At 40.7% G+C, this 285,510-nt stretch overlaps 8 protein-coding genes and 3 pseudogenes across 10 annotated transcripts; 7 read left to right on the forward strand and 4 right to left on the reverse strand.

The window, feature by feature from the left end:
• The first annotated feature begins 3,287 nt into the window (after positions 1–3,287).
• On the forward strand, positions 3,288–4,336 carry LOC140689328 (olfactory receptor 2T11). The gene has a single exon (XM_072949784.1). The coding sequence runs from the start codon at positions 3,332–3,334 to the stop codon at positions 4,283–4,285; it is 954 nt and encodes a 317-aa protein (XP_072805885.1). The 5' UTR covers positions 3,288–3,331; the 3' UTR covers positions 4,286–4,336.
• A 14,170-nt stretch (positions 4,337–18,506) lies between these two features.
• Positions 18,507–19,452, reverse strand: LOC116277438 (olfactory receptor 2G6-like; annotated as a pseudogene).
• A 29,091-nt stretch (positions 19,453–48,543) lies between these two features.
• LOC140689329 (olfactory receptor 2T29-like) lies at positions 48,544–49,506 on the reverse strand. The gene has a single exon (XM_072949797.1). It carries the CDS (start codon positions 49,504–49,506, stop codon positions 48,544–48,546), a length of 963 nt encoding a protein of 320 aa, XP_072805898.1.
• A 9,273-nt stretch (positions 49,507–58,779) lies between these two features.
• On the forward strand, positions 58,780–67,344 carry LOC102528869 (olfactory receptor 2T3-like). Its single transcript, XM_015252175.3, is given in 6 exon segments — positions 58,780–58,834; positions 58,837–59,314; positions 59,316–59,726; positions 61,651–61,871; positions 66,549–66,616; positions 67,012–67,344. Coding segments are annotated over 6 exon segments (1,566 nt in total).
• Positions 67,345–79,650: 12,306 nt separating this feature from the next.
• LOC107032916 (olfactory receptor 2T29-like) lies at positions 79,651–80,622 on the forward strand. The gene has a single exon (XM_015234392.2). It carries the CDS (start codon positions 79,651–79,653, stop codon positions 80,620–80,622), a length of 972 nt encoding a protein of 323 aa, XP_015089878.2.
• A 16,385-nt stretch (positions 80,623–97,007) lies between these two features.
• Positions 97,008–97,937, forward strand: LOC107035290 (olfactory receptor 2T27-like). Its single transcript, XM_015252501.3, has one exon. The coding sequence runs from the start codon at positions 97,008–97,010 to the stop codon at positions 97,935–97,937; it is 930 nt and encodes a 309-aa protein (XP_015107987.3).
• Positions 97,938–109,639: 11,702 nt separating this feature from the next.
• Positions 109,640–211,556, reverse strand: LOC140690902 (adenylate cyclase type 2-like). Its single transcript, XM_072953053.1, has 7 exons — positions 211,389–211,556; positions 158,713–158,905; positions 156,680–156,798; positions 143,101–143,216; positions 142,000–142,146; positions 138,112–138,258; positions 109,640–111,245 (listed from the first exon to the last, which is right to left on the reverse strand). The coding sequence occupies exons 4-7, from the start codon at positions 143,119–143,121 to the stop codon at positions 111,183–111,185; spliced, it is 378 nt and encodes a 125-aa protein (XP_072809154.1). The 5' UTR covers positions 143,122–143,216; positions 156,680–156,798; positions 158,713–158,905; positions 211,389–211,556; the 3' UTR covers positions 109,640–111,182.
• On the forward strand, positions 122,728–127,190 carry LOC140690898 (Golgi-associated RAB2 interactor protein 6-like). Its single transcript, XM_072953044.1, has 6 exons — positions 122,728–122,861; positions 123,493–123,669; positions 124,418–124,620; positions 125,164–125,425; positions 125,785–126,375; positions 126,919–127,190. The coding sequence occupies exons 2-5, from the start codon at positions 123,508–123,510 to the stop codon at positions 126,328–126,330; spliced, it is 1,173 nt and encodes a 390-aa protein (XP_072809145.1). The 5' UTR covers positions 122,728–122,861; positions 123,493–123,507; the 3' UTR covers positions 126,331–126,375; positions 126,919–127,190.
• LOC116279871 (germinal center-associated signaling and motility-like protein) lies at positions 179,496–204,258 on the forward strand. Of its 3 annotated transcripts, XM_072949835.1 has the most exons (6): positions 187,950–188,279; positions 188,623–188,761; positions 192,122–192,371; positions 195,507–195,556; positions 202,738–202,766; positions 203,671–204,258. In XM_072949835.1, the coding sequence occupies exons 4-6, from the start codon at positions 195,514–195,516 to the stop codon at positions 203,860–203,862; spliced, it is 264 nt and encodes an 87-aa protein (XP_072805936.1). In that variant the 5' UTR covers positions 187,950–188,279; positions 188,623–188,761; positions 192,122–192,371; positions 195,507–195,513; the 3' UTR covers positions 203,863–204,258. The 3 variants fall into 3 exon arrangements, with proteins under 3 accessions (XP_072805927.1, XP_072805936.1, XP_072805947.1); XM_072949846.1 differs by lacking the exon at positions 188,623–188,761; XM_072949826.1 differs by lacking the exons at positions 187,950–188,279; positions 188,623–188,761; positions 192,122–192,371 and adding an exon at positions 179,496–179,582.
• A 3,289-nt stretch (positions 211,557–214,845) lies between the features above and the next one.
• LOC140690439 (olfactory receptor 2G6-like) lies at positions 214,846–215,777 on the forward strand (annotated as a pseudogene).
• A 20,541-nt stretch (positions 215,778–236,318) lies between these two features.
• Positions 236,319–263,927, reverse strand: LOC140690960 (putative olfactory receptor 2W6; annotated as a pseudogene).
• Between the last annotated feature and the right edge of the window lie 21,583 nt (positions 263,928–285,510).

Below are 285,510 nucleotides of genomic sequence, written 5' to 3' on the forward strand. Positions count from 1 at the left end.
CAAAGTCTTAGTCTTTGAGTCAGGACCCAGCTCTGCCACTTGCCCTCTCTGCCTCAGTTTACCCAACCACAAGATGGTGATCATTATAGTAATTCCCCCACAGAAGTGCTGTGAAGAGTGGCTACATCAAAACACTAGAGTGTGTGGAAAGACACCTGGCAAAGAATAAGCATTGCTAGCTGTTTTATTATTAGCAGCATGCCTCAATTATACTTACGTTTAAAATCTGATAAAATTATTTAGAGTATATTAGGTTTTTGTGGCTACTGTTCAAATAACCACAAATTCAGTGCCTTAAAAATGACACAAATTTATTATCTTACAGTTCTGGAGGCTGCAGACCCAAAATTGTGCATGCTGGACTAAAATTCAGTCATCAAGAAGGCTATGCTTCTTTCTGGAAGTTTTAGGGTGGATTTCATCTCTTAGCCATTTTCGGATGCTGGAGACCACTCGGTTCCTTGCCTCACATCCCCCTTCATTTTCAAAACCAGCATTTGTATCACTTGCACCTCTGTTCATAATGTCACATCTCATCCTCTGATCCCTGCCTCCCTCTTTCCTGCACCCCTGTATAAAGGTCCCAACATCGGACTCAACAAGACATTCCAGAAAAATCTCCTCATCTCACCATCCCTAACATACAATTGCAAAGTCAATTTTGCCAAGTAAAGAAATATATTTATAGTCTGGGGATTAGAACACTGGGATCTTTGATTTGGAGTAGAAAATTTATTCTTCTTAACACTATTGATTTGAATTAATACTAAATTGAATTTATTATAGATTTGTGAATTTCATTAAAATACCAAATGAATAGTAGCATCTTAATACACAGTTTTTCTGATAATAGATGGAAAGTTGCTGCTAAGAAAAATCATGCATAATGATGTTCTGTGCTTTTATCTGTGCAACAGAAGGTGAATTCAAACATTATTGAGATCACAATACAATCTCTGGATGGAAAAGAACATCTCAAGCTACTGTTCTCTTTTGCACAATAGTTGGTGCATAATCAATGAATAGCTGTCACAACAAACCAGACTCGGAAGAGAGATAAAATGAGATAAAGTGGTGAGTTCTCTTTTTGGAATGAATGTGGATTTCAAGTCACCGAGAGTGATCGTCTCAAATGAGTATACATAAAACCTCAATGACTAAGAGATGAAATTTGTGTTGCTGTTGGAGATTAGATGTTTTTGTCGTATTTCTGTTTCTTAGAACTATGTTTCTTATTAAGAAAAATCCTGGTGGATTCTATTCTGGGGTGATGTTACATTGAATTGAAGGTAAACAAGGCATAGCATTTAAATTTTACTTCAACTTTGCACATTTTATAGAACATACTTGGGTGTATTTTTTAGGAATTCTACTAGAAATGTATCATTTTAAAAAGCAAAAAAACCCTATGTATTCTATGGACTTATGTTTCATAGTCATTCATTAAATATTCAACAAATAATTACCATATGTTAGACATCATTTTATATTTTGGAAACACACAATAAACAACATAGGCAAATATCTTTGCTCATGTTGGTCTTACTTTCTAGTGAGCAGTAGAGAAACCCAAAATAAAATGAATATGTATAATAGATAATGAATCTGAAAAATACAAATACTCAAGTCCTATAAGAATAGATCCTTCTAAGAGGGTGGACTTTGAGGAAAGACTTGAAAGGCACACGGGGATGACCACATACAGATTTGAGGGGGAGACTCAAGCCTGAGTTACAGCAGAAGCAAAGGACGTGGGCTGGGGAGCTCCCAGAGAGTGGGGACGAAGGCTCAACCAGGAGGCCATGGGAGCTGCAGCACCAGGGCTAATGCACTGGAAGGGGGAGGAAATGACTTCACAGAGTGAAAATTCCACAACAGGATAGGACTTGAAGTGGGATATGAAGTGTCATAGCAGAGTTTTGAGCATAAAGTGACCTGGTCTGCTGTAGGCTTCTCAGGATCTCCTTGCTCTGCTGAGATCAGACTGAAAACATCCAAGAAAGAATAAGTAGAGAGTGGGAAAGCTACTGGAAAAAACTAGGAAAATGAGACTGGAAACTTAAACGTTTTATTCGTGATGGCTGAACATATTTTTCTAACCTTTTGTGATAATGTGATGTGTAGTAAGAAATACATATTGGGTCTTTGTCCCTGTTCCTGCCACAAACATCCTAAAATCCTCAGAATTTCCTAAATGAAAAGAGCCTCGTATGTGTGTTTTGTTACTCATAACACGTCCCTCCCAGCCACACCTGAGTTTATGTTAATGCGGTTACTTATGGAAAACCCTAAGGATGGAGGCTAGTTGCCAGGAAACTAACTTTATGATGAGAGGTTTGGAATTTTTAGATTCCCACCTCCGAAGTCTCCAAGGAGAAGAGAAGAGTTAGAGGTTTAATTAATCATCAATGAGTAATGGCCTCTTTGTACAAATCTTGCCTTATATACTCTTGCAGCTGATTGTTCCTGAGTTATATCCTAGCCAATTTAATAGGTGAAATGATTTCCTGAACTCTATGAAACACTCTAGAAAATCAGTTGAATTCATGGAGGGAGTCATGGGAAACTCCAGTGCACAGCCAGTAGTTTAGAAGCAGGGATGATGATCTGTACCTGCATCTGACATCTGAGGTGGAGTCAGTCTTACGGAACTGAACCCCTAACCTATGGGACATTTCCAGAAAGGTAGAGTGAGAATTGAATTAAATTGTAAGACACCATTCTAGTGCCTAGAAGTTGGAGATTACCAAGGTAAGGGGAGAACCCCCACATATTCGGAAGTGTCAGAAATGAAAGTATTGAAAATAGAGAAGACACACAGGAAGCATTTGTTTTTTTCCTTTACATCTTTCACTTAATAAGTTGTTTATTCTGCTCACCTTTAGCCATCCAAATAATCAATGAATCAATCATCCTTTTCTCCAACCAGTATTTACTTAGCCCTACTATGTGCTGGATGAGATTCTAAAGGCCAAAAATGCAGAACAAACTGGGCAGATCGAGCTGAAACTCTAAGCAAGATACAGCAAACACCAAAATTCTTATGCAATTAGCACAGTTTATGTATTGCAGCATAAACACAATATAAAAAGTGTTGTTCTCCAAAGAGAAAAAAAAGAACAGGTTTATAGTTTATGATTTATGTTATGTCTCTTGGTCCATTTGTTTTTGTCTCTAGCATTATGACATTGAAAATTTTATTGGAACCAGTGGCCGCTGAGGTGTCATCTCCAATGTGAGTTTCTCCCATACAGGAAGTGTTTTCTCTCTCCTTTTTTCCCCCTGGTATTTGTGGCTTCCTGCTCCCCTGGAGCTGTCATAGGCAACGTCAATGAAGAACAGAACTTCATCCTCTGACTTTATCCTCCTGGGGCTTCTGATAAACCCGAGAACTACAGGGATTGTCTTTGTGGTCATCTTCGCTATTTTTGTGGTGGCTGTAACTGCAAATATGGTCATGATATTCTTGATCCAGGTGGACTCCCGCCTCCACACGCCCATGTACTTTCTGCTAAGCCAGCTGTCCATCATGGACACCCTTTTCATTTGTACCACTGTCCCAAAGCTCCTGGTGGACATGGTTTCTAAAGAGAAGACCATTTCCTTTGCAGCCTGTGGCATCCAGATCTTCCTCTACTTGACCATGATTGGCTCAGAGTTCTTCCTGTTGGGCCTCATGGCCTATGACCGCTATGTGGCTGTCTGCAACCCTCTTAGGTACCCAGCCCTGATGAACCGCAAAGTGTGTCTTCTTCTGGCTGCTGGAGCCTGGTTCGGTGGGTCCTTGGATGGCTTTCTGCTCACCCCAATCACCATGAATGTCCCCTACTGCGGCTCCCGCAGTATCGACCATTTCTTCTGCGAGATCCCTGCAGTTCTCAGACTGGCCTGTGCTGACACATCCTTGTACGAAACCTTGATGTACATCTGCTGTGTACTCATGCTGCTCATCCCCATCTCGATTATCTCCACCTCATACTCCCTCATCTTGTTGACCGTCCACCACATGCGCTCGTCTGAGGGCAGGAAGAAGGCCTTTGCCACGTGCTCTTCCCACTTGACTGTAGTCAGCATTTTCTATGGGGCTGCCTTCTACACATATGTGCTGCCCCAGGCATTTCACACCCCTGAGCAGGACAAGGTGGTATCAGCCTTCTATACCATCGTCACGCCCATGCTCAATCCTCTCATCTACAGCCTCAGAAACAAAGATGTCATGGGGGCATTTAAAAAGATACTTGCACAATGCTTATCTGCTCGGAAAGTATCCACAAGTGATGGTTAGAGAGTCAGTACACTGGGAACAGGTTTTCCTAATAACATCCTCTGTGTGCCCTGTTTCACAATAGACTATGGAGAGTATCTGGTCAGGTGTCAAAGATTGTTTATAGTTGACAATTAAGAGGATTTACCTTGGCTGGTTTCTTCCGCATAGATGAAGGGAACCAAACGTGCTTTCATTAGCTGTGCTAGACTTTTTGGCTAACTATCAAAAGCAATGTATTTTTAAGTAAGTAAAAGAATTCCTCTGATCTTAGTTCTTATCTCTTGGAAAAAAAGAGAAAAAAAAACCAAAGCAGGTATTAGAGTTTAAGCAACTATCATAAGTTCCCCTTTACACTCACTTCATGGTCAAACAAAACAAAAAACCTTCCAAAGCTACAAAATTTTGGTGCCCAAAATTCTGCGATTATTTTTGTATGGATAAGAAAAAAAAATACCAATTCACAGGTGACTAAGAAGATAAATCACAAATTTAATACTGCCTTTAATTATTGGATTTTCCCCAGTGGATTATAAACTTTATGATCACCTTTATAGCATTTGTGTGAAAATACTGGCTTTCAAATACTGGGCCACAACAAATAGTGGATGGTTGAGCTAAACTGAGTGTGAATTTATGAGTGTCTGAGCTTTACACACCTACTCAAAGTGAATAGACTCTAATATTTAACATCAAAAAATTCTATCATGCTTCTTTTCATGTTATTTTAACAGCAGAGTTCTAGAGATGGGGAGAAAACTTACACTGCCCAACGCTGTGTTTCAACAAAATGACTTGAATGCATTCTTAGTTTTGTTCAGAGATGGGAAGTTCTTGAAGAATTCTCTGTAGAGGTATAACTTGGTAAGTTATGCATTTTTAGAAGGATCTCTGTGTCTATGGTTTGGAGACTAGAGCAGGGAGCTAGGCTGGATGCAGGACAACAAATTAGGGGGCTTCAAATGAGAGACAAAGATGGATTGAGCAGGGAAATGACACAGCAGGATTAAGCTCGTGGAGGGAATGGCTGTTAGGAAAGAATACGGAATGAATGATAACTCAATGGTTTGGGCTCAAGTGAAAAGAAAATGGAATTTGTATTTACTGAGATTTGAAAATTTGTAGAGTAGCAGGTTTCAACAGGAGAAATCAAGAATCCAGTTGTTTTTGAGATACTTTTGAAAAGTCTATTAGATATGTGGATCCAATTGGAGTTTGCATTGGAGTTGTGAAATTTGTAGTCTTCAGAATTAAATATATATATATATACATATATATATATCTGTATGTATATGTGTGTGTGTATATATATATTTAAAGACATGAAATTAGTTGAAATCACTTAGGTAAGAGTAAAAGTTTGATACTGAGACTTAAAACACCTGTGTTCAGTTGGGAAGCAAGTAAAACAAGAGACAGGGATTTAGTGGAATGAAAATGATAAAGATGAAGAAACTATTCAAAGCTGGAAAGTATAATCAACTGCAACAAATGCAGTTTCTTGTTGAATTATAAGAAGTAAAAGTTGACCATTGGATTTGGCAACATTGAGGTCACAGGTGAACTTAATAATATTAAATTCCATGTACCTTTGCTCAGAGAAGATTCAGGGTAAACTGATGAACAAGATGAGCAGAATATAAATACAGTTAGTCTTTTTTAATAGATGACATCAGAAAAATGGAGCAGTAGCTAGAAGGATATGTGTGACCAATGTGTTTTGTTGTTGTTGAGGTATTACAGCTACGTTAAGGAAGTAATTCTATACAAAGAGTAAATTGATGATGGATGGAAAATAAAGGAAGCTTCCTCCAGAGGGATAGCCTTTGAGAATGACAGAGAGCATAGAAAGCAATTTAGAATTGGAGAGGTTAATCTTTTGTGTGAGCGTAGACAGTTCATTAACTGTAGCAGGAAGTAAGACATGGCATATGTGATACTAGTAAATTCTCTTCTAATAACTTCTATTTTCTCAGAGTATTTAAAATAAAGAAGAGGTTCTGAGTTTATGTTTGTGTATGGTGTGAGGGAATATTCTAACTTAATTGATTTACATGCAGCTGTCCAATTTTCCCAACACCATTTGCTGAAGAGACTATCTTTACTCCATTGTATATTCTTGCTTCCTTTGTCAAAGATTAATTGACCAAAAGTTTGTGGGTTTACTTCTGGGCTCTCTATTCAGTTCCATTGATCCATATGTCTGTCTTTGTGCCAATACCATGCTGTTTTTATTACTGTAGCTCTGTAGTATAGTCTGAAGTCTGGGAGGGTTATTCCTCCAGCTTTATTTATTTTTTTTCAGTAATGCTTTGGCAATTCTGGATCTTTTGCGATTCAATGTAAATAAATTTTAGGATTATTTGTTCCAGTTCTGTGAAAATAATGTCCTGGGTAATTTGATATGGATCACATTAAATCTGTGGATTGCTTTGGGTAGTATGGCCACTTTAACAATATTCAGTCTTCCAATCCAAGAACATGGGGTATCATTCCATTTCTTTAAGTCATCTTTTTAATTTCCTTAGTCAATGTTTTGTAGTTGTCTGCATGTAAGTCTTTCACTTCCTTGGTCAGATCTATTCCTAAGTATTTTGGGGTTTTGGGTGCTATTTTAAAAGGGATTGTTTCTTTACTTTCCTTTTCTGATATTTTATTGTTATTGTAAAGAAATGCCACTGATTTCTGTATGTTAATCTTGTATCCTGCTAACTTGCCAAATTCTTTTATTACACTAGTAGGTTTTGTGTGGAGCCTTTAGGGTTTTCTACATATAATATCATGTCATCTGCATATAATAACAATTTTACCTCTTCTCTTCCAATCTGGATCATTTTTATTTCTTTTTCTTGTCTGATTGCTATGGGTAGAGCTTCCCATACTATACTGAGTAGAAATGGTGAGAGTGGGCATCCTTGTCTTGTTGCAGGTTTTGGCAGGAAGGATGGCTTAAAGACTTAAACATAAGACAAGACACTATAAAACTCTTTGAAGAAAACATAGGTGAAACATTATCTGACATAAATCTTAGCAATGTTCTTCTAGGGCAATCTACCCAAGCAATAGAAATAAAAGCAAAAATAAACAAATGGGACCCAATTAAACATACAAGCTTTTTCACAGCAAAGGAAAACATAAGCAAAACAGACAACCTCTGAAATGGAAGAAAATATTTGCAAAAGATGAGACAGACAAGGGCTTACTTTCCAGAATATATAAACAGCTCATACAACTTTATAACAACAACAACAAAAACCCAATCCAAAAATGGGCAGAAGAACCAAACAAGGAATTCTCCATTGAAGACATACAAATGGCCAATAAGCACAAGAAAAAATGCTCAATAACACTAATTATCAGAGAAATGCAAATCAAAACTACAGTGAGATATCACCTCACACCAGTCAGAATGGCCATCATTCAAAAGTCCACAAAGGAGAAATGCTGGAGAGGCTGTGGAGAAAAGGGAACCCTCCTACACTGCTGGTGGGAATATAGTTTGTTGAAGCCATTACAGAAAACTGGAGAGTCCTCAAAATACTAAAAATAGACTTACTATTTAATCCAGCAATCCCACTTGTGGGCATATATCCAGTGGGAACCTTAATTCAAAAAGACACCTGCACCCCATGTTCACTGCAGCACTATTTACAGTAGCCAAGACATGGAAACAACCAAAAGGCCCATCAGTAGATGACTGGATTAAGAAGTTGTGGTAAATTTATACAATGGAATACTACTCGGCCATAAAAAGAATAAAATAATGCCATTTGCAGCAACATGGATGGACCTGGACAATGTCATTCTGAGTGAAGTGGGCTGGAAAGAGAAAGAAAAATGCATGATATCACTCATATGTGGAATCTTAAAAAAAAAAAAAAGACAAACAAACTTATTTACAAAACAGAAACAGACTCACAGACATAGAAAATAAACTTATGGTTACCGGGGGGTATGAGGGTAAGAAGGGACAAATCAGGAGTTTGAGATTTGCAGATACTAACTAATATATATATAATAAATAAACAACTAGTTGATACTGTTTAGCACAGGGAAATAGATTCAATACCTTGTAGCAACTTATGGTGAAAAAGAATATGAAAACAAATATATGTATGTTCACGTATGTTTGAAGCATTTTGCTGTGCACCAGAAATTGACACAACATTGTAAACTGGTTATACTTCAATAAATAAGTGTGTGTGTATATATATGTATGGCAAAAAAAAAAAAAGAGAAGGATCCTGTTTGTGAAGAACAGGGAGGATTGTGAAAATTTTGAGAACAGGAGAAAGGCATTTTGGAAAGCAGGCCAGTAAATGAACAATTAAGATTGTGGAATGTTCTTAAGACCCCCACATGATATTGATTTATCAAATTAGCATGAGAATGTTTGTCAGATATTCCAATAACTGTACTCCACATGAAGTCTAGCAAATGGTAAGCATGCCATATGTTACCTCCAGTTAATTATGGCAACAACAATGACAAGAATATCAGAAAAAAAAACTGCCATCACTATTTCTACAGACTCAGCATTTCTTACGGAAGTAAAACTTGTACTCAGTTATGTGTTTTCAATGCCTAGATTTTGGAACGTGTATTGGTTATTCATAGTTTGTTTCAGTGAATTGTTCTCTTTGTGCAATTAAAGGCTGTGTCAACCAACCTTCTTACCCTTGCAAGCTTACTGTGTATCACAGTGAGATTTGGGATTATAACAGAGCATCCTGCACCTTCAACATTGTAATTATTTAAATTTAGGATTAATAACCCCCCCAGAGATCCAAGCTTTATCCTGATCTTTGTGTTGGCTTTTTTGATGACAATTTGGATTCTCAGTGTGAAATAGTGTCTCTACCATAAGCACTAAATGTTTTTCAGGACATTTGGTACTGTCCAAAACATTGACACAATTGGGCTACGCCAAGAAGTCTTTTATAGTTAGTCATGTCCAAAATGCCCATTGGGATATTTGGTCCATGAAAAAAAGGCCCTTGAAATCGAGTTCTGTCCAAAACTCCACGGAGACATTTCATCCTTGATTTGCTGAATAATACATTTAAATTCGTTAAAATTGTATTTACATTATTTTTATTGTAATTCATGATAAATTTTGGATTTCACGTTTATTCTTTTTCTTACTCCTCATGAAATCCAACAAGGTTACCCTTAAGTTGATGAGTAATTTCTCTCAAGTATATATCAACCTGATTAATCTGCTTTATATTTGATACCACTGTTAACAGTTCCTGGTCATTCAAGTTTGATTTTGTCATTATCATCATGAAGTCATTTGGTGTATTTGAGTGCACTTACCAAGAACCTAGGTTATAATTTGTTTGTTGCCTTGCTGTTGGTCTTTTAACACTTCAATAAATCTCCAAAGTGAAGGATAATGCACTGCCATCAGCTTTCAAAATTTGCTGTGCCAGTCTTCTATTGTGTTTTTCATGCTGCGGCCATTCAGTACTGATGTATCAAAAGTTCAGGTTTCTGGTAGAAATCTTGGCGCTTCTGGTCTTCTTCTGCCTCTGTCATGCCTTCTTGACCACCTCATATTTTTTTTTTCCTATTTACCACTCCAGAATGCATATTTAAGACATCATTCAACATTCTTTACCATTTTTAAATGGATGTACATTATTTCATTGCATGACAAAAATATCTCACTAAGCTGTTACTAAGATTTCTCTCTAATAATATGAACATTTAAAATTACAAAAATAATTTGCCAATGATTAATATGTTTTACTTAAGCAAAATACTTGACAAGCAAGTATGGCTAACTGCAAGTTGTATGCTCCTAATGTCAGGAAAGGCAGTAGTCTAGGATGGGTACTATGCCCTAGCTGATAACCAGTCTTGGAGAAAAAGATCTACAGAACCAGTTGCCACAATTGGCATCCATCCATTGCAGGGGTGGCAATGGCATAAGAGCGCTGTGAGATACATGTGCAGGGTGCACGGTTCATTTCCTCTAGCATGCACTCAGATGAACAGACAGGTGTACAGAGCGCACACCAAAGCACACCACTTAGAAAGCTAGGTTAAAAATCAGGATTATAATTACTTTTGCTTGATGATTGAATGACACACGAGTAGAGTTTTCGAATGTTGATGATGTTTTCCTTCTTTATTCAAGTGATGAATTAACGAGTATATATATTTTGTGTTATTTTATGTGCATAACCAACGTGTTTTGGAATTCTTACTATGTATTTTATGTTTTAGTTAAAATTTTATAAAACGGGAAGAAGTATTTATATGAATGTATGTTTGATAGCTTAGTGAACTGTCCTACCTAACTGAAGAGTGCAAGACTGTACGTGTGTATGTGTGTATCACGGAAAATCAGTAAATGTCAGGCGGGGCTTCTTTGGAGTGTTGGCCTGATGGCGGGAGTTCACACAGCTGTCTTTGATTCAGAAGAGAAAACTTGCTCTAAAACTGTTAGGGAAAAAAAAAGAAGGAATAAAATACTTTTTTTTTGCTTTTAATTTTTCTTCTTTTTTTTTAGTGGTGGTATGGGGATTGAATCCAGGACCTCAGACATGCTAAGCATGTGCTCTACCATCGAGCTATACCCACCTTCCAGGAATCAAATATTTATATGAAGTATTATCTCGACCACATCAGAAAAAGCAAGAGCTAGGAAGAGACCATATGAGTCTAAGTCCTCTGGGAAGTCACAGAAATCTAAGAGAAGGCACTCACTCTTAAAAACAGTGGGGAACCAGTGATTTTAAGCCATCTTTCCCAAATATCACAAGTTAGTGTGACATCTGTGTTCTAACATGAATAGAAAAAGATTCTTGAATCCTGGGAGGCACTTTCTAATAGTCAGTCTGTAGGTAATGGGCATTTTTAGGATTTTATAAAAGCATTCAGAAAGTTCATGTATTAGTTACATTAGTGTATTAGTCAGGGTTCTCCAGAGAAACAGCCAATAGGGGACTAGATAGATATATACATCGACATATTGACACAGACACAATAGATATAGGTATTATACACATATATAGAGAGATTTTCTATATAGAGAGATATTTATATATACAGACAGACATTTTCTTTATCCATCTGTCCAGGGATAGAGGGAGAGGGAACGAGAATAAGAAATTGGCTCATATGACAATGGAGGCTGAAAATCCCATAATCTCTCATCTGAAAAGTAAAGACCTAAGAAAGCTGGTGGTAAAAACCCAAGTCCAAGGGTAGGTAAACACCAATGTCCTGGATCCAATAGTCAGGCAGAGAGTGAATTCTCTGTTCCACAATCCTTCAGTTCTACTCAGGTCCTGAATAGATTGGATGGATCCCACCCTCATCAGGGAAGGTAATATGATTTTCTCATCCACCAGTTCAAATGCCAGTCTCATCTAGAAACACCCAAATTCAGAAATAATGTTTAATCTGGACATCCCGTGGCACAGTCAAGTTGACAAAAATCTTTAGCCATCACAGTTGATTTTTATGTTTGCATTAATATCACATAGAACTTTGTTCATAAGCCATGAGGTTTACAGAAAATTCTAAAGCAGAGTGTTTACCCATGAAAGTCCACTGTAACCTCAGTTCTGTGCCCCTAATATTTTTATTCCTGCAGTTATAAATATATGTAAAAGAAACACATTTCAATACACTTAACCTCAATCAGATATCCAAACTGTAATGATACACTTAGGAAATGACTTGATTTAAGACTGTATGAGTCCATATACACTGAGCTTACAAACGTGTACAAATACCTCAAAAGACAAAAAAGCAAGAATCATGACCTTAGAGGGTGAAAGTGTAAATGATAACTTCAGGTTTCTTCTTTTACTGAAAAGCATGAATTAAATTTACAATTAAAAATTATGTACAGAAGGTTCATAATTGAATATAATATAATTAATTGTAATGAAAGACTTTCTATATATTCTACAAAAATTTTTGTACAATTTTATTAAATATCAGGCTCTGTACTAGGGGCTAGAATATGGTATAGTGGAAGGGAAAAAAAAAAGCCTTTCCTTCACATGGCTTATAACGTAGGATCATTACACATTAACAATCTTTTTTTTCCCTTAAGAAAAAAAATTAATACAGGGAATTGGTTATAAAGATGTTGATGTATTGAAAGAATAAGCCAAGGAAACAAATATAATCACAGAATTTTCTCCCCTTGGTCTCCTTTTGGTAGTTCCTTCTGGGAGAAATTAATATGAAACAAATTGATAATGGATTCAGAGTAACGACAGTTGACCCTTGAATAATACTGGTTTGAATTGCATGGGTCCACTTATACAGAAGTTGTTTTGTTTTGTTTTTTCAATAGTAAATACTACAGTACTCCAGTATTTGCAGTTGTTGAATCCATGGATGCAGAACCATGGATACAGAAGGCTGATTGTAAAATATATTTGGAATTTTGACTCTGTAGAGGATCAGAGTCCCTAGTTCCTGCACTGTTTGTGGGGCAACTGTAGTTCACTGACTCCTAGTCAGTTTGGAGCTGAGAGTCCACAGACAAATAACTGGCACAAGTTTGACTACAAATGATCAGGATGTGGGTTCCTTCCACTCTCCCGAGCTCTACACACACACATACTTCTCCCATCATCTCAAAAAGATTATAGCTCCATTAATTTTGTTAAAATAACATTCAATTTTTATATTATTAAGATAGAATAAATATTGACGTTAAAGTCATTGGTGGCACTGTGGTTACCTTTCCTTTAAGATGCTATTTTATTGCTTTTGAAAGAAAAAAAAATCTGGTCTGAAACTAGAATTAATCAGGTCTCAGACTTGTTTGTTTGCTTGATCTGCTTTTCTGCCATACGTACAAGTTTTCCCCTGATAAATATTTTCTTGTTATCATGAGTACTTCAAAGTTCTCTCAGTTGCTGCTTCCTAGACCACCCTTCCTGTAGCCTCTATGCTCCGGCTGCCCTCCCAGCCTGCCTGCCTGAGGGTTACCTTCACAGAGATCCTCCTGGGAGGATCCTTCACCATTAACCCTCTTCCCTGGATCCCTTGATGTCTATACTATAAGCCTCCCTACTTTTTTAATTTACTCTTTCATTTTAGTGGAGCATATCCTTCAGTAGATTCCCAAACAAGGTACATAGGAGAAAATTTTGTTGAGAACTTGCATGTCTGAAAATGGCATTATTTTACCTTCCCACTTAGAAGTTTGGCTAAGTGTAGTCTTCTAGGCTGAAAATCATATTCCCTCGTGATTATAAGGGTATCCCTCCCTCCTTTGTCTTTTAACATTGAGTATTACTACTAAAAATTCCAATGCTATCTCAATTGTAAGTATTTTGTGTATAATTGTAAGTATTTTGTGTATAATCCATATCTGGGCTATTGTGAATAATTAATAAACATGGAGTACATATCTCTTCTCCTGTTTTTATTTTCTTTGAATATACACCCCAGAGTGGAACTGATAGATCATATGGCATTATCTTATCAATTTTTTGAGGAACCTCCAGACTGTTTTCCAGAGACTAGACCAATTTAAATTCCCACCAACCGTGCACAAGTGTTCCCAGAATGCTACATCTTTGCCAACACTTCTCTTTTCTTGTCTTCTTGATGACAGCCACTCTGATGGGTGTGAGGTGATAGCTTATTTGCATTTCCATTATAACCAGTGATGTTGAGGATCTGATCATGTACCTGGGGCCATTTGTATGTATTCCTTGAAAAAAATGTCTATTTAGTTTTTCTGCCCATTTTTTATTGGATTGTTTGTCTCACTTAGTTGTTTTTATATGTGTGGTGAGAGCACCTGACATCTAGTCTGGTAGCAAATAGCCAGTATTCAATAGAGAATTATTACCTATAGTGATCTTTCTGTACATTGGGTATCTAGTCTTATTCATCCTACATAACTAAAATTTTGTACATTTTGACCAGCACTTTTCCAGTTTTTCCACTTCTGTGCCCCTGGTAACCACTGTTACACCCTCTACTTTCATGTACTAGACATTTTTAGACTTCATGTATATGTGAAATCATGTAGATACTTTCTTCTGTGTCTGGCTTATTTTACCGAGCGTAATGTACTTCAAGGTTTACCATGTTGTTGCAAATGGCATGTTCTCTTTCTTTTTTAGGCTAAATGAGGTGTATCATATGTAAATACGTATATATACATTGACAATTTTTTTTATTAATCCATCTGTCTCTCTGGACACCTCAGTTGTTCCCTTTCCACATCTTTGAGAGACTATGTACATTTATTTTGCTGGATAATATGATGGTAAAATTTTGGGGTTTTTTGAGGAAACTTCATACTGTCTTCCATAATGGCTGTACCAAGTTACATTTCTACCTACAATGTGCAAGTGTCCCTTTTACCTCACATCTTTGTCACCAATTGTTATCTCTCTTCTTTTTTTTTTTAACACCCATCCTAACAAGTGTGAGGTGATCTCTCATTGTGGTTTTAATTTGCATTTCCCTGTTGATTAGTGATATTGAACTGCTGGGCAGTTAGACAGAAATAAGCATCAAGCAAAGGGGAGAGGAAGGGGGAAGGAGCAACCCAGAAAATAACAGTACACCTGCATTCAGGATAAGGTGCTCAGTTTGAGTCCCTTCCTGTAAGTTTCTCTGTGTGCATGTGCAAAAGAGATGGGCGTGCCTGAGCACCAGGAACGTGAGCTGTCAATCAGCCTGAACACAAGGAACGTGAGCTGTCAATCAGTCAACCTGAGCACTCAAAGACTGTGAGCTGTCAATCAATCAGTCACAAAAATGCCCCCTAAGCCAGGCTGTAAGACGGGAGAAACAAAAGAGCAGCATCCTTTTCCCCCTCTTGGGTCGGCCCACCTCCAATTCTTAAGGGTGTACTAAATTTTACTATCTTTTTACTTTACTAAAGAAACCTTCTGTTTATAGCACGCTTTCTGTCTTTCATTAAAAATTCTTTTTTTTTTCAGGTGACTAAGAATCAAGGTAACTTTTATTCCCCTCTTCCCGTGAGAATTTCTCTAGTGCCATGACACAGATATGTGCCCTCCCCAAGGCCAGTGGAGCGCCAGCCCCTGGGGCCGGCTTCTGCAGCTGGAGTGAGGATACAGGGCATGATAAGTGAGCAGCAGCTGGGCTGGGCAGGGACCAGGTGCAGACCGTGGCACACGTGGCTGCTCCAAGTGGTGCAGGACAGCCCAGCAGACAACCAAGCCAGGACCCTGGACAGGAGTATGGAGGCCACAATGCCGCCTCCCCTGCACCCAGCTAAGTGCACGGGTCGGCCCATGTGGCACACCTGTCTGCCTCACCAGAGGGTCTGCGGTATGCCAGGAGAGTGAGCTAGCTCCACCCCGCCAGCCCTGCCTGCCTCCAAGCGGAGCTAAGCAAGGTTATGCCAGAGCAGCAATAAAGCCATCACCTCTGTAAACATGCTAGACGACTTGCCTTCATTGTGCACTCTCCATAACCACGCTCTTTCTCCTGCGTCCCATGAATTCTTCATCATCTAACTTATCCAACTCTATGCAAATTTCTGTTATTTCTCAACTCATCATGCTACATCTGTTCAATCTACTCTATGATTCCTAGTTTATTACATCTAACTCTGTTTTATTTATTTATTACTTAATTTTTAAAATCTTATTTATTTTTATTATATAATTTGCTTTTATTTATTTTTATTTATTATAATTTTATTTTTAATTATTATATGGTTCGCTTTTTCTGATCACTCTTGCTATAATCATTAAATTTATTTTTAAAGACACATTTGTCTTTGTTTATTCTATTCATATTTTTATATTTTATTATCATCTGTCTTCTAGTTTCCTTGCAATTATTCTCTTGTTTCTTAAAATTATTCCTCTGCCACTTTTTAAATGCCAAAACTATCAATGAAGATTTGCTATGGAACTTTTCAAATATGTTTGGGTCCTCTATCTAAGACAACACTTCAAGAAACAACAATCGCCCTGGCCGTGCCCAATCTCAAGGCTATGTGCGTCTTATAAACTCGTGTCTGTTTTTTTACTGGGAATACTGGCTTCTGCTTTCTGACCTCTAATTTGGGTTCTCTAGAAAAACACCCTCCTTCAACCTCTAACTCTTTTTCTTCCCACTGGCCACCACAAGGTCCTAAGGCTCTGAAAACAAAGGGGTGCCTCCCTCTTGGTCTCTTATTAACCTTCTCATCAAACTGGGAAACATTCAATATTAAGTTAATACCTGGTGTTAAGGTTAGCTTAACTTTGTTAATCTGATTAATATAGGCATGTCTTTAGAGTCATCAATATTAAGTATAATACTTTCACTGTACCCAGGTTTAATTAAAGTCAAATAAGATCTTGTTATATCTGTTGCATATTTGTCAAAAAATAATCATTTGGTGTGACAAAATTCTTATAAGTAAGTTAAACACCAATAAGATAAGAACTTTTGGGTAGACTCTTCAGAATTACCTATTGTTTAGAAATATCTACTTAAACATGATCTTTCCAAATATTTGGTAACTTAAATTTTAGAATTATGTTAAATTGAGTTAAATGATGGGATTTCATGAAATAACCAGGTTATTCCCAAATAAAGTAAGATATTAAAACATTACTTACTAAACATTTGCTTTCCTTTACAGAAAAGCTAAAGGCATTTGGGTATTTAGCTGTGTTTTGTTTTTGTGTTTGTGTTTCAACTGTGATATCTTGTGTCTTAGAGGCCTTATTTAATTAAATTGATTTAGAGTCTGACATACATGTGTTCTTTCCTGTGTTGTATTTTTCGGGGTATACAGAAATGATGTTTTTAGAAACGTGAGGTTCCCTGTAGAACTTCTCTCTTTGGATGTTATAAATGAAAGTGTGCATTCCTGAACGTGTTCAAATAGCTTCCCCACTCTTCCTTCCATTACTGAGTAGGGGACCCACATAAGAAAAATCTAGAAGACAAATTCAACCAGGCTTTTATGCCTCTTCTTTCTGTTAAATTAAATACTCATCACTTTATTTGTTATGAAGATGTTTAATAGGTGTAAATTGGACTGATGCTTTTGGAGCAGCTCCCCTGATTCATTCAGAAAATTCTTCTGATGCTTTTTATCCTTAAATGTGCAGCCATTTCGTCTTCAATCTAGTCTTTGGCAGTAGAGACAGGTCCACACTTTAACATTTATACACTGACAGCAACATTCTGTTATAAACTGTATTTACATGAGCTTCAGTTTTCTGTTATCTTAAGTCTAAGTCACGTATGAATTTTACTTTTTCTTTTCATGTTCTTTTTTCCCTTGTGGGTATTATAATGAAAGATGAAAATAAAATTAAGATTGTAGATTAAATCCATTTTTTTTCACTTCCACAATTTTCTCTTAAAATACTTGAGACTGACAAATTGATGAATTTCACTCTCTTTGGGAGAGAGAGCCAGAGAGACAGAGACAAAGAGAATGACACACACTCTCTCTCACTTTTACTCAACCTCTAACCCCTTTAAACAAAAGAGGAATGAATCGAATTATATGTGGATTAATCTGTTTAATAAAATTTTGCACCTTTGATTACTTTAATAAAATAATGAAGCAAACATTTGCATCACAATTCTATTTTATATTTCTGGTTTTCCTAACATAAATGAGTCAATATAGCAAGGCTAGTTTCTTCTCTGGTTTAAGCTGATATTGTGGAAAAGTGGTAATATATTTTCTCTAAATATAGATATTTATATATGTGTATATATGTGTATGTGTATATATATGTATGTGTGTGTGTGTGTGTATATATATCTATATACAGATATATATATATCTGTATATAGATATATATACACATATATATAATGGTGTGAAATGTATAAATAAAATAGGGTATGTTTTATGTTCTCAACATTTATTATGAAACAGTTTTACCCAGAAGGTGAGATGAATCATGTTTCATGTTTCAAGAAACCTGGAGAGTACAGGTAACATTTTATTTGAGATTTTAGGGCGAAGTCGAGGTTTACCAGATAGACCAGTATTCCAGGGTGAAATAATTAGTGCATGAAAGTTGATGGCACGGTCGAGGAGGACCAAAGAGTTTACTGTAGATGGAGCATAGAATCTTGGACTCCATGAGAACGATGTTTGGAAAGAATGAAACTTACTGTGGCTTGAGTGTGTCAGCCTCTTGTAGAGTTCTCCATCTTTTACGACTGCTTATGGCACTGAACAGGAAAACAGTACTCAGAACAAGTCATCCACAAGCTAAAAACAACAGGCTAAATTTATACTTACAGCTCATGCCCTTTCTGAACCCAAAGCATTTCCCATTACTAGTGTCCTCACAGCGCCTTTCACATCTTTGTTTCTCAGAGTGTAGATAATGGGGTTTAAGAGTGGTGTGACTATGGTGTAGGAAAGAGAGACAAACTTCCCCCGGATTCTGGAGCTACTTTTCGCTGGCTGAAGGTACATGAAAATGATGGTCCCGTAGAAAATGATGACCACAGCCAGGTGGGAGGAGCAAGTCCCAAAGGCCTTCTGGCGCCCCGCTGCTGATTTCATCCTCAACACAGCTTGCGTGATACAGCCGTAGGAGACTAAGATGAGTGACACAGGGACAATTAGAAAGATTACACTGGCCACAAAGAGTTCTACCTCATTGAATGTGGTGTCCACACAGGCCAGTCTGATGAGCACTGGCACCTCGCAAAAAATGTGGTCCAGTTTGCGATGACCACAGAGGGGCAGCTGCAGAGTCAGGGAGCACTGAATCAGGGAGGTGATGAGGCCACCGAGCCATGCTGTGCTGGCCAGGGACAAACAGAGCTGAGGATGCATAATGGTTGTGTAGCACAGAGGCTGGCAGACGGCAGCATAGCGATCATAAGCCATGACCGCCAAGAGAACACTCGGAGGAGCCCAACCCCGTGGCCACATAGAGCTGGGCCACGCATGTGCCATAGCTCATGTTCTTGTCCTTCCTACTCATGGTAACCAGCAACTGCGGGGCAACACTTGTGGTAAAGCAGATGTCTACACAAGAGAGGTTGCAGAGGAAAAAGTACATGGGAGTGTGGAGTTTGGGGTCCAGGCAAGACACCAAAATGATGGCGGTGTTCCCCAGAAGGCTCAGGATGTAGACAAACAAAATGATAACAAAAAGGATTCTCTCTAGCTGGGGCCGGTCAGAAAATCCCAGGAGAAGAAATCCCTTTTCAGAACTGTTGCTGCTTTCCTCCATTATCCTGCAGACTTCAATTTAGAACAGAATTTATATTCTGGAGGCAGAAATTGATGAGGTGAACATTGGTAAACTGTAATGGCTTCAGATATGATTTTCTTTCATTTATAACATTCAGCCAGGCTGTAAAATATGATAGCACTTTCCTCACTGTATATCCTTCGACAGAAAATGCTACTCCCTTTGTTTCCTTGAAGCATATTTCATTTTTTTCTAATGGGAGAAACTCTAATGCAAACACCATCACGATGCCCTCTTTTTCCCTCTCATAATCTAACATCCGCTCTTCAATCTTCCTCTAGAAGAGACAGCTTGATAAATTAGTGATATTCATCTGTGAGACTCTATACTCTATCAATTCTGGTTGGGTCTTCCTAGAAGAATCTGCTATTGTGCATTTTTAAATTAGACAACAGCAGACAGTTACGGGGGAGACACTAGGAAAAATTAACACAGATGTTGCAAAGAACGTAAGTTAGATGTAGGTAGTGATAGTATATCCCAGGCATCATGAGGAGTTTGAAGTGATGTGACGAGTGATGGAGAAAGGAGCTCTTGAAGACATAGTCTTGAGGAGAGAGGACGGAGAGGAGATGAGAATCAGATTAGCATCAACCAGATGCCCACTCATGGGTTTGGACAGTGACAGTAGAGTTTGGGCTGCTGACATTTTTAATGAAATACCCAGACAGCAATCTCACACGCACACACATCATTCCATGGTTCCTCCTTCACTTCCCATCTTCTTCTCTTCACATATCTCCTTTCCACTTACTTTTAACATTCCTCAATTACTGTAGCTTTAACTTACAAGTGTTTGCAGATGAGTCAGAGAACTAGTTTACCTTAGCTCTCTCCTTGGTATGTACTTCCACCTGAAACAAAAGCTTTATATATTTTCCTTTTCAAGTCCAAATGTTGCAAAATAATTTTGAAATTTTTGAAAGCTTTATATATCCTTTTCAAGTCCAAATGTTGTAAATTAATTTCAAATTAAATTTTGAAATTAATGCTACTTATAGTCACCAAATTATGTACTATTTTGTTTGAAAATGTACTTGGAACACATTATATTTTAGTATATAATCTTTGAAAAATAAAAATATATAAATTTAAAAGATAACATTTACTTGAAATATCTTCATTCAAGTATGATCACTGTTAACTGCTTTTTATACTCACCTTAGTGATACTAAAAAACCTACTTTCATACCCACGCTCCTCGCTCATCATCTGTACCTTAACAACAATATACCCATACTTCTTATATAATGGGTATAAATATTAAATCGTTGGTCATCAAATTATACTACAATAATTTATTAAAATAAATCTGGAGGGCAGGGTATAACTAAGGTGAGGAGTGCGTGACTAGCATGCATGAGGGCCTGGGTTCAATCCCTAGTACTTCTATTAAATAAAGAAATAAATAAACCAAATTACCTCTTCGCCCCCCAAAAAATATAAATTAAATCTATTTTTAAAAATTTTTGATACATTATACTGTATATACTTACTATATGACCAAATCCTGAGTTTTTTGGATTATCTTATAGCCAAAGGCTTAAAAAACACACCAAAAAAACTTATTTTCAAAGACTGCATCCACTTTCATCATGTAGCAAATGTTATTGCTTTATTATTTGTCATTATAGTTGGTTAAAGTTTATTACTATAATATTTTGGAAAAAAATCCATACATTTACTTATACTTTGATTTGTTTAAAGAGCCCCAGAAATAGAATTAGTTGCCAAAATATAGGAAAGTCAATATAGTTTTTAAATCTTGCAGACGTAGTACAATAAATACTCCTTTCCAGGTGTTTGAAAGCTACTCATGTCAATTCATCACGGCTAAATGAAATTTTATTAGTTTTTGCCCCTTATGTAATTTGTGAAAATCATTGTTTTAACATTTATTTTAAGTTGATGTTATTTGTTTATATTTATTCAATTTTGCTCTTCTTATATTTGTCCATTTTAAAATTGATATATTTGATTATTAAAATTATCTATTTATACAGCAAAGCAACTGACCTCCTCCTTTCATTTTATGCAAATATTTTATTTCAAAGTATTACCAGATATTTTGGTCAATATTTAAAAACTACTTTAAGTACTATCGTCCAATGTCAAACTGAAATAAGATGCAGAATGTACAAAATGAAACATATGTATAAATTATACCATATTTATAATTGTATCTGTATTTAAAATCACATCAGAATTCAAGTTGCAATAAAAGAGAAAAATAAGGAAACAGAAGACTTACGAATACTTTGCCATACCTGGTCCATGCACATCAGGGGGTAAACATTTGATACATGTCCTCATTGATAGCAAAAATGCAGATTCTCATGCAAAGGCTCAAGGCATGGAGCGCAAAGTGAAATCTACCCTCGCTTCAGCACTTCCAACAGAAGAGATAAAAACAAATGTTTTGATTGTATACATCTCCATTAATTAAAGATGAAGATGATGAAATGTTAAAACATTTAAGTCATCTCATTCAAATTACAATTGATTCTTTGTAGCTCGTAGTGCTATTGAAAATTATATATACATGTGTTATTTTAAACATATATAAAACAGGATCTATTATATGTTTATATCATTTATATATAATTTATAAAATCACATTTTTATATAAATGTAAACATGTCATATATATGTACATACATATAAATGTACATATAATACTGTTTTATCAAAACAATACATACATTTCTCTGAGTTTAGAATCTGTGGTAGTTAAGACTTTCTTTCCTTAATGTAAGAAAGAAACTTGTACAAAATCCCTCTATAATCAAGATAACATGAAAAACAGAGTTTTTATTTGAACTAGAATACTGTAGAAGAAAGAAGGAAGAAAATTTTAGCACTACAAGCACTTTGTTTATGGTATTAGTTATTAATTCTGCCAATAAAAGAATAGTAGAAAAGAATTAGAATTTGCAAGCCAAATGATGGATGTGCATGCTAGCTAATCATGAACTGAGAAAAAATTTCCTGAAATATATATGCACATCTATATGTAAGGGGCTTCTGTCTGTCTGTGTGTCAGCATCCCCTCACCACCTTTTCAACAACTTCCCTCTTCCAAATCTGTTTCTACTACCTGGACCACTAACTGAAAATCCTTTGCACCCTTACCCTAATTATCTCCTTCTACACACAGGCAAATAATGCAAAAATTTTCAAACATAAATAAGGAAGTTCTGGGTGTTATTAGATAGTCTTCTAATCTTTTTTTTTTATTGAATTATAGTCAGTTTACAATGTTGTGTCAATTTCCAGTGTAGAGCACAATTTTCCAGTTATACGGGAACATACATACATTCATTGTTGCATACAGAGCTACAGTAATCAAAACAGCATGGTATTGGTACAAAAACACATATGGACCAATGGAACAGCATAGAGAGCCCAGAAATGAACCCACAAGCTTTTGGTCAACTAATCTTCAACAAAGGAGGCAAGAATATACAATGGAATAAAGACAGTGTCTTCAGCAAATGGTCTTGGGAAAACTAGACAGCAGCATGCAAATCAGTGAAGCTAGAACACTCCCTTACACCATACACAAAAATCAACTCAAAATGGATCAAAGACTTAAACATAAGACAAGATACAATAAACCTCCCAGAAGAAAACATAGGCCAAACATTATCTGACATACATCTCAAAAATGTTCTCATAGGGCAGTCTACCCAAGCAATAGAAATAATAGCAAGAATAAACAAATGGGACTTAATGAAATTTACAAGCTTCTGCACAGCAAAGGAAACCATACGTAAAACAAGACAACCTATGGAATGGGAGAAAATTTTTGCAAAAGATGAAACTGATAAAGGCTTGATCTCCAGAATATATAAGCAGCTCATAGGAGCTTAATAAGAAAAAAAAAAACAACCCAATCCAAAAATGGACAGAAGACCTAAACAAGCAATTCTCTAAGGAAGAAATATGAATGATCAATAGGCACATGAAAAAAAATGCTCAATATCACTAATTATCAGAGAAATGCAAATCAAAACTACAATGAGGTATCATCTCACATCAGCCAGAATGGCCATCATTCAAAAGTCCACCAATGACAAATGCTGGAGAGGCTGTGGAGAACAGGGAACCCTCTCACACTTTTGGTGGGAATGCAGTTTAGTGCAGCCATTGTGGAAAACAGTCTGGAGATTCCTCAAAAGACTAGGAATAGACTTACCATATGACCCAGGAATCCCACTCCTGAGCATATATCCAGAAGGATCCCTACTTCAAAAAGACACCTGCACCCCAATGTTCATAGCAGCACTATTTACAATAGATAGTCTTCTAATCTTAGTATTTTTACTTTTATTCCAAAAATATATACCAAACATCCAGGACAATGAATAGCAAAATAAAGCACACGTGGTAGCTTCATCATAGTTAAAAGACAGACAAACAAACAAACAAAACCTCACCAAATTACATGTAATGGAGAAGAAAGGTATTCATCAAAATACCTTTCTGAGATTCATCAGAATTGTTGCAGAAAACCCAGAATGGGGCCAGGAGGCCTTGAAGAAAACAAGAAGGGCACTCAGGGTCACTAATGGTGGTAACAGCCCCAAAATATCAAAAAGAGCTTCCCTCTGGGGAGAAGTGCTTACCATTAGTGTAAAGAGCTGTGCATGAGTCTTACAGACAAGGAGGCAGGGAGCAATCAGAGAAAAGATGAAGAGAAAGGTTTGAAAGAGCCTTGGGAGAAGGGGATAGAGCTAAGAAAATAACATCGTCATCCATCATGGTCGATGGTGAGGAAGTGACAAAAAGTGGGACATAGAGAAAAAAAGTGTAGGTACACAGTTAACAGAGCAATAGAGCCAGAGAAAGAAGGAATGATTCCCCAGTGGCTGCAAGCCTGTGGAATTCAATGTGGTAGTAACAGGAAAAGCAAATTCAATCATTAAATAATAACTCATAAAAATGCAGTGTCCTGACCAAAAAGCAAACAACAATAATTAACAAACTTCTTCGCAGAATAAGTAAATTAACCTGAAAACGGTTGCCAAAAAGCAGGTCTAAATCATGATATAATGTTCAAACTTAATTTATAACTTAAAAAATATCTTAATAAAGCACTTTCATCAACGAGAGGATATCATGAAGCAGATAAACAAGAATTCAGAGATTTGGTGACCAGTTGAAGGAAGAGGCAATGTCAGACAACAGAAATATGAGAAATGGTTACCAGTGGGGGAAGGGGGTGGGAAGAGATAAGCTGGGAGTTAGAGATTCGCAGATACTGACTGGTATATATAACATAGGTAAACAAGTTTATACTGTATAGCACGGGGAACTGTATTCAATACCTTGTAGTAACTTACAGTGAAAAAGAATATGAAAGTGAATGTATGTCTGTTTAGCAGGATTCCCCACCTCTTCATGTGTATTACAAGCTAGCTTGGCTAGAACACCGTTTTGATGACTGCAAAAGTCTTTGGGTATCTGCCAGGATGGATCTGTAAAGAATGGAAGAGATGACCACTTTCTCAAATTCCATATAGCAACATAAGGATTCAAGGATCGTGAGGACAATGGGAGACATGACACCTCCACTAAAAACAAATAAATACTGCAGTGCCCAACCCAACAGAAAGGGGGATCTAGGAAGTGACTGACAAGTAATTCAGAATAATTATTTTAAGTGTTGCGTGAACTGCAAGAAAACCCAGACGACTACATAAAATTAGAAAACAAACGTAATATGTGAACAAAATGAAATCTTCAACAATGGAAAATAAACTATAGAAAGAACAAAAACATTTGATAACTGAAGAATACAGTGATTGACTAAAAATTTCAATAGCAAACTTCAACAGAAGACTTGATAAAGAGTGAACCAGTGAGGCTGAAAACAAGTCATTTGAAACTATCCATTCAGAGGAGTAAAAAGAAAAAAAGTGTGAAAAAAAATCCTATGGGAGTTCTGGGACACCATCAAGATACACAATATGAAGGTAGACAATTACAGGAGCTTCAGAAATAGAAGAGAGAATAGACTGGAAGTTCGAAATTTGTGGATACTGACAGGTATATATAGAATAAATAAACAAGATTATACTGTACAGCACAAGGAATTGTATACAAGATCTTGTGGTAGCTCATGGTGAAAAAGAATATGAAAATGAATATATGTATATTCATGTATGACTGAAAAGTTGTGCTCTATACTGGAAATCGATACAACATTGTAAACTGACTATAACTCAATAAAATAAAAATTTTTTTAAAAATAAATAAAAGAGAGAAAGTCTATTTAAAGAAAGAATGACTGAAAACTCCCAATTCTGAGTGGGGTTATGGACATCCAGCTACACAAAGCTCAAACATCCCCAAACAGACTCAACCCAGAGAAGACCTGACGAAGAACTGAGACACAATAAAACTAAAATGTGAGAAAACAAAGCAAAGGTACATTTAAAAAAAAATTATGAATCTGTAGAAAGTAATACATTCTAGAGCAAAAGGAGTGACAAAGTCAAACAACAACAACAAAAAAAAAAAAACAAAGAGAAATCACAAAATCTTGATTCCAAAGGAAAGAAAATGGGAACACAACATACCAACATTTACAGGATGCAGCAAAAGCAGTTTTTAGAGGAAAGTTATTAAGGAAGAGAACAATGGGTTTAACAAGGGTGTTAAAAACTCAAAATATTTATTACTGCTGGAATGATAACTGAAGGAGGGTGTGATTTTAGTGGTACATTTACAATAAAAGTATCAAGATAGGAAATATCTGTAAGTTCTACTTGAAGAGTTATGATAGCAACACATTACTCAATATTGGCCAGAAATTTAAATTTCTAGGTAAATTCATTTCTCAAGGAACTGAAGCTTATGTGTTAAATTTTCTTAAAGTTTCAAATAAACATTCTGAAGCATACATAGTATGCATTTCTGTATATTATTTTAAAATGTGATGTAAAATAATTCCTCCATTTTATATTAAGAAATTATGACCATGGATAACGTTAAAATGCCCTCAGCCATTTTTTCTTTTTCTTTCTTGTTACCTCTTGTCATTACAGAGTAGTAGCTTTTAGTAGAAATATCCCGGATTCCAATCACCCAGCATCTCTCTGCCAGTACTTGTTTGTCTCTGTCTTTCTCTCTCTCAAACACACATACAGACACACCAATGTTTCTTAATACTAAGAAAAGTAAAATTAAGACTCAAATTATAAATTTATTTTTGCAAGCCTTAACACTTACAAAATTATTTTTTAAAATAGCTTGCATGAAGTTCTATGTAATGTCTTTCGAATACATGGATGTATGTCTCTATGTCAGTCTTACTTTATGCCTGTGTCTTTGTTCAGGTAAGTGGAAGTGTTACTTCACATCACGGCTGCATATTCTTTTGTCTGTCTTAAATATGAGTTTTTCGTTTAAGAAGAATTCAGTTTTCATTTAAAAAGAATTCCTAAAAAAAATAGCCATTCTGATTTATACATATTTTATATTTTGTGTGATGTCAAGCTCATGTTATTTGCACATGGCAAATTTTAATAATCACACTTGAAATTACAATATTTTCTTTCTACTTCCCAATTTTTTAAGCCCTCCATCTCTTCCCACCATCCAAGGACTGCTTCATCCTTACGCTTAATATGCTTTATCAAGAGCTCAGTGCACAGCCCTGCAGAGGGGTTATCATGTACTAAGGGTGGATGGAAGAATTCTAGGATGCCATAAGTCTTTGTTCTTGCATCTTAAAATTATGTGGACATTGCTACATAGAAGAATCTGTGGTTTACTTTCTTTCAGCAGCTATTTTGTAATACCTGATATTGTGGATGATCCCAGCCTCTTCTTGGATGGTCTCGTTTCAGTTTAGTATTTTTGTGTGATTCCAGTTATAAATGCTGGCCAATCCAGGTAGAAAAAAAGATACTAATTTCCTGGGAAGATGATGTAAAAGTGCCAACTAAGGAAGAAAAGTAGCGGATGCGAGAGTTTGGATTCTTGCTCTGCTCTTCCTGACTCGTTGCCTGTTTGGGATTCAGGAGAGTAAAGCCACAGAACGACAGTAAGTTCTACATTTTGAATCTAAAACAAGGAGTAAGTCGGAAAGGAAATGGAGGAGAACAGTTTCTCCCCTTTGGCATAAAGTACCTAGATTTAGGATATGGCTAGTTTATAATGGTATTACCGCAGGGACTATAATCTCAATTCACCAATTAAACTTGGAAAGATTCAAGGGGGAATTTATGGTTCTGAGATCACTTCTGGGAAAAAAGTCTTACCGTTCAATTGACCTAATACCCACAATGCAATTCCCATGGACAGAATACATAAAATTAATGTATCTGGGATTACTTTTTAATGTTTAATAAAAATAATCACTGCATCTATTAATCATTCCAACAAAACTTTTTAAATGGGAAATTAAAATTGATATTTTGTTGAACAAATGAAGATAACAAAATATAAGAAAATTGACATTTGGAAGCAAGTCAGAAGAGTTCAGATGAAGAAAATATATTCCAAAAAATTAAAAATCATACTTAGTCAAGATTTTAAATGGTATTTCATCTTCGATAATATTTGATTATTTTCTCTAAGTAGATGAAATATATTTAGAAGATTTTTTTAAAGTGCAGAATTAATATATCTTTATAGACTAACTAACTATATGCCTAGAATAGGTATGCTTTCTGTGAACATTCTAAATAAGAAAAAATAATCAAATATATGAAGTCTTTCTTTTACAAAAATAAAAAGGCAAAAATACAGAACAGGGAAAGGATAGCCTCTGTAATAAATGGTGTTGGGAAAACTGGACAGCTACATGCAGAAGAATCAAACTAGACTACTCTTTCACACCATGCACAAAAATAACTCAAAGTGGGCTAAATACTTAAATCTAAGACCTGAAGCTATATAATTTCTGGAGGAAAACATAGGCAGTATGCTCTTTGATATTGGTCTTCGTATTACTTTTTTAGATGTCTCCTCAAGCAATGGAAACAAGAGCAAAAATAAACAAATGAGGCTATAGTAAACTAAAAGGCTTTTGCACAGTGAGGGAAACTGTAAGCAAAATAAAAGGCTACCTGATGAGTGATTGAAGACATTCTCAAAAGATAGATCTGATCTGGGGTACTATGCAAAATATACAAGGAACTCATACTATGCAGCAACAAACAGACAAACGAAAACAACTAATTGATTAATTAATGGGCAGGGCACCTGACCTGATATTTTTCTAAAGAAGATGAGCAGATGGCCAACAGGCAAATGAAAAGATTCTCAATATCAGTAATTTCAGGAAATGCAAATCAAAACCAAATGAAATATAATCTAACACCTGTCAGAATTGCTATTATCAAAAAGACAACAAATAACAAGTGTTGGGGAGGATGTGGGGAAAAAAAGAGTAAACTCATGTACTGTTGGTGGGAATATAAATTGATGCAGCCAGTAAGGAGTTTTCTCAAAAAACTAAAAATAGAACTACCATGTGATCCAGCAATTCCATCCTGAGTATTTGTCTGAAGAAACAAAAGCTCTAATTTAAGAAGATTTATGTCCTCTACATTTATTGCAGGAATATTTAGACAAGATATGGAAGCAACCTAAATGTCCACTAATAGATACATGGATAAAGAAGGTGTGATAGGTAGATAGATAGATAATAGATATATAGATAGATAATAGATAGATAGATAGAGTGAAGATGTGATAGATAGATAGATAATACATATATAGGAATATTACTCTGCCATAAAAAGGAATGAAATCTTGCCATTTGTGACAATATGGATGGACCTAGAATGTATTATGCCAAGTAAAATAAGTCAGAGAAAAACAAATACTTTATTATTTCACTTATATGTGGAATCTAAAAATACAAATTAACAAACTTAATAAAATAGAAATGAGTGATAGATACAGAGAACAAACAGGTTGTTGCCAGAGCGGAGGGGAAAAATAGGTGAGAGAGATTAAGAGGTATCAATTTCTTGTTGCAAAATAAATAAAATGTGCAATGTGGGGAATATAGTCAATAGCAATGTTACATCTTTGTATGATGACAATTTGCAACTAGAGTTCTGGGGATCATTTTTGAAATTTATAGAAATACCAAATCACTATGTTTTGTAATAGGAACTAACATAGTACTGTAGGCCAATTATACTTTAAAACAAACTAACTAATAAGCTCATAAGAAAGGAAATCAGAATTGTAGTCACCAGAGGTGGAGGTGTGGGAAGTGGGAATTGGATGAAGACAGTCAAAAGGTACAAACTTCCAGTTATAATATAAATAGATACTAGGGATGGAATGTACATGATAGATGTAAGTAACACTGCTGTAAACAACATATGCAAATCGTTAAGAGTGTAATACTTAAAAGTTACCATCAAAAGGAGTTTTTTTCTAATACTTTAATTTTGTATCTATATGAGATGACAGATGTTCACTAAATTTATCATGATGTATGTAAGTCAGCTTATGCTGTTCATCTTCAACTTATGTTGGAGTGTGGTATGTCAATTGTATCTCAATAAAACTGAAAGAAAAAAGACAACAACAAATAAAAGAAAACAAAAGTCTTCCAATGCCAACATATATTTCATTCAATAAACTCTTAAGTTTCCTCCAAAAAAATAAAAAATGATAGCTCACAACACAGAGCGCACCAGCGTCTACACTTAGTATAAATTCTTCTGTCTCGGTTATAAAGGCTTAAAAAGATAGGGAGACAATTAGCAAACAGAACATCACACTAATGTGCGGTATAGATATGACAAAAATGTTCACATGAGGAAGGACTTGAGTGATAACTAATGTGTAAAATGACCAGTAATAGTAAATGATAAATATTAAATATTTTCCAGTGGTAGTTTCCAAATACCAATGTAATTAGCTAAGTTTTTTTGACTGTCAAGTACAGAGGGAGTGAGCGGTCAACAACATAAGAGAACCTAACTTCATGGACTTGCCCATGTAATGAATTAATTCACATTAGTTGAATAAGCACATAGCTTACTAATATAATTTTGATTCATTTCAAAAGGATGCATAAAGCTATAGTAATAAATAACAGGTACACCTAGCACAGTATCTGGTGTGAAGAAATGTTCATGATGGAATAGGTATTTAAGATTGCTATGGAAGATTGCAATTGTACGATTACTTTATAGCCACTGTACCAGTCAATTTGGATTATGTTAAGTTTCAGTAACAGAATACCTTAGTATATATAAGAATAGCCTAGAAAAAAGAATTCACATTATGCCTTGGCTCAGTGGTGATTCTGCTCTGTACCTACTTCATTCCAGAATTCCAGATGAAAGAGGCAGCCGCTCTTTGAGACTTTGCCAAATGTACAGTAATGGGAAAATACACCTGGTTGGGAGTCACATAATAGCTGTTAATGTTTCTACTTGGAAATAAATACACATTACTCCTTTTCACATATATTGACTAATAAGTCAAAACTTAGCTTGAAAATAATGGAGGTAGACTGGATAATTCTCCCAGAGTTTTGGAACATAATCAAAGTTAATGCCATATATCACACGCCTAAGTAAAATATTACAAAGTTTTGGGAAACCATAATAAGTTTCTCTATTGGAATGCAAGAAATATTAGAAATAAAATTGTTAGCAGCAAAGTGACAAAATGCATCTTGCTATCTGTGTGTGAGAGAGAGAGAAATAGAGACACTGGTTTCTTTGATACTTAAACCTTTCTATGGTATTGGTATCATATAATTATATAATAAGCCACCAGTATACTTCATAATTAATACAAGTATTATAAGTTTTATGTTAATTGAAATTAAAATTATTTACTAACTTCTTCATGGTGATGTGTTACCTTTTCCATACATTAAATTACAGAAAGTTGTATCATTCCTCCAACTTTATTCTCTGCCCGGTATCTTTGGGAACATTCTCCCAATTAACCTATCCACCTGTCTTTATGTCTTTGTCTTCTGGGCATCAAAGGAAAGATTAATTGTTGGAGTGAGAATTCCGTTTAGAGGAAGAGGCATTTCCCATGATGTTGGGTGTAAGTCTCTGGTGACTGCAGGTATATGAACGTCTCCTGTCCTGCAGAAAGACCAGTAGAGAGATACAACTACCACGTGGGAAAATAAGGTTCCAAAGGCCCTAAGATAAAGGCATTAAACAGAGCCAGTTTTTTACCACAACATAAATAATGCCATTGTGGAAATATTGTTTCATGTAAGAGACACAGTAGGGTACGTAACTGCCATGATAGCTTCATGGACAATTGCATCATTACAGGAGGGATAAATTAAAGCAGGCCCTAAACAAAGAAGCTAAACTCATTCCATATTTAAAAGAATGGCATCCAGTTAAAACCGATTTTGCCCAGGGATAAATTATTAATGTATCCAGTTGGTAAATATCTCATGTTCAAGACAATATACTTTATTGTCACAAACAGGCTCAGTGACAACGTATCAATATAACGAAACAAATCTTCATTGGTTTCCAACAAATCAAATATACATAGCAAGCACTGCCATAGAGAATGTGTGAACAAATTACTCAAGTATGTTTACTTATGAAAATTAATTGAGCTGTCGCTATCTATGCATTTTTTCTGTGTATTTATGATTTGTGCAATTTACTACAAATAATGGTTTTATTAAATTGTCCTTTCACACTTTTATTTTCTGTTTTAGCTTAAATGTTAATGTCTAAATATAATCATGATTCCTTCTTTCAATCTGCATGGAAACGTCATAAAATAAACAAGAATATTTTCCCCATCCTCTTTTGATTGATATTTGACCTTCTTACTGATGAATAACATTGTATGTATTTCAATCCGCATACATGTAAGCTTTTCTTTGCCATAAATTCATGGACGGGCTTGATGGAAAATGTGTACATATGTTATTGAACTAATTTATATTCTTCTCAACAATGCATGACATTACCAGTTTCTGTTTTCACTAGCTAATACACAGTTCCCACAAATGACCTGTAAAGCACTGTTACTTAATATCATTTTTATTTGAATTTTTAATTTACCTGATCAGAAAGACTTTTCCTTGCTCAATAAAACCACAAATATTCAACCAGCTGTGTAACCACTATTTTCTTTTCTACTTTTAAAAAATTGCCTATCCTTTTTAGATCTAAGATTTAAGGAAACACTTTCCTTTTCCAGCTTAAATTCCATGGTCCATATTTACAATGATAGCTTGCACACATCTCTCTAGCCACACTAGAGTCTTGCAGCGCCATATCTATCTAAATATAGCTTCCTTGGTTCTGACCACATCCTGCTGAATGTGACTGGAAAGATATGCTAAACATCGTCACTTCAAATTTGTCATCTCTAGCGGACTTTTAAACCTCCAAGGATGGCAGTTCATTTGCAATTCATTCATTGTCCCTCTTTTTTGATGTCGATTTCATATCATTTTAGTTTTTCTTAATCCTGAATGTTTCCTGTTTCTACAACACTTTCATCTGATGACTTGTTTACTAGCTCAATGCAGGTATTAAAAGATGCAGAAGAAAAGTTTTATGTCTGTGTTATTGTTACCCATTCATCTGCAAATTTCCACATTTCCTCAATATTCTCATCTGTCAATGAGGAGACCTTGTGCACACTGCAAAGTAACACCAACCTTTCGCCATATAAAGCAGATTCCCACCTCTATCACCTAACGAGGATATTTTTAAAACTGCCCTCCCTTCTTTCTTGTATCATAATTTTCTCTCTTCTTTACTGGACCATTTCCCTCAGAATACAAAGTATGTACTTTGTATTTCAACTTAAAAGTATTATTTGATTCCATTTTACTGTATCTCTATAATCAGATTTATCACTTACATATCCAGAAAAAAAGTATTAAAATATTGTGGTACTCACTATTTCCTTTTTTTTTTTTTTTTTTTTTGCTTCCATTCGGTATTAAACCCAATTCACTTAGTAATTTTTCCAACCACATATGCCAAAACCATTCCTGTTAAGGCTACCAAGGTCATCTACCATTTTATAAACTGACATCAATTCTCAGTCTATTTCATGCTACCAATGACATTGACAAACATAACTCCCCAAACTTTGATGTAGTGTATCATTTGGCTTAAATAATCATTAATTTATTGTGTTTTTCTTTACCCTTATATGTAGCTCCTTTTTTCCCTTGAAAATCGTTCTCCTTCGCCTCAATTTTTTAACTCTGCATTTTCCTGAGTTCAATATTTTCTCTCCTGAATACTGAGACTAATTTTGATAGTCTGGTATATTTTATATGGTTTCTCTAAATCTTTTGCCTCTCTGTAGAATTGACTTCCAAATTCAACTTCCTATCTTAGGTATTCCTTCTAAATGCAACTCTGTGTTTAGAAAGAAATCCATTTGGGTGTCTAATAAAATCTCAGTATTCCAAGATTGGAATCCTTATCTCTCATCTACCTACCAAGTGTTCCAAAAGATGGGAATTTCTTCTTTTCGGACTAAACGGTTACTCCCTTACCTCTATTGCCAACAATGAAGCCAGTGCAATCTACTCAAACCTAGACAAGAAACTTTTCCTCTGCTCATAACTCTCCAGAGACCCCCTAGTACTCACAGGGATGTACAAAACCCTGATAAATTGAGTCTAACCTGCTTATTTCTTTATAGATCTGAACTTCCAGTGTTCTTGCTCTTTATCAGTCCACAACTTTTATACTGATTGCCTTGCCGGTCTTAAACAGACTGGGGATGTCTCACCCTCAGGCCTTTGTCTGACTGATCTCTTTGCCCAAGTGCCTCCTCCAGAGGTGTCTGTAGAGCCAGCTACTTCCCTTCCTTCAGTTCTCTGCTCAATACGGCAGAACAGGGGTTTCCAACATTTATTCCCCCCACAGAAATGATAATTCTGACAATCTCCCATGAATGAGAATATCACTGTGGAAATTCTGGAGTCCAGCCGAGGGGTACTGGCACCCTGTTGAAGCAAAGAATGTAAGAAGAGCTGCATAAGAGAATCAAAGAATATTTTCATTACCTGTGTCATCCCTTCCCTAAGGCAGCACAGCTCAGTGCCGAGAGAGAGCCTCTAACCCCATGACTTCTCTCACGGGGAGAAATAAGAGGTTCATTAGTGCCTAGCTTCCACAGTCATTCAGGATACTGCCCAATAGTCCCATTTCTTTCTCACTTACCCAAAACACTGAGAGGATCTGCATCATTGAATAGTCTGAGGCAGCTAGGAGCAGGGAAGGAGTCAGGGGTTCATAGCAACTGGGTGCACAACTGAACAAATGACAATGATTTCTACTGAACACCTTGTGGTTTCCACCAATAGGGTCACTCATGAACTTCATAGGCTGAATCATCTGTGGGCCCCTCAGCCAGTGCACATGTGCCCTCAGCAAGCCATGTGCCCAGCAGACCTTGTGGCCATTGCCCCACATGCCCATGAAGATAGTGGGCTAAAACCTCTGCAGGTCATGCACAAGAATGTTTAGACAGCTGGCTTGGCTCAGCTAGATTGGGAGACGTGAATAATCTTGAATGCTTCATGATCAGTGCCTGAAAGAAAAAAGAAACAGGGAGTTGTTAGCACTCATCCTGGTTCTGAGGGTTTTGAAAAAGGCATACAATCTTCTAACTTACTCTGAAGAGGGAATGAAGCTGGTGTGTCCATGAAAGAGATCTTAGAGACTTCCAGAACCCATAGCCTGGTTGACTGGTGAAGATCTTTGTCTCTGGAAGCCAGTCAGTAAAGACAGCAGATTACTTCTTCAAATGCAAAGACATCAATGCAAGACATCCAAAAAAATCAGTAAAGCATGACACCAGCAAGGAAGAAAAATAATTTTCCATTAACTTACATCAAAGAAATAGAAAACTATGAATTTCCTGAAAAATAATTTAACTAATTGTTTTAAAGAATCTGAGCAAGAACACAGATAGACAGTTCAATGAAATCAGGGCAACAATATATGAACAAAATGAGAGTTCAATAAATATATAAAATCATAAAAAAACAAATAGAAATTTTGCAGTTAAAAACACAAAGGATGAAATGAAAAATCCAATCGAAATCAACAACAGCATCCTTTATCAAACAGAAAAAAAATTCTGTGAGCTTGAACACAAGCCATTTGAAATTATAGTCAGAGAAAAAAATGGAAAAGATTGAAAAAATCCTGCAAGATTTTGAGATACCATTCTGTAAATCAAAATATACACTATGATAATCCTAGGAGGGGAAAAAAAAGGGAAGAAGATTTTTTTTTAAAAATGACTAAAACTTTTTTTTTAATTTTGGAAGAAACATGGATATCCAAGTTCAAGATATTCACAAAGAGGATTATAAAGATATTTACAAATAGGATCAGTCCAAAGAAAATTGTACTGACACATTATAACCAAAATTAGTCAGTCAAATACAAAGAGGAAAATTTTAAATCATTGAGAAAAAAGTGACAAGGGAACCCTCATAAAGCTATCAGCATATTTCTCATCAAAATCCTTAAAGGCTGACCCTTAAGAGAGTGGAATAATATATTCCAAGTTCTGAAAGAAAAGAAAAAGCTAAGCAAAAATACCAAATTGAGCAAAGCTGTCCTTCAGAAATAAAGAATAATTAAATACCATCCCAAACAAACAAAAGTTAAAGGAGTTTATCACCACTAGAACTGCTTTGCAAAAATGTTGAAAAGGAGCTCTTCAAGTTGAAAAGACACTAGTAGCACAACACCTCTGAAATTATAAAATTTAATAGTAAAGGTAAGTAAATAGTCAAATTTTTGATTGCTGTAATATTTTAATGGTGGTGCATAAATTGCTTTTTACTCTAGTATGATAGTTATAAGATAAATGTATTTAAAATAATTATAGCCACAAGAATTTGTAAAGGGATACACTATAAAATATGGACACTGCAATATCAATAACAAAAATTTTGAAAGGGTAAAGAGCAGAGTTTTTCTAAGTGATAGATATTGTTTTCAACTTCAAACAGACTATAATAAATATGTTTTATGTAAGCTTCACTGTTCCCACAAGGTCAAATACTTCAGTAAATACACAAACATAAATAGAAAGGATTTAAAGCATATGCTACAAAAAAATCATCAAATCACAAAGGAAGACAGCCAGACATGAAGCAAGGGACAAGAAAATAGTCATAAAAATGAACAAAATGGCAAAAGTAAATCTTTGCCTATCAACAATTACTTTAAGTATTAATGGATTAAATTATCCAATCAGAAGGCACAGAATGGCTGAATGGATTAAAAAGAAAAAAATACAACAATTATTTACAACAGAAACATTTGTTTAAAGAATACACATGGATTGAACTGCTCAAGGCAATCTACAGATTTAATGCAATCCCTATCAAATTACCCAGGACATTTTTTACAGAACTGGAACAAATGATCCTAAGATTTATATGGAATCACAAAAGACCCAGAACTGTCAAAGCAATATTGAAGGAAAAGAATGAAGCTGGAGGAATAACCCTCCCAGACTTCAGACAGTATTACAGAGCTACAGTAATCAAAGCAGCATGCTATTGGCATAAAAACAGACATATGGGTCAAAGGAAGAGAATAGAGAACCCAGAAATAAATCCACAAACTTATGGTCAATTAATCTTTCACAAAGTAAGCAAGAACATACAGTGGAGTACAGTTTCTTCAGCAAATGGTGTTGGGAAAACTGGACAGCTGCATGTAAATCAATGAAGTTAAAATACTCCCTCATACTATATACAAAAATAAACTCAAAATGGCTAAAAGACTTAAGACAAGATATTATAAATCTCTTAAAAGAAAACACAGGCAAAACATTCTCTGGCATAAATCTCAGCAATGTTCTCCTAGGGCAGTCTATCCAGCCAAAAGAAATAAAAGCAAAAATAATCATGGGACCTAATTAAACTTACAAACTTTTGCACAGCAAAGGAAACCATAAACAAAACAAAAAGACAACCTACAGAACCAGGAGAAAATATTTGCAAATGAGGCGATACACAAGGGCTTAATTTCCAGAATATATAAACAGCTCATACAAGTTAATAATAAAAACGAACAATCCAATTCAAAAAATGAACAGAAGACCTAAACAAGCAATTCTCTAATGAAGATATACAAATGGCCAATAGGCACATGAAAACATGCTCAATATCATTAATTATCAGAGAAATGCAAATCAAAACTGCAATGAGGTATCACCTCACACCAGTCAGAATGGCCATCATTCAAAAGTCCACAAACAATAAATGTTGGAGGAGCTGTGGACAAAAGGCAACCCTCCTACACAGTTGGTGGGAATATAGTTTGGTGCAGTCATTGGGGAAAACAGTATGGAGATTCCTCAAAAGACTAAAAATAGACTTACCATGTGATCCAGCAAGACCAGTCTTGGGCATATATCCAGCTTATTTTTGGAGGTCTTGTTATTTTTGCTTTAATTTCTTTTGTCTTGAGAGACTAATTTAAGAAAATTTTGCTACAATGTATACCAAAGCATGTTTCTCTTTTGTTGTATCTTACAGTTTGGTCTTTAAACTCTGTTGAGTTTAATTTTGTATATGATCTGAAGGGGTGTTCTGATTTCATTTTTTCACAGGTAGTTGTGCAGGTTTCCCAACACTGCTTGTTGAAGAGATTGTCTTTTTTTTCTGTGCTATATCCTTGAATCCTTTGTTGTAGATGAATTGCCCATAAAAGTGTGGGTTGATTTCTGGGATCTCTGTTCTGTTCCGTTGATCTGTGTGCCTGATTTTCTGCCAGTACCATGCTGTTTTGATTACTGTAGCATTTAGGTATAGTCTGAAGTCTTGAAGGATTACACCTCCAGCTTTCTTCTTTTTCTTCAGAATTGCTTTGGCAATTCAAGGTCTTCTGTGGTTCCATATAAATCTTAGGATTATTACTTTCAGTTCTATGAAAAAAGCCAAAGGTAATTCTATAGATTAATCTACAGATTAAGTCTGTAGATTTTGGGGGGTGGTAAGGCCATTTTAGCAATATTGATTATTCCTATCTCAGAGCACTAGATTTTTCCATTTCTTCAATTAGCCTCAATTTCCTTTATCAGTGTTCTATAGTTTTCAGTGTATAGGTCTTTAAATGCTTCATTAAGTTTATTGATAGTTGTTTTTTTTTTTTGATGTTGCTTTAAATGGAATTTTTACATTCTTTTTTCCTGATATTTTGTTATTAGTGTAAAGAAATGTAACAGATTTCTGTGTATTAATCTTGTATCCTGCTGTCTTGCTGAAGTCATTTATTACTTCTTATGGTTTTAGGGAGGAGAATTTAGGGTTCTTGATATAGAGTATCATGTAATCTGCAAATAGTGTAAGTTTTACATCTTCTCTTTTAATTTGGGCCCATTTTATGTATTTCCCCTGTCTGATTCCTGGCCAAGATTTTCAATACCATGTTGAATAGAAGTGATGAGAGTGGACATCCTTATCTTGTTTCTGAATCTAGTAAGAAGGCTTTCAGATTTTCAATGTTGAGGATTTTGTTACCCATGAGTTGGTTGTCAGTGACTTTTAATATGTTGAGGTATGCTATTTCTATACCTACTTTGATGAAAGTTTTTATCATACATGGATGTTGAATTTTGCCAAATTTTTTTTGCCTCTACTGAGATGATTGTGTAATTTTTTTTCTTTCCTTTTGTTAATGTGGTGTATCACATTGTTTGATGTCATATGTTGAACCATCCTTGTGTCTCTGTATTATTCCAGCTTTATCAGGGTGTATAACAGTTTTTACGTATTGTTGAATTTGGTTTGCTAATATTAGTTGAGAATTTTTGCATCTATATTTATCAAAGATATTAGCCTGTAATTTTCATTTTGTGTAGGGTCTTTGTCTGGTTTTGGTGTCAAAGTGATGTTGGCTTCATGGAATAAATTTGGGGTTGTTCCTTCCTTTTCAATATTTTGGAATAGTCTGAGAAGGATAGATATGAATTCTTTCTATATGTTTGGTAAAATTTCCCAGTGAAGTTACCTGGTCCTGGTCTTCTGCTGGAAGGAGGTTGTTTTTTTAATTACAGATTCTATTTCTCTCCTAGTGATCAGTCTATTCAAACGGTCTATTTCTTCTTGACTAAGTCTTAGCAGTCTGCATGTTTCTGGAAATTTTTCCACCTCTTCTAGGTTGCCCAATTTGTTGCAATTGCAATTGCAAATACCTGTTCATAATATTTTCTTATGACTGTTTGTATTTCTGTGGTATCTGTATCAGTTGTCATTTACCCCCTTTCCTTTCTTATTTAGTTTATTTGGGTACTCTCTTTTTTCTTCAGGTGAATCTGGCTAGAATTTTGTTGATTTTGTTTATCTTTTCAAAAAAAAAAAAAAAAACTCTTACCGAGGGCCTGTTTGCCCAAGTTTCTGTGTTTATCCGCTGTGCATTCTTATGGAGCCTCCCCGTGTACACATTGACAATGTCTGCTATGGTTTGACCCATTACCACCATGTGACTGCTGACAGTGGGCTAGGTGGCTCCCCCAAGATCATACCCCAGGCCCTGAAGATTGTCTTTGCACTTCAATATCAGGTCCTGTCCCTGGGCCTGTAGGCTTGAGATTTTGTGCTTAGCCACTGTACATTCTTGTGGCGTTGCCTGGTGCATGTGCTGACAATGTCTGCCCTGTTCAACTTGCTGCTCTGACACCTGCAAGAACAATAGTTTCCACCGTGCTGCCCAGATCACACCTCAGGTGCCTCAGCCTGTCTCTGAATAGCTAGACTAAGTCTTTGCCCTGAAAGCGAGGGAATGGAAAGCGATATTTCATGCAAGTGGAAATGACAAGACAGTGAGAGTAGCACTACACATATTAGACAAAACAGACTTTGTCTAATAAAGACAGACCAAGAAGGGCACTATACAATGATTAAGAGATCAGTCCAAGAGGCTGTTACACTTGTAAGTATATATGCACCCAATAAAGGCGCACCTATATTCACAAACTTAACCCTAACACAAGTAAAGGGGGAAATTGACAATACTACAAAACTAGTAGGAGAATATAATTAATTTAACTGACATCAACAGACAAACAATATAGACAGAAAATCAGTAAAGCAACAGAGGTCCTAAATAACACCACAGATCAGTTGGATTGCATTGATATCTACAGGACACTACAGGACATCCAAAAAGAAGCACGCACACGCGCGCGCGCGCACACACACACACACACACACATACAGAATACACATTATTTTCAAGCACACATGGGACATTCTCTAGGGTGGATCACACAGTAGGTCACAAAACAAGCTTCAACAAATTTAAGAGGATAAAAAGCATTTTAAGCATCATCTAACCACTGCAGTATGAAACTAGAAATTAACCACAGAAAGAAAAAGTGAAAAAAAACAAACATATGAAGACTAAACAACATTCTACTAAAAAAACCAGTAAGTCAATAATGAAATCAAAGAGGAAATCAGAACATATCTGATTTAAAGAAATAAAAATCAAAGCACATCCTTACAAAAATCCATGGGATGCAACAAAATTAGTTATAAGAGAGAAGTTCATAATGATAAAGGCATTCCACAAGAAACAAAAAGTTCCAATTCTGTGAAATATGCCCTGAGTAATTTGATATGGGCATATATCCAGAAGGAACCCTACTTCAAAATGACACCTGCACCCCAATGTTCATAGCAGCACTATTTACAATAGCCAAGACATGGAAACAGCCTAAATGTCCATCAACAGATGACTGGATGAAGAAGATGTGGTATATTTATACAATGGAATACTATTCGGCCATAAAAAAGACAACATAATGCCTTTTGCAGCAACATGAATGTTCCTGGAGAATGTCATTCTAAGTGAAGTAAGCCAGAAAGAGAAAGAAAAGTACCATATGATGTCACTCATATGTGGAATCTAAAAAGAAAAACAAAGCAAAACATAAGTACAAAACAGAAACAGACTTGTAGACATAGAACACAAACTTGTGGTTGCCAAAGGTGTGGGGGGTGGGAAGGGACAGACTGGGAGTTCAAAATGTAGAATAGATAAACAAGGTTATACTGTATAGCACAGGGAAATATACACAAGATCTTATGGTAGCTCACAGTGAAAAAAATGTGACAATGAATATATATATGTTCATGTATAACTGAAAAATTGTGCTGTACACTGGAATTTGACACAACATTGTAGAATGACTTTAACTCAATAAAAAAAATGTTTTAAAAAAATTTCAGATAAACATCCCAGCTTCCCACTTAAAAGAATTAGAAAAAGAACAATCAAAACCCAAAGTCAGAAGAAGGAAGGAAATAATGAAAATCAGAGAGGAAATAAAATATATATTAAAAACAATAGAAAAGATCGATAAAGCCATGAGCTTTTTTTTTTTTTTGATAAGATCAACAAAGTTGACAAATCTCTAAACAGGCTCACTGAGAAGAAAAGAGAGAGGCCCCAAATAAAATCTATGAGAAATGTATGGCTAAAAGAAATATATGCATATTCTTTATCTATGAATTTAGGAGAAATCATTATCTATTACGGTATTTATCAGGATTTTTCATGTGGGTGCATCCCTGTGTAGACTGCGTGTTCAATATCTTTGGTACAAGGATTGTTTTTGATACGAACACCAATCACAAATTTCCTCAGGTTATACTGGTCATTATCACCTTGAGAGGAAGTATGGTTTTTGTTGGGTGTTCTAAAGCTTTGTAGGATGTGAAGTGAGACTTCTTCCCTGCACTGTGGCTGCTGCTGGCCTATCAGGGGCGTCATCTACTCCTCAGTTGTTCAAGTAGGTTGGAGCTTGATTAGGGCCTATTCCCCATGAGCGCCTACCCTGTCCCAAAAGGAGGGGATTGCTGAAGCAAGGGAAGCCTGGGCACTCACATAGGACCGATTCACTGCCTTTGTAGGCATCTGTGGCTCTGTTTAGATGCAGCCCAAAGTTCTGTCCCTTTCCCTGTTTTGTTCATCCTAAATCTAGTGCACATCTGTGTTGTGGAGTGTGTAGAGGTGTGGCATTTGTTTAGCTAGGGCTGTGGGTCAGTGTTGTGGTTGCACGAATTGAGGGGGCATTCTGGGTCACCTCTGTGGCAGTCTTCTCCCAAGACCCATCTGCCCCAGATCCAGTGATAAGTTTCATGGTGGTGTGGGGGTGTCAGAGCTTTGGCTCAGCTGGGAGACAAACTATGGCACGTTCTCGTGATCCCACCTAAGTGTGCACTGACAATGGCCACCTCCGCGGCACCTGGATCACATGCCAGGCCTCCCCAGTTTGTGCATAGCTAGACTGAGCCTTTTCCCAGGAGTCAGCTGGCCAGACCTTGCACCAAGCGTGGTGAAGAGTGAGCAGGACTAGAGCATTTGACCCATTTGAATTGCAAGAGCATGAGAGGCAGCAGCCGCCAGTACGAAGCTCTCTTCACCTTGATTCTTGGTAAGCCAACATTCATGCACTCTCCAGTAGAATCTACATCTCTCTAGCTCTTCTATCTGTCCCATTGGTTCTCCCAGCAGCCAAGATGGCTTGTCTCCTCCAGGCGGTATCCCAGGACTAGGATACCCAGTCTGTGACTCAGTCTGGGTGCAACGGTCCATCCATGCAGACTTTCTCTTTCTTTCACATTTCTCTTGCTGGCTGGGGGGAGTCCCCATCCTACACTTATTTTTTTCCATCTCAATCAGTTACATGGAAATCTTTCTTGTAGCTTTTGGTATAAACGATTTCTTCTACCAGTTTCCAGTTAATTTCCATAAGAATTTCCCCAAGTGTAGATGTAATTTTTATGTTTTTTGGTTTTGTTTTTGTTTTGTTTTTGGTGCGTGTGGGGAATGATCTATGTCTCCTACCCCACCATCTTGGTCCCTCCTCCTCTCATCAATGTTTTGCAGTTCCTAGTGTACAGATCTCTCACCTCTTTGGTTAAATTTATTTCTAAGTATTTTATAGGTTTGATGGTATTGTTTAAGATATCTATTTCATAATTCCTTTTTCTAATAGTTTGTTTTGAGTGTACAAAAACAACTGATTTTTGTATGTTGATACAGTATTCAACGAATTTCGTGGATTTGTTTACCACGGCTAACAGCTTTTGGTGGGTTATTAAGGTTTTCCATACACAAGATCATATAATCTGCAAATACTTAATTTTAATTTATTCTTTCAAATTTAGCTGTCATTTATTTCTTTTCCTTGCCTAATTGCTCTGGCTAGGATTTCTAGCACTTTGTTAAATAGGAACGGCTAATGTGGACCTCCTTGTCTCTTTTTTTTCTAATATTAAGATTTAGCCCTTCAATTGTTTAATATAATGTTAACTATGGATTTGTCATATATGGCCTTTACTATGTCAAGGTAGATTCCTTACACACCTAATATGTCAAGAGTTTTTATCATGAACTCATGATGAGTATTGTCTAATTTTTTTTTTCCCTCCGTCTATTGAATTTATCACAAACAGCTATTTGCCATTCTGCTAGTGGGATGTATTATATTTGTTGATTTGCTTTTGTTGACACATCCTTGTAATGCAGAGAGAAATCCCACTTGATCCTGCTGTATAACATTGTGATGTGTTGTTGAGTTTTGTTTGCTGGTATTTTGTACAGGATTTTTTGCACCTTTGTTCATCATGCGTATTGGCCAGCGGTTTTTCTTATAGTGATCTTTTTCGACATTGGTATCAAAGTAATGCTGACCTCGTAATGTGAATTTCAAAGTGTTCCCTCTTCTTCAGTTTCTTAGAATAGTTTGAGTAGAACTGACATTAATGATTCTCTAAATATTTGTAGAATTTACCAGTGAAGCCGTTAGTTACTGGGTTTTCTTTGCTGGAAGGGTTTGATTACTACTGAGACCTCATTAATTGTGATTAGTCTGTTCAGATTTTCTATTTCTTCATTGTTCAATCTTGGCAGGATATATATTTTTCAAAATTTATTCATCTTTTTTAAGTTATACAATTTCACAACCTATACTTGTTTATATTAGTTTTTAATGATCCTTTTTACCTCTGCTCTATCCGTTCAAAAATTCCTTTTCCATTTATAATTTTATTTAAATTTTCTCTGTTTTCTTAGTTTTGCCAAACATTTACCAATTTTATCTTCAAAGAATTACCTTGGTTTTGTTGATCTTTTCTTTTGTCTAGTCTCACATTTTTTTTCTGCTGATTTTTACCTTCCTTCTGCTAACTTTATGATGTTTGTTTTATTCCTCATTACTGGAGGTGGAGAGTTCGTATAAATTCCATGGCTGTCTAGGACAAGAGGTACACATAGGGAAACCAGAAGAGAGATGGAGAAGCCAGGAAAGAAAGAGACTAGGGAAGTTGTTTAGGGAATTAATAACTTTGAAAAGTTCTCACACACACCAGGGGATATAGAAGAACAACAGAAATCCACAATATAAGTTCACATCAAGATGCATGACCCAGAAAGAAATGGAGAAGACCATCTGCTTTGCATCTGGCTAAACTCTAGCATTTCTTCCAGCAGGAAACAAAGACTGAAGCCGAGTTGTAAAGGCATGTTTCAATGGTGCCACATCACATTGCTAAACTGGAAAAAAATCACCAGACTATTTTTAGGGTATGTTATTTGTTGTTCTTGTTGCTACTATTATTTGGGGGAGGCTCCAGATGTTGAAGGGAATATCTGTTGAATCTGTATGTGACCATTAACTAAAGAATTTGAGACTTCAGTGACCGCACTTAACAAAACACGTAGTCTTTATTTTAACGATAGTTCAGAAAAAACACTAAACAAAAAATAATCATAAACCCCCAAAAGTAACAACAACAACACATTCTGAGAAGAGAAAAGAATCTGATTTCAAAACCTGCCATATTGTAATATTCAAAATACCCAGTTGTCAACCAAAAAACACGTCTGAAAAATGCAAAGGAACAGAAACTACAGCCTATTTGTTAGAGAAGGCAGATATCTAGACATGAGCAGAGAAAGGGAGGCACGGGTCATGTGGCAGGAAACCATACATCTTGTGAACAACAGGGGTCCTCGGGCAGACAAGGAAAATCAGGAGCTTCTAGACTCACAAAGCCATGGATCTTGAGATGACAGGGGTCCTGTAGGCAGACAAAGAAAAGTGGAAAAGATGGGACTCTCCGGCATCCAAATGTAACTTTTTGCTCATTGTGCCTTTATTATAATAAAATTAGCCTTCCAGATAAGAAGAACCCATCATGCACTGACGCCATGACACTTCTGTTCCAGGCTAAATAAGGATAAAAATCCCTCCTTCCCCTGGGAAGGTGAAACTGGGATAAAAATTAGAGGAAATGACCCCAACTTCTTCCTCCCCAAAGAATATTTCATCTGTTCATTTTTATACCCTATATAACCATCTTACCAAAGAAACTCTGAGCAGCTACACACCTGAGTCTGCCTGCTTGCCCCTTGTAAGTGTTCTATTGCTCAATAAAAACTCACTTTGCAAGATGGCAGGTAGAAGGATGTGATGCTCACCCGCTCCCAGCAAAATCTACACCTGCATATGGAACAAATCGCACAGAATACGTACTACAGTTTGGTAGAATATCTCTTACAGTCGTAAGTATAAGAAAATCCTCACAAAATTGGGCAGGAAAGAAAAGAAGAAAAAGGCAAAGGCTATCAGTGCAGGAGACATCCCTTGGGGAGCGGGTGGTGGGTAAAGGAGGAAAAGCTCCCTCACTCTGGGAAGCCCCTTCTCCTCTCCATGGGGAGGTGAATGGGGACAGAGAGCGAGCTTCAGAGGCTTGGAGGGGAAAGCGGCAGTCGCTCCGCAGACAGAACTAAGGGAAACCAGCATAGAGTGTCCTTGCCATCCCTAGACCAAGACAGAAGCCAGTGGAAGTGGGCTGGGCCAGGCTGCTGGGGCAGGGGCTTCCACAGACAAGCCCAGGGAGAGGACTGGGGCTGGCTGGGCAGAGGCAGCCTCAGGGGACTGGATTTGGGTGCGGGCTGAGGCTAGGAGAGTGTGCAAAACATCCTGGATCCCCCCACGGAAAGCACCACTGCTGGTTCATGGTGGGGAGAGGGGTTGAATGCAGCCCTGCCGTAGCAGCCACCTCCACTAGCCCAGAGGGCACTTCCCAGCACCATTGTTGGTGCGTTTTCTCAGGAGCAGAGGGGTGGGATTCAGACACAGCCATGTTCTCAGCTTGCTCTGGTAGGGAAACAATTGCTGTTGCACAGTTCCCTGTTGGAGATGGGGCTGAAACTTGAATCTGTAGCCAGGGATCCCGCGACTTTGGGTGGGACTGAGATTTGATTTGAGCCCCAGGCAGTGGTGGAAGACTTGCGCCACTGGTACCTTTGAGGACCCATGCCTTTAAGACAACCAAGCAAAGTTCTGGTGCACAGCAGGAGTGGGTCTGGCATTAACAGTGAGCCTGCGTACCATACATGGACCGAGGGCTGGGTTCTGGACTGACATGGTGGCTCACGGTGGATCCAAGAGTGTGACTGCACATGCACTGCTGTGGGTCCTAGTGCCTGACACTGGCAGATCTGCAGTGGTGGCTCTGTGGGTGCAGAATCTGAGGGTCACCAAGGTGGATTGCTAACATTCCTGCAGCTGAGGTGGGGACAAGGGCAGTGCCAACAGATGGCACTTTCTGGTGGGTATCTCCTGTGGAGGAGTACTCAGTGGCTCCCCATCCAGCAGAAGCACTCCAGCCCTGCCCACCACACACCACAACTCAGAAATGGGTCTGAAAGCCTCTATTCCAAAAACTGGGGGGCAGACATGGCCCCTGTCAGGGGCGTGCCAACCACAGAGCAAAGAGGAGGCCCCGCTCAACAACCAGGGCAGGCTCTGGTCACCATACACCGACCACACTGCCAATCAAGGTGATAATGGCCAGCACACGTGGGGAAGACATGGCAACTAAAACAGCCCTTTCGACAAAAATGTTAGGCTCACATGGTCTACACAGGGATCGGCCGACTTAACAAAAAAACCTTGAAGATCACAATAGAAGGCTGTTACTTCTAATTTCAGAGACTCAGAGAAATAAGCAAAATGCGGAAGCAGAGGGACCACTCCCAAATAAGAGAACAAGAGAAATCCCCTGAAACATCCAACAATGAAATAGACCTCGACAGTCTACTAGATCCTGACTTCAAAACGGTGATGATAAAAATACTGAAAGAAATAAGAGAAACTATCAATAGAAATGCAGAATACTATTAAAAAAGGAAACAGAAATGATATTTGATAGATGAAGGACTGAATGTTAATGTTCTCCTTCGGCTCGATTGTATATCAAGTCCCATACTTCAAATCTCAGCCCAATATCGTCTCATGCAGGGAATATTCCCTAAGCCCTCCTTCCACTTGAAGTTAATGTATTTTTCAAGGTACTTTATGTGGCCTTGGATTTCCAATCTACCGCAAGGTACTAAGCATTTCGGAGAGGGAACCCTCCCTAGATGCTTGCAGAGTTGGATCACAAGGAACCACGTCACCCTCGATAAAGGCAGGCGCAGGACTGCTCTGTCACAGCAATGATCAGCCATGTTAATACGAGCATGATTTCTAAGATATGTCACTTTCACTGCCACCAAGCAGACAGCAGGAACTTAAAAAAAAAAAAGGAGAAAAGTCTGTTACTTTACTCTTTATTTTTACATAATTTCAAATACACAAACCAGTACTATGAATAAAACAGTGCAATTAACACATATAAACTTTTCCTCAGTTCTCTTGATAACATTGCACCTCTTTTGCTTCATCACCTTTTTGTCTCCTCTCTCAGTTCAGCTGCACATCTTATGATATTTTCCTCCTTATTTTAATTATGTGTGTCCTAAGAACATGAATATTCCTCCATATAATCACAGTGCAGTTTTCAACTTCAGAAAAAGTGTAATGTAGATTCACCACAATAGCAAAAATCATTTCTGTATAGAGGGAGTATAAGAATGGGGAGTTTCCAGCACAGGGAAATAATTCCTCTAAAATGGATGAATATGAGATGACACATAGTGGTATTAGAGTCTGAGGAATAACACTGGCATAAGACCATAAATTTCTGATGTGTGGAGTGAAGAAAAACCAATACTATGAAAAGTCTTACTTTACAGTTTTCAGAAAGACAGACACCTCATTCAACAACTTCTTTAGAGCCCCCGTGACATCCTTATTCCTAAGACTATAGATTAAAGGGTTTAGCACAGGAGTGAGTATGGTATAAAAGGCAGATACGACCATGTCCTTCTCAGGGCTGTGGTAGGAGCTGGGGAGCATGTAGTTGTAGGCAGCAGCCCCGCAGAAGAGGATGACCACAGCCATGTGGGAAGAGCACGTGGCAAAGGCCTTCTTCCGGGCCTCTGCTGAGTTCATCCTGTGGATGGTGAGGAGGATGAAAGAATAGGAGCTTGAAATGACTGTCACAGGGATGAGGAGCATGAGGACACAGCACAGGTATATGAGTGTCTCTTCAAGGGATGTGTCTGAGCAGGAAAGCTTCATGACAGCAGGGACCTCACAGAAGAAATGATGGATCTCCCTGGATCTGCAGAAAGGAAAGGTCATGGTGATGGGTGTGAGCATTAAGCCGTCCACCGATCCCAGGATCCAGCAGCCAGACACCAGGAGAAGCCATACCTTGTGGTTCATGAACATAGAATAATGGAGCGGATGGCAGATGGCCACATAGCGGTCATAGGCCATGGCAGCCAGAAGGAAATATTCTGAACCTCCTATTGTCAAATAGAGAAACATCTGCATCCCACATTCAGGGGCTGAGATCTTACTCACACCCATTATCTGGTCCATGAGCATCTTGGGTGCAGTGACAGAAATGTACATCATATCAATGAGAGACAACTGGCTGATGAAAAAGTACATGGGGGTGTGGAGGTGGGTATCAGAGTATATCAGGAGGATCAGGATGCTGTTTCCAGACAAAGCCATCAGGAAGATCACAAAAACGACCACACAAAGGAGAGCTGTGTGCTTGGACTGACTGAAGAGCCCCACGAGGATGAAATCCAGCTGTCCAGTGTGGTTGGCCGCCCAGGTGGAGCTGGCCATGGGGTTTCACCTAGAGCACCAAGGACAGAGTTGTGATTAATGGATCACTCACGGGATACGACCACCTGAACTGAATGTCTGGTTAGCGTGTGCGTGTGTCTGTGTGTGTGCACGTGTGTGTGCGTGTGGGGGGGGGTGTGTATGCATGCACAGTAAGCCAGTTGTACCAACAGAAGATGTGCCGTGAGAGTGTAACTTTGGGGATTGTAAAATACTTGTAATTCAACAAATTTACTGAAAGACAAGGAATTCACACCTATGGGTCAAAAGAATTGGTTACTGATAATAAGTTTGCCAAAGTTCAAGGTCATGAGTTTTCCTGATAATCAACAGTGTCATTTGTCAACATGTGAAGAAATTTTCGGAATCACTGCCCTATGCAAACACAAAAAGTAAATTATTGAAATAAATAAATCAACCCCCTGTTTCTACAGTTTTTTTGTTGTTGTTGTTGTTATAAAAATCAGAATTGAATAAACCTCTCTGGTTTCAGGACCCAAGTGGATTCTAAAAATAAAAAAATCTTAGGGCTGCATTCCATATAAAATGAATTAGCAAGTAACGGAAACATAATTTGAGGAAATCCATTACAGGACCTTGAGCTCCCTTTGCCTGCAGGTTGAGGCCGTGCTCTGAGGCTCTGTGGTTGTGTGGGGCCAGTCATGCATCCACAGAAGCAGGCTGGGTCTTCACCGGTGACCAAGCCCTCAGATACCTTAAGGACCCCGAGTGAGGAGGCCAGACTCTGAGGATGCACTGTGGCTCTGGGTCCGGATTGTTCTCTACCCACCATTGCTTTGTCCACGCTACATAAAAAAGGGGATAATAATGTGATCTCAGACATGGTTAGGAGTAAGTTTAAATTATGAGAATGCTTGTATCATTACCAGTTACAAGTGAATAAGCACATATATTGTTAACAGGTTAATATGCACAGTAATTATTATGCAGAATCTATGTGAGAGATGGCTGTTACCATGACTGCTTTACGATACGAGATGCATTACTTCAGTTTGCCAGTTTTATCTGGCAGATAAAAATTTTTTATTTTATTTTATTTTATTGAGTTATAGTCAGTTTACAGTGTTGTGTCAACTTCCAGGGTAGAGCACAATTTTTCAGTCATACATGAACATACGTATATTCATTGTCACATTCTTTGTCACCGTGAGCTACCACAAGATCTTGTATACATTTCCCTGTGCTGTACAGTATAATCTTACTTATCTATTGTACATGTGCCTGTCGGTATCTGAAAATTTTGAACTCCCAGTCTGTCCCTCCCCATCCCCTTTCCCACTGGCAACCACAAGTTTGTATTCTATGTCTATGAGTCTGTTTCTGTTGTGTATTTATGTTCTTTTTTTTTTTAGATTCCACATATGAGTGATGGCAGATAAAAACTTGAATTTGATTATTTTTGTAGCCCAAGACTACAATACATATAATCTTAAAATTTATGTAAATACATACAACCTACATAAATATGCAGTTATATAAATATGAATATATAAATACAAATATATGAATATAAATAAATAAATAACATATGTTTATTATTTAACTGTGGTTAAGCGGAATTTTATGGAGAACCTTATCCCTGTTCCATCTACTACATGCTTCTCTAACTTCATCTTCTTAAAACTCATACTATTATTTCTAAATTTCAGGGTGAAGAACCAGCATGGGATGATCACTGCCATTTACAAGACAAGGTTTTCGTTGTTCTGTGAACATCATCTGCTTTATTATCTGTAGCAATCAATTATTTATGGAAACAGAGATGCAGAGAGGAAAACCAAAAAGTGCTGAAAAGTCTACGACTCTAATTCAACGTTCTTCCTCTATTTTGCAGCTCACAGCCTATGTGTTGGATGCTGAAGACAAATGAAAGTAAAGTAATACTTGGTTACCCCTAAGGACAACACACTCAGTCTGTTCAAGGACACATGTTATATAAACATGATTTAAGTAGAATTTTAAAAGGTACAAAATAAATTAGAACAAAAGAAGCACAATGCATCTTAACAGAACCAGGAATAGCTTTTCCTACAATTTCTTTTATGGAGATTAGACCTTTGCAACTCTTTAATGTATGACATGTAAAGTGTTAAACTTTACAAGCCCTTACAAACAAGAAGAAAATATTGGCCCCTCTTAGAAGAGTTTACAATCTTTCTGATGCAGGGCTATTGCAGGAAGAATTTCCGAGTTTCAAATATATTTCACACTCTTACAATAATTCCAAAGATGAGTTAAATATTCAACTTATTAACAGTCCCATATTCTGGAGTGCTGAAGCAGTAGGCAACACTAAAAATTATTCTGATGCCTTAATATGAATATCTAACAAATCCTGGACACGTTGCATTCAAATATATTATTTCTGTCAAGTTCCGCCTACACTGGTAGATGAAAATGGAGCTCTGTGCAAAATTTAAAAACAGTCTGATCACCTGAAGACACACCGGTGGTTGAGTCTATTTGTGGTCAAATTGAAGTAAGAACTAACGCCGTGACCAGCACATGTGAAGACCTCAGAGCTGTTGGCTGAATGAATGAAGGGAGAGCCGGAGGGCAAGTAGGAGGCACTGGGTAAAGCTCTGTTGCACTTTGGTAAATGGGATTCTCCGTGATCAAGTCACACTGAGCAGCCCACCTGGGAAGCCGAACAGTCGAGGGAATTCTGTCCGTACCACACAGGACAGTCGGCTTCCCTGTTCACTCTTACTTTCCTCTATCCAACTGACTGAGCTCAACATGAACAAAAGAGTGCCTGAGCTCAAAAGTAACAAAGTAGTGTGTACAATAGAGAAAGTACTAATAATTCTGGGAGAATAAGATCAAGTCTTTATTTGAAGCTGACAGCATCCCAGCAAGTGCTCTATTTCTTTACCATGTTTTTCTCCCCAGCGGACTGTGAGGCACTTACTCATTTTATTCTCTCCTTTTATAGGTTCAATAATTCCTATTCCTGGGGCATCTGCCTACGTCACACAGTGTCCCCTGCAGGGGCACTCACGTCTCAGCTCAGCTGTGGCGACACACAGTGCCTGCTTGCCAGGACCCAGCCTTCCCTCCAGAGCCTACAGTTTGGGTATTAGCCAGCCACTGTCACGTTCTTCTGCAAAACATACATGATATTGAGACATTTGTGTCAGCGTTATCACTACCAGAAATAGTCCACATTCAGTGTCAAATTAGTGCCTTTTCTTCTGTACAATGTCCGTCTCAAACTCATCATACAATAATAAAGGAGGAATGTATATTCCTCAGTCTGTATAGAACTAGAAATCCAACCCCATGTCATAATACGCTGCAGTAAATAAATGTTATATACAATATTCGAGGGAAAAAAACACATTTGCTTCTTTCCACAGAAACAGATGATAGAGAAAACATGAGGAAATATGGTCTAGAATTAATCACATGTGACAGAAGTGGAACACGTCAAAGCCCATAGTTACCCTTTGGTCCTGTCGCCCTGTCTTCCTATCTGATTGGCCCCAACATCAGATGATGCCAAAAGCCTCATCAAGTTGGGACAATGGAAAGTGGCCACAGTCTACTGTATAAGGAGAAACAGGAGCGTGACGTCATCCCTGCGCCCGTTAGCAAATGGGTAACAATTTTCTGCTGATAAATTCCCTCTGGGACCCTCAACTAGACTGCAATTAAGAGTGCTAGAAAATCATATGTATTTTGTGGCACTTTTCTTCTCAGGTATTTAAAATCTCCTTTTATAATTGAATCTTGAAATCTTAACAGTAATCTCTAGTCTTAATCTTTAAAGCAATTTCTTATCTATGAGAATAAATGTTAGTTTATGTATGTTAGTTATATATGTAGCCTTATCCTTTCATATTATAACTTATCTTTTACATGTATGTGTCTGTGTGTATGTATATATCTCCTCATTTAATCTTCAAGAATATTTTGTGAGGTACTGATGCGTTTTTTTAACATTTCACAGATACAGACTCTGGCTCCTAGTCCAACTGATATGTCAAAGCCAGCTCGCTATTCAGTGCTGTGGTTGACACTAAAGCTGACGTGATCTCCTTACATCTTCATCTGGATCACTCTTCATTAAGTTACTGATCTTACTCTTTCTTCTGAAATTCAGTTGCAGTCTGTGCTGCTTTAATGTTGCACTGCATTTGAATGTCAACAGATCCTCAAAGGAAAAGATAAAAAACAGAAACCATTACAAAGAAGCCTCAAAAATGAACCATAAGCTATTCTCAGACTAAAATCCTGCCTTAATACTTATATTCTGCTTTGAGACTACAAATATTGATAAAGTGTATACCATACACCAGGCAGCTGGAATTGACAAGTGAACAAGACAGAAGAAGCCCCACCTTCATGGAACTTGCAGCCAAACCCTTCTGTGCCTTTTTCTATACGTGTGTTCTCAAAATGTTGAACATTTTCCCATGCTGTTTTTTGTCCATGGCATCCTTGTACAGACAATGTCTTCTGTTTGTAAGGCTCACATTTGGGGCTGGAGCCCCCCCGTGTCCTCCACCGTTTCAGGCTGCAGATGATTTGTCCTAACCCCTTTGTCACCTGAGGACCAACGCAGGAACTGCAGGATCCAGGACCCCAAAGGCAGTTTCATCGGCATTGGTGGGATGCAGGCCTCTGGGTCACAGCAGGGAAGGGTCCCCATTAATAGCCCCAGAATGTAGCAGCTCCAGCAGCTCAGCAGTGAGGGACCCACGGGCCCCAGTGTTTGGTGAGGACTCTTGGTACTTGGGTGACAGCACCCCCTTTCCTTCACAATGTGTGATCAGCAGCAAGAACTTCCATGTCCCCAAGCGTGAGGAAGTCAGAGAAACATAAAAAGTGATGTTACACATGGACCCAAGTGGCGGGTCTGCAGGACAGTGGCTTCAGAAGGACCAGGGTTGATCAAGGTGTGTTTAAGGAAATGGTCTTTTAAAATACACACACGAAACTCACAAGAGTGAACATGAATTTAGAAAAAGAAAGGCAGTCATAACAACAAACGGTCCCCATTTTTAACATCTCTTTGAACAGCTTACCAGACATGCTCACATCATCTTGTGTCTTGACTTGAAGCCTCTCTTCCTCTTCCCACTCCAACACCCCATGACTTCCAGCAGCTGTCAGCACTTAGAGGCACACAGGGTGTGAGGCTCCAGAGCTTTGGCTCTCTTAGCTCCCGGTGAATCCTACTCTGAGGTGTCATTAGAAGATGGAGAGAGAGGAAAGACATGACAGGCTTGGGGCTATCAGCATCACCATTGGAGGTCTGATGGAGAATGAATCCGGGAAGCAAGGATGCAGAGCAGGGTTTGGTGAGTGTTGGTGAGACATGTAGTGAGTGACCGGGCGAAGGCGTGATGACAGAGGTGTTAACAGTAGAGTTCTGTGGATGCACTCAGGGTACTGGGGCAGGGCATGTTGGAGAGGAAACTTCGAACTGAAGTCTGGGACTCAAGTCTCCCAATAGACAGGGAAATAGAGACAATGCAGGAACCCTGGGTACCTGAATCAGGCTTTCAGCAGGGAGAAGAGTCCTGAAGTCATGGGCTAGGTGATGATCAATGCATGTGGGAAGGAATGGGATTGCACAAGAAGGCAGGATAGAATTCTTACACCAGGAGCCAAAGCAGATAAGGTTAAGTTTCCATCCTATCTCCTCTGTTCCAATTATCTATCACTAAGTTTTAAAAACTGTCTTGTTTAATTGATGTTAATTATGATACTTGTAAACATCTGATGGAACAGTTAGCCTTCTTCTTTTATTCTTTTTTTAAAATATATTTTTATTGAAGTAAAGTCAGTTTGTAATGCTGTGTCAGTTTCTGATGTACAGCACAATATTTCAGTCACATAGGAAGATCTGGCAGCCGTCACATGGAAGTTTGGAAAAATACTAAGTCCCACTTGACTTTGAGAAACTGGCATGGGTGGGGAAATTGGAATCATGGCATTGTCTGAGAAACTACTTGCATTGGATACCCAAAATGGGACTAAATCTTAAGACTCACAGAAATGTCGGTGAGACTTCCACATCAGGAAAAGCTCCGCTTTCTGCAGAAGCCACATCTCAGACCACAAGAAATTATGTTCCCCATTTCACTTCCATTTTCCTCATTTGAATGAGACTCCTGTCCTTGTAAAACTCTAACCTAGAATAATGAAAGGATAGTGCTTCTGGGAAACGTAGTATAGAACCCTTAGATAGGAGTGGTGGAAGCGATCACAAGGGAAAAATACAGGATCCTGACACTGCCCTTGAAATTGACCGGCTCACAACCTGTGTTTGAACTGATTATGAGCCAATATATTATTTTCAGCCTATGAAAACTGAGAAGTCCGCTTAGATAATCCCAACCTACTTTCTCTTAAGTATTTGGGGTTTTTTTTATTATTGAGTTATATTATTTTTATTATAGTCAGTTTACAATGTTGTGTCAACTTCTGGTGTACAGCACAGTTTTTCAATCAGACATGAATATACATATAGTCGCCCTCATGCTCTTCTTCACGTTGAGATATTACAAGATCTTGACTATATTCCCCTGCGCCACACAATATAAACTTGTTCATCTATTCTGTATCTACCTGTCAGTATCTACAAATCTCGAACTGCCAAGTATTTGTAATCTCAGAGATGTTTTAACTCATCTGGTGTTAAAATTCCACATGATACTGCCTTTCTGAAATTCAGATTTGTTTTTACAAAGAGAGGAGGGAGAATGTTATAAATAAAAAACAGAAAAATATTATAAATTGAAAAATACAAGTCTGAACTTTAAAAATGTACAGTATCTTTATGAAAAAGGTAGATACATTTGGTTTTTGGCAGCTGCAGCTCTTAAATGACAGACACGTTCAATTCCCACGTGTACCATGAGTGAAAACTTACAATATAAGGGGCAAAACAAATGAAAAAACAAAAAAACAAACCGGTAGATTCTGAAAGAGTCTTTTAAAAAGGAGAACTCCAGGGTTGCACTGATGCCAAATGGGGGTAATATGAATAAATAAGAAACATGAAAGTTCCTCCTGACTTTCCTAAGTCCTATTAGTTTCTATGTTTGTTCAATACTATGAAGGATTCAAGAAGAGACATTTAAATCAACTCCCTAGAGAACACAATGATGTAACTTGCCCACCCTGCCTCCAGGATTTAAACCTAACTTCCCTGGCCTTGGAATGGTAAGAGCAGATTCATTCAGCTGGTGTGGCTCAGATTTACTCTCTGGAAGAGCAGAAAAGGTGGAACCAATGGTATGTACTCTAATTGCCGTGTTTGTCTATTTGCCAGAATGTGGCTTGTTAACATGTCTCTTCAGAAATTTATAAAATCCCCCAAAAAATAAGGAGCAAAGTGTCTGATTCTGACTTTAGATTTCCTGAAATCCTAGATTTTTTTTTTGACCTAGTTACACTGCACCATACTTTGCTTCACATTTCCTTTTGTCTCAGTGACTACGTGATTTTTTTTTCCTCTGCAAATTTCTCTCACCTTCTGTGCAGCAACTCTGCGACCGACCAGACCTCAGTCAGACATGGAGCTTCTGACTTTGCCATAATATAGAACTTAACTCTCTTCTTAACAGAATCATTTTAGGACAATTGTGTCAAGCATAATTCAAGCAGTTCAAATGGGAACTTAAACATTGAAATATGCAGGCAAAGCAGTTGTTGAGCAAAAACTGCTAATTTATAGAAGGGAGAATTTTACTTCTTTTGTGAGGAAACTGAGATGCAGTACCGGGGGGATCACTATGCTGGATTATAGGAACGTAGCTTTATGTTTGGTTTAACGCAACTGGTCCGTGTACTCATTTATTATTATTCATTCATTCACTCACTCACTCACTCACTCAGTCATTTATTCATTCACTGTGCATGGACTACCTAATGTTCTAGACAACTTGGGGGTAAAATGCAACAGCAAAAGGAAAAATAATTATTTAAAATGTTTTTCAACTGAATAATTGCTATGTAGGACATCTGTAGCTTTTGGGGGTTTTTTCCTTATAAACTCTGTGTGAAACATAATACAATAAATGCTTTAGACTTCACTTTGAGGAGGAAGAGATAGCTCAGTGGTACGAGTGCCTGCCTAGCAGGCACAAGGTCCAGGGTTCAATCCCCAGTACCTCCACTTAAGAAATAAGTAGACAAATAGACCTAGTTACCTCTTCCCCTAAAAAAAGAAAAAAAAATAGATTTCACTTTGAAGTTGTGAGGGGGATCAGCCATCAGACGACTGCCCTACTGTCCTACACAGACTCTCCTCCGTCTTCCTCCCCTGCACCAGATCTGCACACCTCCTAACATCCTGCTCTGTATCAGGTACGCACCCCAAGGGCCCTCCTCTGTGCTAGATCGGCACCTCTCCTGTCCTGCAGCAGGTCTGCACCCTGAGTGCCTTCCTGTCCTGTGCCAGATCTGCACCCCTTCTGCACTCCCGTCCTGTGCTGTATTTGCACCCAAGTGCTCTCCTCCCCTGTAAAGGTCTGCACCACGCCTGCCCTCCTGCCCCGCACCAGCTTGGCACCCTGAATGCCCTGTCTTCCACCAGGCCTTCGCCTGAGCTGATCTACCCAGCCTCTCCACTCTGATGCCCCTCATGGTCCTGTTTAATGGGGCGTCATCATTCAAGGAAAAGTTGAATACACTGAATCGTTTAGCAAGGGAAGGGGAGTTCACAGATTAACGGAGATATACGATGGCAGAAAATATTTAAGCTTTCAAGTTTTCAGCAAACTTCAGTGATTTTCAACTCATTAACGATGTTAATATTAACATAAGTTTCAGCTTTCAATACGATCACTGAGTCCTGGATGAGCAGCTATGTCCAAAAGTGGAGTAGGGACTTAGTAATGAATGACTTCATTCAACACTCACATTGTGTTACGGACTTAACGAGTGGTTCCTACTGCAGCTTTCTAACCATGCCAAGAGATGAGCTCTTTTATTTTATCAGTTTGGGGAGAAATTACGATTTACAGAGTATATAATACCTTTTGTATGTATACAGCTCATGAGTGGTCACCTCTGCAGGCTGATTTCATAATCTACTTTAGACTTGGAGCCAGACTGCATCCTGGCCTCTCAGAGATTTGAACTTTTGATTCTACACTGATACAACCTCATATTTGAAAAATTAGCTTAAAGCAGTTTTCCTACTGGAAAAGGGTTAAGGAATTCGTGTGCATATGAAAATTCTGAAAAACGATGATTCTCATTTTCTCCCTCGAGTGAGAACTGCTAACCAAGACCATGTGCTCAGGGAAGCAAAATTCGCAGAACCAAACATCAGATGCTGATTTCATCTTGGTGGCCTCTTTGGTGAAACCAAGCACGCCGTCCTCCTCTACACCGTGACCTTCATCTTCTTCGTGATGGCCCTCGCTGGGAACACCCTCCTCATCGTCGTGATCCACCAGGAGCCCCGCCTGCACACCCCCATGTACTTCTTCATCAGCCAGCTCTCCCTCATGGACCTCACGTACATATCTGCGACTGTGCCCAAGATGCTCCTGGGCCAGGTCACAGGAGATCGTACAATTTCTCCCTTAGGCTGTGGGATCCAGGTGTTTTTCTATCTGACTCTCGCTGGAGCTGAGTTTTTTCTCCTTTCTGCTCTGGCGTGCGACCGATATGCTGCTATTTGCAGACCTCTCCATTACCCCTTGCTGATGAATCAGAGGGTCTGTGAATGCCTGGTACCTGCTTGCTGGTTCCTAGGAGTGGTTGACGGTTTGCTGCTCACCCCCATCACCATGAGCTTCCCCTTCTGCCAGTCCAGAAAAATGCTTCTGTGAGGCTCCCACCTTGCTGAAGCTCTCCTGCGCCGACGTCTCCCTCTACAAGCTGCTCGTGTACCTGTGCTGTGTCCTCGTGCTCCTCATCCCCATCACCGTCCTCTCAAGCTCCTATGCCCTCCTCCTGCATCTCATCCGCAGAGTCGCCTCAGCAGAGGGCCGCAGGAAGGCCTTTGCCACCTGCTCCTCTCACGTAACTGTAGTGTCGCTCTTCTTTGGTGCTGCCATCTACACCTACGTGCTTCCTGGTTCCTACCACACGGCTGAGCAGGACATGATGGGGTCAGCCTTTTACACCATCATCACCCCTGTGCTGAACCCCCTCATTTATAGCCTCCATAATAAAGATGTCACAGATGCTCTGCGGAGTATGACGCGATCAGGGCTGAGCCTAAGAAGGCTGTAAATGGGAGAGCCTGGGGATGCCTCTGTCCCTTTTATGTTATTCCTCCCCTCCCTGTTTCTCCTCGACTTTGTCCCCAGGTTCCAGGGCCTCCAACAATGAATCCGGTTATTATCTTTCCTCTTTCTTAAGCATGTGGCATATCTCCTCCATACTGCGTACACATCATAACTTAATCTCCTTAGGTTTAATGTCCTCATACCCGTATGCATCTGTGAGCCAATCGCTGACGTAAAGAAAACAGCACATAGGCCCTTTTAAGTGGTCTCCCGTCCAAAGTGTTTTGGTCATTCTGGTATGAGACTTCAGCATGAACACCTTAACCCTGAATGTGGCCTACTCAGAGGAATTCGGATCCCAGCTTAATCCTGGAGGGAAAATTGGGGTTTCCCTTACTTTGCAAAACCCCTTAACTCATAGTTCACATGTGGCAACCAGAGGTCCAATGAGTGCTATTAGATCTCAGTACAATGAACACTTTTTTTTTTCAAATATTGAATGTGAGATCTATGGTTTAAATACCAATAGTTTCAATATTATTTGACCATCAAAACTACTTAGACCAAATGCCAATCCGCATGAAAGATCCAGAGAAGTTCACCTAACTTCACAGCTCATAAAACATGTAAAAAAATTTTTAAAGAAATTTCTTATTTAGTTTTTTTGTGCTATAATTTATCGTAGGATAAATTATACCATATTTAGACTAAGTATAACAGCCTTGGAGGAGGATGGGAATTTAGAGAATCCTAATCTTCTTAGCTGCTTCCTTCTGAAACAGGGAGAATGAACAGAAAGAGTTTGGAATATTCACCAGTTATTACCTCCTTTACTGTATATCATTCTACAAATAGAATGTCCATAAATCTACACGTAGCATCAAGACACTGTTGCTTTCATGATAAAAATAATTCACGTGTCTAGTGTTTCTGGGATGTGAGAAACTAGAGGAAAAAATACATTTACTCTGATTAATATGCAAGGAGGAGTTTGGGGTTCTAAATTGTTAAGTAACTACCAACTGGCACAGAACCTTGATCTTACCATCAAGAGATACACACCAGGTGTTCCTATCCTGCTGGATTTCAATAAACTGCCCTATTGGATTTACCTTCTTCACATGGCATGCCAACTGAATACTTTTGATTCTCATTTATGATTATTCCTTTAGTGCATGAAAATAATTTGTCTGAAATTGGAAATAATTCCATGAAGTTAGGGGCAAAATGCAGTGAAAAATAAGAGATTTTTTCTAGAGGTAGGTAAAATTTTTGCTTTAGAAATTGCTGTGATTAAGAAAAACAAGACTATACAAAAAGCATATTAAACAGAGGTAGTTACCCTTTTTATTAGCTTATTGGTATCATTTGATAAGTCTTTTTTAAAATTTTTTATTGATTTATAATCATTTTACAATGTTGTGTCAAATTCCAGTGTAGAGCACATTTTTTCAGTCATCCATGAACATATATATATTCATTGTCACATTTTTTTACTCCGTGAGCTACCATAAGATCTTGTGTATATTTCCCCGTGCTATACAGTATAATCTTGTTTATCTGTTCTACAATTTTGAAATCCAGTCTATCCCTTCCCACCCTCCGCCCCCTTGGCAACCACAAGTTTGTATTCTATGTCTATGAGTCTGTTTCTGTTTTGTATTTTTTTTTTTAAGATTCCACATATGAGTGATCTCATATGGTATTTTTCTTTCTCTCTCTGGCTTACTTCACTTAGAATGACATTCTCCAGGAACATCCATGTTGCTGCAAATGGCGTTATGTTGTCAGTTTTTATGGCTGAGTAGTATTCCATTGTATAAATATACCACCTCTTCTTTATCCAGTCATCCGTTGATGAACTTTCTATAAGTTTTGTTTTTAATGAGTGTCTGTTTTACCTGATTGTCATTCAGGAGCATAGAGTGCAAAGAAAAACTAAAATCTTGAGTTTGAATTTACCCATAAATCAGGGGTCTGTTGTGATTAGATGGAATAAACTGAAAAGGATTGGTCTTGAGTTTAGTTCAGGATATGCCTCTGTAGTTCTCAAGAACTGTGTGACATTTATGGGCTTGCTCAAGCTCTCGCAGTTGCCTTACATCACTTTTGAGAAGGGGAAACCAAACTGCTTCCCTTTCTCAGGTGTGACTCCTTGAAGGTGGCTTTGCCCAAGACTCTGCCTCTGTGTGTCTGCTCTGCTCCATCAGGGACATGAGGACACCAGTGTAGACTTTGTCACATGGGAGGAGCTCAGCAATTGTCTGTTGAATTAAAGAACAGTATTCCTGGTCTTTTTCATCTTCCAATTGGACGGTTCCACTTAAGTATTCAATTAAACTATAAAACCATATTTTAAAAAGCTTATTTTATCTTTTTGTCATGAATTGATTATTTATCCAGTATCCTTCAATTTAATATAAATACCATTCTGCTTATCAAACTCTTTGAAAAAAGAAAATCTCCATAGACAGTTGGATCATTCAATCTTTTATTCATCTTAACGGATTATTTTCTATGCCACAGATGTTGTGCAGTTCACAGGGGACACAGCAGTGGCCGGGACACAAGCCCTTACTTCAAGGGTTTTATTTGCTAGTGGAGGAGAGAGCTGTACAGACTTGAGATCCCAGTCATAAGAGCTAGGAGATGGCTCCACCCAGAAAGCCCCACAGCATCTAGAAGGGAACCCCAGACTTGAGCAGTGATCCTAAAGTAAAGATTATATATGTAAAGAGACAAAAGAATGTTTCAAAGAGAGGACCAGCACCTGAACAGACATAAGGATAAAAGAAGCAGGGGAGATACCCCGAAGCTGTAAATACCGAATTGAGTAGGTATGTACACTAGAATGAACAGGGAGGCATTGAGAATACATATTTTATATATTAAAATAAACTAAATATATTAAAAGAAATTAAATGTGTTTTATATATTAAATATAATATATATATTTAAAATATCTTGTCATTCAATTTCCAACTTCTATAAATCTAGAGTAAATAGCATACAATGAATTATATTCATATATAATTAAATGTATACTAAATATACTCATGAATAAATATGAATTTTACAATGTTTACTGTAGGATTAGAGTAATTGGAGACTGGAATAGGGCAAGAATAAAGGCAAACATACCTAATAAAAGTGGTTGCACATCTCATGGGAGAGGTATGGGGATGCCCTACTTTCATAAACAACAATTTGAAAAATTTCTGAATGGTCATCCTAAAAATTGTTCTCCTTTTTAAGATTTCCAACTGCCACCTTGAGATGTACTATATTTTATTGAAAGACTAGCGCAAAATATTTTACCTTTAGTCCTCTATATTCTTTAAATCTATTGCATTTGTTCAAAAATAAAATAACATTGAAAAATGTGTATTATTTTAAAAGGAATAGTTTATGAAATGTTTGTAAAGGGACCATCAAGTGCCCATTCCCCACACATAGAAGAAACATTCCCTAGTGCCTGGAAGCCCTAAATCTGTTTATTCAACACCAGCTTCTGCCTGCAAGGTAGCCACTGTCCTGAATGTTACAAAAATTGGGGGCTAGTAATTAGGTGTATATATATATATATAATTTTTTTTTTAATGGAGGTCCTGAGAATTGAACCCAGGACCTCATGCATGCTAAGCACACCCTCTACCACTGAGCCATTACCCTCCTCCTAAAATTTATTTTCTTATTTTTATTCATAGATTTTTGCCTGTTTATGTATACTCAACAGTGCCAATTAATTTCATTCATATATGAATGGGTCATAATTTTTCTGATTTGTTTTAGAATTGATTATTATTATATTTTAAAATTCACCCATGTTGCTGCATCATGGATTTACCAATTTTTCTTTTTTTAACATTTTTTATTGATTTATAATAATTTTACAATGTTGTGTCAAATTCCAGAGCACAATTATTCAGTTATACATGAGCATAGATATATTCATTGTCACTTTTTTTCTCTGTGAGCTACCATAAGATCTTGTATATACTTCCCTGTGCTGTACAGTTATATCTTATTTATCTATCTATTCTATATTTTGAAATCCCAGTCTGTCCCTTCCCACCCCCCACCCCCTTGGCAACCACAAGTTTGTACTGTATGTCTATAAGTCTGTTTCTGTTTTGTATTGATGTTTTGTTTGTTTGTTTGCTTGTTTGTTTTGTAGATTCCACATATGAGTGATCTCATATGGCATTTTTCTTTCTCTCTCTGGCTTACTTCACTTAGAATGACATTCTCCAGGAGCATCCATGTTGCTGCAAATGGCGTTATGTTGCCGTTTTTATGGCTGAGTAGTATTCCATTGTATAAATATACCACCTTTTCTTTATCCAGTCATCCGTTGATGGACATTTAGGCTGTTTCCATGTCTTGGCTATCGTAAATAGTGCTGCTATGAACATTGGGGTGCAGGTGTCATCCTGAAGTAGGGTTCCTTCTGGATTTATGCCCAGAAGCGGGATTCCTGGGTCATACGATAAGTCTATTCCTAGTCTTTTGAGGAATCCCCATACTGTTTTCCACAGTGGCTGCACCAAACTGCATTCCCACCAGCAGTGTAGGAGGGTTCCCCTTTCTCCACAGCCTCTCCAGCATTTGTCACATTTTTCTCTTGTATAGGACTTAATTCTCTGATTATACTATAATTTATTTATGTGCTCTGTTGTTGATGAATACTTATGTTGCCTTCAGTTTTTAGCATTTACAAATAATGCTGCTATGCACATTTTTGTACATGTGTCCTGGTGGTATGAATTTTTTATATCCTATAATCAATAAACACATCACAGAATCAATTACTATCGTATAATTTTCTGGCATCTCTGGTATGTTTTTGTTTTCATTGCTGACAATAGTAACTTGTGTCTTATCTTTTATTCCTTGTCCATTATCAGCAGAAGTTTATCAATATTACTCACCTTTTCAAAGGAGAGTCATCTAGCTTTGTTAATCCTCCTAATTGTATATTTTGTTTCTTTTACTCTCGTTGGTTTTCATTTGTCATTATTTTATATTTTTTAAAGAATGTTTCAGTCATTGATCTTAAATTTAAAATTTTTTAATGTATGTATTTAAGCTTCTAAACTTCCTCTTACCTGGTGTCTTAGAGTTTTCCATAGGTTTGATATGTCAATTTTTATTTTGCCCACTGTTATTCTAATGTTATTTAGAATAAAATCTTACAGTAGACAACCACATGAGACAGTTTCTTGTGTCTTTTCATTGAATTTTGAATTCAAACACTGTGGTCAGAGAGTTAATCCTCTGAACTATTTTATACCTTATTTTATGGCTGTTGTGTGTTCAGTTTTTATGAATGTTCATATGGTCCATTATTATTAAATGTACTGTTTTTCATGCGTCCATTATGGATTGTGCTGTTCAAATTGTAATTTTCATCTATTTCTTCTGTCAGTTATAGAGAAGGGAATGTGTTATAATTGTCTACTATTTTTGCCTATTTAGTTTTATCTTTTTTTGTCTGATATGTTCTAGGGGCATTATATTGAGCCAAATAAAATTTAAATGTCATGGTATACTAGCTTTTAATATTTTTGTACATTTTGTTATGTTTAAGTGGTATTTCTCTGTATTTATTGATGACTTTTTTCCTATTTTTTCTGATGAACCAGCTTTATTTAGGTTATATTTTGTATGAAATATCTTATCTTTATTTTTTATTTCTAAGTCCCTCTATACCATGTAAAGAGTGGGTAGGACTTTAAGATACCTAAACTCCTTTTCTGTCTTCCAACTTATATGGTGTTCCTGTCAGCTGTTTTATTTCTTTGTATCTCTTTAGTGGGTAGAGAGTCTGAATAGATATTTTTCCAAGGAAGATCCACACATGGCCATAGGCATCTGAAAATATGTTCAACATAACTAATTATCATGGAAATACAAACCAAAACCACAATGAGACATCACCTCACACCGGTCAGGATGGCTATCATCAAAAAAGCAAAAAATAACAAGTGGTGACAAAGATGTGGAGAAAAGGGAACCTTCGTGCAGTGCTGTTTGGAATGTACTTTGGTGCAGCCATTATGGAAAAAAAGTATGGAGATTCCTCAAAAAATTAAAAGCGAAACTACCATATGATTCAGGAATTCCACTCCTGGGTATTTATCCAAAGAAAATAAAAACTTTAATTAGAAAAGATAGATGCAAGATCACCAAGACGGCAGGGTAGAAAGACCCTGAGCTCAATTCCTCTCATGGGGACATCAAAACCATAACTATTTTCGGAACAAACTTCAATGAGAAAGACTGGAACGTACTAAAAAGAGTTCTACAACTGCAGACACAAAGAGGGAACTATGACTAGATGGGGAGGAGAGCTAGACACCGGTGAGTCAAGTCCAACACCCTTGGGGTGGGCAACCAACAAACAGGAGAATAATCACACTGCAGAGGTTCTCCCACAGGAGTGAGAATTCTGAGCCCCACGGTTGGGCTCACTGGCCTGGGAGCCTTCCATCTGGAAGACGAGCCCACAAAGCATTTAGCTTTAGAGCCAGTGGGGTTTAATGTTGGGGGCCCCACAAAACCAGGGGAAATAGAGACTTCTCTCTTACAGGATGGACGCAAAATCACACACATTCCCAGACTCGTGGCAAAGCAGTAATTTGATGGGAGCATGGGCTAGATCTACCTGCTGGTTTTGGAGAGTCTCCTAGAGAGGCAGGAGACAACTGGATCTCACCCTAGGGACCTAGGAACTGGCAGCAGCGTTTCTTGCGTGCTCCTTCTACCATGTGGACACTGGTGATGAGTTACTATTGTGGACTCTTTCCTCTGACTCATTAGTGCCAAGATCTGGCTCCAACCAAGAGCCTATAGACACCAGTGCTGGTGTGCCTCAGGCCAAGGAACTTGTGAGTGGTGACACTGTCCCACCCATCAGCAGATAGATTGCTTAAAGGCGTCCTGAGTCCGCAATTAATTCTACGCATGGCCCTGCCCACCAGAGAGCCCAGGACCCAGCTCCATCCACCAGTGAGCAGGCATCAATCCAGAATCCTCTAGGCCCTGGTCTTGCCCTCCAGGAAGTCTCCTTTAGCCTCTGGACAAGTCTCACCCACCAGAGGACAGAAACTAGATGCAGGACAACTACAATCCCACAGTCTACAGACCCAGCCTGACTACAGCAGGTTAGACCCTGACCCAAGACCAGCAGGATGCCAGCCTTGCCCACGAGCAGGCCAACACAAGCTTCTGGACATCCCAAACCCGTACCAACTGTGTTAGGAAACACATACCCACCCCCCAGCAACCTCACACCAGCTCTGAGATCTCTGGAACCTGCAACCAGACTTCGGGTCCTGGTGCTGCCTGCCAGCAGTCCAGCACTAACCCCAGCACCTGGCTTCACCCGTCAGTGAGTGGGCAACAGCCCCAGAGTCTTCTGGATCCAGACTCCGCCCACCAGTGTGCTAGGCCTAGTCCTAGGACTGCCCTTAGGATCTACAGTCCTGTTAACCAGCAGCCAGCAACCCCTGCACAGATCATCTTGGAGACAAATCAAACTGGGAGCCAAGCAAGACTATTAGACCACCCTGAGAGTCAGCCCGCCACAACACAAGAGTCCACACAGCCCTCATAGGGGACAGATCTGAAGTGGGCAGCTTGGGTTCTGAGAGGGGAGTGTGTGGCTAGGATGCATGGAAAGTCTTCTACGGAAGGCCACTTCTCCACAGTTGGAAAATGTAACTAACCTGCAAGATACGTAAAAAAGCAAACAGCAGCAAAAGTAAAATGTGGTCACAGAGGAACATGTTCCAGACAAAGGAACAACATAACACCTTAGAAGAAGAACAAAGTGAAATAGAGCTGGGTAATTTACCAGAGAAAGAGTTCAGGGTAGTGATTGTAAAGATGATCAAAGAACTTGGGAGAAGAATGGATGCAAAGAACAAGAAGCTAAAAGTTTTTAAACAAAGAGTTAGAAAACAGAAAAAACATCCAAACAGAGATTTAAAAAAATACTATAATTGAAATAAAAAAAATACAGTATAAGGAGTCAACAGTAGACAAAATTATACAGAGGAAAGGATCAGAGCTGGAAGACAGAGTATTGGAAATCGCTGATGCTAAACAGGAAAAAAATGATAATAAATGAGAACAGTTTAAGAAGGCTCTAAGACAGAGACGAGAGAGAGGAAACGGTGCTGAGAAAGTACTTGAAGACATAATAGCTGAAAACTTCCCTACCTTGGGGGAAAAAAATAATCATCCAAATACAGAAAGTGCAGAGACTCCCACACAGCATTAAGCCAAAGTGCAGCCCAAGAAGACGCTGTATTTAAAATGGCAAAAAATCAATAAAGAGTGGAAATTGAAAGCAGCAAGGGAAAAGCAACCAATAACCTATGAGGAACTCCCATAAACACATCAGCTATCTTTTCAGCAGAAACTCTGCAGGCCACACAGGACTGGCACGATATACTTAAAATGATGAAAAGGAAAGAGTTCCAGTCAGGATTAATGTAACCAGCAAAGCTCTCATTCAGAGTTGATGGAGAGATCAAAGGATTTACCTTTCCTTAAACAAACCCTGGTGATCGCTGGTCCTTCTGAAGTCCCTGTCGGTCCTGGAGGACCGGCCCCTTGAGTCTACGTACAACCTGGTTTTCTGTGTTTTTGCAACTTTCTCTGGGAACAGAGATATTCTTGCGGATGATCAAACATGTCAAATGTGTTTCTGTCTCACAGTCTTTACCCCTTCTGTTCCTTCTACTTAAAATATTGTTGCCCAGATATTTAATGTCTGAAATTCTTGTTTCCTTCCTGGGTCTGCTAAAATTTCACATTCTGAATGAAGAGACTTAACCAGCCAGTATAAAACAGATTTCCTCGTGATTCTCATTCTCTCATCCTACCTTAATTTTATTCACTCTAATTTTAACACCTGACATAACATTACGTATTCAGTAGTGTATTGTCTCTATTTTCCACTAGAATAAGAGCATTATGAGGGCAGAATCATTGTTTCTAATATCAGGAACCTGGAATAGAGCAAGCACATAAGTGGTAGTATATAAATACTTTGGAATAAGTAAGCAAATTAATCATTTAGCACTTGAACTTAGTCTCTACCTGAAAACAACCATTTTAGAAATCCATTCCATACCATACCCCCAGTAAGTTATTGCTGTATTAGAAGTTAAATGTACAAAAATACTCTCAAGCTCATACTTAAAAATATGCAATGATGAATATCTTTTTAGTTTCCTGAAGTGTGTGAGAACTTTCTAAACACAAAACTGCTAATGGAAATCGTTAAACTCATATGTTAAATGAAATACTTTTAAAAAATTCTTAGGAGGCAAAATATCAAAATCACGACTGAAGTAAAAATATTATATTATTCACAACAAGTTACTATTTTTAATATATTCACATATATTTTCAAAGAAAAGCTTTCAGTATAAAAAGGTACAGAGGATATAGACAGTTCCAATAAGGAGTGGTTACATGAATAAATACATGAAAAATCATATAAACATGTAAGTAATCAACAAAGCCAGGTTAAACAATGATGAACCTCTCAAACCGACTGAGATGGAAAAGCACATATACCTTAATGCTAGTTCAAGTGAAGTTTGATAGCATAGCATAAAAGAGAAGAACATACCTAACTCCATATTGGATCTATCCCTTTAGCTGTAACCATTGTGTGGTTGCCTGTGCTTAGTCACGCTTTGCAAAAAATTATGAAATATCTCAATGCTCTGCCTCCCATGCTTGACCTTTACAGTTATGACCTTTTTCCATTCAAAAAAAGATCAAAAGTTGCAGAGCAAAAAATAATAACTGTCCTGTTGAGCACTTATAGGAACATTGTGACCAGCCCTCCTTGAGCAGGTGCAAAAACAAAGGATTCCTGCACCAAGAAGTTTGCAATAACCAGTCACATCCCCTCCCCTCTTAGTATAAAAGGAAGACTGAATTCTAACTTGGGGAAGCCAGTTCTCTGGGACACCAGTGCACCACCTTCTTAGTCTGCTGGCTTTCTGAATAAAGCCACAGTTCCTTGCTCCTACACCTCATTTCTCAGTTTATTGGCCAGTTGTGTGGCAAGCATTGGGAGCACAGACTTCATAACAAATGTTGGTGAGACCACTAGGTGTCCAGTTGCTCCTGGCCAGCAGGCCCTACTTGGGGAATTTTGGAGTAAGTCCCGAGCAGCTGCTGGGGCCACTTTTCCTAAGGGTCTTCCCGTCAAAATTCGCTGAAGTTGTTACCAAGTCCAAACTCGTACTGCTTGCCATACAACAGGCTGATAAATTGGGAGACAAGGTGTTGGAGCAAGTAATAATGACGTTATCCGGAAAGCCAGCAGACCAAGAAGATGGCAGACTAATGTCCTAGAAAACCATCTGACTCAAGTCAGAATTCAGGCTCCTTTTCTACTAAAAAGGGGAGGAGGTGTGATTGCTTGTTGCAAACTTCTTTGGTGTCGGAATTCTCTGTTCTACCAGTTGTCCATGTAGATCAGGTCATGGTTTCTCTCTAAACCTCCAACAAGACAAATGTTATTTCCTATGCTGCAACATTTTAACTTTGCATGAATGGGAAAGTGTTATACTCTTAAAGGTCAGAGCCTTGAGAATGGGCTCTCCTGTGTATTTCAGGCTCTAGGCAACTTTCTTTTACAAAAGGCGCTGAGCCAGCATGACTAAGGACAGGAAACAGCGCAGTGTTAGCCAAAGGACAGATCTAAGAAGTCAGATTTGTTCTTTTCTATTACAAAGTGGCACCGGCTGCCCCAGGGCTTGACAGATCGGGGAAGGAATGGATATCTGGCATTGACAGGCAGTACAGGAGGTTACATCTCTCCAGTGTGTAGAGCCAGAAATTCTCATTTTCCTTCATTTGGGTTTTTCTTTCTCCACAATAAGCCAGTTGGTTTTGTATCTGAGTAGGGTACCCTGTTGGAAAGAGGAAATAATTGCTGGACTTTTACCTGATTTGAACAATTTCATTTGTTTCATTTGTGTTCACCATTTGGGTTTTGTTTTGTTTCGTTTTATTTCTGTCTTTAAAAGATGGAAGTGGTTTCATTTAACCCTAAAGAAAGTCCTCTAGGGCGCATTTTGGAGAAGTAGTCTCGTTATGTTTCATTGTAACAATATTTGTCCACAGTACCTGTTAGGATCTCCACAGGGGAATTCTGCAGGATTATTTTGGGAGCCTGGGTACCATGTTCTATATCTAAAATAGAAATTACCTGGTGTCACTCTCTCTCTTTGTTAATTAACAACAAAAGACATTGTTGGTGTGGATCCAACAGCTCTCCAAGGTGTCACATTGCATGGGGGTTGAGTTGACAGCTCTTGTGCTGAAGGGTTTATGTAAGGTTTTCTGTTTGTCATTTGGGTTTTCTGTTTTACTTTGTTTTGGTACTAGTTCTCCATTTACAGTCAAGTCAGTTTTGTGATATTTAAAATTTTTACTGATTTCAAATGGAGGAAAGAAACACACACACACACACACACACACACACACACACCACAGTCTGTTCTTGTTCAAAAGTGGGACATTTCCAGGAAGAAGAGATTCCACTTGGTTCCAAAAATCATCAAAAGCTCCAGCCCAGAATGTAGTCCAGTTGGTTGATGCCAAGGAAAAGAGTCATTTTTTTGATTGCTAGAGAGGATCAATTGCTATTTACAATTTTACAATAAAATGGTGAGCAATAGTGACCTTTCAATGGTTCTGTACAACTAGGACTATTTTTTGAAAAATCATTGAAGAATAATGAAATCCCCCAGGTGCATGTGTTTGTGTTATTACATCAAGGAAAGTAAAAAGAGGAAGAGAATGAGAGTTTCTTCCAATATATCTAATTCCTTCTACTGCCTCTCATTCCTAAACCACCAGCCCTAATTCTCGACACTGTGTCTCAGAAAGTGGTGAAACTAATGTCCCCTCCTTATAAGAATCATTTGAAAATCCTGTGTTAGTTCCAGGAAAAAGGGACTTGGTCTAGTGATGCCATCTAAGACCTGGCAGGGCACTCAGTTTGGACCAGGAGCCACTTCTGGGGCAGGGTAATTTTTTCTTATGCTGTTATCCCATAAGGGGCCTAAATGCAAACGTCCAGCTGGCTGAGTTTCTACGAATGACCCACCACCTTTCATGGACAACAAAAGAATTTGAATGAAATTCAAGAAATTCAGTAAAAAAGCAAATGAAGTCCCCTCTGAATTTTTGGAAAGAATTTATCAGGCTTACAGCAGATCCCAAGATCCCTGAAAATGCTAGGATGGTGACTATGACCTTTATTGGGCAAAGTAACCCAGATATCAGAAGAAAATTGCAAAAACTAGATGGTGCATTTGGAATCAGAAGGAATCAGTTGGAAGATACTGCTTTTAAGGTATTCAACATCACAGAACAGAAGCAGAAAAAGGAAGAGGCAAGGTGAAATGCTACTTCTTTGACCACCCTCTTTGGATTCCCAAAAGACAAGAGGCCCTAAGAAAAATAAGCCATCATTAGGTAAGGAACGATGTGTTTATTGTAAAGAAGAAGGACATTGGGATGCCCCAAATTAAATAAAAGGAGGGCTGAGGAATAGAAAAGCAGTGATACCTTTCAGATGGTAAAAAGGGGAGAATGTTTAGATGATGAACGAAGAGCCTGGTCTCCTTGGATTTACAACACCCAATTCAAATATCCCAACAGGAGCCCTGGGGAAAGGTGACAGTGGGTAACAAGCTGATTGATCTTTTTGGTAGACACAGGGACAAATTATTCCATGCTAAGCACCAAAATAGCACATAGAACAGCCCAGTTCACCCCAGAAGTACAGAAACAATCATTTTTACAATGATTGGAGGGTCAATTAGAAACCTTGACATGACAACATAGTTTATTGAACATGCCTACAGGCCCTATCTCCCTTCCAAACTGAGATCTTCTCTGTAAACTAAATGATAACTTGATCTCAGAGCGCTCCGTGTCCTGGGTTTAAACAGGAACAGGCTTTAAACCTACAGGTGGCTCTCATGGAAAACTTGGACAAACAGACAGAACCTCTTCATCCGGAGGGCTATAAAAAGATGAAACCAGAAGTGTGGGCTGACAGTAACCCAGGAAAGGCCAAAAGCATGTGGCAAATACAAGTCCTCTTGAACAAGGATGCTGGGAATCTTCAGACATTTGTTAGTGTTTGTGGACATTTTTTCAGGATGAGTAGAAGCATATCCCCCAAGACAGGAAAAAAAATGTGAAGTAGCTGAAGCCAGCTTTAATGAAATTATTTCTCAGTTTGGATTGCCTAACACCCCTCAGAATTACAATGGACTTACTTTTGTCTCCAGTGTAACCCAACCCAACAGGTACCATGTTGACTGGAAACTGCATTCATTCTGGAGACCATAATCAACAGGGAAAATTGTTAAAATGTGTCCGGAGGATAATTTAACATGGAAGAAGGCTGTGCCAATTGCCCTGCTACAGATTAGAGTGGGTCCCAGAAGTAAGTTTAAATCAAGCCTTTTTGAAATAGCACATAGTAGGCCATTCCAGGTGTCTTCCCAGGCAGGAGAATGTCTTAAAGGACTTAGCAGGTACCAAGAATATTAAGACTTCAGGCACTGTTAACTTCTGTTCATGAGTTTGCTTCCAACAGATCTGCCCACTCAACTGAGGTGGTCCTGCACTCGCTTCAGCCAGGGCATTGAGTCTTCCTCAAAACCTGGAGAGAAGAAAGGCCTGAACATCGACGTGCCCCTAAGTGGACAGGACCATGTAAGGTGATGCTGAACACAAATGTCTTTGTTAAATCAGCTGAGATAAGATAGTAGATTAAAACTGGCTCATCCAGAAACTGGGTGGGATGAAGAAAATCAGACTTGGTCTTCGAGCCATTAGAAGATCTTAAGATACTGTTTCCAGCCAAGCCTACAGCAGATAAGTAATAATGACTTTGGTTCTTCTCTTTGCTTCACTACACCGGTGACAGCCACTTGTTGGAAAGTACCGAAGGTGGAAACAACTCCTCTTTCTGTAAAATGTTGGCAGGATATAAAGGTAGCATAAGGCAGAGTATCCTGAACATTCTCATCCCAAGTGCTGAGTTAATGTGTATGTTTCAGATGCTTGTCTAAGAACTGTAACAGGACCATAAAACAGGAGTGCTGTGTGACCAGCTTAGGACTCAGAAATACTTCCAGTCCCAGGTTGACCAATTCCACTCCATGATCACCCTCTCATTGCCCCCACTTATCAGGAAGTAGCCAGAACAGCTATCGCTCCTTTACACACAAGGTTGTGGAATGGACATTGACAGTGGGAATTATAACAGAAAAGAACAAACTATATTGGATCTATTCCTTTCGCTCTAACCTTTGTGCTCTGCCACCTATGCTCGGTCACGCTGGCTCTGCACCTTTGTAAACGAAGGTTTCTATAGCCTGAAATATCTCAATGTTCTGGAAGACTTGATTTTTAAGGCATAACACTTCTCAATTCATATAGAGATTTAAAAAAGCATGACTGCCTTCCTCCTGAAGGCACCTCCCTCCCTGTGCACCCAGGAGCCCCTAAGACCAGCCTTGGGCAGTTTCCAAGCCTGACTATTCCTAAACTGGAATGATAATGGCCAAACATGGGCCTGAGGACAAACAGCAGCAACCAGAAAGAGCTGACAGGTCACAAGGAAGACAGCCAATCCTTGGAGTATTAAAAAAAAAAAAGTTGCAGAATAGAAAAAAAAAATTGTCTTGTTGGAGGTTTATAGGAATATTGTGAACAGATCTACTTGAACATGTGCAAAAACAAAGGACTCCTGCACCAAGAAGTTTACAACAACCCACCACACCTCTTCACTTAAGTACAAAAGAAGCCTGAAATCTAATTCTGGTTAGATGGCTCTTTGGGACACTAGTCCACCACCTTCTAGGTCTGCTGGATTTCTGAATAAAGTTGCTATTCCTTAATCAAACACCTCGTCTTTCCAATTATTGGCCTGTCATGTGGCAAGTGGAATGAGCTTTGACTCAATAACAATAACACAATTTAAGGAGGTTTTTGGAAAAGCAATTTAGTGTTGTGTATAAAGAACCTTGAAACATTGTATACCCACTGGTAAATTAATTTAGGAAAAAATCACATTCAGAAAATGCCTTCTATAAAAGCACTTTTATTTCAATACAAGTTATAATTTAGAAATTTGAATGCAACATGGTTATTCAATATTCAGGAGATTGTAATTGAGATATAATTAATTTGATATGACATTAACCTCATTGTTTAGTGTCCAGTCATATGCAAACACTTTACACATTTCAAACAGAAGGAATTTGATGCAGGAGATCAGTTACAAAGTTGGCCAATGGCTGAAGTGAAGGTTGGAGAAGCAAGAGAGGAAGTGTCTTCAACCAAGGACCAAGAGACCTCATCAACCAATGGGGCCCCGTGTGCCCACATTGCTGAGCTGATGGGGACACTGCATTCCTGGGTCACTGGTGGGATCCCATCCCAGAGGCCTGCATCTTGAGAGTGTTCAGAAACTGCCTTTAGGGTGCTGAATACTGCAGCGCCCACATGGTCCTCAGTTGCATACAGCTGCTGAAGCTGCCAGAGTCCATCACCAGAAGCAAGAAAAAAGATGCAACTTCTTTCTTTCTTACACCGTCCAGTGCCTCCCAGGACTTGCACTCTCAGAATCTTAAGAGAAACCAAGTGACGAAGGGGTTAGGGCAAACCACCTGCAAGCAGAAACCCTGGATGACACAGGGGGATTCAACCCCCAAAGGCGGGACTTAAAAACAAAAATCACCGAGTGGACAAAGGATGCCGTGGAAAAAATAATCAACATAATTTGAGAATACAAATACAGGAAAAATTCAGAATAATCTGACTGCAATTTTTGTTAAGGATAGGGTTGCTTCTATCTTTGTCCCTGGTTTATCCCAACTACTTGGTACATGATATAAATTCTGTAAATATTTGTAGTCTGAAGTCAATACATAACTACTATGATGTAACCTTTGTCTGAGAGAGTACCTTACACTTGATCTTAATTTTTTCTTTGACACATCAAATAGACTATGAGTTTCAGAATCTGTATCTCTGAAAGGCAAGGGATGTTTCAGTACCTCACAAGATATTCTTGAAGAATCAATGAGGGTATACACACATACAAGTTTTTTATAATGTGAAAAAGCTAAGGTATATATGAATGAACATTTATTTCATTGATAAGATTTTACTGGTGATGGTAAGATTTGAGATGATTGTTAATACTGTTTAAGATTTCCAGTTTAATAATAGAAGGAAATTTTTTAAAGACATAAGAAGGAAACCAGAAAAGTGCAACACAGATATCTGTTACCATTTTTAGCTCTCTTAATTGCATTCTTCTTGAAGGTCCTTGAGGGGTTTATCATCAGAAAACCTTCATCCACTCCCCTAACGGGCACAGCATTACCTGGGATGGCGTCACCCTCCTTCTCTCTTCATACAATGAACTCTAGCCACTTTCCATTATCCCTTCTAGATGAGGCTTTGGCATCATCAGATGTTGGGGTAAAACAAATAAGAAGACAGAACTACTGAATCAAAAGGGTAATTATTGGTTTTGACGTGTTCTGCTCCTGGCAGACTCTATTAATTCTCGACTCTATTTCCTCATGATTCCCCTATTATCTATTTTTATGGAGAAAGGCAAGCTTTTGTCTCTTCTTAAATCTTTTATATAACATTTATCTCTGCATTGTATTAAAATATGGGTTTTGATTTCCAATCATTTATGGACAAAAGTAAATACACTCCTCCTTTATTGTCTATATGTATGTACTGTATGATGAGGTTGCTTTTTTGAGACTGATTTTATAGAAGAAAGGGCACTGGTTTTACATTGAATGTGGATACTTCTGGTGGTTAAACACTGAAATAAGTGTCTCAGTCACATTTATGTTTCCCAGATGAAGCTGACAGCGGGTGGCTAATACCCAAATTGCAGACTTTGCGGAGGGAAGACTGGGTCCTAGCAGACCTACCCGGTGTTGGCTCATGTGGGATGCTAGGCAGATGCTAGAAAAACCTGAATTATTTATCTTGCAAAAGGAGAAAGTACGATGAGTACGTGCCTCACAGGTTCCTGGGGAGAAAACATACGGTAAAGAAATAGAACAATCATTGGGATGCTGTCAGCCTCATAAAAGGTTTGATATTGTTCTATTACTGCTGGTAATAATGCCCGCCCAAAAAATATGCACTATTCCAATTACATTAAACTCTGGCAATTGGATAAAGAAGGGTAAGAGTGATCAGGGAGACTAGTTGCCTTTGCATGACACAGACAACATTCCCATGGCGTCCAGTGTGCCAGGCGGGCTGCTCACTGTGACTTGATCACAGAGATTCCCATTTGCCAAAGTGCAACAGAGATTTACCTGCTGCCTCCCATTTTCCCTCCCCGCTCTCCCTTCATCATTCAGCAAACAGCTCTGAGGTCTTCACGTGTGCCAGTCATTGCACTGGTCCTTCCTTCACTTTGACCACAAACAGAAACTCAGCCACAGGTGAGTCTTCAGGTTACTGGATTGTTTTAAAATTTTGCACAGAGCTCAGCTTTCATCTACCAGTTTAGGTAGACTCTGACAGAAATACTATATTTTTAATGCAACATGTTAGATATGTTAATTTGTTAGATATTTATATTGAGGCATCAAATTCATTTTCAGTGTTGTCTACTGCTTTATCACCCCGGAACATGGGACAGTTAATAAGTTGAATATTTTAATTGTTCTTTGCAATTATTGCAAGAACATAAAGTATATTTGAAACTTGGAAATTTTTTTTTATTATATAGAATTAAGTTTATTACTTACATTAGTAAGAGGTGACATCTTTATAATATTGAATTTTTTTGTTTAAGGAAATGTATTTTTTCCTTGTTTGTACAGAGTTTGCATATTTCTTGTTAAATTTATTTCTATAAAAATTTTTTTAACATTTTTTATTGATTTATAATCATTTTACAATGTTGTGTCAAATTCCAGTGTTCAGCACAATTTTTCAGTCATTCATGGACATATACACACTCATTGTCACATTTTTTTCTCTGTGATTTATCATAACATTTTGTGTGTATTTCCCTGTGCTATACAGTGTAATCTTGTTTATCTATTCTACAATTTTGAAATCCCAGTCTATCCCTTCCCACCCTCTTCCTGAGATATTTCTGCATCCTGAACACTTCTAAACTCTTCTGAGAAAGAGAGGTCAATATTTCCTTCTTGTTGATAAAGATTTACAAAATTAAACATTTCACATGTCAAAAATTAAAAATTTGCAAAGGCTTAATCTCTACGAGAGAAAATGTAGAAGAAGCTATTACTGATTCTCTTCAGAAAGGCCAGACATCTGTTCTTCTATTGTTCTTTCTTACTTGCTTTGCAGCTTTTAAAAATTCTGCTTTAAATCACATTTGTATATTTCTCCTGTGAATGAACAGACTGACTGTGACCTCCTTGAATGTAGCCAAGTTTAACTTTTCTTGAATTTGTCTTCAGTGTCCAAAACAGATACATGCTATGAGCAGCACGATAGAGGATGTAATATTGACTTGGAGTCAGAGATTTCTCAGTGTTTTTCAGTTTTTCCCTCTGCATCTGTTTCCAGAAAAATTGATCGCTATAGACAATAAAGTAGATGATGTTTATAAACCAAATAACTGATTCTCTTATAAATGGCAATGACCTTCTAAATCCTGGTTCTTCTGGCTGAGATTCAGAACAAATGTAGGGGCTTAAAGGAGATGAAGTTGGAGAGGACTGTACTGGACAGAACAGAGATGGGATTCTGCATAAAGTTCAGCTTAACCAGGGTTAAAGTAAGAAATATGCTATATATTTACTTCTATTTATATATCCATATCTATATAATATATACTTACATAGTTTGTATTATTTATAGAAAGTCTGATTAAATATATCTAAATTATATATATGTATATTCATATATATGTAATGTTCTGGGATTACAGAAATAATTCTATCCAAATTTGTATATGTATGTATAATAATAATAAATAAAATAATAAAACTAGCAAACTGAAGTAATGCATCTGAAATAATTTTTTTAAATGGGTAACAGCCGTCTCTTACATAGAATCTGTACAATAATTACGATAGATATTAACACTCCAAACTAACAATACACATGCTTATTCATCGGTAACTGGTAATGTTCTAAACAATTTCATTATTTTATCTCATTTAATCCTAATCGTATTTGAGATCTGAGATTAGTATCCCTTTTATGCAGAATGGACAGAGGAATGGTGAGTAGAAGGTACTATGGGCTCATAGCCATAGTCCTGCCTCAGAATCTCGGTTCCTCATTTGCTGCTCTTAGGATATTTAAAGGGTTTGTTTTCGGTGAGGACCTCAATCTGATTCTGTGGATGCATGGCTCGCTCCACACAACCACATAGCCTCACAGCATGGCTGAACCTACAGGCAGATGAAGTTCAAACATTTGGTATGGATTTCGCTCCAAAATATGTTTCGGTTACTTTCTAATTCTTTCTCACATGGAATACATTCCAAGAGGTTTTAAGATCCCATTGGATCCTTAAACAGAAAGGTTGGTACAATTTGACTTGTATAACAATGACTACCTTTTTACTATAAGTAAACATTTCTTTAACCAACAGCTGTGAATTCTCAGTTTTCCACTAAGTTTGTTGAGTTACAGGCAACTTTTGATCCCAGAATCTACAGTTCCATGGCACTTCCTCCCATTAGCACAATTGGGTTGTTGTGCATCAAGTGTGTGCACACAGACACACACATACACCACAGCTCACTAAATATTCACTTAAGGTGGTCATATCCCATGATTGATCTGTTAATGACAAAACTCTCCTTGGTGCTCTAGGTGAAACCCCATGGCCAACTCCACCTGGGCGGCCAACCACACTGGACAGCTGGATTTCATCCTCATGGGGCTCTTCAGTCAGTCCAAGCACCCAGCTCTCCTTTGTGTGGTCGTTTTTGTGATCTTCCTGATGGCTTTGTCTGGAAACAGCATCCTGATCCTCCTGATATACTCTGATACCCACCTCCACACCCCCATGTACTTTTTCATCAGCCAGTTGTCTCTCATTGATATGATGTACATTTCTGTCACTGCACCCAAGATGCTCATGGACCAGATAATGGGTGTGAGTAAGATCTCAGCCCCTGAATGTGGGATGCAGATGTTTCTCTATTTGACAATAGGAGGTTCAGAATATTTCCTTCTGGCTGCCATGGCCTATGACCGCTATGTGGCCATCTGCCATCCGCTCCATTATTCTATGTTCATGAACCACAAGGTATGGCTTCTCCTGGTGTCTGGCTGCTGGATCCTGGGATCGGTGGACGGCTTAATGCTCACACCCATCACCATGACCTTTCCTTTCTGCAGATCCAGGGAGATCCATCATTTCTTCTGTGAGGTCCCTGCTGTCATGAAGCTTTCCTGCTCAGACACTTCCCTCTATGAGACACTCATGTACCTGTGCTGTGTCCTCATGCTCCTCATCCCTGTGACAGTCATTTCAAGCTCCTATTCTTTCATCCTCCTCACCATCCACAGGATGAACTCAGCAGAGGCCCGGAAGAAGGCCTTTGCCACGTGCTCTTCCCACATGGCTGTGGTCATCCTCTTCTGCGGGGCTGCCGTTTATACCTACATGCTCCCCAGCTCCTACCACAGCCCTGAGAAGGACATGGTCGTATCTGCCTTTTATACCATACTCACTCCTGTGCTAAACCCTTTAATCTATAGTCTTAGGAATAAGGATGTCACGGAGGCTTTAAAGAAGGTGTTGAATGAGGTGTCTGTCTTTCAAAAAAGTAAGATCTTTCTACATTAATAGTTTTTCTTCCCTATCTACATGTCAGAAATTTATGATCTTATACCAATGCCATTCTTCAGATTCTCATGACATGATGTGTTATCTCATATTCATACTCTTTAGAGGAAGCTTTTTTCCCCGTATACTCTTTCTGTATTCAAAATATTTTTACAAGGTATTGAATCCATGTTACATTTTTTTTCTGAATTTGATAACTGCACTGTGATTCTGCGGGAGAATATTCATATTCTTAGAAAATACATAATTAAAATATTTGGAGGGAAAAGTTCATAAGGTGCATAACTGATGAGAGATAGAAAGAGGTAACAAAGAAAAGGAGCTATGATGTTAACAGACGAATCTAGGTGAAAGTTGTACGTGTTAATTGTGCTGTTATTATTCGTGGTGCAAGTGTATACTTGAAATTACTTAAAAATAAAGAGTAAAGTATCCAACATTTCTTCCCATTTTTAGCTCCCAGTTTATGCTTGGTGGCAGTGTGAGTGGCATAACTTAGAAATCACGTTCATGTTAATGTGGTTGATCACTTCTGAGACAACCCAGTCCTCTGCCTACCTTTACTGAGGGCCACTTTGTTCCTCAGTAAACCCATGAAGAGTCCTGAAGGCATCTAGTGAATGCTGCCTCTCTGAAATCCTTAGTACTTGTGGTAGACTGAAAATCCAAGACTGCATAAGGTACTGTGTGAAAAAAATATTAACTCCAAATGGAAGGAGTTACATAAACCCCAATGTTCCATCACGGAGGGAACAGTCCCCCCATGAGGTGGTATCTAAGCTGAGATTTCATTTGAAGTATTTAACTTACAAAGCAAGCAGAGGAAAAGCATCACACATCCAATCCCTTTTACTCAACAAAAATTTCTTACACTATAATTTTAAAAATAATAGGTGGGTTCAGAATCTAAATTACACATCCCTACTGCCCCTCCCAAATTTGAACTGTAGGTTTAATTTATACAAATAGTTGTGACAAAATACATAGATTGTTTTGATGCTCCTGCTGAAAAGGATAAGCGATAAGGACAGATGAGTTCCACCGGTGATACGTGAGTTTAGCCAAACAAAGGGGAGTTGAGAGAACCCTGGATCTAGGTGTTAAGTGGTGACTAGATACTGCCCTCAGATGAGTACACAATGCTAGCGTGGGGGGACTTGCACAGGAATTGGATGCCATTTTGGAAAAGTAACACCATGAGTAAAGGTCAAACGGTTGGCCAAGCAGGAGAGATAGATATGCCAATGGTATCTGTTCCTGATTCACTTTATATCCTCATTTATTGTCCTTTAATGGCCCATACTTTTAATAATAGGAGTGAAATTCTCTGACTTGCACTTCAGAAATGTTAAAATGGTGGCAATCATTTGGAGAAGGGCAAGACTGGAAGTAGAGAAACCAGCGAGGATGGTGAGCTGAGTGGTGTCTATCTAAGTGGAATGTCCTATGCCCTAACAATCAGAGGGACTAGGCTGGGTGTTTGGGGGTAAGCAGAGCGCTGCTGAATTTGTTTCATAAACCACAAACTTGTTTGCATGTCTACCAATTTCCATTGGGCTGTGTCAACTTGTGCATTATCAGATGGTTTGAAAAGTACAGATCTGCTTTTCCTCTTGACATACTCAGTTACCTCATGACTATAAAATAAGGATCATGCAGTATTTGGGGAAACAAGGTTGGAAAATCAATTTACGATTTTTTTTTCACAAACAGAATGAAAAAAATATGTACACTCTTTAACATTTAAAAGAGTTGAGTGTGTGTCACCCTTCAATTTGCTGGACCATAATGATATACATACTTAATAGATCCATTTAAAACACCCTACATATCAGGGAAAATGGACCAAAATGTAACAAAATGTGATTTGGAAACATCTTTTTCCAAAGATGACTTTTCTTCTATCTCAAAAGGAAAAAGGATTTGGATAAAAATGATTTAAGAATGATGAATCATTTTTAAATAAAATGGTCAAAATTCAGCTTTCCATTGTCTCTACTAATAAGAAATTACAATCACTGTGCAAATGGGAAATTCTTAGTCAAATGCATATAGTATATAATTCTCAGAAGTCCTAAATAGGGACTACTAATTGCTATTCTAAATGTCTCAAACCTAGAATGAAAGAAGCAAGAGTTTCTGTCTCTGAAGTACACCTACTCACAAAGCCACATAAGTAGCTGTGCACTGAAGTAGTTAAAATTGTCCAGCTTCAAAATGTATTGATGTATTTGTGCTCACGATGCCACCAGCTTTTGAGCAAACAAATGGCTTTATACCCATAACAATAAGCCTCACGTTTCTACATCCTCCAAAGAGCATTAAGGATGATGATTCAAATTCTTACCAAATTTAGGAGTAAACCAACATAGGTTAGAAGCTGAGGATTTTGCATTGCTTTCACAAATATTTCACTTTTTAAGTGTTTACAAAAATTTGAAGAAACAGGAGAAGCAAAATAATTTTTCTCGGGATGACTCAGGAAATGAAGCCTAGTAAATAAAACAAAATTAGGTACACTGGAATTCACATTTAACATAATTTTAGTTACCTGTTTTCCCTCAAAGGTTATTGTTTTATAACCTAATGGTGTCTATGTAAGTTTGACAATGAGTTCAGAAAATGCAAACCTCTAATGCATGGCTAGGAACTCAAATGTTGTGTATAGACATACCTCATTTTATAGTGCTTTGCTGTCTTGAGCTTTGCAGATATGGGGTTTTTTACAAATTGAAGATTTGTGGCAATCTTGTGTCAAGCAAGTCTATCAGTGTCATTTTTTCCAACAGCACTTGCTGACTCCACGTTTCAGTGTTATATTTTGGGAATTCTCACAATATTTCAAACACTTTCATTATTTTTATATTGATTGTGGTGATCTGTAACCATTGACTTCTGGTGTTACTACTGCAAAAAGATTCAGTGAGGCCACCATTACTCTGATACCAAAACCGCCGACACCATAGAAAAAAAATTATAGGCCAATATCCTTGATTAATATGTATGCAGAAATCATCAGCAATATAATAGTAAACAGAATCCAATAATATATAAAAAATGATGCACCATGATCAAATAGAATTATTCCAGGTTCACAAGTATGGTTCATTACTTGCAAATTAATCAATGTGATGCACTACATAATTAAAAGAAAGGATAAAAATTAGATGATCATCTTAGTAGATGCAGAAAAAGCATTCGTCAAAATTCAACATTTATTCATGATCAAAACTCTCATCAAATTTGGTATGGAGCAAACATACCTCAACAAAATAAAGTCCATTTGTGACAAATCCACAGCTAACATCCTACTCAAAGCTGAAAGCCTTTTCTCTAAATTCAGGAACAAGACAAGAATGCCCACTCTCACCACTTCTATTTAACATAATATTGGATGTCCTAGACACAGAAATCAGACAATAAAAAGAATCAAAATGCATTCAAATTGGAAAGGAAGTAAAACTGTCACTATTTGCAGATGATATGATACTACACACAGAAAACCCTAAATTCCCCAACAGAAGGCTATTAGAGCTAATAAATGAATTCAGTGAAATTGAAGGATATAATTTTAATTTACAGGGGGAGGATATAGCTCAAGTGGTAAGCCACACCCTTAGCATGCACGAGGTCCCAGGTTAATTCCCTAGGACCTCCTCCAAAGATAATAAACAAATAAACCTAATTACCTCCCCTCCAAAAAAAATAGTTTGTTTTCCATGTCATGATGTCCCCTGTCCAACATTTTTATTCATTGATATAATCAGCTTAAACCTTGAGGCTTCTGAATTTCTAGCAGCTGAGATAATTTGCTGGATCTTTTTCAATTTTAAAATGGTGTGATTCTAAAGCATAAGGCATGACCTCTACTTTCCAGAATGTACTTTCAATCAATCAAGAAAATTATTGGGAAAATAAAGAAACCAAGGACCCTGGGTGATGTTTTCATGATTTTCCACCAAATTATTGTTTTCCTTTCTTGTGTATTTGGTAATAAAGAATCCTGCATCACCAACAAAAACAAAAAAGACTCACACACAGAAAACATGTTGCTTTTCTATTCACTAATCGTAAAGTATCAGAAAGAGAAAGCAAAAAATTTCCATTTGAAAATCACATCAAAAAGTATAAAATACCTGGAAATAAACTTAACCAAGGAGGTGAAAGACGTATAGTCTGAAACAATAAAACACTGATAAAGGAAATTGAAGAGATTCAAAGAAATGGAATGATATCACATGCCCTTTGATTGAAGGATTAATATAGTTAAAATTGTCGTACTTTCCAAAGCAAGGTACAGCTTTAATGCAAAACCTATCAAAATACCCATGACAATTTTCAGATAACTAGAACAAATAATTTTAAAATACATATGAACCCACAAAAGACTTCGAGTTGCCAAAGTAATCTTGAGAATAATGAAAAAAGCTGGTGATGTCACACACCCTAAATTCAAATTATACTATAAAGCTACAGTAATCAAAACAGCATGGTACTGCACAAAAACCAGACACATAGGCCAATGGAGGCCCTTCCACAAGGGTCAGAATTCTGAGCCTCATGCCAGGCTCCCCAGCCCAGGGTCCTAGCACTGGGAGGAGGAAGAGATCCCAGGAAATCTGGTTTTGAAGGCCAGTGGTGCTGTGGGGCTTAACTTCAGGAGTCCCATGGGACTGGGGTAAACAGAGACTTCATTCTCTTGGGAAGCGTACATAGAATCCCACATGCGCCAGGTCCAAGTGCAGAGGCAGTCATTTCATAGGAACCTAGGCCAAACCTGCCTGCTGGTTTTGGAGGGTCTCCTGAGGAGGTAGGGGATGGCTGTGTCTCACCAAGGGGACATAAAAGCTGGTGGCAGACATTCTGGGAGTGTTCATCTACATGAGCTTTCCTGGAGGTTGACATTTTGATTGGATCATCAGCACCAAGACCTAGCCCCAAACAACATCATGTAGGTTTAAGGGTTAGGAAGCCTCAGGCCAAACAACATACTGGGTAGGAACACAGCCCCACCCATCAGCAGACTTCCTAAGCCACAATGCCTGTTGATGGGGATGTAAATTGGTGCAGTCACTATGAAAAATAGTTTGGTGTTCTTCAAAATATTAAAAGGGAAACTACAATATGATCCATCACTTCCACTTCTTCGTATTTATTTAAAGAAAACAAAGACACTAACAAAAAGATACATGCATCTCCATGTTTATTGCAGCATTATTTACACGAGCCAACATATGGAAACAACTAAGTGTTCATCCAAAGATTGACAAATAACAAATATGGTTTATATACAACGGAATATTATTCAGCCATATAAAAGAATATCTTGCGGTTTATGACAACATGGATGGATCTTGAGGGTATTACGATAAATGAAATAAGCTAGACAGGAGAAAACAACTGCCATACAATTGTACTTATACGTAAAATTTAAAACAAACAGACAAAAAACCAAGATCACACGTACAAAACATAAATGGTAGTTTCCAGAGGCTGGGTGTGAGGTGAGCAAAATGAGTGAATGGGTCAAAACATACAAACTTATAAAATATACAGGTCATATAGCCCAGGGACTGTAATTAATAATACTTTATTACATAATTGAAAGATGCTAGGAGAGTAGCTTTTAACATTCTGATCACAAGGAAAAACTGTGAAGTAAATGTGTTGACATATATTAACTACAATTATTTTGGCTCATTTCTCAATAAGCACAACTATCAAATCATTATATTGTACACCTGAAAGTAACATAATGTTATATGTCAATTATAACTCAATAAAAAATAAAAAGAAGAATCAATATAAATTCCTCTCAAAATCTACTACAAAAATGGAAAAGAATGAAATGCTTTCAGACATTTGACAAGGCAGCATCACCCCTGATAAAAAAGACAGAAAAATACAGTATAAGAAAACAAATTTACATGCCAATAAACCTGATAAACACAGATGCAAAGTCACTGACAATATACTAGCAAAGCAAATTCAAGAGAAGGATGACTCATTATTGTGAAGTGGGATTTATCCCTGAGATGCAAGGTTTATTCAAAATATATGAATCAATCAATGTGATTTATGACATTAGCTGGAAAAGGATAAAAACAGTATGATCACCTCATTAAATGAAGAAAAGGCACTTGACAAAATTTAGTATTTTTAATGCTCAGTATCACTAATAAGCAGAGAATTGCAAACCAAAACTACAATGAGGTATCACCTCACACCAGTCAGAATGGTCATCATTCAAAAGTCTACAAATGATAGATGCAGAAGAGGGTATGGAGAAAAGGGAACCTCCTACACTGTTGATGGGAATGCAGTTTGGTGCAGCCATTGTGGAAAACAGTATGGAGATTCCTCAAAAGACTGAAAATAGACTTACCATATGACGCAGCAATCCTACTCCTGGGCATATATCCAGAGGGAACTCTAACTCAAAAAGACACCTGCACCCCAGTATTCATAGCAGCACTATTTACAATAGACAAGATATGGAAACAACTTAAATGTCCATCGACAGATGACTGGATAAAGGATTTGTGGTATATTTATGCAATGGAATACTACTCAGCCACAAACAATGATAAAATAATGCCATTTGCAGCAACATGGCTGACCCTGGGGAATATCATTCTAAGTGAAGTAAACCAGAAAGAGAAAGAAAAATACCATATGATATCACTCATATATGGAATCCAAAAAAAAAAAAAGACAAATGAACTTATATATAAAACTGAAACAGACTCACAGACAGAATACAGACTTGTGGTTGCCAGTGGGGAGATGGGTGGGAAAGAATAAACTGGGAGTTCAAGATGTGCAGATACTGACTGGTATATATAAAATAGATAAACAAGTTTATACTGTTTAGCACAGGGAAATATATTCAATATCTTGTAGTAGCTCATGATGAAAATGAATACATGTATGTTCATGTATGACTGAAGAATTGTGCTGTACACCAGAAACCGACACAACATTGTAAACTGACTACATCTCAATAAAAAAAGAAAAAGTTTTAACATTTTTTGATGATAAAAACTCTCAACAAATTGGGTATAGAATGAAGGTACATCAACATAAGGCCCTAAATGACAAGCCCATAGCTAACATTTTACTCGATGGTGATAAGATAAAATTTTTCCCCCAAGATCAAGAACAAGACAAATATACCCACTCTCACCAATTCTATTCAACATAGTAGTGGAATCCCCAGTTATTGCAATTATGCAAGAAAAATAAAGTAAAAACCATTCAAAGTGGGAAGGAAGAAACAAAATTATGTCCGTTTGGGGATGACATAATCTTATACGGAGAAAATCCTAGAAGCTCCCCTCAAAAAGCTCTTAGAACTAAACAAAAGCAGAAAAGTTTCAAGATTCAAATCAACATACAAAAATAATTTGGGTTTCTATACACTAACAATGAACAATACTGTAGAGAAATTTTAAAAAACATTCACAAAGCATCAAAATCAAATATTTAGGAAAAAATTAAACTAAGGAGGTGAAACACTTGCATACTGAAAATATAAAGCATTAATTAAAGAAATTTAAGAATCATAAATAGATGGAGAAATATACCACATTTTGAATTGTAACAATTAATATTGCTAAAAATGTCCATACTACCCAAAACAATCTAGAGATTCAGAGTAACTGTTTATTAAAATCCAATGACTTTGTCTGGTTTTCATATCAGGGTGATGGTAGCTTCATAGAATAGTTTGGGTGCATTTTCTCCCATTCAAATTTTTGGAAGAGTTTGAGAAGTATTGATATGACCAAAAATGAAAATTACAGGCCAATATAGTTGATGAACATAGATGGGAAAAATCTTCAACAAAATATCAGCAAACAAAATCCTACACATATAAAAAAGTTCACATACTATGATCAACTTGGATTCATCCCAGGGATACAAGGATGCTTCTATGTATGCAAATCAATTCACGTCATACAACACATTAAAAAAAAGTAGAAAAATCACATGATTATGTCAATAGATGCAGAAAAAGCATTTGATAAAATTTAACACCTATTTGTGATAAAAGGTCTTACCAAAGTGGGTACAGAGGGAACATATCTCAACATAATAAAAGCTATTTATGATAAACCTACAGCCAGCGTAACACTGAACAGTGAAATGTTGAAAGTCTTTCCACTAAAACCTGGAAAAGGCAAGGATACCCACTCTCACCACTTGCACTCAACATAGAATTGGAAGTCCTATCCGTAGCAATCAGACAAGAATGTAATAAAAGGGATCCAAATTGGAAGAGAAGGGATAAAATTGAAATTATATGCAAAAGACATGATACTATATACCGGAAACCCTAAAAGTTCCACACAGCTATTACCCAAGCTGAAAAGGGAATTTGGCAAGGTAACAGGGTACAAGATTAACATATATAAATCTGTTTCATTCTTTATACTAACAATGAAATATCAGAAAAGAAAAGTAAAGAAACAATTCCTTTTAAAGTCACATCCAAAACAATAAAAAATACTTAGGAATAAATCTGACCAAGGAGGTGAAAGACTTATAATGTGGAGAACTACAAAACATTAAGAAAATTAAAGATGACAAAGGAAAGGAAGAAAAAAATCCCATGCTCTCGAATTGGAAGAATTAATATTGTTAAAATGGCCATACTACCCAAAGCTATCAACAGATTTAATGTGATCTCTACCAAATTACCCAGGATATTGTTCACAGAACTAAAACAAATAATCATAAAATTTATACGGAATCAAAAAAGACCCAGAATCGCCAAAACAGTACTGAAGGGAAAAAACAAAGCTTAAAGGATAACCCTCCCAGACTTCAGACAATACTACAGAGCTACAGTCATCAAAACAGTGTAGTATTGGCACAAAAACAGACATATGGATCAATGGAACAGAATAGAGAGCCCAGAAATAAATCCACATACCTACAGTCAATTAATCTTCAACAAAGGTGGCAAGAATATACAATGGAGAAAAGACAGTCTCTTCAGCAAGTGGTGTTGGGAAAACTGGACAACCACATGTAAATCAATGAAATCAGAATACTCCCTCACACCACACACTAAGTTAAGACACTATAACTCTCCTAGAAGAAAACATAGGCAAAATATTTTCTGACATAAATATTAGCAATGTTCTCCTAGGGCAGTCTACCAAGGCAATAGAAATAAAAGCAAAAATTAACAAATGAGACCTAATTAAACTTACCAAGCTTTTTGTACAGAAAAGGAAACCATAAGCAAAACAAAAAAGCTGACACCTAATTAAACTTAATAAGCTTTTTGTACAGAAAAGGAAATCATAAGCAAAATAAACAGCCAACCTATGGAATGGGAGAAAATATTTGCAAATGATGCAACTGACAAAGGTTTAATTTTCAGAATATATAAACAGTTCATACAATTTAATAACCAAAAACCCAATCCAAGAATGAGCAGAAGACTTAAACAAGCATTTCTCCAATGAAAACAGTCAATAGGCACATGAAAAAATGCTCAACATCACTAATTATCAGAGAAATGCAAATCAAAACTACAGTGAGGTATCATCTCACACCAGTGAGAATGGCAACCTTTCAAAAGTCCACAAATGATAAATGCTTGAGAGAGTGTGAGAAAAAGGGAACCTTTCTACACTGTTGGTGGGAATGTAGTTTGATAAAGTCATTATGGAGGATACTATGGAGATTCCTCAAAAAATTAAAAATAAACTTACCCTATGATCCAACAATCTCACTCTTGTGCTTATATCCAGAGTGAACTCTAATTTGAAAAGATACATGCACCCCAATGTTCCTATCTTGACTATTTACAATAGCCAAGACATGGAAACAACCCAAATGTCCATCAACAGATGACTGGATAAAGAAGATATGGTATATTTATACAATACAATACTACTCAGCCATAAAAAATAAAATAATGCCATTTGCAGCAATATGGATGGATCTGGGGATTGTCATATTAAGTAAAGTAAACCAGAGAGGGAAATAAAAATACCATATGATATAATTCATATGTGTAATCTAAAAAAAAAAAGAAGACACAAATGAACTTATTTACAAAACAGAAACAGATTCACAAACATACAAAGCAAACTTATGGTTCCCAAAGTGGGGAATGGAGGGAATGAGAAGGGATAAATTGGGTGTTCAAAATTTGCAGATACTACTATACATAAAATAGATAAAGAACAAGTTTCTTCTGTATAGCACTGGGAACTATATTCAATATCGTGTAGTTATCTAGCATGAAAAAGAATACGAAAATGCATATATGCATATATAAATATGACTGAAACATATGACTGAAAGCTGTACACCGGAAATTGACACAACATTGTATGCTGACTATACTTCAAAAAGAACCCAAAGGCATTTTCTACAGAAAATATAACAAGCTTTCTTTAAATCTATATGCTATCACCAAAAATAATCCTAACAGCCATAGATATTTGAGACACAATGATGAAACTGTGGGCATTACAGCACTGCATTTTCTGATATCAAACTATATTACAAAGATACATTATTAAGCTATACTACAAAAATATATTAGAAGTGTATATATTGGCATAAAAAATAGAAACATAATCCAATAAAACAGAATAGAGAGCACAGACATAAAGTCACACATGTAAGTCATCTAACATTAGACAAAGGCACAAAGAACACACAGTAGGGAAGGCTGCATCTTCACAAACGGTGTTAGACTATTGGATACCCACATGTAAGAGAATGAAACTGGACCCTTATCTTACACCACTCACAAAAATTAACTTGAATGGGGTAAAAGATTTAAATATAAGATCGAAAACTTGTAAAATGCCTGGGAAAGTACATGGGGCAAAACTGGTCTTGACATTGGTCTTCACCATTATTTTTTGGATATGACATCAAAAGAACAGGCAACAAAAGCAAAAATAAGTAAGTAGACTACATCGAACTAAAATGCTTGTGTATATCAAAGGAAACCATTAAAAACAAAAAGGCAACCTATAAAATAGGAAAACATATCTGCAAATCTTATATCTGACAAGGGGTTAAGATATAGAATATAAAATGAAGTCATACAGCTCAAGGGCGAAAACACAAGCAATCTAATGTAAAAATAGCCAAATGACCTGGATAGACATTTTTTTCCAAAGAACACAAACAAATGGCCAACACATACACATAAAAGTGCTCAGTCAACATCCCTAATCATCCAAAAATGTAAATGTAAATCAAATTCACAATGAGATATATTACCTAAAACTTTCCAGGATGGCTGTTTTCAAAAAGACAAGAGATAAGTGTTAGGATGTGGAGGAAAGTGATCCTTTGTATACTACAGGTGGGGATGTATTTTGGAACAATCATTACCAAACCCAGTATGGCTGTTTCTCAAAAAATTAAAAGTAGAACTACCATATTATCAAGAAATTCAGTTTATAGGTAATAAGTCTGAAGGAAATGAGATCATCATCTCAAAGAAATATCTCTATTTCCATGTTTACTGCAACATTAAATCACAGTAGACAAGATATGAAAACAACTTAAGTGTCAGCCAATGGAGGAACAGATAAAGAGAACGTTCTATAGACATGTAACATTGTTATATAAATATACGACATGTGTTTATACTTATTTATAACTACATCATATATTTATATGTTCCATTTATTATGGACTATTATTCACCTTTAAAATAAAAAAAATCTGCAATTTACAACAACATGGATGAACCTAGAGGAAATTATGCTAAGTGAAATAATCACACAGGAAAGACAAATACTAGATAACCTCACTTACATGTGAAATCTAAAAAAATTGATTCATAAAAACAGAGAGTAAAGTAGTGTATGTCATCGACTGGGTGGTGGGGAAAATGGGGAAGTTTTGGTCAAAGAGTATAAACTCTGTAGTAAGATCAGTAAGTTCTAAGAGTCTAACATACAATACTGTGAATATCACTGATAATCATGAATTACACACTTGAAATTTGCTAAGAGAGTAGATCTTAAGCTTTTACACCCCCCTCAAAAAAAGGTACTTATGAGAGGCGATAAATGTGTTACATTAATTGTGGTAATCATTTCTCAAAGCACACACGCATGAAATCATCATGTTGCACACTTTAAATATAAGCAATTTTATTTGTCAATTATATGTCAATAAAGCTGAGAAAAGGGGGTGAAGAAAAGGTAAAATGGTCATGAATAATGAGAATCACCTGTATATCAAAAGAGGTGAGTCTGTTTTAAACGTAAAAAATGCACAAAACTCTTTTGCTGCAAGCTGTGTGTTGTCCTTTCTGAGCAGTTAAATAAAGATGTAAAAGGTATTAGACAATTTTGTAACTCACTGTTTCAAGAAAAATATCAGGAAACATGGAAAGCAATTCAACTGTACTTGGAGCCAATGATGCGCGAGTTGGTATCCCCGACTCCCTTTATTCCTACTATTGAACCTGAGAAAGCAGAAACCTATGACACTCAAGAAGACTTGGTGATTTGCAAAACAGTCATTGATGTCTTGGCAGGGACTGCCTCCTCCCATAAGGCATCTGAGGTGGCTGTTCTTACACACCTGGCCAAGTATGACCGTAGACTCAGGTTCATCATGAAAATGTCGCCTGTGAGACAAGTCCATGTGGTCTCCCAGGGCTAGCTCAGCCCTCTCACACGGTGTTCCTAGAGGTGAGCAGGCGGTATTTTGAGCAAAATGGTTCTCTGAAGGAACTTGTTCCATCTGGAAACTCAAAGAGTTACTCACAATTAAACTACTAACCATAATAACTGTTTCTAGAACACACACAGCAATTTGACTCATTGAAATTCCTTCTTTCAGATGACATTGCTTGTTATTTCTCTGACTGAAAGAACACTCAGAGTTGATACCACTCAATTAATCATCTTTCCTCAGTTTCTACGTTGTAAATCGGTTACAATAAGACAAACGAATATGAGAACTCACAATAATTTGGAATGAAATTGAAATCAGTGACAGCGTAAAGTGTATGACAGTAACTGGCTTTTTTGCCTGGGATTTTGCTTCAGGGTTCATGTTTGTTCTGATACAATCTTCTTTTAAAATCGTTTTTTATTCTCCATTATTTCAAGGCTCATCCAAGTACTTTGCTATCGCATAGTCAACATGTGATTTCTTTAACATGTCCATCCCCATAGAGACAATCAAAACCCAATTATGTTACTTTCAAACAAAACGTACAGAATATAAGGCACTGTTTACACTGTACAGTGCGTTTCTAAGAGCCCTACACTTATTCTAGGTCTGTAATTAATTGAAGTCTGGGGACAGACTCCCATGAGACACCCTTCAAGCTTTCCTCACTTGTGTGGACACAGAGGCTATAGAAAGACTTGATCTAATTTATAACACAACACTGAATCCTCACATATTCATCTCAGACCTAAAGCAGGTGTGCGTCAGATGTGTAATTCCTCCATTTTCAAGGACCTTGAAATGTGACAGGTCGAGTTCCTGAAGATAATAATTTACTAATGGACACAAAAGAGCCACGCTGCACAAGGGGAGGGCAGCCGCTACCGGAAGTTCAGCAGGCAGCAGTATCCAGGAGGGGCTGGAGCCAGGGGAGGGAGAACATGTTTACCTATTAATGAAACAATTGCCTTCCGTGCAAGAAGTGAACGGGTTCTTCATTCCGTCTCCACACCAAAGGCTCAGGGCAAAAAGCCTTGACAAGCCAGAGCAGGTAAGTTAGGACCCCATGGAAAGGGAGCCTGCTTCTCAAAGTGAGTCGTGATATTTGGAATGCATCTCTTCCACAATTTGAGGTGAATGTATAAATGACTAGAGAGGTAGAATAGTGTCTTGATGGAGGGAGGACCTGCAGGAAAGTGCCTGGGTCCCGAGCTCCCCAGCCATTGTCTGACGGGGCACAGCCTGACAGCTCACTGCTGTGTTCACCCCTTGCTCAGGTCCCCAGGACCGCACGCAAGTCCCACATGAGCAGTCAATGAGTTAATGGGTGTAAAGCACTTACTAAGTCCTGTGTAAGTGTTAACCACTACTGTTATAATTATTACTGTCAGTATCTCCTCCACTATCCTGTCATTACAGGAGACACTCATGGCCTCCAGCAGCACATCTTACAAATTATCTATCATGCCCTAGGCTGGGAAGAGCTTGGTCCTGCCTGGCAAAGAACGTGCTCCTTTTTTTGGACATTGTTTTCCAGAAGAACAGTTTGAAGACACTTTAAAGAACATAGTGGGTTGTGAATCTGAGTAATCTATACAGGCCCTTGTGATAGGGTCTACCTTTCCCTATTGGCATCAAAAGATTTTCAGAGTGCTTTCTTAGACCGTTGATCACTCAGTTTCAGACTTTATGCAGTGGACAAATTTAAGTCCCTTCAGTATTGGACGGGAAATTTAATTTTCCTGAGAAGAAACTAAGAGAATACTACTATTTCCAGCTGAAATAGCCCACAGAATTGAAGTTTCTTTTTTTTTTTTTTCATTTCTTGAGTAAATTGTGGTCATCCATATGGACCATCTGAAGGCAAAAACATATGTATTTTGAAAAAAAATCATTTTGTAAGAATTTTAAAAGGCAACAGCAGCCCTTATAAAGTAGCCAATGTCTCATTTACTTATGAAATAATGGAATCCTAGAGCTATTCATTGACTTCCAAGCTCACAAAGATCCTGACAGACCAAGATCTTACTAAAGAAATCACAGGAATCACTTTCACTCTACAGTTCTAAATTCAAGATAATGTAATATTAAGTTATAAATGTAAAACATAACAATCGCAAGATATAATATATCACATCTGTAGACCTAATTTGCTTATCTGGGAAATCATTCATTCACACTTGAGAGAGACTTCCATACTAGCACAAAGATTTCAAAAACTGGTCACCAGTTAGACGCCAGAAACAGTGTTCAATCCTTTATCATTCCTAGAGCAAAGTAATTTTGCAGTTTTAATGCTTTTTTTCCTATTTCCAACCTACAATGTATTCACTCTACCATGGTTATAATAATTTCTGTACATTAAACAAGTAAATAATATGTCATATTTTATATATGATAATTGAACACCATGGAACATCATTTGAAAGATATCCTCCCATCATTTCACACTACAGAGAATGCATATTTATGTTAGGGAAGCATTTATGTCAAAAAGAAGTAGGAAGACAGAGAAACATCTCGAAGGAGGACACCCCAGAAAAGTACCCTAGGTACCCAGACGTGCCCCAGGTCTCTAGTAACTTAAGGAAACAAAATTCCACAGGCCTGAAGTGAGGCCACAGCCTACAGTGACTCCTCCTTGGAAGTATGACACACAGAACTCTGCTCTCTTTTCATTCACAATCAGACATTACACAATGATCTTTTCTCATTACCTCAAATAAAAGAAAGCATTAGGGATAGAAGATTTGATATAACAAAGAATTCCAAGTATATCATTGATAAAGAAAGCTAAATTTCTGATTGTTATTGCTAGAAAAAAGAAGAAACATTGCATGTGAATCATCATGACTCAAAGAAGAAAACCAATTCACTGATCTAAGGATGAAATATTTATGAGATGTTTGTCATCAGATGAATGAGGGCATATGTCTTCATTTGTCTTCAGGTGAAAGACAGCACTCCTTCAAACATGGCAGTTAAATTTCATTTGCAAGACTTTCATCAGCACCTTCAGAGTATTTTGAATGAGTTTTTAATTCTATGGGCAATGAACAAGGATGGAAAGATTAACAGACAAGGGGATGTGACTGCTGTCTCTACGTCCTAAGCTGAATACGGAAATTGTTCAAGTGCAAATATAAAGTAGACAAATCAAGATTTAAATAAGAATAAAGAGAGGAAACTGAATAAAATAAGAATTACAGAGATTAGTGTGTAAAATAGAGCAAACAGCTTTTCTCATTTAGCTGACAATTACAATGTCTTGAGTAACACTGTGAGACAGCCTCAGGGGAAGTTCACGAGCTCCTCTGGGGTGGACATGAATGGAAGAGGACACGTAGAAAAGCAGTATGAAGGAGTAAGAAGGTCAGCAGCTTAGAGTATTCAACAATTTAAACTTGTGGGGAAAATAATGGTCAAGTTTGTGATTATTATCAGTCAAAGGGAAGAAATATTCATTGGCCCACATCAAACCATCCAAGGTACTGTATTGCAAACTTACAGGCAGATGTGTTTAATTTGATGAAATTGTTCTTCAACTCCTCTTTGACGAGAAAGTACTGTTTTAGTCCTATCCATACATGTACAGAGGAGAGGGTCCTGACCAGGAGCTGAGATTATTCTAGCAAAGCACCACATCCTCTGTTATGTTATTTTGCTTCTGCAAGTTTTCAGTTTACATAAAGCACTGGAATGAAAACATGGGCCAGAAGAATGAAAGCTCAACTGACTTCATCCTCCTGGGCCTCTTTCCTTGGTTCAGACACCCCCACCTGCTCATGCTCATCATCCTCCTTTTCTACGCCATTGCCCTGACTGGGAACTCCATACTGATCCTCCTCATCTGGCTGGACTCCCGCCTCCACACACCCATGTACTTCCTGCTCAGTCAGCTCTCCCTCGTTGACCTGGCTTTCATCTCCAGCACAGTCCCCAAGATGGTCATCAACTATTTCACCGGGAAGAAGAACATTTCCTATTTGGCCTGTGCCACTCAGCTCTTCTCTTTCCTCACCCTTGCCCTTGCTGAGTGCATCTTGCTGACACTCATGGCTTGTGATCGCTATGTAGCCGTCTGTAAGCCCCTGAGATACACAGTCCTCATGAACCCCAAGGTCTGTCTCCAGATGGCTGCTGCAGCCTGGATTGGGGGAGCCCTTGCAGCCCTTGTACATACTGTCTACCCAATGAACTTCCCTATCTGTGGTTCCAGGGAGATTAATCATTACTTTTGTGAGATGCCTGCCATCTTGAGAATGTCTTGTACTGACACATCAGTCTATGAGATGGTGATATTTGTGTCAACCATTGTATTTCTCCTGGTCCCATTTAGTCTCATCCTCACCTCCTACACACTCATCTTCCTCACAGTTCTCCAGATGAACTCTCGCAAAGGCAGGAACAAAGCGCTGGCCACCTGCTCCTCCCACCTGACAGTGGTAAGTCTCTACTTTGGTCAGGCCATCTTCATCTACATGACGCCCACCTCATCCCACACACCTGACCAAGACCAGATTGGCGCTGTTCTTGGCACTATAGTGACCCCCATGCTCAACCCACTCATCTACAGCCTTAGGAACAAAGAAGTGTTGGGGGCTCTGAGGAGGTGCATGGGAAGGTGTTGCAATTGAGAAGATGCCATGTTCTACAGTGTCACTCTTGGGGATGTCCCAACCTCAATGTTAAAAGAAGTCATAGTCACTGGATTGTCATCCTGGAAATGTAACAGCATAAAGGAGCAGGAAGATCTTAGGACACATGCATATTGACATTTGTCTGTTGAGATAAAGTTGTTATCTCCATAATGTGACTTCAGTTGAGTACAACCTTAATGCGTCACCTATCTTTAGCTTATGAGGAAATTACATGAGTTTTGAGTATAACATCTATGCAGAAATAAATGGTCTCCACTGTTTTTTTAAACTTTTTTGGTGGGGGAGGTAATTATGTTTATTTATCTATTTAAATTTGTAAGAGAGGTACTGGGAATTTAACCCAGCAATGCAAGCATGCTATCCCCTCCCGTGTAAATGAACTCTACCCTTCAACCAGTGTATCGGGCCACATAGTCCAAAACTAATTGTCATCCTATGAATAATTCCTTGATTGATGTGTGTTATTTTTAAAGTTATCATTTCTGTCTTTGCTTTTCATTCATCAATTCATTTTTAATGGCTCTGGCTCATTCTTCACGTCTGAAAGATGAAAGATCACTTATTCAATGAATTATTTGTATATAACTCTTCTTTTCTCCAGTCTCCTACTTGTACTCATATATCATTTTTATGCTTTTTTACATATGGCTTATACAATTTTATTATGTACACTTCTAAATTTAAAAATAAAGGAGGCACCCAAGATGGCAGAGTAAAAGGATATTCGTAGCTCACTGTCTCCCACAAATACACCAAGACTGACATCCACGGACCCATCCGTCCACAGAACACCTGCTGAACTTTGACAGAACACCGTCTTCTTCAAAAGACAAAAGTCGCCACAAATCTGGCAGGAGAAAAGGGAAAAAGGAAGAAGAAAAAGGAAAATAGTGCAGGACCCGTCCCACGGGGAGAGAACGGCAAAGGAGGAATAGCGCTTCATCACTGTGTCTTCCCCTTCTCCAATGCAGAGGTCAGCAGGGCTGAGGGGGAGCCTCCAAGGCTGGGATCTGCATGGAAGAGCCCTTGACCAACCGAACTAAGTTAAAGGGGCACAAAGGGTCTCTGAGACCCCCAGCCCTAGAGGCAAAGCGGCAGATGTGGGACACGACAGACTGCCTGGGCAGAGGACTCAGGCCAATTGTGCAGAGGCAACCTCAGGGGACTGCAGTGTGCTGTGCGCCACAGCTGGGAGGGTGTACAGATCAGAACAAGCCTAGGTCCCCCATGCAATACACACACACACACACACACAAAAGCAAACATCTTGTAGTAGCCTATGGTGAAGTAGAATGTGAGAATGAATGGATGTATGTTCCTGTGTGACTGAAGCATTGTGCTGTACACCAGAAATTGACATAACATTATAAACTGACTATACTTCAATAAAAATATATAAAAATTAAATTAAATTAAATTAATAAATAAATGGTGAAAAATAAAAGAAGGTGAGTTTAAAGCACCAAGGTTTTAATGGGGCCTGCAAAACTAAACATCAGCTCAAACAGAGCTAATTGAAAGAGTTCAAAAGCTCCCGCCATTGATCAAGCTGGGAGGGCAGACGTCAACACACGCCAGCTGCAAAGTTAACAGGAAACTATTTCTTCCAGGGCAGCCTTCAGCTGCAAAGCTAAGTGGCTCTTGCTTTCTTAACTTACCGAGAAACTTGCCTAGAAAATCTAAGTCACTTTGACAGACAAGCATCCCTGAGCTCCGACCTAGGAGCCAAGGTGCAGCTAAGGGATTTCTAAGTATTCACTTCTATCCTAACTTTGTCATTTTGGGGTCCGCCTCACAGTCCAGGTCTGACATAGTCTGTTTACATACAGCTATGCTTCACTTTGAGCTTCAGACAAATTTCTCCCAAGTGTCATCCTTCCACCAGATCCTGTAGTAATTCTCTGTTTGGGGAGATGCCCCAGAGTTCTTACTCAAACTGAGAAACTTAATTATGTGGGACTATATGTGTGTCCCCGGTTGTCTAGTTGGTTGGTCTAGCACAGGGTTTCTCAACCTCAGTTCTACTAACATTCTGGACCAGATAATTCTTTGTTGTGGGGGTGAGGGAAGCTGTCCTGTGCATTGTTTGGCAAGCTCAGCGACATTCCCGACCTCTACTCACTTGATTCCAATAGCACCCCCAGTTGTGACAGCCAGAAATGTCTCTGGGTATGTTGCCAAATGTCCCCTAGGGAATAAATCAATAAATCATCACCAGTTGAGAGTCACTGGGCTAGGACATGTATTCTCAACAGAGGCCATTATTAGAAGGAAGAGGGTGATTTTTAATTTTTTAAGTTTTCTAATTGGAGCATTTTTTGAGGGAGGTGGAAGACATCTTAGATATTACAATGGTGTGTGGCCCTCCAAAGGGTCACAGCACATAAACAGATAAATAATATACCAGTGGTATTAAAATTCCATGGGCGGGGAGCCAATTCGGAAGAAAAAAGGCCTAAAAACAAGAGGCTCCCGGGAGGGACAATAAATGAAAAGAAGTTGAGACACCATTTTGGATGAGCTGCAGTGGAAGCAGCAGTGAGAAGGTTGGAATGGCCTGAAGTGGGAGTTAGAACATGAGGAATGGCAGAGTCCATTCAGGGACAGTTGTCTGGGAGTTAGGAATTCTATTCTGTGACTGCGTGGCAATGGAACGCCGGCAAAATGCAGAGGAGAGCAACTCAACCTGATAGCTCCAAAGTCTGGGCTATTTGAGTATAAATTAAATTAAATTAAATTAAATTAAATTTAATTCAATTTAATTAAAATTTTAGTTTCCCTCTAACTAGCCACATTCTAAAATGTGTGGTCATCTCAAGAGCAATGTAGGTTCCTTATATTAGTTCCTAGGGTTGTTATAACAAATTATTGTTGACTGCATGACTCACAACAACAGAAATATACTCTCTCACAGTTCTGAAGTCAAGCGTGTTGACAGAGCCACCCTCCCTCCAGAGGCTCTAGGGGAGAATTTGTTCCCTGCCTCTTCCAGCTTCTGGTGGTGGTCAGCATCCCTTTGCTCGTGACAGCATCACTTCAACCTTTGTTTCTATAGTCTCATGGCCCTGTCCTCTTCTTTGAGTCTTCTCCTCTCTGTGTCTGTCTCAAAACTCCTCCTGCTTCTCTTTTGCAAGGATACGTGTGATTGCATCTAGGGCCCACCCAGATAATCTAGGATACATTTCTCAATATCCTTTACGTAATCAAATCTGTTGCCATATAAGATAATATTCCCAGGGTCTGTGGGTTAGGATGTGGACATATCTTTGGGATCCACCACTCAACCCATTACAATACTATATTAGCACTGGCATAGATCATTTTCATCATTGCAGTAAGTTATTTTTGCACAGTGCTGTAAAAAAAAAAAAAAGAGGTTATAAACCAAGGATCAAAACACTTGATGCGTTGTCAGAAATGACCTAGTAAATATCAGAGCAGAGTTTTTAAACTGTGGTTTAAAAAAAAAGTAGAATTGTCCATCTTAATCATTTTTAAGTGTACAATAGAGTAGTGTGTACTATATTCTCTTCATTGTGCAATATATTCTTGTAACTTTTTCATATCTCAAAACCCAAACTCTGTTCCATTGAGCAATTGCCCTTTTCCTCCTCTCCACACTACTCCCCCAGCCCCTGGCAACCATCATTCTACTTTCTTTTTTGACAAGTTCAACTACTTTCAGTGCCTCATGTAAGTGAAATCATGCAGCATTTGCCTTTCTTGTGACTAGCTTATTTCATTCAGGAAAATGTCCTCAGGGGCCATCCATACATAAGGCAGGATTTCCCTCTTTTTTAAGGCTGAATAATACTCCACCATGTATAAACCACATTTTATCCATTCATCCTTAATCAACATTTTGGTTGCTTTCAAAAAAGAGTAATGTTTTTTGCAGCTGCTGCAGAAGCAAGGTCTGAAAACAGCAATAGGGGAACAGGAAGCATTCTGACACTCTCCTGCTGAAAGGCAGAAAGGAACTTTCATTCATTCAACACATATTGACAGTGCATCTATGTCCCAGGCATAGTGCTAGGGACTGGGCAAATGGTAAATTCCGCCTGTGCACAAGGTTCCCCTGACTCTCCAAGTGCTCGGTCCCTGGTTTCACTGTCAACGAGGTGTGGAATATGTTGGAAAATTCTCTGAGGTGCCAGAGTCACTATAGATGCATTGACCACTTGGAGGGGAGGGTGGCAGGGCTGATCAAAGAATTAAGCATATAGTTACCTTCTCCTCAGAGGTACCAGATTGGTGGGGAAGACGATCAACCCTAGTAAGGCATCTTTAATGGGATAGGTGGGTGGGCACTACAGAACCACGAAAACACCGAGGCCAGCTCGTCTGGATTCTCTCAGTTATCTAAACTGTGGAAACAGCCCACCAGGCGCTCTCCAGTCACGTGAACGCTGAGGCACCAGCATCTCATTGGCCAGGGCTCCCCGAGAGGGCGGGAAGAGCAGGAGGAGGGGCCAATGGGGATAGACCAACCGGGAAGCAGGAGCCCCCCCCCCCCCGCCCCTGCACTTGCGCAGTGCCCTCTGGCCCACGCCAGGAAGAGCGGTGGCCCGCATTGCAACACCGCGTGCAGGTGCCGGGTCGCGTGGCCACCTGCCTGGCCACACGGCTCACAAGGGGGACCTGACGCAGCCGGGTCGCTCACAGAGCCTTGAGGAACGTAGCGGACAAGGCGGAAGCAGCCCCAGGCCTGCAGGGATAGGCCACATTTCCGAACCCAAGGTGCCTCCAAAGCCCCAGCTCTGAGGGCCCGGGAGGGGTGCGCAGGCAGGAGAAAGACTGTTTAAGGGGGTGGGGGCCAGAGCGGCGGTGGCGGGGTTGGGAGGGGGGCGGGGAGAAGCCTGGGCTGACTGGGCGTCCCTGCCCGCGGACCTCGGCTAACTGGCTGCTGTTTTTCACAGAGAGCTCGTCAGGGCATCGGCCATGCGCCCAGCAGCTCGGAGCAGCCTCCTCTTGGCCTGCAGCCTGGCACTGGCACCCTTCCTCACCGGTAGGCGTACGGGGTCCCTGCCCAAGTTCCCTCCAGTTAGCCCCCGTATTCCCTCATCCCTCCTTGCGTTCCCTCATTCCTGCCCTTGTTCTGCATTCCTGCCTGCACTTCGAGACCTTCCCTGACACTCCCCTTGTGGGTGCTGTGTGCTCAGCGTGGCACCTGCAGTGAATTAACAGACATGGTTCCTGCCCTCTTAGTTGTTAACGAATGTGGAGAACAGGGTCCTGAATGTCACTTCCGAATCAGCCCCTTACTGCGAGGCCTCAGGCAAATAACTGAGCCCATCCATGCCTCTTGTATCTGGGAGGGAGAACTGGGAATACTGGTTCCTGCCTCTTATGAGGAATATGGGAGATAAGGAAGGTTGGCACTTAATAAGCTTTCATTAAAGGTGTTGACTTAAGGCAGTAAAGCAGCCAGTTCTTTCACAGCAAAATGGGTTTATTCTGAAACAGCAAAGAATGGTAATTCAGGACATGGAGTCTGTGGTGAACTACAGGCAACTCCGGAGAACAAAGGACAGAAACAAATTCTTTTATAGAGGAGAAGGGGAAATTGGGAGGGGCTGTTATAAACAAGATGTTTATGGGGGGAAGCTAGGAGTTGGAAGTGTATGACTTTTCATTGGCTGAGTTGTGACAGTCTCTTCTTGGCTGGACTGTTGCTGAGCAGAGAGAAATCCTTCTTCCTGTTGGGTAGTAAATTGGTAACATTTTTTTCCTATTGGAGATGCCAAGGTATCTCTTTCTGTCAAGGTATCTCTTTCTGTTAGGTCTGCAACTGATGTGGTGTGTAGGGCAGGAGAACTCCCCATTCTGTCATCCTGTCTCCGTTTTATTATTATTTTTTGTTATTTTGTGGCCTTTACCCCAAACACTATTTTATTGTTTTTTATGTTTTCTTTTTTTTTTTTTCCTTGATCGGGGGTGGGGTAAATAAGCTTGCTTATTTGTTTTTTTGTTTGTTTATAACGGAGGTACTGGTGATTGAATCCAGGACCTCATGCATGCTAAGCACGCACTTTACCACTAAGCTATACCCTCCCCACTTCCTGCCTCCATTTTAAGTGAGGTTTCTGTTTATTAATTTTCTGATTTCTCACTTTTGATCAAGGTCTTTCTCTGAAAGTACCACTGTTCAAGAGTCAGGTTTCTTTTTTTTCCTGATTCAGTGATCTTTTGTCCCTTGATGTTAAAAAGGACCTTTCCTCGGTGTCATGGCCCACATCAGAGGGAAAGTGCACAGACTGGAAATCTGTTGAGGTCATGCCCACCCCATTATGTCTTCCCTTCTTCCTTCAGCCTGTCAACTTCCCGTCTTTCCTTTGATAGGAGGGAGAAGGGCTTACTGAAAATAGATTCGTTCTGCCGTTGCCCCTTTCCTCCTGCTCCATACTGATACACCAACTATCACAATAAAAGCAGTTATCACTTAGTAAGAATTCATTACAAGCAAGTTTAGGATTATTGATAAAATAAGAAAGGCCAGCAATTGTACACAAAGTTCCAGGTCTTTGTTGATGTCTTTCCTCCTCCTATGCGTTCCACACCTAAGAAAAAATGGCAGTAAACCACTTGGTTTATTTGTTTTGGAGGTAGGCCTTAGGTAAAATGTGGAAATGTATCTTGAGCCTTCAGCCTTCAAGTCCTCTTCTCCTTTCCCTAGTTCGTGAATTTCCCACTCCATCCTACCTTTCCTCCCCCTGGAGCTCATTTTTCCATCAAAGCTCATTGTCAAAAAAGGCAGGGTAAAGTTGTGTTTGTCTCACTTTAAATAACTGAGAGCAGTGCTTTTAACCTATCCAGGGTGCTCTGCATTTTAATAGAAACCGAAGCCCAAGGCTAAAACAGAAAAGAAAAGAAAACCTCTTGCAGGAAAGGCAGGCTTAAGAGTGTTTATGAGATTCAGTTGAGAAGGCAGGGAGATCTGTTGATCTGCACAAGGTACACACTCTTAATAATTCCCTTCCACTTTAGGTACCATTGCCTTGGGCATCAGAGGGGCACAGAGAGAGGCTTGAGGGCAACTTCAAAGGGCGAGGAGGAGATAATGCTCCCACACTTAGCCGGGTGGCCACTTGCTTCCTCAAAGTACCCGCCTTTCTCTTCCGGTCAGAACTCGCTTTGTGGTTATACAGTGAGGTTTGCTTGCGTATTTTCTATAATAAGCCTTTTTCTCAGTTTATTGATACATAATCGACATACATCAGTGTGTAAGTTGGAGGTGTATAGCGTAATAGTTTGGCTTTACATATATTGTGAAATGATGACTGCAGTAAGTTCAGTTTTTCCCTTGTGATGAGAACGCTTAGGAGTTACTCTCTTAACAACTTCCGCATATAACGTATAGCAATGTTAACTACAGTCGCCATGTTGTAGTACATCCGTAGTACTTTTTTATCTTATAACTGGAAGTTCACACCTTTTGACCACTATTCTCCAATTCCCCTTTCCCCCCACCTCTGGTAACCACCAGTCTGATCATTTTTTAAAGAGTTTGTTTGTTTTAGATTCCACGCATAAGAAAGATCACACAGTGTTTGTCTTTCTCTCTCTGACTTATTTAGCATAATGTCCTCAGTGTCCATCCATGTTGTCACAAATGGAAGAATTTCCTTGTTTTGCTTTGGGTTTTTTTATGGGTTATATATATATATATATATATATATATATATATATACACATATATGTATTTGTATAATCTCACAACTTCTTTATCTGTTCATTCATTGATGGAAACTTAAAGTTGTTGCCATATCTTGGCTGTTGGGAATAATGCTGCTATGAACGTGAGGGTACAGGTATCTTTTCTAGTTAGTGTTTGTGTTTCCTTTGGATATATTCCCAGAAGTAGAATTACTGGGTCATATGGTAGTTCTGTTTTTTTTTTACATTTTTTATTGATTCATAATCATTTTACAGTGTTGTGTCAAATTCCAGTGTTCAGCAGAATTTTTCAGTCATCCATGGACATATTCACACTCATTGTCACATTTTTTTCTCTGTGATTTATCATAACATTTTGTGTATATTTCCCTGTGCTATACAGTGTAATCTTGTTTATCTGTTCTACAATTTTGAAATCCCAGTCTATCCCTTCCCACCCTCTACCCCCCTGGTAACCACAAGTCTGTATTCTCTGTCCATGAGTCTATTTCTGTCCTGTATTTATGCTTTGTTTTTGTTTGTTTGTTTGTTTTTGTATTTAGATTCCACTGGTAGTTCTGTTTTTAATAGTGGCTGTTTTCCATAGTGGCCGTACCAGTTTACAATCCCACCAACAGTGTGCAAGGTTCCCTTTTCTCCACACCCTCACCGACACTTGATGGCCATTCTGTCAGGCATAAGATACCTCACAGTGGTTGTGGTTTGCACTTCCTTAATGACAGATGATGCTGCGCATCTTTTCACGTCCCTATTGGCGATTTGTATATTTTCTTTAGAAAAATATCTATTCAGGTTTTTCGCACATTTTTAAATTGGAATGTTTGGTTTTTTGCAGAGTTTTCTCTTTTCAGGGCAAAAGTGAATTTAAGAACCCATCTTTTTCTGTTCTTTCTCATTGTTTTTATTCACTTATGTTTATTTGTTTTAAATTGTATAGCTTTTGAAATAAATAACATATGCAAAATGTAGAGAGTGGAAAGTGTATCATCCTCTCCTCTCTAGCCTCCCCTCCTCGCCGCCCCACTCAACTCCTTGGGGGCAGCCACAGTTACCCCTTTCTTGTGTACCTTTCCAGATGGTCTGTGTATTTCCAAACATACCCAAATGCACCTTTTTCTTCCCACGGCAGCATTCTACATCTAATGTTCTACATCTTTCTTTCTTTTCTCTCAAAGCTACATCTTGAAGAGCTTTTCCTATTAGTGTCTGTTAGAACAACATATTCTATGTACATCCGTTTCATGGACATGCCAGGATCCATGAGGATTTCAGTCACTTCTAATCATTTATTATCACAGGGAATGCTGCAGTGAATGAGCGGATACAAATACAATTACACATGTAGGAAGATATCCAGGAATTGCTGGATCAAAGAGTTGGTGTGATCTAAATTTTTATTCTATATTATCAACTCACCCTCTAAAGAAGTTACGTTTAATTTACCCATCAGGAACAGATGAGAATGCCAGTTGCCCAAACTCTCACCAATACACTTTAGTTTTGATTTGCATCCATCTTACCATAGAAGACTCTAGAGCAGTGCTGTTCAGTAGAATTTTCTGCAGGGAGCAGTATGTCTATATCTACACTGTCCAGAACAGTGGCCAATGGCCATGTGTGGCTATTGAGCATTTGAAATGAGAAGAGTGCAACCAAGGAACCAAACTTTTAATTTTCTTTTTAATTTTAATTAAATTTAAATAGACATATTGGACAGAGTAGCTTCAAGCAGAGTGGGGTATAAAAGAGTGTGAAGAGAGAGAAGGGGGCGTATGAGACATAGCGCTGAGAAATTATGAACTGAAAAGCCTCTTTAATGTTAATGATAAAAATTTTTTTGTTATTTTCTTTTGTTTGCTTTTTCAGTTAATTTTGCCTCCGTGTATTGTGCTCCATCAAACCAGAGACTCTAGGGAGGGCAGGGCAGGTTAGCCCTGGATCTCTAAGGGTTTTCGTGTCTGGAGAGCTCCAGCCATCTGTGGACTCTGCTTATAGCGGCATGTGGCTCCTACCCCCAGAAGTCACCTCCCAACTTCTGCTCTTGCCCAGGGTGAGGGGCCTGCTGCCTGACATTTGCAGGGTCCAGGACAATATGGCTCAATATTTAAGAGTGACACATTAAGAGGGTATATAGCTCAGTGGTAGAGTGTATGCTTGGCATGCATGAGGTCATGAGTTTACTCTTCAGTACATCTGGTAAATAAGTAAGTAAATTAACTAACTAACTAAATCACACACCCCCCAAAAAAAACATTAAAAATAAAAATTAAAGGTACACATTAAGCTAAAAACAAAAAAGTTAAGATGGAATCTTTGTCTTACTGGGCAAATGTACCTTCAGAATGACCTAGAAGGCCTGAAATTTTCACACTGCTCAGAATCCCATGCCAGGCAGTGCCAGCACTGAGATTCCCACCCTGGTCCCCAGCTCGCCTCCTCTCCCCTCCCCACCTTCTCGTTCACCATAAAGAGCATGATGATCTTGTGCCTGGACAAACCAGTTTTCAAGTCCAAGCTCCCCATTCCTACCAGCTTTTTCTACTTGAGCAAGAAATTTCAGGATTGTTGGTATCCAGGAGGGATGGGGGTGGAGGGTGCGGTCTGCAAGTGGGCACATCCCCTTGGTGTCACAGGCTACTCTCCCTGTGGGGGTTGGCAGAGCCAGAGGACGGGAGGTCCTGCTGGAGCGGGAAGGTCAACAATTTGAAAGCACCTTTTGGTAACCTGCGAAAATTTCTGCAGAAAAATACTGTGACTTTCACTCCCATTTTTCACCCGGCCCTAATTTTCCACAGGTTTCCACCTCTTCATCCATAGTTCTTTCCACTCTCTGCTCTGCCCCACGACATCTTCCACCGGAACAGCCAAGTCTAGAGTTTGTCCTCAACAGCAGCTGCTAGTGGGGACACTGGGATGCAAGTAGGGGGTCAGTGGATTTCAGCTCACTATGGTGCCCTAAAGACAGAGAATGCAGGGGGAGTTAAGGCCCCCTCCTGTCATCTGGGGACCGTTCGTCAAGCATCCTGCACATGCTAAAGCCTGTGCCCCTTATTTGTAAGACTGAATCATTCTGGGCAAGTATTTGGAGGTAGTCTTCTCTTAGACCTCCATTCAAAAAAATTACCCTTTCGGGGAGACCTTCCCTTACCACCCTCTTAACTGCAGCCACACCCTGTCCTTCCTGTCCTGTCCTGTTTCTCTCACTAGTGTTTATCCTCACCTGACATACCGTGCTGTTTTCTTCTTTGTTTTCGTCTGCCTCCTTCATCATGACGTAAGCTCTATGAGGGCAGGAATTTTTGTGGTAAGTGTTTTAAGTGTTAAGTGTCACATGCAGAATGCTGGGGTGAGGCACAGGGGAGGGGGAACGGGGCAGATCGCTCATTCTTTTTTTTTTTTTAACATTTTTTATTGATTTATAATCATTTTACAATGTTGTGTCAAATTCCAGTGTTCAGCACAATTTTTCAGTCATTCATGGGCATATACACACTCACTGTCACATTTTTGTCTCTGTGATTTATCATAACATTTTGTGTATATTTCCCTGTGCGATACAGTGTAATCTTGTTTATCTATTCTACAATTTTGAAATCCCAGTCTATCCCTTCCCACCCTCTACCCCCTCCCCCGGTAACCACAAGTCTGTATTCTCTGTCCATGAGTCTTTAGATTCCACATATGAGGCAGATCGCTCATTCTGCTCATGAGCATGGGTTCATTTGCCTGCCAGTGGCAAATAGCCAGCCAGGTTGGTTTGTTTCTTCCTTCCTTCCTTCCTTCCTTCCTTCCTTCCTTCCTTCCTTCCTTCCTTCCTTCCAACAGTCTCCTGGGAGATTAAAATGAGCGACCTAGAGGAGAAGGACGTTGACGAACTTCACTCCAATGGCCTCAAGGGCCCAACGTGCTTTGCAGTGATGGGAAGGAAGTGTACAAACGACCTCAGGTGGTGCCGAGCAGATAAACCGAAGTGTGTTGAGTTTTCTGGCATCATAAACACAGGTGCTTTCCTAGGATGCAGCGTTGTGTAGACACAGTGGCACTCTCTCACAAGCTTCTAGGGCGTGTGTCTTAAGGATAGGGTCGAGGAGAAATGAGCTCTTGTCCAAAGCACTTAAGAAACAAGGACACCCACCGTGGCTTGATTGCAAAATTACATCTAATTGGCTTTCTCACATTCATTCCTTTGTTCATGTCTGAATTTTTGCACACTTACATCAACAAACTCTCTGCTGGCTTTGAGAACGTTGTTTCAACACATCAGATGACCCTTCATTCTCTCCAAACTTTGGTTAGTTTTTTTTTTTAAACACGGGGGTAATCTGTGTTTTCCCCCCTACCCTGAGTTGTTGTGTGTGTATGTGTGTGAGAGTGTGTGTGTGTGAGTGTGTGTTTTAATTTTCAAAGTAAAAGCCTTGGAGACAGGCAATGACCAAACTTAAACTTTCCTCAGAGATTGTAAAGCATGACTGACTATGCTTACTTTGAGAAAATCCAATACAAAACTCAAAATCAACTGAAGACACACATTAGAAGTGAATTACGAGCAGTGGTACCGTGTAGTGTGAAGAGCAGTGCACAGAGCCCCACGAGTCTGGGCTGTTCTCACGGCTCGTCTTTCCCTTCTCATCTTCTCCCGCTGACTGGGGCGCGCAGCCTTCCTGGAGTTCCCCGTCAGTGGCGTCATTGCAGGGGCTCATCATATTGGTTGGTCTCTTGGAGTCTCACATTTCCTCTTTGTGTAACTTTGCATAGCAGAGTGACTGTTTTCAAGTAGCAGTCACTGGATGTGGCGCCCAGAGGAGGCAAGATGAAATCACCAAGAGCTTAGAGTGGCTGCCCCGTGAAAGAATGTATCTGAATGCACCTTGAAAGGCAGGGAACACAGTCAAAGTGATAGCTTTTTTTTTTATAGCTATTGCTATTATTAAAAAAAAAAACTCCAAGAATAAGAGGAGATTAGATCTATGTCCTTAAAATCATGAAGTCCCAAATCCTTGTGGATCAGTCGCATGCAGGATGCTCCTGACAGTCCTTGGAGGACTAACAGAAGGAAACGGTTCATAATATCATCTGTGTAAAATGTCTTTTAAAGACATAATGCTAAAAAGCTAAGGACCTGATCTGTTCTTAGAAACAATAATGAGTACATATATGAAAACTGAAAAAATGTGCAGTATACTGTTTATATGGATTCACATGCAATATAATGTGTATGTGCAGTTGAACTATAATAATTCTACTTAATAAAACTGGAAAAATAAAAAGACATAACACTAGACCCCCAAGTGATAATATGGATTGAAAAAAAAAACTTATTTAAAGAAGCTTCATAAAATTTACCACTATTTGATTGAGATGGGTTGTGAGGGGGCTTAGGAGATAGGAGGCCCTGCTGTTTGAAGGCCACCAGCCCACTGCCGCCACTAAGGAGACCCATACTGAGTGACTCACACTTGAGTGTGGCCTGGCTTATGTCTTACCCTAGCCCAGTCTGGGTGGGGAAAGAGGGGAGTTGAAGGAAGGAGAGAGCAGAAGTCTCATTCATGGTTCCTTGCAGGTCTCAGAGACATAGCTGTTGAAGTGAAGAGATGGGTACAAGCAGACCTGTGTGAAGAGACAGTAACTTACATGGGTTTCCCAGTCGCTAACCAGAGTAAAACCTGCAGACCAGCCGCCAGTAATGGGTCCCGGGTCAGACCCCCAACTCCCATCATCTTTATTCTCTTCCTGGAGAAGCTGCTTTCTTGAGCTCCTGCAAGGGCCCAGCCATCTCCATTTATGAATTAAAAATGCGTATTTTTTTTGTTTCTGTATTCGTTCATGCCTGTTAAATTCTCTGTAAGTATATTCAGTTGTCCATTTACTCACTCATTCAGCGGGTTTACTCAGGTGCCCACCCTCACACAAAGTGGGTCGGGGTCAAGGTCAGTCAGTGTTGGCTCCCTGCCTTTAAGAAGATCCCAGGGCATTTAGAGAATTAGGATAAAGCAATGCAAACAGCAAGACGGAGAGTGGTACCCCTGCTCGAGTCGCCCAAGCTGATCGCTTTAGACACAGAAGAGTGTGGATTTGATCAGGGAAAGGTTAAGATTTCAGATGAACTTTGAGGTGATCTGTACTGTTTGCCATCAAGGAATAGTGTGTATTGAGGCGCAGAGATAGGAAAGTGGGCAGAGGCTAAATTGCAGCAGCTAAGAAGGTTAAGGGTAGGGAAAGTGGGGGAGAGGAACATATCAGGAAGTATATGGACCCGGCTGGAAACCCCTCCCTGTGAGTGATGGGAGGCGCCACCAGTGGGTGGATACGGTGGATTCACCGAGCTGAGCACAGGCCTCTTCCGTTCATGACGGAAAGCAGTGCCCTCCGTCCACTGGAGGTGTGATCTGAAGGCTGAGGTCTCTCTCTCTGCTTCTCACTCCTGATTGCTCACTAAAGTCACCTGCTAGCTTCAGATTACAGAGCTTACCTGGGCCCACCGCCAGAGGGTTGGATTCATTGGATCTGCATTAGGCTTGGTCTTTTGCATGTTTTGTTTTAATCCCCCCCCCCTCAGTGATTCTAATTTTCAGCTACTATTAAAAAAAAAACAACACTGAGGTGTGAGGAAAAGACAAAAATACTTATTTTACACAAAATGAAAGTTTTCAATTAAGCTAACCAACAATTGCGTGTAGAACACAATTTCTAACAATATCAAGTGTCAATTGATACAAAGTTTGAAAATTGCAAGTTCTCTGCTTTAGCTGAATCATGTGTTGTAAGCACTGACCAAATAAATTCGTTTTGTTTCAAAGGACTTCCAAATTTTTGAAGAAATACCAATTCATGACCCCCAAAACCAAACTCCTGGCATAAGACATCTGTTAAAGAAAGATTTCAACTAAACATAATTAAATTAATTTCTATTATGATGAATATGGTGCTGCAACTCTGTTAGGTCAGATACCAGGGTTTATTAGAATTTTAAAATGACATATTTTACTTACTGCATCATTCCAATGAAAGTATTTTTGCTCAGCTTTTTAAGCAGCCTCTGTGAAAAGTGTCACAGTTTTTTTTTTTAAATTGAAGTACAGTTGATTTACAATGTTGTGTTTTTAAAATCACTGTGAGTATATATGTGAAAACGCCACGAATCATCACCAATTTATGGAGCTATGAAATGGAATGGAATACAGTGAATTGAATGATCTTGTGTTCTTTGCCAGTGCTTGTTAAATGAATCACAGATGAGTTTTTAAAAAATGTATCGTATTTGCTCCAATTCTTGGAACAAGAATTCCAATGCTTGGAACAAAAAGGAATATTTGCCAAACAGTTAATAATCAAAGACCAGAAAGGTAATTTATGTTTTCTCATTGATATTATACTGCACATGCATGACCTAAATTTTAATCTCCAATAAAACGAAAAGTTAATTTATGACCTTTCTAGGCAGATATGAGAATTTATATGGAAAATGAAATTTTTCGTAAGTCAAATCAATAGTGATTTTCCACATTTTTAACATGAATCAACATAGAGATGATTTTAATTGTAGTCAACAGTGTTATGTAAGATCTGTAAAAACCGTAAGAGCATTAGAATACTTTTTTGATAAGAATAAATTTAGAATTGTTTTCTATTTGTGCAATAGCCCTTTCAATATAATGTTAATTTTAATACTGAGTGTACAGAGAGTTAGTGAAGTTACTCAATTTGGACTGATTGAATTTCAAAATTAATGTGTTTTCTTCAACGTCAAATTCGTTCTTATAAAAAATTAAAATGAATCAGTTTTGTCAGTGTGAGTGAGACTACTAAAAGAAAATTATTTTTTCATAACTAACTCGGTTATTAGAAAACTTTTAAGTGTTTTTGGAACAATTCACCTGTGTGAATCTACTTTTTCAATTTTATTTTAAATTTTATGAAATCTACATATAAATCAAGTATTTTTGATGAAATTTTGAGATGTGCAATAAGTAGAAAATATATATACATAGGACTTTGAAGACTGCAAAGAAAATAATGTAAAATACCTCATTGATATTTTTATATCACCCATACATTGAAATGATATTTGTACATGTTGGGTTAAACAAAACATGTTATTAAAAATAATTTTTTAACCCACTGTGGTGATAGTAAATTCAGGTTACAGGCATACCTCAGCGTGTATTCTGGAAGGAGGACTGGATACGGAGTCACGTGTGGCTCTCTCTTCCTGAGCACTTATTCCCACGCATCTGACCTCACTGCCACCATTTTCCATCAGAAATAAGCTGAATATTCCTTCCTTGGAGAAGTTCTCTCTGCTCACCCTCCCAGAGTAGTTTGAGTGTTCTTGCCATGCTCTGCCACAAAATCCTTATTGATTGCCTTACAACATCTCTCACTCTTTATTGTCAATACTGTTTTTAACTTTTTTTAAATTAAGATACAGTCAATTAAAATGTGTCAATTTCTGGTGCACAGCACAATGTCCCAGTCATACATGTACATTCATATATTTGTTTTCATATTCTTTTTCATGAAAGGTTATTACAAGATATTGAATATAGTTCCCTGTGTGATACAGAAGAAATTTATTTTTTTAATCTATTTTTTTATATAGTGGCTAACATTTGCAAATCTCAAACTCACAAATTTATCCCTTCCCCCGCCTTTCCCCCAGTAACCATAAGATTGTTTACTATGTCTGTGAGTCTGTTTCTGTTTTGTCGACGAATTCATTAGTGTCCTTTTTCTTTTTTTTTTTTAGATTCCACATATGAGCGATATCATATGGTATTTTTCTTTCTCTTTCTGGCTTACTTCACTTAGAATGATGATCTCTAGGTCCATCCATGTTGCTGCAAATGGCATTATTTTATTCTTTTTTATGGCTGAGTAGTATTCCATTGTATAAACATACCACTACTTCTTTATCCAGTCATCTGTTGATGGACATTTAGGTTGCTTTCATGTCTTGGTTACTGTATATAGTACTGCTATGAACATTTGAGGTGCATGTATATTTTGAATTAGAGTTCCCTCTGGATATATGCCCATGAGTGGGATTGCTGGATCATATGGTAAGTCTACTATTTTTATAGTATTCCCTACTCTAATGTAAGCTGTATATACCACACTTAGTGTATTCCCAGTGCCTGGGTTATCTATGCTGGATATCATTGTCTTGGAAATAGAATGGGGTTCACTGGAGTAGAACCCCTTCCAAAACAGATTCTCTCACAAAGTCTGGCCAGCTAGTGGAAAGTGGGAAGCCTAGGGTTGGCCCCAGCTGACAGTTGGAATTCTCCCCACATATTTCCTCCATTATTCCCACTTTCCCACATTTGTCTGTCCCCCAAAAGGTATGTGTTTTTTCATTAAGACTGAGATTTTTTGTTTTAATGATAATGCTTGATTTTTCAAAAAACTTAAACTGAAACCAAGTCCCCCTAAAACCAAATTCTCTTCTGCTGAGTTTATGATTAACCTCTCCATCCAAAACGTTATTTTCTTTCTTGTCCAACACCTGTTCCCCTCAAGACTGAAGAGTATCAAAGAAAAAGGGGTCGGGGAGATTGCAACCAAAGAGTACTCTCTGGGGGGACTCCAGAGTACAAAAGCCTTTCTGTGTTCCTGGTTTCTTGTTTTCTCAGAAAAAGTCTTTGGCCTCCTAGGACCTTCCCTGAGCTCCAAAGGTCAGATTCCAACAGTTACTAATTAGGAAAGAGAGGAAACAGACAAACAAAGGAGCAGCACTCAAGAAACTGTAAATAGTGCATTGATGGTTCCTCCTCAAGGAATATACGTAACAATATATCCCTGAGTTCTTCTACAGGAACTAAGGCCCCCCACCCAGGTGGAGGATGGTAACTTCAGGCAGAGCCCAAGCCTGTTAGAACTGGCTTAGAACCATAAGGCTGGTGATTGAGATTCCTTGAACATCTCACCACCAACCAATCAGAGGACAGTCACACGCCCTGCAGCCATCCCCCAAAATTTTGCCTATGAATACTCTTCCCCCAAAACCATTGGGGAATGTAGGTCTTTTGAGCACAAGCCACACATTCCCCTTGCACGGCCCTGGCAGTAAACCTTTCCCTGCTCCAAACTCTGATGTTTTTGTTTGTTTGACCTCACTCTGCATTGGGCACACGAACTTGGGTTTGATAACAAATGCCTAAACCCTAAGCCATTCTTAGAGATGAAGCAACGAAGGAAGCAGGGGTGAAGAAGAGAAAATGTTACATTCTTTATTTTGTACCCCATGCGTTTCCTCTTCTAATACCCATGACAGTTGTGATTTCTTATTTAAATTCCTTTATCCAGATAGATTAAAATAGATTTACTATCCACAAGGGACCCATAGAACATGGATTTTGGCATGCAGCAGGCATCTCGTAAATAGATAAGTTGAACTTCCCTCCTTCCTTCAAAACAGCAAGAAGGATAAATCTTCCTATGAGATTAAGGGAAATAAACAAGAATATAGGTGTATGTGACCATATAAGTGGGGGACTGAAAGCTGATGGATTTACATTTTGAGTCAGAGGCAAGATCAGATGCTGAGCATGAGAGGGAATCCCCCAGACGATGGGTCAGAGAGAGAGGGAATGCCTTGGAAAGCCTCAGGAATAAAGGACTAATGGAAGAGCTTTCCTTTGGTTTTTATTTTGAAAGGATGTGGGACTAAATTTGTCAAAGATGTCAAAAATGCTAGCCTTATTATGTGGCATCTGTGAGAGGCATCGCGTGCAAGCTTACTCTGGCCTTTGGCGTATGTGACATTGCCATGACCATCGCTGTTTTCTTTACAGCAAATAACTCAACTAAAACAGGACTTACTGAAGTGTGTGTGGAAAACAATGCTGCCCGCTAAACCAGACACCAAGATTTAGCCATTTCACAAACTGTTTATATTACAACACAGTGAATATGTGTAGAGAGTATGAAAGTAGGGCAAACCGTGGTATCAGAAGAAGAAAATGACAACCTAGAACAATGAATAAAATAAATATAGATGATATCCACATAGACACATTGAAAGAGACTTTGCAAAGTAATTTTGAGTTTGCTTAAATTACTTAATAAAAAGAATGTCCAGTTTATAGGTTTCTGAACATTGGTTATCCCATATGTTAAATAAAATAAACTCAATAATTTGCATAAATGCAGAGCACATCAAACACTTAACGCACTAAAGAAACAAATTGTAAACCAGTGGTAAATGAAGAAGGGGAAGTCATCAAGAGATATTTCAAAATGTGTGGAGAGAGTTTTCTTTCTCTCTCTCTTTTTTTCTCAGTAACATAGGATGTTGGTTTCATGTATTGATACGGGCATGAAAAATGCTCAGGTAAGAAAGCTTATCTGAGGATATCAAATCTCTCATCCAAGGTATTAATAGTGATCACACTGTGTAACTCTATCCTAGGGCAATAGACAATACAATTTTTATAAACGTTTAGTGCTGTAACTGACATAACATAATACACACTCATTATAAGCAATGAGTTTTGACAAATGTATACACACATGTAACTACAACCACAGTTAAGAAACCCAGCATTCTTTTCTCCTCCACAAAGTTTCTTCATGCTCCATGCACTCATGCTAATTCTTCCCTTAGAACCAAGCAATTACTTTTCTCCTTTTTTTTTCGTTTATGGCCTAGCTTCCTTATTCTATGTTTTCATCCATATGGAATCACATCATATAAGCATTTGTGTCACATACCATGATAGGCTTTTTCCCATGTGCTGAGTATTTATGTGCTGTGCCTATTTAATTTAATAAGAAAATGCTATAAAATTTCCAAGGTTATTGGAACATTTTATTTTATTCTGGTGTTTTTGTCTTATTATCAGGCTAATGTTAGCCTTATACTATCATTTGTTAATCCTTCTGCGGGGGGCCACTCATGACCTGAGGGCTGCCGAGCACAGAAACTGGGCCTAAACTCCCAGAGTGCGGGGCGTCAGGCTCTAAGGCTGACTGAGCAAAGACAATCTCTGTCCCGCCACCCCTTTGTTAGAAAAACAGCAGGTGCATTTGGAGTCGGAAAAACATCTTGATGCCATTGAGTTATTAAGAACAGGGGCTTCTGGAAAGAGAGATACAGGTCACACAAGTTAGTGATCTTAGTAACAATCACCTGAGTTACCAATACACAAGTTACATAAGTTAGTGATCTTAGCGACAATTACCTGAGTTACCAATACACAAATCTTAGCCTAGAGGAACAATACAGTAATCAATAATGTTAGCTCATGGGGAACAGTTAGTCTTGATTGATGAGAAATATAAACAATAATGATGTATGTAACTATGCACAAGTTACTGATTTTAGTACACATTGTTAAGAGATCATAAAAACAATCCGTTACCTACGATACTGTTGCCTGTGGGTTAAAAGCATATAAATTAACTGCTGGAAATAAACACGAGGTCCACTCTTGACCTAGCGTCTTGCGGGCTAGAGTGAGACCCTCTCCCCCAGCTTTTAGTCTTGTCTTCCTTTTAGTCTTGTCTTTCTTTTCTCAGTCCTGCAGCACAGATTTCTGGACCTGATCGATTGTCGGCTGGCTCCGACACCTTCCTCTTGTATTTTTTGTAAGAGTTTAAAAGGTTTGGTATTGATTTTTTTCTTTTAAATATTTGGTAGAATTCATCCTTGAACCCTTCTGTCCTTAAGCTTTCATTGCTTGGGAGTTTTTTGATTACTGCTTCAATCTGTTTATTCGTTATTGGTTGTTCAGTCTTTCTATCGTGTCTTGATTTAGAGGTGGTAGGTTGAATATTTCTAGGAATTTATACATTTCTCCTAGGTTGTCTCATTCTTTGGTGTAAAATAGTTCATAATTTTCCTTTATCATTCATTTTATTTCTATGGGGTCAGATGTAATTTCTCCTCTTTAAAACTGGACTTTATTTATTTAAATCTTCACTCGCATTTTCTTAGTTCATGTAGCTAAAGGTTTGTGGATTTTATCTTTTCAAATAATTAATTCAGTGTGTCAGTTATTTTGTATTGTCTATTTTATTTATTTCTGCTGATATTTTTTACTTCCGTCTGCTTAATTTGGGTTTAATATGCTCTTCTTTGTCTTATTCATTGAAAAACAAAGTTAGTTTTTTATTTTTAGGTTTTTATCTCAGTTATGGCTTTTATTATTTAAAACTTCTCTCTTAGAGCTGCTTTTGCTGTATACCATAAGTTTTACTATATTGTATTTTCATTTGTCGAAAGATTTCTCCTTTGTTTTTTGACCTAATTTCTTCTGTAAGAGTGTACTGCTTAATTTCCACATATCTGTGAATTTTACAATTCTATACCTTATATTGATTTCTAGTCTCATACCACTGTAATTGAAAAAGTTGCTTAATATAACTTCAGCCTTTATAAATGTCTTGAGATTTGTTTTGCGGTCTACCATGTGCTCCTATTTGGGAGAATGTTCCTTGTACACTCGAGAAAAATATGGATTTGCTGCTGTTGGAAGCAATGCTTGGTATGTGTCTGCTAGGCCCATTTGGACGAAAGCGTAGTTCAAACCTTCTGGTTTCTTATTAATTTTCTGTTTGTATGATCTGTCTGTTGTTGAAGGTGGTATATTGAAACCATCTACTATTATCCTATTGTTTTATATCCCCCCCCCTTTATATTAGTTAATATTCGCTTTATATCTTCAGGGTCTCTGATACTGGGTTGTAATATATTTTAAATTGTTATAGCCTGTTGATGAATGGATCCCTTTTTCATCACATGGCATTGTTTGTCTCTTATAATTTCCATTTTCATAGAATATCTTACAATGCCTTGATTTTTAGCCTTTATTTGTCCATAAGGCTGAAGTAATTCTGTTGTAGAGAAAATAAAATTGGGCCTAGTTTCTTTGTTTATGCACTTATTCACTCTGTGTTTTTTGATTGGGGAGTCTAGTCTTCCAGCCTGAGACACCTTTACAAAAAGAGAACTGAATAGTTAACACCCTATGCAGAATTTAATTCTTTTTATCTACTCTAGTACAAGTCCCTCTATTGGCCAAATCTAGCCAGAAGTTCACTGCCAATGGCTTCAGGCTGGAATTAGCAGTAAACTTGTTGATGAAGTTCAGAGAGCTTCGACTTCAGGACACAGTCTGAATATGAATAAACAGGGGATTTAGAGGGTTTTTTTTAAAAGATATCATACACTCAATTTGTAGGCTAATTTCTATCTAGATGAGGCAAACTGTTCTCCTGAACACACGGATTGATATATTTTACAAATTTTTTTAAAAAGTTAGCCATTACCAAATGACCACTTCTTTTTATTTCTTCTTTCCTTCTTTATTCTCTGTATCTCTAACTTATTATACTTGTGTGTGTGTGTGTGTTGGTTTGTGTACCTATGTGTGTGTATAAAATTCTATTTCCTTTTCTATAAAACGTTCTGGTTATTTTTTTCTCATGAGTCCATTGACTCAGTTTGATCTTTAAGCTTTCACTGAATTTTTAATTTTAATAATAATTTGCTTCTATTTTTGCGAATTCTACTTAGGTCTTTTTCAAATATTTGTGGTCAACAATTATTTTCCACACTTTGCTTTTTAATCTTTTTGATTCTTTCTAGTTATTTTTTTTAAAATATGGTACATATTTATTTACCTTCTAAGTAAACTATTGAAAAGTATAGACTTCTTCCACACTGAGAATTTTTGAAACAAATTTTTATCATATGGAAAATTATTAGCATGTGTTATTCTTTAACACTTATAGTTATGCTACCTATAAATTACTCTTGGGCCATTCAAAAAGAAATAACTAGGTAAGTTATCTTCATAAATCAAAATGAGATGAAATCAGAAATCAACCAAGTCCTTTTTAATTTGATCAAATATTTAGATGCATACAACCTTGAGACATTTTTAATGTGTTATTAACTTAAATATTTTATTTACATTAAACAGTCAAAGTTGATAAAAATGTTGCCAATTAATAAGTTTTCTCAATATATGTTTTAAAATGGCCTTAATTTATTTTCTTAATTCAACTTGTATATTGAATTATTACATCTCATGACTTGTTTGGATGATGTAACTATAGCAGTATTATGAAGTCGTATTAACAACTGAAATGATTTATAAGCAGCAAAGTCAACTATTTAAAGCAAAATGTTACAGTGTGGCAGGTTAACGCAACAAATTCAAAAGACCAAAATTTTATCATCTTTTCTAACCATTCATGGGTGGCCTTCAAATGTACACTGTATTCTATATCAGAATCAATTTTGGGCTGAGTCAAGTTCAGAACTGATTATCACCATCATACAGTGAACTGTGTGAGAATAAGTCAGTATTATCTGAAATGTAATTAGAACTAAAATTTGATTATGCATATTTTGAGATTAAATTTTAGAATATTTGAATAGAATAGAAAGCAAATGTCTCAGACCACTCAGCAAACTGTAAAGCTTCTGGGGTCAAGTTTAGGCGTTCTTGTGATACAAGTTGATGCTTACCTTCAGCTAAAGTTAGGGAGAAAGTAATAAATAATGAAGGTATTTTCTTTCTTCCCAAATTTAAATGCTTTCTTCAGTATTTCTACACTTAAGTCTACATTGAGTGATAATATTATTTGTATTTTACATAAATTCAGAGTTTTCTTGTTTTAAAAAATTTCTAGGCAAAAGTACATATTCTGTTAAGACTTATCATGAGAAAGTCAGGTTATCCCCCTGGGACATTTTCTTAACTTCCCTTGCCCTCTATGTAATGAAATACATAGAAATAGACACATAGTTAAAGTATAGTGTAATGTTATAATTACTGTTCAACAAATATTTCTGGAAATATTAGAATTATGATGTAACCTACTATCCATTATTTTGCTTTTACCATTATAAACTAGTTGATTTATTTGCTTGACAGACATTCATATCCAATAGAATTTTGTAATTTTTAAAAAATAACTGTTCTGCACATGAAGTTAAGAACTTTTACAATCAGAATTACTTGCTGCCGGTTTCCTTATTGCAATAAATGTATGTTTTATTTTAAATGAGTGATGGATTTCCGTATCTAATACTTACAAGGTGGTCTCATTCAAAAAACATCTATGCTCCTTGCCTACATTAGAGAGTGATTACTCACAGTCTACCTACGAAGCATAATACACACATTTATGTTACTGAAATTCTTATACTTAGTGAATAATGTGGCATTCTATGTTAGCCCGTGGTCATTGATCATACAGATGCTAAAAGAGATCAGTGATGTTGAAACAGGAAACAAGTAGACTTTGGGGACTAGTAACAGTCAACAAAGGCCGAGTCCCAGAATACAGGAAATCAAGGAAACTGAAAGTTAAGTGGTCATGCTGGGGCCCGGCTCCTAAAATGTCACCCTGCCCAACCCTCCACCCCAGCTAGGTGTGCCTGCGATGCTGACCGAAGGGGAAGGAGTGGCACAGTGGGAGCAACTTCCCTCCTCACCGACAGGCAGCCTCAGGCCTCGGAGGTCTGTGGCAGCCCGTGTGAAGGGCTTTGGCTCGTCAGCAGCCAGAGCCCGAGCCTGGGCTGGTTCTGCTTTCGTACTCCGTTCCTTAGCAGGAACATAAGCCATGCCTCCCTGGATTTACTTGGCCTGTTTCCCTGTGATTCCCCACTCTCTGTAAGGAGGGCTTGCTCTCGGGCTCCACTGTGGGGTTGCTGTCCCATAAACCAGACCTTGAATGGGGAGGTAAGACCCTGCCATCATACGGACGGGGTCAGGAGACAAGGCGGGAACACCACTCTGCCACCATCCCTGTCCCCTGCATGCAGCGAAGCATAGGAGAGTGGCAGTGCACGGCCACTCCATCTCATCGCCCAAAGCAGACCCATCTCTCGACGAGTCTAGGTTTGGGCAGGTGGTCCTGCCCCCGTCTACTGTCAGAGAGCTCCCAGCCCAAGGCGGGGGGGGGGGGGCGCAGGAGGCGGCAGGCACCGCTCATCCTGACCGCGCCCTTGGGCGGGCTGCCGGTGGGGGTGAGGACACAATGATGTGTGACCCGCCAGGTCACAAAGGACAGGGGTGTTTGAAAGGCGGCCCTCGCCGGGGGAGGAGGTGGTTGCGGGCGGGCGGCAGTGGGAGGAGGTTTGCAGGAGACACACGGGGGCGGTTTTGCTGGGCGAGAGCGGCAGGGACGCGGGAGCGGCTCGGCGCGGCCTCTCCATCCGGCTCCCGGCCTGACGCGCCGCGCAGCCTGCGGAGGGCGCCTCGTGCGGTGAGGCGGGCGTCCCAGCGTCAGGACCTGGACCCCGACCAGGGGGGGGAAGGGGGGACAGACACTGATCTAAACGGAAAGGCCATCCGAAGGGTGAAAGCCGTCCAGAAAGCTCTGAGGCAGAGTGAGGGTCGCTTGCCTTTGCCGGGAGAGACGTGATGGCCACTTTTCCCGGGTGCAAGGAACCCGCATTGAAAATAGTGAACGTGGTAGTCCTGGGCCAAGGAAGGGAGGGGGGATTAAACTCCGAGCTCCGTGAGGCAGTCAGGGGCCCGCAGGGCCACGCCCACAAGGTTGGGCAAGCTGTTCTCTGCTCGCAGGCAGCAGTGGGCTGAGGGGTGAGGGTAAGGGGTCTGCCATCCAGCCTGCATTCCTGTTCATCCGACTGTGCAGTCATCCTGGTGCCGGCCCACCCGAGCCAGGAGGAAAAGGGAGCCTTGCTCTAATTCCAGCAGGGGTGCTGCCTGCTAGCAAAATGTGGGCACAGGTTGCATCTGTCCAGAGGACCCCGTTTGTCTGAATCAACATGGCATGCATGATGTGTGGGGTTAACTCTATGTGCCAGGGGCGGCGGTTGGGGAAACAATTTCTAAGGAACAATGGCAAGAGATGACTTGCCTCCTCTTTTCAGCTGTCTTCATAGAAGATGGCCATGGACAGCAGTATGATGTTGTCCTATGGCAGCTCCCAAAGCTGCCACGTGTTACCCATGTTCAGCAGCTCCAAGGGGAAATTGCAGCAGCAGCTGGACAAGGGAGAGTATGATCTATTCAAGCAAATGCCCGTATTTGAAAGTGACTTTATCCAGGTGATCTCATTCCTCCCCCTCTTCTGCATGATTCTTTCTTATAGTTCCCCCTTCCTTCCATCCTTCCACGCTTTTCCCCAAAATTAATTGAAGACCTAGTACATGCTGAGTGTGCAGAGATGTTTTGAGTGACATCTCCACCAGATAGCGGAAACGTTTTGTTTTGTGTTTCAGTAGATGTACATGCCCAGTTGTATCAAGTGGCTCCAGGCTGCTCCATGGCTTTCCATCTATCACCGGCTCTCAGCCTTGGCTGCTCCTCTGAATTACCTGGAAAGTTTTGAAATCACTGATGCCTGGGGCCTACCTCACAAAACCCTAGTGTGATGACTCAGTCAGTCGAGACAGCAGGGTGTTTCAGAGTTTCAGTTCCTTGTCATGTGTAGGCAGGATGGAGACGCAGTAAGCACACAGGCACAAAGCATTATTCTTGATGAGTTGTTCATGTTATGCTATTCACCCCTTGAATCCTTCATGCGTCTTCTAAGAACATGGACATCTGTTTATGTTACCATGGCACATAGATGTGCTGAGGAAGATTCTGGCTTCTATAGGAGGTCACACTGGAGAGGGAGATGTTGAGTCAGGGCTAAGCTGTGGTACAGGGCTTGAATTACATGTGTGGGAAAACTAACAGCCCTCTGAATGTTTGCACACACCAAGAACTGTGCTGGACACTTTATTCGGGAGTGGAGCAGCTAGGGGAGAAGATAAGACAATGCTCCTTTCCTCTTTCTTCCAACAACAGGTCAGCAAGAGAGGAGAAGTGATTGATGTGCACAACCGTGTGCAAATGGTGACAGTGGGCATTACATTCAGCAGCTCCAACCTCACAATTCCTGATGTCATGCTGCTGGCAAGGCCAGTGATGAGCTGTGCGGTCAATGCCAGACATGACAAACACACATGGGGAAGGGGCTTCAAGTCGGCAGAGAGCTTGGAGCTGACCAGGTGAGTCCAGGAGCTTTAGTCTCTTCCTGTTAGAAGTACATGGAGGGGATAAGACCACAAGGTACATAATTCACCATAACATAGAACCCACAGTGACAGAGGGGTCTCAGCAGCATGACTAGCACCTGTGGTGTGAATTCAGAGGAGAAGAGACCAGAAACAGCCACAGGGGTTCACCAAGACTTTACGGGGAATGTGGCCATTGACCAGGTAAGGAGCGTTGTGGGAATAAGACAAGAAAGCAAGCTGTGGACATACGGTGAGTGGGAGGATCTTGCATGGCAGAGTAAGTGAGGGTTTAACACTTGCTGGTTTTGGTAGGAGCCATACAGGTGTTGGACTGAGACATGACGACATCACAGTGATGTTCTCAGAATTAGGGCTGCACCTGTCGGTGATGGGGAGGTGGAGATGAGAGCTGAGGTCAAACGGACAGGATTCGGTAAATCCTCTAACAGAGGGAGTGGACTCTGGCTGGACCAAGAGACTCACTTCCTTCCTCTTTATCCCCACCTAACCCCCGCACTCCTTTGCTCCTCACAGGCTGCTTCCTTTGAGCTTTGTAAAGCTATCCATCTATAATTATGAGAAACAACAAATCCGCTTGAAGTTTGTCACTGGTCGCTCTTTTTACCTACAACTGTGCACCCCTTCAGATACAAAAGAAGACCTGTTTGCACACTGGGAAGACCTGGTGTACATTCTGAGACCTCCGGTGGAGGCTTACAGTGGTACCCAGGCTGAACCAGTTGGCGACATGATGGACATACCTGTGCTGGATGCAGAGGATAAGCGGAGTCCAGCAGTAAGGCTTTGCAGAGACTCTCAGAGAAGGGGCCAGGGTGCTTTGGGAGGGTGGTCCAAATGAGCATAGCTCTTGACTGTCAGACTGATTTTTAGGAATCTATTTTGCAGAAATGCTAAGACAAATGTATAAAGTAAAAGTGTGGGGGACGCCCACTGGGGCACCAGAACTGTCCAAGCAAAACTGGAGTGTTGGGGGGGGGCCAAAGAGGAGATTCCTGCGTTCACTGGGAGATGACTTGACCGCAAAAGGTTCTAATTATAAGCTCTTGTGTGATTTAGCCTCAAGAAAACAGGTGACAGCTCTTTTCCGTGTCACTGATTTTCTTGTTTGCTTCCCCGTTTCTCCTCTTGGCACAGGCTGTGGAGTTCTGTGGAGACGTAGACCAAGATCAGGTCAGCGTCAGGAGCCTTCCCATGGTAGCTGAGCCGTCTGAGGACACCTCTCTGGCTTATGCTGGTGGGGAAGGGATCCAACAGCATGCTTCACACACACATTTGCTTAGGGAAAAGCACTCTTTCCTAATTCCGGTACCTTCAGAACCTGACCACGTGGCAGCATCCCGGGCGGCAGCATCTCGGGCAACAGTGGTAAGCGCTCGGGGCAGCGTGAACATGGCCCGAGAAGAGGTGATCAGCCGACGTGCCACAAAGACTGCTGAAGGTCCCAGAGCGGGGCCCTCTGTGTCCACCATGCAGAGCAGAAGCAATCTGAGTGCACAGGATGTGGGCCGGAGGGTGTCTCAACTCCAGGCTGAAGATCTTACACATGGGAAGAAACAGGAGAGGATACACACCAAAAGGGCTACCCTTCTCCGGAGTTCCAGGGAAGACAAATCGGTCTCGAAATCCCGCAGAAGCACTTGGGGAGGTAAAAGGGAGAAGAGGTCAAGGCTCTTCCTCTGAGGAGCCCACCACCCTCAGCTCCACCCGAAAAGGGGCCAAATCTAGGTGGGTGACCAGATGTCCCTCCCTCCTTTCTGTTGGCTTCGGTTTCTTATTTCACTTTCAAATGCTCTGTGCTCAGATGCGTGTGGTGAACTAGGACCAATGAGGCACTAACCTCTCTTCCAGCAGCTCGCAGTCCAGTCGAAGGGATTGCAGACTTTTCCCGTTTCCTTATCTTTTTCGCTTCCTCTGGAGAATTACAAACGCTAAACCAGGGCTATCACAGGCAAACGGGCACTGTGATAAGAAAAGGGCAGTATGAACTTGGTGTGGTTTTCCCACATCTGCGAGCCCCATAAAGAGAGGGACATGCATGGACAAGACCGACTGCGTCGTGCAGGGGGGCTCCCCAGGGGAGAACAGTTGGAAGTCTTGTTTCTCACCTCCTCCGTGCCGGCCCTGATCAGTTCCCTAGCCTAGTCCTGCAGCCAACCATTTCTCCAAGGAAGTCTGACTCTTTCACTGGAAAAGGGTGTTTATATATATAAAAATCTTGGCACTAGACGGTATTTGTTTTAGCGAGATTTGTTCTGTCTTGTTTTCCAGGGTATCTGAGAAGTTGAGGAGAAGCCGACCTAAAACTAGGCCAGATGGGGTCCCATAATCCAGAGACTGGTTTCCTTGTCCCTCCTCTTCTCCTAAAGCTCATCCTAGCCCAGGAGGGAGCATAGGTTCGCCATTCATGGAGACCCAGGATACGGACGAGATTGGATCTCGAAAGTCATCACTCACCTGTTTCAGGGCAGGAGAAACATAACTTTCCTGAAGCGGATCAGTTAACTCATTTCCTCAAATAAATGCCTACTACTTTTCTTTAATGCCTGCTACTTGTCTTTTACCTGTGTTAACAACTGGTGTATACAAAGACACAAGCAGAGTGGGGAATGCAAGCTGTGATGCGGGGTACAGCCTAGGCGGGGGCTGCAAGGCAGTTGGGTATGTTCGGGAAGATCACAGCTCAAGGTACTTGGAGCAGCAGGAGATGCAGTAGGACAGATATGCTCAGACAGTTATGGGCTGGGGCCTGGGGAGATGTTTGGGGCCAAGAATTGATTTGCCCATACCTATACTTACAATGAGAACTGCGCAAAGGAGTGAAGGAAGCCTGGAATCAGAGAAGTTACTTGGGACCATGGCCGTGAAGGGAGAGATGATAACATGTACAGAGGGTATTGACATGGACTCCATAGAGCATAGTAGTTAAACAAGGGAGTGAGGGACGGGGGAGAATATGAAGTGACCCCCAGGTTTCCTGCTGGACGGTCTGGGCAGGTGATAGTGCAATTCACAGAGGTGGGGAGGCAAGAGAGGACGAGCAGGTCCAGCACTAACACACTCAGTGTGGGCAGATCTGACTTCCTCTTTGTAGTTCACGATGTTCCGGTTTAACAGAACGGGTCTGGTGACTCAGTTTTATTTTAAGTCTACATTGACTCTGTGCTGACTGGGTGCCAGATTCTCCGCTCTGCACAGGGCAGGGTGGGGTGCGCATCCTGTGTGAATAATAAAGCCCCGAAGGAGTTCACAGCCTCCATAGGGAGATAAGAGGTGGCAAGGAAATAAAAGTACATCCAGCGTGAGATAACAATGTGAGCAACACCTTCACGGAACCAATGCTAGAGGATAAGAGAAAATGCGGTTGAAAGACAGGCATTAGTCAAGTCTGGCTGAAGTACAGTGTGCCCATGGTGGGGGGTGGGGACATTTGGAGACACGATGGTTAAAAAGGGTGGGTCCACATTGCTAAGAAATAATGAAGTGTGCTGTAGGTGAGGGAGAGATGGTTTGCAGGAGGACAGCTTGGAGGGGCTGGGAAGTCACTGGTACTGTGACAACTACGTAAGGAGGCAGTAAAAAAGGGGGGGGCAGGGCAGTAACCTTGGAAGCCCAACATAAGAGGCATGGGGAGCAAGCTGTTTCCAGGTAACTTCCCTTTTGTATTGAATAAACAAGACCTTCCTTTTCACGAGGAAATCTATGGTCATTTTGAATGTGCTCATTCCAAAGCATATTATTGACTCCAGAACATTCTGTGATATCAACTGAGTTGCAGCCTGAAACCCCTGTCCTCCTTCCTGCCACAGCCCCACCTCACACCTTTGCTCGACAGAGCCCACAAGAGCGCTGCTCTTTGCCTTCGTCACTGTCTGCCTCTGGTTGCCCAGGCTAGGATGGAAAGTCACATTCTGTGGGATGGGAAGGACTACCAACTGTCTTTCCTCCTCCCCTTCCCTCTGAAGGTCCCTGAATTATATGTCATGTCAGATCCATAAATTAAGGAAGAATAAGACTTGTGAACACTCAGGATATTCAGGGAAGGAAGGGGAAGTATTTTGTAGTATTCAGGATAGAAAAGCTTGCCATCTAGACTTAGCAGTTCCACATCCTGCAGTCAATACCCAGAGGAAACTCACACATGTATTCCAGGAGAATTTCGGAGCAAAGCCCAGGAAATATCTCCCAAGGTTCACCAACTGAAGAATTAATAAATTGTGGTATATATGTGCAGTGGGATATGATACAGCATTGACAGCTATACACATTGGTGTGGATGCATCTCACCTACTGCTGGATTAAACAAAGCATGTCAAGAAGAGTTACTGAACAGTTCAAAAATGAGACCAAACAAAGCAATTCCATGGTTGGTAGTGTCTCAAGGAAATCGGGTATCGTTTTTTACTCCAAAACGGAGCTATAGCCAACCTCACGGCCCCAGGAATGGGGGCAGTTCTGGTCACCACGGTCCACCAGGAAGTCTCCAAATCTGCTCTTTTACTTTATCTCTACCTTTTCCCAAAGAAGCCAGACCAAGAGGTGTCACATAAGGCCAAGGGACAGAGTCCCTCTAATACTTGGCCACCCATGTCCGTGGATTCACTGGCAGTGTCTCAACAACACAGGATACAGTGATTGAACAGTAAAGCATTCATTAAGTTTAAGACCATCACTAAGTGTTTTATTTACATCCTGGGTGGCATCTGGATAATTACTAGAGTTGAGGACTGAGAGTTAGGGAGGCCTTTGATTTCTGGGGTCCTTGGCTCTTCTATTATTCCTTTAATCTGAGTTTAGCCCTGCCCCACCTCCTCATCTCCACTCCTCCACCTCCCATGACTGCGAATTTTAAGAGAAGTGGGGGACTTAGGTCTTTAGATGGAGGCAACTCTGTGGCCAGCAACACGCTTGATACTTTTCCACGTTATGAAAGCAACCCTTGATACACGTAGTCTAATATGCCTCCATTTTATAGATGAGGAAACCTGATTCTCCAAGAAGTTAAACAACTTGCCTGGGGGCACAGATGCTGATCCAGAGGGATCAAAACCTTCTTGCTTCTTCTGTCACTCGGCGGCTCTCTCTGTCTTATTCTTTTGTGTATTCCTGAAACGATTAATGATTCATTTTGCAGACACTCAGCGAGGAATGTGTAGAATGTTTGCGTGAATAGAAATCCTCAGAACGCACAGCATCAAAGCAGCAGAGGCTGCTCTCCATCTCTTGTCCATCCTTCTGGATCTTCTTTGCCTGACAGCCCCACGGGGTGAGGAGACAGGCAGGTGGAGTCAATACTGATGAGCACTTTCAGGTAGACAGATGCATGAGGTCCAAAGAGATCCATCATTTGGCAGTGACCTGGCCTAAATTATGTCCCTAAGGGACCTCTTGGTGTGTGGGGGGGGGAGGTGGCGGGGGAGGGCACGTGAGTAATCACCCAGAGGGCTACAGGAAGGGGACAGGTGGCCATGGGGTGAAAGGACAGTTTGTCACCATAAACAAAAAGGTGCCTTCAGAGCAAGCTGAGAAAGTGTCATTCTCTTTAGAGTCTGAGGCTGGGACAGAACAGGGTCCCCAAGAATCTGCCCCCAAGCTGGGACCTTATCCGACTTGCAGGCTAACAAGTGAGCCTGCCACAGTTCCATGGCTGCTGGCAGAGGACGCGAGACTCATGGGTCAGTGACAAAGGACTTTACGACCCGTGGCACAGCAAGCAGCTAGAGCACCCCAAGCCCCCAGGCCCCAGTGGGGGCATCGCAGAGGGACCCAGGTGGACACCACGCATGCAGTGGGCCTGCGTTGCAACCGAGCAGCACTGAGCTCAGAAACCTTAGCAGCTGTACAGCGAAGCAGTAAGCAAGGCTACTTTCTGTCTGGGGACGGTGAGGGGGTGGGGGGGTGGGCACAGGGGACGAGACGTTACCGCATCCCTCAAGGCCACTCACTAAAACGCAACTCTGGAAAAGAGCCCGAAGAGCAGTCAGGGCCTTGCATTCCAAGCACATCCAACAGGACCGTGCAGAGAGGCTCACGTTCTCACTGTGATCGCCCCTCCCAATACTGACGGACCAGTCTCCTCACCGCCTCCGTCCACGGTGTGGTTTCTGTCTCCTTCCTCATTTCCAGCCCAGCTCCAGAGGGGCTGGCTCCCCCGGTCTCACCAACCCCCTCTATCTCACTGTGCACACGGAGCTCCCATGGAATACACAGCCACTCTGACAGTGGCCCTGAAATCCGGTGAACAGACCCGAGTCCTGCCCTTGGTGAACTTGGGAGACAAACTTAGGGTCTGTCTTATTCTGTTAAGAGTTGCTATAACAAAAATAACCATAAACTGGGTGGCTTATAAACAACAGAAATATGTTTACTACAGTTATGGAGACCAGGAAGTCCAAGATTAAGGTGCTAGCAGATTCTGCAGATTTGGGCCCATTTACTGGGGGCCCAGTTTCTTGCTGCGTCCTCCCATGGTGGCAGGGGCAAGGCAGCTACCTGGGGTCTCTTTTATAAGGGCACGAATGACACTCATGAGGGCTCAACCCTCATGATCTAAACATCCATCCTCTGTGGACAAACCTGCGGCCGGGATGAAGTGTAGGGGGCAGGGGTCTCATGTCCCTACTCTAGCCAGGCCCCCTCCTCCAGGCAGCCTCTCCCCTCCCTCTGCAAAGGGGCTAGTGATCTGCCGGCAGCAGGGCATGTAGCAGGAAGCTTTCCTGTCCTCAGCCTGCGGTGGGCTAAGAAATGCGCCCCAACCTCCACATCCATGTTCAGTCCCAGGACCTGAGCGGGACCTTGCACTGACCTGGGTGAGCAAAGCCCTGGTCACTCAGCTCACCCTGGTCACTCAGGTGGCCCTAAACACTGTCACAAGGGTCCTCACTGGAGAGGACAGACACACAGGGAGGAGGCCACGTGGCCCAGGGACCTGGCACCCAGTTGCTGCAGAGGCAGGAGGGGCCCTCCCCGGGGCCTCGGGCAGGAGCGCAGCCGGGCCACACCCGTGAACTAGTGAGTGTGAGCCTGTGTCGGTGTAAACGTGGGAGTGTGTGGATGTGGGTGTGTAAACACGCGTGTCAGTGTAATCGTGCAGTGTGCGTGTGTGAATGTGGGAGTGTGAGCATATTGTGCAGATGGAAACAGAAACAGAGAGACAGGAATTGAGTTTCAGTCTTTCAGGTGACAAAACTGCACGAGGTGTCAGATCTGAAGCCTCAAGACACCACCCTGCAGGAGGTCGCTCAGCTGGGGTCCTGGGTGGCATCAGGGATCTGTGACTCTGGACAGGACAGGCTACGGCGCTACCCTGGAGCAGAGCCCCCCTCCCAGGAGCCCTGGGATGGACAGGGACCTGCTGGCTGCACTGAGTCCATGAAGCTCTCAGCCCTGCCTGTTCCCACTGACTTCTAGCGAGTTTTGGGGCCTGGACTCCAGGTCTCCTCCTAAACGCTTAGGTCACCCTGCCCTGGCCGCCATCTCCCACGTCACCCATCACAGCAGAGATGGAGCCTCATGGGAGGCAGGTCCCTGGACCCGGATAGGAGCACAGCCCTCCCCGCTGGAGGGAACCGTCACTCAGGAGAATGGGCCTCCCGCGGGGATGGGCAGGCCACCCCTCACTCAGCCCAGATCTGCCCTTGTGCACATAAAGAGTCCTGGCCTGGCCCTTCTCTGACCCCATGGGTTTCCTGTGGGGCCATGTGGGGGCCAGAGTGGCCCAGCCCCATGCTGGGATCAGCCCTTCCCCTCTCCCCTAGTGCCTGGACAAGTGACATCACTCTAACTCCGGAGCAAAATTGAGGGAACCGTTTTCTAGACCCTGTCTGGCCTCCCCTCCCTTGGCCCAACTGATGGTCAGCCCCGGTCATCAGGGACCTGTTTACCGGGACACAGAACGCCCCGCAGGGCTCTGAGCAGTCAATTGTGGCCCAGAGGCCCCTGGCCTCAGAGGCAGAGCTGTGGGGCCCCAGCAGCCACAGAGGGCCTGCTCCCTGCCCCCAGGCCCGAGTCCCCATTGATTCTGGAGTGCCTGTGGGGTGCTCTGCCACTGGTTTGGGAAAGCCTGTGCCTTGAGTTTCCCTGGGGGACCCTGCTGTGTGTGGCAGGGCTGGTCTTCCTAGTAAAGCAATGGTACACTTCCTAAAGTGGGGAGACTCCAGGCAAGGGGCGCTCTTCCCTCGATGAAGCCTGTGGACAACAGACTGAGACAGCAGGACCCATGACGCAGGCAGATGGAGCCAGCAGAACGCCCGGCAGAGAGGCCAGTCCTCCCCTCTTACAAACTTTGTGCTTCTTGGCTCTGAACACAAGCCCGAGCAGTCCGTTCAGGGCATGGTGGACTGTGTAGAAGTCCCCGAAGTGACCAATGAGACACCCAGCCTCCAAGCACCAGAGAGCACTGGGGAGCAGCTTCAGCAGAGAGGAGGACCTGAAGGGAAACCTTCGTTCTTCAGAAAGCCTGGAGCTGATGGCCCGGGAAATAGCGAACTGGAAGCAGCGAGTCCAGAGAAAGAAAGGCTGGTGGAGGTGAACGCCCGAAGGGAATGGGCCCTGCAGGACAAGGTCACCCAGCTGGAGTCCCTGGCTGAGCACCTGATGAGGGCCACCCCGCCAGCCCAGGGACCTGGGAGATGGCAGGGGGCATGGCAGCACCAGAGGCCAGCAGGGCGCGAGGAGCAGCACAGAGCCCCTCATCCATCCCTCGGCCAGAAGGGGACCTGAAGCGGTCTGGGGTGACATCAGTGTCCCATCCAGGTCCTGAGCTGGAGCCTCAGGAAGAGCCAGACAAGTGGGGGAAGAAAAGCGGATGAGTGCAGAGCTGGCAGGACAAATAGCGCATCTGCAGGAGGGGGAGGCAGGTCTGCGGCAGGAGAACGCCAAGCTTGACGGTGACACCCAGCAGCTGCACCAGACTCCAGATGCTGCCCAGAGTCCACGTGGATTGCCCCATGCAGCTTCAGAAGTCGCGCCAGGAGGAAGCGTGCTGCTCAGGGCTGGAGAGGAAGCTGGCCACCGCTAGGAGACAGGTGACCTCCAAGCAACAGATCCGCAGTGTCTACAAGGAGATGGCCCAGGCCCTGGGCCAGCAGCTGGAGGAAAACCCTCCCCACCACCGGAAGGTCCTCTTCATTGAAAGAGCCCAGGAGAGCTGGATGGCTTCTGTGGGGATGGAGAGAAAGCTCCCGAAGCTGAGATGACAACCAGCACCACAGGCAGGCGCTGCGGGTCCAGGGCGACCCCTGGCCCTTCCCGCCCGGCCCTGGTGCTCCCGCTGCCCTGGCCGCTGACCCCAGGGGCCCGGAGGTGGGGGGCTCCAGGCATCAGGCCTCCAGCAAGAAGGAGGGTCTCCCTGTGAGGGCTCACCGCTCTGGGGTCACCTGCAGGCCCCTGAATTTTCTGTGGAAGCAGAAGAGCCTCTCCTCGAAAATCTCCCACAAGCGCTTCTGATGCAGAGTCCTGGGGACGCAGCGTGCACGTGGACTGTGGGCCAGAGGCGGGCAACACAGTCCTCCGCTCCGATTCCAGGGCATTCATGGTGAGAGAAGACGCTGGGACTCAGGACAGACCGTAAGACACGAACCTGCCGTGTGTGCAAGGGGCTCCGGGAAGACAGCCCAGCAGGCGGCCAAGGCAGGAGGGCGTCCCTCTGGGCCCCCTGGGAGGCTCTGACCCAATTCCTTGCAGGCGGGGCCTGGGCATCTGTATTTTTCCAAGTTCCCCTCCGGGTTCTGTGTGCAGCAGAGATGAGGGCAGGGCCCGGACCCATATTGAAGAGGCATGGTCTCCAGAGTCAGCGTCGGGGCCCTGTCTTCCCACGGCCCGTCTCCATAGCTTACATCTTTTTTTATTAAAAAGACTTACTTTTAGAGCACCTTTGAGGACACAGCTGAATTGACTGAAAGGTTCAGAGGGTTCACATCTATCCCCAGTCCTTACACACTCAAAACTCTCAACAACCCCAGCCGTGGCACACTCGTGACTTCAGTGACCAACATGTCACCACCAACCCCCAGAGTCCACACCGGTCGGGGCTCACTCTTGATGCAGTGACTTCTGTGCGTCTGGACAGAGGCCCAGTGTGACCCATGTGGGACCAGAGTGCTTCTGCCCCGAGAGGAGCTGCTGGGTTGTCCCCCACAGGGCACGTCCACCGGGAAGTACCCTCTGTGCTGCTGCCGGTCCCCCATCACATGGGCTCAGAGCTCATTAGCTATGGGGCTTTCAGTATCAAGGCCACAACCTGCGGGCTCACGGAGAAGGCTGCAATGGCAGCACTGCGCATCTCCCTTTGCGAGAGCGCTTTGATACTGGGGCCCCTCTGCGCCCCAGCAGCACCTGTGGGCTGGCGGGAGAGGAGGCTGCTCTGGCTGCTTGCTCCCAGCCCTCCCCCTCGTGCTCGCCAGCAGTGCAGCTCTCCAAGGTGGACCCAGGCTCTTCTGTGCACACTCCCAGCCCCCCAAAGGCTGCTTCTGCACAGTCAACCCCAGTTCTCTCCCCAGGTCCACTTTCTGAAGCCCGAGCCCCGGCACCCCGTCCCAACCCACTCCTGCTGCCTTACACCTCAGGTTAGGGGTCACAGGGACCTTCTGTGACGACTTCTCTCTGTCCTGCCTGCCAAGCGGCTGCTGCTGTCTCCTCTGAGGCTCTGAGGCTCCCTCTGTCCCCGATGAGCTGCCTGCTGTAGGGCGATTCTGGGGGGGCGGTCCTTTTCCTCCCTGGCCACTCCCTTCACCGGAGAGGAGGTCCTGTCCCAGTTTCCTTTTTAACTCCTACCCAGTTTGGGGAAGATTTTTCCTTGTAGTCCCTCTTGTACCACACTTCCTGTCAGAGCTCAGCAGGCATTCTGTGAGAACTGTTCCACATGCAGGTGCGCTTTTGATATTTGTGGGAGACGGTGACCCTCATGTCCTATTCCACCACCTGGAAGCCCCTCCCTGACACCAATTTCTAAACTGAATTCTTACTAAATACTGTTCCCACGTTCTCCACTTTATAAGCAGACGAGCTGAAGTATTTATGATTTGTGATTCTCCCAAGGAATCCCCTAATACCTAACAAAACGAACCTAAACACCTAAATCTGAATCAGGTCGTTCATTGATGTGATTCTCATGATTATATTTTCTCTTTTCAAAAAATACAGAAAAATGGACAATCTGCCAATTGTCCAGAATTAACACTATCATTTTAAAATGATATACAATTCTGGTTATTTTGGAAATGTGTGTCTGCACTACAAACAAAATACACAGCTTGCAATATACACACGTTTTACTTTCTACCATGATAAAGACACCTGATCAGCAGAAAAGGGAGCTTGGTCCTATGCAGACATGAGTCTCCCATAGTGAGCAGCAGAAGAGTGCAGAAGGTAAAAACAAAAAAGGAACTTGTGGTAAAAAATTTTAAAAAGGAGATTAAAAAGATTATACTGAATAGCACAGGGTAATATATACAAGATCTTGAGGTAGCTCACAAAGGAAAAAAAATGTGACAATGAATATATATACGTTTGCGTATAACTGAAAACTTGTGCTCTACACAAGAATTTGATACAACATTATAAAATGACTATCACTCAATAAAAAGAAAAAGGAATATATGGCCTTTTAGTTAAAAAGCTCTAAATTCTGTTCATCCATAATCCCTTTCTGCTGTTCACCCCCACCCATGATCCATGTGTGTAGTTTCTCAGTCAGCTATTCCAGGTTTTAAATAGTTTGTAAATTTTCACTTTCTACACACTTTATCATCGACTTGTGATTTTGTAATTAAAGCGTTTTAGTTCCCTTCTCTGTTCAGCTGTTAATGCTGAGATTCATATCTAGTTTTATAAGCTTCTCCTTGGGTTTGTTTTTTTTTTTTTTTGGCTCATGAATTTTTTTGTTTGTCATGGAAATGTAAGAAGGGAATATTAATACATTTCAATTTAGTTCTGTAATGTCAGGAATTTTTCAAAAAAATTTAAAGATGACTGGAGCTAAATAAATATATAAATACATTCATTCTAATCAATGCTCCCTGACTTGCTACCTTTGTAATCCTGAACAAGTTCTGAACAAGTTTATTAACTGCTCTGCTGTGGGTGTGGTAGAATAAAGAAAGGGTTCACTAGTAGCCAGACCTTGCCTTACTGAGCTTCATCTCCATTTTTCACAAACTGAAGGACTGTGGCAACCCCAACTGGAACAAATCTACTGGCACCATTTTTCCAACAGCATTTGCTCACTTTGTATCTCTGGGGAACATTTAAGTACTTCTCACACTCTCTCCAACTTCCTCATTGCTATTATATGGAGGTGGGAAGCCCCATGAAAAGACCAACAGGACCCACAGGCAGGGCCACTACTTTCCGCTGGCACCATCCTGTCCCCTGGCCTGGCGGCATTCTCTCGCTTTTGTGCTTCTGTAAAACAGCTTGCTTCTAGGAAAAGAAAACTTATCCCTAAGAGTCTATTGGTTCCCAAAGCTCACTCCTGATTGGTCCATTTCTGACACCTCATTTGCACATGGTACGAAAATGGAAACCTAAAACTCTATAAAAGCCTATAAACGGGTCCAGAGCTTGGAGTGTGAACTCCTCTGAGCACGCCGGCGTAATAAACCCGAGTTCTCCAACCCTCCAAGTGTCACTTGGTCTCTCGCCGGGATTCAGGCTGCTGTAACACTTTGCTGTAACAATAGTTCTTACGGTGATCTGTGACCAGTGATCTTTAATGTTACTACTGCAGAAAGCTTACAACTCACTGAAAGCTCAGATGATGGTTAAAGCGTTTTCTAGCAATGTAATATTTTAAAATTCAGGAATGTACATTTTTTTAAGACATAATGCTACTAGACAATTAAGAGACTACAGGATCGTTTAAACACAACTTTTATATGCACTGGGAAAAAAAAATTCCTGTAACTAGCTTCACTGCTTTATTGCAGTGGTCTAAAACTAACCCACAATGTCTCCAAGGCCTGCCTGTAGGCCATGTACAGAGCAGAGGAGGAACCCACGGGACCCACGGGCCGTAAGGCTGGAAGCAGGCTTCAGCAATATTTGGGGAGAGGTCTTCAACTATGTGACAGAAGAGTCAGTACTCAACTCACTACAGAGACAAGATCTTAACCACAATAAACTAGTTAAAAATTTTGAACACAACTGTTGAGGGTATCTGAATATGAAAAAGTGGATTCTGGAAGCCTTTTCAGCCCCCTGAAGATTCTCCCTTATTATCAGAGCAGGAGGACATGGACAGAAATAAAATTGGGCAGCAGACACCTAATCTAGCACAAAACTGCACACACAATGTGCTCTCAGGAGGTCACTGCTTGGGGATGAAGCAGAGCTTAGGGAGCCAGGACTCAAGGTAGGATCCTCGTTTCATTTTGACCTGCTTGGTTTGTAGTAAAACTTCAGTTCCCGTCTCCTGTCCCAGCAGGGATCTGTCATAATGCGGTCATGGCGCTAGCCACTCACCTGCATTAACGTGCAGTAGATTCCAGCCACACCGTGGGCCACGCCAGCATACTGCTTCCTGCGACACTGATACAACAGGGGACGGCACTCAGCCTTCTTTTCATCCCTCGATGAAGTCTTGCCTGATTCAATAACAGCATCAACTACCTACGGAGATGAGGCAGAGTAAGTCCAAAAAACTTAAATCTGTTTTAGTCTAATTAAAAACAACAACACGTCTTCATATAGACAGGTGAGTTAATATAAAAATCTTTAAACAGTAGCCAACACCGTTATTTTTACTTTATAAATTAATAAGTACAGGCAGAGAGAAATCAGAAGACAATCTCACAATAGGAAAAGATATTAAGAAGTAGAACCAAGAAATCAATAGGTCTTTGTATGGCAGTTTACTAGAGTCTAGAAAAACTTCCTAGAAAACTCCCCTACACTTAGTTGCTTTGTAGTTTCAATGTTTTCCCCAAAAGATTGGAAAGTACAGTCTGCCCTCCGCATCCACTGCGGGTTCCACATCCACAGATTCAACCAACCTCAGATCAAAAAATATTGGGGGGGGGGGGAATCCAGAAGGTTCCCAAAAGCAAACCTTGAATTTACTGCACATGTGCAGCTATTTACCGAGCACTTACATTAGGTATTACAAGTAATCTAGAGACGATTGAAAGTACAGGGGAGGGTGTGGGCAGGTTATATGCAAGTACGCCACTTTACATAAGCGACCTTAACACCCCAGGAAGCTGGTATCTGAGAGGATCCCTGGAACCAATCCCTAGCGGGTGCTGAGAGGTGACTGCACATCTTCCAAGGAACTGGCTTTTTCCTGAAAGGCTAAGGAAATGACGTGTATTACAGGATTCTAGTTAGATCAAAAGAACGTCACATCTGTAATGATTCTGTGGCAAAGACACTAATTGTTTCCTCATATCCTCTCCCCCATATACTTCTGGTAACTATGCTCCAAGTTTTAGCTGGGCATCTGGCCTCTGAGATACAGACAGCTAGACACAGTCATCTGACTGAGGTCTGGAAGTGGGATGTGAGCAGAAGGGAGGTGGGCAACTTCTAGTCAGCCTCAGAAAGGAAGGTGCTCACCGTCCACTTCCTCACCACCCCAGGGACTGCAGGTGCTCGGCTGGCTTTGGTCATGCAGAGAAGGGCACGGCCCTACAGTAAGGTGGAGCGAGGCAGAAGTAGCATATTCGCCTGGACTGCCCAGCTGTTCAGAGACCTCGTGAAAGAGAAATAAACATTTTATCTTCCTGAAGCTGTTGTTGTTTGGTTCTAGTGAAAACAGCTGAATTAATACAGACATAATTTCTAAAAAAAAAAAAATCCCTGATAAGAAAAAAGAAAAGGGGCTGTTTATTAATCTTATGAATGCCTTAGGAAATCACTCCCAGCTAGGAGCAGAGTCCAGCCACTCCTACAACCCTAGGCAAGCAGCCAGGTGGCTGGGCGAAGACGCGGCAGGCGGTAGGATCCCACAGCACCTCTCTGATAGCTGCCTCACGCAGGGCGCTGGGACCCATCTCCAGACTTCACGTAGAGTAAGGCATACACATAACCTGCCTGTCCACACAGCAGCTTGTCGGGAAGGCCAGAAACCCGGCAGACGATAGTTCTCTGGAGCTGCAAAGGTCGACCCCGCAAGAAAAATTGTTTTCCCAGAGAATGTCTAAAATAACTGTTCCTGAAGCTGCAAGTAACCCTATCACTTTAGAAATTATCTATTATTTACTATTAATTTACATCTAGTTTTTAAAAATACAAAAAAAAACCCCACACGCAAAACAAAAGCTTCCCCTCTACAAAACCAAATTTCTCTCAGATCTCAGTTAATAACAAAACATCTTTCTGTTCAGAAGTTCTACATTTATATCTAAAATGTGTGAGATATATACATATGAATCATGTAAGATGTCCTAAATCATGTAAGATAGTCAATTTTGAAATCCAGAAATACAAGGAAATGATTTAAAACCTTAACCAAAATGTTACCAAAATGTAGCCAATGCTTGGAAATTACCTTCAGTCATCTCATCCTTAACAAACATTAATTGACTGGCACCTGCCAGACATGCTTCCAGACCATGGCAGTGCGCCCTGATTTCAGCTGTTTCAAGAGAATAGGAACCAATAGGCGCAATAAAAGTTCACAATCTCTAATTGTTTCATAGACAATTACAGTGCACCTAAGGCGTACAAGCTAATTTTCGTGCATTGAAGGCAACCAAGAATTACTTACGAGAAACCATGTTTCATGCCCCCTCAAATTAAGGCAAACACATGCCTGGACATAAAGGGAGCATGTGATCGAGATTAGTACACAAGCTCCTAACTTCTTGCAGAGACCTGTTTGCAAGAGTAGATGAATTAAAAATTAATTTTGTTTTTGAATCTCTTTCTACAGCAAGACTGAGGATTTGGAGAAAATACTTTCGGCTTTAACAACTCACTTTGGGACTTGCAATCACTTTTTAGTTTATGATATGACACGCTCTGACGACAAGGGGCCGGCACCTCCACCGAGGAAAGTGGCCCCCCACCCCCAGGCCATGCAGATTCCGAAGTGTTCTCTTTATGGTCCAGGGGTCGGAGCAGATAGGGCTGGTCACAAGTGATCGGGTGCAGCTGCAGGCACAAAAGGGCTATGCCTGCAAGGATTCCCCCGCCCGAAAAGAAAAGCATGACTGCCTTTCTTTTTTACCTTCAAGACATAATCTTATGATTAAAGGAAAAGCCTCCATAAAGCCTATGTTTCTGAAGGAGCAACATCAAACGAATTATGTATGTTTCCTAAAGAAAAAACAAAAAACCCTCGGTAGGACAAAGTTAAAAGAAGTGTAAAGGTGTTATCGCGCTCATTATTCCGAAAGAGACGCGCCGCCTCCAGACACGGGAAGCACAGCCCTACCACCTGCCTGTGTCCCCAGCCCCGCAGGGCCACGCCGCCCGGGAAGGACTGCAGCTCCGCGCCCGGTCCCCGGAGCCCCCGCCGCGGGACCCAGGCCGCACCCCGGGCGCAGCGCGCGGCGCGGCGGGTCACGCGAGCCACCCGGGCGGGGGACGGGGGAGCGGCGCGGGGCGGCGGGCGGGCGCCACCACCGCCGCCGGCGCCCTCAACCCCACCGCCGCCCAGCGCCCCGCGCGGCCCGAGTCCACCCCGCCCCCCGGCCACCGGCCGGCGGCCGCCACTCACCTTCCCGTCGCTGTGGAAGGGGAGGCCCGGCTCGTCGCGGGTGGGCACGGGGCGAGCACCTGGCGGCCCCTCGCGGCGGCCTCGCAGACCGGGAAGGGGCTGGGGCACGCCCGCTCCTCCAGGCCCGCGCCCCCGCCCCGCTGCCGCTGAAGCCTCCGGGGTGCGGCTTCGCCCCGCCAGCCCCGCTCACTGCCCCCCGTGGGGACGCGCGCTACGGCGCGCGAGCGGGGACAAGCCTCCCCCGAGGCGCTCGGGCCGGGCCGCGGGCGGGGGGGGGGGCGGGGGGCGGGCACACAGGGCTGCGGCGGGCGCCCCGGCCCGGCCTGGCCCGGGACCCGCCCTCCTGGAGGCTGCGGTGGACTCTGCGTCCCCGGGGCGCCGCGGTACCGGGGTCCCCTCCGCGGAGGATGCTCCCGCCGGCGGGTGGCCTTGAGAATGGGTAGGGTACAAGCGCCATCACCCCACCTCCCAGCCCAGCGCCCACCCTCCTCAACCTAAGGCAAAGCCCCTTCCTCAACTGTCAACGTCGGCCAGGATTCCCAAGGAGACAAAGTGCATGTGCTCCTCCCCCCCACCCCGCCATCCGCAGAGAACACGCTACAGTGGTGGACACAATTCCGAACTGCTGGGGGCTGGGCACCCGGGCGCCCTCAGGCCCCAGAGAGTCAGGGCAGTGGAGTGGCCCTTACCTCACCCAAGTCAGCGATGGTCTCATTCAGGGGGCGCAGAAACTGCACCCCCACGTTGCTGTCATCCAGCTGGATGTAGAAGTCGTTGAACTTGGGGATGGAGGTGAGCATGACCCCCACCTGCGAGCAGGACTGGCAGTAGAGGACCTGGGGGTCAGAGGTCAAGTCAGCCACCAAGGCCGAAGCAGTAACCAGAGCAGCATTCAGGGCTGGTACTGGGGACAGGCCCCACCGGGAGTCCCTGCCAGGGCGACCAGGATGGGCTGGGATCCCGCGCCACACAAGGAGGGGGCTCGGAGCATCCAGGCCTCCGCTAGGGTATCCAGCTCACAGCTGAGAGCACAGGCCCCTGTTGGGTGGGGGAAGCACCCAGGAGGTAGGCACTGCTCTGGGAAAACGAACCGCTCTGGACACCCCCAGGCCCAGCAGGATGAGAGATGAGTCCTGGAGCTACTTCAGGCCAGAGCTGGTCCAGCTGAGCCTTGGTGTTTGTGCCTATAGGACCTTAAAACCCAGCCTGAGCCTCTATTTTTGAGTCAGCTTTTCTAAGCCCTGCGCTGTGCTGCTGGGCTGGTTTTGGAGCTTCACCTCCAGGTCATGGCCCCAGATCTCACTGAGCACAGAGGAGGGAATGAACCACCAGCCCTGCAGCCAGACGGGCAGGGCCAGGCCAGCCACACAAACTCAGCCGAGAGGGGGTGCCACTCAGGACAAGCTGGCCTTGAAACAGTGCTTTCCCCCTTGTGGTTTCCTGAAGCCTGATCTCCTGCCTTGTGGGGCTGGTGACTGTTACGCTGTCTTCCAGGATCAAAGGGGAGGACACAGTAGTTCTGGGCACCTGTCAAGCCCACGTCCCAGTAGCCTCTGATGGCCCAGCCTCTGCCCTGCCCTTAGGGATGGGCAGAGGGGGCCTCCCATCCTTGGTGCAGCTGAGGGCTTGGAAATGGCCACCCTCTGTGATGTTAGGCAGCGGGGAGTGTCCCTCTGGGTCAGACTCCCAGCTGCAGCCCTGCAGCCCCCACCAGACCAGCTCGGCTTGGAGGAGCACCCTGCTGGGTCTCAGGGCCCGGGAAGCAGCTGCCATGCGGGCTGCACACTCACTGTGTTCCGGGGGCTGGACATGAGGAAGTGCTGGGTGACGTGGGCCGGCAGGAGGTTGAAGAGGATCCTCTTGTTGTCCAGCTTCACCCTCTCCACGTCGTCCCGCTCCTCTCTGCCTGGGGAGGACAGGATCCTCCATTAGCCATTCACCTGCCCATCCAGCTTCGTTCACTCACTGGACAACCCGCCCCCTGACAAGATTCTCTCCTGGGCCAGACTCTGAACTCTCTTCCAACTGGGCCCTGACTTTGGGGCATCCGTCTTCCTTTCCACATTGTCCAGTTTGAGCAAGAACCCTGCTGAGCCAATTTAACCAGACACCCATCCCTGATATCCGATGGGGTTCCTCATCTCCCACCCTCCCCAGGTGATGTCCGATCATCTTGGCCCGTCCTCAGCTTGAATCCTGCTAGATCAGCTTAGAAACCCCTCACCCCTGCTGTCTCTCTTAGTAACTGTGCAACCACTGCCCCAGCTCTGCCCTTGGCTGTAAACACCCACTTGCCATTGCTTATTTAGGGCTGAGCCTCGTCTATCCCCACTGCAAGGCCCCACTGTAGTGGTCCTTACACCTAATACAACGGTCCTGAGTAACGCCTGCCTCACCATCTTTAATAAGAGTTCTGAATCATTACACCTGTAACATGTTTCTTTCTAATCATCCACACTAACTGCCAAATGTACCCACGATCTACACCAGGCTCATCTCCATGCCCCCACTAGGCAGAGTGAATAGATCAATGGTAGGGCCCAGAGAATCCACAAAATTCTGGATAAATCACCACCCTGATCAGTTGGAACTTTCAAAAGACAACGAGGGTCCAGCCCCCATTTCCAGGGTCTACTGCAGCCACGTTCTGGGGACCAGATGCTGGAAGCAGCCCTTTCTGGGGCACGTGCCCACTCCCAGGGCACACAGGGCCCCCAGCATCTCTGATGCACCTCCAGAGCACAGCCAGGCTCACTGGGAATGCCGGAAGCCAAGCAGTGGCCCCTCCGTTAGCTCCCGTGTCCTCTGGACTCTCTCCCCCTCCAGCAGGACTCCATCTCTCGGGGCACCAAGACAAGCAGAAAGCTGCAGGGGCCTGGGAAGGGCAGGAGTGAAGACCTGGGGCCAAAGGAGCTCAGCCAGGCACCGACTCCTGGAGCGGAGGATGAAAGCCGGCAGGTCTAACCAGGCGGCTGAGGTAGAGCAGACGGCAGGTGCAGCCTGAATCCCGGCCGGCTGGCCTCCTGGCTACAGGGCCTGGCAGAGACTAACGCGACCAACAGTCACGGCCCCACCCACCGGCCGCCGTGTCAGCTCAACAGGCGCTGCTGATGAAGCGCGGAAGGCAGCCTGGAGCCGGACGCAACCCTCAGGAATGGGGCCACCGGGCTGGCTGTCAGTGGCCCTCCCTGGCTTCCACATCTAGCACTTGGCCGGAGCCATGAACCGAGCTCAGTATGGAGAACATTCCTAAGTGTGCACCAGCCTTACAGAGACAGCAAGCTCTTGGTTGCAGTGTGATGCCATGTTGATGGCCTGTGACCCTGCCATCAAAACCCACACGAGGCAGCCAGCACAGCCTGGTCTATGTCCCACCTTGTGGCTGTGTACCTGCTCCAGTTTCCACATCATAAAATGGTAAAAGATGCCCATAGAGGCGCCATTCCTACGTATCAAGGGGTGAGGAGGCTGCGTGAAACCTCCTAAGATGTGAGGAGTGTCACCTATTTTTGATGTCATTATTGTCATAACAGCAGTTGAGCTGGTCGGCTTCATGCTGCTGGAGTTCGTATCATGATTCTACCAGTTAAAAGCAAGCACCTGAGATCCCCAAAGGTGGACGTGAGGGGGCCTCAGGCCGCAGCTGCCGGGGTGAGAGGGCCTGACTGGGAGCCCCAGGCTCCTCCAGTGCGTTTTTGGGGAAAACAACACAGGTGGGCCAGGGAGTCATCGGTCACCAAGGAGGCGCATACAGGATGACTTTCACCCTGCTCCTTAGAGCGTGCAGACAGGTGGCAGGGGAGGGCCAGAGGAGGAACCCAGGAGCCACAGGACCCGGCTCCGATGATCGTGGGCTCTGCAGACAGGAGGACACAGCCGGGCACGGGGTCTGAGGTCAGTATCTGTGGACACAGCCTTGTGGGAAGCAAAGCCTCAGAAGGGACCTGGGGCCTCTCCTAAGATGTGTAATTATTTTCCTGTAACACGTGTGCCCTGGTAAGACACACAAAATGGTTTTACTGAAGGATGAGATAAAGAGAAAGCAAACATTTTTAAAGTAACAGTTTTATTAGTGGCACAAATTTTTTTCTCCAAAATGTTAATAGTAGTGATATTTTAATGAATTCAATGTAATTGAATATGATTCAACTTAAAAAAAAATCTTGGTGGATCGCTTTGCAATAAAAAGCTTTGGTTCTAAATTTAGTTTATTTCTTTATTAAAATTTTTTTTTATTTTTTACTTTTTTTTCAGTTTATTTCAATTTATTTACAATTTATGTAGATGTATGGGCTATCAGACTAGCTCTCTTCCTAAATAATCATCTACTTTTTATTCCTTCCAAGGAGGCAAAGGCTTTTGTTGCAGTGTGACTGATAAAAAGCCTATCTTCTTACAAACTAAGCAGAGGTTGTATTGTTATATTTTTAACAAGTAAGCTGAAAATCCACTGAAATTCTCTTTTGTAAGATTTTTCCAACCACCCAGGAAGTCGATACGGAGTTGTTGGGGGCAACATACGTTCTACCTGTGGACAAAGTCACACGACAGAGACGCAGCCAACAGGGTCTCCTTCAAAGGGCATCTCCCTTCCCACCTGTCACAAATCTGACCTCTGACTCGAAGCGACAGATTATGCGAGCTTCCGTGTCTGACATTATTCACCGAGTGCATCTTATCGACAGCTGTGTGGCATCTTATTGACAGCTGTGTGGCATCTCAGAGGGGCTCCCAGGCTGGTAAACAGAACAGAGCAGAACAGAACACAGCACAACCCGACAACTGTCCGCTACGCTGACGTAGGTGACTGGTGAGCCGCTGAGCCCCACAAAGTGCTGCCAAGTTTTCAGTCCAACCAACCAAGCCAGCAGCCCTCGGGTCAGCACCTGGACTCCATGACAGCTCACTGAAATGAACAGCTGAGTCAGGGCGGCAGCAGCCTCGCTCTGCCTGGACAGTCACGTCCCTGCCTCCGTCCTAGAAGTGACATCTGGCCAGAGTCACAGCACCCCGGCCAGCTCATTCTTCAAGTATTAGGAAACAACATTGCTTGATTTTCAGGCACACTCACTATGACTACACCTTCTGATGCTGTTGCACAGTGTTCTCCAGAGCAAGAGACCAGCGGGACAGGCAGAGACGCACAGGGAAAGGCTGATGGGTGGTGGCTGGCCCACGTGGTGATGGAGGCTGAGACGTCCCCCCACCTGCCATCTGCAAGCTGGAGAGCCAGTGGTGTAGCTCAGCCCAGCCCGGAGGCCTGAGAACCAGCAGTGCTGAGGGCAGAGACCAACGTCCCAGATCTTGCCGTCAGGAAGGGGGGGGCCCCGAATTCTCCCTTCCTCCAACTTTCTGTCCTATTCAGGTCCCCCTCAGTGGATTGGAGGAGGCTCACCCACATTAGGACTCTGCTCTACTGAGTCCACATTCAAATGCAAAAAACAAAAATCTCTTCTGCAAATACCCTCCCAGACACACCAGGATAACATTTAGCCAAATAATTGGGTGCCTCAGGGTCCAGTCAGGTCGACACATAAACCAACCATCACGAATCTCTTCTTCCAAAACCCCACTGTGCCGTCTCCTGTGCCTTCTGGGGTGCACACACCCTCTTCGAGGGTACCCAGGCTCTGACAACCATCTCCTCCTGGGGAAGCATAGAGAGGGAAAGGACCTTTCCACAGCACACAGAGCAGTAGGGACAGAGGGTCGTCAGCCCCCAAGTGAAAAGAATTTGGCCTCTGACTCTGGGGCCAAATCAGCCCTCACTGCCTCCCTTTCATCATTTATTCTCACTTGAGGACAAGGCACCATGAGACGTGCACACGGACAGAGGTGCATCAGCTGGACAGGTGATCAGGGATGGTGCTGGTCTCCACAGAGAGCGGCTGCCTAGCAGAGGGGACACGCATGGAGATTCGGGGTGGGCCAGGCTGTTCAGGCTGCACAGGGCACAGGCGTCCAGGGGCACCCCCAGCCCACTGTCAAGAGGGTGAAACATGGGGAGGTGGGGTCAGAGGAACACAGATAAAGATGACAGCAGACTTGTCATTAAAAGCAATGCCAGACAAAGGACAGTGGAACAGCATCTTTAACATACTGAAAAGAAAAAATACCATCAGTGCAGACTCTCAGCCCAGCAGAAGCATCTTTAAACCATGAAGGCAAAATGGAGACTTTTTCAGACACACAAGAACCGAAAGAATTCATCATCAACAGATCTGTGGGACATTTTAAAGCAGGTCCTTCAGGCAGAAGGAGGATGACACCAGAGAGAAGCTTGGATCCACTCAGAGAAATAAAAAGCACCAGAAATCATAAGTATGTGGGTAAACCCAAAATACTCGTTCTTATTATAATGTAGCTTTAAAATAGAATTTAATGTTTATAATGGAAATAATATTATATTGGGGGTTATAACATATGTACAAATAAAATCTATGATGACGTGAACGGCAAACATATAAGATGGGAGAAGACAAAGTATATACTGTTTGCTAAGATTCTTACACTGTATGTGAGATTGTACAATACCAGCTGAACACAGACAATGAATGATAAGGATCCATTAAAATAATAAAACAATCACAGCTAATAAGAGAGAAAGAAAGAGATTTAAGTGGAATAACAAAAATATTTAATTAACTGAAAATAGGCAGAAAAAGAGGAAAGAGAAAACAAAGAACAGATGGACAGATGAGACAAACAGAAAACAGCACCATGGTAAATTAAAATCCAGCCACATCAATAATCACATTAATTGTAAATGGTTTGAACAGCTCAACTGAGAGGAAGAGATTTGGAAACTGGATTAAAAGGCAAGATCCAATTGTATGTTGCTTACAAGAAATCCTTTAAATAAAAGGATGCAAATAACGTTAACAGTAAAATGATGGACAGCGATATAACAAGAGAATTAGATTCCCTGTATTACTATCAGACAAAGGAGACGGCAGAGTCAAATGTCTTACCTGGGGAAAAGAGAATCTTTTTTAAGTAAGAGGAACAAAAGTTTCAATGTATCAAGAGGACACAATCCTAAACGCATATACACCCAGTAACAGATAAAACAAACACAAAGCAAAACCTGACAGAACTGCAGGAAGTCCCATCCACAGGTATAGCTGGAGACTCCAACACCATTCTCTCAGAAATTGATAAAATGAAGAGAGCAAGTCAGCAAGGGCAGAGAAGACCTGAAGGCAGCGATCAGCCAGCCTGATGTAACTGGCATTTATAAAACTCCATCCAGCAGCGACAGAACCTCTCCCTGGCTAACTCCTCCCAAATCTCCATGACTCCATCAGGCATTATCTCTACAGGCTGATCTCACCGACCTCGGGGCTGGGCCAGGCCGTGGGCACTATCACTGTTCTGGAATCATCTGGGGCTGACACAGTTACTCCTTTACCAGCCTCTGGGCACTTGGGGCAGGGTTACATCCCACCACATGGTGTCCCGCCCAGGGCCCAGTGTGGCCCAGATGCTCCATAAGCATCTGCTGGATGGAGCCGGGGTCGGTGGGGGGGGGGGACGACACCCGGCACGTGGGTGCAGAGAGAGCTGCCACAGGCTGTGCGCGCACTTCCCGGCAGGGTGACGCATCTGGTTTCCCTTGAGAGGGGGACATTCACTGACGTTCCGGTCTGTGGGCATTTCCCTGGCACCGTGCTGTGGCACACAGCTGTGATTCAAGCCGGAAGCATCGTCCCCAGGGAGGGATGTCTGTGGAGATGCACTCACCCCAGCACCCCAGGGGAGACCCCAGGCCCAGGAACAGACAACAGGATGAACACCACACACGGCACTTCGGATGTGAAAGCAGGGTCGTGGGCTGTGTAGCGTGCAATTCCTGCAACCCTGAGGACTACTTCACTGGCACGTGTGTGCAGAAAGGAGGCTTGGGAAGGGGAGTGACTGGAGGAAGACACGCGGCAGGCCTCAGCTCGGCCCAACCACGGGGAACTGTGCCGGCCCTCCCTCCGAGTGCCAAGAATGGCAGCTGCACAACTAGGAATTCCCTTCGGAACAAGTGTTCATCGGTAGAGAAAGAAACTGCCCTGCTACAATCAATTGTAATGGCCATCATTATTATGCACTGAGTTCAAAGAAAAAAATCACTGGAGCAAACAGCATTTCGAGAGTTACAGATGAAGAGGTTGAGGAAGTCATTAGGAGGGAAGAGCCCATGTTCACTTAGGTCTGCAGGACCAGCCAGATCTCAGTAAATAACCCACTGAGTCTCTGGTCTGGAAATTCTGCGGTAGTCTGAGGCACGCTGATGCTTGCCTGCCGTGCTTAAATATCCGGGGAGGAAAATGGGCCCAGTTTTGAAATGTTCTCGTTTCGCAGTGTTTACAGGAAAGGGAGGAGTTTCTTGTTATACATCCTTGGAAAAATAGGTCAGTGTGTTCAGTGTCGGCAGCCCTTCCCGTGACAAGGGGGTCTCTCTGGCCCTGCACTCCCAGGAAAGCTCACTTCACGGTGAAGCTGGGTGTCCAATGGGTACCGCTGGCAAAAGGTCCCAGGGCAGGGTCAGCCACTGCACTTAGTCAGACTTAAAGGGACACCGATGCCAAGAGCAGCCCTTGTCAGCCCAGATGAGAGAAAAATGCCTGCTTTTGGGGGAAGTGGTGTCCCAGGCTGGGGGAGCCAAGAGCCGGGGCCTTAGTCCCACTCTCTGAGCATGAGATACAAAGCAGGCACCTAGTCAACAAGTCAGAAAGCCCATCTCACACCATCGAGACGGGTCCAGCTCTTCCCGGTTCATCCTGAGTGTGTTCTTCTCTAGCTGAGTAGCTACTCGTAACCGGAAGATCTTAAACCAGAAGGCCCGGGGTAGATGCAACCCAGGGACCAGCTGGCCTGGTCACCCCGGACAGCCAGCCAGAGCCAGACAAAACCAAGTTCGAGGCACAGTCCACCAAAGAGACTGTCCTCCCTTACCTGGCATGGCTTTGGCAAACTGCAGTGGCCAAACTCCCCTTCCAGGAACTGATCGGTGTGTGCTGGCCTCTTCCACTGGGATCGGCTGTGATCCAGGGCCCACCCGGAGGACGCTGCCTACGGGTTCCCTTGCCGCCTGCTTCTGGTGAGGCTCAGCCAGTGAGCAGCACCAGCAGGAGCTGGGAGGGGGAGAGAAGGGCGTGGCCGGGTCCCCCCCAGCCTGGTCACTGCAGGCTGCCGTGTCCCTCGGCCGAAGGTCGTGACTCCTGCCTGGTGGCCCACTGTGTCCCCAGTTGTGGACTGCTCCCCTGCCCCCGAGATCTGGGATGAGAACCCTCCACGTGGTGCCCCATGTCATACACAGCCTGAGATCAGCCTACATTCCCTGCACCTTTCAGATGCTCATCAGCTCCCTTGACCTCACCCGTCTGGAGCATGCCCTCTGTCCTCTGCCCAGCCTGAGTGATACGTGCCTGAGGCCACTGTCACCTCCACCGCAGCCCCCTCACCCAGAGGCCAACCATGCCCAGGCTCCACAGGACAGTTCTAAGGCACCCTCCTGGTGGCTCCCGTGACGGTGGAAGCCCTGCCCCCTGCCCTCTGCCCCATCATGCTCCACTGCTAGGCCGCCTTCCACAGACAGGGATGGGATCCTGCCATCCTGGCCCCAGGCTGACAGTCAACCCTGCCCAGAGAAGGAAGGCGCTGACTCCTCAGTGGTCTCCCTGCTGCCCCTACCGCCTGGGTCTCTGCCAAGCTCCCCATCCTGCCATACACCATGTCCTCTCTTTCCTCAACAGCAGCCCCTCACCCACCCTCGGTCACGTCTCAGCCTCCAACAGGCCCAGGGAAGCACAGGCTCTCCCCAGGACCCTGGCTGAGCACCGTGTGGACATGCTCACAGGGCTGTGGTCTGGCTCTGGCACTGATGAAGGCAGCGGCCCGGGCGCCTTGAGGTGGTGAGGCAGGATCAGGTGTTCTCGCCTGCACGCTCTCCCCAGAGGCCCTGCCTGCGCCCCACACGGCTCAGACACCCTCTGGGCCTCCCTGCCTGCGGAGAGGGAGCCAAGGCGCTCAGATCTCAGCAGAATCCAGGTATGAAGTGAGGACAGTGCCGGGCCATAGGCCCCTCAGAATCAGGGGTCTCTCTGCCAAGGCCTGGCTTGGGGCTCCCACTGGCCACGCACGGGGAGTCAGTCTGTGCAGAATGGGCACTAACTTAACTACAGGCCAAAGAATAAAACAGGCAAGTCCTCAGGGACAGGAAGCAGATTAGTGGTGACTTAGGGCTGGGGGGCAGCTAGAGACGGGGAATGACTACTCGTGGGCATGAAGTTTTTGGGGGGATGTGAAAAATATACTAAAATTGACCGTGGTGATGGCTGCACAACCCCATGCATGTACTGAAAACCACTGAATTACACACTTTACGTGAGTGGGCGGATTTTCTGGGATCCACTGTGAATTACGTTTCAGTAAAGCTGCTACACAGAAAGGGTAAGTGAGCTGTTTTCTCCACCTACCGTGTCTGCACGTGCAGAGACAGATGCACACACACACACACGTGAACACAAACACACATTTTCTTTCTGCTGTTTACCCAGAGTAAGGAAGTAATTCCTGATGAACCTCGATAGGAAACCTGCCCTGATGTGCAGACAGAAATCCACTTAGCACAGGGAACAGTGTTCAGTATCTTGTAATAATCTTTAATGGGAAAGAATATGAAATGAATATATATATATATATACACACACACACATATATATATATACATATGCATGACTGGGACTTGATGCCATGTATCAAAAATTAATACATTGTAACTGACTATATACTCCAATTTTTTTAATTAAAAAAAAAAGAAACCTGCTTAGCCAGCGCCTGTCTTTTACAGGTTTACTAAAATAGAGGGTAAACTGTCGTGTTCATTGGTGTGGCCACTGCCTTCCGTCCCCACCACAGGTGGCACACTTCTCTGCCCCACCTTGCCCCTCTCCCACAGCAAGAACATCCCAGCAGTGGCTGTCCTGAGGCCCCAGTGGGACCAAGGGACTGTCAGACGTCAGTAATGTAGTGTCTGCAGGGTGGTCAGCTATGCTAAGCACCTACTTGGGTGCCAGGCCCACGGCCAAGCACGTTGGGAAGGGAATTACAATTATTCCTCACTGTAGGGGCTAATGGTATGTGTCAACTCACTGGGCCACGGGGTGCCCAGAGGGCTGGCGGACGTCACTGTGTGCCCATGCAGGTGCGTAAGGAGAGGTTACACTGCGGGAAGAGGCTGCCCTCTCCAATGTGGGTGGGCGTCACCCAATACTCTGGGGCCTGAATAGAAGGAAAAGGCAGAGGAAGGTGAATTCGCTCTCTGCCTGAGCTGGGATGTCCAGCTTCCCCTGCCCTTGGACAGCAGCGCTCTGGTCCTTGGACCTCTGGACTCAAACTGCGTCCCATCATCCCTGTCCTCTCACTGCGGACAGCAGGCGGTGGGACCTCCCTGCCTCCGTAATCTCAGGGGCCGATCTCTGTAATAAACTCGCTCTTCTCTCTGTATCTGACTGGCAGCTTCTCTGCAGAACCTGACCCACACACTTACATGGAATTAGGGTCATCGCCCCAGCTGAATACGGACCAGAGAGGAGAGTCACACAGACCCTAAGCGGAGCTGTGGGATTCGGGATGAGGACCACCTAACCTCAGGCCCACAACCAGCCCGCCCCTCTGCGTATTCTGCCCCAGGAACATGGATGTCACATTGACCAGCTTCATGCATCTTCCTGAAGCAAGGATGCGGGCAGGCAGCAGCAAAAGAGCCTGGGCCCCCAGCAGCTGGGTCTGAGCCTGTCCCACTGCTGGAAGAGTGTGGGGTGACAGTGGGGTGCACCTAGCCAGCTGTGTACCCAGTCACCGGCTCCTCCCTGTGCCCTCTAGGCTGTACGTGGTCCCTGGTATGAGGACGCTATCACCCACCTCAAACCCGCTGGGATCCCCCCCAAGACAACCATTTTGGCTCTGGCCCTGGGCACATCACGTCCTTGTCTGTTTCCCATCTGTAACCCCACGTCCCAGGCAGGGCTGCCGTGAAGACTAAATGGAATAAAATGCCTCAGACACCGAGCTGCTTCTTCATGTGTCAAAACAAGGAGACTCTCTGGCAGCCCCCATTGTGCTGCGTGTCCTCTTTGCCATTTTTAGACAAGGAGACCAAGGGGAGGAAATCTGTCCTGAGTCAAAAAGTTTGCAAGTTGCACAGATGGAGTTCGAACCCTGGACCAGAGAACCAGAAGGCCTCAGTTCCGAGCTGGGGACGCAGAATGGGCGACAAGGGGACATGGAGCACATGACCAGTGGACATGGAGTGGGTGACGAGGGGACACCCAGACACACCACAGCATGTGTGCCCTGGGTGAGGCCCGCAAGTGGCCCTAGGTAGGCCCTGCATGCCTGTGTGCTGGCTACAGGGCATGAGCAGGGGCCCTCTGGCAGTCATCGCCCGCCTACCAGGGCCCAGGGCCAGGACAGTGCACAGGGCTGCCCCTCTCCATCTCCCTCAGGACTCTTGTGTCAGAATTTCCCAGCATGCACTTTAAAAATATCAGTTCCTGGCCCCAACGGCTGACCTCCTGAATCTGGGCTGAGCCATGCTAGATTTGGCATCTTCAAGAGTTTCCCACGACCCTGAAGGGACCGGCCGTCACGTCCAGCCCGGGGAGGCTGAGCCCCTCTGTGCCGTCACCCCTCTGCCAGAGCGCCTTTGGGGACAGGAGCTCGCTGCTGGTGAAAGAGCTAAACTCTGACCACCAGATGCAGCCCATCAGCTGTGCCCCTTCCTTCTTTCCTGCAGTCCTTCTCCCTGTACCTGGCACCGGCCTCCTTCACCACGACGGTGCCGCTCACATGGCTGCGGCGTCTAGCCAGGAGCCCCCACCCGACACCTCTCCCGAGGGACCCCCTTGCCGACCCCCAGTGAAGCAGCGAGGCTCCTCTTACTGCGAGGCTGAGACGTAGTCCAGCCGCAGCCTGACGTCCAGCTGCCGGGCATGCAGGGCCAGCACGCATGAGGACAGCAGGATGGCCGTGATCGGCTGGAAGTTGCCCCCAGAGCCACTGCCGCCCCTTGCGGAAGAGGAGGAGGAAAATCCATGTCAGCGCCAAGAACACAGGACCCATCCACAGAGGGCCCCTCAGGTGTGACAACCACAGAGGCGCCTGCGACTGACCTGGACTGAGAGCCACTTCTCTCGGGGAAGCTCAAAGACCTCTGCTGAGCCTCCCTCTCCCTCCCTAAAGAGGGAAAACCCAGAGGTTTTCCAATTTTGCAGTAACTGTCCATTCATCAGCCATGTCTAGTTTATCTCACCAGCCAGCCAAACCCCCTCCCTGCCTTCCCCACCCCCTGCAGGCGGCTTTCAGGGGCTGGGGGGGCGCCCTTCCTCCCTGAGGCCAGCCCTGCTGAGGCAGCAGTTGTAATAGAAAAGAACACATCTGACTGCATATTAGATCTGTTCTTTTTCCTTTAACCCTGTGCTGTTTTCCAGGCTGTCTTACCTGCTCTGCCCCTCTTGTGAAACAATGTTGCCTTCAGCCTGAAATTGACAGGAGAGCCTCTCTCAAGGCTGTCAGCCTTAAGGATATGAATTCTTTTGCTCTCCTTTACACACAACAAGTTGCAGAATAGAAAGTAACATTTGTTTTCTTAGAGGTTTTACAGGGGCCCCATGAGCTGACCCACAACTGCAAAAACAAAGAATTCCTGCACCGAGAAGTTTGCCCCAACCACCCACAACCCCTCTCCTTTTTAGTGTAAAAGGAGCCTGAATTATCATTCGGAGAAGGTGGCTCTCCAGGACATTAGCCTGCCATCTTCTCGGTCAGCTGGCTTTCTAAATAAAGTCACCGTTCTTTACCCGACACTGCGGGTCCCGATTTCCTGGCCTGTCGTGCGTCTAGGGGAATTGAGTGTGGACTTGGAAACACAGGGAAGGAAGGCCAAGTCAGGACTCTCACCCTCCTGAAGGATCCCCTCTGCCTTTGCTCAGAATACCACCAAGAGGTTGCTGGGACAGTGGACAGAAAAATGAGGCTGCAACACAACCATGAGCACTGGGCCTGGGTGGGAAGGACCAGGGGGTGTTGCACACCTGGCCTCCTTCCGAGTCACATCACACCTGTGTCCACAAGACCCAGGGAGGCCTGGAGCCCCACACAGCAGAGCACATCCAAACCTGCAGATGCCCACTGACCGGTCCAGTGTGCACCCATCTGGCCCCCTCCTCTCCGCTCCTCCTCCCTCTACCCCATTGGCTCAGCCCTGGTCTCACCACATCCCCTACCTAGGGCCAGCACAGATGCAGGAACACCCTCGGCAGGCCGCCCAGCCTCACGCCCTCAGGTCTGCACGCCTGAATGGTGCAGCTCTGCCCCTTTCCGGCCCTCACCACCGACGCTCCAGCCACCTGCTCTCCCGCCTTCCACCCCCCACCCTGCAGAGTGCCTCCTCTGGTCGCGGCATCCTGGCCTCCAGGACCGACAGGGATCCCACCCCTTTGCTTCACCAGCTTCTCCTCTTGTTCTAAGAATGTTTAGTTGCGCCTATGTTGTCCCAGGCCCTGCTCCTAGTACGTGATGAGTATCAGCTCCAATTCCCATCCCTTTCACAGACAGAGACACGAAGGCCCTGAAGCTGGCAGCCCCTAGTGACGACGGAGCCAGCTGGGTGGGCGAAGGTCCCAGGTGGTCCCAGAGCTGCCACACCAGCCTTGATGCCCTGGCTGTGGCCACTTCCACCTCACAGAGGAAAGCCCTCTGTTGACTCTCAGGCTTTCTCGGGGATACATGGCTGCAACGGACCCCAACCCAGCCACGTGCCCAGCCGTGCCGTCACCCCTCCCTTCCTTGGTATGTGCTGGGCCTCTGCTGGGCAGCTCTGTCCCACCTGCCAGTCCCCATCCTCCCCAGCCGGATCCTGCCATCCATGCCTGGCCTCAAAGTCACCTCCTGTCGCCTGGCCCCAGTCTTCTGCACAAGGTCCGGTGAACTCAAAGCCCAGCTATCACGTCCAGGGCCTGGGGAGGGCAGTGTGTGAGCACATGGGTCGGCCCCTGAACAGACACGCCGCCTGCTGTCAGGATCCTGCGCTCCACCCCAGCTGCTTCCTGCCCGGCAGCCGGGAGCGGGACCCGCTGCAGCGCTGGGTTACAACCCCACACTGAGAAAAACGCTCGGGCCGAGGGAGGGCGAGGAGGGGAGAGTGGGCATTCAGAAAGAAAGGGGCTGGCGGAGCCCAGGCCCCCTCCACCGGGAGAACCGTTTGTCCACCAGGCACACGGGTTCCCAGCACTGGGGACAAGGGTGACGGGACTTAGGAACCAGTGTCTATTGGCCATGGTTTCATTTGGACGTAGGCGAGTAGAGCCATCTTACCTGAAGTGGGAAACTGCAGCTGACCGAGCCAGAAGCCACCTCGTCTGTGAAATCAAAGAGCTGGCCTGTGGCTGTTTATTCAAACAGCATTTTTAACTCAACTTCAATCAAGAGGGTACCTATGAATAACAAAGAATTTAAATAAATAAACCTAGATTCAATCTTCCCAAGAAGTACTTGCTTTCAACAACTGCACAAAGATAACACTGAGTCTGTCAGACGTGACGAACGGGGGTCTAGTGGGGAAATGGGACGTTTGAAAAAGAAGGTTCAGGACATGTGGACGGTGTGCAGGACAAGGACAGAGCCCTCTCCCAGGCCTGGGCAGCACGTGCCACGTGATAAACCCTGGCTCCTAAGCCAAGGAAGAGTTCTGGAGAGTGTGGAGGCCGCCGTCTACGACATGAACACCCAACAGGGCACAGGACCCTCCTTTCGGGGAGAACAGCATCACCCCTTGTGCTCATTCATTCAGTCACCATCCACACCCACCCTTCGGGGCGCGCTCCCAGAACTCCAAACAGCACCCCGCACAGGATGGGGCCTAAGGAGCTTGTGCCCCATGGACGACTCTTTCCACCAGCCAGGAAGGTGAGGGACAAACTGCCTCCACCTGTCCTGCCAAGAGGGCAGGCAAAGGCCACGCACCTACCTGTCCAGGTGATAGGCAGGTGCAAGGCACATACACACATGCACCTGGACCAGGTGATGAGCAGGTACAGACACAGGACACCAGGAAGCAGACGTAGAACTCCAGGAGGAGCAGGACGGTCACACCCCTAGGACAGATGACACACAGTCCCTGCAGGCTGGGCCAGGTGAGGTGTGCCCAGAGGATGCCAGGGGCCCCGCCCTTCCTCCCCTGCCCCACCCGGGTCCCAGCCCCAGGGAAGCAGCAGTGGTGTCTGGGGAGCTGCCCATGCTGGTCCTCTTCTAGCAGAGGAGCCCCTCCTGTGTCCGCACTCACTTCCCCACCACCCCAGGGTCCCTCTAGCCCTGGGAGTGCCTGAGAGACACTCTCCTCATGCAGGAAGGCCGAGGGCTGCACAGACCTGGCTGCCGCGCACTGCCCTCTTCCTGGGCCTCATCTGGAGGGGGCTTTTCTAGAAAAAGTTGGATCCCCAGGTAGGGCCATCCAGGTGGCCAGTGTGTGCAGTGTCTGGGGGTGGGGGTGGCTTCCATGTGTTTTGAATTGACTCCACTCGGAAGGTTCATTAAGAAAGTGGTACAATCATTTCTCGGCCTTTTGGCTGAGATCAAGTGTGAAGAAAGTGGTATATCTGGAGGAAATGTGGAGTTTTTCTGGGTTTTTTTTAATAAAGAACAAAAAATGTCAAACTCAATTTTGAGTTATAATGGTTAAATGTTATTAAAGTTATTGTATTTGTGTCCCTTTCCAGAGCCGACTTTTTCTTATTTTAACATTTCTGAACATTTGTCAGCAAGCATCTGGAAACCAGGGTGCCCGTTTGGTCTGTTCCCTCTCGCAGAGGCTGTCATGACGCCAGTGGTGCGTGTTCTGAGGTTGGACGGGTCGCAGAACTGAGTACATTTAAAATTAACAGCTGAGAAGGAGCAGCCCTGCCCAGGCCAGCAGGCTCACGTGGCCAGCTCCTCCGGGAAATGGGGAACTGGTGTGCAGCTCAGGCTGCCCCCCGAGGCGGGGGCACCACGGGACTGTGACTGCGGGAGTCCAACCTGAACCTGAAAAGCGAAGGACGTCTGGCGACCTCTGACGGACGGACCCAGAAGAACACTTACTGCGGGGTTATTAGCAGATGGGCAAGGCCGAACAAGGCGGCCGGAATCAGGGCCAGAGCGAAGGTGCTGGTGAAATGTTCGCCCTGAAGCTGGTGGTACAAGACACAAACCCCGTCAGGGGCCCTGGCTTCCCAGACACACCAGGCTCTTCCCCAGGGCGCCGGGATGCCCAGAACCACTGCGGGGCTGAGAAGGGCGGCACCCATGCTCACAGGATGTCCCAGGGCCTCAGACTCCCGCCACCTCCGACCCCTCCCAACCCCGGCACCCACCTTTCTCGCTCAGCCTGCTTGTACTTCAGGGTGGAGACGTGCAGGTCTGCCATCTCCAGCTCCATCTGGCGGGCTTCCAGAAGGTGCCGTTGTACCTGCTGACGCATGTCCCAGGGGTGGTGTAGACAACGTTTGTAGAGAAAAATGAGCAGTTTCTGAGCTTTTCTGAAGTTGTTCTCAACACCTTCCGCTGCTGATCATGGGAAGAAAAGAAGGAATGCTGTCAAACTCTCCACTTATCAAAGAAAAGAACTCTTATGGTCCCTCCTTCTGGGTCCTCGCCCACTGCAGTCTGGGGGGCCTGCTGTGGGGATCTGGGATGCAACTGTGGCTCCACCATCTGCTGGTGGTGAGACCCTAGCTGAGTTACCTCATCGTCAGTATTGGGGCCCTCGTGTCTGTAAGTGGGGTCACAGCACCTGAGTGCTGGCACCGTGTGGAGGGTTTCTGGGCCCCACATGTGAGCAGTGGATGGTGTCCAGCACACAGCAATGAACCTGGTTCTTTGAAAATATTCATAAAATCAACAAATCTCTAGCAAGCGTGACAAAGAAAAGGAGAAAAAGACACTAACAAGTTCAGGAAAGAAATGTGACTTTACCACCAATCCTGCAGACATGAAGAGGATGATAGACACCACGAACAACAGCACACATGGAAATCTGACAGCTCAGATCAGTGACCTACCCCTTGAAACACACAGACTATCGCAACTCACCAAACAGGACAGATCATTACAATAGCCCTAGAATTGCTCAAGGGATTTAATTCATAATTTTAAAATCCATGAAAAAGTAATCTCCAGGCTGAGGTGATTTCAGCCGAGAATTCTACCAAACATTTAAATAAAAATTAACCAATGAAACTAGAACACTCCCTTACACCATACACAAAAATCAACTCAAAATGGATCAAAGGCTTCAACATAAGGCAACATACAATAAACCTCCTAGAAGACAATCAAGGCAAAGCATTATCTCACTTACATCTGAAAACTCTTCTCCTAGGCCAGTATACCCAGCAATAGAAATAAAAGCAAGAATAAACAAATGGGATCTAATGAAACTTACATGCTTCTGCACAGCAAAGGAAACCATGAACAAAACAAAATGACAAAGTACCATATGGGAGAACATTTTTGCAAAAGATGAAACCAACAAAGGCTTCATCTCCGGAATAGATGAGCAGCTCATATGACTTAAGAAAACAAAACAACCCAATCCAAAAATGCGCAGAAGACCTAAAGAAGCAATTCTGCAGTGAAGACTACAAATGGCACATGTGAAAATGCTCACTGACACTAATTATCAGAGAAATGGAAATGAAAACTACAAAGCACCAGTCAGAATGGCTGTCACTTCAAAGTTCATGAACGATAAATGCTAGAGACGGTATGGAGAAAAGGGAACTCTCTTACACTGCTGGTGGGAATGTACTTTGGTGAAGCCATTATGGAAAACAGTATGGAATTTCCTCAAAAAACTAACAACAGACTTACCTTATGATCCAGCAATCCCACTTCTGGGTATATATTCAGAGGAAACTCCAATGCAAAAAGGTACCTGCACCCCACTATTCATAGCACCACTATATATAATAGCCAAAAGCAACCAACGTGGAAGCAACCTAAATGAAGAAACAGGTGGCTGGATTAAGCTGAAGTAGTATATTTATACAATGGAATACTACTCTGCCATTAAAAAGGTTAAAAGAATGCTATTTGCAGCAATAAGGATGGACCTAGAGATCGTCATTCTTAGTGAAGTTAGCCAGAAAGAGAAAAATACCAAATGATATGACTCATATGTGCAATCACACCCCCACAGGGACAGCTGCAAAGGATTCCAAAAAGAAAGAATTCCTGCACCAAGAAGTTTGCATCAACCAACCACAGCCCCTCCCCTTTTTAGTAGAAAAGGAGCCTGAAGTCTGACTTGGGGAAGAGGGTTCTCCAGGACATTAGTCGACTGTGTTCTTGGTCTATAGCTGTCCACGTGGGTCAAGTCATGGTGCCCCTGTACAACCTCTAACAAAATAAGTTATTTTCTATTCTGCAACTTGTTGTTTTTATATCAGTGCAAAAGTGTTAATGTGCTTAAAGATCAGAGCCTTGAGAACAGGCTCTCCTGTTTATGAGACAGACAAGACTAAGCCTAGGTAACAGGGCACAGGGTTAAAGCCACAGGAAGAGATCTAGTATGGAGTCAGATTTGTCCTTTTCTATTACGTATCATCTATTTTTATGATTTAAGTTTGCAAGAATTAAGTTTAGCCTTTTCCCACTTTAAACTGTGCAGTTCAGGAGCATTAAGTGAACTCGCAATGCTGTGGGATCAGCAGCCCTGTCTGGGTTCAGACTCCTTCCTTCCTCAGAGTAAAACCTTGTATCCGAAGCACACTCCACATCCTCCCTCCCCTAGCCAGTGACAAGCCCTCATTCCCTTGCTCTCTCTGTCTTTACCTATCCTGGAGGTTCCCTATCAATGACATCATATAAAAGGTGGCTTTTTGTGTCTGCCCACGTCTCTTAAGTTAGGACAGGTAAATCTTTTTGTTTTTACGTGAACTAGCATTTTGTATTTTGAAAGGAAGCTCCAGATGGATTAAAGATGAGATATACTAAATGAAGCCCTTTTAGTAACTGTGCATAATCTCGGGGTAGACACTGTTGTTCTAAGTGTGAAACCAGAACCAAAGGGAGATGCTTAACTCTTCCTGTGGCAAAATAAAACCAAACAAAACCGAAAAACAAAGACCAGAAAAGACAGCTCAAAAGACAAACCACAACCTGAAAAAGCATTCCTCTTGACGCAAGGTCAGAGAAAGGTGTCACACCCATGTGGTCTAAACACCTCTCGAAACCCAGTGTTCTGAAAAGACACAGAACACACACAGGCAGTTCCAACAAGAAGCAGTGCAGGTGGCCAGTGTGTGTTAGAGGTGCTTGGCCTCTCGGGTGAGGACACAGGCAGACAGACACACTGTGGGTCTTTAGCCTGGTGACAACCAGCCCTGGTGACAACATGAAGAGGCAGAGGCCCCAGCAGATCCCCTGGAGGGAAGAGCGAAAAGACACTCCTCTCTGGGGGAACAGTGAGCAGGACACTTCAAAGGGCCACAGGTGCATCCCTTCCCCAGCAGTGCTGGTCCTCAGAGCTGATCCCACCAAAGTGCTTGCACAGCTTTCAAAGATGTGTTTTCTTCAGTAACATGAATTCAAAATAATATGTCATCAAGGCATTTTCAGAAGTGCCTGCCCTGGGCCCTAAAAATACACACATAAAAATACATACATATACACATAATCGTATGCACATACGCATACAGGAAAGAGACAGGCTGAAACACAGAGGCAGAGGGAGAGAGAGACAGAGAGAGAGGCACTGAGAGACAGAGAGAGAAGGAACACTGGAGCTGGGAATGAGTGGAACTGACGCACATTGTCTCAAGTCAGTCTACATGTCAGAACCCGGTCCCAGTGTCCATCCACCCTGCAGGGGAGAGTGTGGGGATCACACAAGGACGTGTGACCAGAGAGCAAAAAAGCAGGGAGCCACTGTGGGGCAGCCCACGCCAGAGGCCGAGATGGGGCACTGGGCATGAATCTGACATGACAGAATGACCTTGGAGGTCGCATGCCGGAACGGACGATGTCAGAGTTGTGCTTAATTTCAACCTGCCAACAGGGAGCTGGGAAGCAGGCGGCAAGGAGGGTGACTCTCCCCAGAGCCCAGGGCAGACCCCGGCCTGTGTGGGGTATGCCCTGCTCCCCACCAGCCCTCTGTGGGGCCCTTCCTTTGCTAAGTCTGTGCATGAGCTCCCTGTGATGCCAGCCCGCAGAGGTGACAGGTGCAGTAGGTGTTAGTGGTTCTAGAGACAGGATGGCTTTCCTAGGAAGCAGGGTCCAGAATGATCCCCACTGGGCCGATGGGGGATTGGGGAGACCCTGAGAGGCAGGTGGCTTGTCCAGGGTGACAGCACTGCTGGTGGGGGAGCCGGGTCTGAACCCAGCTGTGTCCTCAGAGCTGTGGCCCTGGCTGCATCCAGGCCTCCCCAGGGCTATAGGAGGGGCCGAGTTGGTGTCACTGTGTGGACATGGCATGGGGTGGGAAGTGAGCCATCAGCTGCCCAGAGAGGCCCTTGGGGAGCTTTGTGTAAGGAGGAAGCTTGGGGAAGGGGACCCCAGGAAGTGACCTCACTTCCCTGGCAACAGAGCCCAACAGAACTTGGAACCCAGGTCACCAGGCACCTGATCTGTAGAGAAGAACCCTTCTCAACTGACTTGGCTGGTGAACTCAGCTCAGCTCAGACATGTTTTGTTGTGTCCCAAGATCCCGAGGTCGTGGCCCCCGGAAAGCCCGCAGCAACGGCCTTTGCCAACAGTGCCGACAGTGGGTCGGGTCTCACCCCAGGCACCTCTGGCCTTTTGGCCAGAGGGACCAAAAGGTAACACAGGGAGGCCCAGGGCAGGCCCGCCCAGATCCCACCCGGGTGGCCCCACGGCCCCTTCCTGACTGGTGGAGGGGGGGCAGTCATGTTGGGGGGGTCCTGCCTCAAGCAAGAGCAGGCTGAGGAAGGGTCAGAGGCCTGGGGGGCCGATCACGTCCACAACCTGGGTCCAAGCGGGCTGGCTGGGATGTGGAGAACCGGGGCAGGGCCCTGCTGCCCGAGGTGGCGCCCATGCCCTCTGGGTGTGTCTCTTGCCTCCCGGGTGACTGAGATGACCAAGGTGCCAGTCTGATCTGGCAGCAGAGGGTCGAGTGGGGCAGAAGCAGGAGTGGTCCTGGCCGGGCAGGGCTCTGAGACCTCCGGGCCGGGCCGGCTGTCGGTCACTGTCATTGCAGAGCCAGACAGCGCAGGATCCAGGGAACCAAGACACTCATGCCACCTCCCCAAGTGAGGGGCTGGTGTGCCACACTGTGGAAGGCCAGCACAGGCTCCGGAAGAGTCTGGGTATGAAGGGCTCCCCACCACCACGGCCTACTACCCAGACACCACCCAGGTCTCCCCCCAGGATCTTGCCCAGGGCTGAGGGGCAACTCAGCACCCCCGGCTCTGACCTGGAGCACCATGCCCACCTCCTGGGGATTCAGGAAGAGGACCAGGAGCCCCCCGAAGCAGAGCCCAAAGGTAAGAAGGGCGGGGCTGGTGCGGGTGTGTAGCTGAGGGAGGGCGGAGGGCTGGGTCACACAGGGAGGCGTCCCCAGAGGCTGCTGTTGGGACCAGAGCAAAGACTGGCCTCAGACCACCTGTCTGGAAGAATTCACTCACAGAACACATCCTGTGGGCACTTGCTCAGTGGGAGCTGTCTGCAAAGCTCTGAGAAGATTTCTGTCCTTGGAAAGGCACATGGAAAGGGAGGCATGTGGGTACCTTTTTCCATTCTGAAACCTGAGCACAACCACTAGAATTAAAGCTCTCTCTATGTCCAACAGTTACAGGTCCAGAGCAGGCAGGGGCAGGGGAAGACGGCACAGAAAAAAAGCAGGACCACCAGGATCCAGCAGGAGACCGTGAGCTCCCTCCTGCTGCACCTGCTGATCTTGCTGCTCCTGAAGATAATGCAGCTCCTGCTGATCTAGCCGGTCCTGAAGGGCTTGCCGCACCTGAAGAGCCTGCTGCTCCTGCTGACCTAGCCACCCCTGAAGAGCCTGCCACTAGTGAAGAGCCTGCCGATCCTGAAGAGCCTGCCGCTCCTGCTGACCTAGCCACTCCTGAAGAGCCTGCCGCTCCTGCTGATCTAGCGGCTCCTGAAGAGCCTGCCGCTCCTGAAGAGCCTGCCGATCCTGCTGATCTAGCCACTCCTGAAGAGCCTGCCGCTCCTGAAGAGCCTGCAGCTCCTGCTGATCTAGCCACTCCTGAAGAGCCTACCACTCCTGAAGAGCCTGCCGCTCCTGAACAGCCTGCTGTTCCTGCTGATCTAGCCGCTCCTGAAGAGCCTGCTGATCTTGTGGCTCTTGAAGAGCCTACCACTCCTGCTGATCTAGCCACTCCTGAAGAGCCTGCCGCTCCAGAAGAGCCTGCTGATCTTGCCGCTCTTGAAGAGCCTGTGGTTCCTGCTGATCTAGCCACCCCTGAACAGCTTGCCGATCTTGAAGAGCCTGCCGATCCTGAAGAGCCGGCTGCTCCTGCTGACCTAGCCGCTCCTACTGATCTAGACACTCCTGAAGAGCCTGCCGCTCCTGAAGAGCCCGCCGTTCCTGCTGATCTAGCCACTCCTGAAGAGCCTACTGCTCCTGAAGAGCCTGCCACTCCTGAACAGTCTGCCGCTCCTGAACAGCCATCTTCTCCTGCTGATATAGCTGCTCCTGCAGAGCCTGCTGCTTGTGCTGATCTAGCCACTCCTGAAGAGCCTGTCCATCCTGAAGAGCCTGCTGATCTTGCAGCTCTTGAAGAGCCTGCCGCTCCTGCTGATCTAGCCGCTCCTGAAGAGCCAGCCGCTCCTGCTGATCTTGCCGCTCCTGAAGAGCCTGCCGCTCCTGCACCTGCACCTGCACCGCTGGGCATTGGAGAAGCAGTTCTGGCATCATCACCCCCTAGGGCTGAGCCCCCTCTGCCCCCTCCTACACCTTCTCCAAAATACCACCATGAATCCCCTCCCCCACCTGAAGTTGACTTCACTACCCCTGAAGTTCTTTTTGTTTTGTTTTTCACTTTACTTTGTTTGTTTCACCCCATGGTTGGCATCCTTTATTTTTCCGCTTCCTATTTCCTTTAATAAATTACAGATTTTTTCCCTTTTAAATTGTGCAACTCAGGAACATTAAGTGCATTCACATACTGTGCGACCATCACTACCATGTAGTTTTACGCTATTTGTTTCCTCATAATAATACCCTGGATCCAAAGTGCACACTCCCTTCCTCCCCCAGCCCCTGACAACCCCGAGTCCTCTTCCTGTCTAGGGGTCTTTACCTCTCATGGGTGTTCCCCATGAGTGAAACCATAGGAAAGGTGGCGTTTTGTGCCTGCCCACATGGTTTAAGTGGGGGCTGGTGAATTCTTTTGTTTTCACTTAAAATAGCATTTTCCACTTTTCACTTTACCTCCCCCCAGGAACTTCCTAAGAACATACCCCAAACAGGCTTCACACGCGTCTCTGTCTTAGGATCTGCTTCTGGGGGAGCTCAGCCTGAGACAATCCCCACAGAGCTGATCACAGCACTCACGTGTTAACGCTGGCTTTTTGACTTCTCTATATATTACCTCATCGATGAAGTCACAAGTGATTTTAGGGAAGGAACTACACTTACTGCATCATAGTTTTCCTCACCAACTCCTGACCAGCACAGTTTTATGTAGGAGGAGGTGTGAGTCAACTTTCAGTTCCAACGTTTTCTTTATGTTGCAAGTTTTCACTTCTACCAGGTGGAGTTTAGGAAACAGGACACTCATGAGTTTACTGAAATGCATGTAAAGTATGTAAATATCATGCATATAAGGTATGTCACTGGAGTCCAAGCTCTGGTTTGGCTGACATCATTTTTGTACATATCCACCAAAGGGGGGGGGTCAGCTGGGAAAAGGCAGCCTACGCTGTCGGGAGTCAATGACTGAACATAAGGTGCAGGCTTATCCTTTTGAAGTGGAAGCTTGAAGGGTATCTGGCTGTTATTTATAGCAGTTCACAATGTCACTGAGTCAGAGGGACCTTGGGACCATCTGGTGTCTGACCTTCTATCCAGTTGGTAATTTGCAAAGAGGTCAATATAGTCTTTACATTTCAAGTAAGAACGTGAAAACACCTTGCTAAACCAAGTGAAGAAATAACCAAGTGGACAAGGGTCTCCCATCAGAGTCTCTGCCCATTTTCCTGGATCCTCTGTGTGTTAAGATCTTTATGCTTTGGAGAAGGATGACCTGGGCCCCACCTCCATCATCGGTAATTAGTATTTGAAAAGTCACTCCTCTTCCAACCTCAGCTTCCTTATCTGTCAAACAGGGAAACAGTAAAGGCATCAACTTCATAAAGGGGTTGCGAGGGTTAGAGTAAATGAGGGAATTACTGAGTCCTGTGCCCAGCATGGTGTCGGCACCTCCAAGCCCCAAAGCCGTCATCATCCCATCAGGGCCTCACAGCATCCGCATGACAAGTGGGGTGTGATTCCATCTCTTCCCAGGTTCACAGGACGCATGTCTCCTGGTTAGCTTGCTCCTGCGAGGCTTGTGTGGTGAGGTCAGTGGTCTAGGGTGGGCAGCGATGGAGGCGGGTGCAGGGGGCCTGCCCCGGATGCTCTGCTCTGGTCATCTTTCTCCCATCCCCCCCGCAGCCTGGCCTGGAGACTGCCAACACAATTCTTCAACTTCCTGCTTATGAACATGCTAATGATGACTGCAAAAAGGCCATTGGTCCCTTTAAAGGGAAGGCTCCAATGACTGAACATGTAAGATTGAGCCAGGGAGCGGGAACTGCAAGTGTTAAGGCCAATATGATGGCGCAAGCCATGGCAGGATTGAAATTAGGAAAAAAAATTCAAGGCAAATGTTTGAACTGTGGAAAAACTGGTCATACAAAAAAGGAATGCAGAAATACAAAACAGAAGGCTGCACCACGAACCTTTATGAGAAGTAAAAAGGAAAAATCTTCTGGACTCTGTCCAAGATGTGAAAAAGGAAATCATTGGGCAAATCCATGTAGGTCCGTGTTGCATAAGGATGGGACAAGCTTCAGGAAAACTTCAAAAGCAGCTCACTCCCAGCCCCGTGACAAAAGGGAGCGTTCCCTGCACGGGCCAGCGTGAACAAAGATTACAGCTCAACGCCATGGAATCATCCCCCGCAACCGCAGGGAGTGCCTCCGTCGATGTCCCGTTTAAATTCATTTATTCTTATGCCAGGGGATGAACCATCCTTAGTAGAAACAGGAACTGACCACCTGAACAAACCAATCACTAGAAATGAAATCGAATTAGCGATTAAAAAAAACCTCCCTACAAATAAAAGTCCAGGACTGGACGGCTTCACCAGGGAGTTCTACCAAACATACAAAGAACTCCTCACACCAGTCCTCCTCAAACTCTTCCAGAAGACTGAAAAGGAGGGAATACTCCCAAATTCATTCTATGAAGCCACCATCACCCTGACACCAAAACCAGGCAAAGACACTACCAAAAAAGAGAATTACGGGCCAATATCACTGATGAACATAGATGCAAAAATTCTTACCACAGTATTGGCAAATAGAATCCAACAGCATATAAAAAAGATTATACATCATGACCAGGTGGGGTTCATCCCAGGGACACAAGGGTGGTTCAACATATGCAAGTCAACGAACATAATACATCACATCAACAAGAGAGGGACAAAAACCACATGATCATCTCAATGGATGCAGAAAAAGCTTTGGATAAAATTCAACACCCATTTATGATAAAAACTCTCACCAAAGTGGGTATAGAGGGAACATATCTCAACATAATAAAAGCTATATATGACAAACCTACAGCCAGCATAGTACTCAACGGTGAAAAACCTAAAAGAGTCTCACTGAAATCTGGGACAAAACAAGGCTGTCCACTCTCAGCACTCCTATTCCACACAGTCTTGGAAGTCCTAGCCACAGCAATCAGCCAAGAGAGAGAAATAAACTGGAGATAAACTGGAAAAGAAGAGGTAAAAGTGTCACTATATGCAGATGACATAATACTATGTATAGAAAACCCTAAAAGGTCCACAGAAAAACTCCTAGAACTAATTGAAGAATTCAGCAGGGTAGCAGGTTACAAGATTAATGTACAAATATCAGTTGCATTTCAATGAATCAACAGGAAAAGAAAGTAAAGAAACAAACCCCTTTAAAATAGCGCCCAAAGTAATAAAATACCTAGGAGTAAATCTAACCAAGGAGGTCAGTTATACATGGAGAAATATAAAACATTGATTAAGGAAATTAAGGAGACCTAAAAAAATGGAAAGATATTGCAAGCCCCTGGACTGGAAGAATCAATATTGTTAAAATGGCCACACTGCCCAAGGCAATCTACAGATTTAGTGCAATCCCTATCAAATTACCCAGGACATATTTCACAGAACTAGAACAAATCATAATCAAATTTATATGGAACCACAAAACACCTAGATTTGCCAAAGCATTACTAAAGAAAAAGAAAGTGGCTGGAGGAATAACCCACCCAGACTTCAGACAATACTACAGAGCTACAGTCATCAAGACAGCATGGTACTGGTACAAAAACAGACATATAGACCAATGGAACAGAACAGAGAGCCCAGACATGAACCTACAAGCTTTCGGTCAACTCATCTTCGACAAAGGATGCAAGAATATACAATGGAATAAAGACAGTCTCTTCAGCAAATGGTGTTGGGAAAACTGGACAGCAGCATGTAAATCAATGAAGTTAGAATACTCCCTCACACCATACACAAACATAGACTCAGAGTCCCTTTGACCCTGGGCCTTGACTGGGCGCCGAGTGAAGGCTCGTCTGCGAGGCCCGCTGATGTTCCGGGGCTGGGGCTCGGCACATTGGTGGCGAGACAGCTTGTCATGCCGGGCCACAGAGGTAACAGCTGTTTTCAAGGTTTGGCCAGACTGTATATACTCCATTCCTTCCATCCCATGTTATATGGAATGCACACGATTTAATTTAATTGCCATTTAATTACTTCAGTCCCTTTCTTAGAGGAGAAGACACGGGACCATATACTCCAGGGGAACCAGTAGTTGGAGCGTTTACTCAGTGATTTTCTTTGCAGACTTGGTAGCTGTAAGGAGCTCACCCGTGTTTTCACCGTGTTGATTGCTTTCAGTGCAGCTTCGGCAGGGTGACCAAAGCTCAACAGGCTGCGGAGACTGAGTGCTGTTCTTAAGGCCATCATTCGGTGAAGCTTTTCCCAAATAAAATTCAACAGGAGCCAGCCTTTATTTGGACTGCACCCTCAGTGGAACGCTCAGCTTCTGCAGGCGCGTCAGCCGCTCTAGCTCACAGACTGAATCTCTGCGCGCCTCTTACTACTGTGAGCGCTGTGCACAGACTCAGGGGTGCAGGTCGTCTCGCTCTGGCCACTGTTCCGCTTTGGGCTGGGAAAGAGGCAGCTGACTCCTGCTCTAGGGAAAGATCGCTGATGGAAGCGTAGGACACACAGGGTCAGTCACACAGAGGGCCCCTGATGGAAGTGCTGTCGTGTGGCCATGTGGCCCTGTGCTGTCCACACATGTGGCTTCCGGGCAATTAAAAAGCAGCTGGTCTGAGTCAAGATGTCCCTTAAGTATAACATTCATACTAGTCATAAATAATAATAATAATGATAATAATAATAATAATTGTTTATATTGACTTCATGTTACAATGATAACACTTGGGGTTGATTGGTTTAAATAAACTATATTATTAAAATTAATCACACTTTTCACTTTTTAAAATGTGAGCATCAGAAAATTTGAAATTACAGGGGTGGCCCTCCTTACACGGCACACCTTGCCATAGCTGCCAGGGGCGCTAAGAGCTGGCCCAGGTTCTGGGGCGTGGCCTCCCTTGGGTGTGTGAATAGACTGCCCTTTTCCCAGTTTTTAAGGGTCTTGTGCAGTTTCTGTCAGTGTCTTAGTGATGTGACCTCTGCGTCCTCGCCATGACATCTGCTGTCCATGCAATGGTCACGTCAGGGCCGCACCGGGAGCTGGACCCCGGGAGCTCGGGCAAGTTGCCCACCCCTCTTGGTGCTATTGTGTTGTATTACATTACATTACGCTGTAATGAGATGTACTCAGATTATCTTGTCATCAAGGTTACCCATGTGTAGGTTAGTCACCAGTGAACCGGACCCATCTGCATTTATTTTAGGCAAAACAATGAAAAGTCAGCAAGGAAACATTTACTAAAGAAAATCAACCACCTGGAAACTAGAATTTTTTAAAACCTGAAGCAAAGTTGACTTACAGGTTGTGTTAGTTTCATGTATACGGCAAAGTGACTCACTTATATGTGTGTGTGTGTGTATATATATATATTTCTTTTCAGATTCTTTTCCATTATCGGTTATTACAAGAGACTGAATACAGTTCCCTGTGCTATGCTGCAGGCCCTTGGTGGGTATGTATTTTGTATATAGCAGTGAGCATCTGGTAATCCCACATTCCTAATTTAGGAGTTTGGTTCCATAATTAGTTTTTTTCATACAAGGCATCCTGAACATTGTTTTGTAAAAGAAAAGCTTTTGACAGTTTACCTTATTTCCTGAAAGGGCAGCAGGACCAGAAGAGACACCAGCCTCTAAGGAGTCCCTGCCACTAACTCGATCAATTCCACGGGGCAGCCCCCCAAGTGATGGATAAGGAGAAGAGGAGGCCCAGAGCACTCAGAGCTAACTCACAGAGAGAGGTCACCAGCAGGGTCCCACCCCCTGCTTTCTAGAGGCCTGTTAGAGACCACAAGGTCCCCAACTGTAAACAATCATCGTTTGTACGTGTGCTGATGGCAGGAGACAAGTTTTCAGCAAGACAGCCATGTGTTCCCTTTAGGCAGATTGTCAGCTGTCTTGTTCTGTTCCAGTAATAACTGTGCACATAGAAAACTCGGAAACAGTACTTAGAGGAGAAAATAAAAGTCCTCCAACATCCAATTCCGAATTAGTGCCTGTCAGATAAGCAGTGCTGATAACGTGGCGCAGCCTTTCTCATCCCAACGTCCACACGCTCTCAGAGGAGAGCAAAACTGGGGATTAAAGCATATGTATACATGGTTCTGTTTCCTGGGTTCCCATCCCCCAGTTATCCTTATAGAAGGGTAGGAGTTATGGGACCCTGAGATGTGCCCTAACTATTCTGTTAATCTTCAATCTAACTCTTTGACAAACACCTGGCCATGTGTGCTGCTTCCTGCTGCTGCAGCCAATGAGCTCAAATTTTTACCCCCAAACCAAACCACAGAAAGAGAGCTATAAAAACCAGCACTGAAAACAAACAAGCGTGCAGCAACATCGATGGACCTGGAGATCATCATTTTAAATGAAGCCAGAAAGAGAAAGTAAAACACCGTATGATATCACTCATATGTGGAATCTGAAAAAAGAAAAAAGAGGACACTAACGAACTCATCTGCAAAACAGAAAGACTTGCAGACTTAGTAAACAATCTTATGTTACTGATGGTGGGGAAAAAGGGCGTCAGAAGGGATAAATTTGGAAGTTCAAGATTTGCAAGTATTAACTATATACAAAAATAGATATAAAACAAATGTCTTCCATATAGCACAGGGAATTATATTCAATATCTTCTAATAACATTTAATGAAAAATATAAAAATGAATGTATATATGTATATGCATGATTGAGACGCTATGCTGTACACCAGAAACTGACCCATTATAACTGACTATACGTCAACTAAAAAAGCAATGTAAAATTACTGTAAAACAAAAAAAGTTTAGTAAGCATACACAAGTACAAGTTAAAAAAAAAACTACCAAAAAAATTACCAAAACTTTCAGGTTGGGTTTAGACGGCAGAATTTGAAAACCAAAATGAAGCCACCCTTCCCCAGAAAGCTGGAAGCAGCATTCATCCCATGCAGAGATGCAGAGCAAGATCAACATTTTTGGTTACTGAACGAATTCCTGGTGCCAGCCAGGGCCACCACCACCCTGGGGCCTCACCAAAGGCGCAGAGTCCCTGGCAGCTGGGGGATGGCTAAACCACCTGTCTAATTTGTGACGATTTGAAGGCCGCACCTACCCTTAGCATCTCCATCTATATTAGTGGGAGCCCACCTGGATGCCAAACATACTTTACCACCACCTTCCTTGGAGACACGAAACTAACCACCAAGGAGAGGTCAGTGTCTGGAGTCTGGGTGTAATGAGATGGAGTGCGAGGAGCCAGGCATCTTCCATTTTCCAGAGTCCACCCAGGTGGACCTACTGGAAGACATTAGCCCTATTTCCAAAAGGACCAAAGCGTCAATGCAGAATTCCAGGCCGTAGCTGAGAAGAGACAGCACTCAGCTGATCTGCAGGCTGGAAGCAGCCATCCACTCATAAGCCAAAGCCCGCTCTAAGATCAACTGACAACTATTCATAACGCCTTTTCTAGGTGCCCAGTGCTGCGCTTCTCACCAGGTAAGTACACGGTGTAGAGACCCAGACTGGGGTGTCAGAAGGGAGGAGACACCAAGGATGTATGTCAGTGGGGCAGCGAGGCCCAGCCCTCACCCACCTCCTGAGAGCTGGAAGGTCCGTCTACCATGGGGGCTGGTCCCCTGGGGCTCGACGGGCCTGTGAGAGTCCCAGACACCTCAGAAGGGCTGTGCTTGTGTCCAGAGATGGACGACAGGGGAATTTAAGGGTCTGGGCAGGTAAGGATCTCATCCATTCCAGACTTCTCATTTCCAAAGTTTTTTTTCTTCAAGTATTTTTCATTACTATTTTTATTTATTTATTTTGTAGGGGGAGGTAATTAGATTTATTTATTTATTTATTTATTTAACTGGAGGTACTGGGGACTGAGCCCAGGACCTCGTGCATGGTAAGCACCCGCTCTACCACTGTGCTACACCCTCCAGCTTCATATTCTGTCCCACAAGAGAAAAATATAATTATGAACCACAGGAGTTTGAAGCTGGAGGGGCAGGACTTGTTATCTCTTCTCAGCTCAAAGGAATTGGCCAGGGCAACATTTGGACACTTGTTGTCTTCTGGAAGGAGTGTGATCCTGTGTTAGACATTTCAATGCTGATTTGTATAGCTCTCTTTCTGTGGTTTGGTTTGGGGTTAAAAATTTGAGCTCACTGGCTGCAGCAGCAGGAAGCAGCACACATGGCCAAGTGGCCCATCTGGAGTGACACTGCCAGTGGGCAGGCACTTTACCGCTATTAGAGACCCCTGTCTGCGTGGCTCTGCCCTTGCAATGCCACCCCTGGCCAGGCCACTTTCATGCAGTCACTCAGTCACCTTCCAGATGCCCTCCCACCCTCTGTTGGTGCAAGTGGGCCAATCACTCATCTCCACTTTGCATTTTTCACTTGACAGTAAATATGTCCTGGAGACCACAGCACATGAGTAAGTACTGACGTTCCTCAGCCTTTTGGTAGCGGCACAGGCTCCCACAGACACCACGCTCCTCCCTGGGTTTGCAGGGTGCGCCTCACCGTCTGATGCTTCCCTTTCCTGAATGCCCCACACACACACACAGCTCCTAGGGCAGGAGGCCCGGGAGCCGGTCCTGTGCGTGCTGGCCCAGAGGGCGCCTGTCACATGTATTCTGCGCACAGGGCTCGGGCACAGGAGACCGGGAGCTGGGGGGTCAGCCTCCCTCTGGAGGGTTCTGGTGGAGCTGGACTGGCTGGCTGGCTGCTGCGCTTGGTGTCTGTTAGGTGACAATGGGACCCTCACCTGATGGAGACAGAAAGCCTTCTCTCCCTCCTCTTGGTCTTAGCTTTGCTGTCACCTTGTGGAGCTCCTCAAGGGAAACTCTCCACAGTCAGTATAGGTTTCAGCTCTCTGATGCCCACTTCTCTGTTTAATAATCTGCTTTGTTACGGTTTCAGGGTGAGTGGAGAGTAGGAGGTACGGGAACTCATGCTTGTCTTCTGCCCTGAGGTGACGGCACCGCAGTCGGGGGAGCCCTCCCCTGTTTGTGGGCCCCGGACTTGGGAAGGGCGCCCTGTGCTTGACCACCTTTGGGTGCACAGTGGGGCTCTGGGAGTTCTGTCACCCCTGTGACGCTGGAAGTAGTTTCTCTCCGCAGTGCATTCTCCTGGAGGGTGGCTGGGCCGCGTGTGGTGCAGGGTGTCATCAGCTCTGAAGGAGCTGGTGACCCAGCAGCATATTCAGGGCCACTGCTCAGAACTGTGCCTGGGGCTCTGGGGACACTGGTGCCGTCCCTTCCTCCAGCCTCCTGCCCTGTTTGCACAGGAAGCGTCTTCTTTCTGCCTGTGCAGGGAGGGCTGTCAGACCATAAATGCTGGAAAGCAAAGGCCACGTTCAAGGCTGGGTTTGCGTGTGTCTGCATTGAAATTAATCAAAAGTAGGTAAACTGAAAATTCAGTTCTTCAGCCACATTCCAAGGACTTGGTCACCACCTCTGGCTGGCAGTACCTCGGAGGACAGCAGACCAAGAACTTTTCCACCAGCCCTGACTCCATTTATTTTACAGTAAATGACAAAGATGTGCCTTTGTTTTCAGCACTGATTTCTTTGTACGTGTCATGCAGACAGATGTCCCCCAGCTCAAGTATGGAGGAGGCATGTTCTCCGCTTGGCCCTTCCATCAGCAGCAATCTTCCCTCGTCTGTCCTGGCGTCATTCAGTTTGCACACATTTGACAGCAACGTGCGTTGTACTGCACTTTTTTTTTTCCCGTATCTTTTCAACCTGGGATCCCCCAGCTAGCTTCTCTGAGAGCAAGCCGTGCATCTGATTCACACTGCGCTCCTGTTCTCTCACTCTGGTGTCCATTTCAACACCTATTATTACAGAGACATACTGTCTTTGAATGTTTAACAAAAGGGATTGCTTAAACAACCAGAAAGCCAAAATTGAGGATTTTTCTTCCTGGAATACACTAATCAGGGATGTTTTATGTAACAAGCCGTGGGATCAGCAGGTTCCTGGCGAGGCTCAGCCACTCTCAGGCTCTGTGCTGAGTCCTGAGTGGCTGACTCAGTTACTTCAATGCTTTGAAATATCTTCCAAAAAAAATTAACTTGCTTTAGTATTAGGTGATTTTTATCTCAAAAGTCATTAGTTATCTCAGTGAAACAAAATAAGCACAAACTGCTCAAGCCACATGGGAACTTAGAGATGATGCCACTTTTCAACAACAAGGAGGCATCTGGGGGAAACCTGAGCGCGGGCTGGGTTGGCGGGGCCGGCGCCAGGACACCAGTCTCCCTTACGCATCAGACACAGACTCCAGACTTCACCGTAAGTGCTGCGCAAAGACCACCAGGGCCTGACCTGAGAGCAGAAAAACCGCTCCAAGCCGGTCCAGCCATGGGCAAAGCTCTCTCCTTGTCTCTGGGCCCCAAACGCCCCACTGATGACACAGGAAAATGGCAGCTTTACCCAGGGATGGACCCAGAAGCTTATATAATCGGGGTGGAAGCCCCTTCAGAAAAAAGTCAAAATGCCCCAAGTCCTCAACACAACAGGAAGTATAAGAGAGAGAAAGCTGAAATGGAGAGACAGCAATCTCCACCAACTACACTTTAAAAAACTTAACTCCACAAATTTACAAAATTATATGGTGTGCGGCTTAGACTCACGGGGCCTTGGGAGGATCAAGCGGATGGGGGCCACGCAGCTCCCAGGGGTCTGTCGATCGTCAGGGGTCACATCCTAGTGCCCACATGGGGCCTGTCTGTAGTCAGTGAGTCAGTGCAATGGTGCATCCTGGTGACCACACAGAGGGGTCTGATGGTGCTCAGCCTCAGACCCACGTCCTAGTGACCACATGCAGTCTGCTGGTCAAGCGTGGTGCCATATCCCAGGACCAGGACTTCACTGCTTCAAAAGATGGTCTTAAATTAATGACCCTGTACAGAGACTTCAATGCCCCAGAAGTTTACCATCACACAGAGATGCGCGTGCCTTCTGGTTACCCAGGCCTGTCCTGGGTGCTAGAGGTGGGGGTGGGAGAAGACAGACTTGGGTCCGATTCTGGAGCACACGTCCCAGGGCGGAAAGCCAAGCAGCAAACCCGAGGGCGGCGGCACCAGAGGGCACGTGCGAGGCGAGATGCCTGCAGGGTCCGTGAGCGGGTGACCAGAGTCCTCCTAAACCAGGTGAAGGCCCCTCAGAAGGTACAGATGGCAAACGGCGAAAACAAAAATCAGCACAAAAAAACTCTTAAACATGTTATGCACAGCCCTTGCTCTCATCTGATAAGAGCACTGTGGCCTTCCTCCCGAAACTCATTGCCCCAGTGGCTCACGAGGCAACACAAGACAAAGTCCAACTGGGGGAGGGTCTATAAAAACCTGACCACCACCCCTAAATCTCTTCCAGATCATTAAAACAAGGAGTGTCAGACAAACTGCCACAGTCAAGAAGAGTCCGAGGAGACGAGACGCCGAAACGTCACGTGGGATCCTGGATGGGATTCGGGAACAGTAAAACATACAGAAATCGGGATGAAACACGGACTTCAGTGAATAGAGACGTATCAGGGCAGGTGCACTAGTTGTGACAGTGAATGACACAAACGCAAGGTGACGTTTACATTAGGGGAAACTAGGTGTGGGAGACGGGGGAACTGTCTGTACTTTCCTCTTTTTCTCAAGTCTGAAACTACTGTAAAATTTAAAAGATTATTGTAAAGCTGCTCTGCAGAACCAAATGTAAGAGGGAAATGCAGCATGAAGTTTGCCTTAGGGGAAAGTTCCTAGGAGGTGATAGAAAGGATGTTCTGTTGAGTATGCTAATTAAAGGTTGAGTATTTGCATTTTGATTAGGGAGAATGAGGCCACAGATCTATACATAGTTTGTTAAACCAAGCTGAATCTTTCATTGTTCAGAATACGTTTTTTAGCTAGGTCGTGGTCTTAAAAGGGATGGTAAACAAGACCTCAAATTCTTCAAAACTATTAACTTTGGTTTTTTTAATCCTTCAATGTTTCTGTTCATTTCTGGAAGGAATGAGGAAATAACTCGAGGAAACAGCTTTCATTGTGATATATTTCCGCAAGTGGTGTCATAAAAGGAAATTTCCCTTCTACATTTGAAAATGTGTTGTGGCAACAAGGACACATCCCTCACAAGTTCCAGATAAGGATCAGTCGAGCTAATTATAACATTGTTGAGCATGAACTCCTCATTCTCATCATCATCACCAACTAGGTAATTGTAGATGACTGTTCTCTGACTATCAGAATAAATGGAAAGCATTTTGTGTCCTTTTCCAAACAAATGAAAGCTGAACTTGTTGGTAGCCAGGAGACCAAGTAGAGTGAAAAAGCAAGTAGAGAATACTGACAGGGGGGACTCTTGCAGAGGATAGAAATGACCTGCATCTGTGGGGAAGTTGAGGCACTGGCTTTGAAATGACTGGCATCTCTTACTCTTCTGCACAGCACTGAGAGTGCTAAATGAAGCTCCTATGACGTGCACATCAGTTGTGCTCGGTCAACTCTCACCGCCACCATCATTGCGGAATACCTTACAGTTCACTAAAACTCAATTTCACTTATACACTATCCATTTTACAGATGAAGAATGCAAGTCCCAGGAGGTTCACTGGTTAGCCTTCGGTAGTAGAATTAAAGTCTTGTCCTTCCAGATGGACTCATGCTAGTGTGAGCAGAGAGGAAGTTAAAGAGGCTGAAGAAACTAGAGGCCTTTGGTGTTACCACATCGCCATCATTTGGTGTCTGAGGTCCAACAGGGGCCTGCTTAATTGAGCATGTAGGGGATGATGAGTTTATCTGTGAGTAATAAATGGTTTATTACACTGGCTCTCAAATCTTAGCAGGCAGTAGAATAGCACATGCCCAGAGTTTCTAATTCAGCAGGTGTGAGTTGGGACCTGAAATCTGTATTTCTAACAAGTTTTCAGGTGACACTGGTGCCGCTGGTCTTGGGACCATGCTTTGAGAATCCCCGGCCTAGTACCTTCCTCCTTAAAGGACCAGCAGGAATGGCATCAGTAGGGAGCTTGATGGAAAGACAAAGCATTAACCCCAGTTGGAAAGAATCAGAACCCACACTTACAAGGTCCTCAGATCACTGTGAAAGTTTGGGAAACAAGGCTTTGGTACACAGGTTCTTAAATATGAATTAAGTAAACCATAAACCCAGAATGGGGTGTGAGACAATCCTGCTTCAAATAAATTTCTCTCACTCTGGTGATGGAAACATAACTAGTAATACAAAATTTAGAAATGATTATAAGGCACTTGAGACCCATGAGCTCTGTCGATGGGGAGCAGTAACTTAAACATCTTCAGCCATGGTATTTTTATTTGGGAAAAAAAGAAGGAATTGGAACAGATGAACATGCAGTTTCTGAATTCAGCAGATCAATTTCATGCTGGATACAAACTGAAGAAAATCAGTTACCTGTTCTTCTCTCCACTTGGGGGGAAACGTAATGAATAAGCCATTTCACCCCCCCAACAGCAGTGGCTCAGAGTCAGCAGTCAGCTAATCGCCTGCTTTGAAATTATCACTATGGCCCGCTTGTACTTTGTGGCTCTGATGGGTGGTGTAGGGGAGGGAGTGGGGGACCAGATGGTGTAGATGAGTATGTTAGGCCCTGTTTCCTTTCCGCTTGTAATACTAGCCTTAGAACAACAGGAAGAACAATCGCTCTACCTCGAATAATGTTCAGACCTTTCTATTTTCATACTCTTTCTCTGCAGTCTAGTCTTCTGAAGCATCAGACTGCTGAAGAAAGATATTTACACTTGATTTGATTTTTATGAATAGAAGAACAGACATTTTATTTTTAATTATCATTCTTTTTCCTTACAAGAGTTTCTTTTTGTGTGTTTGGAAGAGGACAAAATATTGGGAGTCTTGAAATCTCAGATTTCTGAGAAATAGGATGGCCCCTGCCATGTCTGAGCCTGAAATCCTGGAATTTCCTTGGAAGCAAAGTAAACCTAGAGTGTTAGATTTATTCTCTCCCGCTTCAGCTTGATTCTCCCCCTACATTACACACACACACACACACACACACACACACACACACACACCGCCCCTTCCTGTCCCCCTCCCCTTCAGATCTGCCCCTGTCTACTTTACCATGCCTATGCCCATCCCCAGGCAGCTTGTGATTGGTGAAAGCACAGGCCAGTGGTCCGATGCAACATCCTGCCCTGTATTGTGGCTGTTGTTACTTTGGTCAAGGCACCCAGGATCTGAGAAACAGAGTCACTGTGAAGGATGGGAAATTATCTCCTGAGAGAATTCAGGTGAGTCCTGACTCCGGGCACAGCCCTTCTTGGAGAAAGAGAGCAGGGAGAAGGAAGCCAGGTGTATGCATTTGGAATAGGGGGGCAGTGTGACTTGAAGAAGGCTGAACTTGAAGACAGCATCCTCTAAGAGCACATAGAGACCTCCCAGTTCACCTTCTCTTGGCTTACTTTGCAATCATGGTAGGTTGCCAGATTTAGAAAGTAAAAATACAAGATGCCAGTCAGATTTGAATTTCAGATAAACAGATACATTTTAAAGTATAAATATCCCCACGCAATATTTGGAGCATTATTGCATGGGTCACACTTACACTAAAAAATTGTGTTGTTTACCTGCAATTCAAATTTAACTCTGCATCCTGTATTTTATCTGGCAGCCTTGGCCTGTGGTCACTTGAATCTGTACACTTCTCTTTCCTCATCTGGGTAAAAGGCTTCCCTCTTCATTCGTTAGCTTCATGGGATCAGTATGAGACTAAACTGTCAGGTTCTTGAAAATTACAGAAGCAAAATAGTTCACTGAAATGCTTTTAATTTATGTAGTACTTTTTTGAGTTATTTTTTTTATCCCTATCCCCATCAAATGCTTTTGAAGTTGTAGAACAGATATGGATAATAAGTATCATTCTTTTTACACCTTGCTTAATATTAAAGATTGTCTCTGCAGCACCCCATTCACCCATCCACTCTCCCGAACTCCTCCCATACAGTCTTATTATATTATATTAAAAAACTAGGCTTAAAAGATGGCATGTAATTGGCATATAACATTAAGTATAAGCTGTACATAGTGTTGATCTGGTGCATTTGTATACCGCAATCTAATTACCACCATAGACTTAGCTAATACCACTATCACCTCTATCATGTCAGATGACTTCACATAATATCATTTCTTTTTCTGTGCTACAAACAATTAAGATCTAGTCTCAGCAGCTGTGAAGTTTATAATACAGTACTGTTGACTATAATTGCTATGTTGTGCATTAGATCTCTAGGACTTACTTATTTCCTAGTTGCGAGTTTGTACCCTTAAACAACATCTCTTCAATTCCACCACTCCTCAGCCAGGTAACCACCATTCTACTCTGTCTCTATGAATTTAGCTTTTTAAGATTCCACCTATAAGTGAGATTATACAGTATTTGACTTTCTCTGTCTGACTTACTTCACTTAGCATAATGCCCTCAAGGTCCATCCGTGTTGTCACAAGTGGCAGGATTTCCTTCTTTTTCATGGCTGAATAATATTCCCCCATCTATATATATAGACTCTTGAACAATGCAGGGTTTAGGGGCACTGAAAACTCCACAGAGTCAAAAATCCACATTTAACTTTATAGTCAGCCCTCCACATCTGCAGTTCTGTGTCTGTAGATCATGCGGTACCGTAGTAGTATTTACTGAAAAAATATCTGCTTGTAGTTGGACCTATATGGTTCAAACTCTGCTGTTCAAGGTTCAGCTGTATATACATATGTATGTAACAATATTATATTCAAGGGTAAACTGTGTGTATATATGTATACATATTTACATCACATCTTCTTTATCATTCATCTGTTGACAGATATTTATACTGTTTCCATATCCTGGCTATTATGGATAATGCTACAGTAAATAGGAGAGTGCAAATATCTCTTGGCTATCCTGTTTTCATTTCTTTTGTATATATACCCAGAAACAGGATTGCTGGATCCTAGGATAATTCTATTTTTAATTTTAAAATAATTTTTGTAGTGGCTGAACCAACAGTGTACAAGTGTTCCTTCTTCTCTACATCCTTGCCAACCCTTATTATCTCTTGCCTCCTTTTTTTTTCTCTTTCATTCTTGATAGTAGCCATACTGACAGGTGTGAGGTGATATCTTACTGTGATTTTAATAATTTGCATTTCTCTGATATTCAGTGACGTTGAACATTTTTTCTGTACCTATTGTTCATTTGGATGTGTTTTTTAACACAACTAGGTTGATTTGGTGACACAATGCTCTAATCACATTACTCCTGTGTTTCAATGAGCAAATCCATTCCCACTAGCTACCAGTTGAAATGTAGACCACTCATTCTGGAGTTTAAAGTCCTATATATTCTGTTTTAATCACTCCCTCCTTGTTTTCTTCTCACTTTGGGCGTTGCCTCCACTGTCTTATGTAGCAGCTGACCTCTAATGAAGTTACTAAGGAGTCTCTCAAAGGCAATTGTTACTTTGAATATATCTTTGCAGCCTCCGTGACTCCCTAGAACTTAGAGCAAAACAGGGATTTAAAAAATGTGTACTTAGTTTAGTTAAAAAAAATTTTCTTCCCTTTGTGTCATAAATGTGTTGTATGGACTTTATACCCTTGTCAATCTGACCACCTGTTAATTTTCTGAGTTCAACCCTGCCTGCCTTGGCTGTCAGAACTCTTGCTCCAAAGTTCACTTTCAATCATTTTTACTTACCATATTCATTCTGCAGTGCTCTGGCCAAATGCTCCATCTTCCTGATCTCTGCCAGAAATTATTATTTTATTTATTTTTTTATTATTCTATGCTTTGTAAACAGTTATACACACTGATGACACTAAACACATCCTGCCTAGTGTCATGACTACATGGGTGTAAGTCTTGTAGATAGTGGATTCTTTGACTACAAGGGCAGTGTCTTTAAACTCTTTGAGAAACCCTTGAAATTCTTGCTCATACTCTGAAGAAGGAAGGCTCTCAATAAATGTTTTCTGGCTGATATGAAAAAGCACATGTGATTCTCATTCAAGAAAAGCAGAAGGTAAACTTATCTGTTTCAGAATACTGAGACCCAAAGGAGTTTTCCTTTTTTTTTTTTGTCTCCCTCTTTATGTTGATTTTCAAAATTTCTGACATGTATCTATTACTGCGTTGTGATAGGGTTGGTGATCTCTTTTGGACAACCCTGAACTTCTCTTACTTAATTAACATTAAAGCAGCAAGAGGATGCTGATTCAATTAGACCATGTTGTAAATGAAGCCAGTTAAGACTCAGACAGATGGGAGTGTCTTGGTTTGCTCACCTTTGTGGTTGGAAAGACCCTTTCTCATTCTGCTCTTCAGCCATTCCTGTTTAGGATCTTATACCCAACTCCTGGAGAAGGCTATTGGCTGGATTTCAGTTCTATTTTAAAAATCCAGGCTGATGTGAAGAGCAAAGGGGTGGAGGTACCCTCTGGAGTTCTCATGATTGGCATCTATGAATGATGATGCCTCTGCAGTCCAGGGACTTTTCTAGGTCCAGCATGTCACTACACTCAGGGCAGCTAGATTCAGCAGTACTCAAGGAACTCACAAGGCTGAATGAAGTAGTCAACTTACATTGATTGTAACAACTGATAATTATCTCAGGCTTTATCTCTGCCCTGCACACTCTTAGGAAATTTATTAGATTATCTCATTATTTTTCCGTATCTACTATCCAAAGTGGTGGTTATTATCCTCACATACTGTGATCTTGGGAAAATGCAATATTAAATATGAAAATGTGTCACATAGTTGGATACGCTGATTAATTGGTGATGGGAGATATTTTATTCTCAGTGAGTAAAATATAGGTAATTCCTGTCTAGAGCACTCTTTATTGGTGAACTTGGTAAGGCAGGTTAGCAGCATTTCTTGAAGGTCATACAATCAGATAAAAGAGAAATGGATAGTTTCTGATAAATAATTCACTGGGAAATCACGAAGCTGGATTAAACTTATATTTGATAATAGTCCTTCTTTACTTGTAATCCTGGACAAATTCCTTGGTTTCTGGGATTCCATGTCCTTATGTCCACAATGGGGATAATAATGTTGCCAGATCCTAGCTTCAGTTGTGAAGATAAATGAAACAATGCATGTATGTTAACAGGGACATCGTAGGCTATTAATCACTGATGGCTATTATTTAACTACTTTCGTACTCTGAAGTCAGATTTTTTTCAGGTTCTTGAGCCATAGTGTATTTCGCTTTAGTGAATTACTCATAGAAATTATTTGGTTCACAAGGAACCAAATTCCATGCACTGCAGATACGATTGACAACAAAATGGAAACATTCCACCTCATAGAACTTGTTTTATAAACAGAAAGGAGTTACAGACAATTATATAAATTAATACAGTTCAGGTAGTTAAAAGTACTATGAATTAAATACAGCAGAGGAAGGAGTGTGATGTTATGAACATCTAATAATCCAGGAGAGACCTGGATAATTGAGAATAACCAGATTAGGCAAAAATCTGTGGGATTCACTACCAGACAGAGAGACTATATATATATATATATAGTCTTTATACATACTATATAAAGGCCCTGAGGAGGGTCTGAGTATGGTGTGCACTGGGATTAGGAGCACAGGAGGACATGAGGTTACTAAGGTGAGCTGAGTCACTACTTGCCAGCTCCGTATTTTATAGCTGGTTGTCCTGTGCTCCTTTCTTTCTCTTTGTATTGAGATATAATTGGTATGTAAAAATTTGCATATTTAAAGTATACATTTTGTTAAGTTGTTACATATGTAAACTCCTGTGATTTCATCACCCTGATCAATGTGCTAAATATATTCACCTCCAATTTCCTTGTATTTTCTTCTCTGTGTGTTTTTTTCTTAACTTTTTTGTTGAGTTATAAGCATTTTACAATGTTGTGTCAAATTCCAGTGTAAAGCACAATTTTTCAGTTATACATGAACATACATATATTCATTGTCACATTTTTTTCTCTGTGAGCTACCATAAGATCTTGTATATATTTCCCTGTGCTACACACTATAATCTTGTTTATCTATTCTACATTTTGAAATCCCAGTTTGTCTCTTCCCAAAATAACTGTTTATAAAGAAGCCATGCATTCCTGCTCAGGACTAAAATAATCAAATTAAAACCTTGGATATTTCCCAGAAAATAAAGCTTTAGTGTGCCCCTGACTTTAGAAAGGAGAGATAGTAAACAAAATATAGGAAAATCGGCCTTAAGACAAACTTGATTCATCGTCTCATCAATTCTGCCATTACTTTTTTAAAAATTAATTTATTTTTTACTTGAAGTATAGTCAGTTTACAAATGAAGAGGAATTCTGCCATTACATTTTAAATGTACCAAGTGCTTGGCCAGACATCAGAGACTGGAGCATCTGAGGCAAAGTCCCAAGGCTGAAGCAGGTGAATTTTCCTCATGTAGGTGATAACATAGACTTCCCCTCTTTATTCTCATTAGCTAATATTTAAGTAATGAATTTTGGTGATGCTGTTATGTTTTCAAAGAAGAAGAAAGAAAGAATGGGCTAGAGATTTTCAAAACTAACTCTTCCTTGAGACCACTGAGAAGTATTTTGCATTGCCATTTTCATTCAATTTTTAATAAAGTTGTAGGTGCTTTAAAAGTGGAGAAATGAATAAGGAAATCACCATGAAGAGAGAAACTGAGGCGTGGTAGAAAGTACTAGCAAGTGTAAGATGGTCTTGGTTTAAGCCCGTCATGAGATTCTTTTGAGTATTTTTAAAATTAACCATACTCCCTAGTTCTTATTTATTTAATTTATTAACTATTATATTATTATGATATATTTATATTTTATAATGTATATGTTTATTATATTATTTACTATATATTATATTCTTCATTGTTTCATTATTTGTTGTTTATTATTTTCCCCAGCTTTACTGAGATATAATTGACATATAATATTGTATTAGTTTCAGGTGTACAGCATAATAATTTAACATTTGTTTATACTGCAAAATAATTGCTACAGTAAGTTTAGTTAACATTGATCACCTCACACAGTTGCAGTTTTTTGCGTGTGATGAGAACTTCTAAGATCTTCTCTATTAGCAACTTTCAAATCTATAATGTGTTATTAACTGTAGCCACTGTGCTGTACGTTACATCCCCAAGACTTATTTATTTTATAACTGGAATTTTGTGCCTTTTGACCACCTTCACATATTTCTCTCACTCCCTGCCACCCCTCACTTCTGGCAACCATCAATCTCTTCTCTGTATCTATGTGCTGGTGACTTTAAGATACCACATATAAGTGAGATCACATATATAGTATTTGTCTTTCTCTGTCTGATTTTTTTATTTAGCATAATGCCCTCAAGGTCCATTCCATACTCCTCAGTTCTTAACCTATTATCAACTTTCACCTATGCAAGACCATTCTCTCTATTTTTTCTCCTTCCTCCCTGATTCTCAATCTCACTCCTGTTCCCCTAAGTATCAATTTTAGCATATTTCACCTGTAACCTTAGAGAGAATGGATCTATTTATCTAAAATTTGAATAGATACAAATGATAATATGATGTCAAATGAGTCTATTATTTACTTTCTTTACTAATCAATATCTTTGAGATCTGTAATTGTTAGAGTAAGTGCATCTGCTACGTAGCTGCTTCTGCGTGTTCATTATCTGCACTCACTTCATACCATTCATTCACTGCCAACCCTCGCACCAAACTCCTTCTGTGGACATTGAGAACACACCTCTTACATCCCTTTGGAAGGAGTGACCTGGAATGCACCCTGTTTCTTTTCTAAGAAGAGGCTGCACCTTCTACTCCCCCTTTCTGGATAGCTTCTGCATCTCCACATCCATTCCTACACTTGGAACACGCATGTTTCCTAATTCTGCCATTCATTCATTTTAATATAAATTTGTATCCAAGTGCTATTTTAATTTTCATTTTTCTGGTTGTTTGTTGGTGATTTTCTGTATTTATTCATGTGCTCGTTAGGCACCAAAGCTTCTTTCAAATGTTTACTGTTCAAATCCTTTACTCATCTTTCTTTTTTTAATTTGATTTCTTGCATTCTTGTGGATTAGCAAGCACCTTTTGAATACTGCAGACTCACCTCTTGAGTGTTAGCCAAGTTAAAGTAAAAAATACTCAATGACACATGTGAAAGATGGCAAAGAAGACCTGATTTTACAGTCTAGGAGACAGATGGGGCTCAACTCCAAGTATGGCATGGGCAAGTGGGGATTTATAACTATGGAAGAGAGTTGGGGGGGGTGGTCAGTGGGTGAAAAATTGCTAAGAAGAAATAAGGATAAAAGTGGTTCGGCTAAACCAACCTGAGTGAATTCTTGCTGAAGACAGGCCGGGATGATCAGATATTACTTGGGGGATGGTGGAGGATGAAGAATTTGAGCTATCAGGGGCGAGGTTTCTAGTAAAAGTTTCATAGCAAGATTCTTGTTAAAACTGGATTTTACAAGGAAGTGCATAGATGGGACTAGGAGGAGGTTCAGGAGACTGACTAATGTTGGCTCACACAAAGAATCTCTGTTAGCTATTACAAATACCTGTTCTTACTGAGCATCTATATGCTAGTTACATTTTTTATTTACTGGAAATCCTAAATGTTGATATAAAATTTGTTATCTTTTTGCCTCATGGTTTGTGATTTGGTGCTTTCAAAATAATTAACTTTCCTTTCATTGATTTCTATATTAAAGCAAAATTTGCATATAGTGAAATGAGCAAATGTTAAGTGTAAGACTTGAGTTTTACAAATGTGGATACCCATATAACTGGTACCCAAATCATGATATATATGTAATTTTTTCATTATCCCCGAAAGTTTCCATGCCTCTTGTCAGTCAGTCACCTCCAAACACTGTTCTGGTTTCTATTCCCATGTTTGCCATTTTGTAAATGGTCCCGTACAAAAGAATATACTCTTGCATTTATCTTTTACTTAACATTAATGAAGAGATTCATCCACATTGCGTGTACCAAAGTTCATTCTTTTTTTATTGTTTAATGTTCCAGAGTCTATTTATGTGCAAATATACAAGATTATGATTATACATTCTTCTATTCATAGTATTTGAGTTGCTTCTGATTTTTGGCTATAATGAATCAAGCTACTAAAAATACTCACGTACAAATGCTTTTGTGGATATGTGTTTTGAGTAATTTCCTAGGAGTGGAACTGAAGAAGTTTTTCCCCATTCTCATATGACAAAGCTATTATTCTGACATTTCTTTGACTTTGTTATTTACATCATCAATCCCTATTAGTATATAGCTTAAATTAGGAATTTTGCTTTTTTCTCTCTCTAAAACTAAGCCACATTTTGCGATTTCATCTACTAGAAGAGCCACTCTTTTCTCTTCGAACTGTAGTTCCTTCTTTATTATATTTAAGTTTCTACGTATAGATGGTTCTGTTTCTTTGTACTCAATTTAAAAAAAAAACATTGGCCTATATCTTTATTGGCAGCATACAGTTTTTATTATTATGACTTTGTAGTATGACTTGGTATCTGGTGTGATGCTATCCTCAATGACATCATAGAAGTTTGACATAAGAAATATAAGAGCAGATTTTTTCCCCCAGTAAGATGGGTTTTAATATAAAGAATTTGGTGCTTACAAAATCATTGGAATGACTGAAGTTGTAGGTTTGAGGCTGGGCCTCTTATAAAGATACTCTCACCCTACAGAACTGACTGAGGGGAGCTCCTCCTGCCCAGGAGGCTTCTAGAAGGACTGTCCAATTAAGGATTCCGCACCCCCTACCAACAATGTCTATGAGGCTGGAGAATGGACACCAGAATGCTTATGTGGAGAAAATTCCTCTGTGAGCCTGATTTTCAGAGGAAGAGCCATAAAAAGGCCTCTTCTCACTTTGGGCAGCACCTAATTTGCAGCTTGAATATTGGTGGAAACTGAGTCAGAGGAAGATGGTATCTGCTTTCCTTTCTCTGAAAAGAAGGTAGAATAGATGTTGCATTGCCCATCAACTGTGTCCAGAACATGCTCTCTTCATCACTCTTCGTTTCAAAATTGATTTAGCTCTTTGAGGACTTTTCCCTCCCATACTCATTAAAAATTTAATTTGTTAACTTTATCAGAAGTGCCAGCTTGAATTCTGATTGGGATAACATTGACTACCTAGAGGGCAAACAATGCTATGTTAATGCAAATACACTATTCCAATCAAAAATTGTTTGTAACTGTACTTATTCAACTCTTTAATGTGTTTTAATAAGTTGTAATTTTTGTTTTTTTCTTGCATTCTTTTGTTAGGTTGATTTCGAGATACCATTTAAAACAGCAAACCTATGAAGTGCATTATTCTCTAGCCTGGTATTGTTGAAATGCTACTGACTTTTGTAAGGTCATTTTGTGTCCACCAGCCTTGCTGACTTTCTCATTTATTTTAAAGGTTTGTTAATGTTACTGGGTTTTCTACATAGTTAACACATCAGCTAAAAAGTTAAAGATTTTTCTCTTCCTTTTCATTTCTTGCAAAGCCTACTTGTTTCTTGTTTCGTTTTTATTAACCTTGCTGTATGTTTTTGATATATTGCTTTTATCAAAATAAGGAAGTTCCAACTTACAATACATTTTATGAGGATTTTTATTGTTAATGTGGCTCAATACTATCAAATGGATTTTTTGAAACTATTGAGAAAATCTTGTATTGTTTTCTTAGGTTCTAAGGTGGTAAATTATGTTAATAGACTTTGTATTGATGACCTACCCTGTTTGGTATAAAACCTTATTGATTGTCATGTGCTTTTTGTTGTTGTTTTGATTTACTTTTTATTGAAGTATAGTTGATTTACAATATTATATTAGTTTCAAGTGTACAGGATAGTGAGTCAGTATTTTTATAGATCATGCTCCATTCAAAGTTATTACAAGAAAGTATCTATAATTTCCTGTGCTATCTCCTTGTTGCCTATCTGTTTTATACATGGTAGTTTATCTCTCTTAATCCATACCCTTAACATGTTCCTCCCCATTTTCTCTCCCTTTTGGTAACCACTAGAATGTTTTCTGTATATGTGAATTGGCTTCTGTTTTGTCTATATATTCATTTGTATTATTTTTTTAAATTTCATATATAAGTGGTATCAAATAGTATGACTCTCTGTCTGACATTTCACTAAACATAATTTTCTCTAGGTCCATCCATCGTGTTGCAAATGGTAGAAATTCACTCTTTTTATGACTGAGTAATATTCCATTTTATCTAGATCATAGATAGATAGAGTAGATATAGTATAAATATATATGTCTCACAGCTTCTATATCCTTTCATCTGTTGAGGGTACTTAGGCTGTTTCTATTTCTTGGCTATTGTGAATAGCGATGTTGTATAAACACTGCAATACGTGTGTCTTTTTGAATTAGTGTTTGTGTTTTTGTTTTTTTTCCAAATATATACCTAGGAGTGGAATTGCTGGATCATATGTAGTTCTATTTTCAACTTTTTGAGGAATCTCCACACTGGTTTTCATGGTGGCTGCACCAATTTATGTTTCCACCAACAGTGTATAATGGTTTCCTTTTCTCCACATCCTCTCCAACATTTGTTATTTGTAGTTTTTTTGATGCTAGCCATTCTGACAGGTGTGAGGTGATATTTCATTGCTGCTTTGATTGGCATTTCTCTACTAATTAGTGATGTCAAGCAACTTTTCATGTGTCTGTTAGCCCTCTGTATGTTTTCTTTGAAAAAAATCTATTCAGAACTTCTGCCCATTTCTTGACGGGTTGTTTGTTTGATATTGAATTGTATGAGCTTTTTATATAGTTTGCGTATTAACCACTTGTCAGCCACATAATTTGGAAATATTTTCTCCCATTCTGTAGGTTGTCTTTCCATTTTGTCAATAATTTCCTTTGCTGTGCAAAATGTTTAGGTTTATTAAGGTCCATTTTGTTTGCTTTTGCTTTTATTGCTTTTGCCTTTGGAAACTGATCCAAGAAATATTACTACAATTTATGTCAAAGAGTATTCTGTGTATATCCCCTTCTAGGAATTTTTTGGTTATAGATCTTACATGTAGGTCTTAAAATATGGAAAAATCAGCCATTATTTCAGTACTCTGGTAAACATACATTTCTAGGCTTAACTTAGTATCTGCTATTTTAATGACAGAATATTGATAATCTATTAATTCAGTCAACAAATCTTTGTATATCACCAATGTCTGATGTTACCTGAATTCTGCTTGATTTAAAAAAATCTTTTACTTCATGTACAGTAGAATTAAATGCCCAGTTATGTTCAGTAATATTAATGACATCAAACTCTAACTAGGTTCCTACTAAGTTAAGAAGTTTATGCTCCTACTTTTTTTAAACTTTAAAATACAAACATCCCTTAGAAGGTTAAATCTGTGAATCATTAATAACCTCAAGGACAATTACTTTAGTAGATTCTTTCTTCACTGACCAATTTAGGAAAATGAAATCATGAGAAAACTGGACTCTAGGAAGGCAGAAAAAGAACAGAAGACGGGGACGCTGAAATTAAATTTTACCTGATTTTACAATCTATCCTACTAATAATCATTACATCAAAATCTGACCACTTTTGAGTATTATCCAGAAATCTCTATAACAGAATATATTCTGTAAAAGAAAAGGGTCCCTTCCTCTGCAAATCTGATTTACTCTGTATTTAACAAATTCTATTCTCTGCTTAGTGGTCCTACATGTCAATATCTAACAATGTTTCTTTAACTGTAAACACCAACACTGAGGAAATGACTTCTCCGAATAAAGCCAGTAAACAAGTGTGGAGCTCATAGTCTGAGATATTTTACATGCAGCCCTATGTAGAAACAGGACAACAGACCAATGTTGGGGATCTGATGACAGCAGAAAAAGACCAAAGTACTGCTATGCTTGTTGTACAACAGGTGTAGTGAAAGAATTGATTAACTGAATTATGAGCCTGGCTCTATTGCTAACTATTGCATAACCACAGTGTAATCACATTGTCACCCTGGTCACAACATCATCATTCAGTCTGTGTTTGATTCTCACAAGAATGATTTTAATTTATGGGAAAACCCTAAGAGTAATATGTACAACAAAAATTTCTTTTCTTTCTTTATATTTTTCTTTTTTTATTTATTTTGTTGAGGGGAGGTAATTAGGTTTATTCATTTACTTTTATTTTTGGAGGAGGTACTGGGGATTGAAACCAGGACCTTGCGCATGCTAAGCAATCGCTCTATCACTTGAGCTATCCCCTCCCCCCAAAATTTCTTGAATAGTGGTGAAGATTACATTGCCCTATATGTACTTTGATGGCAAGACAGCAGGGTTTGGAGGACCTTGGTCTGGCTCAGAGGACCAGGGTCGATAGTCCTAGTACTGCACATGGATGTTCATAAGCTGCTGATGCTACTTGGGCTCAATGGAGAGTCTGCACCCTCCCATTATTAAGGTCTTTCTACCTTTTTGTCCCCACCTACCTCTTCTGGTGACTCAGGAAACTTGCATTCCCAATTTTGATCAATTACAGCCTTGGAACTTTCCTGATTATTAAAAATGACACACTGAGATCAAAGATCACACTACAGACATTTTGCCCCATCATCAGCCTGGCCCCTGTGGTCAATTTCCAAATTGCATTCTGTAACTACGACTGCCAATTTCAAAGGAAAAGAGAAGTTTGACAAAATGGAAAGGCAGGCTTGGTTTTCATGGCAAGGAAAGCTAGAAATGGAGATGAAAATATTTGGAGGGAGGTAACAGTCTCTTCCTTTATGTTTTCCTTTAGTTGCCTGAAAGACAACCAAAAGCAGCTCGGGAAGGAGAACCTAGATGTGAAAAGTAAACGGCAAGAACACAGCATATCAGAGCATTTCCCTCTCCCAAAGATTAACTTCCAGAATCTCTGTCCCAAGAGAGCTAACACCTTATGTTAGACCTCTTAGAACCACAATGATCCAATTCTTTGGTGATTGCTTCTAAGACCTTCGCAGAATGTTGGATGGGGACTCTACCTAAACATGAAAGATGGGGTATTAGTGGGTATACATATTTTGTTTTTTAATAGCTATATAAAGCAAATGCATGAATGTATAGCTGAAATAAAAGATGTTTGGCTTTGGTTGGCTATTTGCAATAACCACACTTTTAACATATTCTTTATGCTTAGCCAGAATAGTCTTTGGCAAATACACGGCTAATTATGAGTTTCCCTTAAGACTCTTCAATGGTTCTCTCTTACATCCAGAATAAAATCCAAATTCTTCAACTGAGGCTTCAATGAGGATTGACTCCTGTGTACCTCTCCAATCTCCTATCTCACCCTGCACACTCACCCATTATCTCCCAGGGAGTCACACTCTTCAAGCCACCAATCATTTTCACCTCAGGACCCTGGTACATACAGCTGTTAGGGCTCATGGTTTTTGTTTTCTTTGCTTGTGCTTGATATCATCTCTTCTGGAGATGCAGGCTCTTGTGATTACTCTGAAAAATCTCCCTGACTAGACTATGCGGTAATGCTTTTTCCACATCAGGTGGATTTCCTGCACTGCCCACCCCACCCCACGTCCCCCACTTATATTTGCCATGCCTTTATCTTAACTTGTAACTTTACATATATATGTATATATATATATATATATATATATACACACACACACATACACACACACACACACACACACACATACATACATACATATAATTTATTTGTTAATAGACTTTATTTTTTGAGCAGCTTCAGGTTCACAGCAGAATTGAGCAGAAAATAGAGTTGGCACATAGCCCTCCCTACCCACACACATATACTCCTCTACCCTCAGCATCCCTCATCAGTGTGGCATATTTGGTACAACTGATGAACCAACATGGGCACATTATTATCAACCAAAGTCCATAGTTTACATTAAGGTTCACTCTTGATGTTGTACATTCTATGGGTTCTGACAAATGCATAATGACATGTAGCCACCACTACAGTATCATATAGAATACTTTCATTGCCCTAAAAATCTCTTCTGCTCCATCTATTTACTCCTCCCTCGTAACTTTATATTTGTTAATTTAGCTTTTTATAGTCCATCTTCCTTTACAGGCCATGTGTTTGTCAAAGTACTTACTAACCACCGTTTGACTCATAAGTGCCTATCTGTTGCCCAACCCTCACAAGACACTCAATGGAAAAAAAAAGGGAAAAAAAAGCAGTGAAAAAAACAATCTATACCTGGACAGTGGTATCTTGCCTTGGCTTCGATGAACGGAAAAACACCCTGACTTGTTTATCGGTCATGGGCTTTTCATATTTTTGCACTCAACCTCTTTCCTAATCATTCCATTTCAAGGTTTGGGTTTCTACCTCTGAGATGGCCCCTCCTGCAGCTACAAAGCATAAAAGGATGAGGGATTGAGAGGAAGGCCTAGGTGTTTGCTGGTGATGTGAAACAAAAATGTTTGCAGGAATCAGTCATTTCCTACGTGTTTCATATCTGCTTTCTCTGCACAAAGGAAAAAGTAGAAACGCTAGAGGGACTATGCCTGCCCTATGACACTTTGCAACTGTCCTTTACATTTTGTGGTTGGAAAGGAGATAGCAAGTATCTGCTGATGTTATAGAACCAACTTTCTGATTCTTATCTGCAGTGTTTTCCCCACGGATGTTCTGGGATTCATTATTTATTCTTGAAGTTCAGAAGGCATTACGTATCAATGTTCCCATATGATTTGTGCATTTTTCCCTATAAAATCAATATTCAGCTTCAAGTCTTTAAGTTTTATTTTTATATCTTTGAACACTTTTGTTTTATTTGTTTGGTTCTCACCTCCAGAAATAACAACTATGTTTATATTAGGCCTTCTTTTTTCATAATTAACACCTTGACCTTCTCATTTTATACCATTTAATTTTCCAGTGTGCTTTACATGCTACTGCTTTGTTTCTAGAGGAACTGATTTTACTTTTCCATGTTTTTAATGCTGTTTTAATTTCTCTAAAATGTTGCCATTTCTTTCAGTTGTTTTCCTGATTTATGCTGGCCCACTTTCCCTCTCCATGTCTTATTATTCTTAATATTTAATAGCAGATAATCACTCTTTATCTGCCTTTAATACACTGTTTGTGCTATTTTTGAGTTATGTTTGTTATGCAGGTCATTTTTGAGATAAAGTGACATGTATGTGTACATCTGGGCATTTGCTTGGGGAGGGTGCAGAGAAGAAGTAACTTAAGATTCAGGCTTTGATTTTAGTATGAGTCTCAGACTGCCTCCTCACCAAATACTCTCCCTCTGCCCTGGGCACATCTCTGTTCTGCGTGTATTACCTTCTTTGCGGTGGACAGGTCATTTGAGGTTGTATCCTTTGCCATCTCCATTTTTCCTCTCAAGTTTAGCAGTCCGGGAAGCAAACAAAAGGTGATGTGTTGGCAATCCCAACCCCTTTGTCTCTTCTCTGTTTTCATAAAGAATTGTGTCCCTCTGGAAATAATCTCTATTTCTCTCATCATTAGCCCACATAATGTCTGTCACCGTAAGTTGGCAGTTAGAATTTCTAAGACTTCTCATTTGTCTTTGAAGATACGTACTCTCTCATGAAGAATGGCAGAGAAACAAATTGTGTTTCAATATTCTTCATTGAATCATTCCTGATTTCACCATACTGCACATATGTTCTCTGTACATATGATAATATACAATATGCATGGTCTAAGAACTTAGTAATTCCTGAAGTTTCATAAATTATAGAGTCTGTTCTTCACATTTTTCATTATTATCCTACATTTTTGTGGTTTTTCTTTTTTCAGCTTTACTGAAGTAACTTGTCATGTAAAACTTTAAGATATTTAGAGTATTTGATGATTTGATATATGTACACATTTGGAAAGTATTTTTCCACTGAAGTAATTCACACACCCATCACTTCACACATTTGCCTTGTTTTATGTGAGAGCGTTTAAGGTCTACTCTCTAGCCATTTCAATTATATAATACGGTGTTATTAACTATATTTCATACTTTTTCAGAAAGAGACAAAGTAAGCAGGCTTTTAATTTTACTTAACCTTTGAAATGTAATCTAGCAATGACGTTAGGTTAAGAGCAAAGAAACATTCCTTTCAAGTGCAATTTTAGCTTTGAGAACTGGAGTGTCTCATGTTATTATCTCTTTCCTTTGTAGGCAGGAAATGACTACACTTGAGAGAGAAAATCAAGGTCAAGATAAGAAAAGTAAGTCATTGCTTCAGAGTATTTCTCATACTAGGGATGCTGTAACTCACTCTATTTCTAGCACTTACAAATGTTGCTCAACATCTCCCTCTTGAAATTCTTCCTTCCTCCATTTGTTTTGACACCACATTCCACTGTTTGGGTTCTCAATTGCTGCCCACTTCTCTACGATCCAGTGCTACCCTTTCTTGGGTACATCTAAGATGCCAGTGCTTCTTAGGTGACCCAGATTTAGAATCTTTCTATGCTCTTGAGGAATTTGTGTATGAATGATTTTACTTCTTCTACTCTGGTAGAATTTTCTTGGAAAAATCATCTAGGGGAGGTCATATGTATTGTGAATAATTTTTTAACATATAGGTGTAAATGCTTTTGTAGTTACAGACTATCTCCATTTTCTAATTCATCTTGTCAGATTTGAAAGTTACATTTCTCATCAAAGTTGTCATTTTCAACTAAAATTCAGAAGCCCTTAGCTTAAAATTGTTAATCATATCCTTGTATGTATTTAATGTTTGCAGGATCTATAATGATGCCCTCTGATTTCTAACAGTGTTTCTGTGTGTGTGTGTGTGTGTCTGCACACGTGTGCGTGTGTGCACACGTGCACATGCAGATTTTCTATTATTTGATTAATCAGTTTTACTAGAGTTCCTTTATTTCATTAATATTTTTATGGAATCAAACTTTGTACCTAATTAATCATTTATCACAAGAGATGCTCTCTTTCTGGGCCTAATTCCAACTGGTATATAGCTTACCCAAATAATAAGAGGCTCATCAAATATTGTGCTATTTTGATTTATAGGAAGAGGAGACGCAAGTTGAATCCGATGCGTTATCCTGAAATAATTCAGGCTACTAATCCCCCTCAAACTTCAGTGAGGTGCAGATTCCTTAATTTTCCTTTGGCAATCTATGTGTTTAAAGTGGCCTGAGGTACCTGCTCCTTTCCGTTCACTAGGACCTATCAGCCTTATGTTCTCCATGTAGTAGAACATTAGTATGTCTTGTGGATATATGAAATGATCAATGTTTGTGCAAGTCAGATTTTGACAAAGAGACAGAAACTGCTGAAGCTCTGAGACACACCAAAGAAGCAGCACTGGTGTCCCTCCACATGAAAGCAAATGTATCTAGATATCTGTCATTCTGCTGCTTTAGTGAAGTAAACAGACCTTATCCGAACAGTAAATGCAATCAAAGTTGCCATGTAATTAAATCTGAGAAACTGTCCAAGACCTAGCCATCCTTTACTAAGGCCAAAATATAAAGAAGATTCTTTCAAGGCAGTCTCCTTGGTCCCTTAATCAGTTCTTGAACCACAAATTTAAAGACACTGACTAAAGAATTTGAACATGACACAAACAGATGGAAAAATATACCAGTGTTCTTGGGTTGGAAGAATTAATGTTAAAATGATGATACTACCCAAGGCAACCTACAGATTGAAAGCAACCCCTATTAAAATACTAATTTTGGTATTTTTCACAGAACTAAAACAAATAAAAATTTGAATGGAAATATAAAAGACCCCAAATAGCCACAGCAATCTTGAGAAGAACAGAGCAGAGGGAATCATGCACCCTGACTTCAGACAATAAGCTACAATTAATCAAAACAGCATAGTACTGACACAAAAACAGACATAGATCAAGGAACAGAATAGAGATCCCAGAAATAAACCTATACACTTATGATCAATTAATCTATGACACACAAAGGAGAAAATATAGTCTCTTCAGTGAGTGGTGCTGGAAAAACTGGGCAGCTTCATGTAAAAAAAATGACATCAGAGCTTTCTCTAATACTACATACGAAAATAAATGCAAAATGGATTAGAGACCTAAGTGTAAGACCAGAAACTATAAAACTTCTCGGGGAAAATGTAGGCAAAACACTCTGACATAAATCACAGCAGTATATTTTTTGAATCTATCTCCTAAAGCAATGGAAATAAAAACAAAAATAAACAAATAGGACCGAATTAAACTTAAAAGCTTTTTTTACACAGCAAAGGAAACCACTGACAAAACAAAAAAACCACCTACTGGATGGGAGAAGATGTTTGCAAATCATATGGTTGACAAGAGGTTAATATTCAAACTATATAAACAGCTCATACAATTCAACATCAAAGAAACAAACAACCCAATTTAAAAATGGGCAGAAGAACTGAATAGGTATTTTTCCAAAGAGGACATACAGATGGCCAACAAGCACATGAAAATATGCTGAATGTTGCTAAACACCAGGGAAATGCAAATCAAAACCACAATGACAATTATGGGTCTTCTGTGATTCCATATAAATTTTTGGATGATTTGTTCTAGTTCTGTGAAAAATGTCCTGGGTAATCTGATAGGGATTGCATTAAATCTGTAGATTGCTTTGGGTAGTATGGCCACTTTAACAATATTAATTCTTTCAATCCAAGAACATGGGATATCGTTCCATTTCTCTAAATCATCTTTAATCTCCTTAATCAGCATTTTGTAGTTCTCCACATATAAATATTTCACTTCCTTGGTCAGATTTATTCCTAAGTATTTTATTTTTTTCGATACAATTTTAAAAGGGATTATTTCTTTACTTTCCTTTTCTGATATTTCCACTATTAGAGTAAAGAAGTGCCACTGATTTCTGTATGTTGATCTTGTATTCTACCTTGCCAAATTCTTTTTTCAGCTCTAGTAGTTTTTGTGTACAGCCTTTAGAATATAGTACCATGTCACCCCATATAATGACAATTTTACAAATCACCCTAAAATTTATATGGAAACACAAAAGACCTAGAATTGCCAAGCAATACTGAAGAAAGAGAATTAAGCTGCAGGAATAACCCTCCCAGACTTCTGACCATAATACAGAGGTACAGGAATTCAAACAACACGGTATTGGCACAAAAACAGACGTGCATCAATGGAAGAGAATAGAGAGCCTAGAAATAAACCCAGAGACCTATGGTCAATTAATCTTCGGCAAAGGAGCCAAGAATATACAATGGAGAAAAGACAGTCTAGTCTCTTCAGCAAATGGTGTTGGGAAAACTAGCCAGCAGCATGTAAATCAATGAAGTTAGAAGACTCCTTCACACCATACACAAAAATACACTCAAAATGTCTTAAAGACTTAAATATAAGACAAGACACTATAAACCTACTAGAAGAAAACATAGCAAAACATTTTCTGACATACATCTTAGCAATGATCTCCTAGGGCAGTCTACCCGGGCAATAGAAATAAAAGCAAAAATAAACAAATGGGACCTAATTAAATTTATAAGCTTTTGCACAGCAAAGGAAACCATAAGCAAAACAAAAAACAGCTTATGGAATGGGAGAAAATACTTGTAAATGATGTGACTGACAAAGGTTTAATTTCCAGAATATATAAACAGCTCATCCAAGCTAATAAAAAAAGTCAAACAACCCAGTTCAAAAATGGACAGAAGACCTAAACAAGCAATTCTCCAAAGAAGACATAAAAATGGCCAATAGGCACATGAAAAGATATTCAATATTGCTAATTAGCAGAGAAATGCAAATCAAAACTACAATGAAGTATCACCTCACACCATTCAGAATGGCCATCATTCAAAAGTTCACAAATGACAAATGCTGGAGAAGCTGTGGAGAAAAGGGAACCCTCCTACACTGCTGATAGGAACGCAGTTTGGTGCAGCCATTATGGAAAACAGTATGGAGATGCCTCAAAAAACTAAAAATGGACTTAACATATGACCCAGCAACCCCACTCTTGGACATATATCTGGAGGGAACTCTAATTTTAAAACACATGCTCCCCAGTGTTCATAGCAGCACTATATACAGTAGCCAAGACATGGAAGCAACCTAAATGTCCATCAACAGATGACTGGATAGAATTTATGGTATACTTATAGAATAGAATACTACTCGGCCATAAAAAAGAATAAAATAATGCCATTTGTAGCAACATGGATGTCCCTGGAGAATGTTATTCTAAGTGAAGTAAGCTAGGAAGAAAAAGAAAAATACCGTACGGTATCACTTATACATGGAACTTAAAAAAAAAAAAAAGGAAAATGAGGACACAAATGAACTCATCTACAAAACAGAAACACACTCGCAAACATAGTAAATAATCTTATAGTTAGTGAGGGAAAGGGAGTGGGAAGGGAAAAATTGGGGAGTTTGAAATTTGCAAATATTAACCACTATATATAAAAATAGACAAAAAAATTTCTTCTGTATTGCACAGGGAACTATATTCAATATCTTCTAATAAGCTTTAATTAAAAAGGATATGAAAATGAATATATATATATGTATATGCATGACTGGAACACATGCTGTACATCAGAAACTGACACATTGTAACTGACTATATGACAGTAAAAAAAAATCTTGAGGTGGGGAGAGTATTCAGGATTATCCAGGTTAACGCAATGTAAACACAAAGGTTCTTAAAAGGTAGAAGAGAGAAGCAGAAAAGACAAAGTCAGAGTGATGCAGCATGAGAAAAACTCAAATAGCCATAGTTGGTTTGAAGCAATGGAGACGGCCATGATCCAAGGAATAAGGGCAGTCTACAGAAACTGGAAAAGGCAAAGAAATGGAGTCTCCCCTAAAGCCTCCAGAAAGGAATGCAACCATGTCAATACCTTGGTTTTAGCCCAGTGAGTCTCTTTTAAGAATTCTGATCTGTAGAACTGTAAGATAATAAATCTGTGTTGTTTTAACCATCAGGTTTATGGTAATTTATTACAGCATTAATAGGAGACAATTACAACCTGAAATAGTAATGCTATTTTATAAGGGTCATTACTGAGGTCAGTTCCTAGGCAGCCGCTCTAGTTAATAATTTCAACTCTGAGCTAAAATACTGAGTCCAGATCTTCTGGTAAGTGCACCAATATCTAGATACTCATTCAGTCCCATAACGTGTGTGTTTTCCTTCATAATTTACGACTCACAGAATGAATTCAATCAAGTACCATGTTGTTGAATTCACCCTTTTGTTTATTTGATTTGGGCAGGTAGTTAATAAATATTAAAGAATAAAAAGGCATATATTCTCTTTCTGTTCTAATCTCTTCCATTTCAAGGGCATGCTTGGATCTGATTTTTATTTTCAGTCTGTATACAATGATGTGTTTTGTTGAGGGATACTGGCTGGCTTTCCTCTGCAAGATGACTTTCCGCAGGGTTTTTAATCAAGGAAGGAAGAGTCTCACTATTTATTCAGGATGAGAGGCAGTCCTTCATCTAACAACATAGTCTTACTTGCTGGTTTTGGAATGCAGGTTAATTGCAGTCATCAGAAATTTCCTGATATTCCTGTTCTAATTCTAAGGTTCATATTCTTTTCCAATCAATGCCTAACCTCAAATAGGAAATCTACTAAGGATGTTAATTCAGCTGACCTTTAGCAGAGTGATGACATGTTTCACATCTTTACTCTGAGAATAAATATGATACTTCTTTTAACACCTTCAGCACCAAAAACTGCAACCACTTCACCCAATACTGTTTGATTTCTTCATGCCCTTCATATTGATGCTTAGTTCCCCAGATTCTTGCCTCTAATGCTTTAATTGAATTGTATTCAGGCTACATAATTCCCTCAGTTTATGATAATAAGATAATATTAATTAAAAATATTTGTTAATTATATATAATTATATTTATAAAGATATGTGATTATATGGATTTATTTAAAATTTTTTAAACATTTTTTGAGTGCTAATCATTTTGCAATGTTGTGTCAAATTCCAGTGTAGATCACAATTTTTCAGTTATACATGAAGATATATATATACATTGTCACATTTTTTTCTGTGAGCTAACATAAGATCTTGTATATATTTCCCTGTGTGTTACAGTATAATCTTGTTTATCTATTCTACATTTTGAAATCCCAATCTGTCCGTTCCCACCCCCCGCCCCCTTGGCAAACACAAGTTTGTATTCTATGTCTATGAGTCTCTTTCTGACTTGTATTTATGTTTTGTTTGTTTTGTTTTGAATTTGTAGATTCCACATATGAGCGATCTCATATGGTATTTTTCTTTCTCTTTCTGGCTTACTTCACTTAGAATGACATTCTCCAGGAATATCCACGTTGCTGCAAATATTTGAAATCAGTGCATTGAACATGATTGTTTTTGTGAAGAACAGTGAGCTATTAGAAATTACTAACAAACTTTGTTATATAAAGTATGTTTAATTTCTTTAATATATTCTAAGATTTTGCTAAGAATCATTACCAAGTTTAGTATGCTGTAGACTTAAGAATTAGTCAATGTTCCTTTTATAAATTGGGATTTTGATATATTTAGTATTCTGTGACCTCTCTAATAACTTCTGTATTAAAATTCTAGTAGTGGATCTCAGATTAACACATGTATAATTTGCTTCAGTATTCATAGGTATAATCAACCTGAAAATGGGTTTAACTGGAGATAGTTACTTTTGTTACTTTAGTACTTTCTTTATAATGTACTTTTCTCTGTAATGATTGCTACTTAATACTTATCTCTATAATAATTGTTCATCTTAAAAATCATGTGGTTTTCCTGTGATAATTTTATACAATTTATATTTTAAATATCACAGCCATAATTACTCTTTAAAAAAATTTTGCCAAACTCTATTGTCATAGCATGTTTCTGGACAAAATTTTGTTACTCAGCTTCAAAATCCACTTTCATTCACCAGCTTTGGTGTGTGTCACTTACACAGAAACACAGTATTGACACTACCTCATAACATTTGTTTTTCCTTGATTTTGTCATATAGCCTTGAGAACGTAGTAATAACATGCAATCATGGCCGATGTTTAGATGAAGTTTTATCACTGTATTTTATTCTTTCACCATCTCCTTACCACCAGCCTGTGAAGTTCTACAACTCTCAGGTTGCTTTCTTTTTTTATATACATACATATATTTTTATTGACGTATACTCAGTTTACCATGTTGTGTCAATTTCTGGTGTACAGCACAATACTTCAGTCATATAGGAACATACATATATGAATTTTCATATTCTCTTCTACCATAAGTTACTACAAGATATTAAATATAGTTCCCTGTGCTATACAATATAAACTTACTGTTTATCTATTTTTTATATATATTAGTTAGGATCTGCAAATCTCGAACTCCCAATTTATCCTTTTTATTTGTTATCCTCCAGGTAAAGATGTCCCATCCACTTCTAATCAGGTAATAGAGAAATTATTACATTTGTCTAATAAATGTCAAAATACAGACAACTTCATATAAGCCTAGTTGTAGCTCTTCCTTTACTTGTGACTTCTGAATGGATTTGTCAAATTTTTCATATTTTAAATAATATTCTTGTTCATTTTAATGCAGACATAAAAGGAAATTAAAATATTGAAATATTTTAACAGATTTAGGTAATCTGTAAATTCTTATTCTTGTCCCAAGTCTACTGAAATCTATTATCTTAATTTTCAAAAACCTTGTAACAAAAATAAAAGAAATCAAATTCACAGTTATAAAGTGAGAGCATCAGTTCTTTTTATCTTTTCACATTCCTCTTTAATCCATATGTCCAGGAATTAGCGTTTATATTTAGACATTGTATGGAATATCAATAAACATATTAAAATATCTATTATTTTTAATACATAAGCATTATACTGATTTAATTAACACGTAGTATTCATGTTTTAAATTTTCTTCCATGGGTCTATGCAACTGACAATGTATTTAAACTGTAAATTTTATTAATTGCATTTTATCCTATGAAAATGCATTGCTATGTAACTTGAATACGTACTTATTGAGATCTGATTGCTGCATATATTGCACCTCAATATGTGTGACCTAAAATATATGACTGCTTTTGTCTAGGTATTCAGGGAGACAACAGTGACTTTTTTTCCTCTTTTATTATCCTGAGGTGAAATGAAAGCAGAATGAGTAGTAGTTTGGAACACAGTTCATGTTGCTAAAATAAGGTCTCTAAGAGGCTTGGAGAAAGGGCTTTGAACACTTGAGGTGTAAGATCACCATCACACAAGAAGAAAGGAGGCGTGGGTCACTGAGTTAAAACCTGATGGATGATTCTGGATCCTTGATCTCTTTTTTTTCTTGGCAGGAAAATGAGAACGGCAGTGGTTCTGAAGAAGTGAGCTACACTGTCATTAATCACCTGTCCTATCGGAGACCCTCTCTGAGCTCCAATGATGATGGTTATGAGAACGTTCTGTCTACCACAGGAAGAGGGAGACCATTAAGAGAAGGGTCGGAAACAGAATATGCCCGTCACAGGACAACTTCTGTTACTTAGGTCTTCTTCCTGTACCCCTGAGAAGGATTATGAATTTGTACTTCCTCACTAGAACCTTCATTCCTTACTGTCTTCCAGTAACAAAAATGATACAGCATAGTGGCCTCCAGGGGAGCTTCTCTTTCAGCAGTTCATGAAACATTCATTTCTGGCCAAATCTTAGAAATTATGTCCTTTTACTATATTTGCATTGAGAAACTCTGAAATACGGCATTTCTGTGGTTTGGGTAAACCCATATAGATTGACATAATGAGATAGAGTATTCTGCATCCTCTTGTTTGTAAGGTTTGAGGACATGGAGGTGGTGGGAAAACCTTCCTAAGACAATAAACACCCACAGATATACAACTTAGAATATCCAGTTTCAATCCTGCTTTCCAAATTTCAAAAGCCAACATTCATACTCCTAATCATGTATTTCAGTTTTTGAGGTTTAACATATTAAATAAACTTTTAAAATATAAGATCAGTCACTAGACCATTTGCTGACCTGATATTTACTTCAATCTTGCCTTTTCCATGTATTAGAGATTCTAGCCATAAATTTGAGGTAGTAGTTCAAAAACTAATACCTTTTGATAACTGGCCTTTCTGAAAGGAGAAACTGAGAGTGCCTTTAAAAAAAAAGAGGAATAAATGAATAAGGGTTAGGGTCTTTCTTTCCAATAGTAAATCATAGAATTCTGCTTGAAGGTTCCTAAGAAAATGAAAATATACATGCTTATAGTTTTGTTCACAACATACTACTTATTTAACCTATGACTAGTTATCTCAAATGAGGAAGGATGAATAGTGTCTGGTTTTAAAATTTAGGTAAATTCATAAGTAATCCATCTATTTTACTTTCATTCCCAAGGATATTCCAAATGATATGCCAGCTTCTCAATAAGGACACAAAGGCCGTAAGTGACAAAACATTTATAATATTCTACCAAAGTAGGTATAGAGGGAACATATCTCAACATAATAAAAGCTATTTATCACAAGCCTACAGCCAGCATAGGACTCAACAATGAAAAACTGAAAACCTTCCCACTAAAATCTAGGACAAGACAAGGTTGTCCACTCTCACCAGTCCTATTCAACATAGTCTTGGAAGTCCTATCCACAACTATCAGGCAAGAAAAAGAAATAAGATGGATCCAAATTGGAAAAGAAGAGGTAAAACTATCACTATATGAAGATGACATGATACTATATATGAAAAACCCTAAAAGCTCCATACAAAAACTACTAGAACTAATAAAAGAATTCAGCAAGGTAGCAGGATACAAGATTAATGTACAAAAATCAGTTTCATTTCTTTACACTAATGATGAATCAACAGGAAAAGAAAGTAAAGAAATAATTCCTTTTAAAATAGCACCCAAAGTAATAAAGCACCTAGGAATACATCTAATCAAGGAGGTGAAGACTTATACATGGAGAATTACAAAACATTGATTAAGGAAATTAAAGACTTCAAAAATGGAAAGATATTCAATGCTTCTAGATTGGAAGAATCAATATTGTTAAAAATGGTCACACTGCCCAAGGAAATCTACAGATTTAAAGCAATCCCTATCAAAGTACCCAGGACATATTTCACAGAACTAGAATAAATTGTAATAAAATTTATATGGAATCACAAAAGACCTAGAATTGCCAAAGCATTACTTAAGAAAAAGAAAAAGGCTGGATGAATAATCTTCCCAGACTTTAGACAATACTACAGAGCTACAGTGACAAAACAGCATGGTCTTGGCATAAAAACAGACATATGGATCGATAGAACAGAATACAGAGTCCAGAAATGAGCCCATAAACTTTTGGTCAATTAACTTTAACAAAGGAGGCAAGAACATACAATGGAATACAGACAATCACTTCAGTAAATGCTGTTGGGAAAACTGGACAGCTGCACGTAAATCAATGAACCTAGAACACTCCCTTACACCATACACAAAAATAAACTTAAAATGAACTAAAGACTTAAACTTAAGGCAAGACACAATAAACCTCCTAGTAGAAAATATAGCAAAACATTATCTCATATATATCTAAAAAAGGTTCTCCTAGGGCAGCCTACCCAAGAAATAGAAATAAAAGCAAAAATAAACAAATGGGACCTAATTAAACTTACAAGCTTTTGCACAACAAAGGAAACCATAAGGAAAACAAAGCAACAGCCTATGGAATGGGAGAAAATTTTTGTAAATGAAACCGACAAAGGCTTGATTTCCAGAATATATAAACAGCTCATATGACTTAATAAGAAAAAAACAAACAAACAAGTTCAAAAATGGGCAGAAGACCTAAATAAGCAATCCTCCAGTGAAGACGTACACATGGCCAATAGACATATGAAAAAATACTCAATATCACTAATTATCAGAGAAGTGAAAATCAAAACTACAATGAGGTATCACCTCACACCAGTCAGAATGGCCATCATTTCAGAGCCCACAAATGATAAATGCTGGAGAGGCTGTGGAGAAAAGGGAACCCTCTCACACTTTTGGTGGGAATGCAGTTTAGTGCAGCCATTGTGGAAAACGGTATGGAGATTCCTCAAAAGACTAGGAATAGACTTACCATATGACCTAGCAATCCCACTCCTGGGCATATATCCAGAAGGAACCCTAATTCAAAAAGACACCTGCACTTCAATGTTCACAGCAACACTATCTACAATAGTCAAGATATGGAAACAACCTAAATGTCCATCGACAGATAATTGGATAAAGATGTACGTTTATATAATGGAATACTATTCAGCCATAAAATGACAACATAATGCCATTTGCAACAACATGAATGTCCCTGGAGAATGTCATTCTAAATGAAGTAAGCCAGAAAGAAAAAGAAAAATACCATATGATATCACTCATATGGGAAATCTGAAAAAAAAAAAGAAAGAAAACAAATGAACTTAAATATAAAACAGAAACAGACTCACAGACATAGAATACAAACTTGTGGTTGCGAGGAGGGAGGGGGTTGGGAAGGGACACACTGGGAGTTTGAGATTTGTAGATACTGACAGGTAGATATACAACAGATAAACAAGTTTATACTGCATAGCACAGGGAAATATATACAAGATATTGTGGTAGCTCATAGTGAAAAAGAATACGAAAATGAGTATCTATATATTCATGTATGACTGAAAAATTGTGCTGTACACCAGAAATTGACACAACATTGTAAACTGACTATAACTCAATAAAAAAAAGAAAGAAAAAAATGGCAATATCATGGAATTCATTTCATTTTAGGGCCAACTAAAAACAAATATTTATGTCACAAGCCATAATAATGCAGAAATAAAACAAAAGTTTTGAAGAAAAAACTAAGGAAAGTGGAAGATGGTGTAAACATACCAATTTCATCATCTTTTACAGCAAGGAAATGAATGGTATTAATCAACAATGATAAATTAGAAAGATTACAAGTAAATACTAGTATAAAGATAGAGTAAGGAAAAGGTTTTCATATACTGAAATTTGGTAGTGAAATTAACACAGAAATACAAAGGGAAAAGAAATATATTTACTACTTGCTCATAGTGTGGATCAATTTTTACTACATTAAATAAGGAACTGTAAGTAAAATACAGAATTAAAGCTAGCTCTGTAGATTCAATGCAATCCCAGTCAAACAAAACCCCTGCACTTATTTTTCAAAAATCCCAGTCTATTCTAGAATTCATACAGAAACTCAAAGGACCCAGAACTGCCAAGGGCACCTGAAAGCAGATTAACAAACCTCAAAGACTGAACACGACCAGATACCAAGACTTATTATAAAAAGATAATGTGGCATCAGCACATGCATTGACTACGTAGTCAGTGAAAGTCAATAGAGAATTGTGAAATAGAACTGTATGTGGTTGATGGCCAAGGTGGCCTCATAATGCAGTGGTACATTTTTCAATAAGTAGTTTTGTATTAACCAGGCATTAATTAGTCTTCTATGGTACCATAAAAAATTATCACATATGTGCTGGCTTAAAACAATCCAAAGTTATTACCCACCATTTCTGTGGGTACTGGTATAGGTGAACTGGATCTTCTGCTCACAAACTCAAAAGGCTGCATAGGAGGTGCTTGCTGTCAGGGCTGGAGACTCATTTAAGTTTCTGTGTCCTCTTGTACATACATGGTTGTTGCTGGAATTCATTTTTTTTTTTTTTGGTTGCTTAGCTCAAGCCCTCAGCTGATAGAGACCATCTGCTATTCCCTCACATATGGGTCCCTCTCCAAAATCGAAGTTCACTCCTTCAAAGCCAACAGGAGAACTTCTCTCATGCTTTGAAGCTCTCCCTTCAGAAAGGGCCAAGTCCCTCCGAAGGACTCATCTGAGTAGATCAGATCCAGTTAAAATAGTCTCCCTTTTAATGAAATCAAAGTCGGCTGACTTGAGGCCTTAATGACATTGGAAAAATCACTTTACCTTTGTCTATAACATAACCTAATCAAAAGTAAAATCCATCATGACAATCAATCTTTACATACTCTAGGGGGTGAGATTATACTGAATACCAAGGGCAGGAAACTTATAGGACATCTCAGAATTTTCTCACCACAGTCAGATACCCATAGAGAATGAAAAAAAAAAAAAAAGGAAAGGGAAACAGAAGAAGCAGCAGCTAAACACCTTCCTCACACTATAAAGAAAACCCAATTCTCATCTTACCTTATAACAAAAATGAATGGATTGCAGATTTAAGTGTCAAAAAACTGATTTAACAAAAATGTAGGACAAAATGTTATGTTAGTGATCTTGGTTTTGACAAATATCTCCTAAAATGGTAAAATAATACAAAGGAAAATAATAAATTGGACTATTTCAAAGTTAAGAACTTTTGTTTATTAAAAACATGATAAAAATCTAAGTTGTGAGAAGACATTTGTAATTATATATACAACCAATAAGTCTATCCACCACATGTAAAGAATTCCTACAAATCACTATGAGTAACACAGAAAATTCAGTGGTACAGTGGGCAAAAGACCTGTGAAGGCAGTTGAAAAAATATATGCCAATAGCAAAAAAGCACATGAAAGACACTCAACTTGATTTACAGTCAGAGGAATGCAAATGAAAAACACAGTGAAACATACCAACACTTACGAGAGCAGCTAAAATTTATAAAAGATTAAAATGCTAAGTATTACACGGCATATGAATAAACTGGAAACTGCTGGAAAACTCTTTGTGCCTCCTAAAACTGAACATACCTATACTCATCTACAGCAATCACACTCCTAGATTACACCTAATAAATACATACCCAAACATTAATGCACCATGAGACAGATCAGCATGCTCCCAGCAGAAGTAATCCTCATATCTATAAAATGTCAACTCCACAATGCCCTTCAATACAATAGTGGAAGAATCATGATATATTCATGTAACAGAATAATATTCAGAATACAAATGAATGTTCTACAAAAACACACACCTTTGAGATAAACATCCAAACATAAAGTTTAGCAAAATTAAGTCGCACAAAACACATAATGATTATACAATTTACATACAGTATGTAAAAAAAAACCCCAGCAAAACGAATCTATACTGTTAGAAGTCAAGATTAAGTTTCCTCTTAATGAGTGAAGACACTTGAAGGGATATGTGAGCAGATAGTTGAGGTTTGGGTAGAGTTACTCCGTTGAGCTGGATGCTGTTTCCGTAAATGTGTAAAGATTGTAAAAGTTTTTCAAAAGGCACACTTCTAAGATATTTGTACTTCTATGTATAATTATAAGGCAAACTAAAAGTTTTTTACAAATAGGATAGGATGTCTTTAATTGCAGTTAATTTCCAAGTTAAAAAAAATGATAAAAGACATCACAAAACATTTCAATCAAGAAAAAAAAAAAAGCCCAAGTAACATCTTGAAAATCAGACAAACTTTTATTTGAGAGACAGAAAAAGAAAATGAGAGAGAGACATGAAATGATGAAACTGGAAATCCATAATGTATATCTAACAATTTGGCAAATGCACAAACTGGTCACCCATGAAGATGGCAGTATAAACAACCTCTGAAATTTGCAACTCCACAAAAGCAACAAACACCTGGCAAAAATCATCATAATCAACACTTTCAGAATTCTGGAAAATAATGAAAGATAATCAAAAATGGTATAGTTTTGCCCTAAGAATAGACAGTCTAGTCCAGTGAACCAGAGTTGAGAATTCAAAAATAAACTCATACATCCATGGCCAATTGATTTTTGACAAGGATGGCAACACCAGTCAATGGGTTCAAACAGTTTCTTTAATAAATAGCGCTCAGACGCTAGGATACCCACTCATAAAAGAACGGCGGTAGGCTGCCTACAGCAACCATATACAAAAATTACCTGAAAATGGATCAGTAACCTAAATATAAAGGCTCTCATGACTGACCTTATTTGGAAGAAACTTTACAGTAAATTTTCATGACCTTATATTTGGCAGTGAATACTTACATACGAAAACCAAAACATGAGCAACAAAAGAAAAAATAGATAAATTGCACTTTAAAACGGAAAACCTCTGTGCTTTAAAGAACATGATCAGAAAAGTGAAAAGACAAATAGTAAATGTAAAGGGGATTTGTCTTCAAAATATATAAAGAATGCTTACACCTCAAGAACGAAAAGAGAAATGTCCCACTTAAAATATGGGAAAAGGGCTTATTGAAGTCCACAGTTATACAAATGGCCATCTGAAAAGATGCTCTGTATAACTGGTCATGAGAGGAATGCAATTCAAAATCACAATGATACATCACTTCACACCCACTGAAAGAGCGAGAACAACAAAAACATATTAAAAACCTAAGGAGAAAAGTGTAAAATAATGTGTTCCTGACGATGTGGCAGGAATGTAAACTAGTGTGGCCACTGTGGGGAACAGCGCGGCGCTTCTTCCAAAAAGCACAGAATTACAACCAGCCCAACAGTTTACTGAACACAGAGACCCAGACACATCAGCGAGAAAGGATCGGTAATCCAGTAACTACTGCTGTAGAGCGAACGGGAAAAAATATTAAATTTGGATAATTCATACTTTAAGTGAAATTAATTCTAAGTTGAGAAACAAGGTAGGAAGTAAATAAAATCATAAGAAAACTAGCAGAAAATGTCACGTAATCTCAAACCAAAGACTATTTCCACAAGCAAATGTCCTAAGTGGGAAAATATAGGCGAGACCCGGGATACACACACATTTGCACACAACCTTCACGACCGAAACCCCAACCAAGAAAACCAGGAACACCACGCATGGTCGTCCGGGCCCCGGTCCCGACAGTGCCGCAGGAGGACCAGACCTCCGACCCCCGCGCACCAGGTTCCTCGGAGAAGCGCGACCAGGCCGAGGGCTCCCAGAGGCCTGCAGGCCAGAGGGCGGGTGGCCCGCCCCGCAACCCCAGCCCAGTCGAGAGGGACCTCACGCCCAGGACCGAGGGTCGTCGGCACACCCCGCACCCGAGGCCCGCGCCCCCACCACGTGCAGCTCCGAGAAGCTCAGAGAACTGCAGACTCACCCTCTGTGGAGGCCGTCCTGTCAGAGGCTCCTCGGGGGCGCTGTCTCCTGAGGGGCCGACGTCCTGTCAGAGGCCCCGGAGGGAGCGGAGGCGGCAGGTCTGACAGCAGAAGCGCTGGGCCTGGCCACCTCGCTCTCCGCTCCAGACCACAGCTTCCAGAAAAAGCCCTCGATGCATCCTGGGGTTCCGTCCGGCTGCCAGGTTTATATGCGTAGGGTTTACGTCTGTGGGGTTTACGGCAGGGGTTTACGACTTGGGGGAGTTTACGACTTGGGGGGCTTTACGACTTGGGGGAGTTTACGACTTGGGGGACTTTACGACTTGGGGGACTTTACGGCTTTGGGGGTTTACAGTTAGTGGTGTTAGTCTGGGTCCCGCTTCTGTGGCTGCCGCCGTGGGCCAGCTCTACTGCCTGGCTCTGGTGGCCCGGCCACTCCCGCCCCTGGCTCCCACGGAGGTGAGCCGTGCGGGAGGAGATCTTCAGCGGCCTCACCTGCGACACACAGGGGAGGGCACAGAGCCAGGAGCCCCGTCTTCGTCTTCGTGGACGAGAGGCCTCCGAGCTGCAGCCTGAGGGGCGACCGCACCAGAAGGCCAAAGGTAACCTGTGTCCCCTCCCTCCGCGCGGCCTCCACATGGGTGTCCATAGGGACAGTAGGTCCTTGAGCAACACGGGCGTGAGGTGTGCGGGTCCACTCACAGCAGAGTGTTTCAGTAAACGGGTGCTCTAAATATGCACACCATAAGCCAACACATCTTAAAATGTTTCTCCCGTGGATTAAAGGAAAAGCAGGGAGTTGTGGTTTTCACAAAGTACGAGAGGGATTTTTTTCCCCACTCCCTAGTTTCCCACGTTGTATAATATGCTAATGTTTGTTGTGAATCTGCAAAAGGGCTGCATGCCACTTGTGTGTGCTGTAAGATTTCTAATTGCTACCTTCAGCTATTTCTAAGATCGTTAAGTAGTCAAAGTGGGTTTATTTTGAATGTCAGTTATCCAAGAGCTTTAACTACTACGTTTTGTCACATATAGTTCACAATGTGGTTCAAAGACGCTGAATTACTTTTCCATAAACCATTTCTTTGGGTCATTGTGTCCTAAACTATATAATGGGGTTGGGGATCATCTGACTTCCTCACTGTCTCTGCATTTGCTCTCCCAAATGGAAGAAGCAGTATATTCCATGTGTCCTACTGACTCTTCTCACTAGTCTGTAAAAATCATTACCATTTATCCTTAATATGGAACATTGTACTGAAATATCAGCATATATTTTAAATTTCTAGAACACATCCAGGAGGCTATCCTCTGTCGTGTTTTTGCCATTTAGCAATCATTTACATCAATAAAAAGCCATAAAAACGTCAAGGAGCATTTTTTTTCCAGATTGCCTGTGGTAGTTTTCAGTAGCAGAATTTTGAGGCATCAATTTTTGATTCTAGGAAAGTCTATTTCTTAACTTAGTTCCATAAACTGTAGGACTGGCATCATTATTTTTTATCAGCTATTTTTATTTCATTTTTGTTGTATATGTCTTTCTGTTTAATCTTTCTTTGTGTCATATATTAGGGGTGGATTGCAAGATTGTCAGAAAATCAGTTTCTTTACCCTTGGGCCCATATCCTCTGTGCTCCCTATAACTAAGGAAAAAAAGATTCCTTGAGAACATGTGGTTTCCTCCTGTTGAGGATCCCTCCAGGTATTCAGGCATCTACCTGCTGAACAGTGTCCTCTGCTCTAAGTTGCAAAATATTTTTATTCTCACTTAGTGTATTTTTGTGTTTGTGTAATTATAACAATTTCTCTCTTTCCTACCCCCGCAACCACTCCATATACATAAAGTCAAGAGAAAAGGACAGGAGAAGTGGAAAGAAAATCACAAAATTCAATTGGAAGAGGTCCCCAATAGTGGAACTTTAATTTTCATTGCACTTGGCTCTGTGGCCAGCAGGCCAGCTGCTTGACTTCCCCTGGCCTCATTTTTGTCCTCCAGTGTTAATTTGTTTGCCCTTTGTCGCTGGCTCCTGTTGCCCAGAATCCCTGGAGTTAATCCCATCACAAGGGAACTCGTTAACTCTGGGACTATATGTGACAGTATTAATCGTGCAGTTAGTCTTGGATGGGCACAGTGATGCCCATGCAGTCTCCTGCAGAGGAAGGAACGTAAATCTAAGCTGGGCAACTCTTCTTTCTGGCACCTGCATGTGGGACATTAGATACTGTAAATTGTGTATGGTGTCAAATGAGTAGCTAGTGTTAATGTGTCACAGATTGAGTGGGACTCTGGGTTAAAGTCCTAAAGACAAGAAGAATGTCAAAACAATGGTTCTCAGTTGTAGAAATGATCAGTCTGATTCTTCCCGGCTTCAGCTGACTTGGAACTAAATGGATGCACACGGTTTTTAACTACTTAATCTCCTTATTTCATCATATGTAAAACTTCAATAATCTTAGCTTCTTCCTGTTTGTTGTCTCAATATCCTGTTGGGAGTTAAATGTTAATGATTTTCACTGAGCCCTCTGCAGCATTTCTTGCATTCTATTGATATTGCATTCAGTCTCTAATTGTGATTGTCCACTTTGCATTGGCTGTGTACAGAGTTTCTGGACTAGAGTTTCTTTGGTTTTAAATTATTCTATACTGTGCAGGCATATTTATCTTGAAAAGGAAAATTCAAACAAAACCAAAACCCTCCTACAAGGCCTATGCTATCCAAATGATATCTACGGATGTTTGTATTCCTTAAAGAAGTGACTCAAATTTACCTTATAAGTATCGTATCCTGTTATGTGGCATAGTTAATATATGAAATAATCATGCTTCCAATTTAGTTTCTTTTTCCTTTTTCAGATAAAACCCTACCATGTACTCTCCATTTCTATATTTGTTTCTTACTATCAGGAAATTCTTTGGTCTTCGATTGCTCTCCTTCTCATCTCTTTAAGAGCAAGGTGAATACAACCCAGACCTTCTCCTCTATAGATTCCTCTCCCAACTCTGCATCCTGACAGTGAACCTCTTACACTGATCATAAGATGCATACTCTCACATGTTTTATCATGTTCCTGCCTTATTTATGTATCCATTTGGTAGACTGTGAGAATGTACTATGGTGTTTGTAATTCCTGTATTTCCTGTGAAATTGCATTACCTTTATATAAAAAATTATATTGAGGAAAAGGTGTGAAACATCTCAGCATTAATGCATTTTAGCTTTTATTTCATCCTCAAGGTAGATGGAAAACATATGATCAATGAGAACAGGAATGCCACTTCATGAGATAATCAAGGATATCACACACCAGGATTCTCTGCTTTGACCTTTTCTCTTTAACTGTTTACAAACTTACTTCTCAACATCCAGATCTTAACTGCCAGGGAATTGACATAAAATCCTTGCAGTTTCTGTTTAATGTGATTTAATCACTCTGGAGTGAGTAATCAAACTGAGAGTAATGCTGTGGACTAATGACAGCACCTTCTCTGGGTTCATTCTGGTAGGTTTTTCTGACCGACCTCAGTTGGAGCTGGTTCTCTTTGGGGTAATCATGTCCCTTTACCTCATGACACTCCTCGGCAATGCTGCCATCATCCTAGTATCCCTCTTGGACTCTAAACTCCACAATCCCATGTACTTTTTCCTCTCCCATCTCTCATTACTGGACCTTTGCGTCACCAGCAGTATTATTCCTCAGCTTCTAGTCAACCTGGGGGTCCAGATAAGTCTATCACGTATGGAGGCTGTGTGGTTCAGCTCTATGTCTCCCTTGCCCTGGGATCCACAGAGTGTGTCCTTTTGGCTGTGATGTCCTACGATCGCTATGTCGCAGTCTGTCGTCCTCTGCATTACGCCTCTGTCATGCACCCTCGGCTCTGTCACATCCTGGCATCTATGACGTGGCTCAGTGGTCTGGCAACCACCCTCATACAGTCCGCTCTCAACCTGCAGCTGCCCTTCTGTGGGCATCGCCATGTGGATCATTTCTTCTGTGAGGTTCCTGTGCTCATCAGGTTGGCTTGTGTGGACACCGCCTTCAACCAGGCAGAGCTCTTTGTGGCTAGCGTCTTATTCCTGGTGGTTCCCTTGTCGCTCATCCTGATATCCTATGGGCACATCACCCAAGCAGTTCTAAAGATAAAGTCAGCCATTGGATGACGTAAAGCATTTGGAACCTGCTCCTCCCACCTGACGGTGGTGATAGTCTTCTATGGAACCATTATCTTCATGTATCTGCAGCCAGCCAAGAGGAGATCCAAGGACCAGGATAAGTTTGTGTCCCTCTTCTACACTGTGATGTCCCCCATACTTAACCCCCTTATCTATATTCTGAGAAATAAGGAAGTGAAGGCAGCACTGAAAAAAATTCTGAGGAGGGGGAGGGTATAGCTCAGTGGTAAAGTGCATGCCTAGCATGCCCGAGGTCCTGGGTTCAATCCCTAGCACCTCTATTAAACAAACACACAAATAAATAAACCTAATTACTTCCCTCCCTCCGAAATATTTTAAAAAAGAACAAAAAATTCTGAGGATAACTTTATGATTCAGTGGGACATGATTATTAAAAGACATTTAGAAGAGAGTTATTTAGACTGATTAATGGATAATGACTCAGTAAATGATTTGGTCATGTTCATAATTTTATAAGTGAGTTTTAGTAGAAAAAATTTTAAACAGAGTTTGAATTTTCCACTTGGACGGACCTGAGTTTGAATACCCATTCCACCACATAACATCTGTGTGACCTGTACAATTTGCATAACCTGTATGTTATCTATAAACTGGGCTGCATAATATTGAGCAACCCAAACTAAAATTAGATTATTCTAGATGTTTTATTGTGTATAAAGTTTATTCATAAAATCAATTTATTTAGTAGGTATAACCATATGCTATATGGGTATAACTGTAATTTTTCTTTTGCAGAGATAGAGATATTTTGACCTGTTGCTTGTAAAAGAAAGAGCAAAACATAAATGTCAGTGGCATTATTCTTTCAACTAGCCATGGATTCCAGGACCCCTCAGCTTGTGGGAAGTTCCCCTGACTGAGTCCCATTATACACTGAGCTCACCTCTATTGCTGCGTTTTCCCTCCTGCTTGCAAGTTTCTGATTTTTTGTATTTCTTTCCTTAGTAGGTTTTTGGAGTCATCACAGTTTAAAGTCTTTACACAGGTGACTCCCAGATTTCTGTTCCAACACGAATATTTCATAGTCTGTGTTCAACTATGTATTTCACTTCTCCACCTGGGTGTATTAAAACAACCTCAAATCAGCACATCCAAACTAAATCGAAAGCTCCCTGATTTTGTTTGTTTTCCCACACTATTCCCAGTATCACAAAATGGAACATACATCATCCCAACTCCTGTCTCCTATTTCGCCTGCTGTATGTAACCTAGACACAGTCCTGTGGATTTTACCTTTTAGCTATCTCTCTAGTCTAACCATTTCTTTCCATTTTAATTTTCTACCACCAGTGCACTTCTAAGATGATCTCCTTATAGACAGATGATATTTATTTAAGTGAATTAAATACATCTTCCCTTATACCTTTTATCATTTTGGATGTTGCTAGGTACATGCAATGTTTAGTGCATCATGGATCTTATGTTTGCCTTATCTCCTTTATGAAATGCATTTGTTTATTAATAATTACTGAGGCATTGAACATGCAGATGTGAACAAAACAGCACCCACGCTTTTATATGCTAATGGTCCAACTCAGTCGACTGGGAGATTTTCCCTCTGTGATGGTATCTATTGGCAAACAATAGAAGACATTAGGGGGAAAAACCCTCACTTTCAGCATATTGATTGTAGAATCAAATCTGTCTCAAAGAAGTGATAATATTAATGGTTATGTGTTTTTATTATATTTGGATTTTTGATATTAAACTGATATGGTTGCTAAACAACATCATCTAGGCAGTAGCACCCCACCCTGAAGAAAGAGGAAAGAGTTTATATTGTTATTTGCTAAATCACAAATATGTTAATATGTGTATAAGAAAGGAAAGAATCCATGAGTGAGTTTTAAAGGGGCTGACAGCTTATAACAGAAGCCAAATAGTTTTCAAGTGATATATTTTAAGTGACAGGGAGGACATTTTTTAAAAAAATCATTAGAAGATTTATATATATATACACCTAGCAGGATATGGTTGGAAATAGAATGTTCTCCCTCATGCTGAGGAGAGCACAAACATCTCTGAACTCCAAGTAAACTGGGGCTTAATAATTTAGAAAAATATATAGGAAAGGAAAATCAGTTTATGGAGCACACGCACTGACAGGTTTTTTCTTTTTCTCTTTTGTAATGTGAGTGCCTGATTTGTGGTTTGATTCAATGGGGGATCCATTTCAATGGGGAATCCACCTCAAAGGTGGCTCTCTCCAACAGACATGTTGCCAGCCACTTGACAAGGTAATCAATCAGGCCACCTTCTCCCACTGAGGTGCTTTTGTTTTAGAGATTTTAGTTCATTTCAGTCACTGACATTTTGGGCTCCTGGTTGGATTTTTTTCCCCAAATCTTCTGGCACTTCAAATTCTGGCTCTGATGGTTTAAATTCACCAACAAAGAGTGAACTGAACAAACAACCCAATCCAAAAATGGACGGAAGGCCTAAACAAGAAGCAATTCTCCAATGAAGACGTATAAATGACTAATAGGCACATGAAAAAATGTTCAATATCACTAATTATCAGAGAAATGCAAATCAAAACTACAATGAAGTATCACCTCACGCCAATCAGAATGGCTGTCCTTCAAAAATCCACAGATACCCAGAGGGAATCCTAATTCAAAAAGACACCTGCACCCCAATGTTCATAGCAGCACTATTTACAATAGCCAAGACATGGAAACAACCTGAATGTCCATCAACAGATGACTGGATAAAGAAGGGGTGGTATATTTATACAATGGAATACTACTCAGCCAGGAAAAATGATAAAATAACACCATTTGCAGCAACATGGATGTCCCTGGAGAATGTCATTCTAAGTGAAGTAAGCCAGAAAGAGAAAGAAAAATACCATATGATGTCACTCATATGTGGAATCTTAAAAAAAAAAGGCAAATGAACATATGTAAAACAGAAACAGACTCACAAACGTAGAATACAGACTTGTGGTTGCCAGAGGGGAGGGGGGTGGGAAGGGATAAATTGGGAGTTTGAGATTTGCAGATGCTGGCTGGTGTATATAAAATAGATAAATAAGCGTATACTGTATATCACAGGGAAATATATTCAGTATCTTGTAACTTACAGAGGAAAGAAATGTGAAAATGAATATATGTATGTTCACATATGACTGAAGAATTCTGCTGTACATCAGAAATTGACACAACTTACAAGCTGACTATACCTTAATTATAAAAAGTGTGAATCCAAGAAATCCTAGGTCTCCAACCTTGCGCCTAACAAGAGTAGAACCTCAGGCCCACTGCTGTCCCCTCCCCCCACCGCATCATGTGGCCCCAGGTGTGTTGTGTAATTTTCAGGTCTTGTCAGTCATAAAACGTTTTTTTTCAAAGTTTCCTGATGATTGCTGAAGGTTTTAATTTGTTTTTAATTTTTATTTCTTTTGAGGGGGAAGCTATTAGGTTTTTTTTTTAATTAATTTATTTATAGAGGTACTTGGAATTGAACCCAGGACCTCATGCATTGCTAAGCATGCACTCTATCACTGAGCTATATCCTCCCCACTCCACTGAAGGGTGTTTTGCAAGCATTATAACTACTATAATCTCTGCTCCAGCCACAGTGTTAACTGTTGATAGGCTGAGACCGGTATAAAACAACTTAATATGCAGGATGTGGAATCTGGAAATTTTTGGTAAGCAGGATCAGACTTAGATAATCAAGGAAAAATGGGGGCTCTCCAGTTCTGAATGACAATAAAGCAGCAATTAATTTTTTTCTTCTATAGAACCTGTGAAGTACTCTAAGGGTAGAAAAGAGAAATAAGAACATGATTAATTTGCTCAAAAATTCAAAGTGACATTTTACTATAGTGAGAACAGAGCAGTACAATAATGCCTGATATTTGTTGTTCAATTGGAAGTCAATCTTCAGCCACCTTGATATTCTGGGCCAGTTATTCAAGAAATTTACTCATGAGGTTATTTTTCTGAATTACTGTAATTTCTCTGAAGTCTCTGTAATTACTGAATGATAGTATTTTTCTGTTGCCTTATGCAAGAATTATAAAGGGGTAATCGGGATGAATTTTAATTGGCAAATGTTTTGGAAAGTGCCAAGGTAAGCTCCTGATATCTTACTGCATAAATCCTTAAGTAAGAAAAAGAAAGATTGCAAGGCATTTTTTCATGATCATGGTCCGGGATCTTATGGACATTTTAATGAGTCCCATGTTTTCCATAGAGGAAATGTAATTCTTGTACCCTTCTGGGGACATGATGATGCCACATTAACAAAGTCTATTGTTTGTTTCCTAGCATAAGACATCTCGTTATGGAGGAAGTAAGTCAATGAGGTTTCTCTCTTTGAAGTTAATTTTTTTAAGAAGTGGGGTCACTAGGGGTAGCTCACTTTCTTCTGATACATTACTGTGCAAGCCCCAGGACCTGGTTTAGAAAACATTTAATTTTTCCATTATTCAGAATGGATATTTTCATGTTGTACCACAAACTGCATGGACCAGGAGCAACATGTTTTAGAACTGTTGCAGAGAGATTCATCTTCCAGAGAAGCAGCTCTGTAGCCATTGTGGTAACTTTTTAGTCATAACTGAAGATCAAACTTCACTTGTGCACCAAACTTCCAAAGATAGTTTTAACATTCTTGCATCCTCTTTCAGGCAGGGGAAGAAGATAAGGTATTATTTTTCTGGGCATAATGACATTGGTTTGGGTGGTAGTCAGTGTGAAGTCAGACTTTACAACATCCTGAATACTTCCTTTTCTTGGAACCTCTCATTTGGTTCCCTAGTTTGCTTTTTCTTGAATAGCTCCTGTGCTTCTGGGAGCATAAACTGAACACTTATTTATTTACTCTCAAGACACAGGCCGCTGGAAATAGTGTGGACAAGGAAGTAATTCCAGAGGCTAGAATTCATGTTCTTGTCCTGAAACAGGTACATTGACAGGAGGCACCAGCTGCTGTCATTAGACCAGCATCTCATCTCGTCTGACTAGATTGTATGTTTTATTGCAGATAGAGCAAACTATGAAATTAAAGAAACAGACTTGTGAAGACTGGATTTCAAATTAATCTTTTCATGTTGTCTCTGATTATTCCAGAAAATTTTCTTTCTCATAAAATTTCCTTGGCTCCTTTTTTTCTTCCTTCCTTCCTTCTTTCTTTCTTTTTCCTTTTTGATGCTTAATATCTTCCCTGTTCAAAGGCAGCAACAAATGGGTTTAATGGAAGCTTTCTGTATTCTTCAAAATGGAAAAAAAAAAACAACAGTCCCCTGACCCAAATATTTTTGCAGTGACACACATTTCTGAAACATCTTGCCAAGATCTAGAAACCATCTTACTGACTTAAAAGGGAATAATATCAAGATATACATTATCTGCTCAACCAACTGGTCTTACTTTTGACTACAAATAAATTTCCAGAAATTCATTTCTAAAAGATTAGCATATGCCTCACTTCTTCACTTACCACTCTGCTCCCCCTTTATTTAATTGCAGTCTCAGTTTTCTGGTCTGCTCTGGAGCTGATTGACTCCATAGACAATTAAAATGCTTGTTTTTCATATCAGCATGCTACTTCCTCTCATGGTACGTCCTGAAATCTCCTTATTCTGAAAGGACATTTGAGCTCAATGTAAAGTTTATTTTTGAGTGCAATTTTTGTTGTTTTTAAAAGGGACAGGTAGTTAGCTGACAATATTTGTGACCTTTAGCCTAGAGTTATTCCTATTCTATTTGTATAAGAAAGTTGTGTTTCCTTTATTTAAAAATAAACTAATTTTTGTGTTTTGTTATTGGATGTTACAAATGAAAAAAAAAAAGAATCTACCAAAATAGAGTAGAAAGTTGAATGGTGTATAGCAACATTTGTATACCAGAAGGTATTTTAAGGAGAATAATATTTCATGGGCTCAACACTGTGATAGCACTTTGAACTCCCACCCTATAATCACACAGTGAAATAATAGATGCCAGATATTTTCAAAGAGGGGAAAAATGTGAGTGTTAGAGAAGAAGGCAAAATATGAGAGTTACAACATTTGTTGATACAGGTGGTGTTCCTGATGGGGCCAGCTGAGGAGAGGAAACTGGAGATGTGACCCTGGAACTGGAATTCTGTGAACAGGTGGGTGTGAGTTGCTGAGGGGAATGTTCAGCAAAAGCAAGGGGAGTGGTTTTATCAAAGTTTTTTATTACAGTCAGGCTGGACACAGTGTGATATGACAACACCCAGGAGTTTTCCATACTTTAAGGTAGACGGGCTGGAGGTGCATCTTGTTCTCTGAGGGTGGCATGAATAATCAGTATAATATGAAACCACCCAGAAGATGGCTGTTTGGATAGATGATTGGACTGCAAGTGACAACACTGACTGGGTGACAAGCCAAGACACCATCGACTATGAGTACCTTATTTTTTTGTGGGTAGTACAGATAATCAATGGTTTTTAAAGGTGGTAGGTAGCTGTAGGGACACAGCATTACCTTCGAGGATGTAGAGGACCCTATCCAGTGGGATGTCTCATGTCATCATGGTGGATTGGCTCAAAACAAAGGGACCAAAAGTGCCCATGTTAGGAGATCTTTTCAGCTGCCAAATCCAAATACTAGCTTCATACAGTGGACCATATACCATAGTGTGCTGGGGGCGCAGAAAGAAGAAATAGAATTGCAAGGGAGCATAGTCAGCATTTGTCAGGGAGCTAGAAGGGAAGGTTGGTTGAACCTTGGAAGACACTCGTTAGGTATTGGTGGAAGGAACAATTATTAGCGTGAGTCATTCAATCCCAACTAGACAACCTGATTCTTTCCATGATGTGTCTGTGTATTTAAAGAAATGTGTCTTTGTTTACAAATATATTTCTACTTTAGTTAAAAACTTTAATGATGGTATTTTGCAGTACAGATGTTTTACAGTTTTGTAATAAAGGAGACATTACTTACAGTATAACTTGTTAATTTGCTGGGGTTTTTTTGAAAATTTCTTTGTGAAGTAAACTTGATAAAGATGTTTCTGAAATATTTCCAAAATTATCTACTTGTTAATTTTGTATTTTTATCTTTATTATGCTATTAGAGTCTTTTCTATGTTTTTAAAGGGATGTTTTATTACTATTCAGAATTAATTTTGTTAATTTATGTAAAATGTTACTTTTTTCAAGTTTTATTTTCTGGTATTTTTCTAACTTACTTACCTGTTCTTTTCTTATTTTGTCTTGTTTAAAAAGAGTGTTTAACTATAAAATTCTCATATTTTCATGCTTAGGATTTAAAAAAATGATACATTTAATAATCTCCAATTGAAATTTTGGCATCTTGTTTCACCTAATTTCCTACTTACTGATGGCAGTTTTACAGCAGTAAGTTAGAGGATATAATGAGTAAGGTTTCTATTCTATACATAATCGAAGTTTTCATTAAAACTTAGTAACTGGTCAATGACATAAACTTTGTGTTACCAACATGTTTGCTTTTTCTGTGCTTATTTTACTTGAGTCTGAAAATCTAACAGTGACATGTCTTCATTGTGGATTATGTTACATATATTTATAAGGCAACTGTAAGAATGATTACTTCAGCTTAAATATTAGCTTTCATAGTGTTAAACTGTGAGCTTTTGATGTTAAGAAAATTTATTTTGAGAACTTGAGGGTATTGTGTTTCTGATTTTTTCATGTCCTTTGTCTTTCTTAATAACTCTGTTTTTTCCCTTTTTATTGCTTTCTATGCAAGTTACTCAAGCATATTCCTTAATCAACTTTTTTTCACTTACTTTCTAAATATAATTTAGAAAGTAACCATTATAGATATATATAATGTGGTTTCCCACAGTTGTTCTGTCCACATGTATGGCATGTCCAATTGTGGTCCAATCAGAAGGGGTTATAGACTCAGAAAAGAGTTATTGCCTGATACGAAGGCACATGCAAATAACAATTAGAACCAGAGTTTTCATATATGAACTTGAAAATTGTAGTGAAACGCTTAAGGAATAGTCTGTTATGAGTGCAGCGTATCTACAGATCATAGTGAAAATACATACCTAGAGCTAAGCTGGGTCAGCACCAACTGCGAGCTCAGAAGTTGTAACATGGACACAAGCAATTTTTTTTCCAGTACGAGAATCTTTAACTACATCTAAAAAAAAAGACTTTGTAATGAAACTTAATGTGTGATTTGTAATCACCGTACATAAAAGAACAGCCATTTTATTTTTCTTTCTTATTTTTGGCTCAAGAGGTATGCCCCGAAGACAAGGGCTTGTTATTCAGTTAGTTTGTTAATTATTTAACCATCCTTATCATAAGAACATGTGCATGTTTGTTACAGAAAAACAAGAAAGCAAAGACAATTAAAGAATATAAATTCCATAATCCCATCCACTCGCAGACAATAATAGTTACCAACCTCATGTATATACCTTTTTCCCTATTTTCTTCTTCCAAATTTGTTTTATTATATATGTGTGTAAATAATTTCAGCTTTATTGGGAAATAATTGACATACAGAACTATAAGATATTTAAAGTATACATCATGGTAAGTATACATATATATAGGTATATAATGAAAAAATTCCCTCCATATAGTTAGTTATAACACCTATCGCCTTATGTATTTATCTTTTTTCTTTTGGTGAGAACATTTAAGTTTTATGCTTTTATTAAGTCATTCAGTATTTATTCTATGTATTTACTAACTGTTTTGTCCGAGCCCCAACACCTGGTATTGTAAAGGTACTAAGCCAAAATCTGTGATCTCAACAGGGTCACACTAGTTGTTTGTATGGAATTTAGAAAAGGGAGAGTGGGAGCTTAAGAATCCCCATGTGCATTTTTAGAAATAGGCAAAAAAGAAGTAGTCGCACTTCATTGGCATGGCAGTTCTCATTGTAGGTGGCAGACTTACCTAATGCACCTTGGGTCATCTAACATCCTGTTCTGCCATCCTTGCTTTCCATCTAATGGCATAAATGCTGTACCCTAAATGACAACATTTTAGCCCTCCTTGGGGCCCATTCACTCCTCAGCTAATAAATAGTATTGTCTTATCAACCAACTGCCTGGAGATTTGGATAGTATAAGTATGCTTCCTGAGTCTAATCACTGCTGGGTTAACTGAAAATTAGGTCCATGAACACAAAAAGTTGTTGGACCTAAGATGACCTCAGCAAGGTACTGAGTCCTAATATTGTTCTTACTCTTTTTCATAAACAGTCAATATTTTTAGGGTTATTTATAAACGTGCTACAGTGCAAGTGGGTCTCTGCCACAAGCTTCACCCAGGGGGAAGATTCCGTTTATATAATTACCTTGGCAAAGGTTTAGAGGAACTTTTCCCACTTCACATGTCCTCATTATTTACTGTTTCTATCTGGCTGCCTTGTCTAGTGGCCCTTAGCTTATCTCTGGCTCGTAGTTCACATATTCTTGTCCTGTGACAGTCAAATGGTGGCATTTTTAAATAGTGGTGGTGGTGTAGAAAAAGGGGTGGGAGTATCTAAGAGGAGGGAACACTCCCAACTCATTAATTTATTAGCATTATTCTTCTACCAAAACCAGAGGAGAGCACTACGAGAGAAGAAGACTGCAGGTCAACATTTCTAATGAACACACACACACACACTTTCAACAAAAATACTAGTAAGCCAAATTCAGCAGCACATTACATGGGTCATTAACCAAGATCCAGTGTGACTTATCCCTGGGATGGAAGGAGGATTCAACATATGCAAATCAATTAAAGTGGTACATCACATTAATATCATGAAAGAAATATATCATATGATTATCTCAATAGATACAGAAAAAGTTGTTAACATTTAACATCTATTCATGATAAAAACTACTAACAAATTTGGCATAGAAGGAACATATCTCAACATGATAAACCCCATATATGAAAAGCCCTCAGCTAACATTATACTCAGTGGTGAAAGATTTTCTTCTAAGATTAGGAAGAAGACCAGGGTGACCACTCTTGCCACTTCTATTCAATATAGTATTGAAAGTCCTAGCTAGAGCAGTCAGGCAAGAAAAAGAAAGAAAAAGTTTCAGAATTGGGGGAAAAAAGGAATAAAATTGTCTCTATTTGCAGATGACATATATATATATATGTATATATATATATATGACATGTATATATATAAATATATAACATATTTATATAATATATATAAACATATATTTTTATATATATATAACGTGTGAATCTTTCCCCATCTTGCTTGCTCTTTTCTCTTAACCTGACTAGTTAGGCTATCTGATTCTGCCCTTTGTGTGACCCTGTTCCCCAGATTCCAAGTTAGGCCACTCGCAGGTTTTAGGAGCTTACCCTCTGAGCATTTCTTTTTCTTTTCTTTTCTTTCTTTTTTTTTTTTTTTTTTGTATAATGCAGCCACTAAACTCAAGCTAGCTACTTCATAGCCTGACTATATAGGCTAACCCAGTAGATCTTATCAATAAATTCAGTAAATTTGCAGAATATGAAATTAACATACAAAAACCAGTAGCATTTCTATACTCTGAAAAAAATTTAAAAATTGATCCCATTTATCATAACATCAAAAACAATAAAGTACTTAGAAATAAATTTAACTGAGGAGGTAAAAGATCTTTATGTTGAAAATGGTAAGAAATTGGTCAAAGAAACAGAAGAAAACAAATAAATGGAAAAGTATCTTGTGTGCATGGACTGGAAGGGTTAATATTGTTAAAACATCAATACTACAAAAAGTCATGTATAGATTCAGTACAGTCACCACCAAGATTCCAATGGCATTTTTGTTTTACAGAAGTTTAAAAAAAAAAGCTCCTAAAATTTAAATGAAATCACAAAAGAACCCAAATGCCAAAGAAATTCTGAGAAAATATAACAAAGCAGGAGGTATCACACTTTCTGATTTCAAGCTATGTAATAAAGCTGTAGTCATCAAAGCAGTGTGGTACTGTCTTAAAAACAGACAAAAAGACTAATGGAACAGAATCCCAAGCCTAGAAACAACCCCAAGCTATAAAGTCAACTAATAATTAACAAAGAAGCCAAAAATACTCAGTAGACTTATCATATGATTCAGCAATCCCACTCCTGAGCATATATCCAGAGGGAGCTCTAATTGAAAAAGATACATGTGCCCCAGTGTTCACAGCAGCACTGTTGACAATAGCCAAGACTGGGAAGCAACCTAAATGTCCATCAACAGATGACTGAATAAAAAGTTATGGTATATTTACATAATGGAATACTACTCAGCCATAAAAAATAATGCCATTTGCAGCAACATGAATGGACCTGGAGATCATCATTCTAAGTGAAGTAAGCCAGAAAGAGAAAGAAAAATACCATATGATATCATTCATATGTGAAACCTTAAAAAAAAAAAGAAAAAAAAGAAAAAGAAAAAAAGGATACAAATGAACTAATCTACAAAACAGACTCACAGACATAGAAAGCAAACTTATGGTTACCAGGGGGTAAGGGGGTGGAAAACGATAAATTGGGAGTTCGAGATTTGCAAATGCTAACTACTGCATATAAAATAAACAACTAGTTTATACTGTATAGCACAGGGAACTATATTCAATATCTTGTAGTAACTTATGGTGAAAAAGAATATGAAAATGAATATATGTATCTTCCTATATGAATGAAGCATTGTGCTGTGCACCAAAAATTGACACAACATTGTAAACTCACTGTGCTTCAATAAATATATATTTAAATTTTTAAAAATAAATACATAATAAAAGTAAATTGATCATAGAAAAAAAGATCAGACTTGTGGTCATCAGAAGTGGAGAGCAGTGAGAGAGGAAATTGGAGGAACGTGGTCAAAAGTTACAAACTTAAAGTTATAAAATAGGTAAGTATTAGGGATGTAATTTTCAACATGATGACTACAGCTAACTGCTCTATGACATATAGGAAAGTGGTTAAGAGGATAAATTCTAAGGGTTCTCATCACAAAGATTTTTTTTCCTTTTTTCTCTTCTTCTTTCTTTTATTTTAATTGTATCTATACGAGAAGATGGATGTTAGCTGAACTTTTTGTGGTAATGATTTCACGATCTCTGTAAATCAAACCATCCTGCTGTATACCTTCAACTTTTACAGTGATGCAAGCCAGTGATTTCTCAATAAAGCTGGGAAAAAAGGGAAAGTAAAATGGGGTTGGAGAACTAAATGAGGGAAAAAGACCTTTGTGAGCTCAGGAAATGTACCAAATTTGGAAGAAAGATAATCTGCACATTTCCCAGATGACAGATGCTTCCCAAGGAAGCCAGTCATGGCAGCCTGAGGAGCCCCAGAATTGTCCGACATTTGTTGTAATAAATTGGGCACTGGAAATGGAACTGAGAGTCTAAGTCACCCAAGGCAAGTTACCGTATCTTAGCAATCACATCTGCCTGAGGATGGTTCCTTGAATGAATTTTAGTTCTTTGTACCCACATTTCCTCCACCACAGAACAGGGTTGATAATAACCAGATTTGCTCTTTGTCAGGGCTCTCTGAATACTATATTAATGTGAGTACTATATTAGTTTGGACTGGTTGTTCAAAACACTCAAGCTTTTTTTTGAATTCATGTTCTCACAGAGACTACTAAATATTGAGAAAAATGTGTAGAAATCTAGAAAGTTTATTACACACTTGAAAAATACTTTTGCCTAACAATAGACCTCCCTGATTATCCATTATAGTGATGGCTTATTAGTTAGATCTGTAAGACTGCAAGAGGAATTGATGCCCTTTATCATAGGATCTGAAACATAGACCCACACACCCCAAGACCTGTGTATAAACATGAGAATTGATTTCATCTTATAAGGGAGCTTTAACAATTATATCACAGGGTTTTAAAGAGCATTCCCTGAAATACTCGTATTTTAAAATATGCAAATATTTTGATGAAAGTCAGAAAATATGTTGGGAAAAAGTAATGAAATAATTTTTAGAAGATAAGATTCATTAGATTATGCTAAAACTTACAAAAGCATCGGTGTTCTTGGACACTGTTCTGGGAGCCCATGATCTCAAATGACGTACATCTGTCCACAAGTCTTTTTAGGAAACAATTCGTCATCACCGCAGCAATATCATCCATTTATACTGGCCTGCGTCAATTCTCAGAAGAGATAATGGGTAGGTCTGGGTTGAGAGATTGTCCCCAGATTGATGAAGTTCCCTTCCCAGAGTCATCCCCTTGTACTAAGGGGACAAGTGGTAGTCATGGGGAGCCAGGGCATTTCTCCAGAAAGACAAACAATTACCGAGGTATGGCACATGCTCAAGGCCCACAGCCCAGAGGTTGCCTTTGTCTCCACCAAGATCTTGAAGAAAAGCTTCAGCTAAGTTAACGGGTGACAAAAGCCAGCAGCTGACCTCTTGTTTATCCTATTATGTTGGCAGACCAAGAACAGCCAGCCATTTATCTTTCTCTTCTACATTTAACAATGTGCTGGTTCCAGTTTTAGAAGGAGAAATCTGGAGGTATAATGAGTGGAAATTAGAGGAGTGTAGAAGGTAGATGTGTTTGTCCACAGATACAAAAACAAAGCAAAAGTCAAGAAGAAACACCTAGACATCTTGATTAAGTTGTCCTCTAATTAGAGGTGGCCAAAAGAAATGTAAGCTATTGCACTGATCAAGGAAATGCTTTGATCTATACTCTTAGGAAAAACAAACTGCAAAATCATTTAAGTTAGGATTCGGTCATACTTTGTACATTGTACAAAGCATAGGTCTTTGAATAATTGCTATATAAATGAAATTAATGGATTCAATTTGTGCTAATAGCAATACAACATATACAGATTATTTTCATAGCAGCATTTAGTTTAATTTAAGAGATTGCCCCCATCTGCTTATCCTGAAGTTAATGAATGTGGAGAAGCTTGGGAGGGTAACTTTGGGGAACAAGGACATTGAGGTAAGAAGGCTTCCTGAAAAAAATTGATTACCTGTTAACTGGGAAGCCTAATTTTTAAAGTTAAAATAGCAAATGTCTAGGGAACAAAAATGAAAATAGTCAAACTATTTGACCAAGTCGATACTGGCACTTGATTTTACATTACTTTCCAGGTATAGCCTAAAAATGAGGGGAGAAAAAAAATTAACTTCCTCTGAAACACCAACCCAGCAGAAGAAGGAAGTATTTAGAGGTCCAACAAACTCAGTACAAGGGGTTGTGAGCTCATCACACTCACTGAAATAGGGGGATGAAATGCTAACACTCCAGGAAATACCTTTCCTCTACTTGCTCCCTAGAAAAGGGAGTCTTTGATATTAATCCCCAACCCCATCCCAGTGTTCCTGTCACCTATTACATTGGAAGGAATTTTTAAATGTTTCGCATTGTTAGGAAACTATGATTAAGCCCCTGTATATTTCCTAGTAAGGCTTAATTTGTTTATGCCTTTGAATTGCCTGAGTCCTAAGGGCGCCTCCTATTCCCTAGAGATGAAAGAAATGTCTTACAGGGAAACGGGTCTCAAGAGATTTTTTGTGAAGAATGTAGAAAAAGGGAAATAGTATAAGCAATTATTTCACTTCAGACCAATCACTAAAATGATTCAAATTTAGAGATGAGAGGAGAAATAATCCTTCCTAAGCATTAATTGGTTAATTACAAAAGGCTGATTGAACACTTACCTGGAGTCACAAAATATTTGGACTAACATTTCCATTGTATTTAAATTCGAATTCTCTTGTATTTAAGAATGCTACATTGCATTTACAGGGGGAATAAAAAAGTACAAACTCTTTAAATTAGCAAGCCTTAACCCTGACCCAATAGTCAACAATTCGTTCAGTGCTTGGCATACGAAAATTCATGAGGGAGAGTTGCTGTCTTGAACATTCGCACACACAATTACCTAATCCTTGGGACCAATTCCAAAGAAGATTTCCAAAATAAGCAAATTATGTTCTATAAACTTTGTCCATGCTGCGAAATAATAAAGACAATACAATCATATTCTGAATAGAACAATGGTGAGAGGAGACAGATTTTTATTTGGGTCTTGAGGAAGGCAAAAGAAATTGACCAGAGAGGGTCATTGAATAGGAAAGAGAAGGTGGTTCTTATAATAAAAAAAATTTTAATTACCAAGCAATATAAACAAACTTAATTTTCTGCCTTTCACAAGCAAACAATGCAGCATTTCTGTTATGTATTTAACTAACAGTTGTGCAACATTTTTTCTGTGTTAAGCACTATTGTAAGCTATTTTTTCACTCCCTAATCAACAGAACTCATTATATCTTCATCCAGTGGTAGAACAGAAAAGAACCAGACTTTACATCTCTGTAGATTTGGATTCAGTTCACACTCTACCATTCATAAGCCCTTTGACTATGGACAAATTAGGTTTCCTATTATATTCAGTTCCCATCTTTTAATCTCTGGTTCCAACTTCCTTTGGGATTCAGAACTTCATTATATCTAAGGATCAGATAGGTCTTCTATTTCCAGCCCCCTCATTCACAAATTCCTTTGGAGAATGTAGTATCATTTATTTAAACCAAATCTCAGTCTTGCTTGATGAGAATGAATGAATAGAATTCTTAAATTACCAGGTAAGGGAAAATGTCCAAAATATTTGAAAAAATTATTTCAGAGAAATATTATCAGAGAAAGTGCAGTATGGTAACGAAAAGAAAATCACTCCTATGACTTGTGTTAACAATAAGGAAAAACTTGGTCAGATTGTTACATCCACTTTTTAGAAAATTCTGCGAATAGTCTTTGCTCAAAAAGTCCGTGGCTTGGAAATTCAAAGAAATACTCCACTGAAAAAGTCCTTTTCTCACCCAAAAGAACAAAGCAATGAGACAGAATCTCCACATACTGATTTTGAAAAGCTAGGAGAAAGTCCACACAAGGTCCAGACTCTCTCAATGGTAGGACTCACATGAGCTGTTAATCTCTTTGATCCACTGAACCAGCAGTATCATGGGACAGACAGAGTAAAGAATGTCTTTATGATGGGAAAAAGCAACCCCAGACAGCCAGGAGTCTTGTTTCTGCTCCTCACTCTAACAGGAATGAGCTGTGTGAAATTGGCATCTCTCAGCCTTCCTGTACCTCTACCTCATTCAGAAAGTGTTGGATTCCATAATCTCACAAAGTCTCTGAAGATCTAGAACTGGTAAAGGAGAGCCATTGTGGAGAACAGTCTAGCTGTTGATGTTGCCTGAGCAAATCTATCCATCCTGTTAAAGAGAACTGACTCCATCTACTGGTACTAAAATAGAAGTCTCATAGGGACACAGTCATATTATCAATCGATAACCCTGATTTTTACCTCCCAGTCCAACTCTCAATGACTGTGATCTGGATACATGTCATTGCCTGATTCATTCTGTTATTTACTGAAGCACATAGACGAATAAAAGGAGCTCAGAGCATGTAACAAATAATGGTTCCACATTCACATCCCTGCTTCACATGGAGCAAAATATAATTTAAAAAAAATACCAAGCAAACTTATGTGCCTGCTCTTTCTAGCCTATACATCCTGTTCAACAAGGCTGAACTAACACCCAGCCTCAAAATCTGAAGGGAAGGTTCTGGTTCTGGGTAAGATGAAGTAAGCATACTCTGCCCTGTATTTTCCTTTAAATGCAACTATAAAATCTGTGTATAAAGCCCAGAGGAGCTGTCAGGAAACTATAAAATATAAATAGTTGATGACAACCAGAATACAGAGCAACAAAGAAACAGGTGATGAGCTTACCGTGTTTGTTGTTTGCTTTTTATTGAAATACAGTCACTTTACAATGTTGTATACAGTGTACAGCATGGTTCATCGTACATATACATACACATATTCCTTTTCATACTCTTTTTCACTGTAGGTTACTATCAGATATTGAATAGAGTTCCCATACAGCATGAACTTGTTGCTTATCAATTTATATATAGTAGTTAGTATGTGAAAAATCTCAAACTCCCAATTTATCCCTTCCCACCCCCTTTCTCCCTGGTAACCATAGTTTGTTTTCTATGTATATGAGTCTGTTTCTGTTTTGTAAATAAGTTCATTTGGGTTTTTTTTTCTTTAAATTGCACAGATAAGTGATACTATCATATGGTATTTTTATTTCTCTTTCTGTCTTACTTCAGTTAGAATGACAGTCTCCAGGTCCACCCATGTTGCTGCAAATGGCATTATTTACTCTTTTTTATAGCTGAGTAGTAGTCCTCTGTGTGTGTGTGTGTGTGTGTGTGTGTGTGTGTGTGTGTTTGTGTGTGTGTGTGTGTGTTGCCACAACTTCTTTAACCAGTCACCTGTCGTTGGACATTTTGGCTGTTTCCATGTCTTGGCTGTTGTAAATAGTGCAGCTCTGAACATTGGGGTGCAGGTGTCTTCTTGAATTAGTTTTCTCTGGTTATATGCCCAGGAGTGGGACTGCTGGATCATATGGTAAGTCTGTTTTTAGTCTTTTTAAGGAACTTCTATACTGTCCTCCATAGTGGCTGCAGCAATTTACATTCCCACCAGCAGTGTGGGAGTGTTCCTTTTTCTCCACAGCCTCTCCAGCATTTATTGTTTGTGGACTTTTGAATGATGGCCATTCTAACTGGTGTCAGGTGATACCTCATTGTAGTTTTGATTTGCATTTCTCTAATAATTAGCGATGGTGAGCATCTCATCAGTTGCCTGTTAGCCATCTGAATGTCTTCTTTAGAGAAATCTCTATTTAGGTCTTCTGCCCAGTTTTTTCACTGGGTTGCTTGTTTTTTAAATATTAAGCCTCCTCAGCTAGGGGTCACTATGGAAGTCCAAAAGGTGATTCTGCAAAGTGGGATCTCAGCCCTTACATCACACCACATTCCAATGAAAAACCAAGCACGTGGTGTATGAGCTGGTCCCAGGTGAATATTACTCCAGCAGAATTTTACCTTGCTAGTGTCTTTTTCACATGAAACCTTTGTATCATCCATGATTTAAGACCATTTACAGTCAATCTTATTCTACCTGTACCACCGTAGACAAACTCTTTCCCAGGGTGTAATATCTATTTCCATACACCATTACTTTTTTTCTGCTATTTTCAAATATTCTTACAGATTATCAGAATTCCACAATTTCTAGGTATTCTAACTCAACTCTCTGGTCAAATCTTTTTATCACCATTTCATCTCTTCTCCTCTTCACTTTACTTTTTGTTATATTGTATTTTATTGTATTAGTACTTTATTCCGATTTCTTTCCAACTGATGACATTTTGGAGGAGCATCTCTGAGAGTCAGTTTCCTGAGTCTCTGTAGAGACTTAGTGCAGAGGTCATTGGCCAGATTATGGATGGACTGATTTCTCACTCCATCTCATGAAACTCCCATTCACCACTAACTATATACAAGGATGAGGTTTTGGTGAAGAAGAATGTGTCCATAACTGCAGTGTCAACGCTAGGACAAATGTCACAGTTCTGAGTGGTGGTGTATCTAAGGGGGTATGGTATGAATGAGTGAACATCCTGCAACCAGGACAATTTCTTTGATTTCCTTAGAATTTCCAGGATGTACGTGTGTCTAATAAGTACTTGTTGACTTGACCCATTGTAGATTTATCACAGAAATATGGTGGCTACAGGAGGTTTTAGGTGAAAGAATAAACCTCTCGGGAAGTGATGTCTGCAGCTGTTGCCAATGCCCTAGTCCAGGTCAGCAGGAAATACACTCATTATATGTGTGTGGATGATCTAACAGTGGTTGCCATGCCACAGAGACACAGCAAGAATAAGAATAAAGACAGGGACTAGCGCTCAGAACAATAGACTAAATTTCTTCAATCTTTTATTTCCAAGATGATGCCCTATGGGTGATTTCTTGAGCTTAAAAGGGAAACTTAAATTTTGTTTTTATCAAATGGAAAGACAACAAGTGGCTACTATATAGTCCAGATTTTAACTGCGTAGAACCTAAATTCACAAGAATCAGCTGATGAAATGAAAACCTCAGTGAGAAACTGGGCATGTCTGACAGATCCTGAGCACTATCTTGGGTACTTTCTTGCCTTGTAATTCTAAACAACTCCTTTCCTCTCTGAATTTTGTCACATCATTTGCAAATGGAGTAAAAAAACCTATCTTCCATATGTCCTGTGATCGTCTATATAATACAGGAAGATTATAGAAGCAACCGAATTTTACTTTATTCTTAGTATCTCCAAAACATCAAGCTAAAGTGACTTTGAAATAATTTTTCCGTTTCCATCTGGATATATTGTTTTCATAGATTCAGCCTCTGTCATAGTCTATGATTCTACTCCCCTAATAATCCCCAAAGCCTGAACTTACATTATCTACTAACAATATAAAATCAGCACACTTACCCTGGGTCTCCACCTCCAAACCCTACGTTTATACCAGGGTGCAAAATTTTGCAGCAGAGCCCTCTGGGAGTTTATAAAGAACTCTATTTATTTAATATAAAAGAAGCAAGCAAAGAGTATTTCCTATAACTAGGAAAAAGCATTTTTCTCCTTGTAGTATTGAGTGGGAAAGTACTAAAGGCAATTTTTACTAAAAGCAAGATCTAAATAACAAAACTGAAGCTATTCCTAAAGGAATAGATTGCCAATGGCTGTGGTCCATGAAAAGAAAAGTAGACATCATTGAGATATCACTTGTCTAATATTTGTCATACCTTACCTTATTTAATTTCTACTACAACTTTGTAAAGTAAGTATTATTAGCCTCATAATACAGATGAAAAAGCTAGACAACAAGAGATAACTGGTAAGAGGAAACATCAGTTCCAAACCTGGACATGGTTGCCATCACCCTCTATGCCTGGTCTGCAGCATCATTCATGCCCAGTAAAGGTGGCCATCCATTCAGAATGTTCTAGGACGGTTTCTAGTTGATGTAAGAAGTTGGACTAAGTTTATTTCAAAAACAATTATTTCCAAATCTGGCTCTCAGTAATATCTAGAGAACTTTTTAAAAACAGACCCATACTTGGAGTTTTTGATGCAAGAAATCTAAGGAGTTCTTGGAAATTCATATCTTAAAGAGTCTTATGCAAAACCAAGTTGCAGTAATACTGCTCTGAGTAGCTTCCAATTCTAATAACTTTGGCCATCAAAAGTTTTTTTGAGATAGTGGTAATTGAATATAAAACAGCTTTCTTTCAAGAGGAATATTTACAGCTGATTAAAGCAATCTGCTAAGGAAACCAAAGTTCTTCATTCTATTCCAATGTTTTTCAGTTGTACTTTTGTTTCCAAAGTCTTGGACTCCTAACTCCAGTCAACTACCTTGTAAATACTTTGGCTGTGAGAGGAAGTCAAGGAAAAGGTACAGATGACTCTAAGTAAACTCTTCCTTTTCAAAAGCAAACCAAAGAATACTCCTTAGTCATGGAGAACCAACCTCAATCTAGGACAACAAATTGTGATTTTACTGAGGTTGACTCGCCACTTTTTGAAAAACCACTGAAGTCATAACTAAAGGAGCTTCAAGAGGAGGCCACTCACATTGCCTCATTTTTAGTTGGCATCTCATGACATAGTCTGCAGACTGTGATTTGAATTAGTTCTGTACTGAGGTCCCCTGCAGTTGCAAATTTAAGCCCAAAGTTGGATAAAATGAAAGTACATTAGAGATCTCCTAAAGCACACATCTTTAAACAGAAGGAAACCACTTCACATCCATGGAGCCGAACATGGGGTCAAACTCAAAAGCATTGTGGTTTCCATGTTCACTTCGCTCTTTAAATGTTAGTTCTCCACATGGTTGAGACATATACAAGAGGGCGAATCCAGAACATCAACTTATAGTGCCCTAACATTTCTCTTTTAGGTTTCCTTGGCCCCCTTCTCCCACCCCAGGAGCTTCCTCATTGCTCCTTTCACATCCTTGTTCCTCAGAGTATAGATGAGGGGGTTGACACTGGGAGTGACAATGGTGTAGAAGAGAGTGAGGAACTTGCCCTGATCTTGGGAGTAGCTGTTGGCTGGCTGCAGGTACATGTAGACGATGGTTCCATAGAAGAGAATGACCACCATTAGGTGAGAAGAGCAGGTGTGGAAGGCCTTCTTCCGTCCTGCTGCTGATTTGATCCTCAGCACAGCAGCAGTGATCATGCCGTAGGAGGTGAGGATCAGGGAGAGGGGCACCAGGAGAAGAACGACCCCCAGGGCAAAGGCAGATGCTTCCACCAGCATGGTGTCTTCACAGGACATGGCAATCAGAGCAGGCATCTCACACAGAAAGTGGTCCACCTTGTGACGCCCACATCGAGAGAGATGCATCGTCTGGGGACACTTAACAAAGGAGTTCAGAAAGCCGCAGCACCAGGCCACAGTCACCAACTACAGGCAGAGATGTGGGTGCATGACCACAGTGTAGTGCAGGGGCCGGCAGACAGCCACATAGCGGTCATAGGACATGACAGTCAGGAGAACACACTCAGTCGAGCCCAGCACCATATAGATGTAGAGTTGGGCCTCACAGCCATGGTAGGTGATGGTCTTCTCTGGACCCCACAGGTTCCACAGCAGCTGGGGAACAATGCTCGTTGTAAAGCAGAGGTCCAAGAAAGACAGGTTCCCAAGAAAGAAGTACATGGGTGTATGGAGCCTGGAGTCCATGATGGACAAGAGGATGATGGCAGTGTTGCCCACTAGGGTCAGGATGTAGAAGACCAAGATAAAAGCAAAGAGAATTCTCTCCAGTCGAGGCCGATCAGAAAAGCCCACCAGGATGAATGCCTGTTGGTAGCTGTCATTGTCTCTTTCCATAATCTTCACCAGCTGTTACGGAGACACAGAAAAAGAATTAGAAAAAATGGCAAATGAAGACTGTACCCAGCAGTCTCCAGTTTCCATTTACAGATCTGTAAAGTTAGGAAGGTCAGTTGCCCCTCTATTACTTTTGTAGTACACACTTTTTGTTACCTATTAAATGCAAAGCAGTGTACCTGATGCCCCTGGAAGGCAGAGGATGAGTTTATTTAGAAGTTGTTTTCTTTGGTGAATAATGTATGTATATAATGATAAAGAAAGGAGAAAGTGAAAGTTCTCTAAAAGATTTGTTCAAAAGCTGAGTGTTTTGCAAATTATTTCCAAGTGATCAGGGAGATCTCTATAGAACACTTTATATTATAGGGAGACGGCTGTACCTGAGAGGTTTCTTGGTGTTTTTTGTTTGTTTGTTTGTTTTTGGTTTTTTTTCAAGTAACAAGTAAGAATGTATACATGTGGTATATTGAGAGAAATATGTTCTAAGAAGGAAGAAGGATAGTAGGATGATGCTCTGGGAATCCACAAATGTACATCAGAAAACTCCTTAATGACATGCAGTTTTATTGACTTTAAACACAATACCTTTTGACCATAAAAGAAAGAGCTGAGATAGGCTGGATTCTGCCTCTATTATAAAAGGCACAATTGCAAACGTGTAGCCTGAAATCCAGTTTTTCTCTCTATAGCTTGGCTTTTCCTTGTGCAAGCTGGAGAGCAGGCTAGATCCTCTCTCCATCCCCACCCAGACCTCACGTGTCTATGTGACTCATGGCGTCGGGTACATGCCCTGAACATTTCAGCTTCTTGTGGTTTCCAGTCTGTGCCAAGGGCTTTGAAGGGGCTCTGCCTTACAGTATAGCACCAGTGTTCACTCAGGCTTGTATCAGCTCCGGTAATAGCCAACAGCATCGTGGCGACACACAGGAAAGAAGCAGTAAGAACAAGGGCACAGAAACATTTTGAAGGATGTATGTCTTCGTGCAGCCGCTGTCACCACTGGTCGAGCCTGACAGTGGAGAAGTTATAAACTCTATCCAGCTGGCGCTGCAGGCAGGAATGTTGTAAGTTTCTATTTACTGCGCCAGGCACATGAAGAGATGAAAGAGGGCAGCAAATGATCAGAAGTAGCCAGCCAAGTACCAAAGACTTTACTAGGTCAACCGAGCACTCGAAAGGGAGGCCTTCCCACACACGCTTTGCTGGTGTTGGTTGTGAAGAATAACTTGCACCTCTGTATGCATAGACCTGTCACAGCTTTCAGCCAAGTTTAATATAATCAATGGAAGCATCTCAGAACAACAGAAGGCTAGACAAACTGCTCAGCTACAAACACCATGCAGGGCCCGATTGCTCAGGCAAAACTGCAAATTTAACACATTTATTTATTTATAACATATCTTCTCTAAGGGATATTTTCTCAATGTGCTATTCTTTCATTCCAAGATGGCCCAATGCTCAACCTTATGTCCAGTACTCAGAGGCTCTCCTTTGTTTCACCTAACAAGCGTTTCAACCATAAATGAGTGCACCCAGTTTTTCATGCATTTTAGCTCATCTTTAGTTCAGAACCATGAAGTTGCAAGAAATACAGATGTTGAGAATGGAAATCGAAAAGGAATGGAGGTGTTCAAACACCTGAAGTAGTTCACTTAGCACCTAACACTATAAAAATGCACTAATTTTGAAACCTTTGGCCTAGAAATCTTGATGAATGCACTGGGCTTGATTCCCTGACTAAAGATTACACCCAGTCCTGCCCCACCAACCCACAGAGGCAGACCTGCCGAATGGGAGTTAACAATACCAAATGGTGGAGCTATTTTTGTCTGTTTCAGGTATATAGCACATCTTAAACAATCATCACTCTTTTCATATTTACAATATGTTAAATATTTTGCTGAGCTTTTACACTTACAGTTACAGGCCAGCCTCACAGCAGCCCTGCAAGGTGGGCAGGCTGAGTATGAGGATCACCATGTTAGAGGTGAACAATTTCAATGACAATACCGGAGCAAGGTCCATAAGGCCAGTCCTACCCATTAGCTCAAAAGTTTTGTTCACTCTGCCTTCTTCCCCTGTTGGTATCTATTTAAACTTGTTTCAAGTTGGTCTTTTGTTACTGTTTCACTCACCTGCACCTACAGACCTAACAAAAACATTATGAGTACTTGCTGGGGAGAAGCTTGTGGTCATTCTCAGCATCGCCAGGGAAGGCTTGCAATGCTTGATTTGTCACTGTGATAAAACAGAACGACACAGAGGTTTTCTGTTCAAATTGGCTATTATTTCATGAGGAGATTAAACAGGGTGATATGATGTGTGTGTGTATATGTGGGGTCAGGGGATGCCCTGGGATCGGCCCAGCTAGGAGTGAGGAAGCAAACAGAACATCATCTCTCCTATCTACCTGTCTTAGGTCCAGTTTGTTAGAATTTGGTTCATTCAGTTGTTTCTGAATTGGATGCAGTAGCTGTGTTTTTAAACGGAGTTAGAGTACGGGTCGGCATTGGGAACCTCCTTATTCTGGTGCCCTAATAGATATAAACCCTAGTAGAACTATTACAAATATAATTATAAATCCAACAAAGGACCAAAGATACAGAAATAAGGCTCATTGCTACAACAAAACTCATATCAAAATCCTCACTATTGTTCTTCCCAGAAAGCAGAAGACCTAAGAATCTGTCATCCTTTCTTACTTCAATTCCAGAGATTAGCCAGGAGTTTTCTCAGGGATTAGGCAGCTAATTCTGGTCCCTTTTAGTTTCTGGATCTTGCGAAGGAAATTCCAGCAAAAACTCTGATGAGGGATGGAACACACACAAAAAAAATCTCTGCCCCATTGAAGTTTTAAAATGAAACTTTAAGTTTCTAAGCTTAAAAGAATAAAATAGTTAACTGTGGGCAAAAACAATCAGGACTGGCCAGCGGTGGCATCTTTTCTTAGCTGAGTGGGTGAGGTTGCATAGTGCCACGTTTCAAATCAGCATGTTTTATCTCACATCCATAAATACAGGTTCCCTAAGGTTAAGGAGATGGCAGATGATCCCCCAGGGATGAAAGGAAGCACACTTATTTCAAAGGGCTTTAAAAAACATTATGTCATTTTATTGGTGCATAACAAGGGGACAGGAAGACAGCTCTAATACCCGCCACCTTTGGAATTTGGAATAGTCTGGAGACCTGAAGACAGACATCAGTTTGTTTACAGAGCTAAGACTTCAGGGACTGGTGTCCTCATCTAGAGATTGGCTCAGGCTCCCACATGTGAAGGCTGAACTCACCAGGGAGATTGTATGGAAAATTCCCAAACATGGGACTCAGGTTTTCTTGAAGAGAGATTTGATTTCTGGGTTTTATGTAACAATGAGAGTAGATCAATTTCTTATTTTGATCTTATAATCACAAAGTTAAAACTATGAAATTGTGGAGAGCTAGGAAATGCCAAAGAGCTGAATCCACACCTTTCAATATGGGAAAGAATAGGGTAACGGAGATACTGATTTGGGAATTCTGACCTAAGAATTCTCACTGCCATGTTGAGAAGCCAAGAGAAAAGTCACTTTTCCCCTCTACTACACCCAATGTGTCATCTGCAAGAATGGTGTCACATCTTGAGGATGGTGTTCAGCCAGTTCCGTCTAGATCAAGTGACTGGATGGTGTCTCTGACCCTCCCCTTCCCATATTCTCAGTGCATATGTCTTTCCAGGGGCTAAGGTTACCTTGTTTTGCCTCCTGCAGACCTCCCAAACAGAAACATGGGATGGGAATGTCAGTCTTCCATACAACTGGCAAAAATAATTTGATTACAATGTTTTATTTAGCTCTTCAAAATGGCAGGCACCACCTCTTGTAATAAGACAGGAATCTCTTTGAGAAGTTGCAGAAAACAGAATATATCTGATCTTCTTGGATTCCAGCTGCTCATACTTTATTAATTTAAAAAATACAGTCCTGCATATGGCTTGAAAAAGATTATAATTTTATATATAAAGGAATTAATTTCCAGTTACATTGTGACTTACTCAAGGTCAGATTGCTCGTGGCTAGTGGCTGCCAAGTCTAGAACGGGCCATCAGACCTTCTTAATTCATAGTCTTTCCATGAAATCAGATGAAATGCAACTATTACACATTGAGGTAAAAGATGATTAGTCATTAGATTCAAACTATGTTTTTCAGGCTACAAATTACAAGTTCAAGTCCTTTTTCATAAAAGCGTGTGTTCACTGCATGGGATCCTTTCTTTTCTCGGACTTTAAAAACAGGAGGCCTATGGAAAACTGGAGAGAATTTTTGTTTTTGGACCTTAATACAACATCCTTTCTCATCTGCAGTATTTTTTTCTTGATTCAGCATTTTTCTTTACAAGATAGGTAAAGTCCATCACAAAACAGTCTGTGACAGAAAAGGAATTAAACTGATTCATACACCTAGTTACCATACACTTAAATAATATATCCTTATTTCAGAAGCTTATGAAGCTTTTAAGCATACAATTAAGCACTTTCTGAGAACTGTGGTAAACCTATATTTTTTACCAAGAAAACAAATACTGCTAAAGTTCTTCATCTTTCTAAACTTTAAGCTGGGTTTGTGAATTTGTTTGTACATCTTTAAGTGTAGCTGTATTTTTTTTTCTGCATAACTCTACAATTTTCTATATGTATATTTCTTTGTGTCTATTTATAAATAGATTAAGATTCATATAAAATAAGTTTAATTTGGGTACCAACAATTTTGCTAGAGTATTGTGATTGTTAGTGATTTTTCCTAATTCCTGTGAAGTCTGCATCTTGTTATTTGAATACATCTGTTTACATCCATTTCCACTTGTTTGAGTACGTAGGAGTCCCATTATAAAATTTACATTCTATATCCTTAGGACCAAAATCCTATACATATTTAGAACTTATAGGAATTTTGTAGAAATATGGTCCTTAAACAGTAATAGTAATAACGAGACAAATGAAAAGTCATTCAGGGAGCTGACTGACACTGGTCTCCCTAGGTTTGGCTCTGATTCTTCCTGTAGCAAGCTACAAGACATGGTCAAGTCACTTGTAATCTCCAGGTTGTCAGTTCTCAAAGTGTGGTCCTAAGGCCAGTAGTATCAGTTATCTACCTGGGGATTTGATAGAATTTATTTTTCTTTTACTCATGTCATTTTTCTGGATTTGAGATATAATTGACATAAAATACTCTGTAAGTTGAAGATGTACGGTGATGATTTGATACACATATACTGTGAAATGATTACTGCAATAGAATTAGTTAACACTTCTATCACAATAGTTAGTTCACACACACACACACACACACACACACACATTCCAGAACACAGACACGTACAGAGGAATAGCCAGGTAAAGACACAGGGAGAAGATAGCTATATATAAGCCAATGATAATGGCTTCATAGGAAACTAACTTTGCCAACACCTTGATCTCAGACTGGCAGCCCCCAGAACTGTGAAAAAAAAATGAATTTCTGTTGTTTAAGCCACCCAGTTTGTGAAAGTTTGTTATGGCAACCCTAGCAAATGAATATACACATCTATACAGAAAAATGAACAAAGATAGTTGATTTACAAGAAATACATGTAAGAAGCTCACTTATGTGGGTTAGTGTTCTAAGGGTTTTACATAAATGAACTTGTTGAATCAGCACAACAGCATGTTGAGATACATATGATTAGACAGCGAAGAAATAAGACATTTCTGCCATTGTAGAGAGTTCTATTCAACGGCATTACTCCACCTGCTCGTAGTGACCAGATTTTGCTGGGGATTAGAGTCCACAAAACCCCATTATAAAAGGAGGTATGATTTATAGTCTGAAGAGCCATTTCTTGTTCAGAAAGTAAAATGAAAGCCATTTCCTTCATGCACAGACAAGCTCTTTGTGAGGTTCAATCAAGTTTCTTGCAAGGTTCCATCGGACAGAGCAGCAGCTCAGAAGTCCTGTGGGAAACCTTCCCAAGAGGCTGTCAGTTTCTCCTACGCTTATTCTACCAAATATACAGTGATTCCTACAGCTCAAAACAAATTAATTTAGAAGTAAAAATAATAGACTCCATTGTAACTGCAATATTAGCTAATTGTGACACTACTTGCTGTTCTCAAACTACTCTTTTCATAGTTTTTTTTTTGGTGGGGGGAGGTATTTTTTACTTTTATTATCTTCAAGTGGGGAAGACCTTTGAGGTATTTTTTTAAATTTTATTTTGAGTTACAGTCAGTTTACAATGTTGTGTTAATTTCCAGCGTAGAGCACAATTTTTTAGTCATACATGAACATACATATATTCATTTTCACATTCTTTTTCACTGTGAGCTACCATAAGATCTTGTATATATTCCCCTGTGCTATACAGTATAAACTTGTTTATCTATTTTATATATATACTTGTCCATATCTACAGATTTTGGACTCCCAGTCTGTCCCTTCCCATCCACCTCCCCACTGGCACCCACAAGTCTGTATTCTATGTCTGTGAGTCTGTTTCTGTTTTATACTTAAGTTCATTTGTCTTCTTTTTTTATTTATTTTTATTTATTTTTATAGATTCCACATATGAGCGATATCATATGGTATTTTTCTTTCTCTTTCTGGCCACTTCATTAAATATTATGTTTTAAATCCTAGGTGTCATAAATAAATTATTAATAATTTTGACTACATAAGAATATTTTAAATCTCTGCAAGGAATGGGACCAAAAAAGTAAAAAAAAGAAAAAATAGGAAAAACTTTTGCAACTCATAATAAAACAAAAAGATAACTTTCCTAATATATGAAAAGCATCTACAAATCAATAAGCAAAAGATGAATAACCCCATAGAAAAGTGGGCAAAGGGTATGAACAGTTTTTACTACTCAGAAAAATTTTCGTAGTTATTTTTAGTGGTTCTTCAGATAGATTCTCTGAATCCTCCTTCCTGATTAAAATTAAAGAAGTCCTGCTTTTAGCCCACAAAGGAGACTGATTTTCAAAAACAGCAGAGATGTCAGCAAGATGATAAAATAGGAAGTCCCACACTTTATTTCTCCACAGAAGTACCAGTTTAGCAATGATATTTGAAAGGTTCAGATTCCGATTAAGATTTCAGTCATCAAGGCAAGCACAAAACCGAGGACTACAACATTGGGATGGGTAAGAAGAACAGTTACAGTAATCCTGCACCAGCGTCCCCCTCCGCCACCACCACAAGTCGACAGGCTCAGGCACCAAGAAAGACTGTCTCAGCCCACAACTTCTTTCTCCCTCTGGGAAAAAAAAGAAAAGAAAAAGAGTGGGATACATGTCCAATGATCAGGCTTCCCTGTGCACTGCTCAAGGGGCGGGTTTCTGTCTCACTTCACAAGGAGCGCTGAAGAAAACGTCACAATTTGGTTGCCCGGGGCAGCTAAGAACAAAAGAAAAAGAGATGGGTGGCTTGCTGCGGTCAGCACAGCTCTCTGTAAAGCTGAGATAAATAGCACAGCCTGAGGCTTCTCCTCCTTTTCATCTGCCTTTCAGTGCTCTGCCCCAGGAGCTGCCTTCTGTCTCATCTCACTGGGGGTGCTACTGAATAGTTTGATAGGGGTAGTTGAAAACAAATAAAAGAGGATATGTGTCTTGCTGTGGTGGCACAACTCTGCAAGATTACCAAGAGAGAAAGAAGAGCCAAGTGTGTCTACAGTGTCCCAACTCATGGTTCGATAGCCCGACACCGGAGGGAGCAAGAGGTTATGAACTTCTGAACCAAAACAAAACAAACCCAAACAGTAAATCCCTCTAATTGATAATCTGTAAACACGAATCTAGATAACACACATGCATAAAAAAAATTTGAGAGGCTCCCCAAATCTCACAGTAGGAAGATTGGTGAAGGTCTTTCCTTATTGAAGCCAGTCCGTAAAGACTGGGAGAGGTGGCTATTTCTTCAAATGCACAAACATCAGTGCAAACCATGAATTGAGGGAAACACAACACTATCAAAGGAACAAAATAACCCTCCAATAATTAACCCTGAAGAAACAGAGGTCTGTGAATTTCCCGACAAAGAGTTCAAACATGTTGTTTTCAAGAAGCTCAGTGAGTTACTAGAAAATGAAAGAGAATCAGGAAGGAAGTACCATGCAACATAGGTTGTTCCCGATTTTAGTCCCCTCACACACAAAAAAACAACTAGCAACTATTTATAGACAGAACACCATTGACAAAATTCCAGAACATGGCGGAGAGGTTAAAGCACTCTCCTGGAACACAGAGACTAAGAAGAATCACACTAGAAGGGTAAGAGGAGCAGCTACACTCTGACCACATCACCCCTCCCTCAGGATGGCACAGCTCTGTATCACGAGGGCCCCCTGGACCTATGGTTTCTCCTGTGGGAAAAAGAGAACCCAAGACATCCAGTTTTCCCGGCGTTTCAGGACCCTTCTCTGGGGGCCCACTCAAGTCTTGCCTGATGGGATCAGTGAAAAAGTCTGCAAAGTTTGACCCCTGGAAATCAGATAATGATGGAAAATGAGGGCAAGGCTTACAGCAACAAGTGCTCAGATATCGATGAACCAAATTCCTGCCAGCAGCAGCACTGAGATCCTGGCCAGTCATCTTGCCCATCTGCAGAGCTGACCTGGGGACAACATCTGTCCAGGGAGCTTAGTTGGCCATTCTGCCTAATTTGCATCCCTAACCAACAGACTGAACTGACCACCGAGCCCATTCTTTGTCTCTACCGAGGCCAGAAGGAAAATTCACAACCCTGCACAGTTGTTAAGCACAGCCTCTAGTCTTAGAACTCCAAAAAGCATGGCCACAAACATCCAGCAGCCTCAGAGCATATTCTATGGCCCTCCTGGACATGGAGCCAAGCCAGCAGACATGCCAAACTCTTGAACACAGCCTCGACTCTTGCATTACCAGGGACCCAGCCACAGAGCCCAGTCTACAAACCCACCCAGGAGTGAAGCCCTAGCCCATGATCCTACCTGGTTACTGGACACAGCCTGTAGCCTTAACCAGTGATCTTGCCTGGGCAGCAACTGCACTTGACCACCGAGCAGTCTCTAACCCCACTCTGCTGCAGCATACAGGTGGTACCCTCCTCCTGATGGCAGATCGTGGCTAGCAGCCTCTCCCAGAAGGAAAGCACAGCCTAGAAGGAACCACAGTGAGCCAGGTAGGAGGGGTAGAGATATCAGTGTAGTCAAGAACTTGCAACCAAGAGTAGTCTAACCAGCAAGGCTATCGTTCCGGTTTGAAAAATAGATAAAGATGAGCAAAAGCTAAATGAATTCAGCAATACTAAACCAGATTTACAAGAAATGTTAAAGGGACTTTTCTAAGCAGAAAGAAAAAAAAATAGAAATATAAAAATTGTGAAAAGAAAAATCTCATTTGCAAAGATAAATCATATACAATAAAGATAGTGATCCAGCAATTTTACTCCTGGGAATACATCTGGGAAAAAATGAAAACACTAAATCAAAAAAATCACATGAACCCCAGTGTACACACCAGCACTATTTAGAATAGCCAAGACATGGAAACAACCCAAGTGCTCAACAACAGACAGATGGATAAAATTGTTGTATATAAATACAATGGAATATTACTCAGACATAAGAAGGAATGAAATTCTACCACATTAATATTCACTAATATTATGCTTAGTGAAATAAGTCAGACAGAGAAAGACAAATATTGCATGGGACCACTTACATGTGGAATCTAAAAATAATACAAATGAATGTACATGTAAAACAGAAATAAACTCACAGATACAGAAAAGAAAGTAGTAGTTACCAAAAGAAAGAGGGAAGGAGGGAGGGGCAAGATAAGGATACAGGACTAAGAGAGACAAACTACTATATATAAAATAGATATGAAACAAGAATATGTTATATAGCACAGGGAATGATAACCATTATCTTGTAATAACTTATAATAGAGTATAATCTGAAAAATTCAGAATCACTGTGCTATACACCTGAAACTAATATAATATTGTAAATAAACTGTACTTCAATAAAAATAAATAAAATAAGTAAAAATATAAGTCAAATGCATAGAAACAAAAATTAGCATGGTGATTACCAGAGGCTGGGGTCATGGTGGGGATTGGAGAATGGGGAAATGTTGGTCAGAAAGTGCAAACTTCCAGCTAGAAGATGAGTAAGTTTTGGGATCTGATGCACAGCACTGTGATTATACTTTAAAACAACTGTATTATGTATTTGAATGTTGCTAAGAGAGAACAGATGTTAAAAGTTCTCACCACAAAAGGAAAAGCTAATTAAAATATAAATAAATAAAATCTAGGACTTGGAGAATGAAGAAATTAATATACAAGAATACGTAGGCACTGTTAATAGCTTTAATGTCCTTCACTGATACTGCGGATTCAACCTTGGGCAGAAGATTCTTATTTAAATACTGAGCCTACAACTGCAATTAAAAGAAGATTAATTCAGGCTGTAACTAAGACAATCACCCTGACTTTAGACTTCTGGAAAAGGAATCTATTCACCTTTCTCAGGGTCTCTTCTCCTCCCCAGTCAATTTTTTTATTTATTCTATTTCCAAAAAATTCTGTATCTTCCCCACCATGAAAAATATTAGTCTAATCAGTATCTGTGATGCTGGAAATTGTTACATGACAACTCTGTATCATGGCCCATCCTAGTAAAATTTTGCAATATAAAATAAAAACGAGATAGTATTATAAAAACAGATTAAGGAGAGAAGCATATCTGAGCAATGTGTACACGGGGCTTTTAAACTACACCACACTGTAACTGTCACTTGGCCAATTTCGAGGATAACTTCAGATTGTTGGAGGGTGGAGCAATGGTGATTGCATTGCGCATGATAAAAGAATTGAAGGGAAATCTCATCTCACAATTGAGTGATGGTGAACTGAGTTTGGGAAGTACTAGGTTTGAGATACTGGTGGGGCACTCCAGAAGAAATCTTCTGTAAGATGGAGGGATTTGAGATGAGAATAAAATTATACATTTTGAAAATTCATAATGAAGTAAGCCAGAAAGAGAAAGAAAAATACCTTATGAGATCACTCATATGTGGAATCTGAGAAAAAAAGAAAAGAAAAAGACAAATGAACACAAATACAAAACAGAAACAGACTCACAGACATAGAATACAAACTTGTGGTTGCGGTTCCAGGAATTTGGCCACTGCCTACCTTTTGGCCTTTTATGGTCAGCCTCAGAACTGGCATGGCGCCCGTGGGTGTGTCATTTACCATGCTAATGTATTACAATGAGCATATAATGAGGCTCAAGGTCTCCTGGAAGTTAAACCTTCCACCATCTTGGGCCTAGTAGTTCGAACCAATTTTTGTCCTGTCCTCAATGGTTGTGTTATTCTTTTAATGGTTGTGCCCCGCCTGCTTCCCTCCTGTCTCAATACCATTTTACACCCATCAGATTGGCAAAAACTTAAATATATACACACACGTACATGCACACACACAGGCAGATACTATAAAAATATGTATAATACACACAAAATTCAGAAGAGTGGTTACCGCTAGGGAAGAAGAAAGGGAAATAGAAAGGATTATGAAAGGGTTTTCAACTGTACTTAGTATCTTATATGAGAAGTCTGAAGCAAATATAGCAAATTTTAGTTTATTAAATCTGGGTGGTGAGCATAAGATTTTCTAAACTCTTCATGTTTGAAATATTTCCTATTTTTGAAGTACTATGAAGAAAAAACATTTATATGCTCTTGGTGTAGAAAAGGCTTTACTAAGTGTGTCATAAAAAACAGAAACCATGCAGTAATAGATGAACAATTTTGTCACATAAATATTTTTAAACTTCCATATTGTAAAGTACTGAAAGAGAAACGGCAAACTTGGAAAAAATACTTCCAACACAAAAGGTTAACTTCTAAAATATAAAGAGCTCTACTGCTTCAACAATGCCTGGGGCATAAATTGTTCAACAAACTAATCCTATCAATGTATGACTCCTTTGAAGGAATAGTTTCTGAGGTCCCTGTTGGATGTTTGTACTGACCCTGGAGGGCCCCTCCCAACTGTCTCACTCTTAGTTCCTTCTGCAAACTAGCTGGCCTACAGTCTATGCTGTATCTTTGCTAAATCCATCCATCTCCTCCCAGGTGCCTTTTAACACAACCTCCACTGTTCTTGGGAGTGTCCTTAGGTTTGAACTTCTGCACACTCTGTTGCAGATGAAGTCAGTTCCACTGGGAAGAGATTAGAATGACCTCTTTTATGGCCTCACTTCCCCCAGGCAAAATCTGAGCCAGGGCTCTGGAGCTGAAAGTGGGGACAATGAGAAGCTTCCAAATGACACTCCCAATCCAGGAGTTGAGGGCTCAGTGGGTTGGGGGCATAGCTGGGATCCTGTCAGCTTGCCTCTTCCAGCAAGGAACTACAACCTCCTGAGCCAAGGAAAAGGCGACTGGGCCCCACTACTCTCAGCACTCCACACTCAAGGTAGAGCTTTCCTTCCACAAGTGGGGGGTGGGCAAAAGGGGACCCCTCTGCCCCCAGTCTGGAATGTGCTCACCTACAACTAGCTTCAGCCACAGGTAGCTCACAACAGGATGAGAAATCATGAACTTCTGCTCTTTCTTGGAAGGAAGCCCTCCAACTGAGAGCTGGGGATAAAGGGAATCCCAGATTCCTGGCTGCAGCAGTTTGCAATACAGTCTCTACCTCACTGAGCTTGTAGTGGGGAGGCAGGAAGCTGTCTTGGTTCAGACAACACAGACTCTCACCTTTCTTACCAAATTTCAGTGGATTTCTATGAGCAGGTTTCTTTATTTGCTGTTTGCCCATAGGTCTATTTTCAGAAGCTTTATTTTTTACTATTATTTTTAAAAATAATTTTCCCCAGTCTTACTGGGGAGTGGGTTAGCAAATTTCCTCACATTGTTATGCCAAAGTCACTCTCCTATATATCACTTAAAAGTTTATGACAAGAAAGTCTATTCTCTACAAAACCAGCAACACTTTAATAGAAAATAGAAAAATAGACAAAAATAGAAAAAGAGAGAGAAACTGAGGTTGATAGGAATTAAGAAGAAAGTAGGAACAAAATATATAGAAAAGCCCATGCTGGCAGCCTCCCTACCGGACTGAAGTTCCACTATTCTCTTTCCTCAATGAGATAAATTACTTTCTTTCCAATAATCTCAGCCCATGAACAGGCACTTAACGAGAAACCTGGCAGGCCTGAAGTACCTTCAACTTTAGGGAGCATGGTGGATTCTTCCTTAAATCCAGGTGTCTAATGGGATACACATGGAACCAAGAAAGAAATGTCACAGGCAATGGATTCATGGTGTCAACTGCTGCCTAGAACTGATGAAAATGACATCAGAGCCTAGTTCTCAGGCCAAGCAACTAGGCTAACAGTACCCAGAGCAAAGTTGTTTTCCCTCTTTTTATCAAATACTTCTCCTAGTACTTTGGAGCTACTCTGTTTCTTTTTCTAGCTGTTTTTATGAGTCCAGTTTTCTATAGTTTCACTATAGAAATATATTTTTTCTTAATCATTCTGCTTGGGATTTAGTGGGATTCCTGAATCAGAATTCATGTATTTCATCAGTTTTAGAAAAGTACCAGCCAAGCCTCTTCAAATATAGCTTCTCCCACATTCTCTTTATCCTTCTGGAACTCATGTTAGACCTTTTCATTCCATTCTCCATGTCTCAACCTCTATTTCATTTTTAATTTTTCAATTTCTGTCAATTCTATATTCCAGTTTACTTAATTACTCTTCAGCATATCTCACTAGTTATTTACCTTATCCACTGAATTCCTAACTGCAATTATATTTTCCACTTCTACACATTTAGAACTTTTTCATATCTTCCTGGATATTATCATTTTTAATAGTCTATTATTCTTTGCTCATACTTTTGTTACTTTAAACATATTAAAAGAATTGTTTTATATTCTGTACTCTCAAAACTTTACTGTGTATAGCGTTACAGGTTTGATACATTGTTTCTGCTATCTTTTACTCATGATGCCTTATTTCTCATATGTGCTCTGTGATATTTTGATTGTACGTTGATAACTACTACAATTTGTTTTTCTTTGTGGAGATGCTTTCAGGCCTGCATTTAAGATGTGTTCCTTCAAAAAGGATTTATATATGTTTCAGTAACCTGGAAATTCTGCCAATTTGAAACCACTTTAAAAAAAAACTTTTTCTTACGGAAATTTTCATCTATAGGCTAAAGCAGAGAAGATGGTATAATGATCACCGTCTTTAAAAATTACGAAGTCATGGCCAGTCTTGTTTCATCTATACCCTATACCATCTATACCCATCTATACCCACACACTTACTCACCTCCTCTGGATAAGTATAAAGCAAAATTCAGACATCCTATCATTTTACCCATAAAATTTTCAGTACATTTCTCTAAAATGATTTTTTAAAGAAACATAACCACATTACCATTTCACATTAAAAACTTTTAACAGAAATTCCTTAACATTATCAAATACAAGGTAATTGTTTAAATGGCCCTAATTATCTCACAAAATTTTTTTTAACATTGCTGATTTGGTCAGGTGCTAAACACAGTGTAATTGGTTGATATTTAGCTATCTTTTAATTTATGGTTTCATTCTTTCCATTTTTGTCTCACAATTTATTTGTTGAAAAATCCAGTAGTTCTACAGTTTCCAACATTCTAAACTTTGCTGATTACATGTCCATTATATCATTTAACATATCCCGTCTCCAGTATTTCCTTTATGGGGGGGTGTGGAGTAGGTAATTAGGTTTACTTTAATTTATACGTATTTTTAAATTTTTAGAGTATTGTTTTTTGGGGGGGAGGGGATTAGTTTTATTTATTGATTTTTAAAGGTGGTACTGGGGATTGAATCCAGGACCTCATGCATGCTAAGCACATACTCTACCACTGAACTATACCCTTTCCCCAACTAGTATTTCCTTTATATTACAAGATGGATCTTGATCAGATTCAGATTTTGTTTTCTATCAAGACCACTTCATGGGCAGTGGTGTGTACTTTTATCAGGAGATATGTCAAAGTCAGGTTCCCTAAGAAACAGACTCTAAGATTTGTGGTCAAGTGGTTTACTGAAGACTACTCTTGGGGGCAATACCTGTGAGGGTGAGGGAAGCAGGATTAGCCAATGGGAGAAGCTGAACTGTGATGCAATTACAACAGAGGTCTCAACTGAGCTCTGGATCTAGGATGGTCTTTCAGAGTTTTCTCCTTTGAGATAAGGGTAGAAGCCCTTTGAATCCCTGCACTGTGTCATTGGAAGCAGGCTGCCCCCAGGAAGGGGCCAGAACCTTGGGCAAGTCATCTCTCTTCTGAATTAATTCTTGTAGGAACTGACTCTTGAGCCTTGAGGAGCCAACACTCCCAGATTTGGGGAAATAAATGGTTTGGTCCTAAAGGTGGATGTACATCATCACATCATTCACTACAAGGCACATAATGTTTGATTGTCTTTCTTTTCACAGCCATTGATGATCATTGCCAAGATGCATTAATTCATTTAAGGTTAGAGAATGTTAATATTCTAATTGTATCACTTTCCCTTTTTTAGTTAAAATTTCAATATAAAGATAAACTTCCTCTCAACTATTTGAAATACACCAAAGTTTAGTTCAGTTTGGAAAGGCAACATAAACAGAAATGCTTTATTTTTTCTATTTATTTGCCACTTTTGATTAAGAACTGGTTCCCTAACCAATACTCTCCAGAGATGACCAGTGAGGTTTAATCTGTTCTTTTAAGTATCACGATGAACTTAGGGATTTAAACATATTTGATTTACTTCAGTTCATTGCAGTTATTATCCTTCTTGAAATTCCCAGTGTTGCACTTATGGCCAATGGGAACTTTTTTAGGTTGAACCCTGAGTCCTAGACCCTAGTAGGCTTTAAGAAACTTGCTTTAGATTATGACAAGATATCTAGGATCATTTTGCACATGTTTTACTCCACACTTGGAATGAGCCATCACAGTTCCTTTTAGTGGAAAATGCTATTTTAGAGGGAGAAGTTATTTAGAAAATACAATCTAGAAGTCAGAGCTGATCACTGTTAACCGGTTTATTCTTTTTCCCCTCTGGATCTTTTCAGTGGACAGTGCTAAAACTACATTTTTTAAAGAAAAAAACCTATTATGAATTCATACTAATACTTTCGATTCAAAATTAGAACTAACAGGGATTTTACCCAATATCCAATTTTATATCAGTATCTCCCTTCTATTATGCTGGAAATCCTGGTTCTCAGAAAAACCCGCCTGATTATTCATCTGCTTTATCCCACAATATACACTACAGGCTCAGAATAACAATACCAACAATTCCATCAACAAGATTTCTGAAAAATTTTACAGGTTTTTTGGTCTTTAAAATATATCCAAATAGGGATGTATCGTCAAATTATTCAACTGTAAAATCACATGAAATAGTTCTTCCCTGCGTGATTATGCCACCAATTCCATAGGTAGATTCAATTGTTTCACTCTGTTCTCAATTTTTATGAGAAATATTTTTGTAATTATTTTAATTGAGCTTTTGATTTACATAAAATGTATACATGATTGCAAAGCTCCTCTTCCTACAGCAACCTTTTATCCTTCATTTTTAAAAACTATTATCACATAATACACATGCTTAATAGCAGTTATTCATACTTTTCTTTTTTTTTTTCATTTAACAATATATCCTGGGATATATCACAAAAGAAATATTCTGACCTTAGAACACTTCCTCACACCATACCCAAAAATAAACTCAAAATGGCTTAAAGACTTAAATAACAAAACAAGAAATTATAAACCTCCTAGAAGAAAACATAAGCAAAACATTTTCTGGACATAAATCTCAGCTATGTTCTCCTAGGGCAGTCTACCCACACAATAGAAATAAAAGCAAAAAATTAACAACTGGACCTAATCAAACATATAAGCTTTTGCATAGCAAAGGAAACCAGAAGCAAAACAAAATGACAACCTACAGAATGGAGAAAATATATGCAAATGATGCAGCTGACAAGGGCTTACTTTCCAGAATATATATGAACATCTCATAAAACTTAATAAGAAAAAAACAAACAACCCAATCCAAAAATGGGCAAAAGGCCTTAACAAGTAATTCTCCAATGAAGACATACAAATGGCCAATAGGCACATGGAAAAATGCTCAATATCACTAATTCTCAGAGAAAAGCAAATTAAAACTAGAATGAGGTATCATCTCACACCAGTCAGGATGGCTGTCATCAAGAAGTCCACAAATGATAAATCCTGGAGAGGGTGTGGAGAAAAGGGAACCCTTCTACACTGCTGGGAATGTAGTTTGGTGCAGCAAATATGGAAAACAGTATGGAAATTCCTAAAAAAACTGAAAATAGACTTACCATATAATCCAGCAATTCCACTCCTGGGCATACATCCAGAGGGAACTCTAATGTGAAAAGATACATGCATCCCAATGTTCATAGCAGCACTACTTACAATAGTCAAGACATGGAAGCAACCTAAATGTCCGTCGACCGATGACTAGATAAAGAAGTTGTGGTATATTTATATAATGGAATACTACTCAGCCATAAAAAGAATAAAATGCCATTTGAAGCAACATGGCTGGAACTGGAGATTGTCATTCTAAGTGAAAAAAGCCAGAAAGAGAAAGAAAAATACCATATGATATCACTTATATATGGAATCTTTAAAAAAAAAAAAAGACACAAATGAACATAATCACAAAACAGAAACAGACTCACAGACATAGAAAACAAACTTATAGTTACCAGGGAAGAAAGTGGGTGGGAAGGGATAAATTGGGAGTTCAAGATTTGCAGATATTAACTACTATATATAAAATAAACAATGTTTCTATTGTATAGTACAGGAAACTATATTCAGTATCTTGTAGTAACCTATAATGAAAAAGAGATGAAAAGGAATATATGTATGTATATGGATGCCTGAAACATTATGCTGTATACCAGAAACTAACAGAACATTGTAAACTGACTACAGTTCAATTAAAAGAAATTGTATTATACAACAATATTCTTAAATTTTTTCTACAACTATATAGTACTCCATGGAATAAATTATACAGTTATTCAATCAATTCCATGCTGATGGATATCTGGGATGATTCCCATCTTTTGCTACAACAAATAGTGCTATAATGAAAAACCTTGAGCATACATAGGTCTTTTCATATCTTTATCACTGTACTTTAGAGGTAGAATTCTAGAAGTAGGAATAATATTTCAAAGGGTAAAAAAATATATTTATGTATGTGTATGTATACATATATGCAATTTTGCTAGATACTGCGAACTTTCCTTCTGCAAGGATTGTAGCATTTTACAGTTCTATCACCAATGTATGAAAGCCTATTTCCCCACAGTTTCACAAACAGAACATGCTATTAACTTTTGGACTTCTGCTATTCTGATAGGTGAGAAACAGTGTCTTGGTATAGTTTTAATTGGTCTTTCTCTTTCTATGAGTGGGGTTTTTTAATATGGTTAAGCCATCTACATTTCTTTTATTCTGCAGTGTGTATCTATCCCATTTTTCCATAATGTTACTAGTGTGTTTAATTCCCTATTTTTACATGCTCTCTGTATATATCAGGAATATTAATGTTATATCTGTCATATTAGTTACAAACATTTTTTCCGGTTTTTTATTATTATCAAGAACATTTTAAACTAAATTTGCAGTTTGGAGATTTTTAGCCACAAAAGGAGTATGATTTCCAGCCCCAACACACTCAAGGTTGAAGAATTTACTTGGAAATTTTTCTACCTTCTATTCAAAGCCAAATTGCCTTTAATATCTCTCCTTCTGAGTATAAGACTTTTATTTTTCTAATTCTCCCTTTCATAGGCTGACCCCCAACATAAAGCCTGTTGAAACAAGAGATCTTGGCCACCAGGGAATGACAAGCATCCCCAGCACAGCTATAAGTTTCAGCATCCCATATCTCCTAGAGTTTTTGTTTTCCATTATATTTGTCTTTGGAACTTCTCTCACTTTCTTAAAGCATCACCATATAATGAATATGATATTTATTTCCCCCTTAGTTATGCAAAGTAGTGGCCCTACAGTTTCTTGTCAGGTGAATTAAGCATCTAAGGAAATGTTTATAAATTTATAAATCCAGCATCTTCAAGTATTCTGAATCAAGAATGCTTCTTAGGAAATGTAAACCACCATTTGCTAGATACATAACTCTTCTATTCTATTTGTTTTGTTACTTATTATTTAAATTTTAAATACAAATATAGATACATACTCACTGGAGGAAAAAATCATGCAAAATAGAAAAGAAAATAAAAAGCTTCCCTGCTCTTAGTAGTTTCATTCGTCCCACTGATTTTTGGTGATTCCAGCTTTTGTGGACCATTTAGTTTGTACTATGAAATGCTCTAAGCAACTGCATGAAACCTACCCTCTAAAGGTGCTGTGGGTACCACAGACTTGGGTCCTAGCTTCCGCTCTCAATAAGCCCTCCATTCTAATGAGGAAACAGAGGAAAGAACTGGCATACATAGAGAATTAGATATATAAGAGACATTTTAGGATTCCAAACAACAAATGCTAGCAAAGTCCAAAGAAAAGAACTCTGTGGGCTGGAGTTATGCAGGGAAGAAACTAAGAAGGTAGCGAATAATGAAAAAATCTGAAAGCAGCCACATGGAGGATGTGGAGGAGGCAAGGGCACATTAGAGATAGATTCAGAAGAAATGCAGAAGGGACAAGTTCATTAAGAAAGAGGTGCCTCCCTCTCTAGAATGAAGCTTTGGTTTCTTTAGTACTAAAGGAAGCTGGTCAGGGTTAGAGCTCATTTTCCATCTGTTATTAACTGCCATTTGGAAAAAGAAATCTGACTTTGAATGCAACTTTAAAAGCTATAAGGCTATCCAACTGCCTAAGCCAATTTGGTTAATATGCTGATTAATTTATGAGATACAGAATGGTTTGAGCACCTTCCTTGTCACTACAGGAATGTGAAAAACTAGGTCCTGCAGTCAAAATGTCAGAAATAGTCCTAGGAATCATACTTGAACTTTTATTCAAATGCTGACATCTCCAACACCTGACCTCATGCCAATCTCTAACCTTCTATTTTCTAGGCCTTCAGGTGGGGGCAGGGGGCTATATACACATTTCCATGGCCTTAGATTTTTAAATCAAGGTGAAGTAACTGAACCATCCATTATTATACCATTAATAATAAAGACAATACTCTCCACTCAGCTCTCACATGCTATCTGAAAAAAGAATTTCATTTCCCAAATATCACTTTATTCTTTTGTTTCTTCATTTATTTATTTATTAATTATTTCCTAGCATTCAATGTTAGCTCCTGTGCTACATATCAGGGAGACAGCAAGATTAAGATAGAAAATAAATCCTATCCTCCTCAAACTGTCTAGCAGGTGTTATCAACAGTAAATAGGTAATCAAACAAATATTTAATTGCAAATTGAGATGAGTGCTATGAAGAAACAAGGGTATTTAAAATGAATTTTAAAATCTGAGATTTTGAAAATTGATTAATATGAATACGTACAGTTGCAAGTAAAAGAATAATGACTAACATTTTTTTAAGACATTTAATTATCTCTCACAACACAAGTCTGGAAGTAGATAGTTCCAAAATCAGTATAGTAGCTAAACTAAATCATAAAGGAGCTAGTCTCCTTCTGTCTTTCCCCTCTTTTATCCTCCTCAGCATGGCAGTCTTTTGTCCTTGTGCTCTTTCTCTCACTGGTCGAAGCTAGCTATAGCTCCAAGACAACTGTAATAAAGGCAGAAAGAAGTGGACAAGGTCTCTTTACTATCTTTTTATAAGAGAACAAAATCCTTCCCAGAAGCTTTCCCAGCAAATATGTTTTTATGTCTCATTGGTCAGAACTGGGTCAGATGCCTATCTTTAAATCAATCTACATTCGTGGAAAATGGGATTACAATGCTTAGTTTAGACTATTCAGGGCTCATTTCCCAGCATCAGAAGAGGGAATCCCCTCCCTAAACACTGTTGCTGCTCTTACAATATCAAGGCTCCAGAACAGATTTTTTAAAAAGGAAATCATTGTTTAGTAGGTAACAACAGTGAAAATAAAAATCCACAGGACTCAAGTCACAAACTAACTAAACAGGGAGAAAGATGGCTCAAGTATCACCACTCAGAAGTTTCAAGCTTTGGTAACAAAGATTATCATGTTACCAGGAATAGATTAAGAAGTGGGAGGAAAAATCTACTTTGTGAGACAGACGAAACTGAATTCCACTTTCTTCTTGAGTCTGAGGTACAATGTCAGAGTCTGGTAGAAATGGACCTGAGGAGAAGGGGTGGACTTAGACTCTGGAGTCACCCACAATGAGGTAGAATTTGAAACCACAGGAAGAGGTAGGTCCACTGGTGGAGAAAATTAAGACAGGAATAGGCACAAAGCCATAATAATCTTGGTGAATAGCTATAATTAAAAGATAGTGAGACGATGTTGCTATAAAAAGAAAAGAAGAGGGAGTAATTAACAGATATCCAAGAACCAACGGACTACAATCACATAGCAGTGAACGACTTAAGTTTCCAAAAAAAAGCGGTGGTCAACATTGTTGAATGTTATGGAGATGTCAATGATGCCAAAATACTCTTGAAAAACTTCAGGGACGGTTGCTCATGGGCACTTACTTGGATTTCTTTTTGTCTACTCTTTAAAAAAGTTTGGAAGGGAAGGAAAATATGGTCGGCAGGTTGGAGGCAATGAACAAGCTGGTGATAGGACAGGGGTCAGTAGACAGGTAATTGAGAACATCTGTGGGCTAAGAGAAAGGAGCCTATAGGGAGGGAAGACAGTGAGGAACACTCACAGTGAGGCTAGAGGTCAGGATATGGATAAAAACCATATGTAACAAGAGAGATGAAAATGTGAAGACATGATGGAGGTAGTCAGAGAATATGAGATGTTGGAAAACATGGGAAATGAGTTTCAAGATATCTACTGGGTGACAGTGTTGTAAAGCTAAATGTCAATGGAATTGTGAATGCTGATCTCCAGCAAACTTACAAAAGCCATCAGGAAAGACAGAGGAGAGAAGATAACATATGAGCACTGAAATTAAGATAAGAGGACGACAGGAAAAAAAATTTGGAAATAGGAGGCCAACAAATGGAAAAGGGACACAATCATCTTGTACTGGCCAAATGGTTAAAATTTATTGGTAAAACATCAGTGGGAAGAGTACAACTGAGGAAACTACAGACACAACAAAGCATGGGGTAAGAGGTTGCAGGTCAGCAGTGGGGTAAACATTCATTATATAAAGAGATGTATGCAACCCAGTATCTGCTAAGGAAGCTCCAAGGAAGATGTCAAAGAGAGTGTAGTACGTAATCCTGTTTCAGGAGTCCGTCAGAACATAACTGCACTATGACTGACTGATGGCACATGTACCTCCCTTCTTGTACCAGGCACAGGTTTATGACTCATTACAAACTATGGATGGTTAAAAAAAAAAAAAGGCACTGTATACAGTGAGAAATTACTGTTGTGAAAAAATGTGTTACAGCAACCTAGATCAGGACGAGAGACCAAGCAGCACTGGGAGAGTTGGAGAACTCAGGTTTATTACGCCAGCGTGCCCAGAGGAGTTAACACTTCAAGCTCTGGACCCAGTCTATAGGTTTACACAGGCCTTTTATAGGCTGCCAGTTTTACAGTTTGCAGCATCATATGCAAATAAAGTATAACAGAAGTTGACCAACCAGGAACAAGCTTTATAGAAATAGCCCAATCAGGAGTGAGATAAATAACCAATCAGGAGTGAGCTCCATGCAAATGAAGTACTACAAATGGACCAATCAGAAGTTACGGAAGTGGACCAATCAGAAGTGAGAGTAATAACCAATCAGGAGTGAAGGAAATAACCAATCAGAAATGAGCTCAGGGAACCAATAGAATTTTAGTTGTAAGCCGTTTTAGAGGCAAAGAGTGAGATACAGCCTCTGGGCCAGGGAACCGGATAGTGCTGGGAGGAGAGCAGTGGCCCTGCCTAGGGGTCCTGCTGGTCTTTTTATGGGGCTTCCCGCCTCATTACAAGCCCACCTAATTTCATAATAATTCATACAAATGCATATGAGAATTTGAGTTATTAAAAATGGATATAGCAGAGATGGGAACAGGAGTAATACATACATCTTTGATATAAAAAAGTGGATATAGGACACCAAAAGTCACAGGCAGGGCCACGAAAACAGCAAAAGCCAGGGATAAGCATACCAGTTTCTTGATAATTTAATTCCTAATAGTTAGAAGGTAAAGGCCACATACTGGGAGATAAGAGGAAAACAAAAGGAGGAGGCTGGTTTGCTGAGAAGTAAAACCAAAACCAGATTACAGAAGGCTGCATGGCTTCTAAAATTCACAAGGCCTTCCCAAACACAGAAACACAATGACTTGCCTAGGACTCCAGAGTCAAGTCATAGGAAGACCAATGAAAATATCCAACTTGAAGAAAGGAGAAAGGGAGGGAGGAAAGAAAAAGAAAAGATGAAAATGTTAAAGGCATCAAACACCTCTCTCTCTACCTCTGCTTATCTTCTCATGCAAGAGCTTGACTTGCCTTATACACCGACAACAAAAACATGGGCAGCAGAAAACAAAAGTGTATGATCCATAATAAGTGTGAGTGATATTTAAATAAGGGAACAAACTATTTCAGTGGTCATATAACAGTAAGTGGCCATGTCAGTACATTTATGTCCATTCTTTCTTCTTGATCTTGGAATAATTGCTTCACATTTAACACCACAGAAGAGATCTCTTCATCCACAGAAATCTGTGTGGAGGCCTTATTAAGCAATTAACCCAGGTAGGTAAATAAATACCTTCATGAAGAAGCAAGATTAACACCAAGGGATGTATGTGGTAGAACATAAGCACTTAATGGAAGAGAAAATAAGGAAGATAAAGGTTTGCAGTATAAAAACAAAAGAAATAAAAATTGCCTTATGGTGAAAATTCAGAAAAAAGGACACACAATGAGCGTGATTATGTTATACCCCTTATCATTGACAGGTGCTTTATAAGCACTTTCACAGGACTTATTATTGTATATTATTTCATATTCATTCAACCTCATGAAATGCAGAGGATATCTACTATTGTTTCTAGTTAACAAATGAAAAAAATGAGGCTTAGAAAGGTGAAATCACTTGCCTATAGGCAAAAAGCCAGGAAATGATAGAGACTGGACTTGAACCTAAATTTTCTGGCTCTAGGTAAAATGGTCTGTATAATCCTCCCAAATACGGAAATATCTGGACTGACTGAGCAGCATTCTTGCCCATCAGCAGAAAACTGGAAGGAATGACCTCTAAATAACATCCCCAAACTGTGAGACTCCATGATTCCAACATGTTCACTGTCCCTTAAATGCCCTCTTGGTAAAGAGCAAGTTCGTCCAATAACTTTGTGCATGCACACATGCATACATGTGTGCTATGTGTGTGCACTTATGCCTGCTGGGGACAGGTAGGGAGCTGCAGAACCAATACTTAAGACATCAAAAATAAATAATGAATATCAGACTAGAGCACTGAAACCTGCCTCTTTACATAGAAATATTCTCACCTTGCATCAAGTTCCTCTTTGCATAAAACATTGACATTTTCATGATGTTCGGGAGCCTGCTGTTGGCTTCCAAAAGCATGGTGCCATACCATGCTGTCACTGTAACTGCCCTCCAGTGAGCCATCAAAATCCCGGCCAGAACATTCTGAATACAGCAGTTTGCTTGCCACCAAAACACTAAATTGCAATATTTTATATTTATCTCTATTTAAATTTTAGTGATGCTGCATAAATGTTAACACAGTCTTATGCTAATACAATCACAGAAAACTCTTAATAAAACCACATATTGGCACAGCCCTGTGGTGAGTCATGGCTGATAAGCAGGTCCAATGTATCCTTCTCAAGTCACTTAGCCCCCTTTAACTAAAATGTGACACCAAGACTTTTCCCCCAAGGAATGTATTTCCAGAAGCAATGGCAAGGGACATCTAGGATCATTTGTTCACATTCACAGTGAAAAGAGAGTACTCAGGATTACAGAAAAGATTTCCAAAAGTCTGGGGGAAAGAGGTTAAAAATATTTGAATCAATTCTTCTACGGCTTGAGAAACAAAAAGTAAGCCTCAGTAAGTTCTCAAGCCTCTAAAGTCTCAAAAGAATAAGAACCTTATTGTCCAGGGCTGAAATCACAGCTACCAATGACAAATTCCTAGATTCTTCACTTAACCAGTAGATGCACAGGCAGTGATTTCCCTGTCTGGCTCTGGTTAATACTTAATGAGGTATGCCCTGGAGTCCACAGGACAACCAGGGCTTGAAGATCAGGCAAGTTGGCAAAAAGAGAAACAAAGGTCTGCTGTGCTCCCAGACTCTCCACATGGAACAGTTCTTCCAGCATCCCCAGCTGTGCCTATCAATTTACTAAGAAAATATGCTTAAGCCTTTCAGAATGAGAGGACATCAGATTGAAATTCTGATGAAATAAGCAGAGATGAAAGGCAAAGGAAAATCTTTCCAAAACAAAGGCTCCAATGGTAAAAATGTTCAGAATAGCCTTTCTCCTGCAACATCACAATCCCTGCATCCAAGCAGGGCAACCCATCCAAGCCACCACCCATGCCCTGACAAAGAGCAAGAATCAGAATACGGGTTCCTGTTTTAGAGGAACAAATGGTCATAGGAGTAGATTTTCAAAAATGGAAGAACTATAGCTCCAATGTACCAATTGCAGCTTGAAGACACCTCGCTTTTTTTGGATTATGATGATGTGGTACTCAGATCTCTTTCTGCATCCACTCTTTGAATATGCTGTCTCCTTACTCCTCTTGCTTGATCAGTCTTCTAGCACAAGTCAGACTAACTGAAATTTAAACAACTTCCAACCTAGAGAATGTGATAACCTGACTTCATGTTGATTGGTTCCAGGCAATTAGGGGAAGACACATTTCCCCCCAAAAGGCCCTCTTTGGTCAGGTTCATCATTTATTCATCATCAAATGTAGCTTTACTGCCAAAAGGATCAGCTCTTGGAGTTCATTCCCCTCCCTCTCAACTATCTACGGTTGGTCTAACTTCTAATTAGCTTTGAATAAAACAGAGAATGTGACCTAAAATACGGTACTAAATGCCCATACATTTAAGATGAGGGGGAACAGAGTTACAGATGATGACAACATGGGTGAAAACTCTCATCTTCTTAAAATAAGGGCAGAATCCAGTTCTTATTCTTGTTTCATTGGGATTACACTGAAATATGGATAGGGATGTGCATGAGTTCAAATGCAACCTTCTTCCAGGCAAATCAGGCCAAGATTAAAGCTAGACTTCACCTGAAGGGTCTAAAGGATCCTGACCAATGGGATGTCCATCCATGCCACTCACCTGGAAAAGGCAGCCCCCAGCACAAACGCAGCATACTCCTTCACCAGGGGCTCCGTGCTGTTCAGCCCATTGATCACCACTTGAAGGCCACCGAAGGAAAGCAGGTCTTGTGCATTATCCATCTGCAACAGAAGCACTGCTTAGTATAGTACAGAGATCAAGAAAAGAAGAGCTTTTCTTACACCTTTTCTTCTGGTGACCATTCAAGAACAAACTAAAAAGTCAAGTAAAAAGTATTTGGTGGCCTTTCTGACTAATTAGGAAAGGATTTGTAAAAACAAACTAAATTGTAAACAATGTTAAATATGAGAACTCCCAATTCATCTAATATGATTTATGAGCACCTGTGTGGGAACTGGCAGAAATGGCACCTAGCTATTTGCTTATGCTAAACATGTCCCGAGAAATTCTAATACCATAATGAGGCACAAAGCTTACTCCTAATGTACAAGCTGTTAACACAGATCTGGCATTATCAGCATTAGTAAATATGGTGCCATGCTTCCTGTTGATGTCCTGCCTTAATGTGGGCAATGGAAGCAGTAGACACTTTAAAAAAAAGCTAATTTTTAATTAGAAGTCAGGGACTATAAAAGCAACTCTGTTGCAGGGGGAGGGCTAGAAGAGTGCTGGGAGAAGAATAACGACGGTACCCTTCTCTTCTCTCTTCCTCACCTCATCGTCTAAGTCGACTGAATCTGAGGACATTTGTGATAAATTCGCACAAGTCTCTCCCTTAAAAGCTTTAGGCTAAGTCTGTGCTACTCACCAGTGGCTATTATTGGACAGTGCAGAACATTTCCATCATCCCATAAAGTTCGATATGGTCTAGGCTATACATAAGGTCCAAAGTCCCAAGTCTACACTTTCTTTTATTCTATAGGGGATCCACTCCCCATGCTTCATTAGTATCCTGAAACAGGAAGGTCACTGGATCCTGTTTCCCCCATGCAGTGGCTACATTTCCCTTGAAAATATCTTTGTTGCTACAAAGGCTGCCTCTTGCTCATATGCTGATCCCACTCTACAAATCATCAGAAAAGCACAGGAAGCTAGAGCCCAACTACATGTAACTGCTACTCATCTTCTTCCTCCAGATGCCATAGAGGCTTTTCCTACCTGACTGTATCCTTCTGAAAAGGAAGAGGACTCTAAAAGACAAATCCAGTTTAAAGAGCTGCATTTGACTCTGCCGATGTTTAGGGGTAGGCCTAGCTTGTTTTTACCACTTGAAGATCATCTTATATATTCTGATATAATTTCCACAAAGGCAGGGGCTTTTGTCTGTCTGCCCACTGGTTTGAGTCCAGTGACTAGAACATGACTAAGCATATAGTTAAGTGTTCAATAAATCATCACAAAAGCAATGAGGAAACTTTATCAGAAGAAAACAATGTTACTGAAATAAACTCCACCGTGAATAACAAAGGCAATCTGAGGGATGCGTGCCAACAAAATGGATAGGTCCCTGGTACCACAGACCTAAAGAAACGGCCAATCCAGGGCCATGAAGCAAGCATGGAGTCTGCTCTACTATCAAATCCCCAAGCCAGGGGATTTGTCCGCCCTAATCCGTCCTCATGGAAAAGAATGGTTATTGGTCCACAGTCTAGCTAACCAGGGAGACTCAGCTGGGTGCTTTGCTAACAGAAGCACAAGTACTGCCTAATGATGCTTCCTTCCTCACATACTCTGATTTTAAAATCTAAGAACTCACTACCTCTCCTTTGATCCTCCTTCTTCCAGGTTTTCTAGATACCAAACCATGGCTTAGAGTCTTGTCACTCCATGCCTGAGGTGGCCACTTATCAGAACTGGTATGAGCTCCTAACAGAGCAGATGCTACCCTAATAGCCCCAGACACACTCTGGGCAACACAGCCCAGAGTCACAGAGCTTCTATTCTGGACTATTTATTACTCCAAAGATAAATCAGGGTATTATAAATGCTAACATTTATATAAGCACTTCAGCACTTCCAAGATGTCTTCTTATTTGTTATTTCACTGGAGATGAGGAGGAAGAGTCGTTCTGCCCACTGTACACCCAAGCTCCAAAATCTGGGCCCTTCCCAGTATCACACAGGAGAAGGCATGGCCAGGACCTGGGTATGCAGCTCCCCAGCTGGGTCTGGGGCCAGAACTTTTCCCAGGCTGCTTTCAGGATGGAGGTGGGACAGGCAGAAAGGAGTTCAAGGTAGAGGGAGGGAAAACATAAAGAAGGAGGCAGTAGGGAACCGTGCCAACACTCAGGAGGGAAAAAGAAAGGCAGAGCACTAACAAGATAGTGAGAGAACAAGGAGAAGAGAGAAAGGCAGAGATGAGGGCAAATAATTAGAGTCACGTAAGAGAAGGCAAACACACTGCCCCAGGGTGGATGGGGCCCACAGTGACCATTCCTCATAAGTAACTCACAAACGGTTTCTACACACATCGTTTTGCTTTTCACAAATCCTGGTTAATAATTCAAACATGGCTGTGAGGAATCTCCTTGGGCAGATCCAGTCTGGATCCAGTTTGGGCCCATGGCTCCTCAAAACATCTAATCAGTGAGTCTAGAATAGGAGTGGACTAAGGAAGTTCCTGGCAAGAAAAGTCCTATCTTCCTCAAAGCTAGCACTACATCACCCCAACTCCCCATTGCAACTGGAACTTGAGGCAGAGCTGTGTCTTCTTTAATCCCTCTGTGAAATCACAACTTAACACTGTTGCACAGAAACCTGACACACCAGCCCAAACCAAAGATCTCATCCATATTTCCAACCAAAAGGCCAATGACCTAGAACACTTGTGACACTTCTGCCAACAGATCAAGTTTGGCCTCCACCAGGGGACTGATTCCTGGGCTGACAACAGGTTAAATTTGGTGAAGTCAAAAAATCTGTTAACCCCACCCAGTAAACCATGAAAGCAGAAGGGGATGTCACCCTAGAGATGACACTTCCAGGCAACCAAACAACTTGCAGGGGAAATAATATTTATTAGGGCCCTGCTAGCCACCTGTGTACTCACTCCCCTCTAGGTAAGATAAGCTCTCATAAAAGGTGGCCTTTTATGCTGCAACTAAAGGAAGAGGCTACAGAAACCTGATCCTAAAGGTCCATCCAAATATGTTAAGATGAGGAAAAAATAAAAGCTGTCAACATCAGAGCAGGACTGAGTTGGCCAATAACCCCTAGGATCCTTAATCCTTTAAATATCTATAACGGAAAAGCTGTTAGAATTTTTGTTTTCTAACCTGGAGAGTAAGAATGGAAAGAGGAACAAGAACCCAGGTCTATTTTTTTTCCTCTAAAAGGATCACAGGTCTGCTATTTGAGTCCTGAGAAAGAGTTATGAGCAGAGAGAGATGAAGAGGCCACCCCATAATTCCTGCAGATACAGTACACACTCATCCTCTCACCACAAAGGCTGGCAAAATCCTAAAGAAAGAAAGAACATCTTTTAGCCTAGTTTATAGAGAACAAGGATGCTGTCAGGCGTGGGAGGATGTTGAACATCTATGTCTTGATGAGGATCTCAAAACAAGCCTTTGATTATGATTACACAGCCTTCCTGGGCCACCATCGCCCCTAGTCTGGATTAGAGCAATAGCCTCCTATCTAGTTTCCTTGCTTCTACCCATGCCCTTGGCCTACAGTCCAATTTCTCAACACAGAAGCTAGGCGAATCCTTTAAAAGTCAGATCAAGTCTTTCTTCTGTTCAACATTCTCCCAATAGTGCCCAGTATCAGTCTTTTCGATGGCCTACAAGGTGCTCCATGATCTTCCCCCCATTATCTCTGAACTTCATCTACTTCTCTTCCCCTTCTCTCTGCTCCAGCCACACTGCTGTTCCTCAAACACACTAGATATGCTCCCACCTTAGGGCTTTGGTACTTGCTGCTTCTCCTGAGATCCTCCTTCTCAACACTGCCAATCTATCCCCTGCTCTACTTTTTATTTTTCCGTAGTATTTATCACCTTCAAACATATTATTTGTAATTTACTTATTAGTTATGTATATTGTCTATCTGCATCTGCTAGAAGGTAAGCTTCAATTTTGTTCACAAACGTATCTTAAGTGCCTGGAATTTAACAGGCATGCAATAAATCAATTTACTGAATAAATAAATGGCTTCTCTCGGCTCCTTCAACTTAGATTCACCTATACTCTTCTGAGCTTCATTCAGATGGTACCAGTATCCTGTGTGAGGCAGAAGGGCCAAAAGGTCAGACAGACCTTGTTGCAAATTCCAGCTCTACCACTCACTAACTGGGTGACCTTGGGCAATCACAGGTGTGACCTGTAATTTATTTACCTCAGTTACAAGATGGGATTAATAGTAGTGCCCACTCAAAGGCAGGTGTGGAAGCCAGTGAATTAATTTGTACAAGGCATTTGAATATGTGCCTTGTATACAATAATAATCAATAAATATTATAATTGTGGCACAAGTCTGACCAGTCATTTCCCTGCTTCAAATTCTCCTATGGTTATTAGGATCATGGATAAAATCATGAAGAGCATGATTTTCCCATCCCCACCTCTGTGACTCCCTGACTTTTCCACTTTATCGATGACACCCCACCCTCTGGTCTCTGTGCTCCAGTCACCATAGTATTTTCCAGGTCCTCAAGCTCATCAAGCTTTTCTCTGACTCAGAATTTTTGCACATGCTATTTCCTCTGCCTGGAATGCTCTAATCCAATGGGTGGCAAACTTTTCCTAAAGGGCCTGATAGTACATATTTTTGGTTTTGTGAGCCATATGGTTTCTGTCACAACTACTCAACTCTGCTATTGTGGCATAAAAACAGTCAAAAACAATTTTAAAAAGATACATAAACAAATAGGTGTGACTGTGTTCCAATAAAACCTTGTTTACAAAAGCAGGTCATAGCTTGCCACCCCCTACTCTAATCTCCTCTCTTTGCCTAGCCAACCCCTAATCACCCTTTAATGCTCATCCTAAATGTCACATCTTCAGAGATGCCTTCCCCAATATCCCTGACTAGGCCTAGGTCCCCTGTTATATACTCCGACATGACCCTCTGGAGCCCTTATCACAATGTTAAACTATCTCATTAAACTGTTCATTTGTTCATTGTTCAATTGTTCATTATTTAATTGCTCTCTTCAGATTAGAAGCTACATGGAATAAGGATCACATCTATTTTACCTCTGCTGTATCCTCAGTGTTGAAAAATTAAACAAAGTAACACTCCAAATGAAAAAGAAGCTGGCCCTGGTCTCTAAGAATCTGTCTTACTACAATATATATTGGCTTAGATTAAAAATGCTGCACACCTTGGGAGAGAAGTAAAGATGCCAACAATATTTTCTTAGAGCCTAGGATAGAGGAGTTATTTTTGGAGTTGTTAGTTAAAAGTCAGACTTACAGACAATGAAATACAATACCTGATGGACATAATATTCAAGATCAAAGAGTGCAGCAATCTTTTCTTCCAGGCTGGAGCTGGAACTATTGAACTTGTTGATCAGCCGAACCATGATCTGCATGTCAGTCTCAATGACAACATTCAGCTCCTCAAAGTCCTTCTTCAGCTCCTCAATGGGGCGGAAGAGCCGTTTAACCTTGGCCTGCCTTGCCTAAGGAGAAGAGCAAAGGGATGATTTATTAAATCAATTGGGAACATCTCCCCAAGACTCCTGTGGTCTACCATGGATGCCCATCCTCAACTGCTGCTCCAGGACACAACTTTCTTTAATCTGCGCTATCAAGAATCTTAATGCCTTCTAAGATGCCCAGAGGAGAGAGCTCTCGGAGTCTACCTGTATAGCCTTCTGCCCTAAGGACACACTCAAGATTTTCGAAGGTTCACTTACCACAGTCTGACTTCCAATGCTCAGGAAGAATGTAAAGTCTTCTTGTTACAATCACTGAGGTCAGGGGAAGCAATGCAAGCTTACATCCAACCCCTAACGTCACATGGGAAGGCTGAGGTCTAAAGTGGAATAATCCACACGTTGGTCCTCTTTCTTCTAGAAATCATAGAATATCTTTGCTTTGCGCCCTGCCCAATCCAGCAACATTTTAGGGAAACCCGGAATAGGAAACCGTGGGTAAAGAGCTGTCAGAGTGGGAGCAATCTGCTGATGAAAATTCAATCACTGTCATTACTGTCAATCTAACTACAGGTGTACAATTTGTTCAACTGTTTGAAGTGGCTAAATTACTGTATGTACTATACTGAAGCCTCAAACAATTTTCGCTCACTCCCTCCCCACCCCACACACATATAAAGATTTAAAAAATGAAGTTATGTTGGAGGTGAATAAAAGACTTTAATCTATTTTATACATGTGACACTCCCTGTTTTCTTAACAGTTTTAGACAGTGCTTATAAAGAAAATCTGAAAGGTCACATGGGTTTGGGTCTATCTTCCAAGAATAATTAAAAGGTACATATATTTATAAAAAGCAGGATGATGAGTAGCTGTCAGCTCCAAATTGCTTGTCTATTACCATTAGGTTTTCTCCCCAGTGATAAGCACTCCACAGAAACACCAACCAAAGAAATGAATCAGCCTCTCTTAAAAAAGGGCAAGTTCCCAGCAGAGCAATCACATCTATACGGTGCCATATTTTTCTCTTTTAGGCTAAAACAACAGTGAAATGCTCTCCCTATCTCCAGCTAGAGGAGTCTGGGTGGCTGCCAAAGGCCAGGCTAAGGGGTCTGGGAAAGCTGAGTCACTGCCTAGAGCTGTGGGATGACAGACAAGTGAGCAGGATAAGAAACTAGTCACCTTTGCCTCAAAAATGATGTATGCCTGGCCCTCAGGAAGGCCTTTAACAAAACTATTTTTTTATTTTGCAGTAATTATAAACTCACAGGAAGTTATAAAAATAGTACAGGGAGTACTATGTACCCTTCATTCAGCTTCCCCCGATGATAATATCTTATGTAACAACAGTACAATGTCAAAACCAAGAAAATGACATAGGTACTAGACCACATACCTTATTCAGGTACTATTAACTAGACTACATACCTTATTCAGATTTCACCAGCTTTTATATGTACACATTTCCATGGATGTGTGTTTATCATTCTATACAATTTTATGTAATATACAGATTCATGTAACCACCAGAACAATGAAGCTATAGAACTGTTCCATCACCATGAAACAACTTCACTGTGCTCCTTTACAGCTGCACCTCATGCTCTCACCCTCTCCCTCCCGTCTCTATACCTGGCAACCACTAACTTGTTCTCCATCTCCATAATTCTGGCATTTGGAGAATGTTATATAGATAGAATCATACAGTCTATAAGTTTTTTGAGATTGGCCTTTTTCACTGAACATAATGCATTTCAGATCTATCCAAGTTACTGCACATATTAATGGTTTATTTCTTTTTAATGCTGAACAGTATTCCATTGTAAAAGATGTACAGATGTTAAACCATTCACCTGTCCGAGAATGTTTGAGTTGTTTCCAGGTTTGGGATATTATGAATAAAACTGAATGAACATTTGTATAGGGGTTTTTAAAATAAACTTAAATTCTTATTTATCTGGGATAAATGCCCAAGAGTGCAACTGCTGGGTCGTATGATTGGTTTCATAAGAAATAGCCAAACTATCTTCCAGAGTGTCTGTACCACTTCCTACTCCCACCAATAATGTATAAAAGACCCAGATTCTTGACATCCTCACTAGAATTTAGTATTATTTTTATTATAGGTATTCTAATAGATGTCTGTGGATTGGTGCTGGATTTAATTTGCAAATCTCTAACAGCTAATGACATTAAAATTTTTTTCAGGTAATTATTTGCCATCCACATATCCTCTTCAGTGAAATGTTTGTTCATATCCTCTGCCCGTTTTCAAACTGGTTATTGGTTGTTACTATCGAGTTTTAAGAGTTCTTTTTATGTTCCAGATAGATACAAGTCTTATCAGACAGACAGTCCTTGCTTTGCACAGATCTTATATGCATCAATTTCAAATACCACAGCTTAAATAACACTAGTCTCCCAACATGACTTGTATTTCAGTTGTCACTTCAGTTGTCATATTTACTTTAATTGTATTAAGTACCAACATTGCTGATAGCTCTTCAGTCCATAAGTCACTATGTAAATAACATAAATGCCAACCATGATCAGTGGCTGATCACATCACTTCTTTCAAAGTCTGTCAGGGACTGGTCACTTACTGTGCATTCATTATTCAAGTCATACAGAGATGTCAATGTGTGGTTGTATGACCTCCTCATCCCCCAAGGATAAACCCATATTAATATTTCATAAAAATGGATAATTTAAAAAGAGAGAACTAATCAACAAAGCTGACAGTGCAGCACAGAAACAAAAAGTGGTAACTCTGGCAGTGAAATTCATATTGAACATATATGGGACTACAGATGACGTAATTTTTGCTTCAATAATCAAACATAATTTAAAGAACTCCAGAGAAGGACATTCTATTATATTTTCCCTTATTGTTATTCATTTGATTGTTCTTTGCTTTTTCCTGATGGTTCACGTTTATTCCTGATAGTCTGTGTTTCCTTCTAATATTATTTCCCTTCTATTATTATTTCCCTTCTATTTAAAGAATATTCTTTAGTCATTCTTTTAGGTAGGTTGACAGGTAATAAATACTTATAATTTTCTTTTGTATGAGAACATCCTGATTTCCTTCCTTCCACTCCTGAAGGATATTTTCACTGGCTATAGAATTCTGAGCGGAGAGTTTTTTTCTGCACTTGAAAAATGTGCCACATACTTTTGGTGTCTGTGGGATCAGATGAAAACTATGTTGTCATTCAATCATTGCTCCCTGTAGATAAGGTGTTGTTTCTATCCAGCTGATTTCAAAGTTGTTGTTTTTTTTAACATTTTTTATTGAGTTATAGTCATTTTACAATGTTGTGACAAATTCCAGTGTAGAGCACAATTTTTCAATTATACATGAACATACATGTATTCATTGTCACTTTTTTTTTCACAAAGTTTTTTTTTCTGTCTTTAGTTTTCAGAAGGTTGACTGTGATGTGTCATGGTGTTTACTTCTTTGAATTTATCTGTTATAGAATTCATTCAGCTTCATAAATCTGTGGGTTTATATGTTTCACCAATGTGGGGAGTTTTCCATCTCTTTTCTTTGATTAATTTTTCAGCCCCATATTCTTTCTCCTCTCCTTCTGAAACTCTGAGACACAAACGTTAGATTTTCTGTTTTCCTACAAGTCCTTAAGTCTCTGTTCATTTTTTTCCAACCTATTTTCTATTATTTAGAATATTTTTTATCTGTCATCAGGTTCACTAATTCTTTTCTAAGTCTCCTCTCTATTCTACAATTAAGACTATGCTGTGATTTTTTCCCTAATTTTTAGTTGTATTTTTCAATTCTAAAATTCCATTCTTTCTATATCTTTTATTTCTTTGCTGAGGTTATCATTTGTTTCAAGAGTATTTATAATTGCTTGAAGCATTTTTATGACAGCTATTTTAAAATCCTTGTTAGATAACACCAACTTCTGAGTCATCTCACTGTTTGCATCAGTTAATTGTCTTTTCTAATTCGAGTTCTGATTTTTTTGGTTCTTGGTATGATGAGTGATTTTCGGTATCCTGGACATTTTGAGTCTTATGTACTCTGAATTCTACCGAATGTTTCTTTTCAGTAGGCAGTCACACTGTTTAGGTTTAATATCTTAGTTCTAGCCTTCTTGTATGGTTGTGACCCCAAGACAATTTAGTTTTCAGAGCCTTTGCAGGGTTATTTTGGTCTGCTTCCTTTGTGTGTTACCGAAAGCTAATCTAAAAATCTGGGCAGTATTCAACACTGTGGGTCAGTTCTCAAATCTTCTGCTGTATTAATTCTAGTCAGTTTCTCTTGTGGGTCACCAGCAAGTATGCCCAGGACTTCATTTACAAAATATCTTTCTCCAGCTCCCTTCTCTCCCAAATTCTGCCATCAATCTCCAGTTAGGAGAAGGAAAAGTATCACCTGCCACCACCGGACATTCAACACTGGGAATGGAAGTCCTTCCTTGGCCTCTCCTAACAACACCCTGGTGGGGGAACTGAAACACTGCCTCATTGCTGCTGATCTGGGGATAGAAGTTCAGGTTCCTCACTCACCCCACTGACATTGCCCCATGTGGGGAGCAGAATGCTGCCTCATGCTGCCTTGTTCCCACCAGCTGGAGGGTAGAAGTACAGACTCTCTATTCAACCCCCACTGGCATCAGCGCAGCTAAGAGAAGTGAAAAACTACCTTGTTGCTGCCAGACAGAGGACGGACATTCAGGTTCCCTTCTTGGCCTCTGTTGACACCATCCTAACAGGACAAGCAGCTTGCTACACCCATGTGGAAGGTACAAAGCTAGGCTCCACACTTGTCTTTGTTGGTACCACACTAGTGGGAGAAGCAGAGAATAGCACTATACTACTGAGCAGAGGGTAGAAATTCAGCTCAATTCCCGCCAACACTTCCTTGGTTGAGGTAGCAAAGCACTGCCTGACATCATCTACTGCCACCAGAGGGGGTGCAATTTCAGGCTCCCCACTCAGCTTCTGCTGACACCACTCTGGTGGAGGAATCAGAGTACAGCTTTGCTATACTATACAAGGTGGAAGGTGGAAATCCAACTTCCCCATTCAACTTCCACTGGCACTCAGGGAGGTGGGGAGATTTCCATGGTCTTTGGCTAAAGCAGAATAGATATTGTCAAAAAGTTTTTTGCTCTATTAGGCTGCCCTTTTCCTGAAAGAGCAGACTTTTCTTAGGGCCTTTTTTCTATCTGCACCTGTTGGCATTTCCATGATATGGGCTTCTCCAGTGCCTACTCTGGGATACACAGAGGGAAAAAAGAAAGCCAGGACTCACTAGCATGTCATCCCTCAAATTCCAGAGTCCCTAGCCAATCTACCTTCTTCTTCCCACCTTTAAAGTCTTCTTATATTGCTTTTAGTATTATGTCCAGGGCTTTTAGTTGTTCTTAGCAGGAGGAATACAGAGAAATGAGTCTACCTCACCTTGTCCAGAATCAAAAGTTTAAGAAGGCTCTAGTTTTAAATGGAGCAATTTATGGACACAAATGAACAACAGGTGACATGATAAAGCATAAAGCATCAAGCAATTTGTATGATAATAGGGGGATGAAGAGATCAGATTCAACAACAATGATCCAAATGTGTTGGGCAAGACTGAGCTTTTCCTCAAAGCATGGAACTCTGGGAAGGACTGATTCACTTAGATCCAATAAGGTACCAATGGATATAATGGAATTGATGTCCTCCCCCACCAAATCAAGTACAAAAGAAATCCACTCAGTTGATATGACATGACACAATATCTCACAGTACTATCTTTACAAAAAGTAAAAGCACCATCCTGTATTTGCAACTTACCATGCAAAGATCTTCTTTAAAGACCGAACAAAAAGTATAATGGCATCTCCAGCAGGAGCCTGAGACACGTAAGAAACTCTCCAACCTACTTCAAGTTAATTTATTTGTCAGTCCCAATGCACTGGCAGTGAGCTGAGTCAGTCCAGAAAGGCTCCAAATGAAAGTGGGAGAAAGACCCCAAGACCCAGCACCTTAGTGAAAGAGCTAACCACCTAAGCTCCACAAAAGTAAAAGAGAGAGTGTGGCAGCCATAGCTCAGAAGTGGCTGCTGACTCAAATTAGCTGGTACAGGGGTGCTGCATTTGGTTACCAGGATTGCGATCTTTCCTTGCACAGGGAAAGGATTATTTTTAAATTAAAAAAACAGCAACTGAAAACTTAAATAATCCTTTGCTTTTGCATTAAAAAATATTTTCATAATATTCATATTTTTCTCCAGTAACTGAATTATGGGAGAAGAATGTCACTAAAGAGAACAAAGAGAAGAGACAGGGGCCTCCATCCGCAGAGAAGACATCAAACAAGGGCTGACTTTTATGTTTCCATCAGCCCCATGTGGTGCTCATGGTAAGGGAATATCGAGTAGGAATGAGTCCAACCCATGGCCATAGGAACACCAATTTCTGCTCTAAGCACCTGGGTATGCACTGCTCTTCTCTACTGGCCTCACAATTACATGGTAGGGGATTTGCTTTTTCTCACCACCTGCCCCTTCCCCTAGTTACTATACCTACAGTAGGATATAATTTTATGCATCACCTTCCTTCACCACCACTGCTGCCATTCCGCTACTCACCTTCTCATACCACGTATACTTTCCACACTGGGAGATGTGACTTTAGTAAAGACATGGAGACTTGGCCTGCGTATTAACGCCTCCTCCTTAGGTCCTCCCCAACACCAAAAAGGAAAAAAAAAGTCTATTTACGTCTCAGAAATATTTTGTTCTGAAGGATCTGAGGAATGTAAGACTTCCTTCACTAACCAATAGGCTATCAGGAACCTGATGCTGCCCCTTTAAAATACTGCCAGAATTATGGGGTGTGGACAGAGAGATACACAAGGCAAAGGGTGCTGTGAAGAGGGAAAGAGGGAGGGAGAACTTAGAAAGGTCTGCAAGGCAGCCATGGGAGGAGGTTCTTTTAAGGATAAGAATCAAGTGGAAATGTAAGAAATGATTTGCAACATTTTCTGGCTATCACATGCATTCATAATCCATCTAAGAGTAAGATTTCTTTCTGGTAGGTGGGTATCTACATTCCATTCCAGACATTATGGGGGATAACCAAGGGGCTGAAAATTTCCTTCTCATTCCCTTAGCTTGTAAACAAATTTAAAGCTGGAGGAAACCTCAGCTATCCTCTTGCCCCAGCCCTGTGTTGTACATTTAAGGAACCTGAGGCCTGTAAAAGGTTTGCTACATATTCAAAGGACAAGGATAAAGACAAGCACTTGGGCTTCTTCCTTCCTGGCCTAGTTCCTCTGTCCTTTAAGCTTGTGTCTAATCCAAGTGTAAGCGAAGAGACTTGGGTTTTAATCTCTATTCTCCTCACTCATATCTGTGATAATGGAGAGTATGGCTATCTCTGCTTTGTGCATCAATTTTCCCAAGTATGTATCAGGAAGTTGGATCCTAACCTAAACAATGACAGAAATGGTCCCAGCATCTTTTTAATAGTCTATAAAGGGTTATTTAGACGATATTAACTGCTCTTTAAATTATTTTACAATATTATTATTACTCTCCCATGTTTATTGCAAAAGCTTCAGGAAATCCTTCAAGGCCATTATACATGATTATACTAATTCTCTATAAAGAACATCATATACCTTGTCTTCCTTTGAACTCTCCATCTCTGACCCCTCCTTGAATTTTGCCAGTGCACTCTTGAGGTCCTGAGACGTGTAGGTGTTACTGTTGATGTCCAGCCTGTCCAAAGAGAAGCTGCAAGTCAGAAGGGAGGCACCATCTTTCCCAAGAAAGAAAACCCTGTGTTGCTGGCACTCCAAGGAGAGCTAAGTCAGGCCAGCTCTAACTCAGAGCATGCTATTCTATCTTTGCCAGGTTCAGCCCAAAGTCCAACAGGATGATCTTACCTTGAAGCTTGAGGAGGAAAGAGATGAAGATGGGGTCACTTCATGAAAGAGGAAGAAATGGCATGAGGCAGACAGAGGCACATCATGAACAAAGAGCTCTCAGCCAACTCCTCAGGCAGAAAGAAGTCTGGAATGTCTGTGCAATGCTGCTCTCAGCACATGTGAGATTAAGACCTCCTAGAGGGCACAAACAGAGGAACTAACATACACCCTATTTATATTCTTCTAGGAAAGGGACCAACAAGGACCTGAACCTCCTAAGCGTGTACCTGACCTGATTCGTTAAGTCAGTCTGTCCTTACAAAAATAAGTTGGATAACTTCATACCTTTAAGACCAACCCCTGAGCACAGAATAGAGGCAGGAGACATGGGTCAACATGACAAAGGAATGGGTTTGAGATACCGAGGACTAAAACCAAAGCCAACCACCCTCCATAGCCAGACTCCAAGGAGAGAGAGGAAAGAAATCAATGTGGATATAACATTAGGAACCTGGCAAAGACTATAAGGGTACCCTCATGAAGACCCCTGGAGCTGATCCAAACCACAACCATTCATCTTGACTAGAGAGAAGGCATTCATGGGTTGGGAGGTCGAAGACAGATTTTGGACCAGCACTCATTTCAGTTCACTGAAGAAAGGTAAGAAAAAGAGTGATACAAACAGACAAAGAGAAGTGTGGAATGTGGGCTGTGCTTGACAAGACTGTCCAGCTGGTATGGTGGTTACGTTCAACCTAGGAGAAACACAAGAGGTTGGGGAAGACGGGACTACTCAACTGCTCCACTCCAGGAGAGATAACCACATCAGTCTTGTGGTCCAAGATCCTAGCAGGCCTCAGTTCTCATGAGACGTACTCACTCAGTCTTTGATCCATCCTAGAGACCCCCTTAGGGCCCTGAGAAAAACGTTTGTCTTCTTTAAACCTCAGTCCTCCTGAACTAATTAATAACAGCTAATTATCCCATTAATTGAGCAATTAACCATGTATCAGGCACTATTTTAATCTTTTGGAAGTAATATTTCATTTAAATCACTACTACCATTTTATCAGGAAGGGGAAAGAATCCCCCTCCTGCCAGATGCATGAGGATTCCACTGCCCTGCCTCTTGCCTGTAAAAGTGAGCTAAGTATTTAGGGCCATAACTTTAATAGATTATCTCCTCCTTCCTCCAAGACTTGGTCAGGAATAATCTTATCATGTCTGTATCTCTGTTTACTGCCTAAAGTCCCACTCTCCTAGGCCATCTATCATCACCCACTCTCAGCCCCAACTACACACAAACAAGTGTGCACATGTGTGCCTCCATGCTAACAGGCACACACACAACTATCCTCAGCTGGTATTCTCACGTCATTCTTCACTAAGAAAAATAGATGTTAACATCAAGAACTCCCTCTTCCTCCCAGCATCAGCTCTATACATCAACCTGCATCTGAATCTACATTTTCTGTTATCCTTTCTATTAGGATGGATGACTGTGTTCGTGCTCCTACTAAACTAAGGCTGGATATCCCAGTTACCTTATCAAAAGCTTTAACTCCCATAATTATACCACTCCCACCTGCCTGCATCAATTGTTCCTTGACTGAATTATTTCCATCAGCATACCAATACTCCTTTGACTCCAAAATTTCTATCTATCATGGAAATTCCCTGATCCTGTTCAGAGTAAAACTACATGAACACATTGTCTTCATTCACTATCCACACCTCCTTCAATGCTATTTACATGGCCATATGCATTGACCTGGATTCTGCAGGTCTACTAAACTCTACTAAACAACTACTAAAACTGCTCACCAGAATTACCAATAATTGGTGGCCAAATTCCTCAGCCACTAAGCAGCATTTACACAGTTCCCTCCTTAAAATACCCTCCTTTCCTGGCTTCTTATTGCCACACACTCCTGGTTCTTCCCCTTTCTTACTCCTTCTCTAATTCCTCTTGTCAATTCCTTGTCTCCTACCTGAACCGTCTATGTTGAACAGCTTGGGAGTTCAACCCTGGACAATCTTTTCTTCTCTATCTCTATAGTCTTCCCTAGATCTTTTGAAATATCTATCAAGCAGTGATGCCCAAATGTGTATCTTTGGCCCAAACTGCTCCCCTGAGTACCAGCCAGACTCCTGTATAACTACCTAACTGACACATCTTGGATCGAGGATGTTTAACAGTCACTCCACACTTACTACATCTAAAACCTAGGTCTTGATGGTTCTCCCCATATATGTGTCCCTCTCACAATCTTTTCTATTTCAATAAATATTACCTTCAAGTACCTAGCTGTACAAATCCCAATATGAAGCTTTACAAATCCCAATATGAAGCTTTACCCTGAATCCCTACCCCTTTTTTCAACCCCTACATCCTAATCATAAGCAAGTCCTATTGCCACTACCTACAAATTAAATCTCCTAATCCATCCACTCCCCAACTATGACACCCTAGACTGAGCCACCATTATGTTCTGCCTGACCCACTTAAATGACATTCCAACTGTCTCTGTGCATTGTCTTCTGTCCACTTCAATCTATTCTCCATACACCTAAAAACTAGAGTGATCTTGCTAAACTACATTACATTAAATTACTGTCCCATCCAAAATCCTCCAAAGGCTTTCCATTACTATTCTACTTAACTGAAGAACATTCAACATGCTCCTCAAAATTCCACATGACCTGGCCCCTTCTACCTTTCCAATCTCATCTCATATTAGTCTTCTTCCTTCTCCTACTCTCTACTCATCTTGATCATTTCCCTGTTTCTTCAACTTGACAAAGCCCTTTCCATAACAAAGCCAGGAACTCTTCTCCTTCTTTCTGCCTGAAATGCTGTAACCCTAAACCTATAAAATTAACCCTTTGCGTGACTAAATGCCCCTCATTCTTCAGGTCTCAGTTCAAACTTCATCTTGACAAGGACTTCTCAAACCATCCTATCTACAGCAGCCTCCCCCAGGGACTAGTCACCTTGTTTATTTCTTCCCTAGTATTTATTACAATCTGTAATTACCTTACCTCTGTGTTTATTTATCTCTTTTTCTGCCTGCCAGCCTCAATAAATCCAGCATCTTGTCTGTTTTGTTTACTAGTGTACCTCCAATGCCTGGAACATAGGCACTCCATAGGTGCTTTGTGAGATGAGTGAATGGAGTAAGTAAATGGCTCTCTCCTTGGCCCACTCCCTTAACTACATACCATATTATACCATGGTAAATGTTCAGTCCAAGATGGAACAACTTCGATGCAGTTTGTCCCCTATTCTTCTAAACACAGGAGAATGATTCAAAGAAGCTGGTTTTCTAGGGCAAAAAAAGAGATGGAGAGGTACTATGGAGAGGTTGCAGGAACATAGACTAAGACCAGTGGCAATGGCAATGCTAATACATTAAGAGTAAGAGGAAAACCTACTGGGTGCCAACTATACACTGAATGTAGGCAGTGCCAAGAGAATCCTTTGGGACAAGTCAGATTCAGGGGACCTGTCTCAAGCTTTAGAGTCCACAGGCATTATAGCCCTAGGTAGTAGCGTGGCCAGTCACACATCCAGCAGAACTAGTGGAGAAGCTGCCACGGATTGGGCTGAATGGACTATTTCCACCCCTCTCTAGCTAGTGGTTCTTAACTATGCAGGATCACCAACTTTGACAATCTCATGTAAAGCTGTGAATCTTGTTCCCCAAACACTGTAACAATTTTGAAAATTAGCTGTGCCATTTGGCCTCTGTTCCCACTCCAGAACTAAAGAGGCTGGAAGACACTGTGAAGTGGAATTGAAGGAACACAGGATGAGGTCTATCCCAGGTGGAAGAAGTCACCACCAAAGACAACGAGAGACTCAGAGCTCACAGCAGTGAACACCCATACCACCTTGTCAGTGCCTTTGGGCTTCTGTTCAGACAGGCTTGCCACTGGTAACAAATGCTAAGAAGGAAGAGGGCATGTCCAGCATATCCTGGAGGATATCCATTCCAAGGCAGAGCCCTCAGAAACATTCCAAAGGAGAAAAGTAGAGAGGCAGGAATGGGGACAAATACTTCTCTCTTATGGTGTGTCTACTACAGACCACATGGATGGCTCTGCTTTGTATTCTAAAGAGGTAGGAGCCACAGACAAAGCAATAAGTGTTCCTACTGATGACCTATGGTCAGATATTGGAGAAATCACTTTCCATAGTATTAAAGCCAACCAATAAAGAGCTCCAAATTAATCAACTTCCTAACTTAATATTCTTTTTTTGCATTTTAAAAAATTTATGTATTTATTTAATAATATCTTATTTTTTAAATTAAAGTATAGTTGAGGTACAATATTATATGGTATAGGTATATAATATATAATTCACAATTTTTAAAGGTTATAATCCATTTATAGTTATTATAAAATATTGGCTATATTCCCCAAATTGGATAACACATCCTTGTTGCTTGTTTTATACCTGATAGTTTTCACCTCTTAATTCTCCACCTCCATCTTGCCCCTCCCCCTTCCCTCTCACCAATGGTAACCACTAGTTCCTTCTCTACATCTATGACTCTGCTTCTTTTCTGTTATATTCACCAGTTTGTTGTATTTTTTTTTAGACTCCACACGTAATATCTTACAGTATTTGTGTTTCTTTATCTTATTTCACTTAGCATAATGCCTTCCAAGTCCATCCATGCTGTACACCAGAAACTAACACATTTTAAATCAACTGTACTTCAATTAAAAAGCAAACAACAACCAACCAACCCATTTAAAATATGGGCAGAAGAACTGAACAGACATTTTTCCAAATGAGGAAATGCAGAACATGAAAAGTTGCTCAACATCACTAAGATGAGGGAAATGCAAATCAAAATCACATTGAGATATCATCTCACACCTGTCAGAATGGCCATCATCAAAGAGAATGCAAATAAATGCTGGCAAGGATGTGGACAAAAGGGAACCCTTGTACACTGTTGGTAGGAATGTAAATTGGTGCAGCCACTATGGAAAGCAATATGGAGGTTTCTCAAAAAACTAAAAATAGAACCATCATATGGCCCAGCAATTCCACTCTTGGGCATATATCCGAGAAAAACAAAAACATTAATTCAAAAAGGTACATATACCTCGTTATTAGTAGCAACACTGTTTGTCATTGCTAAGATATGGAAGCATCCTAAGTGTACATCAATACATGAATGGATAAAGAAGATGCAGCATATTATATGTAATGAAATACAACTCACCTATAAAAAAGAAGGATGTCATTTGAGGCCCTTCGTTCACTTTTTTTTACTTCAAAAACCAGAATTTTGTAACTGGCATAAACATTTCTATTACATCAAAAACAAGAAAATACCTAGAAATAAACTGAACCAAGGAGGTTACCTATACTTTGAAAACTATAAAACACTGATGAAGGAAATTGAAGATAACAAAGAAATGGAAAGATATCTTGTGCTCTCAGACTGGAAGAATCAACATTATCAAAATGGCTGTACTACCTAAAGCAATCTACAGATTCAGTGCAACCCTTGTCAAAATGCATTTTTCACAGAACTAGTACAAACAATTTCAGAATTTATATGGAACCATAAAAGACCTCTAATTACCAAAGCAATTTTTTGTAGGTCTTATTTTTCTCTCTTTCCTTATGGTTTGATGACTAGAGAAGTTCCTATAACATTTGTTATAAAGCTGGTTTGGTGGTGCTGAATTCTTTAAGCTTTTGATTATCTGTGAAGCTGTTGATTTCTCCATCAACTCTGAATGAGAACCTTGCTGGATAGAGTATTTTTGGTTGTAAGTTTCCCCCTTTCATCGCTTTGAATATATCATGCCACTCCCTTCTGGCCCGTAGCATTTCTGCTGAAAAATCAGCTGATAACCTTGGGAGTTTCCTTGTATGTTATTTGTTGCTGTTCTCTTGCTGATTTTAATGTTTTCTCCTTATCCTTAATTTTTCTCAATTTGATTACTACGTGCCTCAGTGTGTTCCTCTTTGGGTTGATCCTGTGTGGAACTCTCTGCACTTCCTGGACTTGGGTGACTGTTTCCTTTCCCAAGTTAGGGAAGCTTTCGGTTATTATCTCCTCAAAAATTTTCTCAGTTTCTTTCTCTCTCTCTTCTCTTTCTGGGATCTCTATGATGAGAATACTAGTGTGCTTCATGTTGTTCCAGAGTTCTCTTAAATTATCCTCATTTCTCTCATTCCTTTTTCCTGTTCTGCGTAGTGATTTCCACTAATCTGTCTTCTAGTTTACTGATTCATTCTTCTGCCTCATTTTGTCTATTCTTGGTTCCTTCTAGTGTGTTATTCATTTCAGTGATTTTATTCTTCAACTGTGTTTGGGTAGTCTTTGTATTTTACAACTCTTTGCTAAAAATTTTGCTCTGTGCATCTGTACTCCTCTTGAGTTCTCTAAACATCTTCGCCATCATTACTCTAAACTCTCTCAGATAAATTGCCTACCTCCTCATCACTTATCTCTTCTTCTGGGATTTTATCTTGTGCTTTGGCCTGGGAGATATTCCTCGGCTGCCTCATAGTATCTATCTTTCTATTTGTATTTTTACGTAGGTTAGTTACGATTCTTGACCTTGGAGAGGTAGCCCTCTGTGGGAGACCTCCTATGTGTCCCAGAAGTACATTCCTCTCTTGTCACCCAAGGGCCAGTGTCCAGCCAGTCCCAGGGTAGAGTCTAGCCTGTGTCTGTGGATTTCTTCCATAGGCTTTGGGATTGTTTTCTTATTTCTAGTATCTGTCCCTTGGTGGATGAGGCTGGACTAGAGGCTTATGCAGGTTTTCTGTCAGGAGGAGTTGGTGCCTGACCACTGCTGGGTGAATCTTGGTCCTAGACCTCTCGAGGGTAGAGCTTTGTCTAGAGGACTTTGTGGCTTAGAAAGTCAGCTGATGGATGGGGCTGTGTTCCCACCCAGTATGTTGTTTGGCCTGAGGCTTCCCTGCAGGCTGTTGGGTGGGACTAAGTCTTGGTGCTAATAAGATGTCAGCTACCAGAAAAGCTCATGTAGATAAACAATCCTGGAATGTCCACCACCAGCTTTTATATCCCTTAGGTGAGCTTCTGCTACCTCCTCAGGAGACCTTTCAAAACCAGCAGGCAAGTCTGGCCCAGGTTCCTATGAAATCGCTGCCTCTGCCCTTGGACCTGGCACACACGAGATTCTGTGTACGCTTCCCCAAAGAATGAAGTCTCTGTTTCCCCTAGTTCTGTCGGACTCCTGGAGTTAAGCCCCGCTGTCCAAAACCAGATGTCCTGGGGTCTCCTCCTCCTACCAATGCTGGAACCCTGGGATGGGGAGCCTGACATGGGGCTCAGAACTCTCACTCCTGTGGGAGGGCCTCTGTGACTTTATTATTCTTCATCTTGTGGTTCTCCCAACCCGGGTAGAAAGGGGCCCGATTATATCAGGAGCATGACACTCCGAACGTCCCCGCTGGGGTTTCCAGTTGAAAATCTTTTTTGCTAGGTTCCAGTCTTTTTTTTTTTTTTTCCAGACGGTTGTTTTGCAGTCAGTTGTGGTTCTGTAGTCACGAGAAGAGGTGAGCTCGTTGTCGTATTACTCCACCATCATGTTCGGAAAATCCTCTAACTCAATACTCTTAAACCAGGGAAAAAACAGCCTTCTCATTCAGAAAATAAGACTTGGCTTAGATGTGAGAAAAGCCTTCCTAAATACTTTGAGACACTGAAATACGTGCATATATGCAAGCTAGGGATGGAGGAAGGTTGACAGGGGTCACAACAATGAGATTTGATTCTGTCTTAGATGGTTATGAGAAAGTAATCATCATATAACTACAGGTACAGGTCTATCTAGAGATATGGGTGAAAATAATGATCCTTTCCAGTTTCAGATGACTATAAGGAAGACAACTATCTCCTTATCTTATGCATCATAACATAAAGTTTAATTTTCCAACAGTGAAAACTGTCCAAATTTGATCAAGCTAGTTTGTGGGCTTATGAGTGCACATGAACAAGATAGATGACCTTTTGCCAGGTATATAAAAGAAAAGGTAAAAATTGGGTATCTAATGTCCCTTTCTGCCTCATATCTAAATGTAAAATATTGTTGTAATAGAGAAGTCCAAAGACTGAGTTACATACTAACCCTACTAACTCCATGACTGATTCCTAATACTTACATATACAGGCATATCTCAGAGATATTGAGGGCTTGGTTCCAGACCACCACAATAAAGCTAATATTGCAATAAAACAAGTCATATGCAT

Source organism: Vicugna pacos, chromosome 3 (genome assembly GCF_048564905.1).
Source record: "Vicugna pacos chromosome 3, VicPac4, whole genome shotgun sequence".
Lineage (NCBI taxonomy): Eukaryota > Metazoa > Chordata > Mammalia > Artiodactyla > Camelidae > Vicugna > Vicugna pacos.

Bases quoted from the DNA above. Each gene is read 5' to 3' on its own strand.
- LOC107035290 (XM_015252501.3), top strand. From the start codon at position 97,008: ATGGGCCAGAAGAATGAAAGCTCAACTGACTTCATCCTCCTGGGCCTC.
- LOC140689329 (XM_072949797.1), bottom strand. From the start codon at position 49,506: ATGGCCAGCTCCACCTGGGCGGCCAACCACACTGGACAGCTGGATTTC.
- LOC116279871 (XM_072949826.1), top strand. From the start codon at position 179,554: ATGGGAAATTATCTCCTGAGAGAATTCAG. The intron at 179,583-195,506 runs GTGAGTCCTGAC...TTTCCTTTGTAG, and splicing joins TATCTCCTGAGAGAATTCAG to GCAGGAAATGACTACACTTG. The intron at 195,557-202,737 runs GTAAGTCATTGC...GTTATCCTCCAG, and splicing joins TCAAGGTCAAGATAAGAAAA to GTAAAGATGTCCCATCCACT.
- LOC140690902 (XM_072953053.1), bottom strand. From the start codon at position 143,121: ATGTCCAGCCCCCGGAACACA. The intron at 142,147-143,100 runs GTGAGTGTGCAG...TCTGACCCCCAG, and splicing joins TGTCCAGCCCCCGGAACACA to GTCCTCTACTGCCAGTCCTG. The intron at 138,259-141,999 runs GTAAGGGCCACT...TCATCTCCGTAG, and splicing joins CCATCGCTGACTTGGGTGAG to GTAGTTGATGCTGTTATTGA.
- LOC140689328 (XM_072949784.1), top strand. From the start codon at position 3,332: ATGAAGAACAGAACTTCATCCTCTGACTTTATCCTCCTGGGGCTTCTG.
- LOC107032916 (XM_015234392.2), top strand. From the start codon at position 79,651: ATGGCCAACTCCACCTGGGCGGCCAACCACACTGGACAGCTGGATTTC.
- LOC140690898 (XM_072953044.1), top strand. From the start codon at position 123,508: ATGGCCATGGACAGCAGTATGATGTTGTCCTATGGCAGCTCCCAAAGC. The intron at 124,621-125,163 runs GTGAGTCCAGGA...TGCTCCTCACAG, and splicing joins GAGAGCTTGGAGCTGACCAG to GCTGCTTCCTTTGAGCTTTG. The intron at 125,426-125,784 runs GTAAGGCTTTGC...CTCTTGGCACAG, and splicing joins AGGATAAGCGGAGTCCAGCA to GCTGTGGAGTTCTGTGGAGA.